Source organism: Megalops cyprinoides, chromosome 4, assembly GCF_013368585.1.
Source record: "Megalops cyprinoides isolate fMegCyp1 chromosome 4, fMegCyp1.pri, whole genome shotgun sequence".
In the NCBI taxonomy this organism is placed as follows: domain Eukaryota; kingdom Metazoa; phylum Chordata; class Actinopteri; order Elopiformes; family Megalopidae; genus Megalops; species Megalops cyprinoides.
Genome location: NC_050586.1, coordinates 30,575,567 through 30,828,177, shown reverse-complemented (window position 1 = coordinate 30,828,177; position 252,611 = coordinate 30,575,567). Strand labels below are relative to the sequence as shown.

At 43.0% G+C, this 252,611-nt stretch overlaps 4 protein-coding genes across 4 annotated transcripts; 2 read left to right on the top strand and 2 right to left on the bottom strand.

Annotated features, from left to right (window-relative positions):
• The first annotated feature begins 47,247 nt into the window (after positions 1-47,247).
• Positions 47,248-56,723, top strand: LOC118776907 (hyaluronan and proteoglycan link protein 1-like). Its single transcript, XM_036527543.1, has 4 exons — positions 47,248-47,432; positions 52,948-53,313; positions 55,913-56,215; positions 56,355-56,723. The coding sequence occupies exons 1-4, from the start codon at positions 47,360-47,362 to the stop codon at positions 56,642-56,644; spliced, it is 1,032 nt and encodes a 343-aa protein (XP_036383436.1). The 5' UTR covers positions 47,248-47,359; the 3' UTR covers positions 56,645-56,723.
• An 8,493-nt stretch (positions 56,724-65,216) lies between these two features.
• Positions 65,217-114,438, bottom strand: LOC118776313 (versican core protein-like). Its single transcript, XM_036526561.1, has 13 exons — positions 114,398-114,438; positions 111,390-111,463; positions 109,590-109,958; positions 107,729-107,903; positions 106,890-107,017; positions 104,146-104,439; positions 79,855-79,968; positions 79,389-79,502; positions 73,441-73,599; positions 72,452-72,534; positions 67,400-67,544; positions 66,904-67,086; positions 65,217-66,617 (listed from the first exon to the last, which is right to left on the bottom strand). The coding sequence occupies exons 2-13, from the start codon at positions 111,454-111,456 to the stop codon at positions 66,487-66,489; spliced, it is 1,962 nt and encodes a 653-aa protein (XP_036382454.1). The 5' UTR covers positions 111,457-111,463; positions 114,398-114,438; the 3' UTR covers positions 65,217-66,486.
• Positions 114,439-118,665: 4,227 nt separating this feature from the next.
• Positions 118,666-193,574, bottom strand: LOC118777112 (DNA repair protein XRCC4-like). The gene is made up of 8 exons (XM_036527847.1): positions 193,550-193,574; positions 185,635-185,806; positions 183,423-183,613; positions 151,770-151,936; positions 149,418-149,567; positions 148,035-148,150; positions 139,642-139,774; positions 118,666-118,894 (listed from the first exon to the last, which is right to left on the bottom strand). Exons 2-8 carry the CDS (start codon positions 185,771-185,773, stop codon positions 118,786-118,788), a joined length of 1,005 nt encoding a protein of 334 aa, XP_036383740.1. The 5' UTR covers positions 185,774-185,806; positions 193,550-193,574; the 3' UTR covers positions 118,666-118,785.
• Positions 193,575-193,751: 177 nt separating this feature from the next.
• Positions 193,752-200,940, top strand: LOC118776598 (protein kish-A). Its single transcript, XM_036527039.1, has 4 exons — positions 193,752-193,771; positions 195,191-195,300; positions 198,842-198,876; positions 199,847-200,940. The coding sequence occupies exons 1-4, from the start codon at positions 193,769-193,771 to the stop codon at positions 199,915-199,917; spliced, it is 219 nt and encodes a 72-aa protein (XP_036382932.1). The 5' UTR covers positions 193,752-193,768; the 3' UTR covers positions 199,918-200,940.
• Positions 200,941-252,611: the final 51,671 nt, after the last annotated feature.

Sequence of the window (252,611 nt, the reverse complement as noted above, 5' to 3'; positions counted from 1 at the left end):
TCGAAAAGGATTTTGGACCAGAGGATTAATAACTCTGCCATTAAGAGTGGCTGTAACATGACATCGCAAAAACACTGCACTACTGTGCACAAAGCTACCCCTTGTGAGAACATGTTATCCTGGCTAAATTACAAAGGGGAAAATTTTGGGGGGCTTTTTCCCACAGAAAAGTCATAATTATACCCTTAATTTTTACCTTTTTTGAAAAAGAAAAGGAATGCTCCTCCCTTGCTCGCTGCTGTGAGATTGACTGGGCGACTGTCACCCATCCATCTGCGTAGCATTTTTAGTTCCCAGCCAGCTCTGCGGAGAGGGTTGCTGCTGGAATAAAATCACATTAGTCTGTGTGTGCAGGATAGCGGGTTTGGTTTCGGTCTGCTCCGGCTCTCTGTGATTCTGGGTGATGAGGTGGCTGGTGAGCTGTTGGGAGATAGTATGTTGTCATACAGTCAGCAAATTAACAGCCAAAGCAAAACCCAAAGCGACCACATCCTTCCACTCAGAGACAGGCTTGAGGGGCCAGCAACATTCCCACGTTGAAAGCAATTCACTCCAAAAGTCATCTTTGTGTCCAAAAAACAGTTCTTTGAAATAACTGAAATCACTGTAAAGAGATTAGAAACCCAAAGAATTATGGGCTTGAGAAGCTCACATGTGGACACACACATATGCACATGCACGCGCACACACACACACACACACTCTCTCTCTCTCTCCTTCACATTCCTTTCTGATAGTTAATCCTTCTTCAATACTGAGTCTGACTCCATCCGAAGTATTCTGAAATAAACGTAGGGCTCAGGCTGTTCTATCAGGAACAAACACACCTTGAAATTGTTTTTGAGCAAACAGTGCCATGAGAGGGTTATTTTTTTTTTCCTTTTCTTTTCTGCAAAGCCTCTCTCCCACTTCCATGCCAGAAATAAGCTGGACAGATCACACAAAAGCCTGAGTCAGATCTTATGACACACCTAGCTGTTGTTACTATCTTTCTTTGTGTTACCTCTTGTCTGAATGACAATTTCATCCTAACTTCAGGTTGTTGCTTTTTAGAGATTTTCTTGTAAACGGTGCCCCTAAATACCATATATACACATCATCCAGACCTCATTTAACCACTTGTGCTCCATAAAATTAACCCCGCATATTAGATAATGCAGGATAAAGCAAAATTGAGAATGCAGGACTTCTATTCAGTGCTGTTATGCTATTAATACACTAATATATCATGTTAGGTGAGTCACAACTCAAATCACATAAAAATAAAGTCCCTGCAGTGGGTCTTACTAAAAAGGATATTCAGTGAAGCATTTCCCACTTAAAGTCACAAAAGCAGAGGTTCAATCATCTGGTCACAAGTTCCTCAACGCCTGAGGAAGACTGCTGTCAAGTGCATTCTCTGCAAGCTGCTAACTGGTCAACCGCAAACAAGTCATGCTGTCACCATGGGCTAGAAATGACTGTCACCCCACTTGAGTTTCCATCACACCCTCATGTAGTGTGCAGTGTATACGAATTACCCAGTTGATTGGCAGGGACACCTGTGCTCAGATGGTAAATTGGAAAGGAAGCCAAGATGGTGCCTCATTTGAAGCATTTCAAATACCAAATAAATAAATAAATGATTAGACAATCTGGAACACTGCACAACTGTTGCAAAGTTCAGACTTTGTCGAGATTTGGGGCATCGCTCTGAAACTTGTCGTAGATGTACTCTGCTCTGTGTCTAGAGGGTTATCTCTGTTCAGGGAGCTTTAAATTGTTCACTGGAATGCGCTTTTCTGTCCGAAGGGACTGTTATGCGGTCCAGCTATCGTCCCTTGTGATGTGGCCGTAAGGCCAGGTGCAGGCACACCAACAGCACACAGAACTACTGGAGGGACTTGTATCTCTCTACCAGCTCTGTGGCCTGGGCCTGTTTGATCCGGCTCGGCCCTGCAGAAAGGCAGGTCTGAAACACTGTAGGAGGACCGGGAATAATCCACCACAGGCTGAATTCTTACAAAGATTTTGCACACATTATCTGGTTTCCAAAAGACATCAAATGAGCTTTCAATGCAAGTCAAAGAGCTCCCTTTGGACAGAGGCATCAGTGAGTTGTTCCCACCGCTAACCAAACTAGTTTAAATGGTCATTTCTGGGCAGGGGGGTTGCTGTGGGGGCGTCTGTTTTAATGCCGTCACAGTGACTGAGCCAGCAACACCCGGCGGGATATTGCCAGGATATTGTTTGCCATTTCGAAACGCTTTCATGTTTCCAATTAGCGATTAAGAGCCCGCGCAACGCTCATCCACTGTCTGGCCAGTGCTTTTGTTTTGTTTCCGATCCGAACGCGCCACTCCCCTCTCAACCAGCTATTGATGATGAGGATTAGTGTTTGCTTTGCTGATCAATGATGTTTAGGAACAACAGAGTCCGGCTTGCTGAGAGAGGCCAAATTCTGTTTGAAAACGATCGCGCCCCCGTGTTTGTCTCGCTGGCCCGGCTCATCCGGCTTTAACAAAACCTTTCCTCCGCTGCTCGCTGGGCCAAGGAGCGCTCGATAATGCTGGGGCAGAGAGTGGCACGGCCTGGAGAAGAGACCTCAATCCCTTCCTCCCTCTGGGGAAGACTGGAGAGAGAGACAGAAAGAGAGAGAGAGAGAGAGAGAGAGAGATACATGAGACAGAGAGAGGTAGAAAAGAAGGGAGAGGGAATGAGGGCGATAGAGCTACAGGAGAAGGTGGGGGGAGAGAGAGAGAGAGAGAGAGGCAGACAGAGAAGGGAGAGAGAGGGGGAAAGAGACAGCCACAGATGGATAAAGAAAAGGAGAAGGAGAAAGAGAAAGAGAAAGAGGGGGAAAGGAGCTACAGATAGAGGGAGATGATGAAAGGGGGAGGGAGAGAGAGAAAGGGTTGATCTGTAAACTTGTGGTCATAGAGAGCAAGAGAGTGTGGGGAGAGTAAGTGAAAAGACAGCATAGAAGACAGAGGGGAGAGGGGAGAGAGAGAGAATGAAGGAGAGATTGGAAATGAGAAAGAGATAGAACAAGGAGAGGTACACGAGGAGAGAGAGACAGACAGGAGAAAGAAAGGCGAGAGAGAGAGAATAGGAGTCATTGAGAAGCACACACACTAATGCCACCTGCCTCTTTCCTGTTGCGTCTATGGTTCATAACAGTCCTGCTCAATACGCACCTTCAAAAGACCACTCTACAACGCTGAAACCAGGCTTTGCTTATTTTGCAGTCTTGGGAGCATGTACGGGGAGCTCAGGAGGAGACCAGCAGTGACGCATTTCAAACATGCTGTCCCAGCCAGTGAAATGTCATACCATACTGCAGGAGATCAAATGGCCCAATTATTGCAATTAAAGGAAACCTCTACGATAGCTGATGAGCTGATGGAATGCTTAATGTCTCAGAATGGATTTGTCTTGGTCAAGTGCCCTTGAGCTTTCAAGTGTTCACAGTTTTTTGTGTGTGTTTTTTTTTTGTCAATACACTGATAGATGGATGTTTTTGTTTTGTTTTACCAATTAAATATATGATAAATCAATTTTTACCAGGACCAGAAAATGCAGAATGGTGTGACCTCTTCAGTGGTTTTTACAGTGTTATCTCAGGCTAATGTCATTACCAAGGTACTGCATTGCATTACTGGTAAGAAATTACAAGTGTTGTTGAGTGTCTTTAAAGGAAACAACAACAATAACAATAAAATGGTTCTGGCAAGGAAAATATGTTACACAAATTTATATTTAGCAAGGGGTAGTTACTGTGGGGGAATCTGACAAAACATTGATATGCCATATGCTAGAACAAAATAATTAATATGCTATATCTTGTGTTTTGAATTGGTCCCATTAGTTCCGATCCAGATCACATCATAAAATTTTGAGCCTTATTTTGAGCATTCCTCCTACCTTCCAGTCCTTAGTAGTGACCTATGAAACAAGATTCACCTAGCTGTATATTGTAAACTAGAAATACCTGCATTTAATGCAAATATTTCAGACGAGACAACATTTACGAGGGACATGTAGATCCCTTCAACTAATTAAAATTAAGTCCGTTAGACAGGAACAAAGAATTCCCAGGGTGCATTGAGAAGGGCCTCACTGCACAAGTGCAAGCTGGGAAATCTGAAGAGCACTCAGCTCTGCGTGACTTTGCCACTTTCACGACCTATCTTGGGCCAGGGTTTCAGGGATCGATATGCACTGCGCAGCAGCTCAGGAGAGAACATGCTGACTATTACAGAAATGAGCGTTCTGTTTCTGGTTGTGTGCCTTTAAACCGCGGTCCATTTCGGAGGAGTTTTTCGATGGACGGTTATTGGACCTGTTATAAAGATGTATGAGAATCGCACAAATGCAGCAGAACATGTCCCTCCTTTAGGTTCATTGAATAAACCCATCTCTGAATGCACACTGTTCTTTGAGAACACTCCATTTCTCTCTGTCTTTGGTTCACTGAGAGTACAGCACATTTGCATCAATAACTCTCTCAGCCTTTAAATGCGCCTCTTTGATATATCACGGATGGTGTATAAATTTAAAGTGTAGCCTTCCTGCATTTAACGGCACAGAGTCGGCAAATACGGACTATCTCTGCGGTGGGGCGCCTTTTAGATTGACTGGAAACTTAAAAGCTGGCTTTGACTGGCATGTTTTTGTTTGAAAATAGGTTTGCTTCAATCATGAATGGCACCTCTCTGTGACAATGGAATTTGATTCGTTTTGTTCTTGTTGCTGTGAATGATAAAGAAGAAAAAAAGAGAGGGCAAAACAAATGTGCTGTACTTCATTTACCATGGGGAATAAAAGCTCCACGGGGAGACGGCAGAACAGACAGTCGCAGTCGGGGCTGATATGCATACGGATATATGTCAGCTGAAAACAAGCAAAAAAATGCTGATTATAAAGTTCAACTTCTCAGAGCTGCGGCGGATTTGGGAAGATTTGCTCAGAAAAGAGAACAAGATCACCATCTGCTGACTGCCTGTGGTTATTGCAGCTCCTGCATTTAGATTCAAAACAGCATCAGCATGTAAGCTATTTTTTTGACTTTTTTTATGCATCAAATAGCAACTAAGCAAAGTTCATTTACAAGTCACCTTTCAATTGCAAAATATTAAGTACTGCGTAAGTTAATGTGGTATATCACATTGCAACATGCATTTGAAATGACAGCAGCGCACCAGCACTCACACAAAATCAGACCACTCAAACCACATCAATATTCATGTCATGGTAAAATTATGGAAACATTAAGACCTGTAATAAAGACTACTCAGTAAGAGTTATGAGTTGCATTGCAGAATACAGACACAGAATATGTCTGTAAATTTAGATTTATATACCAATAAAAGATTTTTTTATGTCGCCCAGTTAATTGACAGGCCCTTGGCTCATCAATGCATTATAAACATGCAAGGATGCAAATGTACATGAGAAGACTTTGCTCTGCTTGTACCTTTTTGTAGTCTCTTTCTTTACAAACCTCATTTACTCATTTAAGGTTTAGTTGGAGTTTTGTGCCCCCTCAAAAGCAAACCCTTCATATAATATGTTACCTTCCTATATAGCACTTTATGATACTCACTTTAGACCTCTGTCTGTCCACAGCTTAGCATGTTACCTCCTTTTCTGTTGGTAACATATAATTACTCTTCCTTACATGTCATACAAATTGCATTGATTCTAAACAATTCCTTCTGTCATTGTGTTTGAGTGCCATTTTATGGGAACATCTCTCAAAGAACAATTGAACAATGACTGTCAACTGATGTCTGTGCAGGTGCTGGGACTTTGTAAGCCATGCTAATGCCAGTTACAAAAAATCTGAATTTTGCAACATGAATCTGGACTTGCCGAAGATAAATCAGGATTTGTAAAAGATCAGAATTTGTGCAGTAAAATTATAACTTCTACAACATAAATCAGTACTTGCATTAAACAAAAAATGACTTGTAGAGGATATGAAGTCAAGCTTGTAAAACACACATCAGGACATTAGAAGGAGAAGATGGATGCCTGTCCTTGCCTGATTTGACAACTCTGATACTCTGAGCAGCAATCGAAGTCGAGCCAATAAGGGTGTGAGCCTGGTTCCAGGAAGTAAGAAGGCAATATCAGCCCTTACATGGACCCTGGAAATGAGGGTCTGCACAATGTCACTGTCACACAGATGAGGGCGACCCTCCGTAGCTCCACTCTTCCTTATCAAACCCTGGGCTGTTACTGAGACAGAAGAGTCAGATCAGACCCCTGGGTATCTCTGAAAGAAAACAAAACCTAAGTGACTGGCGATGTCCTGGCGCCCAGGGTGGGCCAACGGGGGGCACTGAGATAACTAAAGGAGAAGAGGTTCCGAGTTAGAGGTAGAGCAATGGAACTTTCCACAGTCTGGGATAAGTTTCTGCAGATAGAATTGTGGGTGCATTTCTGAATTGGAAGGGGGGTGGGGTGGGGGGCGGATGTGGAGAGCTCAGATCAGTGGGGGGGACATGTCAGTGCCTCTCTGGGAAGAATTGGGGGGATATGAGGAGGAGGAAAACCTCATAGAGTCTGTCTTGACCGCGGGGGTTGCTGCGGATTGTTTCTGTGGGCTCTGCTGGGGAGGGTACACGCTGTACTAACTCTGTCCTGAGTTGGCTGCAACCATTGAATGTTCTCTACGTTCTTCCACGTTCTCTGCATGTCAGCAGGAATGAGACCCCGCGGTTAGAAATAAGATGTGGGGTATGTGAGTGGCTGTGCCACATGTTTTTGTTTCCTTTTTTTCTGTATTTCTTCACCACCATAGCATTATTGCAATATAAACCCTTCATATTTGTATTATAGAACACATGGAAGCATGCACAATACGTGTCCTCTGCATATCAGTAATCGCTTGTAATGGCAGTCTCTGACCACTAGGGGGATCTTCATGGTCCTCCTGCTGTGTCATATGGGTCACAGCCACAGGCAATGATGAGAACTGGGTGTCCCTGACCAGGATGCTTTAATGGTATGCTTTATATGACTTTATTGGTGAGTCCCTCGGGTGGAAAAGCCAATCACAGCTCAATAAGGGTGATCACCAGAGAGAAGGGAGGTGGTGCATTAGCCTTGGTGAGTCACACCTGCCAATGATGTGACATGTGGTGTGTTAACGATCCTGAATCAGAGCTCAGCGACTCGTTGAGACAGAGACAGTCCGTCAATACCCCGTCTTGGGTTCTTGGCTGGTTTTATTTCCTCACTCAATAGTTATGCAATGCATTATTCCTTGCAGTAATGAATTGAGGCACAGTTGCATACACTGAAAGAAATACGTATACCTTTGTGTTTGGACAGAGATCCAGGTTTGCTATGCTTGCAATTCTCTTATGGTTCTTCTCTGAAGAAACAATATCAAAAAATTATATTTTACCCAACAACCACCTTTACATTACATTTACATATTCATTTGACAGACGCTTTTGTCCAAAGCGACTTACAAGTGAGGTACAATACAACACAAAGTGAGGTGCAGTACAACACAACCACCTGACATATTCATGATCAAAGCTTATTTCACCCATTTTCACCAAAATTGGAATCACCAATTGCACTGCAGAAGGTTCTCAGCTCATAACACCCTGCAGGCTCAAAGAATCCCCTGATAATTACTTTAGAATTAATGCCAACTCTTTTGATGTCCAACAGGACACTTTCCCTGGGTTTTACTCTCTCATAGACCCACCCTGGGTATCTATTAATTGGGGAGACAGTCTGCAATGCATGTATAAAAATGAGTTGTACTCTGCCTCTAAGATGTGATCCAGCTCTTATCGCTGGAGGGTGTCTTTCTGACAGAGGAGACAAAGTGCGAACCAAGAGATAAATCACTAGCAGCCATCCGAAAGCCGTAGATGGCTGCAGTGTGTGATACTTAATATAGTGAAATTAGCTGTGAGAGTCCTGGCGAAACATAACTGTAATTGATAATGCTGTCATAAATTTCACTTTTCTGACTTGATTCCAGAGGACAGAGTGATCATTAATTAGCCCTTATTGCTTTCATTATCATCTCTGTTACCCTCCTACTCCATGCACATTGGATCTTTAGGTTTCCCCAAAAGCACACCTTTTAAATGTTTTTATGAACTGATCGATTTTACAGAGGCGGTGCAATACCTTGACCAACATCCCCTCAGCAATGGCAGCCATACTGAGTTTGAGGAATTTAAAACGAACAACTTGTATCTTCATCATCGATCATCATCATCATTTACAGAAAGCTGTGTTTCAGGGTCTGCTTTCCAAGGTCAGATAGTCAATGTACACCAGAGTGCAACTGGTTGTCCAAGAGAAGACAAATTGTTGCAGGTAGGTTTAGCGTGAGTTAACTTGTGTGGCTCAGTTTTGTCAGTCTCACCACACAGTTTCATTCTGTAATCCCATCAGTGTGTGTCAGTCTTGCATATTTTGAAAGCTGGACAGCTGTAAACAGTCAGGTGTGGGAGCTATGTGCTAACCTGTCATTAAAGCAATACAACAGCTGGAGTCATAGGACACAGGACATGCTGGCATGGATTGAGACACTTTTCAGTGCACCAAACTTCTTCGTTTTAACATTGCGTTCTACTGTATTTTCTCATGATCAGCAAATCGTATCACAACTATTTATCACATTAGATAACATTGGTTTCACATCAGATAAAAAAGACATTCATATTGGTTAAAAAGTTGTTTTACATTAGTTAAATATTTCATGAGGCATTTGGCGCGTGTGTGTGTGTGCGTGTGTGTGTGTGTGTGTGTGTGTGCGTGTGTGTGTGCGTGTGTACATGTGTGTGGGGACAGAGGGAGGTCTACAAAAAAAAGACAAATATGAAGACTCCATCAAGGTGAAGGTTTCAGGTGCACCTGAAATGTAGAGGAAGAGACGTGAAAGGAATGCAGAGAGGCTGAGAAGAGAAAACCTCTGCGGCTGAGTAATTGGCTGTGGCGGGAAGCTCAGGTGGTCCGCTCCATAAAAGCCATTACCTTCCACAGTTATTATGTCTCCCTGCGATGAAGCGCCAGCTCCGACTGTCGCCTCGGGCCTCCGCAGGGTCGCAGCGGGATTGGGGCTGACAGTCCGTGCGATTGGGGCCCCTCTCGTCCGCTCCTCTCGGTCCACAGAGGGGAAGAGACGTGTCTGCCCCAGGTGTCTGCCCCGTGCCAAAAGCAGTTCTTCCGCGGGGAGGGGGCTGAAGATGGCATATGTCACCCTGGCCCATGGCATACTAGCGTTTGCACAGGTGGATTCAGGAGTTTCTTTTTGCTCCTCTTGTCTATCACCTCTCAAAGGCTGAATATCATTTTGTTGCAGACAAAAAAAGTATCCGTGGACCCCTCATCTCTCTTCCTTTAAATTTCCCCTATAAGAATCACACTCATGACAGAAGGAGAGAGGGACCTCTCTTGCTCCTTCCCGCTGCCCGCAGCCTGGATGTGAAAGGACCTGTGGCTCTGCTCGGCCAGAGCTCAGAGCACCATGCTGGGGGAGCGTTCACTGTGATTTACTGGGTTTTACCTGCGCTGTGTGAGGCTCCGTGTGCGGCCGACCTTTCACCCGACCCCCACCGCGCCCCCATCCATCACGGGCAACCCTTTCAGCGCGCTCTCGTGACAGGACGCCCGTGGGGTTGAAAGGGACCCCGGCCCGTGAGGGTCCTTCCTGGCCAGTGCTGCCTTTTTCGGACCCGGCTTCCCCTTCCCATCCGCTCCAACCCCGCAGCCTGTAAATCTGGTTAACAAATCGCCACGCCGCCCACAGTCCCAGCTGGACAAGGGTTTCTTTTTTTGTCCTGTGCAGCGAGGAGTCGATCAGTTTCTTTCAGACGTCAAACAGCTGAACTCATCAGCGGTGCCGAGACAAATTGCGCAAATGGCAGGAGCCGATACACAAAATTAAAGGCTTGGTGAAGGCTGATTACAACGATCCAAAAGCTGCTCCCTTCCAGAGAAGAAAGATGGAAAAAGATGATGCGTTTTTATTTTACATCTCTCTCTCATTTCTCTCTCTTTCTCTACCCCTCTCTACCCCTTTTTCTCTCTCTCTCAGGCTCTACAAGAGACATGTATTTACTGCTGCTAATCCACAAAGCATTGTTTTCAATTAAATATTGGCGCCACCCTTGTCCAGAAACCATGGAGAATTTTCCCTGGGACTCAGTACTTGTAATTTTGCTGTGCTTGTCATGGAATTTGTAAAAAAAGAAAAAACACATTTCAATTCATCTAAATGAAATAAACATGATGGCACAGGATGGCCATTCTATGACCTAATTTTTCCTGATAATATTAAGGTCCCTAAACTATTTTGAAAATAACTATGGTGACACATGAAACAAGGTTCATAGGATGGCATGTGACATCTTCAGCTAAAATTTGTTAAAAACGTTCAATTTTTTCTTTCTTTTTGTGGGGGCGAAGCGTGACTTGAAAAACCTGGGATTTCACCTTTGACCCGCCTCAGTACAAACAGCGGGGCCTATTCATGCACAATTAGCCCCTGTTCTATGTCACCCCCCTCCATTACCTGTCAGACTGACGGATAGATAACTTTGTACTATGGAGGGATACGGGGTGGGGGGTAGCGGAATCAGCTTTTCCGGTAATTAAAGCTGATCACTCTTGTGTTCTCATGATCTGTGACCCCCCCCCCCCCCCCCCCCGCCTCTCGTGGTTATACCAGCCGCTTAGCCTCAGAAGTCCAGGAAGCACTGTTGTGAATAAGCAGCTGTACTGTGAGGAAGGACGCCTTCCTCTTCCTATAACTCTTTTATTTCAGCTGTGTCATTGTATTTGCAGAAAAAAGAACTGTTGCAACTGAGAGCAACTTCCCAAGGGAAAGTTTGGTTGTTCAGGCTTGATAGATCATAAATAATCAAGTTTAAGTGTCCACCAGAGTCAGAAAATTATGCAGGCATGCCCACTCATGCACATTCATATATGCATACATATGTGCATACATACATCTCTCTCTCTCTCTCTCACACACACATACACACACACACACACACATGCACACACATGCACACACATACACGCTCTCACACACAGTAAGACACACACTCACAGTCAGTACCCTGCTGCAGAGCTGCCAGCTCATCAGGTTTCAGATGCTAAAACGTTTCACTTTATCTCTGCACACTTTAAATTTCTCACGGACATCAACAGTTGGCCAGGGACTTGCATGAATGGACTGCTGGCACTTCCCAATTTATCAAATGTTGCATGTAAGCCCTTCATCACTCCATATGGGCTTAACAAGATACACACACAGACATAAATCGTAACTTTTATACTGTGACGTCCAGACAGTGCTGAAAAAAATGTAACAAAAAAAAAACAATAATGAATTGTAGCCATGGGAGTTTGAATGGGCAGCTATCAATACTTCAACCCATAGGATGTATTTGCACAACCTAACAACTTCAGGGCGCCAGCTAATGTTGTATATTCACATATGTGACGGGACTGTTCCTGAGGGAGTCTGTGTGTCGACTCGCTGGATTTGCCGTGAATCCCTGAAGTGCCGTCCATCGAGCGTCGGATCAGAAGCGGGCTTTCCTGTGTTTATTTCAGCAAGGCGGAGGGGGCAGACAGAGAGAGAGGGAGCAGGAGCATGTGTGCTCCAGACGTTGACCTGACCATCTGCGCGCCTGCGGTCCTCTGTTACCGACTTCCCCTGCCCCTGGATAGCCTGCTGGGTCTCATCCTTCACATCACCCCACCCCATCAGCAACCCTCCAGCCTCTCTGCAATCTCGGCAAGACTCTCCCCAACCAATTACCCGGTGCTGCGGTACACACGAACCCACCTCCTGCGAATATCCATGAGACAGACCAAAAGAAAGCACGTTGCGTCTGGCATGTTGGGAGTCAAATCATTCAGGGCCACTGTTCCGACTGCGTCTATGGCTACACTCAAAATGGCAATAGCAGCCATGTGGATGTAATGTTCTGGAACGTGCGAAACATTCTGAAACATAACTAGATCAGTCCTGTAGTGAGCCTCATTCTATACATGCCCTCAGTTTTGCGATACAACGGGAAAATCAGTTCTCCTGCTTTCCAGTTTAATCATAACACAAATAAAATAAGCAATTTACATGTTTCATCATGTTGACAAGTGACTGGAATTAACAAAAATGCATGGCAGTAACGAATAAAACAGCCCCGCTGCCTGCATTATTGCGGTCCCCGTGGATTTTAATTTAAGCAAGTGTCACTTTACTTAGGCCACATTATAAGTTTGGCAGTCGCTGAAATGAATGAAAAACAACGTGTTGGTAATTAAAGAAATCCTGTTGTTGAAAGTTGCTGGTTTAAGTCTCAGACAAACCACAAAAGGGGAAGATTGAGTAATCCCCTGTGTTCGTTTAAAATGAGAAAGTGTTCAGCATCCCTGGTGCTTAGAACATGCTGCGTCTGTTCTGGTCCGGTTTAGGACACGGCCGTAACAAAGAATCTATTGTTTCTCCCGTTGCTGGCTGTCCTTGCGCCTGAAACATCTGTCACTCGTAAACGCAATCCACATGCTGTGCTGCTTTGAACAGGCCTGGGATGAAGTCTCTAAATCAGATTGAGTTTGTTTCGCATTGATCATGAGTAGCACGTGGGTAAATGTCTACATTTATCTCAACCCCAGGATGTCATAGGATCTTGTTGGCACCATTTTCAAAGCAGTGCTCGTCTCTTAACATTGAGCTGACTTCTGGCATCCTCTGGTAGAGTTCTATGTAAATTGAAGCAGCAATTGCAATTGTTTTCTGTACAAAACAGAATTTAAGCATGACAAGTATGACAGTTTCTACATATAAATGCAAGATATTTGATTTGAAAGAACTAATATTCACACACTCACTTAAGAACATAATAATTATAATGAGAACTATCTATCTACTTCGCCTACGTTATTTTGGCCAAAGCCTGGAGTGTATCCATGTTTAGGGTTTCAGTTACACTGCACACACACACACACACACACACACACACACACACACACAAACAAATACACACACATATAAACACACACACACACACACACACACACACACACACATTAGTCATTTCTCATAGGGTAAGGAGTGGTAAAGCTAAACCGGCTTGCGTATTGCTCTTAAACTGCAGCCGACGATCGTGATTTGCCTTTAAACTTCCTCGCATGGCAAAGTGCCAGCGCTTGTTCTGGAGTTGAGATGCCAGATTACATCAGTCACAGCATGTTCAAAGCCCCCAAGCCATATCCAAGAGGAAGCTCACGCCGCGTGATCTGTCTAGCAAAATGCAAAGTTAGAGATAAGCCTCACTTCATTCCCAAGGGAAAACGCCACTACCCTACAATCACAGTCCTCACACTTACACCACACATTCCCTATTAGTCCCTTCTGCACTGCTTCCTCTGTTCCCACAAGGAGGCGGGGGGCTGTCTGCTGTAACTCTTCATTCATTTTTTTCTTCCTTTTTTAGGCAGCCAATGATCACAGAGACTTCTTAAATGTCAGGGGTGCGATAGGGGTGACAGATTGTCTCTGTCTGTCTCTGGGACGGACTCCACCCCTCATGTGTACTGGATGTTAGGTGAGAGAGGTACTGCAGTTGAGTTCCACCCACTTCTGTTTGATTTTACATGAGGTCACTTTTTTATTGTTCATGTCTCACAAACTCAAGATGAAGCTATGGAGACTCATACAACCAATCCTGAGCTGATACAGCTACCTCATACAACCAGTCCTGACCTGATTCTTGCCATTACATCAAGCATTGTGTCATAATCTACAGAGAATTTCATAGGACTGGCTGGTGGGTTTCAGTTGACTTGCAGTGATTCAACATGTGTAATGGTTAGCAACTGAGAGTCAAACCAATGTCCCTGGCTTAAGACAATAATCACACAGCTTTACAACCACATATTAATGACCAATTGGTTTATGTCCTGCGTGAAATCTCCTGTTTGCTACATATCATGCGGTTTTTGTGCATCCAGGTATTTTTTTTTCAAGGATATCAGACCTCACAATACATCTCATGTTGCCTAAGAGACATCTCATACTCAATGGTGGTCATCTAAAGCTCAGTCTGGCCAAGACAGATATGCACTACAGTCCTTCCAAGTCTTCACAACTGCAGGACTTCTCTGTAATTCTAGATGCCACAGAGTGCCCACTCAGAACACTTCTACTGCAAGGAGCCTATGGGTAACCTTAGACAACTGTCTTCAAGATTAAAGATTCAAGAGATTTTATTGCAGTTGCACAGGTAGAGGACAGTACAGGTACATTGGAATTTTTTGTGCGTAGCTCACCGAGTCACCTTTTTATTTAAAAAAAGGCAAAGAAAGGCAATTAAAAAGAGCAGCATAAGAAATAAGTAATAAATACACCTGTATAAAAAATACACACTATGAATAAATACACACTATGAATTATTGCACAGTAAATTATAGCACTATTATATTGAAAATATTGCACAAACCAAGACAAACCAATGGACTGGGAGAAACTCCATGAGGGGGTGAGGTTGTTTAGTACTAAAACCCAGTTGTAAGTTGCAAGAGTGTTGTGAGGTGTTAAGAGTCCATGGTGTGAATAAGGTGGGGGGTGTGGAATTTCCTTCCCGCCATAGCGTCCTTAGCAATCATTCTGACAGTGGATGGAAAAAGGCTTTTGTGGAAGCGTGCCTTGTGAGTGGTGATGCTCTCTGGCCTGTGGTGTCTCAGGTTGTATCCTGAGTTCTTCCACCTGAGCAGAGAGTGAGCTGGGTGGTGTTGATTACTGAGGATGCTCTGTGCTTTTTTCCTACAGCACTGTGTGTAGAGTGTGTCCATGGAGGGGAGGTCAGAGCCGATGAGTCTCTCTGCAGTTTTGATGACTTGTTGAAGAGACTTCCTCTCAGCCTGGGTGGTGTTTGCAAACCACACAGTGATGCCGCTGGTGAGAACGCTCTCAACGAGTCCTCTGTAGGCCTGGATGAGGGGCTGACATCTGAGTCCGGCCTTCTTCAGCAGCCTGATGAAGTAAAGCCACTGCTGTGCTTTCTTCACTGTTGTCACAGTGTTCAGGGCCCAGCTCAGATTTTTTGACATTTGAAGGCCTAGAAACATGTGACTGTGAGCCCGCTCCACCTCAGTCCCCTTGATGATGAAAGGCTGCAGGGGGGGCTCTCCTCCTGAAGTCCAGAATGAGTTCTTTGGTTTTCTCTATGATGAGAGCAAAGTCATTGTCCTCTCTATAAACAATGATTTTGTTTACCTGTTCCCTGTATGATGAATCATCCCCACCCTTGATGAGGCAGAGGATGGTCGTGTCATCTGCATATTTAGTAATGATATTGTTGTTCTGGGTGGAAACACAGTCATAAGTGTACAGGGTATAGAGTTTGGGGCTGAGGCAGCAGCCCTGGGGGGTTCCTGTGATGACTGTGAGCTCAGCAGAGACCTTATTTCCCATCCTCACCACCTGTGGTCTGTCTGTAAGGAAATCCAAAATGCAGTTACAGGTAGGTGTTGGCACTCCAAGGTCTGCCAACTTCACAGTCAGCTTCATTGGCCGGATCGTGTTGAAAGTGAAGCTGTAATCCAGAAAGAGCATACGTGCATATGTTCTGTTAGTGTCCAAGTGTTCCAGTGTAGAGTGAAGCGCCAGGGCCACTGATCTGTTCGGGCAGTAGGCAAACTGTAGGGGGTCCACCGTGTCTGGAACCACAGAGTTTATGGCTTGGAGAACCAGCTTCTCCAGGCACTTCATGGCGACCGGTGTAAGTGCCACCAGCCTAAAGTCGTTCGGTTGGGACATGTTTTTTTAGGGACTGGTACTATAACAGAGGACTTGAAGGACCGTGGGACTGTTTCCTGTGTGAGAGAGGAGTTAAAAATGTCTGTGCACGCCCCTGCCAGCTGTTCAGCACAGGCCTTCAGGACTCTCAGTCCTGATGCCTTGGGGGGATTTACCTGCTTCAAAGCCCTAAGAACCTGTGTATGTGCTACCTGAAGTGCAGTCTCCTCAGGGTTACAGGGGGGATTTTCTTCCCATGTAGTAGCAATCAGTCAGGCATGCAGATTCCCTCAAAAAAACATTAAAAGAATCCACCCTGTTCTCACCAACTCCCCTACACGACTTCTAGGCCAGGCTCTGGTTCTCTCACAGATGGACTTCTGTAATTCCCTTCTCACCGGTGTCCCCACCTGTGCCACTAAACCCCTGAGGCTAATACAAAATGCTGCCACATGACTTCTTTTCAGTCTTCCCAAGCGTGCTCATGTCACACTCCTCCTCATCTGACTTCACTGGCTACTTGTTACAGCTTGCTTCAAGTTTAAAACCTTTGTGCTAGCCTACAGGGAAGTGAATTGAACAACTCTACTGTACCTCCAATCAATCTTCAAACCATAGCTTGCAGCCAGATACAGTATGTCCGCTCTGCAACCTCAAGGCGACTGACTGCCCCCTTCTGGTGTGGTCGTGCCACCCATCTCCCTAGCCCTCCTATCTTTTCAACAAACTGAGGTAATTTATTTACATATGGCTTTATGTGTGCTTGTTTTTGTTTTTGTTTTGTTCTTTTTTTAATTAGGCCTTGTTATGGATTTTATTGTTGTATTGTATACTATTGTGCAGTCATCTTCCATCAGTTCTTTTAACATGTTACATATATTTTCACTGGTCTGAAGATGTTTTTTATCCAGATCTGGCATTATTGCTCAAATTAATCGGGTGAATGCACTTATATTCTCCCACATTGTATATCTCTCTGGATAAGAGAGTATGCTAAATGACTGCTACTAGTATGACCAAAAACACCTGTAATATTTGCCTGTATAAACGGCCGGCTATGTTGGTTCCTTTAATTTAAAGCTCACGGTAAATAGTCAGTAATATGGTAAAAACATGGTAACCTCACTGTGACGGAGTGCCGTCACTACGGTTGAGTATGCGCTCTGACTGCCATACCAACGAGCCTAGCTCTTTGGCGTCGTGGTCAAAGTTGCATGTTTGGTGCCCCTTAGACCTGGGTTCGAGGCCGGGTGGGGTGACTGCTCTCGCCCTTTGCTACAAATGGTGTTAGGAGTGGGATGGCTTGCCGCGAGGTCATTGGAGGTGTGCCTGGTGTGTGAGCCGTATGAGGGACCCCCAGGTTCAGTTGACCCTGGTTTGTGAGGGACCCCAGAGATGGGTGAAGCATGGTGTGAGGGACCCCAGAGATGGGTGAAGCACTGGTGAGTCGGGCACCCTGGGATGGGAGAAATACGGCAACAGAATGCATGAGGGATGCCATGGTGCGTGAAGCTCATGGGCGTGCTTCCCGAAGGGGAGAGCAGTGTGACGGAGTGCCGTCACTACGGTTGAGTATGCGCTCTGACTGCCATACCGACGAGCCTGGCTCTTTGGCGTCGTGGTCAAAGTTGCATGTTTGGTGCCCCGTAGACCCGGGTTCGAGGCCGGGAGGGGTGACTGCTCTCGCCCTTTGCTACACCCACACTGTGAAGTTGCAATTGCCAGAAGTTACAACTGTGTGTTACTTGTCACACACAAAGAACAAAACAACAATTAAACTGAAATTAAGTGCTATGAAAGCTAAAAAGGGGTGTGACTATCTTTAATGTTAACACACCATATAGTTCCAGTCCAGATTCTGGCTTGGCTGGAAGGTCAGTAAGAGTGGGAGCAATACTCCATAAATTAACCAATGAATCAGCTGTTTCCTCATTGTCATCCTGGTGTAAATCAAGAAGACTGCTGTTTTTTGAAAGAGTGAAACTGTTCCTCTGGGAACAGTGGGGGACCTCTATTATTTCTTCCAAAAACACCAAATCTCCCTGATCAGAAAAAAGATCTTTTTGAAGAACAGTTATGTTTACTGTTATTTCTGCAGCCTTATGCATTATTAGGTGTCGGCATCCATCTGGTTTTTATGTGAGTCTTTTGCCAAAGCCCATTATTTGTCATGCTGTCACTGTGATAGACCTGCATCTCAGGGCACCGTAGAGTTCCAGGATCATCCAGCATCCTGCGAATGCATGATTTTGTTTTTTATTTGACTCGAGCTGTTGCTGTGATATCCTTGACGTGCGTTTCTCCTCTGAATAGCACCCTCTGCACTCCAGAACACAGGAAGCGTTGTCCTTCAAGTGCTAAATGAGCTGGAAAGAGTTTAATCACCACGCCACAGAACACAACTTCAGAACATTAGCACCGCGGGCATCACTCTTCTGTCGTAAAGCCAGTGTGTGACATTGACAAATACATTATTTATTCTCACCAAATGACTCTCCCCCTGTCAAACCTGTCTGCTCAAGGGCCTAAGCGTGTAACCTCTACCAGAGTAGAAAGAGAGGATTCCACTTAAATCTAGCCACACAAAGGACAAACCTGTCTGTGATTTTCTAAATTGCTTTTATTACATTTCACCAGTATACAGACTGAATGTGGCTGTTGCATCATCTAGCAGCTTGATTATTGCTAACTTCACATGGCTTGTACACAGGACTAAGTATAATTTTTTACTATAACTGGTATTTTCATTAGGAATAGTTGTAGTAGGCATTGTAGGAGTAGTCATCATAGAAGAGATTGACATTACATTATATTTGCATAGCAGACTCTCTCATCCAGAGTGACTTGTATTACTTACATTTTTTAGATATTATCCATTTAAACAGCTGGAAATTTACTGAAGCAATTGAGGTTCAGTAGGTTGTAGTTACAAGCCTAACACCTTAACACTACACCACACTGCTGGCTGGCAGTAGTTATACCTGTTGTGGAAGTAGCTGGTTTAAAGCTGACAGGTAGTAATATAAAACAAAGCCTTCCTATCACATACAGTAGCACTAGTCGCTAGTCATGTGAAGAACAGGTATTAAAAGATAATGAAATGATTAATCAGCACAGGTTGTGTTTTTGAGCAGGGTTCTTAGAAAAATGTCACAGTAGCCATATAAGTGTAGCAACCTCTGGGTGATGGCAGCCCAAAGTTTCATACTTTTGCTATGAGAATGAAACTAATGCTTGCTCTGAAGTTTGTTAGCTGGCACTCTTCTGCTCCCCTTACACACACATCTGGGTTGAAAAAGAAAAGGAGGTCATTTCGTTCAATATCAAAATACATCCAAGCTGCCTAACAAACATGAATGGAGAGATGACAGGGCAAAGAAAATTATAGTGACTGTTTCTAGACAAAAAGATGAGGATTTGTTTTAGGAGGCAATACCCGTAGTCTTTACAGGGATATAGCTATATGATTACGTTTACTCTGGGGGGAAATGTGGTAACACTTATATGCTTCTGTCTCTTTTTAACTGGTTTCCAGTTTCACATGGAGTCAACGCAGAACATTTTGAGAAGTCTTAGTAAATTGTTTTGTTTATAAGAGAAAAGGCCAGATTAGGTTAAAAATGAATTTGGTGGTTATTTTCACTTGTATATCAGGTATACATATTTTTTTTTTTTACATGACACGAAGCCGCCTTAAGTGATTGAAGCCATGTTTACAGAACATCTGTTTTCCCTGACACAGCCCTGCATAAGCGGTTGCACTCTTCAGCAGGAAGGTTCACGCACGGCCACCGTGAAGGTTTACCCTTCAAAAGTCCTGAACCTACCGCATTTTAGTGAGGGAGTCTGGTGACCTTCTGTGCCTCTCTCCATGGGACACATCGACCTGAACGCCATCCCGCCATGGTTAGCGTTTTGCTGTGTCCACTCCGTTTAGGTCAGGAGTCTTTTCCACCTCTGTTGCTGCTTTATCAGTTGGGCTCCCACCTCCTGTCTCACTTTTATCGCCTCACTTCCTGCATGCCAGGAGATATCCTGTACCTCCCACGCACCTGCCTCTAAAAACAACAAAAATGTAATCATGGAAATTTCATGGACAGTTCTTCAAAAATTTAAAGAACAAAATGGTTAACGTATGTGAGCCAAGCATGGACACAAGCTGTGTCATTTAAGGTTTGTGGAATTTTAAAGGCAGGGGGGGTTACATATTACATGTTACTTTGTTACTTACGTTTCTCATGTTAATGATTTGCTTACAGCCTATATTCAGGAGAAATTTGCATAGCTTACATTGCACACCTTACCTGTTTGTACCTGTTTATAGCTTAGCTTAGCTGTTGTTAGTGGTAAGTAGTTTGCACAGGGGTACAACAGCTGTGCCCCACCTGCCATTTGAACCTGAAAATTCCAGCCACAAGCCTAATTTGCCAGCAACTTCCAATGTCACGTGCCCTGCAGCATTCCTGCTTCCCCAGCCCAGTTCCCTGACCATTATGCCAGAAGCACTTTGGTGGTAAAAGATGTTTTCAGCTGACTAAGTTGTGAGTGCCAGCCTTAAAGGCAGTTGCATGGTCGTTAAAACACAAACTCATTATGTCTCATAGAGGCTGAAATGCACCAAGTTAATCTCAGGCAAAAAAGAGCATAATTTATTTGACTGCCAATAAGTTGAAAGCAAAGCTACAGTGCAGAGGTCAGGCCAACATGCACATTTTGCTAGTCATGCAGAAGAAAAACAAAACCCTCATCAACCTTAAGAGAGCTGGCTCATGGGGTTCGTCTTTCAAAATGAATGGAACCTTGTCATGGAGGCACAGAGCTGGCTTTCTCAGTCTTGGCATCCAAGGGACCATGACCTACAGAAGAAACATTCACAGCAGTGGCCAGGTTTTTATGATTACTACAGGAACCCTGCATACATACATGCCTGCACCCCCAAAAGGGATTCTTTGTGTAGCCCACTGACCACTGATTACAAACAGTAGTCACACTCTTTCCCCTGACATCCACTCAGTGATGTGTTCAGGCCAAGTCTGATGTGAAGAAAGTGGTGTAGCCCCTCTGAGATATAAATAGGAAGTGGTATTAATCTAAAACTTGTGGAAAACTTCACAAAAAGGAGGCTGGGGCTTGATTGATTTCTTGACAGTTCAAGCTTCCTTCCCTCAGCTCTGTGAGACTATCATTGGTTTTAAGTTCCATTATTCTTTCTTGTTCAATCAATAGGTTGTTATATCACTTCATTCTCTGATACTGATACGATTTCTGAATTTGGGCTTTCATATGTTGCCTTGATCTCTCATTCTTTATTTGGTGCTGTCCTTATATTTCTTTACTCTTTGTTTTATTGCGAAGTATTCTGAGACAGATGTACACATCAGTCAAACTTCGGCATGCTCGTTCATATTTTCAGTAACTACAGACTAGATTGATATAGTCTAGGTAGATATAATATCGACACGTGCAATTCATTACATTAAATTGAAATTAATAAATAACATCATGTGAGTCCTGAGTGGCTCAGTCAACAAGGCATTCATGTTGAGAGCCGGCTGAACTCTGTGACCCAGGCTCGCTCCAAGAGGAGTAGAGGTGGGTACATCAGCCAGACCTTCCTTATCTGACCAGCCCCAGGGTAAATTGTCAAGGGCAAGTCTCTTGTGACATCAGTTGAATAATGATTATCCTCCAATGAGATTGCACTTTGTTGTAGTGTGCTGTTTTTCTTGTAGTGAAAAAAAAATGTTGGTTGCAAGTCTATTGGACCTAAATGGGATTGCATATGATTTCCAAATGGGGGCCAGGTGCAATCCCTTCATTTGGCTCCAAACTAACAATTAGTACTCCTATGGCCACATCAGCAGCAGCCTCTATGTTCTCCAGTAGACACATCCCCATTTTATGGAAATTCACATGTATTGAGTCTAAGATGGATGTTGTCTCAGTCAGTGACGGTCTCTAATCATAGCCATGGCCGCCCAAGGTCCACGCATTCTGGGGTTGGCAACTCCAACAGGCATCTTACACATATTGGGGACTGAGGTGGAATGGGGTTCTGGGGTCAGGTTCTGGGGTTGGGATCAGACCTTCAAATGTCTCAGGAGGGTGTAAAGACCAGACTCTGAACAGCTTTTCTTACTTTTCAGACTTTTCATATGGTTGCTGCCCAGTCTAGCACATGTCTCTCTGCGCTTGTGTCCGTGCGACACAGCTGTTTCTACAACATGCCTTTAATGGGGAAAAACATGTGCTAGAGTCATTTCTGTCGGCTCTTTAAGACCAGAGTATGTATTGTATCCACGTGTATGCGTATGCATGTCTGTTTATGTCATCTTTCTTTGGGGGGGCACGCAGCGGGGAGCATTATGGTGTTTTTCATCCCTCCAGTCAGGTCACCTGCTGATTTGCTCACGTGAAGAGCTGAAATTTTTGTGAGCACATTCTGCTACAGGCAGCAAGGCTGTTAGGACAAAAGATAAGCCTGCGGGCTCAATAATTTGAAAATGCAGGGTAATGATATGTGAATTAACATGCATTCCTCAGAGCCAAGAACGGGACAATTTCTGTATTAATGAATGTCCTTTGTGCAGTGCGAGATATTACTAGAACATTGATGAAAGATAGAGAGAAAAAAGATAACAGGCTTTAATGAACACAAGCACTTTACCAAAGCTACCACAACACACTAGCTTCAGCTTCCATTGATGTGCTAATTGCACACAGAAATGTGTGGTTGAAAAGAAAAGGCATTAAATTAGGAAATTGCTGCAAAACGTATGCCACTGGCTCACAGCATTTATGTGTTTATGGTGTTGCAAACCCAAGCTTTAAAAACAAATGAATAAATGGAAGGCTTCTTTCAACAGCAAAGTATACAAGAAAGGAAAGTACACCTGTTAAAATGAAGTATGGATTTTATTTTAGCCACATTTGTCATCGCCTCATTAATATAGTCTTGCAGTGACCTCGGGGGTCCAGAGTATATCAGTTAGAGCCTACTGTGAGGTTAACTCAACTGGGAGCCATAATTCTTTATCTCACAGTGATGGTGGTGTGTTGTTCTAGTTCTATAGTGTTGCATAATTGCATGGAAATCGTTTCACCCTTAATTACGATTATTCTCGATGTATACACTTGTATGCATTTAACACCGCAGGCTGTTAAACAGCCAGCCCACACCGGGGGCATCTGCTAATGATAACATCCCCGGGTCACTGTAATTGTCGAGTTGAAAGCCAACCTTTGTTTGGGTGAGCATTCTTTCCCACCAGCCTCCCACAGTTTGTTTTCCGCATAACGGTAAGGAGTGGAGGGAGATTCGTTCTTTGATTCCCCAAGGAAGGCGCTAAAGCAAACAGCGAGTGGCACAACAGACTATACATTATGTAGGACCCCGTGGGTGTGGGGGGCCAGCAGAAAAGCTACAATGAACAGTGCCTTCCCCGGTGGCTTGCCTGGGGCTTTGGGGAATTATCAAATGTCCCTGGGACCTGCTTTTGTTGAGCAGAGGGTGGAAAAGGTCATGTCATGTCGGTGCTACATGTTTAACATACCTAGCTCTTGTAAATGGAGCCGGGACCCTTTAAACAAAAGCACCCTTGTCTCGGACCGGCTTCCACATTTAGAGACAGGGGAACTTTGGTGGGGACCTCGGCTGTCTTGCCTTTTTTTCACTTTGCAAAGGAAAGGACGCCAGTCCAGACAGGGATCTGTTTAACCAGTCACCACATGTGCTATTTTTAATCTGAGAAAAAAAAAAAAAGGTTGCTCAATGCCTTGTGGGCATTAAAAGACAACACCACATAAAATAAAAATAACTAACAAATATGAGGATATTTTTATGACAGCTTCTGTACAAAAGACAACACACTTTTTTAACAAGCATTCATGCAAGTTTGACCCTAGAACTCTGTAAAAAAGGCATGGATTCTAAAACTCTTGACAAAAAATCCCTCTGAATGAAATGAAATCAATGAAAAAACACAAAAAAAACTTATATAATGCATAGTGACTGTACCATTTTGCCTATGTATGATAATTCTGAGAAGCTAACTGCTTTTTATGCCCACTCTGCACAAACTGAGACATTTGCAATCCGCTTATATATCTTCATAACATTTCCCTGGTAAGGTACATGCAGTCCTTTTCCCTTGCAGTAGGTACTTTATTTCTAAAGTGTTTACTCAGTCCTGAGTACCATTATGTTTTATTTGAACTCATCCAAGGTACATGGTTTGTGTAACAGGAGAATGTCATGAATTTCGAATTCCATGTAATTTCTTTATCAATGGTCTCTGCAGTCCTCACCATGCTGTTATCATGCTTTGTATGGCTGGATTCACATTGTATTTCTATCTTTTTTGTGGTTCACAAAAGACAATTTGAAAAAATTTGGCGTTTATTCGTTCATAATTTACTTTGGGGTGACGTTCATAACTGCAACTCTGTACCAGTTGCCATGTGGTTCAGTCTTGGTGATGTCAACTCTCCCTCAGGCATGACTGGAGTGCAAGCATAGTGTCCCGTATCAGGCATGCTAATGTGGTGTTGGTGGTTGACAGAGAGTCAGGGTGGCCCGTACAGAAAATCAAGCCAATGACACAAACAGGGCCTCTTCCAAACCTCCAACCCTCTCTGAGCCATTCCCTTACCGAGGCAGTTCCAAGAACACTGTGTTTCTCCATGTCAATGACACCACCCTTCCCCAAAGGTGTGACTGCTCCAGAAGCCCCTGATGGAGGGAGCCAATTCATTGTCTTCTGTGAGTGGCGCCTTAGTCTGACTTGCCAGGTTTGTTTTGTCTCCAGTTCAACGCTGTCCAACACTCAAACTGCCTTGAAGATGAGAGAAAGCAGGATTAATTGAGCTGCACTGTAATACTGTGAAACAACTAGGAGCTAGGCCTTGGAATGCCTGAGAAAGAGATCACGATTGTATACATACAAAGTCCCTAGATAGCTAATTAGCGGGTTTGTGCAAAGCCCTGCAAGTCAAACAAAGGCCCTGCTTTCTGTGCTCAAGGACTTGTATGTACACTATGAGCAATATTTCTCTTTGACTCCAACACGGAATTGAAGGTCTGTTACATATATTTCTTCTTTGCTTGTTAGGCTGTCAAGCCAGAATGGATGAAAGTGTGTTGTTTTGCTCCTGTTGTTATTGTTTGTCTTTCTCCCTCTCATAATTCTTCATGACCTTGTCTGATTTCATTTGAATTCAGTGCACGTTTTGGTTGCAGTCCATGTACAAACATGCCTTAAATGTTTTGTATCACCCTTGGTTGTATATCATACACATTATGGCCACCACATGCATTTTTAAACATCAATAACTTTCTACAGCATTCATTCCTTTAACTCGTATTGGTACATTCATCATATATATGGACTCAATATATGATTAAATGGTTGGGTATGGCTCCATATCCCTGATCACATGCAACATATTATACACTGCTTGTCTCAAGATGGTATATCTTTAATATTAAGATTCTTAGGTGAAATCTATCAGCACAAAATTATTGAACTCAGACATGTCACATTTCTCAAGCATATTTCACTATATGCACCAGAGCCTTGAACCTGACTTGAAAGCTGAGATGGACTACAGCCTACAATGCGGATTTTTTAATTATTTTTTAGACTTAGGGTACATGTGAGTTTAGTTTTCTTCGTATTATTCTCCACTGTGTAATTGTAAATGTTCACATTCCAAACGTGGTCAAAGAAGGAATTTGCCATCAAAAAATATATCAGCATTTTTTTCACATGATATGTTGAAACGTGTATTATTGACAAAACTGATATTGTGTCTGTCATCGCATATGCAATAAATTACTTTTTTTAATAATGCTTGTAGATTCAGAGCCAAGAGCTTTATTGATGTTTTTCTTTGTTGGCAAAATGCTGGCAGAACTGCACTGCAGTGTTGAGCACCCCCCTTTTCCTCCCCCCGCCATGCTCTGTCTGACACGTTCAGGAAACATGAGAGGAAAAAAAGCACTGTCTACCGTCACAGCCATCCCTTGTGAAACAACAATAAGAAGATGAAGGATTATTGCTCTGCTGTCATCTTTAAATTCTGCAAGTCAACAGGTTTCCAGATGAAGCTCACACTCAGGTTGACCCAATTCAAAAGTCTATAAGCAGTTCAAAGGCCGGGAAGATGAATAATTCATGCACCTCTGTCTATAACGCCACAGCATTTCAGATAGAGAGAGAAGAATCTACAGGAATGCTACTTTTAGGTATTTTATTATAGATTGAATCCTGCTGATGGTGACAGTTTCAAAGTGCACCAACGTTTTAGAGGCAAACTGTAAGGTGATTTTTTACAGTATGGTAGCTCAGAGGGCTATACAGAGAATTATCTAGCCATTTCCACTGAAAACAAATTGTTAATATTCAAAATAAAAAATGTAATTTATTTAATTTGAGCTCTGCAAAGTCAATGTATCCAATTTATGAAGACAGTGAAACAATAAAGAATGTTTGGAGTTCCTGTCCAGCATGTATAAAGCACAATCATTTCACCTTTGAGTGGCATTTATCACAGGCAGTGATAAAACAGAATGCTGATTCAAAGATATACTTTTACTGGATGCCGTCAAATGGCTGATGGTGCTTTGTGCTTGTGTAAGAAAATAATTTATGCATGTGTTGCACTTTTTTCCCACATTCTTAGACAGCAGTTTCCTATTAATTTCAGTGAACTGAAGCAACATCTAGACCCCACAGAACCCCCCCCCCCCCCATGTGAACCCTGGACCCACAGGGGAACTGCAGCCGGAAACCTGTATGTCAACTGGGTGGCACAAGGGGGCAGAGGGCAACTGCTAGCATTCCTTCTGCATTGGAGAGAACCAAGATGTTTCAGAGTTGTAGCACTCGGGGGGGGGGGGGGGGGAGGTTCTGAAGTTCACTAAAACCAAAATGCCGACAAAGTCGATTCACAAACCAAAAAGAGAAACACTTCAAGGCCTGACCTGTGTGCTTGCAAATACTCTGCTATCTATTGAGTTATTGACTGGACTGCTTTCTCAGAGACGGTCAGACAAGCCAGAACTTTCACACAACAGAATGAATTGCTTTGGCAGAGACTTGTCATACAAGCCAAGGTTTTTACACAACTGAATTTGGAACCCTTGTCATCTGGGAACTCTAAGCAAACCCACTAATTGATGACATATGTATTTAATTGGGTACAGCAAGAGCTATTCGAATCATACAGATTTGATTATTAAGGGAACAGAATGGAAAGTGTCCAGAAAGCTAGAGTGCTCATTTGGATATGTTGTTGTTCTGGGTATGTAGAGACAGCAACACAAAAGCTAAAACACCAATGCACTATTTCAAATAGTTATGTTAAGTATAGTTAAGATTAATATCCATGTTCTGTCTATTGCCAACTGAGGACAACCATCACACATTCCATAAACAAGCTATTAATAGCCTTTAATATTACGCTTTTTTGATAGTGGAGGAGTCAGCACATTTTTATGACACAAATGAAGGATTTCTCATGTGTGGAGCTTTCTTGACACTTGGAACATTTACGTTTAGTGCACTGCGAGACACAAGAGGTATGAATGAGATTAATTCAATTAATACTACCGCACCGCACTGTAGTGTACGTGGGTGATTCAGAAAAAAAATGACTTTATTCCCGTACAATAGCGCCACTTGGTGTGAAATCTACGGAAGGAAACATGTCGGTGGATTATCCAGTGTTGCTGATGCTGATGTAGCGTCCTGCGTGTGGCAGCTACGTTGCATTGCTGTCTATTCAGACAACAGGAAAGTGTCAGCTGTCCCGAATACAGAAACAAAACGGGATCTTACACGCTCTGAGCATGTTCAGGCTACTGTGTAGATGTAAAGTCATGGACCGTTACGCATGTCTGTACTCGCACCCGATACCACCAATGGATTTTGTTTATTTCATCTTCGGAAAGCCATACTGAGTATTGAATACGTACAAGACTAGCTATTGGTTATTTCGTACAGTGTGCAGGTTTGTTGCTTTTAACCCTCACCCCAAACCCCATAATTTCATCACTCCAGTTTTCACTCCTTTCACCCCCACCCTCACCCTCTACATTTATGAATAGCGCAATGTAAGGTAAATTCAGAGGCCGCTTATTCAAATGTGCAGTTGCAGACCTTTTCTAACTATGCTGTCCTTTACTGTTCAGCTAGAGTGAATCATTTATCAAACAACTGCTCTTGCAATGCATGTACTATAGCGTTATTCAAAATGTTCACAACTTGTCACTGTAAATTAGATTAGTAAGTGTAAATTAGATGTTATTTTTGTGTGCAACTGGAGAACGCATTCTACTGAAACAGCTACAGCTCCAACAACGGTACAGTGCTATGGACAATCCAAACGTAGCTGTTGTACGTCTGCACCTGCGTTTGTTAGCCATCTGTGGGGGTGCGCGGTTTGGCCCGTAATTGGAAGTTCCTGAATAACTTAAGATTTTAAACTTTGCCTGTGACGTGGTTCCTCCTTATGAATGGGTGAGAAAGTGAGTTCTCTTGCTTCGAGGTAAAGAGCATTCTGACTCATTCCGAGCCTCCACGCGCAACTTCGCAAGGTGAGCGTAACTTATCTTTTGTCGCGGACACGCTGTTGTAACTTGGTCTCTGAAGCGTAACAAAGCAGGTCTCTCAGACGTCGTCATAAACTGTTTTATTTGTTAGGGTTTTTTTCTTTGCTGTTGCGTAACACAAATAACTAAAAGGTAGCTAAGGATGAAGAATGTGCAGGCACATAATTATATGGAACTGGGTGACCTTTATTTCTAGAAGCTCATGGTAACATTTACTCTATGTCGCAAGGATAATACAGAAAATAACTGCGCTCCATTGTTTTCAATAGGACTTATTATGGGACTTTATAGAAAGTGTTTTGTTGTTTTCATTTTGATGATTGTAAGTACTATTAAAACGCTGATGATCGGTATTATTATTATTTAGTATAAGTGGTAATACTTATTGTTGGTGATACATTTTAACGGCCACGTTCAGAGGCTGGAAATGGTTTTCCCTCAAGATGATCCATTTATGACAGTTGCATGTGTTAAGATGTTTTGAAAAATTATTAATATTGGAGTCGCCTTCAAGTTATGATAATAAACTGGAACTTTTACCTCAGATGTACATTTGAAGCAAAACCAGGATTTTAATCTGAACAATTTAATTCGTCAACATTTAAATTCCAATGGCCAATTACCACCTGAAGCCATCAGACTCGCATTTTTTTTTTTTTTTTTTTTTTCAGTAAAGCGAAACAAGCGAAAGGAGCACGGGGACACCTGTGCTCTCGGTGGATCAAAAAAAAAAAATCCAGTAGTAATATAAATCATCTACCGATATCCTGAGAGATAAAAAGAGACACATATGGAAAAATATTAGTTTAAGCGTTCGCATACCGTCTATAAACAGTGTGTGAAATAAAATAGTAACATCTTGAAGCAATTAAATGTATCTGTTAAGGATTATTTTTATTGGCAGGAAATGGTATATAGCTTGACATTCATGGTAGGTACTTAGCTAGGTATATTAGGCTGCAAAGTCACTTAACCCTTTACGCTATTATTTATTTATAGTTTTTAATTTATTTTATTTTTTGCTAAGGAGAAGATACAATATTTTGGAAAAGTATATGAGTGGCCGAACATGTTAATGGCAATTTATTGTAATATGTCCATGGGCTACCTTGTGTGCTTTCCCTCTTTCTGTTTAATTTGTTTCCGTAGCCTACTCCATGAATAACTGCACTGTTTACTCTGAAACCAGCAATGGCAAGTCTCTAGGGAAAGAAACTGCTTGTAGTTCCAAGCGATGTGGTGACAAAATGTTCTTTAGAGGCAAATGAACTTTAAAGGCATTGAATTTCAGACACTTAAATATACTGCATTTGAAAGAATTAGAGGGACACAGCTGGCCAAACAAAGAACGAGAGTAGAGCGCGTGCGGCGGTTTAAAAATTAATAAGGCGCACCTTTCTTTAGCTCGCACCTTGAACTCACCCTCACAGCAGGCAAGAAGTGAGTTTAGTTTGCCATCTACTGGTTTAAAGCAGCAAAGCGTTTCGTGGAGGTGCCCGATGGCAGCGTAATTTCTGAGCCAGGACAATGTCGCCCATGTGCGCCAGGTTTTCCATGGATGGAAAAGTCGGGCAGGGAGTGGCGTAGCGTGAGAATTGGACCCTTAGGTATTCCTAATATTGATTGATGACCTGAGGAACAGTTATATGTTCTGCCTGCAGCCGTCAATGTACTCCGCCTGTAGAATATTGGTAAAGCAAGGGCAAGGATGAGGGTAGGTATAGTTTGCACATTCATTGCACTTTATCTAATTTATACACCCTAAATGGCACAGCTATTACAATAGCGACTTGGAGGTATAAATGGCTATAGCTGGATACAGAGACAGTAAAAAACTCTCCAGACGGAGCGATTCCGGGATTCATACAGCTACATGTGATGGGGTGACATCGTTACATGGTCTTTATTCTGACAAGTACAATGAACATTAAAAGCCGGGAAAGGGTAACCATTTTATTATTATTACGGATTAGATTTGCTAAGTGAACACATTAATTGTTTGGCTATAATTACTAAGTGACTTCAGGAGATCTCCACAAGCGAAGTGTGCCCTCCAGTGGAAGTAGTTATTCGTTTTCGGGAATGGTCAGTATGAGCACATTAAAATATATAAACTAAACTATCATTTGAACTAATTTCTATATTTTTTATTTTATGATGCATTCCCTAAGTAGTATCTACCTATCACACAATAACAATAATCTTATTTTTTTATTATTGGAAGCATAATTAATATTATTCTTCCCCATGTTGTTCTTCCTTTTGATCACTGTATTTTGACACCTTGGTTTGGGAGAGGCCCTCACTAAATCATGAGTGAACAAGAGCAGCTGATGATAAAAGTTTTTAGCTTAATGATTACATTGGTGCAGAATGTAGTGTTTAGTAAACACTATATGGCAGTAAATTGACCTCCACTGACCCACGCTGTGTGCAGGCACGTGTTCATGGATCCTCTTCCACTGATCTGAGAGAATATGGCAGCGCTATTAGAATGCCACAGCAGGTAGAAGTCGGTCCAGAAGTAGTGTTTCAGAGAAAGCTTTTCCCCTGTGCTGCTGCGGTGCCTCCCACTCTGGGTTCCAGATCAGGCCCCTGCACGGGAACAGTTGGAGGAGAACCCCGTTCGCAATCTGACCATGATGCTGGCAGTTTCCCAGAACCCAATGAAAAGGCCTTTAAACTAGGCTCCTCAGATCCCTCTCCCCCAAGAGAGGAGTAGCAAGCTGGAAATCCTCCCACCTGCTTGCTGTAGTTTCACTGCTTGCGGCATTCACACGCACACACACACAAACACACACATCCTCTTCCAGCGCTGCCAGTCAACAGATCATTGTAATAGAATTAACATGTTTTTGTGTTTACATTAAGTCTCAAACTGTACTTATTCACAAGATAGACACATATACAGGCTAGAAGGGAATAATGGTGCAGCCTAGAAGGGGGCTTGATGTGCAGTAACCTTAGTTTTGAGGCTGTTCCAGCTGTTTCAGCTGCTGGTTTGTAATTTGTTTTGTCAATCACTTTAAATCACTTTGTTTTCTTTTTTTCAAAAGATGTGTTTGGCTGGAGAGCATGAAGTGTGCCCTACAGTACCATTTATTATTTTACAGAAGGACTAATTATACCTCACTCCAACTCCCATTCTTTATGGAAGAAGATGATTGGAGATGATATCTGTAGATTTCCGTTGATGTTTGCATTATTTGGTAGGGGAAAAAAGGGCAGACAAAGCAATGGCATGAGATCAGAGCTGTCCAAAACTCGATCCTGGAGAGTCCCTGTGTGTCCTGGTTTCCCTCCCAGACAATCACTTATTCAATCAAGGAAACTGAAAGCATACATTTGAAGTGTTCCCATGATTTTGCTCTTTAAATGAAGCAAACACAGTGCAAGCTCTGCTTATTATAATGTGTCTTGTTAACGTTTTCCACATGCAGATATGTTTAGGATCAGTAACCAGGTGTCTACATTTTCAGCATAGAACTAGATCGGTATTCCTTTTATAACCTCTTATCTCTGGAACATCGCATTAGCTAGCTGAAAACTGATAATTGTGTGTGTGTGTGTGTGTGTGTGTGTGTGTTGCTGTATTTTCATTTGAACCAGAAACCAGCAAACATGGGGTTCCCTTGAGTTTAAATACACATGCATTAGATAGATCATTGGTTGATCTAATCTTACTTTTCTCTCTGTGCAGATATGTACAGAAAATCATGTCTCCTATAACCAATGGTGGCATTTTATTACCATTTTGAATAAACACGTTTTAGAACAATTTGCCATCATCTGTCCTAGTAGTTAAGCCTTGAAAGTCCAAACCTTCAGTAAATGCAAACTTTAATGTCCTTGCAATGTTATACTACTGTTATATTGACCCTCATATCCTCCTAACAATGGGTTCAATGTGAAGCAAATGTATTTTAGCTATCTAGCTACAAATCCTGCAGATGTTGTATACTGAATAATATTTTAGCTATTCTGTTCACAAACTTGATAAATTGATCATGTCATTAGCTAGCTACCTATTGATAGATACACTGCTATACATCTATTTTTTTAATATAGTTAGGTGCTAATTCTGAAAACCGATTGATAACTAGTAATCCAACTAATAATCAATATAGCAGATTATCAAGTAGGATTGCAAGCTATTTACCATAAGATAACTGTTGATAGTTCAGGACACCTCCTGTGTAATGGGGTAGAGTATTACTTGCTACACTGAACTTTATAGCATAGTAAAGAACAGCAGATGATACTATTAGCTAGCAAGTCAAATAAACTAAATGGCAGTCATCGTGGGATATATAGTTATCACATCTTTTATATAATGATGCTGAGTAATTTAGCGAAACCTATTGGATGAATAAGATAGTGTAGCGAAGTAATGCTGCTCTCAGGATAGCTTTATGAGAAAAAAGCATGTATGCATGAACAGTGAATTTATTACATAACCCACTAGCATGTAGTTTTACTGCCATCATCTTCAAGACTGGTGTCTTACCAAGTTCAGTATCATTACATGTGCAATGGGTCACTGCAGTTATATACATTTATACAAGCCCACATACAATATTATGTAACAATACATTGCAATAATAATGTTCCACTGAATCATCTTGAAAAAATAAATCACTAGAAAAAAATCACCTTATTCAATAAAATTGTATGCCTTCTAAAATGTCCAGTAAATCCTGTAAGCTTAAACTGTTCTTTCTAAACTTGGCACTGCAAAATAACACAGTTCTGCGTGCAAAGCATCCAGTTTATGGCCACTTTTCAAGCAGTTTTACTAGCAAATGCAAATTGACCCAAAACAGACATTTGCTTTCAATTTTGGCATTAATCTCTATTGAGAATACATGTCAGCACACACAATTAGTATTTTGGTGCCAGTGGGGCATATTTTGTTTTATGTTTTTTTTTTTTTTTGTGTGTGTGTCAGGTTACAGTGGTGCTAAACCTGGGCTCGGTTTAATGGATAAGCAGACCAATAACTTCCAATAAATGTTTTTAATATTATTACAGTGTTCACTATAGTCTGAGGTGTCTTCCAATGTCGAGGTTAGTGACACAAAAGTTTATAGAGCATCTTAGACAAAAGAGTTGCAGCTACCATATTGGCCAGCTGAATCGTACTGTTAGGCCATGTACAAAAGCCCTCTCACTGCAAGCTCTCGTGGTCTTTACTGGACCGGTGACCCGCAGTATTTTTGCTGACACAGTCTTTTATGGACCAGAGACCAGTGATGTTTTTGCTGACACAGCCTTTTTATGGACTGCTGATCAGAGGTATTTTTTTCGTTTTCCTCCTGTACAAGGCAACAGGGGATGGTAATCTGAGCCATGATGGAGGTGGTATGCAAGTCAACCGACACGGACTATCTATCAATTTAATTATTCGACAGATTGATTATTCTGAGAGTCACACGTGCTGTAAAGGGCCTTTGGATGTGATTTAGACCTGAGGGAGAGATTTTGAGCACTGCTTCCAGAGTGCCTCATAGAAGGAGTTGCAGTATCGTCGCTGTGTTTTTACAGAAAGCATGAAATTTTCCTGCAGCACAGAGACCCCAGAATGGTGGAATAAAGACTACTGAGTTACGTAAGAGCGCATAAGCTCACTGAGCTCGCGAATGGCCCTCAGAGTGCTCACGGAATGAATGAGTAACAAAGGACTGTCCAGGCTTCTATTCCCCTGAGATGGCTCATAATTCAGTTAATAATCCATCTTGCATGGGCACATCGCTGTATAACAAGGGCCCTCTCTTTTTTTTGTTCCACATTGTTTATAGAATCAGGAAGCCATTACCCAAATGTTTTTTATTTGGGCAAAGCTCTGAAATCCTCTCAAGTTGCACAGAAACTGCTTCTCATGCTGAATCGGTTTCCGGAACAGAAATTGCCAGGAGGTTCAAACCTGACAATGTCTGGAGTTACCGTAAAGGGGCCGAGGCCCAGGAGAGGGGGGAGGTGTTGAGGGGTGGACCGCATGGAGGTGAGGGGGGGTCTTGGTAGTATCGGTGTTTCATTGCCAGGGAGGGGGGCGGGGGCGAAGGCGCGACCAATCAGAGCCGTCCCGCTATGGAGCGATGAGAACGCTGTATGGAATTCTGAATTGGCCATACTGAGACTCCTTTGTTTCAGTAAGGTAGCGGTTGAGAGTAAGGTTGGAACCTACAGCATCTGTCTCAGTGAAATTCAATGCCGGATTACTGAAGTGTATCAGCTTTTACAAGTGGGAAAAGTTCTCCGCGCAACAGGAGGCCTCCTACCCAGGGACCTGAGATGTCACAGCAATTAAGTCGATACGTTTCTTGGCTTTAAAGCTAAATAGTGTCTGACTTCTTCCAGGGGTTTCTGACAGCATACTTCTCTCTGTGCTGCGGTGTTCTCATAAATGCACTAACAAGTGGTGGTCAAATTAGAGGTTACAACATTAATGTGCTGTACTGGGAGCCGGAATGAGTAGCTAACCAGTTGCTGACAAAACCTATGTTGTACAACCTGCATAATCCACCCCTCTTAAATTTGTGCACATAAATGCATTCTAAACTAATGTGTTGATCCACTCACTGATCTCCAATTCTTGTAGCTCTTTGTTCTGCGCATTAAAATGCACCCTCGAGGTCTCGTTTGAACTTTGTAATTATGAATGAGTCAGCATATTAATGCAGGGTGGGAGAGATAGCCTGTTTCTTTGCTTTGCTCTTTTAATACTATATTGGTTCCACTTCACAGATTCATTAGTTACAGATGCTTAAGCGTAAGTATTATAGCCCATATAGAGAACATGCACAAGAGTTTGAGGGTTTTCTGAAAAGTTTTTAAGCTATTAGTTAATTGCTGGTATTAAGCTGATTTATTATACTCCTGGGTCAATACATTATATGCATGCAGAAATGAACTGATCAGTCAGATCAGATTAATTAAAAATGCTGACCTAGTCTCAAATCACAAACTACAAACCTATTGCTCACAATGGTTAGTATTTCATATTAAGCAAGAACATGTTGGGGAAAAAAAGCTATGAAAAAGAACACAACAGTGCCAGGTAGCTATCTTATATTTCAAAATTGATTCTATGTTGTGTTAGCTATGCAAGGATTTCAGGGATTTGTGAGGACTGTTACCCAGAATTTTGTATGCCTGTGTTATTAGAAGCAGAGTAGCAAAGCCACATCTCCACTCGTAACATGCCTGCAGACATGTTTGAAGGCAGGGCAGAGAAGTGATAAACAATCCCCTTCCCCTACACCCCAATCTGCTTTTTATTGTGCCGTAGCTGCCCTATCAATAATGGTTTCAACAATGCAGCTATACAATACTCTGCCACTTTTATTTCTTTAATCCCATTAATGCCTGCCGGTGGGAACGAAACAAAGATGGATGAGAAACAGCTTGACTGCAGTAGTCAATGAGCTTTAATGCCCAACAGGGAGGAGTACATTAACAATCTGGGGAATTGTATTCTATAGACCTCTAAGTGGAATATAATGATATCAATATGCAGGGTGCTGTAATTTGTTTTCCTTTCAAGGCATGCTTTAAGTACATTGTACATATGGGACATGTAAGTAATGGATTCCATGAAGTAACCTCATCCTGTGGCTGTGCTGTAGCCCACATCTGGTTCATTATACAAGACTGATGAAAGGTCTTTAATATAAACTCAGAGAGCCGAGCCCCTCCGTGCAAACACGTGGAAACGATTCACATGTTCGAGTCCGGACCCCTGGTTAGATGGGAACGGGATACAGAGACAGCTGGAGTGCAGCGTAATGGCAGCACAATCAAGCAGTCAGTCCAGCTGATTTAAAACAGGCAGGAGTGCCGCACTGGTGGAACAAGCTGTACGCTCCGCTGCCCCGACCGGAGATGACTGGCAACGGCCGGGTAGACCTGGAAGTATCGCGGGGCCGTATTTCACTGTTAAATCATAGCTGGGTCCGAACCTGCGCCGCCGATCTGCCGACCTACGCTCGCACTGGCCGTGCCTTAACTTGGCGGTCACATAGATGGAAAAGAGCAAGGCTTTTTTTTTTTTGGAAGCGATTCGAGCTTGAAAAGACGCACCTGGGGTGGGCGCAGAGCAGAGCAGATGCATCTTCTTCCAGTGCACTTTTCTTTTTTCCTAACACCCCCGCTGTTCGAACAGGCATTTGGCGCTTGGCTGCATGTGCACCACTGTCTTGCTCTCTCTCCTTTGCATGCGCGGCGAACATCTTTCTCTCAGCTTGGCCGTTGTTCCGTGCACCACTTTTCGCTTTACGAGAGCGGGAAATTTGTGAAATACTGTATGACTAACATTGCACGTTGATGGGAAAATGAAACGGTTTACCAAGCTCCAGATATTGTGATTTTAACGTTTCCACTGGAGTCCCATATATTTCCTGACTCATTGACAAGAGTAAATGGCTGCGTGTCTGTTTTGGCAACGGCTGGAAAGTGTAACACACCGCCCTGGCTTAATAGCTTGATTTACTCTGTATTGGGGTGGGCCATAGCCTGTGTCATTAAACTCTGCACCTCTGTTTCATTAAGCTGCATTAGAGCATGTTGACTCAGGAGAAACAAAGGGAGAAAACCCGGTGCCTAACTGACGGCTGTGTAAACACACGGCCAAGTGTTTATAGAAAGACAGCCAGAAGAAAGTGGAAACACAGGGGTTAAAAGTACAGTGAAAATAATTAGCTTTCTTCCTGTTTGGATTCTGTTCCATGGTGGTTTATAGTCAAAAGGGATTTTATTGCTCAGTCACTTCGAGAAAAAAAAAAGTTTTTTTATCATTTGGTGTTAATCCTGAAAAACGTTTATTTCACCGTCCTATTGTTTATGCAGTTTTTTGTCGAGCCCGGTTTGCTTTTGTGTGCGTCATTAAGCCTGTGCGTCATTGACCCTGGAAATAAAAAGATTAACCTCCAAGTGTGATGACACCTACCATGATAGGGGAAGGTGTGTCTCTTTAGTTGTGGAACACATGCATTCATGGTCCCACCATGTGTCCCCTTGGTCCCTGGAAGAGGCACCAGCCCTACCACATCCAGCAAGATTAGACTGTGTTGGAAAAAACTGTGGTTTTAATTAGGAAAAAAGTATCCTTTCTGCATGCATGGTCATTGCAGTTGCATTTGTATGTGTTTCTAGAAATGTTGGATTCCGGCATCCAATCTACCTTCATTCTGAAAGAGAGCCTCTCCTTTTAAGATATAAGCATTAAAAAAGTGCACGCCAGAGAGGAACCAAACAAACAACAACCCACAAACAAAGCATGCACAAGTATTACAGTTGTGATGTTCAGTTGTAGAACACTCTGTCTCAAAAAATGTAACCAGAGATTTTTCGAATGAGGTACAATTTCTGATGCATTTCAGATGGGCTGGCAAACCATTCCGATCACTTGGCACTATAAAACTAAAAAGCCTTTTTTTTCCCTCCCATGTTCCTTGTGTACCCATGTGATTTTGAAAACAAACATTTTCAGATATCCCAAGAGAATGACCCCTATCGTACTGAATTAATGGCACCTTTGAATAATTGGAAACATTTGTATAGATGCAGTGAAAAGTCATTGAAGCCAGGGCAGTTGTCATATGTTCGGTTAACCACTGTTGTCCTGCTTGATGTCCTACTCAAAGTTCTTTGAAGAAGAAAATGGCCACATTTGACCATAAAGTATGAAACCCCTTGCCCCGAGCCTTATGAATCATGGCGCACATTGAGGTTGAGAGACTCAGTCTGTGTGTAATTAGCCCACCAGCCCATTGATGTTGAAAGTGATAGAGTTCATAATGGGCAGTCCAAGACCCTGGGCCTCTTGACATCAAGGAGTGGCCCTTGGGCAGGGGGTGGGGAGGTTTGGGGAGGGGTCTGGGAAACAGAGAGCGGACCCCTCGCTCTCTTTCTTCCTCTCTCCGTAATTGGAGTCTCCAGGTATGGAGTGGACTTATTCCATTTCTCTGGCTGTTATCCCAATGGTCTGTAAATCACACCTCAGTCAGACTGTCCGTCAAATAAATGGTCCTCCAAAATGATCACATTTGAAAGAGAGAGCATGTTGTGTTTAAGGAAGAGAAAAATGTTTTATTTTCAACTCATAGCATTAAGAAAGGACTGGCTGTGTCTTCATGTCCCTTGTTTGGAGTCTTGGGCAACAAGGTAGACTAGATGAGCCAGCTGTCCCTGGGGGTATGTAGTCTATAACAGGTTTCATACTCACAGCGCTCAAGATCAAGATTGCCTCTTTTCCTGTCTAATTTTGAGCAATAGGATTTTCTAACTTCCAAAAAAAAAAAAAAAAGTTATGATGTGGCAAACTTTAAATCTTTACACTATCTCTGTTCCTCTTCATACCATAGCTGTATGGGCTTGCTCCACATCACCCTCCAAAATATTTAGGCAACTATATATTATTACTTTATCTGATTAAATGTTGTGTTTTCTTTTCCCTGATGCACACAAATTATGATACATTATACAGAAACTTGTTTGAAGGGTTTGAGATAATATTATTTGTCATTATAATTATACACTCACTGAGCACTGTATTAGCAACACTGTACTAATACTGGGTAGGGCCTCCCTTTGCTCTCAACCTCAGCCTCAATTCTTCATGGCATGGATTCCACAAGATGTTGGAAACATTCCTTTGAGATTCTGGTCCATGTTGACATGATTGCATCATGCAATTTCTGCAGATTTGTCAGCTGCACATTCATGCTGCGAACCTCCCATTCTACCACATCCCAAAGGTGTTCTATTGGATTCGATGATTGATTGGTATTAACGGGTCCAAAGTGTGCCAAGAAAACATTCCCCACACCATTACACCACCACCAGCCTGGACTGTTGACACAAGGCAGGTTGGGTCCATGGATTCATGCTGCTGGCACCAAATTCTGACCCTACCATCTGTGTGCCTCAGCTCCTGACCCATATCTGCATGATTTTATGCACTGCACTGCTGCCACACAATTGGCTGATTAGATAATTGCATGACTAAGTAGGTGTACAGGTGTTCCTAATAAAGTGCTCAGTAAGTGTACATTCCATCAATACACAAAGGTAAATCACTCAAGCTGTAACAAACAGAAACATTGCTGGCTGGGAATGACCACATGTGACTCCTTTTCGCTTCAACAGGAAGTATCAAGGTATAATTACAAGTGTGATACAAATGCAATGCCAACATTTCTAATGGTCCTGAGAAAAAAGGACAGATATCTACAGACAACCAAAAGGCAGCTTTAACTTAAATACAGGGAAGAGTTAATATGATGCTATGGTAATTTATCTGCCTCCCCCTTTGTCTGGAAGTGTGTACCATACTTATTTGCTTGTTTGGCAGACATTCATCAGAAAGCCCCAGTCCAGTTTCTGTGTAACACATTGTAGTTTTTCCTAAGTAAAAACACAGGCCATTGTCCCTTGGGCTAAAGACTTTCCGAAATGGAGTACCTGACCAAATGCGTGAAGTTTTCAATTAAGAAAATCACCCCTCTACAGTAACCCTGCGGACCATATAACAATAGCTTTTTGTATAACAATTTCATTGGATGAAGCTGTAACAGTTTAATTGGACCTTGCCTCCTTTTACCCGTAGCTCGGTTTTCTGCTTCCTCATTCGAAGTCATCCTTGATGTAATTGAGTTACTCTGCCGATTGCATAACAATAACAATAACAATAGCTTTCTGTTCATAAAACCCAGAGAGGTCTTGAAATAAATTGCTTTTGTCAGTTAACTTGAAAAGAACAAATATGGACTTGTTTTGAGCCAGGCGAAACAAACGTTGATAGACTTACAATGAAGTTTGCCCTCCTGAATCTGAATAAAGTTTCAGGCAGTCCAGATACTATCTTTAAATACATAAAAACTCTACTTTTCAAGTGTCTTGACCTTGTTTCAAGGCCCAGGTTTTCTCAAGAATACTGTTAACACATTAGAATGAACATGACCACAGGAAACATACTTAGACTTGCAAACATAGAAACATGCAGGTCTTTACAGACAGGTACCCACAATGAAGTGGGTTTACATGAAAATATATTTTATAAAATATAATGCACACAGCAACTGGTGCAGATGTTGCCAAACTGACATGAAGTTTAAAGCATAGGGAATTTATCAGGGTTGAACATGTGTCTCTGCATATGCAAATACAGATGGACAGGAAACAGTGGGCAGTGTATTCATCCAGCACCTGTTTGGTCCTCACTAACCAGGTGCTGTGAAGACCCTGCTGCAGCCAAAGGCACAAGATTGATTCTACAGCTTTGTAAGCTGGAAACCTGAAATACTCAGACTCAACTGGAACAGACCCATTTTGCCAAAGTGGAAGTAATGACAACCAAGACTGGAGTGAAAATGATTGTGATAGCCAATACGAAAAGAAAAACAACAGTTGTTTTGAGTTGGTTGCAGTGGCAACGTTAGTGTGCAAATTAACCGCCACCTCAGTTGTAGGAATTCACGTTAACATTTCCTTGTAAACATATAATCTTATGATAATGTCTCATTGAGGCAGGTATAGCATGTGTCTAGTGGAAAGCTGTCCTCTAATGCAGGCTGTGCTAATTCACTGCAGATATGTAAATTCATAGAAAATGAAATGGGGTGAGAGATTATGGTGCAGAACCGAGGATAATAAACACATGATGATGGGTGGATAACAACGGATGTGTGAGTCTCACAAAAAAAAAAAAAAAATCAAGACTCATGAGCCAGAAAGGCAGGTGGCTTTGTCACTCCGCCCCTGTCATAGGCGTTTGCATTAATTTTAAGCCCCTTCGCAATGGTCTCCTAAATCAATTATTGAGAGAACACATGTGCTCGTGCAATTGGCCCAACTTCAAATCCTGGTTTATCCATTTCGCCGGCTTGTGTACTCCATACATCCACTTTCCCTGTCAACAGTGAGAAGATATCTACACTCTTCCTGTGCAGCTGAGCTCCCAAGAGGCCTCGCTTCAGACAGAGCTCATCCTCGCTGATGGTTTATGAAGATACACCCATTTGTGCACTCGCATGATACATGGAGACATGCTATAGGAACATGGATACACACCATATGTCCGATTATGCGTGCTGTGACAGCACGTCTTCCCCCGGATTTATTCCTCTGTTCTCTGCTATTATTGTGTCAGCTGGACAACTGGAAGCTGGAAGCTGGTATCGCTTCAGGAGTCGAGACATCCACCTTCCTTCACTGAGTCTGGCCTTTGCGCTTTGCAAGGTTTACGCTCAACGTTAAAGTTGAATCTGTTCTTGAAAGTGGTACTCAGTGTGATTTTCTCTCTTGAACTTCACAGCAAAAAAATAACTTAAAATATTATCTTTTTGATATTTTCCCCTTGAGTTCTCTTTGCGCTGTCCTGGCATCTGCTTTTAGACCTTTAAGGCCATGTTTAATTTTTTTCTTTTTGCTTAAACAACCAAAAAAATTGATGGATGTGCCTTGTTCATGTAATTTGTCCCCAGAGTCATGCCCTTTTCCCTGAATTTCCAGTAGTATGTGATACTCAAAGAGATTGAACAGAGGGGTTGTAAAACACCTCTTGTGTAATGACCAATGACGGAGAGAGAGAACACAACGTACAGGCTACCCTATAAAAAACCAAGACGACAACCAACCCCCCCCCCCCCCCCCCCCCACCTCCCCCAAAAACCCACTAGGGTCCCAATATTCAGTTGTGTGTTCTATGCATTTGTAGGCCTAAAGTCATTGCAAAGTTGAAGTGAACATTGGTCCTCACAAATGCACACCACGTGAAGATCCTAAGCAATAGGCCCAGGTAGAAATGGACAGATAGTATGATTAGTCTTGATAATATGGGATTATCACATCTAAATGGCAAGAAATACAGCTATATATTAATATATAATATTATCATTAATTAATATGTATATATATATATATATATATATATATATATATATATATATATATATATATATATATATATGTATTTTTTAAATCAGTGCCCTGGGTTTTTTTCTAGAAATAGCCTAGAATCTTCCATTAGCGAGGAACCATATTAACGTTGACATCCTAAATAGGACTGCAAATGCAAAGAATATACCCATCCATACAGTTGAATGATGACCCCATATATGGTGTGGATATATGTTTCTTCTCATTGTACATTTTCTCCATTTCACTTTCTGCCAAATTCATGGAACGTGCAGGGTAAGGAAGCTGTGTGATTGTTTACTGTTCCATGTCACTGAATTTCCAAGATTGCAAAGGAGCACTGAGCCGCTGTCTCCATGTGTTCAAACTGTGGGAAAATTGCCAACCCCATATAGCGCCCATCAAAATTTCCCCCTTCCTCCCGCGATCTGAAAGCGATAAAGTGCTACACCCTAGTTAGGGCCCCTGCTCAATTTGCACCATGAACATTCGACCACATATGCAGAATACATTAGCTCAGGGCTCACATGTATGTCATATGAATCCAATTACAGTTTTTTGGGTTATATATTGGCGTCCATGTATTCTGTAAGCTGCTTGTTTTATGATGCGTCATATATATCAAGTGTATGTTGTTTCTTTGTGCTTTGCCCCTTGAAACTCTCAATGTCTCCATTCACCTCCAGCTGCGGACTGCATTGGGGATTCGGCCTCAGAGTTTGTTCTCCACTGAAGAAAGACAGCCTGTACTGTTGCTCACCCATGGCGCAAGGAAGAAAAGGGACAATTAAACATCCATAAAAAATCCAAATCCTCTGTTTGAAGCATGACACATATTTATTCAATATATAAGTATCGTAAATATTGGCAAAACATTACCTAGCCGCACAAATAATCCCTGCCGAGATTTGGATTGCCAGTAGTTCATGCTTTAATGCTATAAGAGGTTGGAGGAGTCATAATAACTTAAATCGGCCTCTTTAACAATGATGGCTGAAATCCCATGGATCTGGGGGCAAACAAGAGACAGCTGTATCGAGAACTAGGCAGTGGGTGCAAGATAAAGCAAAGTGGACAGAAATGTGGCTTATCCATTTTATGATTTGCAGAACGTTCTTGTGATAGCCTGCTAGCGTTGTGCTGCAGGCAGAAGGGTGTCAAGATGAAATGACTTCTAGCTGACTTGTTGCATCATCTGTTTTAACAGGAAACCTGAGGGGCTTTCTTTCTCATATCCTCACAGGTCAGCTTGGTGCGATTGGAAAAATACACGCGTGGAGGCAGGGAACAGGCGTTAATTAGCGCACGCTTCGGCCAATGCCACCCTCAGTACTACGCACTTCTCACAGATGGCAAGAGTGCTCTCAAGCCGTGCCAGGAGCGCTGGACCACGATGCAAGCACACATAATTGGAATCAGACGAGAAAGAGGTGGTCTAACAGAACGAAGTCCTCTCATTCCCATTTCATGTTTAGCGAGACAAAGGCGGCTGAAAAGGCGCTGGAGTGACATCATGACCGTTCCCATCGCCCGTGAAGTGGGCGCAGTCCAAGTCGGTGCACTTTAAACGACATGTCACTTCCAGGGGTTTGTGCTGCGTCATTACCATGTAAATGTACGCCCGCTCTTAACAAGAGCATTATAGCATAAATTACTGCTAATCAAATGTTTTGTCTGAGAAAATGATTAGAAACAGATGAGGGATCGTGATGGTTGCAGGCGGTTCGTATGACTTTTAACCTGACCCATTCCGTCAAATAAGTTCATTTCACAGAAGACACAATCTTTCCAATGGCAATGACAGCGAGCCTCACTCTCCTGACGGTACCGTAGCAGAAACCCTGGGAACAGGCACACCCTAACGGGGTCCACAGCACCCTGCCAAGAGCACGGCTCTACGAGATGTGGAATCATGGAATTAATGGGCCAGCTGTTAATGTGATCATGATTCAGAGCCGGGCAGTGAGGAAAACATGGTGTCTTAGAAGGAGAAACAAAAGCATGTTCCCAGACATTCCAAGCACATGCACATATGCACGTACACACACACCCACACGCACACACACGTTCATGCACATACACCGAGTCCTTACAAAGGCCCCATAGCTACCCTGTTTGTCAGGTTAAGCTGATGATGTCTGGTTTTCACTGAGGTCTCAACAGAAATATGATCTAGAAACAGAATTATGTTGTAGTTTTGTTCTCTCTGATTGTGCCAAACAAAATCAGGATGACTTGGAGCTCTTAAACAAATTAAAAGTTTCTGTAGCTTTTTTTTTTTCAGTTTTTTTTTTTTTATAGTTGGTGATGGTGATGATGATTATGGTTATGACAGTGATGACGAAGATGATTACGATAAGGGTGTAAGATCTATTTAGTTATTTAAGTTACTTAACAATTACTTAATAATTAAGTCATTTTTTTAATTAAGAGCTTGGATGGAGCAAAGAACAGAAGCTCCAGCTGCAGCTCTTAGGGCCAAGAGTTGCCTGATCATGGTCCGAAAAACCACTTATCCCACCCACATGCCTTATTCATTTGTATTTCTCAAGAAACTTAGCATTTTGCTCCAAGCCTTGCTTCTCTCTCATGTCTCTCAACTTAATGTTCCTCGTGGATGAATAAAAAAAGTCATTACACAAGTAATTAGGTTCAGGAAGCAGACTGCACCAAATGTTTGTGATGTCTTGGTGCTGATCTGTCTCGTGGATTCATATGGTAAGTTAATCACACGTCCGTGTCCCTTATGGAATCCTACAGCTATCAACAGGAAGTCGATCCATCATGGTTTTGAAAATGTGAATCTGACGCATAGCTTTTTTGGCAAAGGGCTATGGTCTTGGCTGTTAAGTAGCATGTGGTGTGTGGCCCTGCTGTTTCACGTCAGGCCCCATCCATCACCCGTAAACCAGGGCTTAACAAAGACTCTCGGCTTAACAAAGAATCCCTTACCCTCAGTAAACCGCTGCAAGTGTTGCTCTTGCCATAGTGGTTTGTACTGTGTTTAATTGTTAACTATGGACTTGTGAACTTGTAAAAAAAGGAGTTTTACATAGCTGGAGATCAGCATTTCTAACAATTTCTAACTCCTGGTTGAAAAGATTAAGACACTTAATAAGGTGTGACTGTCAAATGTCTTCTCTCCCAGACTGGATGACTAGCAGGATGCGGGTCTTTGTAATTACACCAATTAATGGAGGGTGTGCTTCATTCCAGCTGTGGAAGTGGATTACCAGGATAAAAGGGCACACTGCAGTTAATTCCCTGTTAATTGTATAGACCAGTGTTATCAATCCTACAGGCAGGTAGAGCAGGGAAAGATGGAAAATGTGCGGCGCAGGGGGCGAGGAGCAGGATTGAGAATCAGCGGTATAGACAGACTTGTTATTGAATCATATCAGACCACAGTGGTTCATCTCAAAGTCTCTGAGGCCCTGATCACAGTGTCACGTTGAGCAAGACTCTTACCTTTCCTTTTTTTTTTTTGGCATGTCACTGTGGCAGGCCCAGTCTGTGTAACATCTGTCAGCGTGCTGCTGGACTGCAGCAGAGGTGGAGGGTGTAGGGCGAAGGGTGGCGTTTTTACTCTGTGTGCCTTCGCTCCGCACAGATACCTCTGCGACAGAGCTGTTACACAGCAGAGGCTTACAGAACAACAGGACTTGCATTTCTCCAGCTGTAACAACTGTGTTACAGAGGCCTCAAGGTCCATCTGGAGGTGCCCCCCTCCCCTCCTGTGCCTCCCCTAATGCGATGCATGTCCGCCTTTGGACACAGGGATGGAAAACTCTTTCTCCTAATCTGCAGCGGGACCCCAGATGTTTTGTATTCCGTGTTTACTTGCTGCCGCAAAAACCTGCATAAATTTTCCGAACGGCACCGAAATTTACCGTTTGGATCTTTTGCGGAAGACAAAAATGGCATTTCATTGCCCATTCCCTTTTACATTCTCGTCTCAGACCTTTGTTTGCAAAAAAAATACATTCTGCAGAATGTAAAGACAAGAGAGAGAGAGAGATAGTGAGGGAAAGAGAGAAAGGAAAGTTGTAGGCAGAGAAATAGAAAAGGGGAGACGGGGCAGGGTGTCACCGTGCACCATAGGAGGTGTTGCTGACCGTAGAGGCACGTGCTGGCATGCTGAGGTAGAGATGAATGAAAGAAAGGAAAAAAAAAAAGGTCAATGCTACTACTTTGCGAGTATATGCGCTTTTAACATAGCATGCACATGGCTCACCACCCACTCCAGGCAGGTGCAAATGCTGCATTAGGTAGAGCGTTAAGCCGCTGCTCACATCCGTGTCATTGGCTATTTGAGGAGAGGAGGATGCTCCTGCAGCACTCACAGAAGGTGCATTAGCTGGAGAAATCATGCCTTATTAACAACGCTGTCAGTGCACTGACCCCTTCTGCTGTACATTGCAGTCAGCATGGACTTTTTCCTGCTGGAGAGACCGCCGGGGTCATCTATACCATGCTGCTCAGAACATGGAGCACATCCGTGCCATCAAAGAGTGGCTTCACAAAACAGCTGGAATTTAATGTAAACTCTGGGATTTAACTGCGAGGTTGTGTTGTGGCTTTTTTAATAATGACGTGTCAAGGATAAGATCTGTGTAGGTGCCGTGCACGGTGGTGTTCCTTCCTCCCCGGACAGCTTAATCCTCCTCTTGCTGTATATTACCAATGCTTGGGCCGGCATGGGACGGCTTGGTGGGGTCTGCTTTCAACTGAAACCTCTTTTTTTTTTCTTTATGGTACAGTGAGGTTTCTGCAGGCGGACGTGCGTGTGGGGGTTGAAATTATTCATAAATTATGCCATGTAGGGGAACACACAATGTACAGAATAGAGGGATTTCTCCTAGGGGAGGGGGAGTGGTTTGGACTGTGCCGGCTTGAAATAAAAGGCACTTATGAGCACCTCGGAGTCCCAACTTCAGTAGCACCCCTGTCTGCTGCTGTAGAAGTCAACTAGTCAACCTCTCTGAAGTTCTGCAACTTTTCTTTTTCTTGCTTTTTGTAGTTAAAGAGGCCCCTTTTGGTGCAAAAGAAAGAGAGAGAAAATGATCACCTTGATTTCCTTCGCTTTGATTTCCCTGTGCCTGACGAACAGCTACGCGCAAGTCTACTTCCCAGGTAGGAGGAAAAACCCTTGGTTATGTGTGTGAATGAGAGTGCATGAAGATGTGAATTTGCATGCACAGTACCTTTTTTGCAGGTCCTCAGTAAAGAATTTATGCTGTTGCTTAATTCTGTAGGGGGTTTTGCTGCTACTGATTTACAAGACTTCTGTCTGGGGTCCAACTGCCAAAAATGCATAGGGATCCTGTGAGATGCTATCACACCGCTTGACATTGTGCAGGAGGAGTGAAAGCTTTCTTTCGCATGGGAGGGAGAGTCTGTCCCAGCATAAAGGAGGCTATAGTGTAGTGCTAAATTTACCCCATGATATGTGTGCAGTCTCAGCTAATTAGGTGCTGTTGAACCAGCACCAAAAATATTAGGGACTGCTTTTGATTCCTCCTCCTTAAAATTCTTAGAAAGTACCCTGAGAATTTCCAGTGAGTGAATGAGTGTATGACAATGACAAAAATGTGATTACATATAATAGATCTATATATAAATATTATTACATTCACTAATGTAATTAGCATCATGCAAAAGTATCTGTAGGTTTTAACTCAGAAAAAATGGTTGCATTTTGAGGTCCCAGTATACATTGTAAAAATCACTCTCATTACAAAGTGCACAGTTTGAATCCCAGGTTTCATTTTTAATGCACTATAGATTTTCTTTTCTTTTTTTGGATAAGGATATAGAGTATAGTGTTTAACGGAGGGCCACCTGATATCTTCCTACTGTCTGAGCATTTTCATCTTCCCATGTGGGGCCCCGTGATGTCACAAGCTTGGCTCCTGCGCCGCCGCGCAATACAGTGGATCTTTATGTGTGCCATATGGAGCACTTCACAAGTATACTCCTGCACGGCGGCTGCCAGGTTTTGTGACTCACACGAATCCCCCTGCGCTTTCAAATCCTCAGTGGCTTATAGAGTTTGGCAAGACAAAATAAAGATTAACGGCCCCGGTATTCGTATATATAGCCCCCGGGCTGAACTTTTTCCAAAATATTCTCATTTCCTTTTGAGGTAATCGTCTATTGACTTGGAGGGGCTGGGGAGGAGTAGGGTGGGCAAGGGTAATGTATGCTGTATGCTGTTTCATGAGACGTTCAAGACAGATATGATTTATATGGCGAGCGAGACAGCCAAGACATCACACAGACATCGAAACAGCAGGACTGTGTGTGGCAGGGAGCCCGACCACATGTTCCCTGTGATCTTTAGCGGTCGCTGCTACAGGGACAATGAAGGATATTCTATACTCTAGTCTGCTGTAGCTAATTCACAAGTTACTGGCTGTGTGTGACACATTCATTCCATTTCAAGTTTCTTCTGATTAAAGCTGCTGAGTTACACCAAGCTAAAGTCTATTCCAGAGACTGTGAGCAGGCAACAGTAGCTACGTAGAAGTTGTAAAACACTCCTAAAAACTGTATTCTGAACCTCAACGGTGATGCTGAATCGTTAAAGCATTGTTCTTGATTTTTTTTGCTCCCCCAAAACTTTTAACGGAAACAGATGGTTTCCATCACCTAATTATATAACTTTTTATTGAGTGAAAGAGAATTGTGAACGATCGTAAAATGGTAGTAGGTCTTGGCCAGTGCTTTCACTTTTTTTTCTCCTTTTTTTTTTAATTGTCATGTTGAGTTAGTGCCACAGTGGTGAATGCATCAATTTACTTTCTTTTAAGTTTTTCTTTTCCTTTTGTGTTTTTTTGCCCTTTGCTCATTTTCGCTGGGAAGCAATCACTAATGGGCTGGTCTTGCATGTATGTTAAATATGGCAATCAAACGGGAAGCCAGACTCAAGCTTAACAGCCTAGTATAAACATGCCATGGCATGACATATGGGATCTGGGGAGCCTCATTCACAGACAGGGAACTAAACACACAAGGCTCCCTGAGGTCTTCTAAGCAACAGGCCAATTGGGGGTCGCACAGCCCCCAGTGTGTGTTATATTCTAGCCGTGGAGGTCAAGGTGGACGTGCAGGAGGTGAGGTCTATACTGCTGTATGAGCTGTGCCCACCTCCACTTCACCCCTCACTACAGTCAAGGGCTGCTGTGCCACAAATATCACCTTTCATGCCCCCCCTTTGTGACTCTTGCTCTTCTGGAGATTTGTAAGTCTCAGTGCTGTAACTCTATGCTAATATATGTTCACCTCTGCCTGGAGTCTTGAGTGAAACCACAGCCAGGTGCTTTCTTTGTGAAAGCCAGTGCAACGATTCCACACAAGTGAGACACAGGCAGCTGCCATGTGGGTTAAACTTTTATTGCCGGGGGTGCGGTCACTGATGGGGTCACATTTTGGAAGCAGGAGGAAAAGCGTCAAATGCTCGTGCATGTGATTACGTCTTGAACCTCACACTGAGGAATCAGGCTTTTTGATGGCACATCATTGCCACTCAGCGTTCTTTGGTTTTTAATCAAATTTTTGCGGGGTGTGTCAGGCGTTGAGGGGTTTTACAAGGAGTGTTAAGGAAGAACAGGGCACATGACTCATGCAAACTGGCTCCAAAGCTCCATTAAAATAACGCTTTCAAGCTCAAGCGCCCCATCGTTTTAATTAGTTTTGGAGAAGCTGCCATGCTCTTCGCTTTCCTCCGAAGGGATTGGCGCACTGAGGACTCGCCCAATGAAGAGGGAGGGGCCATGTTGTAACGTAATGAGGGGGATAGCTGCTGCATGATAAATCCTTCAGCAGGGCACCCAGTCGTGCGTGCAGCTTTACAGTCACTGTGGGTGTGTTTTCCGTATGTTCGGGAGTTTCTTTTAGGTGGGGTCTGGGGATGTGTGTGTGTGTGTGTGTTTGGGGGGTGGGGGTTGTGGGTGGGTTGATCAAAAAGAACCTGGAATGCCTCGCAGTAGTTACTGTACATTCTACTAAAGGAACACATGTTGGAAACGTTTCACTTGAGCACGAGCCAGAAAACTTCTTTCGCACAAGGTCCCTGGACCGACGTGGCTTTGGGATCCTGTGGTTTTAAAGCCTGTCTTAGAGAGGGGTCCGCTGAGAAAATGCCAGACAGATGCAAAGCAGAAACAGCCAAAGCTGGTTCTATTGTGGCACTGTATCACTAGGAATCGGACACACACCCGACAGGGAGCTGGGGCTGTTAACTAAACACTGAAACAATTAGGGATTGCATGTGCATCTGGAAACACTGGTCAGAAACTGAAAGGCTCTAAGCAGACACTATAAACCTGGTGGATTGTATGTATTGTATTTGTATGTATTGTACCTGAATGAATTGTAGCAATTCTGTGAGGTTGTTCTAGCAGTTTGACACGCTTGTATAGGAATAATTAAACTTCAAACATCCTTGTCATATCAAACTAATTATAACACTTGATGACATGATAAATTGTGGAATCTCATTGCTATCCATTAAATCTCAGATCAATGACCTGGGCACTGTTAACTTGACATTTAACACATGTATTTAATCAAGTGAATGTACCAGAATCTGTACACAATCACTTGAAAATTACAGTGTTATATATTTCCTTTTGCAATGTTTTTATATAAATATTATTGACAAATCAAATATTCCACATAGACAGGAACTGAGATGTTACCACTAAAGTTGGGGAAGTTTAGTCCAGAGCTCAAATGTGTTACAGGATGAATTCTGTGGTTCCCATGATACGGATGTAAGCTCAGGCCAGGCTACTCCTCGGCCCTGGAAGTCTGCACTTCCAGTTCAGTTCCAGCCAGACACTTTATTCAATCATCTGACTCATTCATTGTTTTTCCTCATTGAAATCCAATATATTAGCCTCATCCCCTGAATCTTTGGTGCTGGCACTGATTTAAAGAGAGCCAGAACACGTATGGGAACTCTACCGGATCAAGGTGGAGATGCACTGTACTGAAGGATGAAGGAATGGCCTGTATCGCTATAATGAAGGATTTCTTGCTTGGGCAATCATCACATTCATAATCATGTCCATTGGTGCTGATCACAAGACAAAGGTACAAAATGGGTATGAGGTCACATGAACAATAGTATACACATAAAACTGACAGACTGCATCTGAACATGTGACATCTGTCACAGTGCTGCAATATCCAGAGCCATACTGAACACAGGATAAGTATTATAATGATTATTATTATAATAATGACATATTTATACTTATATAATAATGACACATGTCAAAGTGCAATAATGCCATCCAGTAACATACAAGGTAAGGCAAGATTTAAGTATTATAACTAAGAAGGGGAGGCAAGTGCAGACTGAAGAGGTGGGTTTAAACAGCCCAATTGGTTAAACACAGAGTAGTAGTGTTCAAAATGAGTGCATTTTTATGAGATCCTAAAAAAAAGAAAACATTGGAAACTAAAGGGAATGTTGGAAAGTTTGAGAGTTTTCAGATTAATTAGCCCTTCCCCTGAGAAATAAGGCCCCCTGGGCAGAAAAATGGATAACTTTTGTCAAGCCAAGATTTTGATTGCAGAGCCCAGTGTATTGTGTTGGTTAATAGTTTTCATTTATTTAATTCTACCACAATGTACAGACTAAATGGCAAGCTCTCTTCCCTGCTTTGGCAGGTGGCCCAGCAAATGTTTTAGTCAAATCTGTAAGATCATATGAAAAGTAAACACACAATCAAGAGCTTTAATATGAAATAATCTAGCGCTCGATAACCACTTTCACATGTGGTCGTATTGCTCAGGAAATACAGACACAGAAGGTTTAAACTAGGGTGAGACATTGGCGGCTGTCCAATGCTAAATCTAATCAGGGCAAAGAGATGCTCAGATGACACTTGTACATGGGAAATGTACTGGTGGTGTACTGTAGATCCCTCTTTAGCCTGACAAAGCCCTCTTGGAGTTACTGCTCTGGTCAGTTCAGGGGTCAACAAAACTAATATGCAGGGGGCTGTTTGAGAAATCTATATAAATAAAGTTAAATAATACAACTATGTATATAAAAATGTAAATGCAATCCAGTTCAATACAGAAGTGCCAGCCTGTCCATTGTACTGACAATGCTGCCTGCTCTGTGCAGTAACATTGCAGAAATCCTGCAGCAAAATTTATTGCAAAGCGATCATGTTCTGCCTAGGGTAGGCTATTCCCTGCTGTCTTTTTTATGAGGAGGTCCAGAGTCTGGGGTAAAGGTGGAAGCCCTCTGCTCTCTAGAGCTATATTAATTATTCTGTTTGGTGAAGTCCATGGGGTACGGTAATCACGTGCCTCACTGCACCGGAGTGAATTTTATGGTTGAGTTCTTGACTTAATGCCTCAGTTAAGGCAACAAGAGACACGTTTTTAAATAAGTGCTGTCTTCACATCTCCTAAAAGCGTCCCCTGATGGCAAGCTGTTATGGATAGCTGTTATTTTAACACAGCTCTCAACACTGAGATCCATTTAGTTTTGCCACTGACTGGTTGTGTCTGAATGGGCCATTTGTGATGACCGCTCAGTGCAAGAACCACATATGGGTCAAGTCCAAGTGCCTTTTGGATCCATTTTCATAGACAGCTTTTGACCACTCCTTCTCACTTTCAGGGGACAGCACTCACCTCAGTGTGACCACACACCAGGAGAAAATCGTGAGCCACCGCGGTGGCAATGCCACCCTGCCCTGCAGACTGGACCGTGACATTGACTCTTTCTTCGGCTCCGGCGGCATGAGGATCAAGTGGACCAAGCTGACCGCTGATAGCTCCAAGGAGATCGATGTCCTCGTGGCCATGGGCTTCCACAAGAAGAGCTACGGCAGCTTCCAGGGCCGCGTGTACCTGCAGGAGGCCGACGAGAACGACGCCTCACTGGTCTTCAGCGAGGTCCACCTGGACGACTACGGACAGTACAAGTGCGAGGTCATCGATGGGATGGACGATGCTACCGATGTGGTGTCCCTGGAACTGACAGGTGAGTACATCAGGCCTTGAACTAGAAAATAGAGAAATGTGTACATGTGTAGATACATATGTTCAAGCTACTATATCTAGCATTACACACATAATTGGTAGCTAAGTTCTGCTGAATGCTTGTAAAACGTTCTGTACAGGCAACAATCTCTTATGACACCCGTCTTGTTATGCATGTTGGATCCTCAACTTTGCTATTATTAGTTTGAAGCCAAGTTAAAAAATTGCAAATAATGCTAGCTTTCCCAATTGTGCTCTGCAGGAGTATTTTGTTCAGATCTCTTTCCAATACTTTCACGTAATGGTCCAGTGATGACTTGTATAAAACAAAATGTTTTTGTATTCTCCTCAACTTCTATGAAGTCCAGACTTTTAAAATGGCTCCATTTAATAAGGGACACAACTACAATAAAAAGTATAGTGTTCATATTATTTTTGCTGAAAGCAGGGCAAACTTGGGGTGAAAATGTATCCAATAACCTAAAGTTATACAGTTTCCTGGTCTCCACCAGACATCTCCTGCTGTGCAGCTCATAGGTGTGGAATGGAGCCATGCCTTCACAGGAGCCAGATTACTTTAATAAAAACAGAACAACACAATTTGCCACTCATGATATCAGCATCAGATCCATCACCTTAATGTAACCGCAGGCCTTAAGATTTGTGATTTCCAAAGTAATTGAGTCAAAGATATCTCTTGTAGCGCTGTTAGCTGTTGTTTTGTAGACTGCATGCCCATGGCTGACTTGAAAACGGGCAGTCTTAAGCCATCAATCTGACTTGCACTTGCGGTTCAGGGTATCAGGAGCCTCCTCTGTCATCCTGGTAATGTCTTAACGGCTTACGTAACCTGACACTGGCCAGTTGCAAGCTCACATCTGGTCATCTAGATATCTAAATAGCATGGGAGGATATCTTTATTTAAATCCCATAGCATTGTTGCAATGAAGAAATGGCACATTGTCCCTCAAGACTGTGCTGCTGGGATTTCTCTGCTTTCTTTGGGGCTACTGCTTGACCGCTCTGAGAGAGAAAGCTGAGCAGATGTCCATCCATCCAACGGCAGATCAGGCAGTAAACAAAGCCATCTTCTGTCGATGCAGTCCGGCTGTTGGTGCAGCTGGAAGGGCCTGGCTCCCTGCTGGAAAATGGGTGTTGCTCTCAGCTCAGGGGCCCAGTTAAAAAACACCCCTCTCTGGCTCCAGACCTTCGATGACAGGAGCTTTCACTCTACAGCATTCCAAATGCCCTTCAAAAGATAATTGCTCAAGCAGAGCTGAACACAGTCAGACTAGAGGTCCCCATGGTGAAATGTTCCCAGACATCAGACTGCAGTGTCTCCACTTCAGTGTTTGACATTTCAAGATTGCTGCTCATCACATTTAGCAGAGGAAGACCTAGAACTTGAGTTACCTCCTGTCATTTTGTGCTAAATGCTCCATGTTATGATGTTGCTGTTACCAGATCACAGACTTCCACGTGAACGATGGTTAGACTGGATGGTACTTATCAAATAATTTGAATCAATAATGGTTCAAGTAATCAAATTCAGACACCAGCTCAAAGTTGTCTTGTGTATTAGCGCTTGTTTGCTCAAACCACTGCTCTCGATTAGATTAACTCTCAGTAAATCTATATTCAAAACAAGACAGACTTTTAGGAAACAATCGATCGTTTCAATGATGCCGTTACACGAAGCTGCATATGGCCAACAAAACACTTTTTAATTCTGGATCAGTATTGGAAATATGTGGCCAGTTTGAAAACGATACCAGCGGGGGATTTTTTGGATGAAAGAACAGAACTTGAGTCCTGCCTTTCAAGAGCACCCTGCTGTTAACACCCCAACAATTTGCCAACAATTTCTCTCCCTTGAAAGGTCTCCCTATACCACAATCAGATTGAATTTCGATGCTCTTATATCCTCACAGAACGCCCCCAGCTTGGGTTTTAAAAATCGCTCCCAAGTTCATTATTCGATTCCATTTATTCATTCATTCCAGTATGATTCAGCCAAAGTTTTAACGTCCAATAATAGCAATGGTCCAATGGCACTAACCACTGGAAAACAAAAAACACAACAAAATGTGAAAAACATTCTCTTTGATGGGTGAGAACTTGGTTCCAAATCTTAATATGAAAAAGCCAGGCTTCACATTGCATACAGCACATCTGCTCCGCTGCTGTCGCAGCTTCCCTCTACATTGGCCATGGAAGCGTAGAGCTTGTTTCTGAGAAAGTGATTGTATCTTAACTAGAAGAAAAGACCCAGCAATACCTTGTTGTACCCTGTAGGATATCCAAAGTGTAGGTGTGTATTAGATGTCTGGAGATCTACATCGGTCTCAGCATGTTTCCCAGCATGATACTGGCTGCCTTCTCAGATCTTGATTTCTCAGCCACACATTAATTGCAATGACTATCACCAGCATAAAGTGCAGTCAATAGCATTACACACACTGTGCACACAGCACTCATAGATTTTATCACAGTTCTCTGTCACAGGGAATTTCATAAAAAATAATACCTACATGTTAAAGTGGATTGTGTTTCTTTGAAGAGGATGTTACTAATGTACTGGGATGCGCTTTACTTTACAGGTGTAGTGTTCCCCTACTCTCCACGACTTGGACGTTACAACCTTAACTTCCATGATGCTGAGAGGGCGTGCCTGGAACAGGATGCTATTGTGGCCTCCTACGACCAGCTCTACGAGGCCTGGAGGGGCGGCTTTGACTGGTGCAATGCTGGCTGGCTGAACGACGGGTCTGTGCAGTACCCCATCACCACCCCCAGGGGGCCCTGCGGAGGCAACAACACCCAGCCCGGTCTGAGGAACTACGGCATGCGCGACAAGACGAACAACCGCTACGATGTCTTCTGCTTTACCTCCACCTTCAACGGTGAGCCACTGCTTTTGGGTTTGTGTACTTAGACAGATGCAGCACTTGGGAATGTCCCCCCACTGTTTTCCAAACATCCGAGCCAGGCTTTGGGCAAACTGTGCTCTGACTGCCTTTGCGAATCTCATCTGTTTTGCAGGGCGCTTCTACTACTTGGAACACGCTGAGAAGTTCTCATACGACGAGGCTGTCGAGGCCTGCAAGAAGGACGGAGCCCAGATCGCCAAGGTGGGCCAGGTATTCGCCGCCTGGAAGCTGCTGGGTTACGACCGGTGCGATGCGGGCTGGCTGGCCGACGGGAGCGTGCGCTACCCCATCTCCAACCCCAGAAAGCGCTGCAGCCCGACCGAGGCGGCCGTGCGCTTCGTCGGTTTCCCCGACAAGAAACACAAGCTGTTTGGGGCCTATTGCTTCAAGTCCTTCAACTGAGAGACGAGCGAGGCCCGAGAACCGATGCTTTTTCACAAACGAAAGAAAGTGTACAAAAACACATGGGACTAACTCTTTAACTAGCATGAACTCAATTTACCAAAACTGTGATAACCTTGTTTCTTAAAACTGTTACGACCAAAAAAAAGTTACAAAAAATGACATTTTTTCCATACTGTAACGATCAAAAATTCCCTTTGTAGACTGAAACAAATATTATTTCATCGCTAAACATTCTGTTATTTTAAATGTAATTTCACCTGGGAACTTATATACAGCCTGTAATTTTAGCAGAAATTTGGAGGAAAAACAAAGGGACAGATTTATGCAGTCCACTAGGGTTGCTCCTTCGTAAATCAATTGGACATGCAACAGCTTGAAGAAACTGCTTGGGCTGGTAAAACAGCAAAGCTTTTCAAAGTGGAAATTGATACTTTTGGGTACTTTTGGGTGGTTTTTTATTGTTTGTTTGTTTGTTTTTTTTTATACTTGTAAGTCTGAAATTAACAATGCAGACTATGAAGTGTCACAAGGGGTCTACAACCTAACTAATAGTGCGATCATTTAGATTTACACAAAACAAAATTCAGTCAACGCACAGATCCACCCCTTAATCAATAATTTCAAACCTAATACCATTAGAACGTAATGACTTGTATATGTATTTTATCACATAAACTGTTCACAGTGCCAAACAGTGCAATTGCTAATAGTACCAAGTTTGCAATTAGTGATTTCCAGGTGATGTGGTGTTTGACTGAACTGAACCCTGGGTCGGCAGTAGTCTTTTGAGCCTTGAACTGAAGGACTTAAAAAAAAAAAAAAAAACTTGGCACAACGTCTATTTCTGACAAACAATGCAAACAACTAAGGGCTGTTATATCGTCAACGTGCCCGTTATGCAGGGCGTAAGACCATAGACTGCACTGTAACCAAACCCTGTAATTATCTTTTTGAAAATGTAAAATGAATGTATATGGACCATGTATAGACAAATATATAATCAAAAAGTCATCATTTGTATTGATAGAATGTTATAGCTTCTCATCCTGTAAGAAAACAGAGTACTGCATTGCTTTTATTTTATTTTATTTTTTTTTTTTTACTTGTTGTGACACTTGTACTATTCTACAATCAACGTTGTAACCCCTTTGTTTGTGTTTTATCAGAAAGATGCCATCTAATCTTTGCTATAGTTCCCAGAGCAGTTAACACTGGATGGAGTTTTCACATCAAACTCTATTGATATAGCATGTCAAGGCAAATACTAGCCGGAGGAGATCGAGGGCACCAATGTAACTCATTATGATGCATGATGCATGAAATCCCAATGACCACCGCCCTGTGCGCTTCACACTGGGAAGGAATGATTTAGACCCAAGTGGCCTTCTGATATTGGTGACAAACAGTAAGAAAGCTGATGACAAAAATGATTTCATGACACCTGTTGAGAGTACAACACGGTTATAGAGAGGAGAGGGATTGTATTGTAAGCACTGAGTTGCTTGCTTTTATCCCTCCAGAGACCCAGTTGCAAATATGCAACAGTGGCAAGAAAAGCATGTTACAGTTATGCGATTAGCAAGTGGCAGCTACTAACTGCAGATTCTAACTCCTGAGACCCTCAGTGCTGTGTACGACTTTTGAGCGCTGCCCAACAGAGCTATTACTGTACTAAGCAACTGTTTTCACAACGTTGCATATTTTTAACGCGGGGTCTGACTGGGTACTTTACTCAGTGAGGAAGAATGGAATTTAAAAAGGAAATTGTACTCAAATGTAGCCATTAAAAGTATCAAGTTACCTTTGATTAACTTTTCTGTTTTTGATTTTTTTTTTTAGCAATAATTGTGATAATTAAAAAAAAAGTTGCAATAGCATCATTTACTCAGGGCAGTTACGACAAGAAACTGCTGTGCAGATATGGTGCACAAAAAGACAATTAAATGGTGGTTTGGGGTTTTAGAAAGCCTTGGGCAATGTTATAATCATTCAAAAAATATGTTACAATGGTATTAAATGTTGTCTTGTCAGAGTACTGTGAAGGTCACAGTTTGGAAAAGGAAGGGCGTATCAAACTGAGGTCACTCTTTGTTGATTTTTATAAATTAAGCCACTACAAGTAACCTGCCAAACCCTGTTTTAGCCAAATGAAGGACAAGAACCAAATAGCCGGCTTGTTTTCTTGCGTGCTTTTTATTTACATCAGGCAACTATGTAAGTACCATTTGGTTCATTGACTGAAATAGGTGACTGAATCCAATATCCAGTAACACTGTAATGTCACAATAGATTTGAAAGCCACAGTTACACAAAGTGACTTTTTATTTTCCTGTCACCTTTGTGTGTAGAGCATTACTCAATGGTGAAATTGTTTGTAACCATATGGAATGTACTTTTTGAACCAAAGTCAAAACAGAAAATAAAAACACTGAAAAGACAAAACCGGAGTGGAGCTGTGGGTTTGTTCTTTGTGAAATCCTCCACGCATTCGCTTTCCCACACACGACAATTCACCATGATATAAACCTACGTGTTTTGCCAGCCAGTTGCTATGTATTTATGGCCTCTAATGGCATTCTGTCTGCAGGTGTGCTTGACTGTCCATTTCCTAAGCTCTAGAACATGTGGGATAATGTTAAAAAATTTGGTGAGTGGGTGTAGTTTGGCAGACTGAGGGTACTCAGTTTCCCATTCAGTGTTGTCCCAGCTTTGTCTCTGTACCATAAATCTTTAGTGGAATTTAAAGCTCATGCATTGGAATTTTAAGTAGAAAAGCAGCAGCTTTACTTATTTATTTTTTATCTTTATAACTGGCTGGTTGGTCACTGCAAACAGTGGCAGAATATGCACATACTCTACATGTATTCTGGTGATAAGTCTGTCTACTTTTATGGCTTTGCTTAATTATTTCAGGTGTAAGGACAATTGCTACACTATTGGCTGCAGGTTCTCCATTAGCAGAGCCTAACCTGCTGGTTGCTATGGCTTATGGGACATTTTTCCAACTCCCTATCTTGAATTTGTGTTTTTTTCTTGCAATATTTGTCTTCATGAGGTTGATTTTAAATGTTATTTTGCTAATTATTCTTCGTATTTCAGGTCACGCAGCACCACTTAATTAACCACTACACATTTTCTAGGAACTCATATTATGATAATGCATTTGTTTATTATTGCTGTATTACTGTTATGGATTGTTAGATTAAGACAAACTGTTGACATGTTATGCAATAGTATGATACTGTGATAACATTTTCTGTAATTAAGTTTGATAATGCTAATGGCACCACAACATTATGGGAAGCCTAAGACAAATGTCATACATTCCTTTTTAATTTGAGTCTGAACAAAAATTGAACAAAAATTCTGAAGAGGAATTCTCAAGACAACCACTGTGTAATTATTCTAATCTAGTTGAGTGGGTATTGCTACAAGTATAAATACTTACCAAATCTGTATCCGCTTAAGTCAGCTGTTTCCAGAACCTCACACTTTCTCCTCCCCTCTAATATGCCCTTAATGTTCTATGATGTCATGAAGTCATTGAGTCTAAATGATCCAGTGCATTCAGTAACGCATGAATCATTCATGTTTCCATATCTGATACATCAATGTAGAAGCTGCTCTGGATGAGAGCATCTGCTAAATGAAAAAATATAAATGTAAATTAATATACAGTGATGTGATGTACTTCTTTTTAGGGATTTGACCTTTCAATTGAGATTCACCTTGGATGTTTCTTACAGGAAATAAAACTGAATGAAAGTTTGCATGGACTGAATCTTTATGAATGAGCCTTGTAACGTTCATTGATTTGGCAGTCGTTTTGATACCTGACCATTACAGTGACCCCACATTCATGGGACCTAAACAGATAACAACTGACACCCTTTTCACTTTGCATTCTGCTGTGGTGCCCATGAAATAACTATCAATTCCCGCCTTTCATCAAACAATGTTAACCTCCACCATTTCCCCAGAAAAATAGTAACAAAAATATGTCTGGCATTCTGTTCTACAGAATAGAACATCCATCCATGTTAGCAAGACCTTACTCTTACATAAATAATCATGCACATGCCTCTATTTACTTGCTCGTTAATTAAAAGACGCAGAATGAAGTTAGAATGTATTTTCCATTAACAATGTAGACATTGAATTGAGGTACAACAAACAAATATATTTCACCATTACAGTCACATATAATCCCCCCATAACCAACTTCAGTTTCTCATTCACAGTCATTTAGGGCATGGCCTCATATAATTTCACTCCCATCTGAGGAGGCATCTGCAACGTTCCCAAAACACGTGCCGTCATTGGGATGATGGAGGTGGCCCCTCAGCATCCGACGGCACACGTGTTTCTGAGAGAGCTGCTGCAAAGACGCGCTGACAGAACCTGACACATGCTGCACAGCGCTCCGCAGGAACGTGTCCTCTTCGTGGGACGGACCGTTCACGCTTCGCAGCGACCTTTGCTTGTGGGAATTCAGGAGGAGCTTAGCGCTCCCAATAGGAGCAAGTGAACCGCGTCAGGCAACACATAATTCTTTTGTGCCGTGTTTGGATAGAGTCACGTTTATCGCAGCGGTGCGAGCGGACTCTGGATGAATGTAATGGTCATGTTTGAATAGCCCAAGAAACCATTAACATCCCTGGTTTAGTGGTGTCATGAGAGTCGACGTACAGGTCTTGTTCGCGAACACGGCCGCCTTTGAAACCATCCGCAGTTTTAAGTTTACAAACTGTAACACTGTGCCCCGTGAGGCCCGAAACCAATCGCACTCTATGAGAACACGGCTGTCAAGTCGTCTCATAAAGGCATCAACACGTGCATGTTGCAGTGGGGATTACATAAACCCAGATGATCACAAGAGAACTAGCCCCTAGCAATTTGTGTGTATGAACACTGTGTGTGTGTGTGTGTGTGTGTGTGTGTGTGTGTGTGTGTGTGCACACGTGTATGCATGTTAGAGGTGAATTTACATGTCAGAGAGAACAGAGCGCTGAATGAAATGATGCCGGGATACGGCTAGTGGGGGCAGGACCATCGCGGTTAGGGAGAGATTTACAGGGGCCCAGTCAACTCACACTAAGCAAACGAGGTTCAGTTTCCGGACAATGAGGGAAAAAAAATGATGTATTTCATACATGCGTTCAGTGATTGATGGGTCCGTTTCACAGGAATGTCATTTTTCCTCCTTCCTGCTGTCTAACGGTCTGTAATCAGCATAGCAGCAGTCTATAATTACAGGGCAAAGTTAAAAATCCAAGTAACGATTACCTCAGTCACTCACTGTGGGGATACAAGCTCCAAAATCAGTCCTCTCTGTGCATGGTTACACAGGAAGTGGACAGGGGTGGCAGTTTGCCTGGACTTAGGTCCTATTGACCAGCCAGGTGGGCTCAGATAGACGTGCTCTGATTCAGTACAGTGCAGTGCAGAGCACACAATAACACTGAACCTCACCTTACAAAGATAATGAAAAATTGCATCATTAATGTCACAATGACATTAGTTAGTACTAGGTGGTCATATGGAGACAGTGGAGATTGCATCATTCTGAATCACAGCAAAATGATTGGTGCTAAGGGGTAATGCCAGTACAAACCAGGACATCACAGACATGTTTTGTATCACGTTTTCTCTTGATTTCTCATTGATATTTCCTTGAGCTTGGTCCAACACAACCTGAGGCAGAAAGGACTGACAAGGCCATAACAATGCATTTCCAGGTTGTTCACATGCAACAATTCCTGTTGAAAATGACTAAAGCTATCAGTCATGTGTTATGGTTTAAACGTGGAAATTACCCCTAATGTGGACATACAGTAGTAACAATTCTGTTTTCACAGGTGTCACTCTGGCATTCATGTGTTTGCCCCAAGATAATTACAGAGTGAGTTACTGCAAGAGTATGGCCTGGCATGCACTGGAATGCTTGATAATGACAACCACTACAAGAACAAAACTGTGCAGGTGTCCTGTGCAACTTTTTATACACTAAGGAATTGAGGTGAATTTTCCATGTCTGGCTGGTTCCTTTCAAAGTCATGTCCCATTCAAAGTGATTTGTCTTACTGGCATTTCTCCTGTGTTTGTTCAGTGAATATTAGCTCATAGAGAAATGAATAAGTCACACTTTGGGAACCCCATGCCATATTCTTACATATATGGTTACAACGAGGAGTAAACGCGTTCTTAACCTAAACATTTTCCCGGCACAACGTCAGTTTGGAAAACGCGCAGAAAAAGAAAAAAATAGGGCTGCGGTTAAGTCTTGTGTTATTTTATCCACCCAACTCTGTACTCGCTGGTTTGACTCACTGTTCCAATGCTACGACCCGCCGCGAAGGCTGGCAACGAAGAATCAACGCCTTGCTGATGAACACACAGCGGTCGGTGGAGGAAGTATAGGGTGGGGTGGAATTACGCCATTCCCTATATACGATCTGATCCTGTTAATCTGCCAAAAATATGGCTTACTGTTATGTTATTATGATAATTGTGATTGTGATTAAGAGTTGTATTTCTGTAGCTGTTTCTGAAGAGGTGAAGATGATGACGACAAACGATGGTGTACTGTGTTAACTGCTTTCAGATGGTAAGGCATGTTGCTAGAGGCTCACAGACACTTTTACGCACAGTACTTGAATGCAGCTGTGTGCCGTCTATTGTTTTACACAAAACGGCTCCATCTGTTGGTGGCACCATATACAGCAGGACACACAGTGGTTTTGACGACTTCAGGACACAGGGATATAAAGCTGAAATTGTGTGCACTGTCTTGCAAAATGTATGTTACGTACATATGTTACGTTTCTTTTTACGTACGTATATACTGTGCGGTTTTTTTTTTTACAGTGTTGTGGTTTCGTTGGTTTCAAAAACCCTAAGGATAATTTCATTGCGAATGATGTCTCAAAGCACTTTTATCTGGGTCTTTCAAATCCTGTAAAACTGGTGGCTGCACAAAACTCTTACGAAAAAATCCAAGGTTGCAAAGGGGGTGTGTAGTGGAGGTGTGGCACTGCAGTTGTGATTTATATAATAATATCCTCCATACAAATGTGTATATCCCATGGGTTGGATAAAAAAAAAACAAAGTGAACACATGAAATGCTCCTGTGTTGGATTACTGCCAAGCAAATAATTTCCAACATTCCCACACATTTCACCAAAGTCTACCCATGACATTCCTCGCTCATATACATGAACATTATCACACACGTATTTTATCAGTATGACATTGTTAGCCCATTGTTAGTGACATCACTGACCATACGTTCAAAAGAAGACTGCATAAGGTATCAAATCTGACTGGTAGGCCCCCCCTCTTACTAATTGTATTTATATGTTTTCTTTAAATTGCCTCTTGCCCTGAGGTAGTCGCAGCAGAGTGCAGAGAAAAGAGAGTCGTTTCACACTCCATTGCGTCCTAAGGGGAATTCTGTGTTATTAATGGCATTGTGAATAGACAATGTTTCAATGCAACATTTCTGTGCTCTGAATCCCAAATGCAAGCTCTGGAAACCTGGCATAAATTGGTGACAATTTACTTGGTACCATATTAAAGCATTTCAAAACTCTCCCTCTCCACAGGGAGTGTTTCTTTGTAATTCACATAAGGTCACATTTTGCTGTAACATGGTTCATCTTAATGCCACCATTGACCTATTGAAAACTACTGATGCCTCTATGAACCTCTGTTAGAAAGACAATACTCAGATACTGATCATAGATACTACTGTCAATATTACTAGTCAAACTGTCAGAAAATAGACAGACGCAGAAGCATGTATTGAACATTTTGTGTTTCTTTGGTGACACAGAGCATGTATAAAAAGTTAAAAAGTCTTAAAAAAAAAAACATGATTCACAAACATCCCATTCACATTATAAAATACACAAGTTATGATATAAATATAAAAAGCTATTATGTGCATTCTAAAAATAATAAAGAAAAATCACAAACAGATCGGAGAGGAATTTTGCCGCTGGGGATTAAACAAATCAATGGGTATTAGTCATTGTGAAATACATCTGTATGACGGGTTCATTCTGTCTGTGACGCAACAGCAATGTAAATCCATTGATGCTGTGAGTTTCAGCTGGTCAATGACAACTAAGCATGTTCAACCATCTATCTGTATGAAAATATATATAAAAAATCCTCTTCATCACATTGACTAACACTTTGTTTCTGACTGTTTCTTGTGCTGTATAAATATATATATTTGTTTCCATGCCAACAAGACTGTGCAGTAAGGCCAAGTGATTGCATCTCCAGGATATCTTGCCTCATCTAGGGAAAAGAGAAGGTTGTAAAAAATAAAAATAAATTATTTGTATCTCTCATTGAAGGCAAGTGTTCAAGTTTTTGGTGAGTTTCACAAAATACATTCTCTTAATAGTAGTTTTACATTATCAGAAAAAAATACAAGGATAAAGTTTATATATTAAGAACCAAGAGTCACCATTTTTCCAAACCCAGAATACTTTTTAAGGCAAAATATGGTAGTGTAAAGTAGCAAAGGTCTTTGTAAACATAGTAGGGAACTGTGGGGCAGAAACCAGATATAAATAAAGTACATACTTTATCTCCATTCAGAAACAATCTTTGCTTTCTGTATTCCCATACAACATGTCCAATAAATTAAATCTCTATGGTTTTACTTCAGTTGCTAATGTCTACTGAGGAAGCACTGGGGCTGCAGCACTCTGTCACACATTCATAATAACTTTTCTTTTATCTCATTTTTCACCATACCATATAATAAACAAAAGGATTAAACTGGTTATATATACACATTCATCTGTTTATTAATTATTATATATTTCAATGTTTTTTCTTTCATAAAAAAGATTGTATTTCAAACGAAGATAGCCAATAATGGCATCTCCATGCATGCTGGTGAACCACTCAAAGCTGCCATTTTTGGAAAGATAAACTTCCTCTTTCAGGAGGACGACTTCCTTTTTCCAGAGCCACCTCCTGCGACACTATCTCTCTCTCCTGGCAGTCTCTGAAATCTGTAAAGTTGATGAGTGTTTGCGCAGTCATTGCATTGTAGTCCTCATATTGTCCTCTTCCTCCTCTGTGACTCTGTCTCCAGATTTGTCATTCAAAAGTAGACGTAAGCACACAAACCCTCCTGTCATTACTGTTTGATATAGTTTAGTATAAAATCTGTGTAAAGTATGCTGTCCCACCCATACAAAAGAGCAGCAGAAAGACACTATCTGTCTCTCTTCAGGAGAAAGTCCTAAGAGCCTTTTTAATAACATAGACTTAAATCTGATGGTGTATTTACATTATCTGAGTGCTAAACTGGTTTCAACACTATTTACAAATGTTGTCACTGCTTGTTCCTTTTCCCCAATAAAAACCATTGGACAATATTGTTACCATAGATACAGTTTTTTGAGATATGTGCTCTGCCAGGTAAGGAGGCTGGACCGCAAAACAAAGGAAATAACAAAGCAAGAAATCAGTGTTAATATCCACCAGCAAACAGATCTTGTCAGTCATCTCCGGGGCACAGACATAAAGAGTTCCAAGTGACCAGCTGGCTGTATCCTTTTTTGTTGACTTCATAAACTGTGTCCCTCCCAAAAATGAAAAAAAAAGTAAGAAACACCTGACAAGATTTGAAAGGCAATTGACATGGTTCTTTTTATCTCCCCTTTTGATTGCAAAAAAGACAGTAAAAATGGCTTCTTGTTGTTGTGCTGTTGTTTTCCTGTAGAAACATACGCTGGTTGAGAAAAGGCCGTCTGTGGGCTTAGGCCTCTCGTGCAATCAGAGGGCACCTCCAGACAGCGTCACTCAGGGGTCAGCGCCTGTTCCTGTCCCCTCTGGTGGCCCAGCGGTGATGGTGTCGCACCGACTCACTGGACCTCCTCCTAGAGTTATTGTAGTTGCTGTATTGGTATCTCCACGAGTACGCCTTCTGGAAGGCAGATGCTGAAAGAAATACAAAGAACAATAAATGATATGCTAAAATAGTGTGTGTATGCTCTGGATCAGTTTCACTGCCCCCTGCCAAAGTGTAGTCAGATAATGGGTTTGGGATGAGCAGCTGCACTTACTGCTGATCTACTGTTTTTTTTTTTTCACTTTACTTGGGAGCATCACCTTTTCCTCCAGGTGTAGATCAGTAACTAAACAAGTAGAAACTCTAAAACATTCAAAGCTGGCAGCCGGCCAGAGCATTAATAAGAGCGGAACACATTCAGCAGTGGAGACTCACGGGTCATGCAGGAGATCTGGGGGACGTCCCACCGTCCATCTCCGCGGCACCTGATGGTGGGCACGTGTCTCTGGATGAAGCCGTCCTTGCACTGGTACCTCACCAGCGAGTTGATCTCGTAGCGAGGCCGCATCCTGCCGAAGGTGCGGGCGTTCTGCACCACGGGAGGCTGGCTGCACGCGACTGAGGGGAGAAAAGAACAACCAGCAGAGCGTGAGCCCCATCTTCCTTCCTTACACCTGACACATGGGTACCAAAGCGAGGATTCTGAGCAAAGATTGCAGAGATGTGCTTTGAGATCACAGCAGCAAGACCCTAAAGACCTTAATTTAACAATGAAAAACCTTGAGGAATTAGAATAAGATGATGTTTATGACGCTTATTTCAAAAGCAGCGTGAAAATCTTCATCTTGTACAATACCGTAAAAACAACACATCCTGAGCTGATGGAAGTGCCAGATCTCTGGAAAGCCGCAGACCACACCCTCCCTCTCACCTGTTCCCTTCTTGCAGGTGAAGGTGAGGTGGTAATTGCAGGGCACGTCGTTCCACTGTCCATCCTCATGCCAGATCATTACCACACAGTCCTCTCCAGATGAGAAGAAGCTGTCCGGCTGGTTGGGTCTCCAGTTCTCATATTGCTACACAAAAAGCAGACAGAAACAAAGGAACTAAACATTTGACCACTGAAGACAGCAACAGTAAGCAACCTTATATCCCTGAAGGAGGGATATAAATTTACCCACACTGATGGTCTGTTCCACAGTTTTGATGTGTGAGTATTTTTGGATAATGAAACTGATGACAATCAGAGGGGCTGGTTTTGTGTGTTCTGGCTACAAATGGAGGAATCGGCAATGCACAAGGAAGTGAGCCTCACTGACTGACCGAGCACCTCCCTTAATAATAACGTTTTATCACTGTAGGTCATAGCCAATGATCTATGCCTGTTTGGGTCTTATTTTACCATAACCCTTTAAGTCCTTTACTGTACCGAGTCTGTGTTGTCAGTATTTGTCTGCAGGGAAAACACTTGCATGGCATAATGAGCTATAAATTACCCAGTGATAAAATTCCTCTCAAATGCCTCAAACTGAAGAGCACTGTTCTGCATTTTGGAGCAATGAGGGCATTGGGCTGACAAACGTAATCTGTAAACGGCTTTGTATCAACGGTCATGGGAACTGGTTGGATATACAGTAGTACTGTAACGCAATGGGCAGGGTAACGTGCAGAACTTTGGCAGGAGCGTCGAAGACTTTCGTAGCATGACCAAACCACTGGATCTGATAAGGTCGTCAGACATGTTTATATTGGCAGTAAACGATGGCGAGTATAATCTCTCGCCGCCCGAATGGAAACAAAATAAGTTCCACACCGCAGAGATATCCAGCAGCGCCCCGCCCTGGCCAGGTCTCAGATATCTGCGAGTGCCATTTCAGAGTCCTTTCCTTCAGCTAACGGACCATCCTTCTTGGCACGTGTGAAGCTTTAAATCTTTTTTGGAGCTGGTGTGTTTTCTGCACTATTGAGAATAAAAGCCCCAATACACAGTATAATAAACCATACTGTGCACACTGTAGCTTAATTTCCGTCACAGATGTTCTGTTTGTTTAGTCAATATTTCTTCAAACGTAGTAGTCTGGATATGATGTAGCTTTGAGGAGCTATATAAACAAGAAATATGTTCAATGTGCTTTTTTCCCCCCAAAACAGGTGGCAAGAAACTTTCAATCTACCCCGCCCGCCGATCTCATTATAACTTTCAGGAAATTGTATTTCGATGCGTTCGATGCATTAGACAGTATGTTTAAACAGGTTTAAATGTTAAGACCGAGAGCTCAGAGACAGAGAAGCCTGATCAAACCTACAGCTGGGTCGCAAGGTAAACTTAATTATGCATGCGCTGGCTACGGCTACATTTCAGCTATCAGAAGATTTCCTGTAGCGTTTAAACGAGTGCTGCGTGCTTATCTCTTCCAGGACTCGCAGTCCCCGGCTGGTGCTGGAGGTATATATTTAGAACCGGTAATCAGCCGACAACCTCCAGCTGTATGGAAATTTGAACGCTCCAAGCCTCCCGCCATTCCCGTCACGGCAGTGCAACGCAGCAACCGGCGGATTAACGTCTCATCTGTGAGGCGTTCCGAGAGTTTAAGGTAACAGAAGTCTAAAATAGAAAATCTGGCTACGAGGTGAAAGTCAATGAGCCAAACCGCTCAATGAAAACGTCTGGGTTATTCTAGGATGTGAAAACAGAGGGTAGTGCGACAGCAGCAAGCCCCTGCCAAAGATGCGCAGATTATGTCCTGCAACTACTCAGATGACCGAGAGAGGGCACACGCTAAAACATCAACCTACAGCTCCAACAGAAAAACCAAAAACGTAAAATTCTTATACAAAACCTGAAAATCTTTTTTTTTTTTTAATTCTGATTTTTAATAGCTTCTTAATGTCTCCAGCTGCGGTTAAGGACACTGATAAAGTCCTATGAACTTTTGATGAACCAGGGGCTCTCTCAAGATACCAATAGAAAGAAGAAGAAAAGAAAAGAAAAAAAAAACAATAGCGACTTAGTTCCTGTGGGGATGTAAACTCACGGCAGGGTAGGAATTTACAGAGAGGCCTGTGTGTCTACTTATCCAAGGGGGTTAACAACAGATTTTTCCTGAAGTGTTCTCAGGGGATTAGCCATCCTGGTAACAGTGATGCTTCTTTCCATTGAGTTTAATCTATCAGATACTACAGTCCATTCATTTGTCAAAACACATCGGTGTTTCGGTCGTATTTTGTTTATTAGGCCATTTACTAGGTTCCTTAATGAAAACTGCATACACCGGCATAATCCACAAAACTGCTCCTCTAATGATTAAATGTTTTATCTTTAGTATATTTCATCAGGTACTTGCAAAGCAAGTCTTGCATCACCAGACACAGCTTTATGTTTGCTGACTAATATTATCCGGCAAAAAGTAACTGCACAATACTTTCACATCCCACAGGAGGGCGCTAAACTTACACTTCCTTATCCGTTTCTTGAAGCCAAGCCAATTTGCATATTGTTATGATGCTCAGATGACCAATTACTGCAATTACATTCCAACAGTCTAATATATTTATCTCATATTATGCATTAAGTAAGAATGTCACATGGCGTCAATTATAAATTCTTTGCACAAAGATAAAAAATAAACCAAGCATCAATCATGACTTTCATGTCAGTGAAATTATAGGCTTATGTTTTGACAGCAAAACACTCTAAGTGGCTCTTCAAGGTTCCCAAGTTCAATGTACCATGTGCCTGGTAAGCCTGCCCGGGGGCTTTCGGTTTTTTCCTTTGTTTCACTGTCTCACCTTTGCATAAAGGTTTAAGGTTAACGTATTGGATACTTTGCTTTGATACCAAGCCAAACAGTGCTTTTTGGCAGCAGAGATGCTATGGAATAGAGCCAGGACACTCTCCTTTCGAGGCCTCTGCACTTAACCGGCCAATTGGCCATCGTCACTGGCTCAAACCCACAGAAAATGTCATCTCTGCTCCTCCGAGTCCCGCGAGGGGACGGCTGTACACAATGACAGACGCCCACCCGAGAGCTCTTCCAGAGCTTCACCCCCCTGCATCTCCTCCGCTGTCCCTCGTGAGACAGAAGTGCATCACGTCACCGCCAGCTGTGACATCAGGGCCAAGCTTTTGCTGGGAAAGCCCCGGTTTCAAAAAAGAAAAAGAAGAAGAAGAGGAGGAAAGGGAAAAAAAATCAGCGGACTGACTAAAGACGGTCCGTCTGAAGATAAAGCTCTACACTGTAATTGTGGTTGCGTGGCTGCACACTGTACACAGCTCAGTCACAAAAGATTGAGTTCACCACAAAGTGTAAGCTCTCCTGGCCGACTGAGAGAAGTGGAGCTAAACTGGAGAAGCATCTTTGATCTCAAAAACCACTAAATACCCAAAAGTGAATCAATAAGGGCTGATACCTCTGCATCTTTTTGATAGCCTGCACTGCATTTCCTGCTCTGGGCGATACAAATTCATTCTGCATGTTGCCATGGTGAGGGCGGGAAATAAACACTCGCGTGACAGAGAGAAACTGCGACTTGCAGCCCCAGCACCTGAGACACACTTTGCGTCTCCAAAATAAGTTACAGCTGTGTGCAGATTTTGCTCAAGCGAGGGTGAAGGCTCTGGCAAGATCCCTTGGGACGTCCCAATTGCGTACAAGAGGCTTAACCGCCGCTTTTCGTCACCACCCTTCACATCACGCCCCTGGACTAAGCAGCTGCCCCGCTGTGACCTCATGAGGGTGAATGACATGCCTGGACTCCCTGTCCAGAGCTTGCTTCTTGTGCGTCTGAAAATCTAGGCTAATTCACTCAGTCCATCTTGTGACAAATCACATAAATTGTGAATTATAAATATAAGTCCTCTTACGTCTCCCTAGAAAGGAAATAGTGAATTCTTGGTGTAGATTTCTGTAGTATGTCCGTTAGATAAAAGCATTATGAACTACATACTAGTATGTATTTTGTCACTTCTTGTAATGTAAATGCCTCCTCAGCTCTCTGGAAGGTTCAGAACATGAATTACAATGGGAACTGGCAGCCGCTTGCGGCCTACTGCTTTTCACACTTTTTGAGATGCAAACTGTGATGGAATGCACCCTGCTGTTTTTGCTGCTACTGATCTTAGCTGTTGCCTCTCAGCAGCCCTCAGTTCAAATGGTGATTGTGAAGCCCCATCTCCCTGTCATCATGCTAAGGCTAGCACAATTCCCTCTTCCTGCTCAGCTGCTTTACTTGCTGCGAGTTTGAATAGAGGTGGATTCAAACTCCCCCAGGCCCCAAAATGCTTCCTCGCGATGTGACCCCGGACAGGTGGTGCCCAGCTGCTCCCTGGCTCCTCCATCCCCCAAGCCGTGACTTCCTGAAGCCGCTCTCTACCTGTCCACGCCTGTCCCTCCTCCCCCTGTTCTCTGAACGGTTTGCTTTGCTCTGGCCTGAGACTGGTTCGGCTTATCTCCAGGCCCTGGGGCCTCTTCCTCTATTTTCTCCCTCATTTCTGTTGTTCTGGTTTCTTTGAAGTTAAGGGCCAATCAGCAGTGAGGCCTGAAAGCGGCAATTAGGCACTTTCCTGTTCACAAAGAGAATACCTCACAAAGCAGATCTCCAAAATTACTCTCACGCATTCACCCTTGTGCAAACAGGCAAGCACACACACACACACACACACACACACACACACACACACACAGCCCCCACAACAATCAACATGGTGTTTTCAGGGAGAGAATGTCTGTGGCTGGGGAATGCTAAAATTCTCTGGGAAACTCCATATCTGGGGTGTCTGACCAGCGAAGATACCTTAACTGTTACAGGGAATGACACGCAACTTGTGCAGAGCACCAACAGCCCATTGTGATGACGTCATGAGAGAGGGCAGTTTGGCTGTGGGCTAATGCAGAAACTGATAAAAGTGGCAAGGCCCTGTGTCATTTGCATTCTTGGAAATGTTTCCAATGATTCAACACGGTGAGAAAAAAAAATGGCTTACCACAGGTCGCCCATCGGTCCAGCGGAAATCATTCTCGAACATTTTATCATTTAGGCCAATCCATTGGTAGTCATGTCCCAAGCCTGACAGGGCAGAATGAAACACAGGTCAGCAGCGGATTCTTCTGCCATATTAGGCGTTCAACGACGATAAGAAAATAAAGAGGCATTTTTATACCCATGAATCATGCTTCCTGTTCCAAAGCCCCACTTTCTTGCACTCAATACAATTTAGAAGTCTCTGCTTCTGCTACTTTGCCAAATTGTATTCAGGAACAGCCCAAACCTAATCCAGTTACACTGCTAAAACCTTTCTGATAGTCAGAGATTAATATCCATGAACCGTGCAGACTCTGTATTCAGGATTAGGAAGCTGAAGCAGAGTTTGTGACAGCAGGCCAGGAGACTGGAAACAAATCCTCTGTAGCAGCCCCTGCAGTTTCCAATCAGTATGTCAAAGGGTATTATCTTGTCTAAAGCACCAACCCTAGGCACATAAAGAGCACTTGCTGAGCTCAAAAAGTAATAACAGCTGCCCTGCATAGCGTAAAGTAGAGTGAAAATGACTTCTTCCATTCATTCATTGACCACGTTGAAGTCCATGAAGTAGTGTGGTGTACTATATACAAAAACCTGATGAGGGAGGAGGGGGATTGAGGGGGGGGGGGGGGAGTGAGGAAATAAGGGGGTCAGAAGTGACAGGAAAGAGGGATTGGGGGGTGAGTCAACATGGAGCAAGGAGAAGGGATTGAGGGATAGTAAAAGACCAGAGTTGGGGAGTTTTGGGGGGGGGGGGGGGGGGGGTGAGATGGAGATTGGGGGTAAGCATCAGGGCAGTGTCTGGAAGAGCATGACCTGAGTCAGGTCTGGGGTGAGTTGAGGGGAACAGGGTGATTGGGGAGGGCTCTGTGTCCGTCAGCATTCTTAATTAGAGCCAGCCCGGCGCCTCATGGCTGACCGTGTGACCCGTGAGGCAAAGGTGGTGCTTACGGTTGACGAATAGCTGCTCCTCGTGGGAGAGGATGCTGGTCAGATGGGCACCCTGCAGGCGACACTCCCGCTCCGCGATGTCCCACGTCCGCCGGTGAGCGATGTACTTGTAGCAGTGTCCCTGGAACTTGTGCCACCCGTAGTCGCACGTCTCAGTGTCTGAGAGAGGACATCACAAAAAAATTAGACAATGTGCTTGACACACTGTGTACAGTACAGCAATAGAAAGGAACACTCTAAATGCAGTCACATGCTCTGTACAGTATGTCTGTGGGTTAGAATGTCAGCCAGCATGCCCAATTTGATAACCTGTCACAGCAATTTCCTTTCCTTGCTATTTGTCGATAAAGTTTACAAACCCTCCACGAATCTGTTGTTAGTATAAATTAGCTTCAGTTGATTTTGATTTTCACAAGCAATGCTGTGTACGACATAAAACAATCCTTATGTTGATTCAAATGTGCAATACATTCACAATCATTAATAGTGTGTATTGCCATTATGACCCCCCCCCCCCCCCCAGTCCATGGATTTAATGGATTAAGAGACATGGAGCTCTCTGTTGCGTTCCAACTGGCTCTCTGCAGTTCTCACAAGTTGTGACTCTCAGTGTTCTAGCCCAGTTAGGTTATTTCCTGTCCCAGAGGGTGAATATTCTGCAGCTGAATATTATTTTTTTTTTCAGTCATTTGTCAAATCAGTCTATCAACAATGTGTACAAATACTGACAGTTGAGCATGCAGAATGTATACACTTTGTTCCTTTGTTGTTCTAAAGTCATTGTTTAATTCCTTCTTACTAAAATACAAGTTATGGTTAAAGCAGATAATTTGACAGTGACTGAGCAACCAAAGAAGGGTGCGGAGTATATGAAGGCATGGTTCTGGGGTCTTTATCAAAATATAGAGCGTTCGATAAAAGCCACATGAAACATAAGCACGGTAACAACTGTTTTTATTCAAAATGGAGAGATTAAATGACTGAAAGGGATAAACGTTTAAACAAACTGTTTAGTCTGTGTTACACTGCTACATCCCAATGAAATCTTTAATTCCATCATGATCCATGGCCTTTCCTTTTAACTTCTGAGGAGCTGTAATCTTTGGCGTACGTAAACACACTTTTTATAAGGCCTGGTCTTTCCTTTGTTTGAAAACAAACAGCAGTGGTAACTAAAATTCAAGATTTTATTTGCACAAACAACTACAGCATGTGCACAGTCAAACAGGATGTGAACCTGGACACGTGGCTAACCTAACCAGATTAGCTGTAGCAGGGGTCTTGGCAGACAGGTAGTGGAAAACGGTGACCTTTTTAGGATAATTGGAATCAGCCGAGTCTTTCATTTACTATATGAACAGTTTCTTAATCTGGGAACTGGCCTGTCAAGAGGGATATCCCCATCCACACAATGGTATTTTTAGCACAATGCACGTATTGATGGAAGCTCTGTCAACATAGTGGTAAAGGCTGCATATTAAGAACATAATGAGGCACTGCAAGCAAAAAGCACCTATGCCATACAGGTGTTAGACATTTTGTAATATTTTGAAGTGAGAGATATTGAAGTGAGAGATATTGAGAATATTTTAATTAATAATATTTTATTTATTTATTGAAAATGCACATGAAGAGTTTCTTCATGAGAGAGAGAGGTGATGACATGCTGTTATTCTGAGAGGGAGGCACTTTCATGTCACAACTAAACTGTCCCATAACATGAGTGGGAGAAAGAGGAGAAAAAAGAGAAAGAGAAGAAAGAATGAGTGAGATACAGACAGAAAAAGACACGTTCATAGAGACACGTGGAGATGAAGTGAGATTCACACAGACACACAGAAAAGATAGACAGAGAGGAAGAGAGAATCAGAGTTAGTGAAGCACATCATAAATTTTAAGCCGAATTATGACTTCCCAAAGGGAGACTACGACGGTAAAAAATGTAAATACTGTTTTGTTGCAGACATCTGCAATCCATAAGGGGGATGACATGTCAGCCACAAAGCTATCATAAATAAAGGGCATAAATTAAGCATCACCCACACCTATGCAGTTGAGATGGGAGGGAACAGAAATCAATCCAATATGAGTAATGAGTCTGAGGGCTGCACCGCAGAAAAACACTTTTCATTATTTCTGTTAACAGGCTAACGAAAACCAATAACAAACAGCCATTAATTATTTTTTATGTTGTTGTTGTTATTATAAAATGACAGAGCTCCCCTTCATCTCTAGCATAGCCATTCTTCCCTTTGCCCTTTTTCTGAGTCCATGCTTTGAACAGGCTTCTGCTCCCACAGAAGACTGTGAAACAGCAGAGCTCACTGGGTTCCCTTCTCATTAGTTCCCTCTCCTGCAGTGACTCGTATACTTGAGTAAACAAGACAATTAGCGAAAAGACAAACATTTTATATCTTAATAATACCACGTTACAAACAGAGGAGCACCTGCTGTTCAGAACTGAAGCCTCTAATCAGAGCCATAATACCAGGAGGTTTCTAAGCCCTGGCAGAAAGAGACACATCAATTGAGGTCAAGGAAAATGAGTGCAAACTAGGGAAGGAATAATATTAAGAACGCAGAAGTTTCTTATATGCTGTAGCGTAACAAACAAACATCTACTGCAATGTCAGCGTATAACACAAAAAGAACATACCGGACCGAAATGTCTGGAGCCACAATAGCTACAATAATCTGCATTCACTGAAATAAAAAAGTAGCATTGCTATTTCCAGATGCGAGAGAATACCCCATTCTATTAGGGTTGGAGCAACATTCGGAAAGTTTTTCTCAAGATCTGCTGTAACCTGCTGTTAATGTGTTTTACTGAGACCCGGAAACCAGCTTGCTGTAGCTCCGGCACGACTGTAAACCTTCAGTATGCTTCGAAAAAAGGATCTGCTCTGAGAGGGCAACAGAGGACATCCGCTAAAGGCCTGGTTTTTTTTCTGGCACTGGCCGGGTGGAGTCTGGGTGGGACTGTGACTCAACGTCTCAGAGCAGGTCTGGCCTGTTTTATGGTCTGGGGTCTCTTGGGCTCAGCCAACGTCTGGAGTTCATGCAAAGGGGGGTAGTTCCAGGTAAATGGTTGAAGGGGGGGCGGGGGGGGCGGGGGTAGAAGGGACAGGCTGCATACTTGCCCGACACTGGAAGCCTGTCACCGAAAGTCACAGGCGTTTATAGGAGGTCAACTCCGGTTAGAGAAATCTAAGGTAATTTGGGATTTGGGGCGGGGAGGGGTGGGGTATTGGGCTCTGGCGTCAGATGGGAGTGTAATGATGAAGGGCTCTAAGCTCATACAGCATGCACTTTTGTGGAGAACTACGGGCACTCAGCCAAACTCTCCGGGTCTGCCCTACATGACACGTGCCATGCTTATTCTGTGCCTCTGGTAGGACCATGAGGGACAATCAGAACACAGGGATTAACTTCTCTAGTAAATGTGATTCATTCACAGCTTTGTTTTACTTCACTCAATGTCAGTTGTTAATTGTATTATTATTATTATTATTATTATTATTGCTGTTGTTCTGTTTCTAATAATTGCAATCTGCATTTGCAATGGTCCAGATTTCTTTACACTACTCAGTATGTTAATTTACATTAAAGCTGCAGATGAATGCACAGAAGAAATAAATCAACATTGAAAAATGGAAGAGTTCAACTTTAGGAGCTGAGAATTGCAGGACAAACGGATTCCCCTCTTTAGAATATAGTTTTAAGCTTCAAATGAAAGAATGAGGAAAGAAAAATGATAGTTGCCCTTAAGGTCAGAAAACACAAAGGCATGGCAGTGTACCACATAACAGATCTAACCACTTTTACTGTGAGGTGAGCTAACCACCATGTTCAACCTACAGTAAACAGTCAATGAACAGCAAGGGAGAACTTCAACTTACAAAGCTCCTTACAATAACATAATTATTAATTATCAAAACATGTGAGGATGCTTCTTAACAATGCTTATTTACCATGCCTCTATCCATCTGTGAAATCATTTGGACATTTTTTTTTACAGATTTTTGGCTGAAAACCCTGAGAATGCAGCTGTGTATTAGTGCTTAGGAACAGTGGATGAATCAATGCTGAATACTTGTAACATTATTTTTGGGGTTTGATCAGGGCCAGTTTGCCAGAGGACGACCCCCCCCCCCACCTCCAGGGATGGAAGCTTCAAATTTTCGTTCCACACCTGTCACTGTCCAAGGCACGAAATGACCACTCATGTAAGTAAAGAGAGGAATGGGATATACCACATAAGCAGATATAGTAAGTAAGTAGCTGTTTCCAGCCAGCTGTAGAGCCTCACCTATTTTTGTGTGTGAATAGCTAAATGGCAGCGAAATAGGCAGCCAAGCCACATGCACATCACCATTGAGTCACTTCATAAAATTTCAAAAAGGGTATCTATACTATGGGAACAGCTTCGTCACGGTTTTGTCCTCTGCTTTTTCATTCTATAATAACATGCAGCCATCAAAAAAAGCAAACCCATGACATCACTCTTGTTGTTTTTTTTTTCTTACAGGCCTGTTTTTTGTTGTTGTTTTAATAAAGGGAGTCATAATGAACTTTAATGTAAGCTAACCTTTTTTGTCTTTTTATATTTCATATATTCAAACAATGATTACATACATTAAACCCTTTTGCTGTTCTTATGTGAAGCCAGGAATCTGGCAACTTGAGGTGCTGGCAGGGACAAAAGGGGTTTTTTGTAGTTAAATTTTTGGGAAAAAGACTATGAAAATTGCTTCAGTCCCTATTGAATTTTTTTTACAACAGACCTAATGAATGGTTTTAATTACCATGCAATTACTGAATTAAATATGCATCACTCATTGAAATAATTACCCCTAGAAGACACCTGTAGGTTTAGTCAGATCATACTTAACACTGCTGTCTTGCTTGCTGTTGCAGATGTATAAAGTAATGGAAAAGATTCTGATCTAAAACAAGGCGTGCTGCATATTTTTCGTCTTACATTCACATGAAGGGCTGGCTAGTAAGTGAGGGGATGACATATCTTCCAGCAACAGTCACCATGAGAACAGAAACATGTCTAGACTACAGTCAACATGAGTCAGGTGATTACTGGGGGGGGGGGGGTTCCCTTCAAAAATACAATAGACTTGAAAGCATTGATGTGGGAATCCGCATGAGCCCCTCCCACATGGCAACATTACCCTTTCCTGCACCATGAGACAAGAAGTGAGGTTGGGAAGATTTTGACAGTGGAGTTTGGATTTGTGTGAGACTGATGCAGGTTTGTCTGGGATGGAGGGGGAAACTGTTGCCTGTGGCAATTGGCATTTCCCAGCCAGGTCCAAAGCATCACTGTGTAGACAGCTATGGGGCAACTAAAACAGTACTGACATCTTGATGAGATAAAGTTTTTTTATGACTCAGAGGGGTCTCCACTGAAGACAGAGAAACAGGAGGTGGGGGGAATGTGGTATTCCCGGAGGCCCTCTGTTTGAATGACTCAGCCGGTCTGATGGTCATGGCTGTTCAGGTAAATTAGAATTTCAAGACAAATCTCAAACCTGCAGGGGGTCTGAGGTTCAAAATCACTCTGAAAAGACATTACTTTTCATATACACTTACCAAGTTATTTGATAATAACATAATTTAATTCCTTGTGTGATCACTGTAAAGTATTCATGCTCTAGGCAGCTTGAAACCTCTTTTGAACATTATATTTGTGTTGAAGTCTCTGTTCCATTTTTGACTTTGATAGGCATCTGACACTTAATATTTGCATGTACACATCACAAATTAAGACTGATAATCTTTTTAAAGATGATCAGATAATTAGAAAGATAACCTTTTTAAAGCTAATAAGATAATCTGAGAATGTTTGTTATCAAACACTTGATGACAACTGGTACCGGAAGAGACGAATGGAAAAAATATAAAGTCAAAACAATCTGAAAGTCAAAAGGCCTTACCTTGTTCACAGAGAGTTCCTGCATAGCTTGGGAGGCATGTACAGGTGAAGGAGTTTAGGCCATCAATGCAGGTACCACCATTACGACAGGGGTTAGACTGGCATTCATCAATATCTATCCACAAAAAATACAGTTATCAGTGGAAGCAAAACAAAACAAAGGTAACATAAAACAAGAGCAGGACAAAATATATAACAAATATAAATAGAATAGAATAGAATATAAAAAATTGCCCTTGTATGATACAGAGATATTGTGCTCTGTTGCAGAGTGGTAAGTGGTGGTAACTGCAAAGTGAAAATAATTCAAAGCCTGAAAAATGTCACTTTTATCTTATTTTGGAATACATGCTGGAATACAAGACTGAAGCTATAGTATTCAGAGCCCATTTAACACTGTGTTTTGCAATCTAAAAGATTGTGTTTGCCATGACTGTAGTTGTTAGTACACACAGTTTATAGGGTACCTATTTCACAGCGATCACCACTGTAACCAGGGGGACAGGCACATGTGTAGACATTGCCCCTTGTGTAGCAGGTGCCTCCATTCAGGCAAACATTTTCAGTGCAAGAATGTATTCCTGTGATAAGATAGAGCAAAGAATAAATTTCATATTTTACAGAAAACAAAACAACATTTCCCAAAATACCCTCAAATACATATACTAAAAACTGTGATTTAGATAAAGCCTTTCTAATTCTGATTTTTAACTAGGTTGCTCCACATTCCCAGAATGTTTAACTGACACAATTAAGCGAAGATCTAGTACCTGGAATATCATACACCTTGCCCTCGATGGTATGCCCCAGGTCTATCTCTGGCTCAGGTCCCAGAGTGCTTTCAGTCCCGGTTGCTGAAGGCAGCGCTTCCAGCAAAGGAGGGCCAGATGTATCACCATAGTCCACAAATTCATCCTCCTTGGGTGGAATGGTAGAAGCCACTGGCACCTCCTCTGATGGGGCAGTGGACAGAGGAACCTCTGGCTCAGTCTCAGTTTCAGTGGGTTGTGTGGTAGCACCCCCTAGTTTTCCTTCCTCCTCTGTTTTTGTGGTGGGGGCAATGGCCTCCTCTATTTCACCCACAGCCTCCTGTCCCTTACCATCCGCAGTGACAGACTCAACATCTGTTTCATGTACCCGAGAGGATGTTTCAGCTGGATCTCTGATACTCACTGTCGGGATTCCCACTTCCGAATACATTGAAGTGGATGTGGATACGGACTCCGAAGTTCCAGGATGCTCAGTCACCCTATCAGAGGGTGTCCCAGGCTGCACTGGTGTCACAGTAGTTGACACGGCTTCCTCAAACACCTGATCGAAGTCAAGATGATGAATGGAAGTGGTAGCTTGCTGGTAAGTTGCCTCACCCATTGTTATATCAGTCCTTGGGGCCAATGTGGTGTCCAAATGAATGACTACCTCAGGCGAAAGTGTGGGCGATTCATCGGATGGCCGAAGAGAATAAACAAGCGGGGAAGATGAGAGGTCTGTTTCAACAGATGAGGAAGAGAGGGATGGAGTGACCATATCTTCAGGGGAGACTGTGGACATCTTTGGCACAGCTGACGGAGTTACATCAACCAAAGGCAGGCCACCATCTAATGGCAAAGTTGGCTCTTGGGAAGGTTCAGCTGCTGAGGAAGAACTTTCACCGTCATCACCGTCTGAAGATTCATTAAGAGGTGGTGACTGGGCAGTTGGCTTTTCTGCCCCCTCTTCCTCAGGGCCACTCGTTGCCTTTGAGCTTTCTTCTTCAGATGGCTCCACCACCCCAACAGAGGGTTCACCTGTAGTGGATCCATACACCACATGTGGTGGCATATCAGTGAAAGCTGTGGTGACTACTTCTCCGGATCCTTCAAAATCCTCCATTGTTACAAGTGATCGGGGTGGGAGGGTCACTGGTGTTATGCCACCTGCTTCCTCTGTCAGGATGGTGGGTGAAAAAAGTGAGGATGATTCAATCAATGAGGCAGTGTCCACGTCGATGATGGAATCGTCAAATTCAGGGGTGGTGTAATTCTGTTTTGTGCTTTCAGTCACAACGGAGAACAGCTCATCCTCATCCTGCCCTTCCTCAGTGAATATGATCACTGTAGTGGTTACCCGTCTTGCGTCATGTGGCCTTGCTGTTGTTGACACGGTGCTTGTTTTTGGCCAGCTGCTTGGTGGGCTCGGTATCAACGCGTCCTGCTCATACTGATCTTGGTAAAGTACAGGGGGAGCTGTTGGGGGTGGTGATGTGTGCGTTTCACCAGGTGCCCTTGTGTGTTCACTCACCACTACAGTGACAGTAGATTCGGCAGGCTGAATGGTGGTTGTTACCTCTGCATCTGGGAAGAAATGACTCTCACGTGTGGCTGTCTGTATGGGGACAGCAGCGGTAACTGACACAGATTCAGTCCCTGCTGTCTCTTGTTCAGAACTGATTCTCTGTGTAATAGTTTCAAGTTTTTCCTTCTGTTCTGTGGGTTCCTCCACAGCGCCTCCGTCTATATGGGATGTGTTGACATAAGCAGGTGTTGTTAAAGCTGACTCTCTGGTAAACACCTCAGGTGCTTTGTCACTTGATCTCTCGGTAGTTGTGATGTCTAAGATGGGAGCGACTGAAGGTTTGTCAGGGCTTGTTTCTTCTTTTTCTTCAGCCTCCTTACTTTCAACAGTTGTTTTGACAATTTCAGCTTCAGTAGGAGTGATTAAAGTTGTTAGAGTGCTGGATGGTTCTTTTGACTGAATTGTGTCAGTTTCCATAGATGTTTCTTGTGTTATGTGGCTGACAAATAAACCTGAGGATGGTGTAGTCATTTTGTCCTCTGTTTTGATTGTGCTATACAGAGGAGGAGATTTTGTTATATCGGATTCCTTTGTAAATTCAACAGTTTGGTTGACTGAGCTATCTTTTTCTGTCACCTCACTTTCCACAGGTGGTTCTTCTACAATTTCATCACTTCCTGATTCTGCTGAAGATTCTACTGGCTGATCTGTGGTAGGAGAGAGAGGCCATTTTGTTACTGCAGAATCCGTAGTAGAAGGTGTGGTCTGAGAGGCAAATTCTACTCCTGAAATATCTGTTGTCTTTTCTGTTTCAGTCAGTTCTGCCTCATCAGTTGCAACTACGTCTTGTGTGATATCACCTCTAGGTGTGGATGCTTCCATTATTGAAGATGAGCTTGATGGAAGAGGGGATTTTGTAACAGTATAATCTGCAGCAGGCTTCTCAGTGGTTTGATCACCATCACCTGAGCTTTCTTCTTCTGTAACACTGAAGACTGTAGTTCTCACATCTGAGGGTTTTTCGGTGCTTGTAATTTCTTCCCTCTGTTCTGTCATCTCAGTTTCCACAGTTGCTTCAGCAGGTTTAGCTGTGCTTGGAGTTACTGCAGGACTGTCTGTGCTGCCTGTTTCTTTGAGTTGTGGTTCACCAGTTTCCACAGTTGTTTCTTGTGTAGTGTGACTGATAACAACACCGGGAGATGGTGTAATCACATCCTCTGGTTTGATTGTGCTAAATATAAGAAGAGTTTCTGTTACAGCGGGTTCCTTTTTGGACTCAAGGGTTTGATCCCCTGAGCTCTCAGCTTCAGCCATGTCACCATCATCAGTTTGATCCTCTGGAATATCAGCACTGCCTGGCTCTGGTGAAGATTCTACTGGCTGAGCTGTGGTAGGAGAGGGCGGCCATTTTGTTATTGCAGAATCCTTAGTAGACGGTGTGGTCTGAGGGGAAAATTCCACTCCTGAACCATCTGGTGTCTTTTCTGTTTCAGTCAACTCTGCCTCATCAGTTGCAACTGCGATGGAATCAGGTGATTCCTTTGTAGGAGTGATGGGTATTTCATCTCCTGGCACTTCCTGTTGTGTTCCCTCTGTGTCATCTTCTGTTGGTTGCCCTGCAGATCCTTCTATGTCTGGGTACATAGAGGTACTGTCACTCACACTTATTGATGAATCTGTTTTTTCTGTCTCTTTGCTGTCCACAGCAGTGCCTTGTGTGATGTCACTCCTAGCTGTGGATGCGTCCATTATTGAAGATGTGTTTGACGGGAAAGGAGATTTTGTAACAGTATAATCCTCGACAGGCTTCTCAGTCATTTCATCACCTGAGCTCTCTTCTTCTATAACACTGAAGATTGTAGTTCTCACATCTAAACTGGGACCAAATGAGGGTTTTTCGGTGCTTGTAATTTCTTCCCTCTGTCCTGTCATCTCAGTTTCCACAGATTCTTCAGTCAGTTCAGATACACTTGGAATTACTACTGGACTGTCTGTGCTGGCAGTTTCTTTTGATTTTGGTGCATCAGTTTCCACAGCTGTTTCTTGTGTAGTGTGACTGATAACAACACCAGGGGATAGTGTAATCACATCCTTTGGCTTGATTGTGCTAAATATAAGAGGAGTTTCTGTTACAGCGGGTTCCTTTTTGGACTCAAGGGTTTGATCCCCCGAGCTCTCAGCTTCAGCTATGTCACCGTCATCAGTGTGATCCTCCGGAATGTCAGCACTGCCTGGCTCTGGTGAAGATTCTACTGGCTGAGCTGTGTTAAGAGAAGGAGGACCTGTCATCACAGCAGACTCCTTACTAAATGGTGTGGGCTGTGTGGATAATCTCACATCTGAAACACCAGTCGTCTGAGTTAATTCTGTCTCATCAGTCACATCATCAACCTGGTGTGATTCCTTTGTGGGTGTGATGGTAACTTCCTCTCCCAACCCTTCCTTCTGATCCTCCACAGGCTGCCCAGCAGATCCGTCCACATCTGGGTATGTTGAGGTGCTGTCAAATGCTTCCAGTGTTGATTCTGTCTGCTCTGTCACCTTTCTTTCAGCAGCTGTTTCCTGTGTCACATCTCCACGCATTACTTCTGCGAGGGATGCTGTGGATGCTTCCAGTGGCCCAGCTGTGCTAGGTAAGAATGACACTTTCGCCACAACAGGCGACCCTGTAGATATCTCTAGAGATGGGCCGCTTGATTTATCTTCCTGCGTTAAGGTAAACACCGTAGTCGGAGCTCTTGTAACAGTAGAATCTTCTGCTGAAATCTGAGTGATACTATAACTTGAGCTTTCTTCTTCAGTAACACTGAAGATGGTAGTTTGTACATACAAGCTGGAACCAACGGAGGGGCTTTCAGTCACTGTTATTTCTATTGCCTGATCTGTCTCCTTCCCAGTTTCTAAACTTGAGGATGATGTGGTTCCTGCATATTCTGGTTTTACTGTACTGGAAACAAGAGGAGGTTTTGTTACATTAGATTCCTTAGTGGAGATTTCATAGGTTACATCTCCTGAGCTTTCATCTTCTGCCACCTCACTTTCCATGTCACCACTGCCTGGATCTAGTGAAGATTTTTCTACTGGTTGAGCTGTGGTTGGAGAGATTGACTCTTTCATATGAGGAAAATCTTTAGTAAACATTGTGGCCTGAGTGGTAAATTCCACTCCTGAAACATCAGGTGTCTTTTTTGTCTCAGTTATTTCTGTTTCATCAGTTGCAACTGTCATATAGTCAGTGCTTGTTCTTTCTTCTTTCTGTGCTGTCACCTCACTTTTGACAGTGGAGTATTCTGTGACATCACCACTGACCGTAGATGTTTCTACTGTCAGCACTTTGGCTGATGTGATTGGGGCTTTGGTCACAGTAGATACCTCTGTTTCATCACCTGAACCCTCTTCATCTAGTATGCTTAATACTGTAGATGTCATATCTAGGATAGAGACACCTGAGGGTGTTTCAGTGCTTACTCTTTCTTCTTTCTGTCCTGTCACCTCACTTTCCAAGGTTTGAATGGTGCGCGGTGTTACAGTGGGTGCTTCTGTGCTGATTCCTTCTGTTAGCTCTGTGAAATCTGTCATTTCTTCCTGTGTGGTGTGGCTGGGTGCAAAACTTGAGGAGACTGTGGTCACTATTTCATCTTTTTTGACTGTACTTGACAAAAGAGGAGGTTTTGTTACAAGAGATTCTGTGGTAAATATTTCTTCCCCTCCTTCTTTTGCTGCCTCGCTTTTTACAGTTGATTCTTCTGGGATGTCACCACTGCCCGACTCTGATGAAGATTCTACTGGCTGAGCTGTGGTAAAGGAGAGGGGCACTTTTGTCACAGCAGAGTCCTTAGTAAACAGCGTGGGCTGAGTGGAGAATCCTTCACCTGAATCATCTGGTGTAGTCCTTGCTTCTATGATTTCTGTTTCATCAGTTCTTACTGTGATTGTGTCAGGTGATTGCTTTGTAGGAGTGACGGATGTTTCATCTCCTGACCCTTCTTGCTCTGTTGCATCTGAGTCATCCTCTGTAGGTTGCTCTGCAGATCCTTCTAGGTCTGGATATGTAGAGGTACTGTCATTCACGCCTGGTGGTGCTTCTGTATGTTCCATCACCTCACTTCGCATAGTTGTCTCTTGTGTGATGTCGCCACCAGCTGTGGATGTTTCTGCTGCTGAAGCTGTGCTTGGCAGAATAGGAGGCTTTGTTATAGCAGGGCCCTCAGGACGCATGTCGGCCGTTTCATCAGCAGAACCCTCTTCAAGGGTAAAGCTTAAAACTGTGGTAGTCACATCTAAGATTGGGACAACTGAGGCTTTTTCAGTGATTGTTATTTCTTCTTTCTGCCCCGTCACCTCACTTTTCACAGTTGTATCAAGGGTTTGAACTGCTCTACGAGTTACACTAGGTGTTTCTGTGCTGGTTGTTTGTTTTAGCTCTGTCAAATCCATAATTACCTCTTGTGTGGAATAGCTGGATGTAAAACTTGTAGAGACTGTGGTCACAATGTCTTCTCTTTTGACTGTGCTTGATAGAATAGGAGATTTTGTTACTAGGGATTCCCTGGTGAATATTTCATAGGGTTTATCTCCTTCTGTCACCTCACTTTTCACAGCTGATTCTTCTGGGATGTCACCACTGCCTGACTCTGAAGATGATTCTACTGGCTGAGCTGTGCTATACAAAAGAGGTGTTTTTGTCACAATAGGGCGTTTAGTAAATGGTGTGGCTTGAGTAGAAAATTGTGCTCCTGAAACAACTGATGTCTCCTCTGTCTGAGTTATTTCTGTCTTGTCAGTCACAACACTGATTTTTTCGTGTGGTTCCTTTGTTGTAGGAAAGGCAATTTCCTCGCCCGATTCTTCCTGCTGAGTGACATCTGTGCCATCTTCGTCAGGTTGCCCTGCAGATCCTTCTATGTCTGGGTACAAAGAAGTACTGGCGGTCACAGCTGGTGTTGCTTCTTTCTGTTCTTTCACCTCACCTTCCACAGTAGATTGTTGAGTGACATCACTACTGGCTGTGAATGTCGCTACTGTGGAAGCTTTGCTTAATACAAATGGGGCTTTGGTCACAGTAGATACCTCTGTTTCATCACCTGAACCCTCTTCATCTAGTATGCTTAATACTGTAGATGTCACATCTAGGATGGAGACACCTGAGGGTGTTTCAGTGCTTACTCTTTCTTCTTTCTGTCCTGTCACCTCACTTTCCAAGGTTTGAATGGTGCGCGGTGTTACAGTGGGTGCTTCTGTGCTGATTCCTTCTGTTAGCTCTGTGAAATCTGTCATTTCTTCCTGTGTGGTGTGGCTGGGTACAAAACTTGAGGAGACTGTGGTCACTATTTCATCTTTTTTGACTGTACTTGACAAAAGAGGAGGTTTTGTTACAAGAGATTCTGTGGTAAATATTTCTTCCCCTCCTTCTTTTGCTGCCTCGCTTTTTACAGTTGGTTCTTCTGGGATGTCACCACTGCCCGACTCTGATGAAGATTCTACTGGCTGAGCTGTGGTAAAGGAGAGGGGCACTTTTGTCACAGCAGAGTCCTTAGTAAACAGTGTGGGCTGAGTGGAGAATCCTTCACCTGAATCATCTGGTGTAGTCCTTGTTTCTATGATTTCTGTCTCATCAGTTCTAACTGTGATTGTGTCAGGCGATTCCTTTGTAGGACTGGTCTGTATTTCTTTCCCTGACCCTTCTTGCTCTGTTGCATCTGAATCATCCTCAGTTGGTAGTCCAGCAGATCCCTCTATATCTGAATATGTAGAGGTACTGTCTATCAGACCTGGCTTTTCTTCTCTTTGTTCTGTCACCTCACCTTCTACAGTAGGTTTTTGTGTGATATCAGCACTGGTTCTGGATGTTTGCACTGTTGAGGCTATGCTTAATGTGACTGGGGCTCTTGTCACACCTGCTGCCTCTGTAGTTATCTCAGAGGTTTCATCACCTGAGATTTCTTCATCTGTAATGCTGAAGACTGTTGTTCTTACATATAAGCTTGGATCAGCTGATGGTTTTTTGGTGCCTGTTGTTGCATCTTCTCGTTCCATAACGTCACTTTCCATAGTGGTTTTAACAGTTTCAGTTATACTCTTAGTGATTGTAGGTATTATGGTGCTGTATGGCTCTTTTGACTCAGTCACGTCAATTTCAATAGTTGTTTGTGTGGTGTAGCTGGAAAATAAACCCAATGATGGGGTGGTCATTTTGTCCTGTGTTTTGACTGTAGTATATAAAAGAGGAGCTTTTGTTACAACAGATTCCTTTGTAAACTCAATGGTTTGGGTGACTGAGCTATCTTGTGAGACCTCACTTTCACCAGTTGGTTCTTTTGAAATGTCACCACTTCCCAGCTCTGTTGATGTTTCTACTGGCTGATCTGTGGAAGGAGAGACAGGTGCTTTTGTTACAGCAGACTCCTTACTGAATGGTGTCACCTGAGTGGATAATCCCATGTGTGAAACATCTGATGCATTACTTGTTTCTGTGATTTCTATCTCATCAGTTGCAGTGGTGGTCCATTCGTGAGATTTCTTTGTGGGTGTGATAGTAATTTCTTCTCCTGACCCTTCCGTTTGAGTTTCCTCTGAGTCATCTTCCATTGATTGCCCTGCAGATCCTTCTGTGTCTGGGTATATGGGGGTGCTATAGATCAGACCTGGTGTTACTTCTTTCTGTTCTGTCACCTCACTTTTGACAGTGGAGTGTTCTGTGACATCACCACTGGCCGTAGATGTTTCCACTGTCGGCACTTTAGCTGATGTGATTGGGACTTTGGTCACAGTAGATACCTCTGTTTCATCACCTGAACCCTCTTCATCTAGTATGCTTAATACTGTAGATGTCACATCTAGGATGGAGACACCTGAGGGTGTTTCAGTGCTTACTCTTTCTTCTTTCTGTCCTGTCACCTCACTTTCCAAGGTTTGAATGGTGCGCGGTGTTACAGTGGGTGCTTCTGTGCTGATTCCTTCTGTTAGCTCTGTGAAATCTGTCATTTCTTCCTGTGTGGTGTGGCTGGGTGCAAAACTTGAGGAGACTGTGGTCACTATTTCATCTTTTTTGACTGTACTTGACAAAAGAGGAGGTTTTGTTACAAGAGATTCTGTGGTAAATATTTCTTCCCCTCCTTCTTTTGCTGCCTCGCTTTTTACAGTTGGTTCTTCTGGGATGTCACCACTGCCCGACTCTGATGAAGATTCTACTGGCTGAGCTGTGGTAAAGGAGAGGGGCACTTTTGTCACAGCAGAGTCCTTAGTAAACAGTGTGGGCTGAGTGGAGAATCCTTCACCTGAATCGTCTGTTGTAGTCCTTGTTTCTATGATTTCTGTCTCATCAGTTCTTACTGTGATTGTGTCAGGTGATTGCTTTGTAGGAGTGACGGATGTTTCATCTCCTGACCCTTCTTGCTCTGTTGCATCTGAGTCATCCTCTGTAGGTTGCTCTGCAGATCCTTCTAGGTCTGGATATGTAGAGGTACTGTCATTCACGCCTGGTGGTACTTCTGTATGTTCCATCACCTCACTTCGCATAGTTGTCTCTTGTGTGATGTCGCCACCAGCTGTGGATGTTTCTGCTGCTGAAGCTGTGCTTGGCAGAATAGGAGGCTTTGTTATAGCAGGGCCCTCAGGACGCATGTCGGCCTTTTCATCAGCAGAACCCTCTTCAAGTGTAAAGCTTAATACTGTAGTTGTCATAATCCTGTCCATGCTAGGAGCAACGGAGGGTTTTTCAGTCCATGTGGTTTCTCCTTTCTTGTCTGCTTCCTCATTTTCCACAGTCCTCTCAACATGTGACAATGGTGTAGTCATTGTTTGTTCTGGTACAGCTGTGCTTTGCAGGAGAGGAGCTTTTGTCAACAGAGATTCTCCTGTTGGAATAGCAGGAGTCTGGTAACCTGAGCTCCCCTCCTCTTTAACCGCTGTTGTACTTACCACAGTCTTGGCAGTAGTGGGAATAAGCAGAGGTACTTCTGTGACCCCTGATTTTGTCTCAGTCAATGCTGGAGATGTTGTGGTGCGTTCAAGCTCATCAGGGGGATAGCCTTCCTGCGCTGAGCCTTCCTCCTCAGTGGAGGCAGATCCTTCAAAGTCTTTTCCCGGCTGCAAGCTGTCATCTTCAACGGCAGTGACAGCCGTAGAGGAAGAGAAGTCTTGTGGTGGGGCCGGAGTGGAGACCTCCACACGTGGGAGCACTGATGTCCTCTCCATCTCAGTACTTTCGGTCTCATCTGTTGCTATGGTGATGTGAATGGGGGGCTCTGTAGTGGATACCACAGAAGATTCCACTCCAGATTCTTCCTGCTGACTTGCCTCCATGTCATCATCCTCGGGGTCAGTTGCAGATCCTTCCAGGTCAGGTTGTGCAGCGGTACTTAGTGTCATGCTTGGTGGAACTATAGTCTGAGAAATCTGGACCTGTTCAGGCTCTTCAGTGACCACATCAGAGACTTTCTCAGTGAAGCGGTCAAGGGAGGCAGTTACTGTAGGGACAGCTGTTGTGGCTGATGGTGATTCTGAGGAATCAGCTCCTAATACGGCAACAGTGCCACTCAGTGGAGTGCTTGCTGTTGTCACCAATGGAGCAAAGGTGGAAGCGCCCTCTGTGGAAATGTTGTATGGCAATATTGTTGTTTTTTCAACATAAATAGGTTCCTTCTCTGATGTGTCATCTGTCACAGATGGAGGTGGAGGGGCAGAAGATTCAACAAGTATGCTCACACCGATATCATCGTCATAGTCGGGCTCAAGGGTGGAAGACAGGGGCTGCAGTGTTGTGGAAAGAAGTCCCTCAGTAGAAATCGTGCCGAGCTCTATCAAGGAGTAATCGAACACAGTGGTTTCTTGGGCTCTTTCCTTGGTCACTTCTGGTAACTCCTCTGCTGGGGACACACTTTCAAAGCGATCTCCCCTTGCTTCATGACCCTTCTGGTGATCCGGTTCGAGAGTGACCTGACGGTTCCCATTAATGAATGCCACAGTCGGGGTGACTGTGGCAGCAGGGGAGGGGATGTCCATGTCCCCACTGGCCTCAGCAGTTTCACCAACGGGCAACATTGGAATACTGTGATTCAGAGATCCTGGGTCACGCGCACTGCCCAGGATATTCAAAATGTCTTCAACTGAAAAGAGAGAGGAAAATGAGGCATTAAGATCAGGATCATGCACTCAAAGAATCAAATAATAGCTAAGTAATAAAAGCTAAATAATGCATATTATAGGAATAGTCTGTGCTATTTATATGTATATATCTATTACATATTCATACACTGTTTTATGTATCAGCTGTTTAGTGGCTGGTGATTTCTGCTGTACAGGCCTAAGCTAACACTTCTTTTGGTAGCCATCAAATGTTTCATGCAATTGCTGCACTACCTCAGCATGAAAAGCATCTCTCCTAGCAGTGAGTGTAATTTGATAAGGGATGGGAAGAACCTCATCTGCAGAAACTTATAAAAAAGTACTTAGCTTAGGTTATTTATGTTGCTTACTGATAGTTGAATGCTTTCTCACAGATTGTCCACATATGGACCTGCTCTGGGTATTCCACAGCATAAATTCTATATCTGTCATTGTTTTCAGCTTCAAGTGCTCTGATTTGCTGGCTTATCATACAAATCATAGTCGGCAAAGGAATGCAGATAGCACAGAACATTCCTGTTAAGGAAAGCAAGTGGCTAAATATCTAGGCATAATATATGGCTAAGTTAATTTAACGCTTGTTCAAAGGCTTTATATCTTCCTGCTCAAAAAAAGGTTATACACAGACACACGCACACACGCACACATTAGATCTGCCCTTTACCATGACTGACTAACACAAATAAATGTTCAACATTCATCAGTGATGAAGTGTAGTAGTGTCAACTATGAACTGAAGGGCTGTTTATCGCTTTTGCTAGCAACACTTATCCATGTGGATTCATTTAGCCCCTGATCATTAGAGCTGAAACACATGTGCACAGTAACAGATAGGTTAAATGTATTATCAGGTGAATGGCCCAGCTCAGACTTCACCAGCTGGGAGCAGGATTCAGAGTTGAGAAAAACATCCTGTTCTACTCCTACTTCACAAATATTGCAGGCTGTTCTGTGTCACAGCGGATCTATTGGACCTAAGAGTTCACCCCAGAGAAAAACACACACACAACATCGGAAGGTCATCCCACACTGTGATGAGTACCCTCAAGAACATCGGTAAAGAAAGAGTCCACTTGTCCACTTTGAGATAGACACATTAAATTAAATAATGAAGCAACAGGCAGTGTGAGTCGGGCATCTCCAAATGCCCTATAATGAGCTGGACAACTCCAGAGTGGGTGGCATAGAGCTTGGACAGAATGAGGGAACTTTGGCCCCTGCATCTGCATCCACCCCCCACCCCCACCTCCACCCCCCTGCCCCTAACACTGCCTGCAAACCAAAAAAGGTTATTTATTTGCTGTGTGCTCCTTCCTCTTGGACTCAGTTTCCCACAAGCTGCAGCTCTGAAAGATTAGTGGCTCAGAGACTGAACACCTGCAAGACGGGGAGTTCTGCGACATGGACACCTGTTTCTGATGGCAGGAGCCTGGGAATGTTAGAGAGAAAACACAGGAGCCCCAAACCCAACACAACTTGGCATGTGATTACAAATGGCTGCTGAGCCAGCACCTGGTGCCAGATTAGGCATCTGTTAAAATAAGAGACGTTAAATAAATACATGTCAGGACCTGCTCCAGCGGGGAGCCATGGTTCTCTGGAGTTGTAACTACAAACACTCTCTGTTTGCAAAGCATTACCTCTGCTACAGGATGCACCAACCTCCACAATTACTTTATTTAGTGATTTATAAAGGAATAAATGCACCACTGATATTTTATGGATTGACTGATATGTATGTTTTTTTTTTTTTTTTTTAAATCAAATCATTTACTCGTTGAAAGATGAAAACTTTTGTATGTATGTGTTAAATAATTATTCACTTATTTGATTTTTGGTTGTCTTTTTGGGTGGGTGAACAAAGGCAGTATGTTTTGCCCTCTCACACCAATATAACTATTCACTTTCGTTTCTGATTATTGCATTATCACATTTGAGTATCACATAACATTTAAGTTCATTAGTGTTCACATTTGTACTTCTCTTAAAAACAAAACAAGGCATGTAAATAATAACTGTTCAAGCTGTATTTTTTGTATTTCAGCCCATTAGAAATTTTAATAAAGTGAAAAGCTTCATTTGTACTCTCTGATGGCAATATTTGTAGGCAATCTGATTAGATGTGGTTAACGACCTCTCCACTTTTTCCAGTTTTGTTCCAGCTGTTTCAGCGTGTGAATGTGTAGTTTAACCTTTTCATCTCATAGGATGCAGACTTCCTCTAGTACAGTGCTGAGCAACGACAGCATCAGGCAGCTATTATGTAATATGCCATTCTGTTTCTACGGATTGCCTTTGGTAAGAGTGTAATATGAGTCAAGCACTCTGTCCATTTTTTTTAATAAGAGGAATAACTAGATAAGCTGAAATACTTGAAACCAGAGACATTTTTACTATTTCCAATAAAATCCTGCTGAATCCTACTGGAAATCTCTCAGTTGTGAAGACAGCGCAATATTTTCCGAAGGCTTTTCCTAGAAGCGCAGGGGCTCAAGGGGATTTCATCCGTAAAATATCCACCACACTAAAGTGGTGCCCGCATGCCAAACTACCCACAATCCCTCACTCACACTGGGCAGTCTCCAGGTGCTCAGCTGCCTTCATGGAGGAGACTTTGCATTTGCACTGACCTCACTCCTTGCATGGTATTCCGTTTCCCAGAGCCAACAGGCATGTATATTTGCACAGGTAAAGAGCCAGCATCCTCAAAGCCAGGCCAAGTATGGGCAGAAAAGATTTTGGAGTGCTACTTTCATACAGTACTCTGTTCACAATGACTGTACCAGATTCATCAGCGGCTGAACCAACAAACTCTCAGGTTATGTGCACTCACTCTCTTGGTTGCCACATCACGCCGCTGGGTCAGGCCATGAATAGTAGAACAGGTGCATCAAAGCGCCAAGCTCTTACATCACTTACTGCAAACGTGATTTATGCTGCCTGAACATATACCTCTATGTGCTGGTTTTGCCTTGCAAAGATGTAAAACGGATGGCTAAATCAAAATGGCTGTTTTCACACCATTCATTTTGTCTTTTTTATTCCTTTTATCAGCATATAATGCCGGTTCTCTCACTGTTTCTGGCCTCCTCTGGAAGTCGAATCCTGTTGCATGATAAACACATTTTCTGCAGTAAGGATGAGAGCAGCTCAAATGCCTGAATCAAGCAAAGTCTGTTTCCATAAATGCTTGCCACAGCAAGTCAGTTCATTTCACTCCATATATTGCAGTGTTCCAATGCATTTCAGATCAAGTGGCAAGGCCCTTGCTCAAAACTACTATCAGGAGGTAAATAAATTTAGCCTAAAGCACCAAGCAACATGCTTAACATTGTTGTCAAAGCTGGTCAATTGCTCATTTTTTGTCAATAATTTGTAACAGGAAATAGATTGGCAGTACTAAACAGTGGCTTGGAAACATACATCATAAGACAGACACATGTGAAGCTACAACAGTGCAGATCAAAAGGCCCCTCAACCTCACTCTTATAGACATCAGCTGCCAAAACCTCCTGTCTATTTAACCGCGAGGCATCCCAGACCCAGTCATTCATCCTGGACAGCAGGGGCAGGCATAGCATGTGGAGAGCGGCTGAAACACAAATAACTGAACCAGAGAGGCCGTGGTTTGTTTCTCTGGCCTCAGAGCCCTGCTAACAATAAGCAGCTGCTAGCAGAGAATCGGAAACGCTCCCCTCATGTGTTTTATCCTCCAGTGTTTACATCTGTGTGCACAATGGTGGTCCTCCCACTTGCAACTCACTGAGATTTCTCTCTCTAAGGAAATACAGGCTGAAGGCACACTGATAGCACAGAGCACTGATGACAGAGAAAAATACATTCAAAATATAAATGAAAACTTCTTTTATGGTGTTTTAGTTGGTGGACAGATTTTCAGATTATGTAAGTCACAACTGATGTAAATACACAGGTTTACACAAAATGGTATAAGACAAAGACATGTATTCAAATGCATTTCATTGCTTCTTGTTTTTTTTTTCATAGATGGCAATAAAAAAACTCAGATTCAGCTACAATTAAAATAATATAATACTAAACTGCATTTTAGAAATTGTCTTCACAGGGACTTTTATTCGGTTTGTTAATGGACCTACATCTTTTTGAATGGTGTGCTTTTTTTTCTTTTTGAGATTTTTGGAGCTAAAGTGTGTTCCAGGGATCTTCTGACAGTTAAATTAAAAATGTACCTTTTCAGTGTGAATTGTATAAGAACTGTGCTTCAGTTCCAGCAAAGAGGGGCCTGGGAGCTTGATTAAGGTGTACCGATACAATATCTCAGCTGGGGAGAAACACTAGGCTTTGTGGAAAAAGTCAAACTAGGGAACTGCTTTGTTCATCTCTGGCAGGCTGAAAAAGAATTTTCCTCAAAAAACTTACAAAAGGATGCTATTCTTTTCTCCTTCAAAATCTCACTCCTTCAAGTGCCTAAATCCTTTTCATCCTTTAATTTCACCCCCTTTGGCCAAAGTTACAGGGGGCGTTGCAATACTCACGGCAATAGTTTGTTTACCTGTTCAAAGAATGAGTAAGGATGACAATACATTTGTACCTTCCTTCCAGTTGGGCCTCGTACATAATATGTGCAATAGAAAACGTACCATATTTTGAACTATGTCAAATTTAATAAAGGTATAATGATAACTAACCTAAATAACAGAGGGACTAAATTATTGCTATTAACTCTGCAAATCAAATGTTTTACTTGCATTATTAAATATTTCACAGAAAATATAGACAGTCTATATTTTATCATATATTGTGAATAACTGACACCTTGACAGCTGTGATCAATCCGGGCCACATTTTTCACAATTACTGTGCTGTCACTAAATGCATTTAATGGGCCAGTAACGTGAGGCTTTTCAAGAAGTTAGCTATTCAGGGCAACTTACATAGACTTGATATTTCAGGCTGGGAAATGGGGTTTGTCTCAGTGTAAGTTTGCCATAAAGAACAAAGATTTATTGCTAGAGGCAAAGTGAGGTCACCCCAATTCTAGCCTGCTCCCAGCTACTACCTAGTTACTGCAGCTACATCCAAGGTCTGCCTTCATGCTCTTCCTTTGGGCTTCTGTCTAGCAGACTCTGAGATGAACTCGAGCAGGCTGTCAGTGTTTCAACCCAAGTAAGACTTTTGCTATTGTGCTGCTTGCACCATACTCGTGAAGATGTGACTCATAGCAGCCAGCTGAAGGAGATCAGGGGCTACATTTGATGCCACGCCCGGCTTTTATGCTCCAAAACTGTTGCTGTTGGTTTATAAAATGAAAACCCGGACAGGCAGTAATTTGTGCCTATGCTTTAGTCTACAGAGTGAGATCACAGTCAAACCATGACTGATTTTGATTTCCATCTCTCTGGCAGAGTTAATAGCCGACACATCAGAATTTCTCTAGCTGGCTGTTTGCCAGTAACGGTTTATAGTAAGCTGTTTTGTAGACTTGCAAAAGCAAGAGACACAAGCAACAACTGAATCTACTGCAAGAGCCTATGACCATCTCCCATATAAAAACAGTCCGACTGAAAGAACAGCAATATAATGAGGCTGAAGTAGTACAATCGAAATAATGACAATCCATTCATCTGCAGGATTGACTTGTGACAAAAATTGTGGGGGCTCCTGAGATCGGTTTCAAGGTACAACAGAAAAGAGCAATGCATACACCAAAAGGACAGAGAGCTCTGAAGAAACTTTACCATGTGTGTCTATGTACAGAGTTCCGTGGCCCTCACTATACCTCCTACTGTATAGAAAAATGCAGCCAATTTCAGGACCTTGGACAGTCACCACATACTTATTATAAAACTTGAGTCCAAGCCTGCCAGGGCTGCACAGGGTTTCATTTTTGGGCTAGATACTAATCAAAACCTTGACCACACTTTGATTCCTCTGTTAAAAGCTGAATTTAGAATATGCCACACATTAATTGCTTAGTCGTTCTTGCTTGTTTGTTATAACATCAAAGTGATCTTGAAAACTCATTTTACTATTTTTTTCTTTAGAAATAACAATAGCCTTTGGCATATCTAGTCTCAATAACATATTGATTGACAATTCTGAAGGTTTGCTAATATAACTTGGAGGTACTTCATCATTTTAGTATTGACTATTAAGTGCAAAATCGTAGCCAACCCGTGGTCTCCAACCCCATCCACAATACAGGGTGTCTGAGGATCTGCAAAGCCCAAGAGCTTGTAATCCTATTTGCTGAAAATTTAATACCACTTTTCAAGGTTAGGGAATGTATTCATTATTTTCGTGACACTTGTACAACATGAACTACTGTAACAAAACAACATTACATTTTTGGCTACCAGAATTCAAAATAATGTAGTTCAGATTCATCTTAAGTGATGTATCACTGTGAAAGCACACATCCAATGTGTGGTTAAGTAAAAACAATGCTTAATTAAACAATGCCTACAAGAACCATACATGCATCACTTATGTAACTAATCTAAAACTGTACGTAACATAATGGCTATAGTTAACACAATAATCCTGCATAGTCATAGACTGATAGATATAGGTTTGTCAAGATAAGCCTACACAGAATGGAATTTTGTGCTTACCAGATCCATTTTGGCTTTGAATGTCAACAAAGATCACATGGATTGGGCTTTTTTCAGGTAACGCAAGCTCTAGAACAGCCGTTGGCCCTTCAGTATGAGATCTGCTTGCTGGCGTGAAGTACTCCCCATCAATCTCTGTCGTCGTGCCCTTGCCTTCGTCCACGTCCCCAGAGGACACTGGAATGGCAGTGGTGGACTCCTCAATAATGACCACATCTTTCGTGCTTATCTCACTCTGGATGAGGACATCAGGCCCCTCTGTAGCCGTGGCAATGGAAGACGACACCCCAGAGGTCGCAGCCTCAGACGGTGAAGTCGTAGAGAAGTCCTTGTACACTATGGCAGGTTTCTCGATATCTTGACCCAGAGAAGTTTCGTCCGTAGATTTGGGAAAAGCTTCTGTTGCAGCAAGATGCCCTGTTGCTGTTGGCCCCAACCCCAACACAGGGCTGGTGGTTACAGACACTGGAGAGGGTGTTCTGTGATCATCAGTGGGGGTCTCGTCCAAATGTTTTGTCACCGCGGTAACCGGTGTCACAGTGACATCCCCGACTGCGGTGGAGCTGACTGGCACCTCTGTTTCCTTTTCAGAGGGAGCAGTGCTTACAGCTCCTGTGGCAGTGTCCGTCTGGCAAATTATCGTAGTGAACGTGCTCGTCTCTTCAACTTCATCTGTGAATGGTGCTGTTGTGCGCTGTTTTGACACTGAAGATTCCTCAGTGACTCCAGCTGGAGAGTCAGTGCTGACAGTGGAGGTGACAGATCCCTCAGACACTGCAGGTCCCTTCTCCGTGGTAGGCTCAGAGGAGGAGATAACAGGAGAGGGTGGCAGAGCCTCCACCATGTCTCCAGTGCCAATCTCATCCAGAGGAGCAGCAGACAGCTCCGAGTCATAATCAGGGATGGCGGTTGACTTGAATCCCTCCTGACTCAGAGTGGACCCCTCTACTTTCAGAGAATCGGACACAGCCGTAGGAGAAACCAAGCCAGTCATCCCTGTGGACTTGCTCGCTGTTCCGGAGGTAGAAGGAGGCCCGGACGGCTGGGCTGCAGCCTCTGGTGGAGTTCCAGCACCAGATGTTGCCTCTGTCATGCCCCCCTTCAGAGTAGTTTCGTCTGTTTCTCCCAGTGCAGACATTGGCGATGGGCTGGGAACATCGGTGATTAAAACAGCAGGTGTCACTGTGCCCACTGTAAAGGCAGTTGATGCCTCTGGCTGTCCTGTTGGTGCTATGGGCCTGGTGACTCTCCCAGCTGCCTCGGTACCCAGAGGCTGGGCAGCGGTGATGTCAGTATGGTCCTCTCTAGACTCCTGGGGCTGTGTGCTTGCCAGGGCAGGGCTCTCAGTAGAGGGGTGAGAAGCTGATGCCTCATCTGTGGTCTGTGAAGGGCTGGTGTCATGAGAAACTGTGGTTGCAGTAACTTCATCTGTCATGACTGGAGGGACCGTGACATGGAGAGGAGCTCCTGTGTGGCTCCGGGTGCTCAGAGAACCAGGCTGTGACATCATGTTGTCGCTGTCAGCCTGTCCTGGTACTGCGGGAGTGGAAACAAAGAATGTTGAAGTTGTGTCCTCTTCCTGTGTGTGGTACAGCGAGTCCCCCCTGATCAGTGGCTCCACTTGACTTGTGCTCTCACTTGTGAAATGGTCAATGTCAAAGTCATCAGCTGATGACGTCTGAGAGAGGTCTCCGCTTTCTCCTGTCTGGACTGTAACTGCTGCAGCTGGGGGCAAGGTGATCAACTCGCTCTCATCTGTGACTCTCTCCTGAGGGGGGGCCATGCTTGTTGAAAACATGGAGGGAGGCTCTGCAGTGCCCCCCCAGCTGGTGGTCTGCAAGATCTCAGGCCCCCCTGTGAAGACGGATGGTGTCTCTGAGGGTTGGGGTGATCCTAGCTCAGATGTGGCCCCCGGTTTGAGTGTTTCTTCAGGACCAGCCTCCAACAGGCTGTGTGGCTCAGCATCTGTTGCATTCTCGGGCCTTGCCGATTCAGAGACCAACTGGGCTGTGCTCATCTCCACAACAGATGAGGGTGTGGCAGCCACCGTGGACCTGACTGACCCAAGTAGTGGCGCTCTGGTAATGCCCTCCACTGTAACATCAACCCAGGAGGTCTGGTTCATTGGCTCCCTACCTGGAAATGAAAGAACACAGTGCATTAACACTTGAGCATCCAAACAGTGACTATAAAATGTGCCGCAAAACGACGAGTGAGTCTGCATCTTACATGAAACAAAAAAGATAGACAGATATAAAAATATGATCCAAAGCAAGGACGTGGATTGGTTGAAACCTTAAGCATAGCTTCAAAAGTTGCATTCTTTTCTTTATTCTTTTGTATTTTCTTTATTCTGGGAACTGATTACCAGTGATGTCAGAATGGAGAGACTGATGCAGTCCTCTTTGTTTCTCACTAATGGGACATTTCGTCAGCCCATAGCTTTCCCCTCTCCTTCCATTAAAAAAACCCCTCCATTTCCTGTCTGAGATTCTCTGGCACAAAAGGACTACATTTATCTTGGCTGTGCCTTCTAAGTTTACAGTGGAAAGCATTTTGCACAGATGCAGCTAATTCTCCCTGCTTGACATCTCAAGGTGTGTGCATATCTATTCCTAGCAAATCTTTCCTTGTGGGTTTTTGAATAGTTATATATATATGCCTGTGTGGCACAATAAGCTTCCCTACAGTGAATATTTATAGGATTTCAGTGGCAGTATTCCAAAGTCTGAGTGCAGAAACTTCAGTAGGTTGTTCATTTTCTTTAAATGCACAGAATCAACCTCCAGAGCATACCACTATATAAAGTGACATTAAACTGACATTTATGGCTTAATATCCTTTATGGGTCTATGACATCTGGCTGTAATGTCTGTAGTAGTCCAGTTTTGTAAGAAGCATTTAATGACATTTGTTGGCATGTAAAACATCTAAACTTGATCATTGAAATAATCATGGTCATTGGTTAATACAGGCAGGAAAACCTCCTTTTATGAAAAATGCCATTTCCTTACTAGCATATTATATTATTATTCATATTCATGAATGTACACTATAGTCATATTGCCAAAATAATGATTTCAAAGGTGAATTACATATTAGATTGATATAACGGTATATTTATATCTTAGATATTGTGAACAGCAAAGGCAAAAAAGTCATATTCGGTGTCTCTTTTTCCCACATTTATGCTTCTTCCATATCTATGCAGGTATTGTAAAATAATCCAAAACGGGATGGCTATGAATTCAAATTTAATTTACAGGAGTTTACTTTTTGTTTTTTGGCTGTATCTCCTAGACCAGAAATGCAGCCAATACTTTTGATTTGCTTAGCTGCATTGTCGCAAATACCACACTGGCACACATCTCTTTTATAGCATTTTCCACTGGTGCAGTGTTTTATAGCACATCTGTCACATCCAACCATGTTGGCCCTCGATGTGAGGTACGAAAATCCCAGCCGAGATCAAAGTAAAATTGAATTTTCAATACCCCTTCTTTCTTTAACAAAAATAGGTACAAATTCAAAACGGGTCAGCGATAATTCATTTCTTGGTCAAATTCAGTCTATTTCACCATCTTATGAACGGCACATAAATCAGATCCATTATTAGTCATTGATCAATTGCTTGTGGTCGCCATGGGAGCAGTGCACGTTACAGAGATGAGGATAAACAGGAAGTGTGAAGCTTGTCTGGTTCTGGGAGGCCGTCCCACCGAAAGATTATAGTCTGACAGTTGTTTACCACCGCAGTACTTCAACAATCATCTCACTGTAGAAAATATGCCTCTGATATTCTATGATGTATGACACATGCCAGAACTGAAGCCTCACCCCAGGGGCTTCTGCTTTGAATGTGTCTTCACAGAGGAATAAAAATTTATCTCTTAAGGCCCATTTGTCAATAAAGTCTTTGGTCAAGAAAATATTTAACTTGCATAAAAATGGAATTTGGTCATATCATGTTCTCATTTCTCTTCATGACCTTGAACTATAGATAACTACCTTTACTGGTTCATTGTATACTGACCTTACAAGGTGTGAGGGATTACTGCCAAGACTTACTGTCAGTAAAATTACAATCCAGCACATGAAATGTTGCCTTCTCATTCATCACGTTCTATTGTTCGCCGCTTCTCTCTTGTGAATGGTGCATGGCGAGTTGCCATCCAGATTCTTTCCTCTGATTGGTAAGTTGTACTGACAGTTACTCATTTCAGTTTGACCCTGTATGACATGTTTTACTTAAAGAAAAATGATACAGTGCCTAAGACACTAGAAGACACTATGGGTAAGTGGGGCCTACTCCATATCCTCTGGGAATTTGAGACATCATAACACTGCACTTTTGTTAAGCAGAAGCAAGGGAAACCTATGTGACATTTCTATATTTCTATATTAATTTGTTGAAGTTGTACGCATTTATTAGCGCAAATCAGATAACGCACTTTGCTAGAGGGGACAGCATTGGTGACCCTCTTGTGGTTTGAATTGTCAACGCTCTGGTGATTCCAGCCCCTTAACCACAATGCCACATTGACACCTACAGTGTGAACTCATTTGAACCAAAGCACTATAAGAGATAAAGGCCTATCGCTAGTGTGTTCCACAGTCTCAACAATGAGGAGGTCCTTCCCATCTGACTGAACTGGCAGTCTGGAGCAGCAACCAGCTGTTAGACATTACAGACATGCTCTCTTTCTCTCAACAGCTATCTGTGATGTAAGACATGAGGCACATTTTTCCTAATAAAATTCACTGATCTATTAACCGTGCACAAAGTGCATTATCTCACCAATGTTTGTGTACTGTTGGAGAGGTCTCTGTTTTCTGAAAAGCAGAGAGCAATTACCTCTCCGTTTCCCTCTCTCTTTCTTCTGTCCCTGTCATCTTACTGACTTGTGTTTGTTTAATGTTGTTTCTGTGGAGAGATGTGGTGAATGGAATTCTACTAAATGGAAAAGGGTACTTGAAAACACGTGCAAGCAAAAACCACGAGACTGCAGATAAAGAGAAATGGGATACACAGACAGGAAGGTCAGGAGATTATGTTTATGTGACCCCCTTCTCTCTGCTGTCATTTATCACGGTGAGCGGACGCATTAATTCAGGTGACCCAGGAGGATCACTGCGGTGGGTAGTCAGATTGACCCTTTCTTTAAAAGAAAGAAAGACAGGTCAAAGTTCTTTGTGACCCATGGGCGTAAACCCTGGCAGCACACCAGACAAGCCTCATCAATGTTCAAATCACCTCCACTGACACTGTCAGGTGAGATAGGCAAATGAAAAGATGACAACAGAAAACAACAACCCCCCCCCCCCCCCCCCCCCCCAAAAAAAAACAGAAAAATGTGCCATTTGGAGCCCCACATAAGAATGCTTAAATAATAAAGTGATTAAACGTTTGCACCAATAAGAGGTCTGTGTTTATACAATGATGTCACAATAGAGACAAATCATCTCTACTTTCTGTAACACATACAGAGCCATTGGCTTCCAGATCTGTCAGGCTTGGATGCAAGATCTGCTGAGCTGAGTTCACATGGTGCAATGCTGCCTGTAACACTGCAAGCCAAGGAAAAGAAATGCTTGAATGGAAAAATATTGCCATTAAAGCAAAGACCTTTCATATCTTCACCACCAAATCCAACGGCATAAGAATGCTTAACTGATGATGACTTTCCCTACATGTTTACAGTTTGATACAAAATTCATCATAGCCATGAGTTCAACTGAGGTTGGATTTTTTTTTCTTTAGTTTTTTTTTTTCTTTTGAATCCCATTTAATTACACATCGGTTTTTTTTCCCTCATGGAATTGCACAAATTCAGAATACACACAGACGGGAACAAATAAACTGTGCTTGAGACACTCCCATAAAGTATTAGTCGATGATTACAAATTAAGATTTGATTGGGATATACAGGGTAGTCTCTCTCTGCATCCAGAGTTCTGAAATATGACTTAACTCTGCTGCCGGCCAAGGCCAGCGTGGTTGCTACGGAAACTGAGTGGAAACCAAAAAGAAATACAGTGAGATCAGGGAAGCTTTGGGGAGTGCACCGCACTAACATGAGACGAGAAAGGGTTCCAGTCCTGCAATCGACAGGAGAGTGAGTTTCTCATCTACGGATAAGGAACAATGAGAGCCCCGTGACTCAAAAGGTAAAAGGCTCTCAGGTGATAGGGGGCCGTACACAGATCGGGGATAGCACCGTGAGCGGACTGTTACTCTGGATGAGTCCAGACTTTCGTATCTGAAACAAGGGGTGGGGAAGCATTCGCCTTAAGCCTGGGAGCAGGATGAGATCAGTTCCAGCAGGGGTGGTGCTGGAGGGGAGGGGAGGGGGGGGGGGACAGCCGGAGGGGTGACATCATTACATCCTGGGTCGGATCACGTGATCCCGCCGTCTGCTGATCCTGAGCCATGGCCTAGTTCACCACAGTCAGCAGCGGGACCATACTGTGGGACAGCATACTCAGCACTGACACAGACCATACTAACAGGCAGTACTGACACAGAGACCATACTCAGCACTGCCACAGCAGACTTTACAGACACAGAGCACTGACACAGAGACCTGTCAGTCAAATACCCAAAAAACTGTTGTATCTGTGCTTTTAGGTCTCTGGACCTAAAACCTTTCTAAGATCTGAGAACATTGTGAAGCTTTTCCAGATATAAAAATCAAGAGAAATTGCCAAGAGACAAATCAAGAAGAAACCTGATCAACAAAACCTTTATGCAGGAGTTCAACTTACCTCTGAAGCAGTATGCTCCAAGCTTTAATGTGGGTTCAGGAAAGCCCGTCTGGTTCAGGTAGCGGTACATGGTCCTGACGCCCAGCAGACCGCCCCCGCACTGCTTCTTGGGGATGGAGACGGGGTAGCGGGCGCTCCCGTCGGACAGCCAGCCGTAGTTGCACTGGTCCAGGCCCTGCCTCCATGCAGCATGCAGCTGACCCGGGGAGGCCAGCGCAGCGTCCCTCCTCTCGCACTCCTCTCTGGCCTCCTCCAGGGTCATCTTACGGGTGACGGGCGCATAGAACACATTACCTGGAGAGGACAGCACACGCACGCACACAGACATACGCGTTCAGGAGTCAAAAATGCTGCATAAGCTTCACTGTGTGTCATAAGATCCCCAAACAACAGTGAAACAACAGGTCCTACATTGTGGTGGCAAAGTGATGCCTTGTGAAACCCAAAACAGGCTATCGTGTGATGCCAGTGACTCACTCATTTGAACCAATCGTGCCGTTTTGCTTTGAGGAGCGAGGTCTTTTGAGTAGTTCCTATGAGTCAGTAATTGACAGAGCACAACAACTCCACCCTGTTACAATTTTTTTCATTCTGTTTTCATCCTTTTTTCATTCATTTTCAATTATTTGTTGTTGTTTTCTTGTTTGGTCCAAGAGTAAAAAATTGCCCCAGTCTACCAGACTTCAAAAGCAGTGTTTTGTCAGGCTGCTGTGCCATTCTTGTTGTGAGTTATGGAGCAATGCTGGGCATCCCGTGATCAGAATTCAAATGGGCTCAGTGGAGCTCAATGGATCACAGTGAGTATGTCTTCACACTTTAATACTACCCATGTATTTCTGCAGTACCTTAGTATATTTGCTAAAGCTATTTCAGTTCCTGCTAGCTAATAATGGTAGGAGTGTCTTAGTCGTATTGTTTATGTGCTTTTTATATGTACAATTTGTCTGGTTTCTCTTCTGAATATAAAATTATAAAACACTTCATAAACATCCTTTACTCAACCAAGTAAATGTTTCTCCCACAGTCTATTTGATTTAAGTAAAATAAAAAAGAGAAAAAAAGAGTCAAAAAGAAAGTGCATGTTTTCATTTATGCTTGGGCGTAACTGAAGAAATGGTCACAACAGTTTCCATATTGTTCGGCAGATTTACTGCCAGATGATATGGACATCCCTTTTGAACATCTCGTGCTGAACTGCCCTAAAAACAGCCACGAGACGCATTAAACACAACGAGACACAAAAGGGCGTTTGTGTTTTGAACAATCTGCCAGTGCCAGGGAAAGGCCACAGTTTGCAAAACATTTATCAAGTGTGTGTCTGTCTCCACAGAAAGAAAACCCAGTGGCTCTGCATCCAGCTTAGACCTCCGCAATGAAATTATTAATCAAACTCTTGATTTGTCCAGTGCTTAGCATATTTACTCACTTGGGCAAAAATAAGAGTCTCGTTCCTGTCACAAAAATGATGTGGCCAGAAAAAAGTATCCCCATTGTCCTATGCTTTCTGGAAAAATGGCCTTGCTATGCTAAAAACCCTTGCCTGATTCCTTGTAAATACACATGAATTGTGGTTAAATGATGCACATAACAGTTGTGTTGATCTGTCTGCAGAAATCCCACAAAATATGGGCAACTTCATGATTGGATGGTGCTAACAGTACAAATTAGATCAGCGAGCTGCCAAGGGGAGAGGAGCTCTTTGGCCGACACCGATGCCCACATCTGCCTGCAAGCTGATTCTGGTCCATTCAAGTGGAGACTCTTTGGTGTTTTGCTTTACACGGTTAGCGCATGCTTGTTCACCAGTGAAACTCAGCCTGTGTTTCTGTAGGAGATGAAATCTTGTAAACCTTCAGGAAGCTGCCAGAACACTGGGCAATGAGAACTCTGCGGTCTCCTGGCAATCTGAATTTTGGAGCACCCCATGCCATACTAAACCAGGTGCTACCCCTTGAGGACAAGCAGTAGTAATATTCCCTGCATGAGCACTATCTGACATTCTCCCTTCTTAGAAATGCACATGATACATCATGAAGGCTTATAACATACATAACTTTCTAGAGAGTCAACTTTACTTAGGCCAAGTTATGATGTTAACAACCATGTGCTATGTTTAGGGCTTTCAGAGTGTCAGCGGAGTCCACATCATGGAAAAAAGATAAGCTATCAGTTGCCTCACAAGGCTATATTTACAATGCCAAAGGCATTTAATGCCTTCATTATCACATATTTGCTTGTATTTTTGAAGGCTTTGCCTTATGGAGGAAGGCATCATTCCAAATGCAGAGACGGGTGGCCTGTCTAACACAGTGTTTCTCAATCCTACTCCTGGAGCCCCCCTGTCCTGCGTATCTTCTATCCATTCTTGCTCCAAACACACCTGATTGAAATTACTGTGAGCTAATGATTAAATCAGGTGTGCCCAGCTAATCAAAAGTGCAACTGATGAGTTCAGTCAGGTAGGAAGAGCAGGGAAAGATGGAAAACATGCAGAGCAGGGGGACCCCAGGAGCAAGACTGAGAATCCGTGGTCTAACAGTTAGTCAAGAATGTTTGTCTTTTTTATTTATTTAATTCTCAGATTGTAGACTTGCAATTTATTATATTGTCTTTCTTCGTCTAAGTAATCACCCAAATATACCTGCATGTACCAACATATAGGCCTATTTGCTTGACACAAAGGGTATTTTTATACAATCCAGACAATCCAAAGTCTATCACTCACAGATCATGGATTCTCTTACCTTCCAGCTTGTCCACATAGCAGAAGACATCATACGTCTCTTTGGGATTTCGTAATCCGTACGTTCTGATGCCGGGCTTTGTCATCTTATCGCCATAGCAACCAGGCCTGGGTTTGGTGATGGGGTATCTATGTGTGGGAGGGAAATCGCGCTAAGGGAACTTTCTCATGACTCACAGCTACAGCATGCACTGTGATTGACAAAGACAGAGCTTATTTGCATGGCAGTGCATTGCTGATAGGTCTGGATGCTTTTCAGGGTTGTTTTGAGGACCAACAGTCAGGAGGGGTTTTCAGTAGTAAAAAAGGTAACGGGGAAGTTAGGATATATGCAATATGTGTTTTTAGATTATCACAGATCCACTCCAGTGAATGGATTTTAATAATCATCTGACTGTATCGTATTTTTAAAATTTGTTTTTAATAATGTGATAAAGAATTTTGCCTGCTTTTGTATATTCCTGCTCATGTATTCTCAGAGTGTCTGAGCAGTGTCTGAGCACTCTACATTTGTAAACTCTGAGTATTATCTGAACGGTCATTTGTGAATTCAGATGCACTGTGGACAGTCCAGCTGTAGCATCAGATTGCCAGAGTATTATGGAAATTCAAAAGGGTGGGTGCAACAACAGCTCCATTTAGAAGATGTGGTTGGATGGACTTGGGAGATATTCTAATTAAATATGCACCCACTTACAACAGAAATACAAGTGTTTATCTGTGTAGTTCACCTGGTCTCCACATAAAGTGTCATCTTCCATCTGCCATCTTCAAACAGATTGAATGTTAGAGTGGCTTCGGGGGCATGATCTGCGAAAACCTGGTGTGAGCGTTTCTCACCTCACTGTCTGATCTGCAACCCAGCCAGCATCGCAGTGGTCAAACCCATCCTCGAAGGCCGACTTCAGCTGATCTGCTGTGGCGATGGAGGCCCCGGCACTGTGGCAGGCTTGCACGGCACTAGTGTAGTTCAGTGTGTATCTGCTGGTGTTTGCCCGGTAGTGAAACACGACACCTGCAGACACACACATGCATAGATGGTTCAGAGGTAGGTGATGGTTTCATGACACATGGCATTTACGTAAATCATCCAACCATAAAAGGTAAGACCCTGAAACAAGGCACTCCATCTCAGGAAGCACTGTATAATGTATAGCTGTGTAAATGGGATTACAAAATATACATACTGTACGTGTGTGTGTGTGTGTGTGTGTGTGTGTGTGTGTGTGTGTGTGTGTGTGCGTGTGTGTGTGTGTGTGTGTGTTTGTTTGTGTGGGTGTGTGCATGTGTGCACATGTGTGTGCACATTTGTGTGATATGTGTGTGTCTATGCACCAAAAACCACCAAGGATCAAGAGCTGTATATTTCTGTATTTCTATCTCAAAACAACCCCTCCAACACTATCCAAACATTTGTAAACACATTATCATTATCAGCTGATAGAGTTCTACATTGAACTTCAGAAAATCCACTGATGGTGTAAACATGGAAAATACGTTACAGAGGAGTAATGTGACATCATAAATTTTCCAGTTTTATTCCTTTGGTTTTCTCATGTGCTTCAGCACAGTAAAATATTCAGCTCAACAATGTCATGGAGCTATACAGGATAGAGTCTACATGCAGAATTCAGGGTGATTACATGTGTTTATCTTATCACTGTGATCATACATCTATCTTCAGATAAATTTGGAGCTCTTTTCTAACCTCCCGACTTCGATGAAACACTTAGCATTCCTTTACCAAGGAATTTACATTTTTCCAACTTTTAACAAGAAGCATCTCAAAGAAAATGGAAAAAAAGACCCCATTAAATTGCTCCCAGTAGTAAATCCCACATGTTCTGCATTTCAAATGAATCACAGATTAGTCAAATTAAACAGAATGTCAGCACCACTCATCCAAGGCTGTTAAAATCAGCCCTGTTGCAACCACCAGACTGGAAACTGTTATTTAACCTGCAAAAATAAAGGCTCAAAAAATTTAAATAAGAATGAATTAAACAAAAAGAGAAATAAATCAACTCAATATCAAGTCACTGTCTTGGGAGCGACTGGGTCCATTTTAACTGGTCACAAGGTAATATCTGAACCAGGTGTTCAACCGCAACCAACTGGAACATGGACATGAAGAGGAATCTTAAAGACAAGTGAGACTATTTTCCTGCCGGAATTAAATACCAATAAGAGGTTTCATATTATGTGAAGAGTCGATTAAGATATCAATCCCAGTTCCCTGTCCTAATAATAATACCTCATCCAGCATTCAGCCTTTAGAGCTCAGTACATGTACTCTATCATTACCAGTAATGACATAAAGTAAGGAGAGGAGTCCAAACATGTCAAACATACCACATATCACTCACTGATCAGAGCTCCTGATTGTAATCAATAGGCAAATTTACCTTTGTGAGTGAAATATGATGAAAACCTCCACTGAAACAAAGAAGAAACCTCTTGCCCAAGTCACATCCTCTCTGGGCAAAGGTCAACCTGTAGTGTGATCAAGTGTGTGCTGTAATCCTGGCTTGGTGTGAACAGTTATGAAAGTGAGAACAGATCATAACAAAACATGGAGAAAGAGATCCCCTCAGCTCCCTCTCTGAGACACAGAAAGAGAGAAAGAGAGCTTCTGGCCTGATGGCTGTAAAAACTGAATCGTCACCCACGAGAGGAAGAGGGGAAAAAAGAGGACACTCACCACTGACGTCCAGAGAGACAGTGTCTTCTGTGTCCTCGATGCCGTACATGACCTCGCAGCGGTACGTCCCCGCATCACTGGCCCTCAGCTTCACTACAGTCAGGGAGGCGTCCCCAACATCCTCCGGGTGGCTGGGCACCGACACCCGGCTCCTGAAGCTGGGCCCGATCTTGATCACCCCGTTCTGGGCCACCAGCACAACCCTCTCCACCTCGTTCTCCACCTTGGACCACTTGATGCGCAGGTAGTCAGTGCTGGCAGTGCTGTTGGCGGTGGGCGCGGAGGTGGGTATGGTGGAGAAGTGGCACGGCAGCACCACTTTGCCGGAGAGAGAGCCGCTGACGGGCCGCATCACCACCATCGTGTCAGCTGGCACCGATCAAGAAATTACACACATACATGTTGTCATAACATTCCAACACGTATTGTTCAGGGAAAGAAAATTTTAAAGCACGTCTCTTGAAAAGCTTGATATAATCGATTAAACTAAATCATAGACTGTGAAAACAAATCTTTATATACAAGTAATTTATCAAAACCTCATCATCATGTCTCAGGGTGGATATGAGTGCTTTAAACTGCAAATGTTCATATGATGTACTGTACTGTAAAAGATAAAGCAGGAGAGGTACAGCTGATTTTCATAATTTTTTTGATTTTGATATTCATTTCAATACCAAATTGTTCCTTTTATAAAATGTCCCTAGAAAGTTTAATGCACAATAATAATGCAATAAGTGTGGCTATCACAGTGGTCCAGCAGTCAGCAAACTGGATTTACAACCAGTAGGCTGTTGGTTTAAATCCCAAGTGGGGCACTGCTGTTCCAGCCTTAAGCAGAAAACCTGGCACCTGGTGAGCAAACACTGCATGTAATGTAACAGACAAAGCGCAGGTGCTACAATTTCCATATGATTATTGAAAAAGGGCCATTTTAAACTGCATTTGAATAGGACAGCAACTGAAGCATTCTCTGACTGCTCATTCAATCATTTTACGATGAGAAGCTGTCTGTCAGGAAACATCGCCTCAATGTATTGTACATGACTGGATTAAGCTACAACTCTGCGAAGCACTGTAATGTTATACAAGTCTTAGATGTGGTCCTGAAGGAGAAAGGGCCTGGCCATATCTAGACCCTGAAGCCTGGTTCCCAGGGCAGTATCTCAGCTTCTCTCCCGTGAAAAAAGTGGAGTAATGCTTTTCCGTTTCTTCTTAATGCCAGGCATGACAGAACTGATATGGATTTTAGACTGCTCGCCACAGAATCAGCGTGCTTACTGAATATATCAGGAATGCTTTGGGGCTGCAGGGTAGGCCCACAGGACTTGAACTGAACCAACCCAAAGTCCCTATTAGGCTAAGTCATGTAACTGCCTATTCAAGGTAGTTACTCTACTGGATGGGCTAAGACCGGAGCTGCACTGGCTACTCTGAATTGAGTCCCTTGTGGGCTTCAGTGATTATATTCAAAGCTGCCAACATTTCCTCTCAACCAGAGACAACTTGAGAATATCTTCAACAATGTTCTGACACATTATTCTGTGTTCATTCCGTTCCAAGGAAGCAGTTCCACATTAAAAATTGTAAAGCTTCGACAGTGATATTCTCAACTGCAAATGTGTACCATTACGAATGCTATCCATATTACATAGTAATGCTGATAGTCACTATTTGTGCCCGTGTGTGCATGTGTGTGTGTGTGTGAGAGAGAGAGAGTGCATGAGAGTGAGGGGGAGAAAAAAATGTGTCTCAGGGTGTTTTTCACTAAAGAAGTTAAGGATGGTGTCTTTATCTTACCAAGTCCAAAAGATGAGTTGTACAGCAGGAAGGGCAACCACAGGATATGCTTTATGTTCACTAACATCTTCAGCCTGCAAAGAAAATAAAATAACATTGTACACTCAAAATAAGTGTGCTCACAAATCAACAACGTAACATCTTTCCATTTCAGTTAACGGGACGATTGTTGTCTGGGAAGCAAAAAACGCATTTTACAGATATGGAGTGTTGATGGCACGTCCTCACCAAGAGGACTACTACTGCTAAGAGGACTAAGAGTGACCACTGACAGATAGCAGCGGTCTACCACAACAAGTGCGCGTTTGTTACCGGCCACGACTCTGAGCTACCCTCAGCGAGTAGTCACATTGAACGTCCTCAGTGGTCTGAGAGCAGTTTGACTGACTGGCCACTTCCTCTGAGTGGGTGAATTGCAAAACTGCTATTAATCGCCCCAGAAGAGTTTTCTGTCTTGGCCACATGTGAACAGATACTAAAGAATAAACACACCGGCACTGCTTGAGATTTACCGCTGTATTGTAGCTCAGGACATGTCTTTCTGTATTATAGAAACTGACACTACGTGGCTCTTTGGTTGTCTGTTATTTCCTGAGTCATGACTCATGACAAAAATGCGATGATGCAAAATGTAAGCACATACTTCAGAAATGAACATGCCTTCGCAAGTAATTCCTCTGCATCATACAAGGAAATTGGAAAATAAATAAATAAATAATTAAATAAATAAATAAATAAGCCCACCTAGCTCCTCCAATCACCGAAACAGTAATGTTAGGGGATGTAATAAAAGCAATAACATAAAACAAGGAGAGCAATAAGCAAGACGGCTTTGAGTGAATACTTATGTTTATCTGTGGTATTGTATGAATCACAGCATTTCATCACTGCATTACATTATTACATTACATTTTTGCCATTGTCATTCTGCGGTAACCCTCCAACAAAGAAAAGACATAAAAGACACACCAACTCAACTAACGTGGGCTCGTTTTTAAATGATAGCGCTTACCGCATCTCGGGAACACCCTAGACGAAGTGTTTCAAGATAAGCATGAGCTCCTGCCTTTAGCCGGCCCAACCCCTCTCTCCTCCGCGATGGACCACACGCTTTGATCTGTCACTGACCTGTAACACGATCCACTGTAAAGGCTTTATAATGCTCTGTGGTGGGGCGTTTGGTGGTTGGTCAGTTCTTCGGTCGGTTGTTTACTTTTCTTTCCCAGTCTCAGATCTTTCCAATCAAAGTGAATAACCAACAAGCAATAGCGTTATTTTCACCCATTAGCATGTCAATGTCGATGCCAAGGTATGAGGAGTTTGCAAATAGCCTACAAGTTTTAAGAAGCCCGTTTTCATTTCTGTTATTCTATCGCGGCAATGTAACTTGTCTTCGTTAAAAACGAATTAATACGTCTGGCTTTACAAAATTTGCATTGCATTGTAAAGAGGCACACTCATGGAAACTTTCTGCATGGACCCTATACGGGCTGCTTGTAATGTATAATGATGTATAATGAGTGTATAATGCATATGGATACACATGACTTGGTAACTTAATAGTTAAAATGGTTTGACATCCTCGGATGGACATCACATCAGGTGTCCCATTTTAGCAGCAGGGAGCGGCACTGAGATAACACGACTGCACTGACTGAGGAATCCTCGCATCAGGAAATGTGAAATTGTGCTCAGCTTATCTTTTTTGTTCTCCAGTCAAGGTGTAGCCTAGTCACACTAAACTCACTAAACTGAAACTTTTGGAATTAACAACTGCCATCGACTGCCAGCCACATTGTTCGTCATCGCCTGATATGGATCGCATATAGTTTCAATCAATATTACGTGGCATTTCAGTCTTTTGAAGTAACCGCATGCTAGAGAAAAACCGCGTGGGCACGCACGAACATACACTCATACACGCATTGTCTGTCATCCCAATGACATATTTGGGTCAAAGGTAAAAATAAAGTGTCTTTCAGATATGCATGTAATTCATCTTATCAAAAATGTATATGGAAATGTCTGAAATCAGAATTGTATCTACCGTTTTTGTGTAGATGTGTGTGTGTACCTGTATGTAAAAATGAGCTGTGTTCAACAATCATTGCACAACAGTTCGTTGAGTATACCCTAATTCGTTTCTGTTTTTAGTGCTTCCGCAGCTGGTTATAACTATTGTAGCGCAGCTGCAGCATCAAATGGTACCTCATACCGTGATCCTTTTTGTGACGAATCTTGCTCTGAAGCCCAAAGTTGAGGTCCTTGCATCTATTGGCCGCGCACTATCAAATACACTTTACTTAATGAGGTGATTATCGAAAAAATCACGACACAGTCCCGGCAGCCTATTAGAGAACAAGTTTCGGATGTTGTACTGGTGACGCAGCCCACAAATTAAATCTCTACTGTAAAGTTGCGGTGCTGGCATTAAAAATAATGTCAAGAATGTTAAATGAAAACTTTCTGAGTCTTAAATGACTACTAAAGTACTAATATCAGACATTTGTGGAAACATACTTTACACGGCCCTAACTTCTGTCAGGGTGGAGGAAATTTCTTTCCTATTGTCTCATGGAAACACCCTCTCTTTTTCAGAGGCATGCTTATGAGATGCTCTCCGTCTTCCTTAGACTAGTATCGGGAATCAGGAAAACTTTCTAGGAACAAACTACTGAATTTAATTTGTCATTACAACCAGAAAAGAAAGGAGTGTTTTGCCTGAGAAACGTAGATAAAGAGAAGAACGGTGAACCTTCTCTGCCAATAGCACACCAGCTCGTGTCCTCAAATCCCCCGGCCATTCAGGGTCACCAGCATGTTTGAAATGGGAGTCTAGTCGACTCCCGGCACTTGCCTTATACCAAACATTTTTCTTTCGTTATCAAACATATATTTGAGCTTGTCGAATATTTCTCCTTTAACATTTTTATGTCTTAAGTAACTATTTAAACATAACAACTGATATAAAGTAATAATAATAATAATAATAATAATAATAATAATACCTTAGACAGGTTTGTAATTCCAGAAATCAGGTAATTTTGAAATTATATCCTCAATTCCAGTATGTTCCCGCGTGTCCCTGTATTCAGAAGCCCAGGGTTCCGTCCTCCTCCACGCTCAAGGCGAACAGTTCTCATGCGTGGAGTGCGCTGTTCACTGCTCCGCGGTGCTCCCGCTGCACAGGTTCCAACTCCAGTTTGCAGTTTATTCTGATCCAAACTAGAAGACCCAAGAACTTACATGGCTGCAAGTTCAAATTCTATTTACACCCACAATTATTTCGTCAGTGAAAGAGGAGGGGCACACTACTCATCCTAAAAGTGAGTGAGGGAAAAGACCATAATTAAAACCTATGTTTCAAATACACAGCTTGTCTTTAAACAGAGGAGTATTCGTAATTCAAAACGCTTTCGAGTCTGTAAAATATTAGTTTTAAATACGGGCTGGGCGCAGGACACACAGCTATTCAATTTTAATCTAATGTTTAATCCAGTTAAATTCGTAATTTTGGAGAAACAAGTTCCTAAATATAACAATATCCTCATATAAACAGTTATAAAGTAAAGCATCCATTTACATATATTCTGCACCTGAATATGTCTGTAACTAAAATACTAGACAGAGTCAGATTAAATGGTAAGCGTGACCTAACTCTGAGCGGTCCCTCCAGATGAAGTGCCTTCCAAGATGCGCTACAGCCAGCGATCCCAGTGGAGTCATTTATGCGCGCTTGATTAGCACGGGTGGAAGGTTGACGGACTTGATGGGGAGGTTGTGGCAGCTTTTAGGACACCTTGGACTGTCTTTCTTCTCGAGCAGTTCACTTTCTGTATAGTAACTCTGAGAACTTCGAAAATCTATGAAGATTATTCCTATCTCATGGCCAAAAACGACGCCTCGCGCAAAACGTCTGTGTATAGGGACTATTACATCAACTCCTTGCGCAAAAGCCTATTCCAGCCATCCTGGCAAATGTACCTAAGATTTCCATGTACACAACTTCCCCAATCATATAAAGCAAAGATTTATAATGAAATAATGCAAATGCAGTGATGTGTTGTAATGGTCTCACCATGGCAGATGAAACTTATGTATGCGCCTATGCAGAATTCCATAAAATAATGCGCTACGCTACAGTGTTAGAACTGGATGGAGTGGCATCTAGATCAAACTCCGGTTCCATACAGTTGGTTGACATCACAGCCCCAGGAGGGACTGCATTTGGCAAAGTCCCCTTCCCCATGGTATCCACACGGGGGAGAGACCGGACCGCAGTTGGTTAACTATTGTCAGATAAGCACCATCAGTGTCTTCCGCTTGATATTGTTACGTAGGAGTAAAAAAAAGCGAGGGCGTGGCGGTGGGACGGTGGTCTTGCTGTGCGCCCAATCCGAAAGCATCCGCAAGCCGCTTGCATCCAGTCTGCGTACAACGAGGTGCAGTGAGTGCGCGTCGCTCAGCTCAAGCAAAGTTTTTGAAATCGGAAGTGGTAACAGAGCATATTCGGCTCTCTCAAATGTATTTACAAATAACGTACGTATTAAGGCTAATAAATATCCGGGTGGTTGTCTAGAATCGCAAAGGATTTTCATGAATCGGTTGTCTTGATCTGCTTACAGAAAGCAGTGATGAAAATGTTAACGTGATTCAGCATGCTATCCAACAGGTGTTCTGCTCTCGGTTCACCATTGGACCGTCTGTTAAAACCTATTTCTATACGACTGTGTTTGCAAAGGCTCAACCAGCGTTAATATAAGGTTTTCTGAAGAAAAACAGTCCAGTTCTGTGCTGATTAAGAGGTCAGTTGTGATATTAAAGCATCATGGTTGGCTGCATCGGTAATTTTTGGTAGGCTAAGTCTATTTGACAGAGATCAGCTAACTTCTCAGGTGAAAGGAGGAAATGTGAAATCGAATGCACGTTGCACGTTGATTTCCTTTTGTCCTTGATTTGTCACAATTATATATCCATATATACCACAGAGGAACGGCCAGCTGCTTCCCTGATTCTCTCCTCAATAACGATCTGTTCCCTAAACATGACACATTTCAGTGCACAGTACCTGATGCATGCAGTGCTGTTTTATTTAGGTATTTATTTTTAGTAGTTCCCCAGGTAGGTGCCCCAGGTAGGATAAGAACACAACCCACATTGAATTTTGTATGAGAAGATGTGCGATGTATTTGACCACTTTAAATATCAACTATAAATAATACCTTCTCCTCGATATTTATTGTGTTACCTGAAATCTGTAAAATAAGTGTTTCATAATAGGTGGACCGTTCTGCAAAACTGCGTTCACTCTTAATTATGGGAACGATGGCGATTAGGTCGAATACCTTCAAGTAACCTTTCATGTTAAATGGACTCTTGTTATCACTTTCAGTCTTTTAGTGGAGATGCGACACACAGAAGAATAGCACTTTCCAAAAAGACACATTTGTTAAATGACTGTTAAATGACATCAGAGTAATCACGCCTGCTTCTTCAGTGGTTTGCTGCATTATTAGCTGTCTGACAGAAAACTTCTCTTTAACCAAATGAATCACAAAGGACAGTTTAAATGATGTATTTTTGCTAGGACACAGCAAAACATAAAGCCACAGCGTGGTGATTGATTATTTACAAAATCACTATGATTTGATTTTAATGAACCCTTCTCACCCTCTGTCGTCTGCGATGTTGTCTGTTTGCAAAATACGAGGAAGCACAGCTATTTCTACTCTCCCAGGGAGACTGTTCATTAAAGTTGTGCAAGACTCCAAAGACTGACGTCAAACATTTTTAGAAAATTCTACAGTGGTTTATAAGTGTGCCCAATGCTGCCATATAAACAAAGTTCCTACCAGCCTGGTTGAGAAACCATGGTAAATCTATCAGAATATTAGATTAAGTTTATGTATACACTCAAACACGTTTAGTGCTTGTCAATGAAATTCTGTTTACTGTATGCCAAGAAGGATATTTGCAACTGAAACACCTGATTACTCTCATCTACCCATGAAGAAAATCTAGTCTGCACTCCCTAGACAGAGGCACCCTGTCAAACTTCTCTTGGCTCTTCCCTTAAATGGTTTGTACATGTTTTGCCTTTTTATTCAAATTTAACATTCACATTCTGATGTGGGAATCCTAATCTAGTTATTTGTCTTACTATAAGTGTCACTGCAAGTCTTCTCCTTTGAATGTTTCTCATGTAAAGTCATTCACTTCTTTTTTGGCAACTTATTCTTTATTCTCTTTTTACCTTATCCTCCAAGCAAGTACACGCTTCACATTTGTACATAGTTCACATTTTGCTACACAGGGGCAGATCAAAACAGAAACAATGCAAACAAAGTAAAATAAAACAAAAATCTTGCATACAGTCAGTTTTAAGACAAATTAGTGATTTGCTTTTAGCTTACCCTGGCATATTATGCAGCCAGTGAACACGAAGGTTAACACTCTTTGGAGGAATTTGTTTCATTTTTTCCACTCAGATATGCTACACTATGGATGAGTAAGCACAGGCTGTTGTGGAAAAATTCAACCCATCAAGCTGATGTGATTGAACCATCCAGATGGATTCTCCAGTGATGGCTCCTGCTTCCCAACATTGTTTTTTTTTTTTTTTCTTCCCCCACAACCATTGCCTACCACAATGCTTAGCAGAAGGCTGGTGGTCTCCTCTCTCTCTGAACACATTGGTGACTCACTGATTGTGAGCCAGAATTTCCAAATCCTGGTTTATTACCCACTAGGAGGCCATCTTATCACTACCCACAGGACTAGTAGGATACAGGGATCAGACCCCAGGGACGGCCTCAAGCCAGAAATGGCTGTCCCAAAACACTCACCTCACATCACCATTCACTCAAAACAGCATTTTGGAGAGTTTGAAGACAATAAGCAAAAAGAGCTGATAGCACACAACAGACACTCACATTTACTGCAATGACTGCAAAAATAAATGTTGAGGAGAACCAGTGACACACAAAAAAACGTTTTTAAACTATTTTAAACAAAGTTCATTGACTGAGTATCACATTTTTACTTTTCTTTAAAGCTATGGGCATTATATTTGTCATTAATGTAAACACACTGATATCCAGTGTCATTTTAAAAGCATTTAAAAAAGCTTTAAGAGCTTTATGAAAAAAATATGTAAAAAAGAGGTGATTTCTGTCAGTGTTATTTTCAAGATTTTGAACCGTAACAATTTTAAACACTAACAGCAATATATTTCATTTCGATATTAAAATCATTTAAAATGAATGAACTGCTGTGCTGTTTATGTAATACGTGTCCAGACATTGTTCACTATAAAGCTGAATATCCCCTGAGAAACAGAAAACAGAAATAAGCACACATTAGAAGAGCACCTTCATCAACATGGAAATCATGATGGTTAGAAGTCATCAAACAGATTCTCTGGCTTAGGACTGGGTGTGGCTACATCTGGAGGCCCCTGAGCCGCCTTCTCATTGGCCTCTGCTTTGGAGGGGGCTGGGTCCTTCCTGCAAATGAAAGAATTTGATGTCATTCATAACCTCACTGAAACTCACTGCTGCCTCTATGACAATAACGTTTTTGAGCGAACGTGTTGACTGTTTTTGAAGGAACAGGTCACTGAATCAAATCCGACCTACAAGTTTGTTCCAAGGGTAGGAAAATAAAACAAGGTCCAGAAGAGCTGTGTGAAATTAGTGTGCCTTGCTGATTACTCAGTCCCGCACCAGACGGGATTGCATCAACAGCGGAACAAAGGTAGTAGTCATAAAGAAGAAGACACTCAAAAACCCAGAGGGCTTGTGTCAGTGTTACGAATCTTTTCCATTCCTGTTTACAATTGAATCTGCCCCAGTGACCACCAGTTACCCAGCATGTCACAGATCTTCATCTGTGCGCTCACAGATTGCAGGAGGAGGGAGGAGGGGAGGGAGGAGGGAGGGAGAGCAGGAGCCGGAAAACGAAGGTGGATGAATGAGGACACTCTGGAGGGGTACAGTGGGGGCTAAGCTCCCCGAGGGCGGGTCCCCTGTCTCTTCTTCATCATTATGTTCTCTGATTCAAGCCAAGCCTGGCTGTTTACTGCCTACCCGTGCCAGTAAAGCCCTACCCAGCCACGTGGGCCTTCACTATAGCATAGCAATCAGGACGGCTGCTTGTTTGGCTCTGATATTGCTCTAACGTTCTGCCCATACAGTGTGTCGCACAGATCCTGTGACCAAAAAAAAACCAAAAAACATAAATTGAATGGTATTCTATTGAGTAAAATATTGTGGCCCCTGATAACATTATCATTATTATTATAAGCTTCCCTGGGGGCAATATACAGTTCTATCACACAATGAGAACTGACAACATAACACGAGTCGGGGGTCTCAATTTTCAGTATTCTGTTAAAAAAAAGGAAACATACATGTGCACATGTCTATAACAAAAAAAGCCACAGACTTTTTGAGGTCCTATAGCGAAAACAGGGCACAGTCAGAAAAAAATGCAGATTTCATTGTCCTGTTCGAACGTACAACAAAGATGTGATGTACATTTCATGACCTGTAAAGAGCAGTGATATGTGGCACTGCTTTAGAGACCCCATGTGGAAGGCGTTCACCAGCACTGATGTGAACACATGCTGAGTCCGATGCATCAAAAATGAGTTTAGGCTGTCAAAAATGCTTGGGCCCGGCAGGGGGGATCAAGCAAGACTCTCATTATTGTGGAGAACCAAAATACAAGATTCTGAAGCTATCAGGGATTTTAGGAGCCAGATGGACAGTTGTTTGATTCCAGTGTAAGAAGATAGTGTAAATATTGGTCCAATGTCACACCACTTAATGTGTAAAGCTCTCTCATAAAATATAATAGCACTCAAGCCTCCACTGCTCAGCAAGGGCACAGGGATTTGCCTCTTTACGAAAGGCTCCATCTGCAGTACAATGAAGCCAAACGTCACTGTATGCAGTACTTTAGTTCAGAGAGAATTACTAAACCCACCGCGTAGGTAGGATTCCAGACATTTACCCTTACATAAATATAAACAACAGAAACAGCTGTCCGTCACATTTAATGCTTGCTTGGAGATTGATCGTTGTTTATAAAGTAATAATCTTATTTTAATAATCTTTCTTTTTCAACAGTTAAATATGCTGAGGCCTTCACACCTCGCACCACCAGCACTTGATGTGAACATGAATCTCTGTTGTGTCGCAAACTCAGAGCTGTTCAGCTTCATGTTGACATGGATGACTGACCACACTAAGAATCAGAAACTACACTGCCACTCCCTGTCTGACTAATTTCACAGATGTGACTATGAAGATGGTCTGACATCGCTAACCAATCACCAAACCCCCTGGATCTCTCCTGGAAGTTCTGGCTAGCTGCCCCTATGCTGGGAAAACTGTAGGAGCTGAGAAGTCTCAACCTTTGCATTTAATGTGGGAAAATAACTGGACTCTGCCAGAATATCCCTGGTTTTGGACAGATTTAGCCCTTATAGCTGAAATAGATTTAGACTGATTTTAATCGCTATCCTCTAAAGCTCTGCGATCACGTTTAAGACCACCCGGCCCCGGCTCCCTCTTCAGGCGCAGGCTGATGAGCTCAGTCAGAGGCTTTGGAGCAGATATTAAACATGGTCCCTCCATTTACCTTCCTCGGGGTTCAGAGTGAGCTCAGAACACCCCATCTGACTCACCCAGCTGGAAAGGACATTGATCGATGCGCCTTCATAAATCTCATTTGTATTGCCAAATGGCAATCACCTCGTTTGCTGAGAGACAAATGGGTCACCGCAAGCCCCTGGTTAGTTTTTAATCATCGTCCAAAACAAAAATCCCAGGCTAAACAAATCAGAGTACAGCCCTGCATGTTGCATACATTTCTTCTGGACAGACTATTGAAAACCTGGTTATTTCACATTCCATCTGTCAGCAAACTCACTCTACTACAGAAGGGTAAATAAAAGAAATATTTTAAACGGTACACAGATTGATTACAACTGGAATCATCACTTCAGTGGACATACGTTAAGTTGTATGCATAATGGAAAACTGCCTGCTTTACCTCCCCAACACTTTAAAACACCATCCCATTAGTCTTGACGGACATGCTTTCTCAATGCGGTTTCTTTTCTGAATGCTGTCCCACGCGCATCAGCTCCACCCACCACCAACCACCCCCACCTCCCAAGACACCCGCTTGAAGCAGTAGAACGCCGCACCCATGTTTAGTCTATCACACCCCTCTGTTTCTGACCATTTCCACAGAGCTTAAAAATAATTAAAAGCAAGGAGCAAAAAGAGGAGCGTTCAATGAACGCAGCAGCAAGGAGGAAGTACCGCACAACTGGTGTGAACGCAGACACCAGGTGTCAGTCAATGGAAAGGTGCACATAGCTAACAGCTGCAGACAGTGAGCAATAACCTTGGGGTTGGAGCAAAGAGTGAGTTCTGGTTTAATTACACACAATACCCTGACAACAGCCGTTCTCATCCTTTCTCTCCCCCTCCCCCACCCGCCAGCCAACTAGCCACGGTTTTGCGTGAAGCAGGGTCTTCCAAGGTTGACTAGCAAACAATGTGTCTCACACTTCAAGTGACTCCTTGTACTATTCAAAACAGCCATGGAATCCTAAGGCCTGCAGTGACCTCATGCACCAGAGGAGACAAGACCAAGCACTGCAATCGGGGCCTTTATTTGTGATGACTGAAAATGTTATTTCATGGACTCAAGTGACAAAATTGCCCAGATAATTTCACTGACGAACAGTGAGACCTCCAAAAGACACTCACGTGGCGTGATAGTAACCAGGTATCCTGTTTCTCTTTAAAAATCTTTACATTCATGTATTACGGAAGCAGCTTGTGAGCAGGGCCCTGCACTTACCTCTTTCGACTGTGAACACAATGCCCAAAATCCAACCCTGTAACGTATGTCAGAGACAAAGGCTCCAGAATGCCACAGGAGGGGGTGCAGTAAATGAACACAATTCACTGTGCAAACCTAAAGCCTTACCCCACTTTGAGAAGGCTCTCACTTTGAGCACTTTTTTAATGATGCAAACCAGGGTTTTTTCGCTGACTCCAATGTCTTCCGTCCCTTACCGTAAACAAATTGCACAAGTCAGGTGTCTGTTTTTTCTTTTTTTAACTGTAAATTACTTACAAAAGTGCCCCCGGGGGAAGGCCCCGTCATTGGAATGCAAATTCTGTGGTCATACATCCATGGAAACATGCAGAAATTGTGCAACCAAACTGAGTCTGCGACTCAAAGACAAGGTCAGCTGAATGTCTGGGCTGATTCTGCATTATACTTCCACAGTTTTTTAGATCAAAGATTAGTGCATCGACTTTCACCCTTGCATGTCATAACAGAAACATTTTTAGGAAGTGAAGCCCAGTGTAGCTAAACCTTTAGGCAAGAAAATAGACACAGTTGGCGATAATATAATGTCTTTTCTTGATCAACCAAGCAAAAGAGACAAAGCCCACGGTTTACATTTCACTCCACAATCATGATGGGAAAACAGGGCCTTGTGAACCCCATAATGGATGAAGCGACCACTGTACATCCCATAACTTACTGGAAACTTTTCACTCAAAAGATTATTATTGGTTGAAATCAGTGAGTCATTCATAACTCCACCCATTGTGAGGTTCACAAAGTTGCACTCTCACATCACTGCTATGTAGACAATATGGACTAAAGCACAGCCAATGATCAAGACGAGGTTCAGTGAGTTCTCATGTTATTAATGGGGATGGGTCAGGAGCAGGACTGTCCTCCCAGCGGGTTTCAGCAAAAGAGGTTCAACTCGTCAGCTGAAGTCTATAGAGCCTCTGTGAAAGAGGAACCTGCTGCTGTCAGAGGACTGGAAGACAGCCTTTAGAGCAGATGATTAATGTCATTTGGCAAAGTGAAAGATGGCCAGCTATGTCAGCTCAGGATTGTCACAGTGCTTTACGTGACACAGGGGAACTCCGCTGTCTGCCAAGTGCACACACTGCCGCTTCACTAAGTGACAGCTGTGACATGTTGTTTGACATACTACACATCCCCACCCCATCCACATCCACAGCAGACCTCAGCTCAGTCATGGACCTTTCAAATACAATCCATTGAATGACAAAGGTGATTTTGCACCCTGTCAACCTGACAAGCAGTCATAAAATTCCTTACTTCCTTCCACCACATCAGCAGGTTTTAGAGGTGAGTCCACACGTTGAGGCTGAGGTTGCCCCGTCACATCACATTCAGACTGGAGCAACTTGTTGTTTCCAGTAAGTGTTTTCATCAAAATTCTAATGACGTCACAGTAATGTTGACTGAATTTGATTTATATCACAATAAAAATATATTTTTTTGGATATCAGAAAAGGCAAATATGAATATGAATATGAAACTCAAATAAAGTTTCAATTTCTTTTGCTGGTGGCGTTTTTATTTTTTTTGCTGACCGACACTACATACATTCCAACAGCACCCACAACAGCCTTCTAAACTGTATTTTCACCACAACCATCATATGTATTTATCTATAAAAACCTGTGCTGAAGAGCAGCTGAGCTCTGGTTGATTTCCTGATGCATGGAAGGGTTGAGAGGGTGTATATAGAGGCGAGGAGTAAGGCCAGGGAGGAGAGAAACCATTAAGGCCAACTTGCATCGAGGCTGTAATTACACCACGTTTAACGAGCCCCGTCCTCAACAAGATGGTGCAAAAGTCAGAGCAGCGCCCGGTCCACACCGGTAATTAAGCCACGCGGGTCGGCTCGCACTCCTCCTCGAAGCCTGCCATTACCGCGGGGAAATAAAAGGCTACCGTCTGGAGGAAGGATACGACGCACCTGAAGAGGGAATGTCACGGCCCCTTACTGTATTTCTCAGTGCCAATACTAGCAGAGCAATATCTAAGATAAAGCAGGCCTAAGGCCTTTAAGAGGAAGGCTAAGTGAAAATCCATGCTTCAAAGTTAGAGTAAGAGTTAGAGTTAGAGTAAGCCAAGCCAAAGAACAGCGAGGCCGCTGCTGGCAAATCAAGTCAAGTTTTTTTTACTGACGCTCATCAAGGACCTGGTGCTTAGGTAAGGTATGTTTGTTATACATCTGCTTTATTTGATATTGCAGGCTGCTTAATGACTGCCATTAAGGAGAATTTAAGAAATAGGATTTGGGAGGGGGGGGGCAGGGCAGCTCGATCTTTCTCAGATGGCAGAGGCCTGAAGAACAGTAGGATTGAAGGAAGCCTGTCAACCGCCATTCACAGCGCATGAGGTTATCAAAAACAATCGGTGGCATTCACGGACCATCCAAAAATCAACTGGTATATATGCCAGCACGTTTTCATTGCACGGGTGGCACCATTAAGTCTTCGCTGAGGGGGATAATTAGGATGAACAGAAATCCGTCCTTAATTAAAAAAAGCACCTTTACGAGAGGTCACAGACCCGGGACATGAAACCGGTCTCTTTCATCAGAAGAAATCCTATCTGCAGGGCAAACAAATGCTCCAAAAAAGGGCACACGGCAAGAGGCACTGCATTCAGGGGAACAGCAAGAAGGGATGACACAGCCCTCCACTGGCAGAGATAGGAATGCCGCTTCGCTTCTCGCTGCTATTAAACCAAGCAAAACATCAGAAAGGGGAACGTGGCATTCCCCTTCAGCCGTTCCCAGGATGGGAAAGTTAAAGCAACTCTTCTCTCCGCTGCAGGGTGAAGCTTTGAGGAGATTAAGGTGTCCAAAGGCCTGGGAAGAACTGGCTGAGTTAATCCCAACAAGCACTTGAAAGTCGACAGGACGGCCGAAGCAGAGGACACTAATTGAGTGACTAGGTGTGCACATGTTTGGAACAAAACATTTCTTTTTTTTTTCTTTAGGTAATATATACAACACAGGTCTGTACAAGAATATAATGTTTTACTTATGTTATCACATCATTTTTTTCAAGCTGCAATCATAATATCATCAAATGCATTGTCAATTGAGAAACCCCAAAACCTCTGTCTCATTCAGACTGCATGAGCACTTCCTGTCTGTGAAAGGAAAAATCATGAAACACCAGGCATGGTGGGAGCTCTTCAGGGTTGGAAGGATAGTGGAGAGAAGCTGGGCATGCCACTGTTTTCACAAGTTCAGCTCTCTGTGGGGTGAGTTTTCCTTTGAATTTCACATAGTTGGCGTGGGCTGAAAACCCTAATTAAGGCCAAGGCTCTTCAGCCTTTTAACTCAATAAAAATCCTCTTGTTGCATTAAAGAGAAGACAGACCAAAGTGCCCCTGGGCCCAGAACTGAATGTCTACCAGCTGGTCCACATTATCCACACATTTGCTTCATTTTAGACCAGTTTCAATTTTGTGCCTGAAGGTTCAATAAAACAGCATTTTGCTGTGACTCCCACATTGCATATTCAGTCAATGAGAAGCTGTGATCCAAGTGGTTCATCTGACACTGATGCACAAAGGGAGGTGTTTTAACTGAGTGAAACTGAATTATTATTATTCATTTGCTCAGTAAATGTCTGTTTGGGGTGATAAACTAGCTCTTGTCTTATCCATCCATTCAGATCAATCTTCACTGAAAAAATCCAAGTGCCTTGGAGATTGACGCACCAGCATTGACCCACCCAAGATTCAAACATGTAGCTGTCTAGTCTTAACCCCTATACCACAGCGTGGCAGTACGGCGCAGGGTTTACTTCTAATCGGTTTACACTGTATGTACAGTCAGCACACTGTGCATATGGATAATGTGCAGTAAGCTGTGTAAGTCAACATAAATAAGGACATCAGCTAATTGCTTAAGAATGTCTTAATTGCAAAAAAAAAAGCAAAAAAAAAAACATAAACATAGCTTTTTTGGAGGTCTTAAAGCCTTTCTTGCCTATAACTAATGAAGGGCTCAATCCTGATAAGTTTATCATGTATCATCAGTTCTTCACTGATTTAAACCAATTATCTTTTCCTATGGACAGCAAAACACATCTGGTTGTTTCTCGCGAGTCAGTTGTACTGAAAGGATGTGGTGGCTCCATGGAGCATTTTGAAAAGCCTCTCTCACCTTCCACCTTTATGTTGTACGGCTTTGTCTGGTTCACCTTAAGTCTACTTATTAGGGATGGTAAGATTCACCGATTCGCATTGGTGCACCGGCATAAAAGTTCACGATGCAATTGCCCCAATTAAAAAACTGTGCACCGGATACATTTTGGGATGAACTTAGGATGCATCATTTCTAACATCTTTGCATTGGTAAAGGGGATGCATCATTGGTAAAGCATTGCATTGCATCGGTAAAGGGGATGCATCATTTCTAACATCTTTACATTGGTAAAATCCGATTTATTTATATATAATCATTAGTAGAGGCCCTATGCCTTTATTATTTAGAAATGTGACCAATAATTGTGACCAATAATATGTGACCCATTTGTGACAAATTTGTGAATTTTGTATTTAGATTGATTTCTCCTCTTTAAACTGTTTCTCAAGCGCACTCGCTCATCTCCGCTGCTGTCAGTGTCCAATTCTCGTCAAGTCTCTCAGCCCGTTCTCACGCGAGTTGGAGGCATGTCCGGGCAAGTCACAGATTAAGAAACAGCATAAATGAGATGCTTACTGAGTTGCAGTACAAGAGAAACAAATATGTGAAGTAAAAGTGGCATTTTTTTAGTTAATTTATGATTTGCTGTCTGCTTAAGAAGAACCAAAGAAATAAAATCAAACTATCTGTACCATACTGAATTGCATAGCATCATATTCTTTTGCATCGTATCATACCGCGTTGAATCACGTTGTGTTGAATCAATTCGTGTCGAATAGCACTGCATCCCAATAAGGCTGAATCATATCGTATCGCATTAGTAGTTGCTTCATATGTATCTTTAATGTATCGGATCGTTGGCAATGCATCAAGATGCGTTATCGCATCGGCCTCAGTGATGGAGATGCACATCCCTACTACTTAGGAAGCCATGCTTGGGAGCTGGAGAGGTCAGCCTTCATTTGCCCAGGAAGTGCTGGGGATTTTCATTCGGTCAATGGCTAAGCTCACAGTCCAAAGACCAACCCTTTCTTCTCTTAACCCTGGATGGTGTCACACAGTCTGGGGACGAGTCAAAGAGTCTCCTTCGGTTCCTTCCAAGAGCTCACATGAAACGTGGCCCTGAACCGAGGCTGACCCTCGAAGTCTGCGAGGCCACCGCGGTTGCTGTGAGGACTGTGCCGGAGAGCCCTCTCCGTGTCCCGCAAAGAGTTGCGAAGTCGACCACATCCCTCATGGCCCGTTTCAGCATGCGGAGTGGCCGTGACCACAGCTGCTCGCGTCACACTGGGAAACAAATAATCCAGGCGTTCAAACACGCCGTGATTTACAGTGAGGCTCAGCCATGGGGAAAATGAAAGCTTAATGCAAAAATTGCCTCAGCGTTTTTAAACGCTCCTAAGTGACTTTTTTTTTTCCTTCATCAAGTCCTGGGCCAACTGTCTTTGGCCAAAACAAGAGGACCAATCAAACTGCAGATGATTCCTAGGGATACCTACGGATGCATTCTCAGAATACAGTTCCCTATCCTTAAACTCTAGTCAAAACCATACCGCAGGGATAACTTGCTAACTTTTGTTGGCAAATGAGGAGGAACAAAAGAACAATAGTGTAAATGTGGTTTCCAATTATTAGGAAAAGCTCTGAGAACTCGCTCGATGTGCTGCGTACACATAATGATCCAGTAGCCACATATTTGCTACATTTATGGCTGTGGTGTAGGAGTGGTTTCTATTTTGTGCCTTAAGACTCAACAGAACTGCACTTTGAGCATTTTACAAAGATGTCTCTGGATATCCAGTAGCATCATATACATTTTATAAGAGTATAAAATGTATACATGGAGATAAGTTAGGACTGAATGGTCCCTGGACACACCAATGTAGCTGGAAATGGGTTTTGTGACTGACAGAGCAAAAAAACAAGGAAAGAGTTAAAGAGCATTGGGGGAGAGAATGAGATTTGTATATTTGTTATTGTAAAACAGCTGCCTGGTATGGCTTTATAAGGTAATCAGTGGTTAATAATGTATGCGCTGATTTCACATGTCTTCTGCCCTTTCTCCACCTGGTTGCTGTTTAGATAGATTACAATCACAGTAATGGAGGCTGAGTGAACTCCCTGCAATCCTGGTAATACAAGCAGAAAGCTAAGGACCCATCTGTATTGCCAAATGCAAAATACTGAGTCAAAGGGAGTATAGCAGACATCTCTCTGGCTTCCCAAAGCCAGTGCCCCCAGGTAGAAAAACAATCCTGCAGCTCAGCCAAAATTGTTTCTATCATCGTTCAGGCTATAGCTGCTCTGGGAAAAAAGTACCAAGAAGTGTGAAAAAAGTACCAAAAGTCTCCCATTCAGCATTGCAACATTGTCAAATTCTTGCTGTTTGTTGTCACGCTTTAACACACACACACACACACACACACACACACACACACACACACACACACGCACGCACGCATGCACATACACACATACATACACACACACACACACAAAAACGTACCTCACAGATCACAGATACAGATACAGATACTAGGCTAAACCAGGTGTAACCCCAGTGCCTCTTCCATGTTATGTCTAAGTGATATATTTAATGATAACAGCTGATATGCATCGTTACTAATGTTTTTGTAGTCAGTTTTTTCTACATTAAAACCAAACCAAAAATTGGAGCTGCCAGTAGAGGCTGAGTCAGATGTTGGTTTTAGTCATTTCCCAGCTCTCTAGCTTATCGTAGCATGGTTTTCATTTGCTCTCGTTGCTTTTATTTGCTCTGGTGGGAAGAAGCATCCTCGGATCAATCTGTCATCACTACAACCGCTTACTTATGACTGAATCGCCAAGATTTCCGAGTTAAAATACCAAAGTTCAGACTACCAGCTGAAGAGTCAGTTCAGCACAACTGTCTCTTACACATTCCTGCTTCCCCCCGATCCCTCAGAAGCATTTCCTCTTAACTTTTGCTTTATTTTGAGAAGTGGCAAGATCATTTTTGCTGTGAAGCATCGAAAATGGCTTAGATTCAAGCCATTCGCAGTTGGGGCATGGCCTCAGGTACACAAGGTATGGGAACCTAAGAGAGGTCTCCACCCCTGTTCTCCCTGTGAAAGGCACACAGTACAAGTATATGGTTGGCACTTGGCAACACAAGCATATGGTTGACTCCAAAGTTTGAGTCCAAGTTACTGTTTTGCAAGCCAATATCGTAATTATATGAGACATGGCTGTGACAAATGTGTGAGTGTCAAATATATGGAAGAGGTTTGTTTTGGAAACGGTCAATTTTTATTCAGATTTTTTGTTGACACTCAAGTTTAATTTCATTGAAGAATTTCTGAAAATTCTTCGATCTGACTCGACATTGGAGATATACAAATGCTCTTCCCAGATGAATTATCACTCCCAGGATCTAATCCTACCTGACATTTGACCAAATAATTAATGTTCACTTTAAAGATTTGGATCTAGCATTAGTTCAGAAATGTTCAGGCACAAAAGGACTCCATAGAGCCAAAAACAAAAAAGATACTGTCAAGACACACACACACACACACACACACACACACAGATGCACAAACACACACTCCAAAACTCTTCAGGGGAGTACATAACATTTCGTGATTGCGCAGTCCGTGACCATTGGGCAGACACACGCAGGCGTGGAGAGAGGCCGTACTCCACGGGACCTGTTTGGAGTTGGTCAGCGGGGGGTGGTGTTGGCAGAGGCTCACACAGAGCCACCGTGGGGGGCATCACTGCTGATTAGCACTGGGTCAAAATGCAGCCCAGTCAGGGACACCCCTTCTGCTGTTTTACTCTCCTCCCTGGAACAACGCCCTTTATGGCTCACAGCATACCCACTGCTGAATAAGACAGCAAGACCCGCAAAGCCAATTCAAATCAAACAAAGAGAAGTACTGTTCCCCCATCTAAGCCATTCAGGACTAATGCAATGGCATTCACTACCACTGTGTTTAATGTACATTCACACCACACCTGGAAAAACACTTTGAGATCAGGCAGTTGTTTTATTTGCATCTCAGTGTTTTTTTTAATCTGTTTTATTCTCACAGGCATGGGGCAGTGATGAATGTTCCCAGTAATATCTTTCCCGTGAAAAAACAGTGAGAATCAACCACTAAACCTTTAACACTTTAATTCTATTACAACTGAAAACTGCAGGTATTGCAATTAAATTGCATGTATTGACACTACAGTCAAGACTGACTGAGCTATTTCACCCCAAAAGCAATTGACCCTATCAATTTTTCACATCAGAAATTTCAATTTCACTTTATTTTGATGCGAAAAAAAAACATAGGTAAGGTGGCACACATTTCTAGAAATTCTACTGATCTACAGGAAACACTGGCCCAATGAGCTCAACACTGAGCTCAATTTAAAGTCAGAATTTGAGAATTACAGAATTTGATCTCCAATTTGTAATATAACAGGGATAACAAACTTATAACCCCTCCATCAAGCGAACACAAAATACCCATCACAACATTACGAATTCTTCATGCAGTCGAGATGGAGAGCTCTTTCAGTCATGTGAACTTGGTCCCCGTTCAAATGCCTCATCTCCTTTAATGTGCTTCAGTCAAAGAGGGAAATATGCCACTTCGGTCAGCCTTCTTTCCAATACACTTTGTTGTACTGGCCAGATGCTCAGCCCTAATCATAAGAAACCAAACCTCAAGCATTTCACCCTCTCTGCCAAGCCACCTCCGCATCATTAACACACACTAGCACTTGATGTTCCATGAAATCGATCGGACAGATTACCGAAAACGTTTCTTTCTACAGCTGCATCTTTGGGCTCTGAGAGGAGCCCACTGGAACCCGCTGAAAAGGTTCATTTGCACATCATACATCCTTGTGTTTCAGTGGACATGCACTAAACATAGATTAAGACTAAAAAGCGCACTGATAAAACGCAGTGTTGTCATTCACGTCTGTGGCAAGGCATTCTAGTCTCAAATTTGTTAAACTCAGTGTATAATAAACCTCGTGAAATGTATTTCCATGACTGACGGTTGGTCGTTAAAGGCTTTCCAATGCAGTAACTGGTAATATTCTTTAATACAGCACTGAGCTGACAATAGTCTCTCTGTTATATTTAGTAAGTACTGCAGCAAGACTACAATATAAGCAGGAAGCACTGTCTCGTTTTTCAGAGGAAGAAATGCTGCAGGTGCACGTTTAAGTATAGAATGTTGATAACCAAGTAATGTGACATTTAATTTAGGGCTTGCATACCAGCTTTTTCAACACATTTTCAGTACATAGTGTTAACCCTTTTGTTTACCACCTGCTAACATTACACCTCCTTAGTTTACTGCAATTCTGTCATTAAATTATTCAATTCAACCAAAAAAAAAATCAAAGGTTTGGAAAAGTTCATAAAGGAAATACCACATGTAAGTGCAAGGAGTATGACTGTAATAGTTATTAAACAAAAGTATTTCAAAATTAAGAACAAAGTACAAAATTCATGCAACATGATGTAAAATTTGGGGAAGTTACAAACTGTTATGAACATTAATGAAATGCATTCAGCATGGGTTACAATGGGTCACTTTAATCACACACTGTTCCTAACACAGCATGTAACATTCTGCTTGGTTGGCTGACAAAAGAAGAAATGCTATTAAATGTATTGTTGCTAATTGTACCATTGCCTTAAGATAGCCACCACAATTTGCCATTAAGTCATGATAACTGAATGGTCAGCAGATGAAAGCTGAACTGACACAGTCATCCTGGCTCACGGTTACCTCAAGACGTGGTTAAGCTAACCATTGACACAAGCACTTCATTCATGCCATTTATAAAGAGACAAAGCAATCTACAGCCACGATGTTTTGGCATCTTATCTCTTTGAGAAAGGTCTTGGGATCGGCTGCCAGTCCTGAGGCAGCTGCAAACTTGAATAATGAAGTCTCAATCAGCAGCCACACCATGAGCCTGGTAAATCAATGCCAGATCCCTCCGGTGCTCGCTCTGCAGGCCAGGCAAGCAGAGTAAGGCCAGGCACTCGTTACCCTGCAATCCCTTTACTTGTGACAACAGGTGAGTGAGAGATTCTGAGGGTGATTAGACCAGCCCTGCCCCGGGGTGGGATGAATCTCAGGGCCGTCGGATGGAGAGCATTGTGCCCATCACACGCAGAGGAGGCTAAGGGTTGCTCCAAAGCACAGGTCTTAATTGCAGATAGAGGGGGGAAGGTACTGTCCCCCCGATTATCCTTACACAGGGAGGCGGTGACCCACGACAGGGAAAGAGTCTTTCAAGAGTCACCCCCTCCCCCCTCAAAAATAACAAAAACAGTGCAGAGATACTCCAGCTGCCAGTGCTGGCACGGGGATAAAGACAAAGGAAAGGGCCACCTGTGACTCGTGGCTCTTTTTGGAGCTCCACAATGCTGTCCTCATGGAAACATCCACCCCTGATGCAGCGGTGCAAGTTTCAGAAGCTGGCAGGTTTACACTTGGTGGCAAGAGATGTATAACTACTCGAGACAAATAGATGGGCCTTTATTCATCTGCCTAATCTTTCCCTCCTGCTCCCTCCCCCAACCCAGCAGTTCCAGCTAGCACTGAAACATGTCCAGGCCAAAGGCGTGTTTTGTGTTACGTTTTTGAAGATGGGCTGTGTCTGAACCCATGCAGATGGCTGCGTGGCGCTTGACTCGACCATCTCCCGCTGGCGCTCGAATAATGCATCTATCACAATCAGCACAAGAGAGAGGCCTGTCAGGTGGGCCTGTGATAGGTTCGCTCTGCGGGTCCAGAGCTCCTGGCCAGGAGGAACGTCGCGCCAGCAGAGCTAACAGTGTCCGCCACGTCAGAGCCTCTCATCTGCGCCCTGCAACACCTGCCGGAGCAGCCCGCACCTGCCAGCTACTCACAGCGATCATCGTGTGTCATCCGCCTGACAGGTCGGTCAGCGGGTGACTGATCAGCTTGCCGTCGATTGACAAGGGGATGCAGTAGCCACCTGATTGGGTGGGATCCCCGACACCTCAATAGGAGAGGTCGTTTGGGGACAGGGGCTGCACCCCCAGGGCAGTCCTTGAAGTGAGGCCCGTTAGGCTAACTGTCTTGCAAAAGAATGGGGAAGGGATGAGGGGATGGGACAGCATGGGGAGGGGGTGGTAAAGTTTTCAGGACAGGGCAGAAAGTACTTGTAGGGGTTTATCATTAAGGAGAAAAAAGGGTTGAAACTGCCTACAGTAGCTGACCTGTGGCTTTTAGGAATTTGCTGTCTTCGGTGGGGGCTGGTGTAGATCCATTCCCACACAAAACCAGAACCAGGCTGTGCCTCAATTTGCACCATACACCTTATACCCAGAGGATGTTTGGTGAAATTTAATCAAACTCCAATGTTCCACACATACCACCAAAGGGAAAAGAGGCAGGAAAGTAGGAATCAGCATTTGCAGAGATTTCTTCCGAGGCGTTTCTTTTTCCTCGCAGTGCATAGCCTTGTTGAGAAACAGGCTCACACCATTTGTTTATCCTAGCAACAGTCAATACATATCTGATATCATGGCTCTCGCCTCTGCCATCACGGTTCTATGGTGGAGGTAAAAGTAATGGATGTGCACATGATTGGGCACTGACATGACATTGGGAGAGGGCAAACCTGTTTTAAATTTAGTGTGTAACAAATCTATGGGAAGAGCCTACAGAATGGAGCTCGGCACGCACATTTCCTGTCCAAACTCTTTACATTGAAAAAAAAAAAAAATAAGAAATAACAAATTGACTTCCCATTCAATGGAGCCCAGAGATCCAAGTTCCCATTCCCCAAATGAAGAGCAAAACATATTACAACGGTATTTAAGAACATTCCATGGAACAATATAGAGTCTCCCCTGCTGTGGGCCATGAATAGATTTAATAAAAGTAGGTTCATTTCTTTGAAGAATGCTATAATTCTAAAGCAATATCACACCTGTCTTTTTATTACCATTTTTACCAAGATATTTTAGTTCAATAATCAGTTCACCAAAAATTCAAAGATCACCACTGATGCACTTGAAAATTTACTCAGCCTTTAACAGACACACAGAAGGTCACACATTGCTGGAATGACATTTTGGCTTGATCAACATTCCCAATGTAAGGAAAACAACACCCCACAATTCCCTACGCCAAGTTAAGCATCATTATGTTAAACACGTAATAAGAAAGTGAGGTTTTTTTGTAGGTTTACAATACTCTGTGCCATATTTATGTCAAAAACGAAGTCATTTGTTTTGCTGCCAACTTTCAGCAGTTGAAGTAAACATTCAGTATGAAGAAATGGCCTCTGTGCTGGTCAGGCTCGAATGTCTGAGAAAGAGAAGTGCCTCAACATGATTGTGCTGTGCTGAAAGAAGCAGGAAGATTCATGTTTACAAAACACCCATCTCAATATATATGTCTCAAAAGCTAATGAAATTAACTGTTGGGCTGTTGACCAAAAATGAGTAACAGAGCATTGACATTTTAAACGGGGGTCACTCTTCTTCTCAAGAGAAAGGTTTGAGTCTCGGGTGGGGCCCTCTGGCTGCTTCCCTGCTGATCACTCACTGGATATGAACCTCCAGCCAACTCCACCCAGCAGCGGCCAGCCAATCACGTGAGCCCTTGTTTCTAAATAGGACAACACGCCACACAGCACACATTGCAAAGCTAAGATCTGAACACAGGATCTTTCTCGGAATCCACTGTGTTCACCTAATTCCTAATACCTATCTTCACCCCACTGCCACTCCTTTTGCCTAATTTGCCCCACAGCCACACAGAGAACACAACACCCAATGTAATTTCTCCTAGGGCAGCTCTGACCACACACTAACATCCACTGAGCCATAGGGATGGTGAATATTACTGCAGTTAAAATGTAACAACATAACAAGCGCCCGCAGTTATTATATTGGGATGATCTAAGCGAAAGGCTGGCACTGGACTCTGTCCTGTGCTGTGGAAGGTGGCATTTTCATTGTCCCTATGCCATATGCAGCAAGAAATAAGCAGACGCTCTGTCTTGGCACGTCTGCCGAGGATGAAGTAAAACTGTTTTAAAATTGTTTCCATGCTCTTGGCCCCGCACCCAGCAGCCTCTCCAAGTTCCTCATCCGAACGCGTTTCTCCACAGAACACCCAGAGGAAGATAACTCACTGTCATGGGCTCAACCACAAACACGTTCGCTCATGTCCACCGCAGCCCCGAGGAGAATGTAGCTCGTGGAACTGACCAAGCATTGAAGAGAAGGGATGGGCTTTGAACGTTTGCTCGTTCCAGACGTTGTCCCATTAGAAAATGAGTTACAAATCATCGTCACAGCCCCATGGGTTTACTGTATTTGGGGGCCTTTTAACTGCCTCTAGGAAAAACCACTGAGATGATAACACAAACAAAAGTATACACAAATGTATATTACCTATCCTTCAGATAGGTACACAGACATCTTCTTATCATTATTAGAATCTGCAGATTTACAAAGTGGCACTGGCCAATGATAAGAGAGGTGTTTTTGTGGAACAATAAAACAAATGGATTTCAGAGGCACTTTAAGGAATATGGATGACAAGGAGCTGTGGAAGCTTTCCAGGAATACATAAAACAACAGCTTCATTTGCAATCTGTTTTCTTTTCCATTTGTGGCAAAGGTTTCTGGATACTGGACTGACCAGGGAGTGCATTACACTTTGATTTCCAGTCCGAGCAACCGGCCTGTTTGTTTTGAGAAATGAGAGCAACAGCAAATTGAGTTATTTGGAGAGGAGGGATGCTGGCATCCAAGAGCAAGGAGCAAACAGAGGTGCAAATGAGACAATTGCAGGATCGTTACGGCAGCTTGTGATCGTCAGCCACAAGCTGGCTGCTGGACCAGCTGTTTCCATGGGCACTGAGCTACCACGTTCGAGGAAGGAGGGGAGCGAGCGAGCTCCAGCTAAGCCGGCATGAGGCGGTGCTGAAAGTCAAGGTTGCGGAGGGGCGCCCTTTAAAGCCATCGCTGCGGGCCGGCCGTGCCACAGTCCTGGAGGCTCTCCGGCTGTCCCCTCTCGCCACCGGCCACCCGGCCACTCCCCTCTGACCTCATCTCAGGCCACAGGACGTTCTGATCCGACGGACCGGCTACCCTGACACGCGCCTCCCCCCAGCCACGCCCCAACCCTTCCCCCCTAGTAGCACAGTTATAGCAATGCCATTCGTGTTAGAACAAACAGACATTAGAATTGAGTTCTCAGCGCTGTAAAAAAGCCACACAAACCCCAGCTTCACAAACTAGGCATAAATGTTTAACTTCCACACTGCATCATTCTTCTACAAAATGAATCAGTTCTTTTAACTCTTCAAACCCTTTTGAAGCTCCCTGTGAGAATAACACTGACATATTTTCTTGCATTTTACTTTGAGGATTACATCTGCATGACTGCTACAGCCTATATGGGAACCTGAATATTTGAGCATCCTGCCCCCCCCCCCCCCTTTTGTGATTGGCTATCTCAGATTACACTGCAGGAAGTGATTCAACACAGCAGCAGTAGACCATGAGTTTATATGAACAGCAATAGGTCTGACCTGTGATGGCTGGTTTCTTTGGACTTCTCATGCTTCACAGGAGCAGAGAGAATGGGCACGTGGCTTTCATTCAGGACCACCAAGGGCCTCTTTAACGGGGTCATTTATCCCCATTTAGACTCATTTCCGGACACAGATGCCTTGCATGTCTTTATCCATCTCCTCACTGGCTGAGACATTAATAGCCTCATTTGACTGTCCCTGTCAGAATAAATGTTGTGTTTATAGCAAGTGCTACAGATATCACTTTTTGTTTGTGTACGCCCCTTCAGAAAAACACTCTACAGCTGGAATTAAATAAACTGTGAAACACAGAAGTCCTGTATCACAGTGGAGTTTCTATGTCTATTATTGATTTGCTTTGAATGTACACCATCTTTGAACATTCTCGGGCATAGCATGCATTTAAAAATGAAATTTATAAAGATCACCTACCTCATGAGTACTTTTCCAGGGTTTCCTTTACAACAGTTTAACTTTGTAGGGTTTTGTTTTTAAATGCTTAACATAAATTTTGGAGATAAATCATTTAAAATATTCAAGGTTCAAGTGAAACACAAGTGTAAAATGCAAATTGATGATATTCACCCATTAGTGTCCTAGAGGGTGTGCTGAGCCAGACCCAACACAGGCCGACTGAGGATGAAAGGCTGGATCCATTACATGCATTACATTCATTTAGCAGACACTCTTATCTAGAGCAACTTCCAGCACAACAGAACATAACTGTATCCATTCAAGTGCATACACTTATGTTCTATTGTGTACACTTACTGTATGCACTTATTTTCTATTGTGTACACTTACTGTATACACTTATGTTCTACTGTGTACACTTACTGTATACACTTATGTTCTATGGATGATGCCTTGGCCAGGATACCAGTCCTTTGTAGGAAAAATGCACAGATGACAATCATCCCTTATTACATGTCATCAGACAACAGATGAAAACCAACACCATCACAATGAAGAAGAAAATTCCACACAAACAGGCATAGATTTGAAAGCCTGAGACCCTTAAGATGATCATTGTACAAGGTGCGCCATTATGTGCTGCTCAGCTGGTAGACATTTTATTCACTAGCCTTCACGTGGAACCATTGTACTATTTCTTTCTTTTTTTCCAGGTATCCCTCATGTGTTACAGTGCAAAGAAGTACTGTAAATGGTGCCAAAAGCAGCAACACAAAGGATCTCACGACAAAGCCCAAAGTATCTATTCAGAGATCTCAAAGGGATCTCACATGATTGAGTGCCCCATGTACCTGCCCAATATTTTTATTTTCTTTTTAAATGATGCAGAAAACCCTGAGCTGCCAGGTGATATCAAGCTCAATAAGAATCTTTCACACACTTAAAGGCTGTACAATAAGGGGCAGTGGAAAATGTGACACCATGCTGGGCGTTACACTGTGGTTCTAAATTACTCCAAAGTTCAAGATAATTCTGCAATTGAGAGACACTAAATGAAAGTTGCCTGGGATTTTTGGATTCCAAAAATATGAAATATATTTCCTACATATTTAACTTCAGCTTTGCATTGGGCATAATATTTTGGTTAATATTTTATTAACCCAAATGAAAACCAATTGAGAACTTTTTATAGTGATAACCTGGAGTACAGGGTGTGATTGTGTAGCCAATCAACTGTGTATGAGGGCATGTGTCAGTAGCCAGATGTAGAGACCTACTTTGGGAATTTCACCACACTACTATTGAAAACTGCCATTGCTTCTTTAATACTAACAGTGCACCGGTACCTCTTTAATATGTCATCCAAAATAAGCTACCTTCTACAGTGACATTGACATTTTCTTTGGTTACACAGTGTACCTCTACTCACGACCAAAACTTCAGGCAGCAACCTAGTCCTCCCAGGAAGTCTCTAATACAATATAGTGTACAGTAGTGTGGTGTAGTGGTAAGGAGCAAAGGCTGCCTGGCACTGCTCTTGTACCCTAAGGCAAGGTACTTATCCTGAGCTGCCTCAATAAACATCCAGCTGTTATGAATGGGTAACATGTAAAAACGTAATCTACGCAAGTCATTCTGGATAAGTGCATCTGCTAATAAAAAAGGTTCAGCTGTTTGGTAAGAGAATGATACAGGGTAGTATGGTGGCTAACCATATAGTGGGTTTGGTCGCTAGCATATGGAACATATCAAATGAAGGCCACTAAAATATCTCCATCATGGTCTTACCTTCAGTCTTGTTTATGCAGCAAATCACCTGGAGGAGTATATAAACGTCTCACAGGTCTTATGTGGCTTGATTGAAGCAAGGCAGGGTGATTGTATCCTGTATCCTGTTTCTTTGTCTTGCCTGAGTTAACACTGATTTATGATGAACTTTGATATGTAATATTGACATCAATGAAAAGACTGTGACACCAAAGCATAAAACATAACACAACACTGATTAGAACATTTTTTTGAGAAAAAATAAATCCCCAAAGCTTTTTTCTCCCTTTCTTCGATCATGTCTTCAAAATCACCAGCGCTTGCATTCTGTGTTGATCACATAAGGGCATCATTGGGGGAAGAAAACATGACTATGATGATTATGATGGTGGTGATGATGAAGGTAGAAACAAGAGAAGCAGCATGAACAACCACCCCGCCCCGTCCCACCTTGCCGTCTGCTGTAGCTCCTGCGGAACCTTCTCGGACCCGGGGTCATGGAGATGGCGCCACCGACGCTTACGGCTGGGCGCCACATCAGGGATGTCACTCAGGCCGAGGTCCATGGAACTGCTGGCCTCATCTGGAGTGGGAAAAGCACAAACCCGATGGCCAACTCACTCCCTGTCTCTGTGATATCTATGGCTGCTTCCACTACCCAAAGGACAATACAACCATGTGAAAGTGAAGGCACCAACTTATTACTAGAGCATGTCGTGTTCAACTTCTGGATGTGACATCAATGTCGTGCCTTTGAGCAAAGCTAAAACGCTTGAGTAATAATATCAAATTGTATAAATGGATAAAGCCTAAAATGTAAGCTATGCAAGTCATGCTGAACAGAGCTGTCTGGAACGATGGTAATTAATTTAACCACAACCATGCTGCCTACCACACACAACTTTACAACCTCCCTGGCAATACCAGAAAACTGAAGTCCGTAATATCCTGTTACATTGTTTGTAATTGGAACCATATCGCCTATGCAGACTGAACACGGCCGCACGGTTCAAGAGCTGTCAGATCGGGCTGATCCTGTCTTTGTTAGGGACGTATGCCCAGCAGGGTGAGACAGACTGCCAGACAGGGTCCGGGCTGGCATGTTTGCTTTTTGTCGCTCTGCTTGTAAAGCAATTAAGAGCGATTAGAGGGTCCCTTTTTGGGTGGTCGAGGAGTATTGAAAATCCATGCACCAAAAAAAAAAATGTTGGCAATTTTGTGCCCTTGTGACTGTGGTCAGTCACATACCTCAGTGTCGATACCACTTTGAAACTTTTTTTAGGCCAGAGTGGGGGGAACGCGGAAAATCAAACAATGAAAAGTTATATGCATGTGCTGCCTGTTGTTAATTTGAGGCAAGCCATTTTGGCCCAAACCATGTCTCACTCAGCAGATTCTCAGCACTGGAAAGCTGATACCAACGGATGTAGACAGAAAACCAAACAATAGCAGGGTGTCAGACAGAGAGCACTGGTTTGAAAACCATGGGAATAACCAGATTAAAGGTCTGTTCATACCCTGCCATGGCTCAGTTCATGGTACTAGTGTTGGACATATGGCAGATTTTCCCATGTTGCTGTTCCTGGTGGCTACTCACTATTCCCAGGCAAGAAATCCTCTTTCTGGGAAGCAGTTTTAGATCATGGAGAGCCTTACAAACCTGCAGGCAATTCTGATCCATACCAGATCCCCCCATCGTGACTTTAATCTCATGGCACCACTGAATCACACGTAACATTGTGTGTATCCCTTTCTGAGCACAGACCCCGATTCAGGCTAATCTCAGCACCAAACAATGCTAACGGCAGGTAAAAGGTGATAATCCTGGGACTTTTTTGTGCTCTTTGTCTGTGAAATCCTCACTAAGGCTTTTTTTCTCGCAGAAGCACCTGATGGATGAGGTGTGCCGAAACCATGCGGCCCTCTGATCCCTGGATTATCATTCATCTGCAGGGCAATTTGGGAAGTTTAGACAGGGAGAACCCAGATAACCTCCCATGACCCCAACGGCCTGGGGAACAACACCTCTGCAGGAAGAGAGTGGAGCAGAGACCGGCACACACATTCCGTGCTCGCACACGCACGCGCGCGCGCGCACACACACACACACACACACACACACAGAAAGACAGACATGCACGCACACACACACACACACACACACACACACACACACAGAAAGACAGACATGCACGCACATGCGCGCGCACACACACACACACACACACACACACACAGAAAGACAGACAGAAAGACAGACAGAAAGACAGACATGCACGCACACACACACACACACACACACACACAGAAAGACAGACACACAGAAAGACAGACAACCATGCATGCACATGCGCGCGCACACACACACACAAAGACAAAATTCACACACTTGCATACACCGCACACACTGACTGTCATACACGCACTACACACACACAGACAGAAAAACACACACAAACAGAAAGACAGACAGACATGCGCACACAGAAAGACAGACAGACATGTGCGCACATGCGCACACACACACACACACACACACACACACACGCACCAATACTGGCCTACATCTCACCTTAGAACAAATGCTAAGACTGGATATGGAGGCCAGATGCTACTGCTGCTGATGCTAACAGACTTAAAAAGCACCTGAAGCTCACAGAGGGTCACATCCTGATGTAATCTGGCCTGCTGTCGTCACATGAAGGACGTTGGTCTGCCTCACCGGACCTACAGGTGACCAAGCTGGAGCTACAGTCAGAGGCTTTCGCCGGGGCGGGGATTATGGGGAAAAGCGTGCCTTCTCGCATGCCCATGGTGTCTGAGATCAACGCACAAAGCCGCACTGAGATCATAAATGTGACAGGCTGTTTGTCAAATGCACGGCCTCGCCCCTAGCTGGTCTTGTCCAGTTATGCACTCTGCCCATAATTGCACCACTGCCACTTCTGATCACGCGTTCTGAGTATCTCCCTCACCAGGACTGCTGGGACCCGAGCGTGGAGACAAAGAGACGTAATGCTTCTCGACTGAGCGTGTGTCGTCGCACTTTCAGGGGCGCGCAGAAGGGAATGCAGATACAGTATAAGAGCCTCACAGACAGCACTCCTTACATTTATGGCCAAACCACATCGCATCCAGTGCCCCTCTTTTTTTCAGGCCAAACACATGGCCGTCTACTTCGCATCTGTCTTTGACTTATCTGGCTTGTATCATTTGGGGGAAAAAAAGAAAACAAGCAATTGTTTATGGGGGGAAAATAAGAGTTGCTTTAATGAACAGTGACTTGAAAATAATCAAGTTGTTTCTAGAACTCTCCAAGCACAAAATGGCACACAGAAAGAGCCAATCCGCCCTTAAGAAACGTGGAACACATGACCTCACTTTCTAAGTCAGCTCCTAAGTCTCGACAAGGTCTTTAAAACGCTTCCAATGGAGTCTTCCTATGATTAACTTTCATTAAATCCCAGAGCCTGCAACCTTTTTTGTTTAGTTTTTCGCGTCCCTCCCTGAATGGGTGACCACATCACAGGCCAAATAATGCCTTTTGTTATGTGATCCAATGGTGCCTTTCTCAAGAAAGGCTTTTTTTAATGAGACAAAAAGCAGTAAAGTGGACGGACGTACTTCGAATACAGATCTGCACCCTATGTCTATCCTATGTGAATTGGTGAGGTAGGAGGAGAGTCCTTAGTCCCAGACAACAGCATCACGGATTTAATATTCTACTGTCAGGAACCAAAACTTTCCAGACACAGCCTATTCATATAACAGCCCATCTAAAAACAGCCTAGCCCATACAGGGAGCAGCTCAGCTCCCATCTTATCAATATGTAGGAGGGCAGGGCCAACTGCTCCACCAATGAGGATGGTGCAAATCCATCCATAAAGTCACTGGCTGGGTGTTTATTTCAGCTGACGGAAAAAAAGGAATGGTCCATTCCATTCTCTGCCAAGCCCCGCAGATAAAATGATAAGGGGTCTCAAGAAATATACATACATATTATACTTCTGTAAAATGAAATGTTTCAAAACATATAAGATTTAAGTAGCTGAGCCTTCGCATGTGCCTGAAATAGGGGAGTCATAGTTCCGGAAGCTTTTTCTCCCTTGGTCAGTGCGCACATCTCCATGGAGATCTTACACACACACACACATACATATGTGTGTGTGTAGATCTATGTACAGTATGTCTGTATGTACATATTTTAAGGGCTGACTTGTATCAATATTAAAAAAAAAAAAGATATCGGTCCATTTTACTTTATCACTGCACTGAAACAGACACTGACAAAGCAGTGCACAGTACAGCCAAAAACATCTCTACAAACCATTGATAGAGTATAGACGCATTAGCACTACGGTTCAAAAACAACTTTCCCGAACTTACAAAGGTCTGTTATTCTTGGCTTTCTCCGTGCCAAGTGGGAAACGCCCCTCAGAGCCCATGACAGAATGCTAACAGATGGTCCTATCTATGCACACTGCATGCGTGTGTGCATACACACAAACACACACACACACACACACACACACACTCCTTGCCAATGAGGTGCTAGTAACGAGAAGAGCAAATTGCCCATCAAAACGCCTGGACCACATCACATCCCTGCTGCTGATCCACCAACTGCAGATGACATCACGACCCAGCCCAATTTGTTTTCAGTCATCTCTTTATACCGTAATTTCAGTCATCATTTATTATATTTTCATATAATGTTCAGCTACAGGATATAAAGTCTCTGGAAGAGGACCAAGCTGACAAAGAACATGGAATGTTTAAGCCCTGGTCCTTGAAACTCCCTCTTTCAGAAAGGGTGACCCAATAAAATTCTCTCCTGCAAATTAAAGTTTTGGCTGGAAAAACACCAACTCTAAATTAATCTGTAGTATGCCTTCTTCCTAATTTCTTTCTGTTCTTTTAAAACACTTCCAGGAACTGGTGTCGAAAACCAGCCTTGCTAAAAACCATTCAGTACAATGCTACTCATAACTGTACTGCACTGTGTCAATGTTATATTTTATTTCCCCCCTAAAAAATGAAAGCTGTGATGTAATGTGGTGGACACACTGTAGCCTATTATAAATCAAGCGAGTGAGGGTCGGTGGGCTGCCCACAGCTGGTATAGTCTGGGCTGCTGCCAATGTCAACAAGTGCATAAACAGCTGCTTAAATAGCTGTCAGCTGACACAGGGTCGCGCATGTCCACGCAACCTCACGTGTCATGTGTCTGGCATGATGTGTTTCATGTGTGTCAAAAGGGCTGCTCCTCAGTACTGTGAATAAAAGAACACAAAATCGAACATGCAAACCCCGCCCACTCTGACACTTGATCCCTCTCCTCAAACCCCCTCCATGCTCCAGCAGGGCAGTGCCGCAGGACCTCTGAGTCATCCTCAGGTTTGTGAGGTAACATGGAATCCGGGAACGAACCCCCCCCCCACCCCCTTGGGTATCAATCCCGAGTGCTCGCTTAGATGACTCAGAAGGGGCAGGCCTCCGTCTCCCTTTATCTTCAGTCGATGAGATATGCCACGCTGTATTTACTCCGTACGGTACTGCGAGGGGAGTCCAGGGCGGTCCAGCCAAAAAACTCGAAGTTTTCAAAGAGCGCTTTGTGCACTCTGGTGATGGATTGCTAAAGACATACTGAGAATGATGTAAGAGCTGACCCGGATCATTAATATCAAGACAACAAACAATGACCCTAATGAGTTTGGGTAATTCAGTTTTATTTCGTACTGATGGCCATTGCAGAAAGTGAACAGATCATTTTTTTTCTTCAGTGCACGTATTTAAATCAGTAAAGGTTCTTTTTATTAATAAAAAAGCAAGGGTGGTTTTGGTATGCTTTGCTTTAAGCTGGATTTCGACCCTAGTAACATTGTTAACCAATGTCTGTTCAAACAGGTGCTTTTCCATCACCAGCCTCACCTAATCCGGTCCTCACTATGGTTGAGATAGTGTTCACTCATGTCATAAAATCACTTACGTATCAGTTTAGAGGCTCTATCAATCAGTCTGTCTGTATATTGATCTATCCTTTCTCTCATCACCCATTCATGCATTCATCCATATATTAATCCATCTATCCAATTATATTTCTTTCATGTTTTTGCTTCTGTTTTGCTCCTATGGATGCAATGAGTGTGTAAGAGAATCCTCAGAATGTGTGCTCATCTTTTAACAACATGAGAAAAGTAGAGCTCATGGTGGAGCGATCCCCTGCGGGATTGTGCAAGAGGCCATTACTCCACAGGGTTTGGACCAGAAACAAAGAGAAATGCATTATCACCTCTGGTTCCACTCAGCCGCCATGTGGGGCATGAGTCAATTGGCAGTCACATGGAAACGGACCCTCTCTGACGTCACAGGGACCCCTTTGCGGAACTCCATGTCGAAATCCCATAACTGAACAAGACATGCGTGTGTGTTTTGGGGGTGGATTCCTGGAAACACACAACACACCAGCACGCAAGGGATGCTGGGAATGAGGGAGCAGATGGCTGGAATAGGAAGGAGCCTGCCGGCAGAGAATGAAAGCCTACAGAGCCTATGGGCTGCACCCAGCTTCAAACACTTTGCCTGCCAATCAAAAGTAAAATGCTAAATGCGCAATGGCTGTACAGCATCAAATGCCATCCCATACCTCTGATAGTGGAGCACACAGGACATTTGCGCAGTGAATCTTCTATCCCACTGCTCCACAGCAGCGGGTCAGGGACAGCAGTGTAGCGTAGTGGTAAAGAGCAGGGTTTGTAACCGAAAGGTTGCCGGTTCGATTCCCTGCTAGGGCACTGCGGCTGTACCCTTGGGCAAGGTACTTAACCCACATTTGCATCAGTAATCAGTCCAATCAATCCAGCTGTATAAATGGGTAACGTGAAAACTATCCAATGTAAGTTGCTCTGGATAAGAGTGTCTGCTGAATGACAGTAATGTAATGCAATAACACAGAGCCACTTTGACGGGGATCAGCTCATCCTAGCCGCAGCAGGTCAGCAGATGGGAGCCTCTCCTTTCACATCCATCATTCCCGCCTCTGTTCCCCCATTTCAGGACGGCGGCGGCTTTTCTGCATTTTTCTGCATTCCAGCTGTAAAGCCCCACGCGGGTCCGCGCTTTGCCAAACGAGCAGATGATGTCGGACCCAAAGTCATCACGCTGCGATGCATGCTTGGAGGAGCACCGCAATGACATCATGTGTTACACCCTGCACATGGCTGTTACAGGGAGTGGGCTGATGGCGAGGTCTGAAAACAGGAAGAGAGAGCAGGGAAGCGTCGACTAAAAAAAGAAAGACGACACTTAAGAAAAAAAGGAGATGGAGGGAAAATTAACGTGAAATAAAACAAATATAAGAGGGAAAAGGAGGAAAGAAAAGGACATTTGGGACAATGAGACAGAACTGCTCATAGAGGCTGGCCCTGTCTGAAGGAAAAGCACAAAAGTAGTCTAGGGCTAGGTGCTGTGGGGCCATTCCAGAATCAAACAGGTGAGCCAGTGATTTTGCATTCTCATCCTAAAGGCGATAGTCCTATGAAGAGCGCTCCTCTGCCAACTGAAGAGAAACATAGGGCCATTTCCACCAGAAATTAAATAGTTTAATATGTGTTTGGCAATGAATGTGCATATCAAACTAGAAAGGCTTTTTCAATAAACATTTAAAGATTTCTCCCAGGGAAAGAATGATTAGGATGTCTAAACACATTTTTGCCTGTAGAATCATTTTTGGTACCTTTTGAAAATGGTAAAAGACAGTTTTTGAAGGACAAAATAAGTAAAAAAAAAAAGCCATTGTTTATCTCTTCACCAGAACATGTTTGGCATTTGCCCGCCCCGTATCTGCACGTGCTGTAGACAGTAAGAGGAAGAACCCTGTGAAAAGACAGAACGCCTTTGGAGAACACTAAGTGGAAACATAAGGAAGTAAAGGTGACCAGAATGCTGATGTCACTTTATGTCTGGCCGCAGAGTCAAGCAATCAAGCGGTTAAACAAATCCCTTAAACAGGGCTTATGGGAAGGATGGTGTGGTTTGAAAACCATATAGCATGATGGGAAGTACAGTGTGGTTTGAAGACTTAATGCCGTTATGGGATGTAAAGGGCGGGTCTGAGGAAAAAATAAGGTCTCCTGTGGTATCAGTCAACCAGCGACAGGCTGAGGCTCATTTTCTGGTTGGCAACACAGGACCGAAACCACCCAGAGAGGGAACTTAAGCTTCAGCCTCAGAGATCCAATGACCAAGGATATTTCTGCCTGATTAAAGTGTCTGAATGCAATGCAAACATAAAACTTCCTCCTCACAGGCCAGACTAACCTAAAAACCCAATTCAGGATCCTAATTAACAGAAAGCAGCATCTTCTACAGCCACCTCTTCTCATTTGTTTGGTGATCTCCCCGTTATTACTGTCGGACAACTGGCTAACACCAGAAAGCGCCCGCACCTTGACTGTAAAATCAATTAGAGATCCTCCGAGAGTGAAAGGGGTATACACAGAAAAAAAGAGAAACAAAACTAAAATAAATAAAAACACTTCTAAGAAGTAGATGTAAAGAAAAGCTTGGAGGTTTGGGACGTTGTCCTGAAAGAACCCGGTGTAAACGGCCTGTTTGTAATTTTGTCATTTTTCAGTAATGAGGTGGGTCATTCATATGGTAATGATTAATGCTAGCTTGTTGTGGTCTGCCCTTATGCATGTACACACACACACACACACACACACACACACACACACATACAGATACACATACACATATATATATGTTCTTTTTTTAAGGGGTGTTTCTTTAAGTATCTGGTTCTGACTGTTCCCCGTGAAGCAAAGGGCTATTATCTTACCCGTAACAGGCACTGTTGAAACCTGGGAACAGTGGATGCTTTGCGTCTGCTCCTCGTCCGTGCTCGCCCCGTAATCGGCCTCCATCGGCCCTGAGCTCTCCGCTGTGGTAGCCTCCCTGCCATGGGAGTGAGGGAGGGGAACGGAGCACTGAACTACAGATTCCCACCAGAGCATACATGGACAGCATCAATAACACTGCTGACTACCACCAATACTGTGCAAAGAATCACAGCAATACAGTCTTTGTTAGTTATATAAGTCCATTCAATACCCAAAGCAAATACATGTGTCAGGAGCTGTTGCCAAACAAAATCATCAAAACAGTAATTATTTTTTTGACTTAAATACCATCTCCATTAAGGGTACTAAAGAGGATCTCAGCACTCAGAAAAGGCCCACTCATGGTGTATATGATCATGTTTTTTTTGCATATTTTAGATCAAGATATTTCTAAAATATGCAAAAAAAAACTCTCTGATTGTGACACTATATTTCTGCGAAAATGCAAGAATTTATTTCACACCATGAATATATATATGAATGTAGCATTAAAAACATTATTGTTAAACACTTCAGTATCTTCAAATTAACATATTACACTATTTGTAGTGCTGACAGCAATATAACAGTAGAACGGAAAAGTTTAACAAGAGCTAGAAAAAGATGTCAGACATTCTAAATGCAACAAGCAGTTTGCAGAAGGTGTGACTCTGTATTACATGAGCTCTTGGAAGAAGTGTTCACTTTATTGTGTTTCCACTTCTAGCTTCCTGTGAACTTTTCTTCAGAAAATATTGTGCACTTTTTGTGACCTCTCTCTGTGTCTTGTTCAGCCTCGGAAGTAAAGGTAGCGTATCCACACACCATCAGCAACAAACACAGTGTGGAACATAATGACCCTGACCACAAACCACAGCCCTTTGGCCATCACTAAAACCCAACACGCCCTTGCTAAATTAGTACTTTTAACAAGAGGAAGAAGTGAAAATATTAAAAAATAAGTTTCTATATAAACATATAAAAACTTTCTGCCATATCCGGATTTTGTGTTAGTGACTGATGTATTATAGTATACTTGGCTTCCGTTGCCTGGTCAGATTGTGGTAGGCCTTGAATAGTGTTATGCTAACACTCACTGGTCTGAGAGTGTTGTTAGCCTGGTCTGACACTGCTCATTTAACTTGAATGGACACTTTGTTCTATTCTGCTGGAAATCGCTCTGGATAAGAGCGTCTGCTAAATGAATGCAATGTAATGGACCTCACCGAATCATACTGAATGATTTCAAAGCGTACTGGTTAATGCCATATGAGATGTTGGCTCTCATACCATATTGCATGATTTCAAAGCATATGGGATGAAGCCATATTAGAGCGTGCTACCTCTGTGCCCTCTCCTCCTTGGCCTCCTGCAGCCGTCTGAGCTCCTCCTGCAGGCCTCTGATCTTGGCCTTCTTCTCGTTCAGCACCAGGACGAAGCGCGTGTACAGGTCCTGTTCCAGCTTCTCCTTGGCCTCCACATATCCCTCCAGCCTGCGGAGCCAGACATGAGGATGACACATTCACTCTGCGGCCTAGAGGTTGGCGAACAGGCCGCAGCCTTAGCATGGTAACGCTCTGCTCATGTCCAGCTGTAGGAGTGGATCAAATGTGAACTACACCAGATGGACAAGGGAGTCAAGAATGGAAAGTACTGTAATTCACTAAAAAGGAGCGCAGTGGTATTTTTACTTATTGCTTACAGGGGAACTGAACCGCAAAGGCAAAGAGGACTGATGAAAACAAAGATTTTATGGAAACGCATACTGATTAAGTCAAGTCCATGATGGGAAGCTTAACCTGAGAATCAACAAGTGCTGTGGCCAAGAGAAATTTACCATTTGTGAAATACAGTTCATATCTCAGCAGTGAATGAGCAATTTCATAACTTCAAATATCATTCCATTAGCTCATTCATTCATTCATACTGTATATTTTCATTCACGCACCCCTTTATCTTGGTATAAGGAAAAGTAAAAAATAGGCTGACACTGACCCTCAACAAATGATTCCATTTATACGGAATTAAGTTAATAAAGACATCCACATACTTTTTCCTCTCTATGTACCAACTCAGAAATAAAATCAGAAGAGAAGACGTAGGCTTCTGGTTTGCTTCACAAACCGTGGAAAGATGCCAGTCACTTTTACACAAAACAATCCCACACTTGTAGCCTGTTTATGTTTTTATTTCATTTTCTGTAGGTGAGAACACCAAAAAACGTCACCGTGTGAATTCGGACGGACAGAGGGCCCCTGTGTCAGTGCGAGATGGTTAAACGTGACGTACAGGAGGAAAAAGAGACAGAGGGAGACATTCAGTTATCACCGCGTCTGCTGCTGTTCTCACGCAGCGAGGCAAAGCGGCAAAAAGCGACGGCTTGGCGGGGTGAGGTCAGCGCCCCGCCAGGCCAGACATGAGCCACGCAGCTGTCTGGCTTCTGTGGCGTGGCTTGGCGTCCGACCCCGAGGAAAATAAATAAAATGGGAGCAAACAGAGCCTGCCCTGGGCCCCGCCCTGTTCTGTACAGGGAGTAAAATTCCCACTCCTCAGGTCCTGGGAGGGGCCAGCGAAAGGTTCACATGGGATCCGGGCCATGATGTCATTGCTGGTCCTCAGGTCAGCGCCCAGCCCGAGCGGGGTGGGGGTGGGGGCAGGGAACATGGCTACTGAGTGGGAGACGGCTCAGAGAGGGAGAGAGGCGAGGGGTGTAGGACTCAGGTGCAGGATGAGCGGTGAGGAGAGGGGGTGCTGGGAAAAGGGAAAGGGTAGCTGGGTATCTGGCAAGGAGACAGGATAAAGGGGAGAGGGGAGAGAGAACAGGGGCACCAGGCAATGGGAAAGGGGTAACTAATGAAAGAGAAAGGGGGACTGGGCAAGGAGTGAAACGTACTAAGGGCGGGCAGGAGATGAGGGGAGAGGAACACTAGGTGAAGGTCAAGAGAAAGCAAGGCAACAGAGCGAAAAAAGGGCTGGAGGGTGAGGACAAAGGGATGTTGGGAGTTTAGACTATGGAGAGGAGAGACAGGTGCCAGGTGAAGGGTGCAGGGCACTGCATTTTAAGACAAGGGTTGGGGGGTGGGGAGCACAGGGGTGAGGAGGCACACGACGAGGAAAGAGGGAGGAAAGAATGCACAGAGGGAGAGGAGGGGCAAGGGGCAAGGGGCAAAGGCCACTTAGCAACAGCTCTTAGCACAGCGTGAAATCACTACACACAGGGCGGTCCCACAGCAGTCTCTCCCATCGAGAGCAGACCACGTCACCTGGAGTAACGCAGCGCGGGGTAAATTAAGCTCCTCGCAAAACCCTCTTTTTTCCTCTCTCTTTTTTTTTTTTAAACTTTCTATGGCTCTCAATTCCGAGAAAACAGAGGCATTGTATTTTGGGGGGCGGTTTCTGCAGTTTGCTCCGATGACGGCGCTCAGCAACCAGGTTACACCCACATCATAATTGCGTAGCGATGGAGTGTGACTGCCTCATGGCAGTGGTACTGAGGAGTACCCCGGCATCTGTTACCAGAGTTAAGCAGCCGGGGGGAAGCATTCCAAAAAGAGCTAAGCTGCGATCTGCTCCAAGCGTTCCCGTCCCGGTGAAGCACAATCCACGTGGAAAATGGTTTTGGCGCGGACAGCCGCATGGGCGCGTGATGGCGGAGGCGGGGTGGGGCGAGAGCAGGCGGACGGCACGGCGCCTACTCTGCGGTGATGCGGTCCTGCTCCCGTTTCAGCCGCTGGTTCTCCTCCTGCAGGTGCTGGTTCCTGGCCCTGAGCTCGCTGCCGCGGTCCAGCCCGATCCTAATGAGCTCTTTAATAACCTGATCGGGCTCTGGAGACGGCTGCAGCTCCACCGATCCAAGTCTGAACTAAAAGGAGAGAGAGAGAGAAAGAGAAGGAGAGACAGAGACAGAGGGGGAGACAGACGGAGTGGGAGATCAGATAGAGAGGGAGGGAGACAGAGGGAGGAATAGAGAGGGACAGAGAAGCCAAGAATGAAGAGGACAGGACAGGCACAGAGGGTGGGAGAATGGACAGATAATAAGATGGAAACATTAAGGAGAGAGGGAACATCAAAGAGGGAGGAAGAGGGAGGGAGAAAGAAAGACGAGATGTGATAAAGCAGATGTGAGTGGGGAGTGCAGAGAAGAGAAAGAGGAAAGACGGGGTTAGAAGTTAGAAGGGTAGGCAGAGATAGGGAGAAGCAGAAGGATAAGGGGATGGAGAGTGGGAGAGGGAGAGAAGAGAAAGACAGAGAGGTCAGACGTGGTCACCGTGCATCTCTGTAGACACTCCTGGCTCAAACACACACTCTGGCCTCTCCCGTTGAGAAATCAAAGACAATCCACACAGATCAGTCTGCATCTCTCAATGCGTCCTCGCCAAAGTCATTTCACTTTCAGCTAAAATAAAACATCAATCTCTCTTTTCTTTCCGCAGGAAGCTGGAATTGACTGCACTTTGGATTTAAAGGCTCAATGTCACTGCGATAAAGCCGCGACACGTGCACATACATTTCCACAGGAAGGTTTAAAGCATCCATCACAAACCCATGAGGCATGTGTGAAGGGCTTGGGATTATACTTAAGGGCAGTGCCATGCCTAGACTACAAATCCCCTGTGTACTCATAGTGCTAATGATATTTCCAACAGTGGCTGTGGTGAACAGTAGTGGTGAACAGTGTGTCCTCCTGCCAGGCAGAAGGACACACACTCAGTGGCAGAGCAACGCACACTAAGCCAACCCCTTATATGGGTTTTCAATATGTGCTCAACAACAGAGTGTACATCCACTTCAAACGCAAGGCCACTCAGAGAGATAATGGGGTGCTTATGGATCCTTATGTTGTCGTGTTGGCCTTTTTTCTTCCCCTCTCTCTCCAAAATGGAGACACACTATCGATGAGGGGGATGAGAGGGGCCCTATCTCTGAGCGTCTTGCTCTCCCTCCCCTCAGACAGACACACCAGCATCCAGGAAGAAGGCTCTCAACACCCTCCAAGCACAGTGGCCATGAAATACCAATGACAGCCCACTGTGATCCCATGACCACAGGTCATTCCCATAGAGATAAAGGATGCGGACCCTTGGAGGAGTTTTTGGACGTCCAATGAGTTGGTATTGGATTGTTATTTGTCCATTGTGAGAAGAGCCCGGGAGATAATGCATGGCGCCTATCTGAAGGGCTTTGTTGTGGGGCAGTTCCCTGGAGTGGTCTTCAATACAGCTGTACACTCACACATCCACTCACATATCGCACACAGCTTACACTGTGCAATGTAATGTTTGAAACTGTCTGACTCAACGGTAAAAAGGTGATTAAATGTTTAATAGATATAGAAGGCAGACACTTTTTCATTTCAAATGTTTCAAACGAACATAAATTCGTTTCATTTTTACTTTCAACAGGTCATTAGAAGACTGACGCAGATTGACTTGTTAAACACAGTATAACAATCTGCTCTATTCCACACCCTAGCTGCCTCTGCTCCTAGACAGAACCAAAACACAGCCTGTCTAGTGGCTCAAAACCAGCAGCCTTTGACAAACACATCCAGTTGGACCTTACGGGGAGTCACCTGCCCAAACTGTTTAATCAGAGACATCAGTCAGGTAAGCTGCAGGGTTCTAGTAATGGTGTGATGAGCCCAGAATATTCCCCTGCTGTATGTACAGCATATTAAGCATAGTGCTATGGCTTGTGTGTCTTGGTTATCCAGCATTTAAAAAGCATTCACCATTCATGTATAAACAGGGCTGTAGTATCTCCAGTGCCTTATGGAAGGTTTCCCAGGTTGAGCAAAGTGCCAGCACTATGTCTAAAAATTGTGCTGATGAGAGGAGCACTCAGAGACAGCAAGAGGAACAGGGTAGATTATCAAAATTAGAAATGAAATTTTATACATTTGTTGTTGTTCATTATTGTCACATTTTTGTATAATGCTTTGCAAAACAAATGGGTACATTTGTCATGCCAATAAAGCACATTGAACTGAATTAAACTGAAATTGGTAAAAAGACAGAGAAGGGCAGAGAAAGCAACAGAAAGAGAGAGGGGAAGAAAAAGAGGCAGAATGTTGCCCCTCACTGGCAGTGTCCAGTCTGCCAGTGAGAGGCTGTCATTACCCAGTCGTCTACCAGAGCGGGAGCGGGTGACATCATCTCAATGTGCCCCGCCCTTCTCACGGGCCTCTGTGGCGCTGTAAACAGGGACCCTGTTCGCGAGGGAAGGGAAATGAAGTCAAGCTGGCAGAGCGGGAGTCTCTGGAGGGGTGATTTCATTGCATCTCTGTTTTAATTTGGTATACCTGCATCTCAGAACATGGCCTTCTGAGGTCTGACGAGGTAGTGATGGGCTACTATTCCTGAAGAAGACACCCTGAGGATGGTGCTACGATGGGACAAACTCTGTCTGTAAATGTGGTAGTTGGTAGAACCGTACACTGCAGGAGGATCCCGACACTCTAAACGCTGACTTCTGAACCCACTCTTGTCCCTAAATGCTATCACGACTCGCAAGGTCCAGATCTTGCTTCTGCCCGACTTCACACGCTACTAAACCCCACCGCTGGAGGCTTATGCAAGAATGTCTTACTCAGTATGAGTGGTGAAAGTGGAGATGATTAAGACATGAATACAACAGCCTGTATTCATAAGCCTCAAAGAGCTTCACTGAGAAAGAAGTGGTGATTCACCTCCACCGCAACCAATATGTCTGAGCCGCAAAAGGAGCACTTCCTCTCGGCACCGTTCTCTTACCTGTAATCTGCTTTCAGACCTAGCTGTGAATATCTAAGCTTTTTCTTGCTAATATGAAGTATTGCGCAGCCTTATTTAATGGCATATATGCATCCCTGTTTTAACTACCCTTTGCTTCCCTGTTCCTTCCACGTTCACCACAAACAGAAAAACCAGACGCGGTGTTCCTTACAAAATTAAACAAATGCGGGTAATCACATCGCCCTTTCCTTCGCCACTGATCCATGAACAGCAGACGTCATCTCCATATTACCCTGACGCTGAGCAGCGGTGGCCACACGCTCACAAGCTTACTGGATCATTTGCTGTCAGACTCCAAACAGGTCTGTTATATCTGATTTCATACACAAACGTGTCCTCATGCGGAACCCCGCTCTTCGCAATTCAGTTCATGGGTCCCTGTAGCTAACCTGCCACATACATTTCAAATACAAAAACTGTAAAAAACTATTTGTGTACAACTTTATGACACACTAAAACAAACCTGGAACTGAAGAGCTTCTCATTTTAGGAACTACCAACATGCTGGATATCTGCTGGACTTCTTTTTTCTGAGTTTGGAGTAAAAGTTCCATGCACTTCTCTTGCAGCTGGAACGACGGACACACCCAGGATTGACCCACATTCAGGATACAATAAAGGGGTGAATAAAATGCTGCAGCAGCCTTGATTACCTCACCACACCCTGTACCTTAAAGCCAGCCATCACTCTGAAAGCAGGACTATGGAAAATCTCTGAACATGTATGACAGAACAAATAAATTACTAATAACTGAATAAAAAAGGTGACATATTTGACATAATTTTATGATGCTTACTACCCTGGACTATTCAACAAATCTAATTTCCTTTCTTTCTTTTTTTTCATTTTCATGTTTAATGCAGAACACAGTAAATGCAGATCAATATTTGAACATTATAAACTAGATTTGTCTGTGTCTGCTAGTTTGTATATACCAATGTGTTAGTGGGCAACTGAAGGAACTGAGGGAGTTATCACAAAGCTTGCTGAACTAAACATGTCTCAGCTCCGAAAATCTACCTTGAGTTTAGAAACGGATGAAGCACCTCTTCCTTTGTCCATCTGAAAGCCACTAAAAAAAAACTCAGAGCCTGACTGATGAAGGATTTGACCGCATTAGCCCAGATCCCAAATCGCATTTGTCCCATTGGCCATGGTTTTTTCCGAGAGAAGCCAAAATTCATCCCACACCGTGCAGTCTGCAGTCTACGACAGAGAGAAGATGCAGATCTCTACTGCACTATTACTGAGTGGCATTACTTATTTTTTTCTTCATTTAAAACACAAGTATAAATTAAATGACATTTATCTTGGCTCTCCTGCTGAAATGATCCATAAATGATTCTATATACAAAGATCATTGTGGGTAATTGCAGTTATGCTACGCACGGTACGATCCTGATTGCTGATAAGGGAGCCTTAATAAAGCTCATTAAGGACTTTCAGACAGAGCCAGCATTTTTTGATGGTTTGTGATTCTGAGGCAAATTATTTATGTTGAAAATTCAATATTCACTACCTCTCAGTGCTCCAGAGTTTCCTAACCTAAATATTTACTCAAAGTCCAGACTAATCATGGTGCATACAACTGCCTTACAATTCAACCTTGAAATAAGGGAGCAGGAGAAATGCAGACACTCGTGGATCAGAACATAAAATATGTGATCACAAAATGATTTTGAAGACATTGCAATCTATTGACTGAGACAAAGCAGTGTTATGCACATAATGTACCAGTATTTATTTTCTTACCAGACACCTTTTATTCAGAGCAAACATATATCATTTACATCCATTCATACAAGAAGATATTTTACTGTAGCAGTTCAGGTTAAACACTTTGCTTACAAAAAGCAACTACAGTGATCCCCCAAGGAACCAAACAAGCAACCTGTTCCTTAGAACCAATAAACCACACCACTGCCCCTCAAATTAAGAATTTATAAAACCATATGAATGTTAGCATAACCACACAAGTTCTGTACAGATTACTTATACCTCTGGGAATCAAGCACATGAATGCTTAATTGTGAATGTGGATGCAGTCCATCACATAAGCCCCATATCTGTGCAGTGAACACTGTGGGACTTTCCCTGGTGTCGGCCACGGTTCCCGCCCTTTCCCTCTCTTGCGAGTGGCCTGACTCCCGGAGACCCGGCTCAGCTGCCGTTTGCCAGCATCAGGCGAGCTTTCCGCCGGCAACGCCCTGTCTCAGTCCTCCAGCACCGCTGCCAAATTCCAGAGGAGGCGTCTTTCATTTGAAACGGTTCCTCGGAATGATTGCAATTTGCCGCTAATTATTTCATTTCCTCCCAGTGATATAAATGCAATAAATCACTGTGCCTCAGAATGCCATTTGCCACCATTAAAAAAGCACAGGACACAGAAAAGCACAGCACTCTTATATGCAAAGGAGTAAATTGTGGTATATCTAAGTGATTTGCAGCTGGCATGTAAGGGTGTCAAATCTGGTAATCAAGAGTGCAATGTGTTAGATCTTTCAACTGGTTAACTCTTGAGTTGACATCACGTATTGCTGTCTTAATTGAGATCATGACAACACTAATTGAAGGGTTTTTCAGAGGTGAGTTCAATTTCCCACCAAATGGTTCATGTGTTGGGTGTGTGTGTGTGTGTGTGTGTGTGTGTGTGTGTGTGTGTGTGTGTGTGGAGGGGGGGGGGGGTAACTGCAGCTAAAAACTATTTTTTTCTGCAGCTTCCCTGCAATGCAAAAGCCCTATTATACTCAAAAAGATGCACATAACCCAAAGCAGTAATTCTAGAAACAAAGAAACTGCAAAATGCTGTGAAAAAGGGGCAGCCTGCCTTATTTACACTGTCAGTCTGACTGACTGAAAGCTAGAGATGACCGACAGTGATACCCTGGAAAGCTCTTCATACAGACATGGTATTGTACATTTCTGTGGCTGTTCTGGAATTTGGAATGTGAATGGAATATGTCCGCAGTCTATCAGATCGCCTTTGACATTCCCAGTCTTTGCTGTCGCCCCCCATAGGAGGAACTGTGACGTGCAATGGGGTGTACTTCACTCCGCAGTCAGGTCACAGGATAAGAGTCTGGTGGGTACAGGCTACCAATGCCACCCGCACTTCACTGTCACCACTGCGGCTGACAAAACCCAGGGCTCAGGATGTGGTGGTGGAGCTGGGTAAAGAGCCAGCAAGTTTACATCCACCCTGCATGAACATTATGCAAAACCAGGCTGGGAACTCATGACTCAAGCAGACTAAAAGCATGCACCATATCCTGCAGCACCATCACCTACATGTGAAAAATGCAAGAATACTCCATGTGTAATCTGCTGACTATCTACATTTGCTTGCCACACTCATTAAATCTCTTTGAGGTCTTAATGAATTCAGTAACTGCAAACTCAGACAGATGCTGGAATTGTGTTTCCTCCTTTCCAGCGTTCTCTGCCCTCTCCCAAAACCTCACCCACATTTAGGCTAACCCTGCACATTTAGATTGCAACCTTACAAGAATGCTGGAATGCATACCCATGACTCAGTAATTTGACTGCTGTCAAGAAAATATTTCCAAATGCAAATGTCACATTGAGAGATGAAGTAAGGCTAGACCAGATCACATAACCTCAACCCTAAGGTGTGACTACCCTGGGGCAGAAATCATTATAGCCCAATCAAGTTCCACTTAAATGGGGAACACTGTGTCAGACATGACTAATATACTTTTGGGGAGATTATGTAACAGGGACAAATAAATCCTAAAGCACCTCAGGTATCAAAAGAGCTTTTGACTAATGAGCCCAATTTTCTCATCAGTTCACACTTTCAGGTTTCCTGGCTGATAACATCACTAACGACAAAATTCCTACATGAGTTTTCTCGGTTCTGAAAGAGAACACTTTGGTACGCAGTGTTCCACAAAGATAGTCAAATACATAAATTATCAACTCTGCAACAGACTAATATACCTTTACTTTCATTATAAAGAGGGAAGGCAGACAAGAAAAAATAATGAGAATCATTCCAGACTAAGTGTGACTGATAAGATGAACCCATAAGGGAAACATCATTTGAGTAGGAGACCTTTGCTCTTACAATTACCTGCAATCTAGACCACAGCAACTGGGATTTTGTATCTAACCATCAAGCACACAGAAACCACCTCCTGGATTGTACTGTGTGTTTATCTAAATGGCAACAACCATATGTAATGTGACTTGGCAAAGCCATTTGGCAAGAGACCAAGGAGTGATGCCTTTGGGGATGCCTTTAAGTAATGTCCTTAAGTTTATTTATTTATTTTCATGGGGGTCAGTATAGTACCATTTGTTTAAAATGATAACCTTTTAAATGATCTGAGAACACTGACACACTACTGAGACAATATGAAAAGTCAATAGTGAGACTCAGTTGAGACCCTGAAACACCATGGAGACCATTTTCTTATCCTACTTCTTCTCCTACTGTCTATTTTTAGAGACCCATATCATTTCTTCAATAAGGGGTCAAGGAGAAGAAACAAATAGAAATAATTAATTAGGCTACAAAACCCAAGCTATCCACACTGTTTTGTGTTCCAATTCCTCACGGAGATTATCAGTCAAAAATAGCTCATCTATGAGAAAATGCAAGCCTGGCGCTATATCTAGAACTAATGATAAGTACACTGGGAATTAAACACAGTGCAATTCCAAGACAAACACAAAGCAAACAGCTACAGAGTGATTAAGCAACAGCACAAATCATCTTTGGTTGCGCTGTCATTGTTATTGTTTTTGATTGTTGATTGTTTTATGCCATGGATCTAGATGGCTACTACGATGTGTCCCACACTGTGGAGCCAAGGGGTCTGTAGATGGCATAATGTCCATGTGGAGCTGAGACCGAGATGAAAGACTCAGTAATTTATACCTGCAGTGCCAGCTGCTGATTAAATAAGCAGACAAAAATGATATTACAGTAAAAGGTAGGCTAATGATCATTTCCTCTGCTTAAAAACAACTAAAATTCATTTGTGAACAATATAACTTTGAACTGTGTCATGCTGTTAAGATTAAAATACAACATACAGTTTTTTTTGTTGTTTTCCCCAGTTATATCATGTTTTTTTGCTCTTATGTCAGAGCATGAATGACTATGGTGGGCACTGTATATAAATTAGCCCTGACACAAAAGTTATCAAAAGGCTAGTATATGTCATACACACATATACATACACATACACAATATACACGTCTTTTCTGGCAATAGCTGCATGCAGTGACAGCTTGGCGATTTCCAGAAAACTACTACAACCTGTGCCTAAATCCATTACTAATAATCCAGCAAGAGGCAGCTGTTCCATGGCTTTAAAAGGAGCAGTGGAAAGTGTGACATGTGGGACTTGCGTGTCATTTAGAAACAGTAGCATTTTACCATGCTGCATGTGGTCAATCATGACTTGGGGGCCACAGTGTTTACTGGGCACAAGGGTTCCTTAGGGAAAGACTGCTGTCCAGAAACTATTACCCTCTGTAATAACCATCAGACAGTTAAGTTTTACGCAGTGAAGGAACAAGAGGTCATTTCCGTTATGATGCATGATCAAAATGCACTCTCTCTCACACACACACACACTCACACACTCACACACTCACACACACACACACTGCAGCCTTAAAGAAACTGTGGAGAAAAGTTCATCCATGTTGCCTTGCAGCTGGTCTTGTAACATCTGGAGGGATTTACAAGATGTGTTGAGTTCACGTTAGAGCATGTGTCTGTACAAGCACGTTTATATAGAAAAAAGATACGCCTTAAACTAAAACGAGACCCACAGACAGAAGCTGCAGTTTGCTGTGGTAGCAGTCAAAGTGAGGACATCACAAAGCCATCTCGTCCTTAAACCCCGTCCTGTCACATGCAGTGAAGTCCATCCTCCACTCGTTACCTTAGAAGCAAAAATGAACTTGCTGCAGCAGCTGAAAGCCATGTTCATTTAGGCTGGTCTAACTCAGCCATCCCCACCTCTGTAAAGTGCACACCATCAGAGGATGTGGCCATGAAGACCTATGCTGTGGACTGCTCTCTGTCCCTGCAGTGAAAAGGCAGTGGGGTCATCACAGCTGGGAAGGAGGAGGCCTACTCACATTCTGGCAGTGTCAAAAGCTGATTTATTATTGCTTTATTTATCTGTAAACCAGCCCGCCTCAGGCAGTCTGGACATTTCGGAGAGTGCTATTTAACTTTCTGTCGTCATAATGCTAATCCCTGGGGTTGCGTTATATTCCTAAAAATCAAGCATGGAGCAATTTTCCTGTAACTGGCTTTTATCGGAGATGAGAGAATAACAAAACAAACATTCATTAGCTGGTAAATAATCCAGCGTCCCCTCCAAACAATAAAGTGGTCCTTAAAAAGCATTCACTTTTCTGGTCAGTTCTGGCTAAACTTGACAAAGTGCACGTATTATTCTTGTAGGTGCTTTTCAAAATGAAATTCACATGTCTATGGACCTGTGTCAAGGTCGCTAAATGCTGTGATAAGCCATGTAAGTGCATCCCAACACCCATTATCTGACAATGCAAACATTAAATGACCAAGGAGTTTACGGTTAACCTCAAAGCAGGTGGATCAGAGCGGAGTGGCCTACTTTGATATGGTGAGGTATATAATATGAAAATCATGCTGATTCAGACTACAGTAACTACTCTATTGGTTACAGCAGTACATGCTTGTTAGACTAAACACCACTATATCACCTACATCAAAGAAACACAGCAGCACCTGATGGGCCTCATTATAAGATTCCGGTAAGAATTACTCTTCCTTCACTATATGGCTACCAGAGAGAAAGAGATAGAGACATCAGAGAAAGTCCTGGAGGTAGAGAGGCCTGGAAATTAGTCATATAAACTAAAATACCTGGACTGGACAAAGGCAGAGGAGTCACCTCCTCACTGTGCCTTTGTGTTCAACTGTAATAGTGTGTGTGTTCATGTGTAACTGCATGCATGTGCATTTGCGTTCATGTTCATTTATGCAGAGCAGTGTGTCATTATCATAGATATAGATGTTTCCCCCTCATTGTTGACCTCTGGGAGCACAATGGGGTTTAATAATGGTCTGGGAGACCAGAAGGCAGGAGGGTCCTAAATCTTCAGAGAGTTACAATGGGGTCGAGCTCCCACTGCCATAAACCCGTTTGCTTCAAACGTAGCCATCGGATGCCTCTCATTTTTGTAAGGGCCTGAAATGTCCTGGCAGGCCACACACCTGTTTTCTCCTCAATGTTTCAGAATGACTGCTCTTTTCTGCTCTGTTCCTCTATCTTACAATGTCAGGTACTCCTGCTTTACCTACAGAGATGAAATGTCTCACTGAAACACCAACGAGCGAGAGCGTGTCTTTCCCAGTCAGAGAAGGATATGGAATGACTGACAAAGCACCCAGAGAACACACCTAATTGCAGCTGAACTTTTGTCATGAAAAATAAAGTCTTGCCACAACAACGATGACTTGGGCTGTTTTAAGTGGTCCCTCATACACTACTACTCGCATTAACAGTGTTCCTTTTCTGGGTCTCTGTGCACAGAGAAGACGATGCTTCTGTATAATAAAACCAAAAATACTTATTTATCCACTTTCTCATGGACTTTTGTTTAAAAAGCACTGATTGAGTTTACATGTAAATTATTACACCGGCTCATAAAATATGTGCAAACAGGAGGTGAAACAGAATTAAAGGGTGTCAATTTTAATGTAATGCTGTTCAAATTTGGTTTTGTTTAGGCCTTTTGGTTTGTATAATCATCACAGAATAGCATATATATTGCAACAATTTCTCTAGAGACAGAAAGCTAAGAGAGTAGTAAACAAACAAACCCGACAGCCCAGTCGTCTGTCTCCCTGCCTGAACTACAGTAAGCACATAACTGAGTGTAGACGTGTGCCATCAGTGCACTGTACCAAACTGCCTCCAGTAGAACGAGAGAGTTGCGAAAGACTTCCTCCTGACACTGCAGTTGGTTTCTCTGACGGCAATCGCAACGCACTAAATCAAACCTATACGTGCCAACAGCTTGTCTGTGGGGGGGGGGGTGTTTGGGGACCCATCCGGACATAAACGCACTGGAGCACCAATTAAGAGGATCTTTCAGCCTCGGAAGAAAAACAGAAAAATGTCACTGAGTGATCTTCTGCAGGCGAGATGGACCTGACAGCTTGTTGTGTGAAAGACCACTTGGTTGAAGGGAAAAAAAAAGTGCTCGCTAATTTCTCCAAGGCCTCTGTAGATGAGGAGTTGCTTTCCCACAGCCCAGAGGGGTAAACGGGGGGTATGTGGAAACCTCCACCTGGAGAGGCCCAGAGGAGGCACTTGGACTCTGTAATCAGCTGATTCCAGGCCAGGCATTACATCTGCTTACACAAGCACTCCCTAAGGACAGCACATCCACCTCAAACATACCATAGCTAATTGGTACCTAAGTTTTGGCTCAGAAAACCCACAAGCAAAGGTCCAGTTCACCCACTGATCACTAAGATGTCAGTCAGAAACATTGTCCTCCCTTCAGTAGGGCAAATGCCACTCTTTGATGGTATCTCACCATCAGACAGGCTCCACAGCAAATCACAGCTCAGCGTGAACTCAGGACACTGGCCGGGATTGTCATCAAGGTGGAGAGAACAGAGGCCTGCTGCTCTGTATTTCATCTCTGATCAGACAGACCCCATTGATTACCGGGTCCTAATCACCACTTTCTACAACCCACACACAACTCTCCCCAAAGATTCACTTCAGAAGGCACTGCGTCACCAGTCACTGAATAATAACAGGGGAAGAGGATGAAATGTATCCTTTGGCAAGGTTTGGCTTGTAATGCCTTTCCCCCACCACAGCCACATACCACACCACCCTACCCCTCCACCACCACCACCCCCCACCCCCCCCAAAAAAGAGAGAAGAAAAAAATGAAGACAAATAATCAGCATGTCTGCAGAGAACGCCCCCAAACTGTGCGAAAGATCCATTAGAGGAAGCTGTTTTGCCACAGTGGTTTACACAAAGTCACTCTGTTTATATCAGTCTGTCTCTTCTCCTCAAGCACGATGGGAGTTATACTGACTCATGGGCTACACTCGAGAGAATGGCTAAAGCCAAGGGAGCAAAAACATACACATATACACACACACGCACACACACACACACACACACACACACACACACTCTTAAACGCAGGCACAATCATAGCGGCAAAATGGGTATAAACAGCATGTATTGCTAAATTGTACAGATGTCAACCTACATTATATCTGTAGAATAGGCCGAAATGTCAAAGTACAGCTGCAAAACCTTACAAATGCACATGCAAAAAGCATTCACAGTTTTCTAACATAGTGAAAAGTCTACGGTATGAACTCCAAACTAAGTACGTCCCTCAATGTCATTGTAGGTTGCGAATAGCCAATGGGAACTCTAGAGCTCTGCATGACCTTCTCCAACAAACTAGGAGCCACTAAGTCCAAACATTTTTCAGTCCGCAGAAACTGCCCACATACCTTGCACTGACCACATGGTCACAGGCACAACTCGCCTTTATGCTCCTCTTTAAAAGCATACAGTTATAGCCTCACGACCAAATAGGGCTTGGGTTCATGACCTCTTTTGGAATATTGCTGTGCACTTGAGGTTTGCGGTCAATACTGGGTGCGGGTGGCAAGTGTCCATCCTAATACTGAAAGCTTCCAGGTCCCATTCACAACCAACTCATTTCAGAGTGTAAAGAAATGGTGACCATTCTCTGCTTGGCACTCACAAGTACAGATAATGAAGTTAGGACTATTAACAACCCAACAAGCACAAGGCCTGCCTGCTTTGAAGAGGATCATATATTTATATACTCCTTACTGCCGTTTTTGTACTTCCCAAAGGGACAGAATGCCAGCACACAGTGGAATGATCTCAAACTCATTGAAAGCAGACAAGATGTCTCCACTACATGAGTATCTGTCTGGTGAGGTCACCAACTTCACCTTTTGAGGACCTATTAAATCTATATGTTGTCTTTTCCGTGCTTTCATTAAAGTATGTGTGGGAGCATTAAACAGTGCATGGGTATCCTATCACTTTGTTTAGAAATCTGTTCATAGTCACAGGTGCCAGACATGGTGCCAGAAACACAAACTTTGCCTGTTAATAGATGTGCAAACTGTATCTCAGCCTCTAAGGCTTCTTTCTCCTTCTACACCTTTTTTAAAACTCGGCATTCCTCTCGATTCAACGTCGACAGAGGCGAGAATCTGTGAAATCGCTTTGCGGAGAGGCTGGCTGCGAGGTGTTTCAGCAAGCGTTCAACATTTCCATGAAACAGAATGAAAATTATGAAAGAACGGTTACGGACTTGTCGCTGACTGGATCCGATTGTGAATTCATGAGGAAAAAAAGGGGAAAACCGGCGGGAATGGTTTTCCGGCAGGGGCTCCAGAAAGGCATCACCACACGGTAACCCAGCACTATTAATTATGATGACGGCCATGTCACGCTTGCGACGGGGTGAAGTTATTGATTTTGAGCGCGTTCCTTCTCCTGCGCTCCGTCTTCGGAGGGGAAAGTTGACGCAACGCTTCGGTTTCCTCTTTCTTCGACAGATGCGCCTGGAAGCGTGCTTTTCCATTCTGTCAGCGTTGCTACGGCAACAGTGTATACTCGCATGACTTTGTATCTTTCAGCACAGTGACTCCGGCCAGTTCCCAGCGATTACCTTATGGCTATGTTTGTGCACTGTTTATTCCGCTGATAGAGAGCCTCCAGATGTCTTACGTAATGAAACAAACACAATGCAACTGGAATAGTTTTTTCTTTTTTTCTCTAATTTTATTTCGCAACATTACAGCTGGAAAATCATCAATCAATCAATCAATCAATCAATCAATCAGTCAGTCCATTACTCAGTGAATCACCCAGGCAATCAAGCAATCAATCAATCAACACAAGACTGAACAGAAAAAACCAAAGACATTATCCTACGATCCCTTAGAAAAGGCCATTGAGAAAAATTCATGGAAATAATTCATCATTCATTGAGGGACACAGAGAGAAAGGATGGGGATTAGACAAATGGCTCTTCCTTTAACAGGTGAAACTTTCTTTGACTCAGATAATTGCACCCTTCCCCCTCAAATACACCAGTGTTGACACCCTACTCTTTTGCATTCTCCACAGGCAAGATGCAGGTAAAGGTGCTTAGTCACACTGTATCTAGGCTGCAGAGACACATTCTTGCTCTTCAGCAGAAAGTGATTCAGCCGGCTGTACAACATATGTCTACACACGACAGCCAACATGCAAAGCCTGCCCAGTGTGACAGCAAAGTGAAGACACAGCAACTGTTATTTTATCACTCTAGTTAATGCTCCAATCTCAGCACACAGGCAGCTGTGCTTTCAGCAGACATTATTACGTTATTATGTTACATTTTGCCATTTATCCTGAGAAAACTGCGGGGGAGGAAAACAAAGGGAATCCAATAAAGTTGAATGAAACACAGTATACACAGGCCACAGCTGGGCTCGTCCAAACATGTGTCAGCCTTACACAGCGCAGTTATATCTAGTGATGATAAAACATAAGGATTAGTACCATACACACTTCAGTACATTCACAGGCGTGACACATGAGTGTAGTACGGCAATATAGCATACCTCGCAGTAAGACTACACAAAGGGAAGGTGATTAATGCTTGTACTGGGGAGCAGTCTAATGAGGTAGGTCTCAAGTCTCCAGTGGAAAATAGTCTGTGACTCCTGCTATCCTGACCTCTAGGAGGAACACCAAGGTCAGACGAAGAGACCAGGATGTGCAGTTACAAAGGAGAGGAGTGGCCAGATGGCCTGAGGTACATGGCGATCTGCATTGCAGAGAGCTGTCCAAATCTGCAGGAGGAACTCTTTCTGCAGGGAACTCCATTCTATCACAGGGGGAAAGGTCCACATTTTCTCATGTCTGTACACATCTCACATCTCTGCCTTCATGTCTCTCTGGGGAGCACTGCTCCTACATCGCCATCACACACAAAACCTATCCCTTCTCAAAAAAAAAAAAAAAAAAATGTGTTAGATGATTGTAATCCAAGCTGGTGCTGACTGTTTAAATTATTCTTTGGCTGCAGAGACCGGGGTCTAAGTGCGGGGGTTGCAGTCGAATCCAGGCCGGTGGGGGGGGGGGGCAAATGAGTGCTGCAGGGTTTGGACTTCAGCCTCCATCCTGGAATAACCGCAGTGTCATCTCCCAGTGCAGGCCCTGGTCTGATCTCGCTGCTTTCACAGCTTCTGAACGTGGCCATTAGGCCCACATCTGCAGCACTGAAAATACTGTTCATCTAAAACTGTCCACTGCCTGCCAGAGGAAATCTTCAATGGGCTATGTTCACTCATCGACATTTCATGGGGCAGCATTTGACAAACAGTATGTATATTCAGTGATATTTACATTACATTTTCCTGCTTTTATCCAGAGTTATGTACAACATGAGTGCATTTAACACTGTTGACATCCAGTACATGCTCTCATCCAGAGTGACTCCAGAAGTCCAGCTCAAAGGGCATCCGGCAACACAACACAAAACTTTAAACAAAGAAGGAAACCATAAGCCACACATGAACAAAAAGCAGTGTCAGACACATAATGCTGAGGCCGCAAAGGCGCACCTGGCCCAACACACATGCGCAACACAATACACCCAACGGGAATGGAACATTACAAAACAATACCATAACAAAGTGAATCCGTACCCTGGGCCTCCCTAGGCCTCCCTGGGTTAATGGTAGTATAATGGTATGTTAATGTAACAAAAGGTAAAAAAAAAAAAAAAAAAAGTATGTGATCCATGAGATCAGAAAAATCCCAAGAAGCTGTGAGTCAAATCCTGGCAAACACAATGACGTTCAATTTTGACAGGAACTGAACAGCTCCCCCAGAACTATAGACACACATATGCACATACAGAGGAACATGTGGAGTGGACAGGCTCCAGACAAGCTCTCACTTGAAGGAAACAGAAGGAAATGATTAAAATACAGGTCCTCAGAAAACTTTGGCAGGGAGATGTCAAGAGGGACTTCTGTAGACTGTCCTGTCTAAAAATCTTCAGGGGTGATATGGCCCTGGGGGCTGCATACAGTACCACTTCATGGCTCTGGACAGTGAGACTACAAAACGGTGACAGAGACAGAGATTTTTGTCATATAAGCAACAGAGCCATAATCAATACAATTTTTCCACCAGAGGCTGTGCTGTTAGTTTAGCACAAAAAAAGGTATTTGGCACAAGGCGACAGCAGAGCATCAGTGCTGATCTCAGACTACAGCTCCGTATTGTACTTGAAGGTATTGTCAGATTTATTGCACTGTAATTCTTCTGCACTGCAAGTCACTGATAATTCTGACTGGCTTTTTGCATTCTGTCTGAGCATATGAATGAAAAAATATGATTCTGAAAAGAATGGCGTTCCAGCTGTTTTTCCCTCATATATTTTAGACAAATGTGATTTTTCCCTCTTCTTCTCCTGTGGAAACTGTTGTATGCACAACCTTAAGCTCCAAAGTTAATCACCTGAGTTGGGTGGGTACAGACAGGCCAGTTTCCACTGTGAGCACCACTAATGATATTTGATTTTTAGGAAACGACTCCCGTTTTCATAGTCCTGAATGAGCAGATTCATCCTCCATACTTTGGGCCTGGATTACAGCATCAGCATTAGATTGTTATCTTATATTAAAATCTTCTGTGAATGTTCAGTTCAAAATGGATTTGAATGGTTCCCTGTTCATTTTTTTACTCTTTTCAAAGCCTGATGATAGTTTGAGTATCCCTTCCCGTCAGTCACCAACATAATGATGCAACATGTTTAGATTTAAATCCATGAAATCCACTGCCATTTCACAAGTGTATATCCTGTAATTCAGCTTTCATCCAGGTGCCCATTAAATGCAGAGAAAATGGCAATTTTGTTTCAACAGCAAATTGCCCTTGACAAACAGCACATGTTCCTAAACAGTGATTATGTTTTTAATGCATGCCTTTACCCAGAGGATGAATTGTTCATGGTTTTGCACTCTATATAACAGAGGTATATATGTACACACAACACTGTAATATACCTAATGTAACCTAACATTACCCCAGGAAGTAAATTGATGCTGGTGTGTAGCCAGCATGGGTCCTCCCAAATCATTAACATAACTCCAAAGTGGCTCCAAGCCAAGTTCTCTCTCTGAGTAGCACAGTCTATGCATGCATACACACTCACACTCTTCAAACAAAAGATAAATAATAAGGATTTTCAACATACAAAGGATGTGATCATCTCACACAATTGCAAGATTTATTTTGTTTTCTAACATAATTTGTACTGGAGTGTCATTGAGGCCTCCATGATATAATGCTGAAGAAGAATATGGTATAATCTAAACTTTTGAGGTAATTTCTACTGAAGAAAACAGAGTACTGTGGCTCAAAAAGATGGAACCATCATCCACCTCTTCCTCCACATCCTCTGGCCTGCCACCCAATCACACGCATCATGCTTTTCTGACATTAAGATGTTCATCTATTTGTTTGATTTTAAAGAGAGGAAGCATTCGCACAGGCATTGTATATTTGTACAGGTCACAGATAGAAATAAAACCAGAACACATTCGTTCTCCGAGTTTGAAAATAGCTGTCAGAAATAAGACAGTGCTCTTTGTCTTCACTGTGCTTTCTTTTCCCATACACTGTAACAGGGAAAAAGGTCAGGGCCCTCTCAGTGTGCCAGGCCTTTCAGAGACGTGGGTGTTCGCTGGGCAGTGCCGCAGAATGCCATCGTGTGAAAGAGAGCCAACCGGCACTGTGCTTCAGGCCAGCGTTCCATCGCGAGCTCTCAGCATTGAACTTCAGGGATAACCACCACCTTGGGTGCACTGTTAGGATGAATACAGCTAAGCACTGTGGGAATGCTGGTGTATTAAAGTAACTACCATGAGGACCAACTTATTATAATGCAGTCATGGAAGTCTTAAACAAGGTTGCCATCACTTTGAGGAAACCTCTGCGTGAGCTGACTATTAGCACCTGTTTTTAATACATAGTACCTAGTCATATCGACACATTCAAAACACATTCAAGTCGTACCACTTTCTTCTACATCCAATAGTGTATTTTTCAGGAATTTTTGGTAAGATCACAGTACTTATGTTAAACATACAGTGAATCATAGCATCCAGTATGAATAGGTCAAAGGTCAGAAATTCAAGCGCAAGAAAAATCATGTGTGAGCTGAAATCCAAATAAACAGATGGACTATAACTTGCTTTCCCTACCTGGAGCTACACTGTGATTCAAAGTTTGCCAGCTGTATGGCCGGCTGATTCACCACAGTCACTGTCACCAGCACAGCTGCCATGGCTTAGCAAAGCACCGTGGGTCAGGGAGACGCCTGCACAGAAGCACTGCTGTATTAAAACCAGCGGGAGCACAGTCACACTCCACTAATCAAAGCAGAGGACCCTCAGTGACAGGTCATTTAGCTGGACCATACAGCGCACCCCCTACTCCCCCCCCTTCCCCCTTCCCCCTTCCCGGTGACCCACCTGCAGCTTCTGCTGATAACCTCTGCTCTCATCCCCTTCCCTGCCGAGCACATATCCCCTCCACCCCTCCCCCCAGATTAGCCTTCTGCCTGTCAACCTGTCTGACGCTCACGCTTCTACCCCTCCTCTCAGAGATAAATGACGGCCATATTCAGAGTGTCCGAAAGATAAGGACCAACAAGGGTCGAGCGGCCTGTGGCTAAAGCCGATACATCTGGCTTTCCTTTACCACTTCCTCTACTCGCCTCTTCTGCGTCAAAACCGTAGTAAAACTGCGAGAGACGGAGGCTGTAAAGGTACAGAGGAGCTAAACAGTAACCCTCAGATTTCAGACTGTGATAAACAGGTCAAGGCTGACATGAACTTTCAGTCAGAGTAACGCAGAGTGTATTCACTGCAGTACAGGTATGGATCTGGGAAGAAGGAAGCGTGTAGCAGCTGCTCTCCCAGGGTAGCCAAAACAGCTAGTGCTTGTGATGTCCACGCCATTCCAATCGAAACAAGGGCATAAAACAGCGCCTTATCAGGCCGTCTGTCAGGCCCGCATGGACACGGGGCCGGGCCTCAGAACAGGCTTTAAGGTCAGCTTCTGGAAAAGGGGGAGGGGGGAAACGTAGGTGTGAAAATAAACAAAGCTGTGACTGTAGGACACAGTGGGCACTGAAGGAATGGAGCACTGAAAGCTTTCCTTCATCGATGCGTCCCAGGTCACATTCTTTGGTCCAAGTGACCATCGGCAGTCCCTCTTTCCTGAAAGCCTTCTTTCAGCATGGCATGAATTGTTTTCGAGCTAGAGTATATCTCTGTGAAAGTGTCAGACGTGAACTACAGGCTACAATACTATGCAACAATACAGACTGTGCTACAATACATTTTCAAGTAACTGATCTGACTTTTCTAACCATCCACTGTGATATTAGCCTGGTTTGGAATGTGTTAGTGTAGAGAAATGTAGAAATGTAGTGATTAGCTATAAAATTATCCTAACCCTGCGGCAAAGAAAATTAAAAGAAACACAGAGGCTGATGATTTGATTAAGTGGCACTAATAGGCGGGTGAGTGTGTTAACATTTTCAGAATGAACTCACGATCCTTGCACCTCATGCTTAAATGCACAGCCCTCACTGCCAGAAGACATCTTGTCTTCATTACCTGAGCAGGAGGCCTTCAATTAAAAAAAAAAAATCCCACAAGACATCGAGTAATGTGACATCATCTGAACATTAAGCAAGCCAAGTCACACTCACTTTTGAAGTTAAAGGGCCGGTTTATTCTAAATTGAAGACAAGATTACAAACAGGAATCTGGTAGAAGTGTGGATTTTGGGGAGTTTCTGGGAAAACACAAAGAAGCCCCTTGGTGCTGGCCATTGTTTTATCTTTAATCTGCTGGCAGCGATGTAGAGAAAACAAATGGGATGTTAACTGCCTACAGTTGATGGCTATTAGTGTGTCATGAAAAATGCTTTGAATGAGGGTGGACAAATTGATGTTGGCAGTGAAGTTTCCTCCGAGGGTACCCTGCCCGTTTCCCAGGAGAAAGTTAGCTGGTATCTCTGCTCCGTCCTGTCTGCAGTGGGGAGCATGTGCAGGGGTGGGATGGCGTTTGGGTTACGGGAAGCTGCGCACCCCGCCCCCTGGAACCCCGGTGTCCACCTTGCGGAGGAGTTAGAATGATAAAGCAAGGAAACTCAGCACCGGTGGACACCACTAATCTGAAGCCCTCGGTGGGATGTTGAGCAAGGGGCGAGGGGTGAGTCGTATAGGGGCACCCAGCATCCCTTGGGCCCCACAGCCTGGTGGTGCATCTGTTTCCTCTCAAAATGGGACTCGTGGCACCGCCAATTGGCCAAGAGTTCACTACTGGTGTGCAAGTCAAGGAGGATCCCTGAAAGCACCACACCCTTTAATCTACACTTTTGCCCCTTTTCATTCACTTTCTGTCATTTTTGTTAAGGAGTACCTATTTTTTTTTCGGTACAGTCTATTTGCTTTTTATTGCACTCTTGAGCTGACCCCGGTGGCTGGTAAAGCGGGTAAAAACAGATGGCTGTGCAGAGCATGTGACTCTGGTTTTTGTTGTACTGCCAGAGTTGCACCATTGTGTTGCAGCTACACTATCATGTACAGAGGAACAGGCTGGTCTTCAGCAGGAGCCAGGCTGGGATAAAGCAGGGGTGTCTGCTAGAGTGGCTAAAGGGTGGATTGCACTCCGCACTGCAGTCAGTCCAGGTCGGTTGGACACAGCACACTTCAAACTACAGCTATGCGCCTTTCAAAAAGGACAGGGCTTTCTCTCCTAATAATGTAGAATGACATCAATAAATCCAGAGGGGACATAACACAATGACTCCCTAAACTAGAATGGACACGGAATACATCACAATCGATATTCACTTGCAGTAGCCCGTACGTTTCCAGAAAACCCGTACAAAGGTCAGTGAGGACTTTCGGATGGAGCAGAGCGTTTAAAGTCTCCCTTTCCCCAGCCCCGGTGCTGGGTCCTCTGCCAAGGCGCACGAGGGGAACCTGTTCCCGATCATCCCGCTCTGATTAAGACTTGGCTGAGACGGGCCGTGCGGAGCCTGGGCAGCGAGGCGTCACTCCGGTCCAAGTTCAGCGCGGGTACCACTGGGAATCTGGCATGATGTCATGCCACAGCGCGCCGTCACAGGCGAACAAAGCGGCGATTGACTCCGCAGCAGGAGATAACCTTGGGGAGAGAAAACAGCCGTGTGTTTTTCAGTCTCCGTCCGATACTGCCATTGGGCTCTGGGCGTTAGCCGCTTGAGTAACCTTATGCTTTTCCACTCTGTAATACAGAGCTATACGTTGTAAAAATGTATATGACTATGCATGAGGTATGTATTTTCATAATGTGCACAGGGAAGCACCACCTATCGCAATTCTGTGATATCAGTAAAGTATTATCTCATCGTATTTCACTGTAATGTCTACCTCATCATATTTGTCTGGCTCACAGCTGTGTGCAGCACTAGTGTTTCATATTCAAAAGAACCATTTGAAACCTATGGAAATAAGGCAATATGCACACCCCTATACATCACAGCGCACTGAGGAAGCGGAGAGACAGAGCGCAGGTTCAGGCTACGAAGCAGGGAAGGACAGGACCCTGCCGGACAGAGAAGAAGACTGGGCCTTGCTTAAACTGCACCGCATGGCTGTCTATGCAGTGACAAACCCATGTCGCTATATCATCAAGTTTTAGCAGGTGCCGAGGGGTCCAGATCATGTCACATTATGACTGCTCAGCAGCTGAATGTTCATATTCTTGAGAATAGGGGCAACTTCCTGATTTAAATATGGCAGTGTAACCTTGTAACCTAATGAGACACAAATGTAGGAGATTTGGGGCTGGTGTAGAAAGGAAAGGAGAAAGCTTTTTTTTTCCTGAAGCATGCCATTCACCAATTGCCATGTACCTTGGTGAACTCCTCACAAGGTCACATGGAGGGACTTTAGATCCGCTCCTATAGGCCTCTATGGATAGCTCTTGAAAACATTCCTTTTCAGAATTTGACACTTATTTGTGTGATTTCCTTAACACTCACCTGCTAATTGCCAAAATTAATTCAGAGGGGCTATTATTTAATTCAATAACAATGACAATTTTTTCATTAATATGGCTCATTATTTCCAAACTAACTGTACATCCCAGAAGAACTTGATTCATACTGAAACTATGCAAGTGTTTTTCAAATTCAGGTTTAGCCTTTTAGTTAACCTTTTTTATCCACTTCTGTGGCAATCACCCATTACAACAGCTGTTTCCCACCAGATTTAGTCATCAAGCACTAATCAGACACAAAGATCTGATTCGGGTTTGATAGGCAATCCTCTCACTATGGAGATTACTGGTATTTTTAAAGGATTTAGTAAACATTGCTGAAAAAGCACTGACAGAAAACGCACTGAGCAAAAGGCCAAAATTCTTTCACCTTTTTCATTAACCAGCAAAAATCATTATAACAGGCTCAACATGGCCTCCGACACAACCAGATTCATTCCCACATCAAAGGTGATTTTCCATTGAACCCCAGGACTCACCTAAAATAATTCAGTTTACATCTTGTGGATGGGAACCCATGCCATTCCACGCCAACATTCGAACACACACAACTGAAATGACTGTCCTGAAAAGATGGTCCAGACGACCTTGCCAAGGAATTCAACACATATGTCAAAAGGATAACAAACATGTCTTTCAAAATGCCCAACACCGATGTCTACCATTGACACTTAGCAGATACACAAGCACATCTTTCCTTGAAAACCCCCGATGCCATATGTGCTGGGCACTGCTACAGCTCCCTCACCTGTTCCTGTTCGTGCATCAAGCGTAAGAGCTCAGCAGCACCATGGACACCACCTGGAAGAGAACGTGTGAGCCACACATTCCACTCCGGGGCCATAAACATAATGAAACAACTCCTTTATTAACAAAAGTATAAGCTATTATTAATGCATTTCACTACCTTGGTTCCCCAAAGTTAGTTAAAGGGAGTCCCTCACGCTGGACGTGCCCCCTGGCACCCCAGAGAACAGCTGTTTTCACAGGGATGTGTGACGTGTCAGCTTAGGAGTGTGGGAGCCAAGAGAGGCTAAACCGCTCGCTCCCAGTAAAAATGGAGGAGCTCATTAACCCACATGTTCCCAGACACACGGTCTGCTCTGAGCAACCAGATCAGGCGTGTTCATAAAATGTGAGGCTGCAATATATCAATTCAAACATATGTTACATCATGTAATGAACCAATATAGAATCAACAGTGAATTAACATTAGGTTCACAGTAAAGGTAATGTGCTGCTTAGGCATATACGGTGACTCAGTATGTATACAGAGTTACTGTAGTTCAGGCATTGAATAACTCCAGTGTGGACAGAAATAAGTCAGATCATAAAATAAACACATTGAAAGGAAAGCAATAGGTGCACTTGTGTTGAATTGTGACAGAAGCAAGCATATTTCAATCCCCTGTATGTGCAGGTGAATAATTATGAATTATGTTTGCGATAATGTAGCCTGTGGCTAGGCCTACTCAAAAGCTCTGTCCTCTGTCTATTCCTCTGACCGCATATTCGTTTTCCTTCATCACTCATCACACATGAGAAAAAAACATATGTCAGAGTGTATTGCTTTGTAATTTGGGTTTGTCCTGGACCCAAACACACAGAATATTCATATTTCTGTTCATTTAGTCTCCCTGGCTCTCGTTCGCCTTTGGCTCAGACGGTTTTGTTGTTTGTCCCAAGCTGAATTACAGTAGCTACACGACAGAACTTTACAAAGCCGAAAACCAGCGGTTACTGTTTTTCTTATTATAGCTGTGAAAGCCACGTCCAAGCTGCGGGTGGCCTGGCACAAGGGAAAAAAGAAACACCAAAAAAAATTGATTGATTGGAAAAATGACATTCTTTGAAACACAGATGAAGGATTCCCGACTCTTGCTTTCAACGCTACAGAATTGTAAATATTCATCCTCTCTAATAAAGCAAGAAAACCACTGTAAATTGTTTCTCGGCAACAGTATCAGCTGTGGGAAACTGACTCATGCTAGTTATCAGAGCTGGAGGTTTATAAAAGAAACATGAAGGCAGGATGTGGAAACAGTGTCTGATCCACTCCCTGTCTTTTTGACAAACATGTAATCTGCCCATCTCTCAGTGCCTATGTATAATGTTAACTATCCATTTCTTTGACGGACTCCTTTGTCCAGTGCAACATAAATAGCTCACATACATATACAGTACATACTATCCACGTATACCACTAGATACTAATTGAGGCCATTCATCTTAAATTCCTCACTCAACTGTACAACAGTGGTGACCCATCGAAGATTTGAACTGGCAACCTTCTGGTGTCATCTCATTCCCTACAGCACATTTTTAAGGCTCAGAAATTACTTGAGGTACCCGTAACTCTCATTTCTCTTTTTGGCCATCAGTTGGGTGTCTGCAGGGGCAAGAACAGACAGCCGTTTTGGTCAGCAGACACTGTTTGTGTTTGCTAAGAACAGACACTGTTCCAGCCGTTGGCACGACACTTTCCCATGCAAAACATCGCTTGTTAGTAAACAGCGGATTCTGCAGCTTTGTGGGCAGAAACCAAAAGAGGTGGGGCCCCCAGACTTCTCAGACAATAAGGTTGTAATACTAGTGGAGTGAGTGGTGCTGTCAATTTCCTCTGCAGCCAATCAGAGAGGGCAGCCAGGGAGAATTTCACAACATGAAAGAGAGGGGACGTGTGTGTGGTTGGATTATAGTATATAACATCTGGAGTAAAAGGACCACTTCTTTCGTGCAGTGGATTTTTGTATGATTCTAGTAGCATGTATATTTTATAAACAGATAGCCATATCCAAATACTACGGTATTACATGATTGTAAACTTTGTTTTATAGGTCCTAATAGTTTTGCTGATATCCCTTTGATCAAATAGAACAGAAACAATAAAATTATCAGTTTAATGCTGAGAAGAATCCACCACTGCAAAGAATGGGGCTATGGATCGATCTCTCTCTCTCTCTAAAACTGTGACTTAACTTTGAGCAAATCAAAGGACTGATGTGCTAAACATCAGACAGCATTTAGTGGGTCAGTGGGGTTTAGAGGTGCACAACTTGACTGGATAACAACTAAAACGTAGGCCCAACCTGACATTGACTGTGGCTACTAAGACTATCATCAGTAAAGCAATACTGCTCAGTGGCACCCCCAGGGCTTGCACAGGCTACAGAGGGTATGACAAAGGTCAGCTCTGTAAGGGGAACCCTGCCTTGGAATGCACTGACCTTGGCAATAAGAAAATGCCAGCAGAGAGCTGGGCATTCCAATGGGACTGGCATTCCAATCAGAATCCCCTGCGAACCAAGTATGTTGTCTCCCACAAGCAGCAGTCAGCATGAATCCAGGATAACTCCACTGCGGTTCGTACCAGAACAGAGCCCATATTCATTATACTGAGGTCAATGAATCTCTGTCAAGACAGAGAACTATCAGCGTGGAAGAACCACAAACAAAGAACTGCGTATGTGGTGATGCACAATCCACGGAGTTTCATTTTTACAACAAGCAAGGCTATTAAAACTAAATAGGAAAATCAATTAAAGTGTCATTAACATTCTCTTTTTTTGGTTTGCATTTAATATCTAGGAGAAAACAAATTTTCCTTTTAACAGAAACAATAAATATCATCCAGTTTTTCCCAACCAGCTGAAGCCATTGATCAAACTGGACATATTTGCTTTTATTTTCCTGCAAACTTTGTAATCGGTTAAATACAGGCAATTAGGGATGGGGGCAAACCAGCAATAAATGATCACAATCCATCTTGGTGCAGTTTTGTGCGTCATGACCTGTTAGTGATTAGACATTTTACAAGTTTGCCCTTTCCTCTCAATGATTGGAACGTGCCATTTACCAGAATGTGCCATTTACCAGTTTCTCTCAATCGCACATGCCGAAAAATCAGACACACACACTTACACAAATACAGTCACACACAAATACAAACATAAACAGACACACACACACACAGACAAAGGACATGCAGAAAAACATGAACACATATTGATATACAGAATACACACTGTGTAAAATCCACCTATGAGCTGGTAAAGTAACCAAAATATCCAAACTAAGTCACAGTTTATATGTATGTGCTGTTAGCTCTGCGCATGTGAAGTGCACATTTCTGTTTAACAACAGTTAACATTTTACTGAACACTTTCCAAGTCAGTCATTAGATGCTTAGTTTATACACGTTTCCTGCTAGTAAAACAAGATCTGAGCACTGAGTGCCTTACCAACAGAGTCAAACGGATATAGTGGGTTCAAAACCGCTTGTCCCGTTCAGGCAAGAAAAAATATATCTCCTCAAAAGAGCACATTTTGCTTTGTCTTTGGGAGTAACTTTATATCCCCATCTCATACATATGACACTCTCCTTGTGCTTTTAAGCCTTCATGGCAACTGAAATAAGCCCATATGCACAGTGACATTAGGTGTGTTGATTGTAGGACACAGGCATTTTTTGTTTTATTAATATAACAACAAGATTTGAGCAAGCAGTGGTCAGGGACTGTGACTATTTTGCTGGCCTCTTTGCTGTCTAGTGGTAGAAAAGGGTACTGCTGTCCACTGCTGAAGGAGCAACTGAGGATGGAAAGGAAAAGAAAGCAATGGCGGAAATAGGCGTGAGCTCACTGGCGTGCAGGAGAGGGCATTCACAGCAGGAGCCACAGCGAAAAATTAAATTAGTTTCAGGGTGATTCAGAGAAACATCATCACTGATCAAGACTCTTTCCAAGCAGTTTATTAAATACACTCAACAACAATGATTAAAAGGCACAACATCACCATGACACACATCTGTTTCAGAGAATTAATGATTTGTTCAAGGCATTGTGATTGCAGTCGGAAATAAGTGTACAGTGATTACAGTATGTAGAAGGGTAGTTTACTGGAATGGTCTTCGCAACTGGAAATGTATTCGATGTTCCAGTGTACAGTTAACATTTTCAGGCATGTTCAATGGTAAAGATTGGTATTTCAACATTATTTTTTTGCTGCTTGAATGCCAAGCAAAGTTGAATTTACATTATTTTGCAAGAATGGTTCAAGTAACCATTGTAAATGATTTTGTGTTTTTGGGACAGAACTCGCTTTTGCAAAATGAACAAAGATGAATCAAACAACTAATACCTTAACTTTCTAACTTTAAAAACACAAAAATAATAAACACAATCAATGAAACACACACACACACACACACACGGAGTACAGGAATACTGAGTTGGTTCAATCGGGGTTCAGTAATGATGCTCACACACAGACGCACAGACACACACACACACACACACACACAGCACAGACCTGCTGGGAGCAATTTACACACAGCGAAACAGAGATGACACACCCTCAAAGTGCTGTCCCTGCGTCACAGGGAGAAGCATGGAGACTGTGGCCAACAGTGGTCGCCCAGGTCTCCAGCGGGCTGTAACACAAGTGCTGTTTACCAAATACGAGACAAAGCCTGCTTCATACTGGGTCACCCAGAAGCCTGGCGTCTCAATTACCACCTCACCCAGGATCAGGGTGGTCTGACTGGGCCCGTGTGGATATGATCTGTGGTGGTGGTGAGGACCCAGGCCCCCTCCCGGGGATTTGCATTTATCCTCTTCAAACAGAAACAGATGGAATTGTCACAACCATTTCAATTCTAGAGTAATGGTGTCTTCAATCATTTTATTTTACTGCGATGCAATTTTAATTTTTTGGTACAGTAGTGTCCATAGACGCCTTTGTCAACAACCCTCTGCACTTGCCGACCCAGAGTATTTCTGGAAGAGTAAGAGAAATGGTAATCATGAATATGGCGGCGGGCTAATGACTTCAAATTACACAGGGCGGGCGGTTTAGAAAGCCGCTAAAGTCCCATCATACCCAAGGCGAACTCAGATGACTGAGGCACAGCTGACTGAGGGAACAGCAGGACTCTCTCTCTCGCTTTCTTTCTGTCTCCATCATTGCAGCAACCGCTCTTTTATCAAGACTGACTCCCACTTGGCCTCGGTTTGTGATTCACAACTGTGTGAAATCAGGCTGGGAAACTCCAACGTTGCGGTTATGGGAAGACGCAGCGTGCGGCAGAGGGTCATGGCTACGGCCCCGGCGGCGGCCCCACCCCTTCCTCTCCGCAGTCAGAGGGAAAGGTGGGGGGGAAGGCCAGGCTTGGAGGGCCAGGATGCTGCAGCTGAGCAGGGGGGCAGGGGAACAAAGCCACATCAATCCCCCCCTTATTGCCCCCTGATTGTATCCTGTAACGGTGCTGCCCGGTGAAAAGGTGCCCTGCTGCTCTCCCCCGTTTTAGGAAAATACTACTGATGGCAGGGGGTTGTGTTGGGGTGCGGGGGTGGGTTGCTCTTCCTTCCCACGGCTTATCTTCCTAAATTAAAGACAGTGATGACTGTCACTGGGAGGTGGGGCTGTTTGTTTAGGTGCACTACTCTGTGCACTACTCTGTAAGTGGGGTCCTGGTGGGTGGCCCTGGCTCACCCTGGTTCAGACACGCTCTCCTAACAGAGCCCTTTGTAGATTACATGACCCCTTAAAGCTCTGTACAGCCATCTGACCATTATCTTGTGGATAACGCACTATTGTTGGGGCACCTCGTAAATGTTTATTAGCCTCCATGTTATAGAAATGACATACGGCACAGTGTGGAGAGGCTGTGTCCCACGAAACTCTGGATCACCTTAGTTTTCTATACAAAATGGTTACAAGCAGGAGTGGAGTTTGGTCCAACAGATCCTGGAGCATACGGCGTAGTTACAAGGTGTCTAAATCAATGCGTCTTTTCATTGGGGGTGCCCAGCAGATGTTAAGCTGTATATTACACATGATAATGAGCGCTGATGTGGACATTAAAATGAAAAAAGGGGGGGGGGGTGATCACCTGCTCCAGGTAACATAGCGGGCCCTGTAAGCCTGGCCGAATCGATCACAGCTGCAGGGTGCCATCCCTCCCACCCAGGTGGCAGAGGAGAAAGGACCCTCTAAAGCACAGCAGGGCTCTCCACCTCTTCACCATGCGCCCGCCTGCTGGCGTGCCCCTCATTAGCATCAGCCACATGTGGCTACTCACTATCAGGCCCCATGGCCCTAAACCCCCTGTCCTGCAGAGAGAGGTGTATTAATGAGTGCTGATAACAGAGGAGCACTGTGTGACTGTCACAGGTGAGGACCAACGAAACACAGAGAAGCTCTGTATAAGCCTGTGCTTGATTTTTTACCAGTAGTAATAACATCACTAAAACAAACGAACAATAATAAGTGCTAATCAGCACTAATAAAATAACCATTTTTGGTATGTGCTCTTTTTCATCCCACCATTTATCATGAGCTGTAAGTTGCATGGCAAATAATGCCAGACAGGTTAACTGGCAAAATTTAGGCTGAACATGAGCATTGAAAGTTCAGTTGTTGAAGGAAGAGTATTTACCCCTTTGCATCTATATCAATCTCTTGTCAAACCAGACAATATTCTAAATATGGCATTTTTCCACCAAAGACAGATCAGTACATTTGAGGGAGTTCTGCAGGAAGCTAAGCTTCTGCAGGGAGTTCCCTCACACCTGCTAGTGAGCTGCTCATCTTAAACACACATTAGACATACCATTACAACGCCTGTGGTCGTATTCATAAAACATTAACTTCAGGTTAACCACCTTTTTTGGTTCCGTTTTGTTGCCTCACTTTGTGCTAGTCCTTTCTGTACCCTGACATTAGCATTCTGTGATGTTGGGCTCCACTTCTGAATATCTTTGTGACATCTTTTTCTCAACAGGGTGGAGAGAAACAAAAAGCAGGTGTTGACTTAGCATGGCCATAAAGGTTTTAGGAATAGTTCCCCAGTATACTTCAGTCAGCTTCTAACGCACAGTCAGGCTGTATTCAATATTCACTCAGAACCATGCTGACATCTTCTGAACTGCAAAATCCTCTCAGAGGAGCCCTGGCTTAGCTCAGAATTCAGGGTTTACGACCTCTGACCCCCTGATTTCAGTCACCCCAAGACTACAGACCAAACACAAACCATAAAAATTGAGACATCAGTCTAAAATTCAAAGCCAACTGTTCCAATGCACCGTGACTCTGTGAAAATTAACCATATAAAAATTGTGAAGCCAACTGAAATTTGATGAACGTGACAAAAATAAATTGGGACTGTTGCTTGACTTGGGATTTCGAGATTTAGCGCTCAGGGTTCAAGGGTCACAGGTCACAAAATGCAAAGGGCAAAGGGCCCAACATGAACACCCAGTTGCTTCTTTGATTGTACACGTGCTGACAGCAACCTATAGTCAGTAAAAATGTTGACTCATGATATGTGAAAGGTTCATAAGACTCAAATATTTCAGTTCTATGGAGGGAGTTCATCTCAACAGGCCTATCCTAGAACTGGCCTATCCTTTGTGAATAATAAAGACACAAGAACTGCCATAAAATTCCAGCTTGATTTGACAAAGTATGCAGCTTTCTTAATCATCAGAGAGTGGAGACACCAGCAGAGGAGAGTAAACTACACATTTTGATGACAAAATGAATAAAAACCCTGAAAGAGATAGACAGCAAAGTGTGGCCAATTAAAGCTGACAGTAAACAGTAAAATCATTGAAAACGACGGGCCGGGAAAACAAAGCTTTACTAAAAACTGGAGCGTGTCTTTAATTGCGGTAACAAACCATTATCAAAGCAACCAAAAAACTCCCTTTGTTCTGACACAAGCACAGTGCATTCTGTAAAAATACAGAGGAGAGGGCTGTAAACCATGAACAAGATCTGCCAGCCAGACAGTGGATCCAAGAAGCGGAAATAAGCCACGTTTAGGCCAAACAGGGCTCCACACTAATCGGCAGATAAGACTGCAAGAACTCCAGATTTTTATCTGGGCCCATTTAAATGTCCTGAGGGAAACTGACTTGAGCTATTATTGTGGGAAACCAAAAATTGGTATCTAGTATCTTTAAACAATGCTTTTAAAAAAGGATCTGTTTGACTTTCCTGTTTTATTAATAGATACCTGACAGACATTTCCTGCTATTTCGAAGATAACTCCTTTAGGAAAACATTTAGGAAAGGAACTAGCAGGAACTTGATCAGAGCTTTTTATGAGATTTATCACATTTTTTTGAAACAGCATCCCTTTTTGGGTTGTATCTGTTGAATAATGATGCTGGCTGCAATAGTACGGATCAGTTGAACTGTGACCAACACATAGTTCAGCAGCATACACAATACACGGCAAGCACACTAACTTGACATGCCAACCTATCACAATCATTAATAACATGTGAGCCTCAGAGGATCACCTGATCTACGTTGAGGCCAAGAAGCCCCTCCCTTATGACCCAGCCCCACAGGCAATGCACTGTGGGGGCCTGCCACTCACCGAGATGTCCTTCTGCACCTTCTCGTAAGTGAGGTGACGGGGGCCTCCGCAGGCGCTCTCTGGGGACAGCTGGAAGGTGTAATCCCCACCCTGCTGTCCCCCTCCGGCCAGGGCCAGCTGCAGCTCCTCCACATACCTCTCCCTCCGCATCTCCAGCTCCTGGATCTCCCGGGCCACGTCCTCCTCTGACACTGCGTGCATGTGGACACAGGAGGATGCAGTTCAGGTCAGCTTCAAAGCAGCCACTAACACAAGCAGAGAGGGTTTTGATACATCTGGGGAAATTATTCTTATTTGCCTTATCCACAATAACCTTAGCTATACACTGTATATATTGTAGATGCTATATACTGAAAGAATGTGGTTTAAGCACCTTGCCCAAGGGTTCAAGAGCAGTGGTCAAAACATCAGATAAAAACAGTATCTTTTGGGTGTTGCTGCTCCCGACCACCACACCCTAACCAGCCAATCATTTGAACAATCCATAATTAAAGAGAGTATCACCTATTGTCATTTTAATGAGTGGGTCTGATCAAGTGTGAAAAGCATAACAGAACAACAAGCAGCCTGAGCTTGCCCTATGACCTATAACTATGGTACCAACCCAGCCACAAAACATTCAAAAGTTCATTCAAAAGTTACATTCAAAAATTATTTGATAAATGCATTGTCTTGTCTTTAAAGTATTGTCATGATTTTTGAAAGCGAAAGCAGCGAAATACTGCTGCACCACCTTGCCTTGGCAGGCAATGTCCCTAGCCATCTATAATGCATGCAAAGCATGCTGGGAAACTACAGCAGATGCCCTTGGCCTGTTTGCCAAGATACCATTAGAGCCAATGTCCAGCAGTTCAATTACCCCTCAGTTAAGTGCAGATCGAGCACTATCAACCAGCCGGTGGGCTTTTATCACCATCCAATCATAGATGATTGGTGTGCAGGTGAGCTGTCATTTGAGTGACGGCTCTTGCAGGTGCCTGTTACACACAATTCTGCCCAGATCTCAAACACACCCTCCAGCTGAACGCTGCACTTATCTGGCACACACAGAGGCAGCACTGTGTGCCATTTCTGCAACCTCCAAATACAGACACACACACACACACACACACGTTCTCTCTGCCTCATCTTCTCATCCCAAGTCCACAGACACACACAAAGACATAACCTGTGATAGTAGCTCTGTGGCATACACCTGTAAATTTCAATACCAGCGTGAAAAGGAATCATGAACTGCTGTCATTGCTCTCTCAATCACTCTGCCCTTCAGTGTTGGATGAATTGAGAAGCTTATCCCTGCCAGCTGTCTACTTAAGCACCCCATAACAAGCTACATAATCACAGCAGATCTTGTACACCTGGGAGCTACATACCAGAGTGTGAACTTGGGCAGAAATTTGTAGTACAATAAGTGGCACACTGCTACTGACATCATTTAACATGCACATAAGAGCAGCAGCTGGAAATTAATTATACATCCTCAATTTATTTATTTATTTTTATTTTTTATTGGCCCGCCACCGACCTCCCGCATCGGAGTACATCTTTATTCTCATGCTGTAATGAACAACTTAATAGCATAGATATTTTTCAAGAACAAAGGTTACAGTTGCTTCCTTTCTGCCCCTCCCTCAGCCCCCTACCACAGTTTTCCCTCCCCCCTTCTACCAATTCCCACCCCGCCTCCTCCTGGTGCCCTCATCGGTCACCCCAACCCTCACCCTCTGAGCCAGGTGTACATGGAAGATTAGGAGCAGCAGTGTAGCATAGTGGTAAGGTGCAGGGCTTGTAACCAAAAGGTTGCTGGTTCAGTTCTCCGCTGGGTCACTGCTGCTGTACCCTCGGGCAAGGTACTTCATGACAAAGTGACACTGACATTCTCAATTTAATGAACAGCAGAAATGAGATCCCAAGGAAAGTGTTTGACTAGATGTGCAACACACAAAGCATACACACAGCTTTTCATAATGAACACATAAAGGCTTTGTTCTTCTAGCAAAGCCCTTTTCCTTGGGTCATGCATTTTTAAGAGGAACACAATGTTGTCTGAGCAGGTGAAAGCTGGTACTGTGTTAAAAGATAGTATTTTCAGTTGTGAGTGTGATGTCATGTAAACTGGGGTGTAATTTGAAGAAAGTGAAGTGTGATGTAAGCTGCCATGCTTACCTAGCCGCCACCCTGACTAGATTCAGTGATTCTCGGTGAAGCTTACCCTCGCCAATCCAGGCGGACTCCCCATCGCAGAGTGCAACAGTGAAACCTGCCCCCAGGTCCTCCAGCCAGTCCACCTTGAGGAAGTAGGTGGCGTGAGGCTCCGAGGGAACTTTTATCTGACGAACGCTCACACTCATTCCTGAGTGCTGAACTGAGCTACACACAGTCACCTGCAGCAAGCAACACACATCAATGCAGCTAAGGAATATTGTTAAAACATTCATGGAACATATGTGTGTTCTCTCTCTGTTTGTGAGTTGTCATTTACCAACAGATCACGCCTTTGTTATAAATACTTTTTAATCTCTGAGTTGTATCCAAAATATAGAAGAGTTTTTTTGATGAACAGGTCATACTCAACTTTACATTGATGTCCAGACCATTATTTTTGCACCCGTCAATGACAACTGTAACACTCTGAATTTCAGAGCAACTTACAAATTAGGGTTGGTTGTCAGCATCAATTTGGCATAATTGATCCAATTGTGTGGGTAACCTCTGATGGAACATGAAACAGAAACATTCCAGTGCAAAGGGCCCTGGACCTGTCCAGGGTCAGGGTCACCTATATACCATGACATGGGCTTAACAATGAAATTATGAACTATGAAAGGGTTATGAAAGGGTTAACCAAATCCTTGCCAACTCGTTTCAGCTTCAGCAAACTAATGTGCCAGTGACTCCCCATATCTGGTTTTCTTCTTCACTGCAAACATTTTCATCAGCAAGACGCAGGGGATACTTTTGAAATGGAATGCACCCGTCAGCAAAAGATAGAGTGATCAAATAAAAGTTGTAAAAAAGCTGTGGCTTTAGCTGCTTGGACGTGTAAAAGGTGCCCAGCTCAGGGAGCTCAAACAATTGGCATACCTTAAAAAAAAGAGAGGCATTTTAATTCCAGTGGTTTCAGCCCTCATAGCGCCATGCTTTATTTGCACAAATATTTAGTTTTACAGTGAATTTGGCCCCACGCAAAGGCATGATCAGTACTTAGACCAAGGCCACCCAGCATGGTAACAGCAATGAAAGGGCTTCACACAGCAGGCCTCCGGTTTATTGAAAACCTCCTGGAAACCCCGCTAGGACTGGCAATGGGTGCAGGTCGCTGGCCACCAGGAGAGCAGCCAGAGTGTGCAGAAATAAGACCGATATCAAAAGCGATGGTCTCACACGGTTTATTAAATGATTCACAACTATAACAGAGGACAGTGCTGAGAATGCGACTCAGCGTGGCAAAAATATGTCTTTTAGTTTGATTAAATGAATGTATACTTCTGTTACGTGACAATTTGTATGTCATGCAATGGAGACGTGAATCAGTCTCATTTTTGGCTAAGTACAGAGTAGGAATACCAACAGAGGTGGGTCTATTGAAACATTGTGAACAGCTAAATTGTTAGTCAGCCATCTGGACATATTAGGGGAAAAAAAACTGAACAGGAGCCATTCCAGCTGTAGGTAGAGACTGCTGCATGTCCAAACTGAAAGTCACCTCTGTCAAAGGCACAAGGAAACGCACCAAGGTGACTCAAAATGAACATTGTAGATCTGCCGGGACCAACAGCTGTCCCATCAGCAAATTAAACCTGACCCGCGCGGTCTGACAAGGGTTAAACTTTAACCCCATAAAAGAGCACGCCTATTCATTAGTTACTGTAACATCTGCGCACAGGGACAGTGACCCCACAGTAATGACAGACAATCGCCTCAAATTAAACAAATATTCCACTGCCGGAGACGTATGGATCGGCTTCAAAGTCGATCGGAGGAATCCTGCAGTGTCCTTTTCTTTAGTACCGCGCTGCAAAGGCAGGTGCAATAAATCACCTGGCTCCCTCACCGACATTCTAATCCCCGCCCCGCTGACACACGCGCACACGCACACCCCATGCCCTCCACCGCAGGACGCAATTCCCCCAGCTGACCCCCCCTACCCAGTCAGCTGACCCACTGCAACCGGGACAATTCCAGCATCCGAGGAGCATCCGTCAATTTTAAGTAGGTCGCATCATTAAATTATTCTGTTCGGACAATATGAAAATTGCATTTTTATTTACTGAATTACTTTATACTCAGCAGGATGGAGTAATTTAGCTACGGCCTTGTCATTTTTTATTACTTTTTCAGAGGACACAATAGTTTTTATGTTGTGTTGTGCACAGAATATGATAGATTCAGAAGTCAGAGTCAGAATATGATAGATTCAATGATAAGTTACTTTGTATGTTTTCAGAGCAGAGAAAAAGCTTGGTGGTTGCCAGGAGCCAAAAATTTTGGAGGAATGTTACTGCTGTTCACTGTGCCCTGTTCCCCTCCCCCTCCCTGGTTTTCGTGTGTGAGACTCATACTGGCTACACAACAGGTCAGCCTAAAAGAACAGTTGGAAGACAGAGAAAAATGTATGGTCCAAGGAGAACAGACAAATATGAACCGCGGCCTATAATCAGTAGCTACAGTCTTGTACTAAATCAAGACAGAAATGTAAATATCCACCCTGGCGGCAGAAAGATCTCGGCTTATCCTCTGGCCCGCAAAAGAGCCAACACAACCTCACTGTTGGTTTTGCAGTTCGCCTTCTGTAATAGAGGTAAATGGTCAGGAGGATCAGATAACCTCAACCAGTGACACAGACACAGATCAACTCGCCTGCAACTGTCACGATTTGTAGGACCCTTCCCTCTGTGGTGCCGTCAGCTTTCAGGGGGGTTTGGAGGGGGCAACCTCCATCTCCTGCCAAACCAGGACAGAGACGTGACGAGACAAAGAGATGAGGTCTCAGGGACCACGTCGCACCACCTCCTAATTTTGGAAGGTGAGGTTGGCGCTGAGATAAGCCGTCAGTGGCAGGGCGAGTGACAGCCAGGTAACTAGATTAGCACCTCGGGTCCTTTGATTAGCGATGGCTAAATCCATCCCAACACAAGCTAAATATGTCCACATGCGCTTTCTTCTTGGTTCCTATTTTATCTGGAGAAAGTCTCAGACAAGCCTAGACAAATCTGTATGGACACAGCTCTCCCAACAAGATAAAGTCCTCATTTCAGCCCTCTGTGTAGAATGTGTAGAATCATTGTCTGTTAGCTAAACATGTTTGTTGAAACTTTTTATTGATGCAATGATACAGTCAAGGAAACCGCTTCTACTCTTTTGCCGCACTTGGCTTTTCACGTCAAAAGGAAAAGTCTATCAGATATCAATCTAGCTGCAATAAATAAAAGATAAAAGCTGCCTTTCTCTCAAACGCCAGTGGAGATGGTGCTGATAAAAAGGAATTCCTTCGATATAAGTGTCATTATTTTGTCAAGGGGAAAACTGATGTTCCTCGAAATGAAGGGACGTCGCTACAGGACCGCTGTTTGTGATCTATGGTATCCAATTTTAGTCTCCACTTCCCGCGCGCTGAGAAGAGCACAGCAGTAAGAGGTCAGACTCTCCAGGGAAGATTTATATCTGTGAGAACTTGGGTCAAACCACACAGAGACTCAGCCACTAATTCAAGGTGTTTTCAGAGATTACTGGTTTCCTAATAATAGATGCAGTCTCCGCTGCATGGCAGCAGTGACAGTGTAATTAAGACACATTCCCAACATGCTTTGTCCTTGTAAACTCCGATCTGCCTACAGGCAGAAACATCAGAGAAAGCTGGGCCTACAAAATGCCAGGCTATTTGTTCAGTGCTGAGGCACTTGATCATTAATGGACCCCTCTGTACCTCCCACTGTCCCACTGAACCATACAAGTTAGCCACTAAACATTAAATTTATAACCAAGTACAAGTACAAATATAGCAGTAAGTAAAAACTCAATATGTAGATTTCGGCTAATGAAAAACAGTGACTGCACAATGCTAAGCAGAGCTAGATTTCAATCAGCACTTTCGCTCAGCCATTAATCAGTGTAGTTAATTATTAGAATACCCATAACGAACAGCACCTGTGGCCTTCTGGGAGCAAAGACCCTGCAAACTGAATCAGGGTGGTCATTCTAGCAGAGTAGTTCAGTTTTTTCTTTTTTTCTTTTTTTTTTAATTCAATTTTATGCCGCAGGTGAAATATTTAACTCTGTTATGTTCCTCTCACACTTTCACACTGGTTCCAGGCATTAGACAAAACTGAGTTTTCCAACTCTTCCCACTGAAAATCTGGGTCATGCTCTTCTGACATGCAGTGTGTAGCAAGAAAAGGTTGCTGGACCAATCAGCGATGCAAGATGCTGACGTTACAGAGAAAAACAGACATCCTCATCATCACCATCCTCGTCAAGAAAACAGGCCTGATTAGCAACACTAGGGCACCTCCCTACAGCTTCTCAAACTACTCAGCTGTATATCTACTCCCAGGTCAGCGCAAAACACAGTTGATGCTTCTTTATTTCAATGAGCTTTACTTTCATCAGACAAAAAAGGCCAAGCCAATAAGCCATATTAGTGTTATCACTTCATTAGAGTTGTGACAGCAGAAAACATTTCATTTGCAAAGCAGTGAGGTTTCAATGTTAGATTACGTGACGGCAAATAAGTGCAGATTGTTTGCTGTAAAGCAGCTGAATGGAGTCTGAGATAGATTTCCTGTTGACCCTGTCTCTGCTGCTGCGGCCAATCTTCCAGAGCAGCACTGAGAACAAACATCTAACAACTTAATCCAATTGCACGCCTATAAGAAAATCAACACTGAGACCAAACTTTGAAGCTAATTTTTGAGGGTTAGCCAAAGACGTTGCTCCATTTCTGGCTATGTTGTAATCTTGTTAGTTTTGTCATCCAGGTTTTCCAAAACTTCGTTTCTCCTCTCCTCTGATCAAACAGCTATGTTCACTGATGGCTTTCCAGCAAAACAGATCACAGCATTTTCAGACATAGTGCTTTGTTACTGGGTGACAGAAAAATACAGTCAGTACATCTGTTATACTTTTAAAAAAAAATTGGCACAGCTGGAGTTGTTTCGATGGGTAGCAGTGCAATTAGTGGCATTGTAGAGGGATGGCTAAATATCTCTATTGTTGCAAAAGTAATGTTTACATTACTTCAGAAAGTTTTATACAGTACAATTGAAGGACTAAAAAACATGTAAAATTATCTATGAAATGAAAAGAGAGGGAAAACAAGAAGGATCATTATTTTGTATTCACAATGTTGGACCACTGCAGACCACTGTGAACACCTCCCTTAAAAGCAATTTGTCTTGCTGTGCTTTCAAATGTGTTTTAAAACATATTTCAACCACCCCTACATCAGAACAACATTTCTTGTGAATTAAATGAGGCACTAAAAGAAGACAGAACATTGGAAAAAACTTATGCACAACCCCAAAAGTTTGTCTGTAGCCTTGAAAATCTATGTACATGGTCCTAATACATTACCTATGACAGTCTCTTGATTCTCACTCTCATAAAAGGTATTAAAGATTGCACTACCCTTATGTGGGTCTTCGTGGCAGGCTTTGCTGACCCTATTCTTTTTGAAGCCCTGGGGGGCAACAATGGTTGATGGAAACTGATGGATCAAGGACACTGTAGTGTAAAAATTTTCTCCTAAGCTTTTTTTCTGAATGAACTGGCTGTAAGTTCATCTATTGAGCATCTGTACATCTGTCCGTAGACTCTCGTGTTTTTCCTCGGCAATCTTAGTAATGCTGACTGCATCTGGACAGAGAAGCATTATCTACTACTCTCTACCACCCTCCCTCCTCTGTCCCTCCAACTCTCTCATTTCACTCCCTCTTACACCTCTCTTTATGGCACAATGTCTGCCTCTCCTTCCCACTTTTCCTGTCCTGCTGTTACAGCACGCGCTCTCTGAGTTCCCTTTATGCGCACACAACAGGCTGCCTGTGTGTCTCTGCCGCAATGGCTTAGGTCACCAGTAAAACTGACACCCAGAGTGGAAGAACGTATGAACTGTCAGTTTTCACACCGTCACCAATGACTCTCAGTGTGCAAAAACAATGTGTAATCCTGGATTTCTCGTATTGCCAAAGAACAGAGGCACTCAGTCCTACAATGCACGTGGGACACGTACAGAACTGATGCAAGCCCTATTTTTTCACAGCAGCTGTAATCGGTATCAGAGCCTCTTTCCCTGTTGAATACCTCGTGGAAGTGGATCCCTGGAGGATGGCTGAGTGAACTGCCATTCAGCTGTTGTTAATGACTGTTATTTTTGGCTTGGTTTGTCATTAGAAAACTTGTTGCTTTTACCCTCTGCCTATTAATATGGAGACAGAAAGCATCCAACTGCCGTCTCATACATTAACAATTAACTCGATATCTCTCTACTGTTAATACACTTAACATACTGGTAACAATGCCCATTGTATTTGGCAAGTCATCAAATAGGCTACATATTCTAAAATTTTGCTGTTCTATATTCAATAAAGATCCTTACATAAACAGCTTACTGAACTCAAACAAAAAGTGTTTACAAGTATGCATCACAGAAATAGCACACTGATTCAAATGGCATCTCTATTCTCAGCACGCAAATATTTCAAGTGTGTAGAATTCTGCTGCACATATTTGGAGGGGCCGCAAGCCAGCGTTTCTTTTCCAAGCACTCAAAACCATGTCCTTTTCAGCCAAGTGCCAGTGTCATTTTACATGTAAATCATGACTGACTTATTTGTGCTAGGTCCACTTCACTCAAAGCATTTTTCAAAAATTATCACTAATATCTCAAGAATGCGTCAAACATGGGGGGCACAGACAACCTCAAAAACATGTTTAAATGCAATCAAGATGTTTGCTATTTTGGATGGGGGGCAGGGTGTTGTCACAGTCGGACAGGGATTTTTTCCACAGAGAACTTACAATCAGAAAATTTTTGATGAACAATCTGACACATGCAGGGAGTATTAATGTCGCAACAAATAATTAATTTTCTGAAAAAAATGTTGTTTTAATTGCAGCTTGACACTCCTTTAATGTCATAATTTACACTTCACACTTTTAGACTTACTTGCTCTGACTTCCCAACCTTCTTCCCTTCAGTACTCACCAATCGAATTACATGGGCAATCAGGGATTCTAAAGCATTACAGTCTCATGTCTGGCGCCCCCAGCCTAAATGACAACAGTACACCGCTGCAGTGTTATCTTTCGAAAATGTAGTTCACATACAGGCTATACACATAAGACGAAACTCAATAAAACACAAAATAATCTATTAGGCTATGTATGTGAATGAAATGAATCAATGAAATTCACATTTTACAACACAATCCATGCTACACCATTGATACCACGAAGCCGTAGCTAGCGATTTTAGAATGGTCGTTTTGGAACACGATGCTGTTTTCTGCGAACGTAATGATCAGTGAGTCTATAAAACTGCTGCCACTACTACTACTACCAGTACTACCATTGTTATTGTTGTACTAGTTGTAATATGCGCAAGAAAATACAATCATCCATTTTTTGGTAAATGGTGTTTCTTCTGGCAATATGAATTCTGGCTCTACGTCGACGGTTCGTACGGATCGGCCGGACAGTGTCTTAACTTGTTCGTTTCTATGTGTAAACAAGAAGAGGCGGGGCCCCGTTACTTCGGTACTCACAATTTTACATCACATAAACTACAGTAGGGTGTTTGTTTACAAGTCTAGGTACCTATTGTATTTTTTATGTCACGAAAATCTCCTTGCTTAACAGTATGTGTAGCCTGCCTCTTTCAGCCAGACACTGAAGGCCTGACACTGCGGGTAAACAATGTTCATGGAAACGGTAACTAGCTACACATGTAATCTGATGTTAGGAAAATGCGAAGCTGCTTGCTACCCGGTCTGTTAGTGTAAACGCTAATTTTGTAGTATATGTAAAATGTCCAACGAGTTATGCATATAAATATAAATTCTGTTGTGCGTATGTTATTTTGGATATTTTGCTCCTTTAAACTGTACACCACATAACCACGAGCCTACCTTAAAACTTCTGGTACTTCCGCGTTCTTGCGCTTGGCACGGCGAGCCTGTAAAAATAACCAATGAAATTCACTGTTGAAAAATCGTCACATAACAGTACCAGCTATTCATTTGTCGTCATCAATTGGCGCGGATTCCAAATGAACCAATCAGAGAGGAGTTGACGTCATTTCCACGAACATACAGGAAGTGTGATGTGGCTGTAAGAAGAAGTCCACAATGGTAAGATGTGTTGGTGACATTTGGAAAATAATGTGCAATTGACTTTTATATCAAGCAGTTTCTCTTGTTTTGTTGCGAAGAATATCATAACATAAATACGAGCTAATATTATCGATAGGTAATGTGGTTAGTTAGCTCTACCTTGCAAAATCAAATCTGCAAAATTGCTTTTGGTCCTGTTGCAAGTTTCAGCCCAGCAGCTAACGTTATCTGGCTAGCTGATAAACAGCAGTGGTTAGGTTCGCCTTTTTCTTCATCAGATTTTGCTTGTTAGCTGTGGTACATATATTCACAAAATGCCACCTATTAGGTAACTGTTAACTACGCAGGCTATGCACCTGGTTATTAACGTCAAGTATTTAGATGGCTGCCTTTGTGCATTACCTAACTATTTGGCAGGCTAACATTGAGTCAGCTAGGCAACTCGCATCCAAGTGGATGATTTCGGCTGACCAGCTAGGTGTTGACCGCTGAGTTCCATATTCTTTACTCTGAGGATTGATTGTTTAGCATGCTCTGTACATATTGGGCATGATGAACTATCTTTACCAGTGCAGGGAAACAGGCACAGCACGTAGTCTGGGGCAGGAAGTTATCATAGCTAGCTAGGGATGGCGAGTGCAAGAAAACCACTGGCCAACCAAGTCGTTTCACTTACGTGACACGTATCCACTGTAGTTAGCTTGGTGTCAGCAAATTAAACTGATTAATAACAATAATAAAACTGGGAATTCTAAACATGTAGACTAGGTACTGTAGCACAGACATTAGCTACAGTCTATATAGTCTGCTGTCAGTCTGACATACAGAGAAATACACGGTCACCTTTCTCCTTTTCCACTGTTCACTCAAGTAACTGTACCACCAAGGTTTCCTTGCCTGTGAACTGGCCAGAAGATCATATTTTGTCAGACACTGGGGATAGTAGCGTCATCTGCTGTGGATAGACCTCTTGCACACACCTGTTGGGGGTCCAGATGGTCAACAATGCTGCCCCGGGGTTGCCAGTGTGGGATGGTCTGCAGTGTTGCTCTGACCCTTCACAGCTTCTTATTATCCTGCTGGAACATAAGGGAAAAACATCTGGAAACAGTGAACCAGGGGTAAAAGTGTGTAAAAATAACTGTTGTCGGCCAGCTTGGTCTGTGATATGTCAGAGGCTTTGAGAGCTGGAGAGGGAGGGGGTAAAAGTCAATGTGTGAACATTCATTTAAAATGCTCTGTTGTAAGTGTTTAACCCATATGGTGCTTATTATTGCCAACCTTTCTTTTCTGATGCTGCCATTAATTGTTCTTACCTTGGAAGTATTGTGATCAGATTTTCAGTGAAGTCTTTAATGGGGAAGGTTAGTCAAAAGATGAGTCTGGTTTCTTGTACATGACTCTGGTGTTTCCTCCTCTCTCCTTTTTTCCCCACAGTCTGCCATTTTCAACTTCCAGAGCCTACTGACTGTGATTCTTCTGCTCATCTGCACCTGTGCTTACATCCGAGCCCTGGCCCCGAGTCTGCTCGACAAGAACAAGACTGGGTACGTATGGGTACGGGGGGACACCACCACCTTCCAGAGGAGCCTGTGTGTCCAACACTGACCCTTACAGGGAAGCACAGCGGCAGGCTTCACACACCCACCAGCATACATTGTTGGTCATTCCCTACTCATTGAGTACTAAACAGAAAAGGGGCTTTTTCCTCGATGTACAAGGGGCATTTAAGCCACTGTGCGGCTACATGCCCAAGTGCATTAGAGCATGTTAGTAATGTTCTGAAATCAGTGTTGTCATATTCTCAACAATAAGTGTTCATGTAATAAGAAAACTTTTAACAGTTAGTTAACATTGGGAAATAGTATAGCCTGAACTGGCTTAGCTCTGCGTTTGAGTCACAGAAGTCATGACCCATAACGTTAACTTGAAGCATCAACCCCAAATGCCATACCTCAAACCACTACTTAGAACAGACAGCGGTCTGATTGTGTCCCCAGAAGATTTGATCTGGCTTTGGGGGAAAAACCTTTGCTGAATGAGCAATAACATTTCCTGTTTAAATTGTGATTACAGTGAATTGTGGCAATAAGTAGGAGTACATAACTGAAAACATTAGGCATCTGCATGCTTGTCGGGTCATTGTTTTTCTCAGGAGAACAGCTTCCCTGAAAAAGCCTGTTTAATGCAAATGAGGCAATGGAGTTGCACAGTAGAAGCAAGGAAAATGGGAAGTTTTCATTTTTCAGGTGGTGGGCATTAGGACGGGCGTATTTTCCAAAATGAATAAAGAGAAATACAGTTTATTTGTGATTTGTAACACCTATGTTTCTTTTGAGCTTTGATGTAATAGGAGTCACTTTGTCTCTGCAGCTGTACCATAGTAAAAAGGGATGTGGATAATGAGGGCATACCAGCTGAAATATTGCTAAGCAAGCATGTCTGTATTTGCTAGTTGTAAGTGCCAACTGCAGAGTTGCATTTTTTATCATTACACCTTCCTCTTTTCATATCCCGTGATAACAACATGCTAAAGTAATGCACTGTTTGCCGTTTTTCTGAGCAAGAAGACAATGCTCCCCAGTGCTTTCCCAGCCCCTTCCCTCATAAAGCTGGATAGCTGAGAGTATTCCATACTGGGCATCCTTCTCTTGGACTGCCTTCATGTCATGGTAGACCATGTGACTTCAAAAAGTGTCACACACATTTTAGACCCTCCACCCTGTGCAGTTACACAAGATTTTATTTCCCTTATTTTCTTAAAATCTTTGATCAGTAACAAATGTGTATAAAAGTAATGAGGGGGCAATGTGAGAGCATACTGTGGAGTGTCCAGTAAGATTGTGCGTATTGCACAACTGTAGCTGTTTGAAGGCATCTGTTGATTGTCAGCATTGGCTGGAAAAAATTCATTGTTTCCATGAGGAACTTATTTGGGGTCAGTTTGGCCTGATAATAAATAATGAAATACCAGTGATGCTTCAGTATAGCATTAATCTGTTTGCTAAACAGGCAAGAGTTTTGTAGGCAGCATGGGGGGGATTCCATCTTTACCGCAGTATATCATTTTTTCCCATCATCTTGATTGACAGTTGATATTGTGCCTAATGGGGAAAAAAACGTCAGTAATTTGGATCGTAATTTGCATCACCTGTTGGCCCTATTGGTCAGGGACCTGTTTTATCGCTTCAACAGAGGGACCCCAGGCACGCAGTCCGTAAGGCAGCTCCCCTTTCAGATGCTGGGTTTTCCCTTCTGTCCTCCTGGGTCAGGTCTGCTTGAGTTCCAAGCCTCAGAGGCATGCATCTACTTGGCTTTCTGTGTGCAGTCCTGTACAGATACCATCTCCATGCTGTCCGCTCCAGTTTGCAGCTGATGCAGCATGCTGTGTCTGTGCGGAAACTCCCCAGAATTCCTCCCCAGATTTCTGGACCAGCACTTGGGCCAGATTGTCTGGGAAACAAGGCCTTTTGTCTATCAGATGCAGCCAGTTGATTGGTGCTAATCAGTGCGGTATTTCTAGGATCCAGAACAAGTGTCTGGTACTGCTGCTCTATTGTTAGAAAAGGTAATGAAGAAGTCTGTTGCCCCACTGTACACTGCCAGACTTTTTCGATAGCTGCAGGTTCAAAACCTGTCTGGACAAGAGGGATTTGGCAAGGTTGAATGTGAATGTGTAATGAATAATACACTTAAATAGGATATGTCCCATGTGTAGCACTTGAGGTGTGTTATTGCTCCAAATTATATACTGACATCAGTTTTAGTTAAAGTTTTGATAGATGTATCATTGTACCAGCAATACCTTTGTATTTTCAGGATGCAACTGGTTATCATAGTACTGTGTGACATATTCCCCCTTGCTAAAAACTAGGCTGCTGTCATTTGTTTGTGCTGTTGTTAACATGGCCTTTGCTTTGTAATTTTCCATGTATAATGATGTCTGTCAGTTGAATAAATGCAAATGGCATACAGCTGATGGTCTGAAACCTGAAAGCCACAGTCGCTGCACGACCCCTACCCAGACAGGCTCTCCTCTCTCATCAGCAGGGATGAGCAGTTTTATTCGTTATCTGAGGACAGAGCCCTGACGGAGGCGCCTGCAGCGCCCCTCTTCAGCATCTCCTCTCCACCACATGTTATTTTTAGAGAGCCGGCCTCTGGCCCAGCTGCCTTTATCAGTCCCAATCAGAATGTGTGACAGACCTTGCACACCATCTTTGGGTCAGGGAGTTTGTAGCCACTTTGGAAAATGTGGACTTTCCCATTAACCGTATATCAAACTGCCGGGTAATAATTCAGAAGGAGAATTTAGTCCTCAAAAGCCGAAGGGAGTTTAATGTTGGCAGCAATCTGCAGTTGTGCTTAAACGAGAAGCAGTTCTGAATTCCTAGATGAGGGAGGTTTAGGACACCTTAGAACGTAATTCAAAGTTTATTGTGCACATGGGGCTTCACAGATTTTGGAGGGCATAGTGACATGGCACACAGTGGCCACAGCATAAGAACCTGTCAGATCAAACAGGCTTTAGGTCTGAATACATGAAGACTTACCCTGAAATCTGATGCTAGAGTTTGGCTGGTATTCCATTAAGCAAGTCTAGAAATAAACAGTGCACTGCTTTCATATAAGAGTTCAGAAAACACTCTATAAAGCATTCAGTTTCACAGCAGGGAAGAAATGCTGTTAAGGTGCACATTTCATAACGATGCACATATGTTCCACACAACAGCATTCCCACTGGTGGTGATGATGGTAATGGTGATGATGATGATGATGATGATGATGGTGGTGAAACCTGTGAATGAAGATAAATAGTGCATTTACTGGTGGACTGACCCAATCCATCAAGCTTGATGAAATGGAATGGTGATGAAAGAAAAAACTGCATCAGCTGTGTCTTTCGCTCTTGAAGTTTGAGCCCTAGCCTCGCTGACTTCAGCTGAAAACCACTGACTTGCAGTTTAGCCTTGGGGATCAGCATCTGAGGTTATCTGGTGCCTCTGCTTTGAGGTAGTGTAATTTTCCAGTGTCTGTAACGTATCCTTGAATATGTATCAAACATCTTGTTTTCTGTCTCTTTTCCAGAGTTTTGGGGATTTTCTGGAAATGTGCAAGAATAGGTAAGGTGTTTGTTATTTGATTTTACTGGTAACCGCACATTTATCCAGCCTTCCCTTCGGCTGTGCCAATTCCACATCAGTACAGAGCATCGCCTAATTTATTTCAGTTGTGAACATTTTTTTTATCAGTCTGATTGTTACCTGTTATGTGGAACAGTTGAGGTTTACCTATTTCCTCTAGAAATGCATGCTTACAGGAAAGAGATTCCATGGTGAAATGGCTGCCACAATCTAGTAATGTTTTCCGTAATGCACACTCATTATGAGCATGAACTTATTGATGCGATTAGGGTCAGTAGAGTCTCAGCTGTAGTGACCAGCTGCATCCTCTTTAGAAATGATTCAAGTCACAAACTTGTTGAATGCAAAAATCTGTTTTTTTTTTTTTGTTTGTTTTTTTTACTTACAAGAAGGATGAATGTTAGCAGATTGAAGTCTGATTGAGTGGTGCTGAGCTGTGAACAGTATCTCCTCTGGGAATCACAGAAATGTGCTGAAGGAGACTCTGTGAATGTAACGAAATGTGTCCGAGTTCCTCTGTAGAGAGTCACTGCCAAACAAGCATAGCGAATGCTTGAGTAGACCTCACCGCAGTCTGCTAAATCTACTTAAATGGCCCCTGTGACTGTTCTGAGTTTACCTTATAATTATCATTAAGCATGTAGGTCTAATTAAGGCCAGGAGTTTATTTAATGTTATTAGGAACAAAGCCAACAAGTATTTCCAAATAAAACCCAGGGAAAGCGCATAAGCAAACATGTTCAACACATTGCAAGTAAGCAGTGTTCACAAGGCAGATTTATAAGTGCTCTGTACATCCAAACAAATTCTATGCCTGTTATTTCTTTCCTCACAGAGCAACAGTTTCTTTACCTGTATTGTAGATCATGCGTGTCATGTGACGTGTAGCGTGACAGTATGCAGCTGTTTTATTGTTCTGTGTTTGAAGCTCTTTTTCCCCCTGTCCCAGGGGAGCGGAAGAGCCCGTATGTGGCTTGCTGCTGTATCATCATGGCCTTCAGTATCCTGTTTGCACAGTAGCGCAGCGGAGCACAGCTCAGGAGGACAGCGTGGGCCAAGAAGGACAGGCGACTTCAACACAGAGACTGCAAATGTAAAGCATCACCATTACGAACACTTCCAGTCGAGTCCCTCTCACCAGAGGCCAGGTTATAGCTGGAATCATTGATGGGGCATTGTGGGTATTCACTGGACCACAGCTACGTGGCGTACCCCGTGTCTTGTGCAGCAGTGGGTCCCCTGAACCATAGGGTTTAACATATCTGTTTTTTGTGTCAGTTCAGGTTTCCACCTCGTTTTTCAGCAACCACTCCGTCAATTAAGTGTGTGTTTACGTGAGGTGCGGCCCGCCTCAGACATGCGATATGTGTGATGTCACTTTTTAATGTCGTACTTCGAGAATGAGTCCTGTCCCAGAGTCTAATCCCAGAATGCATTGCTCACTCATCCATGCACTATACCCCAGAGCATTAGTCAAGGTGTGCCAATCAGTCATTTTATCAGGAGCACATGTAAAGCCTGCATTTATCACCCCCGTGATGATGCTCACTTGTTTGTTTTCTTAAATTCTCCTTTATTAAAAACATGGAGTCATTTCAAACACCATTCCAACAAAAGCACTGGACAGGAATTCCAGAGAATCTTAAGTCAGCTGTTACCTGCATAAGCATAACTGTATTTACAAAAGTTGATTGTAATTGACTTTTAATTTGCAAACCTCAGAAGGGCCAATTGTCATCAGAAGAGCGATATGTTGACATTCAAGAGCTTTGTGCTTTAACTTAAAACTGAACTTTCTTTGAGTATAACCATATTTTTTGTATCGTAACTTCAAAAATTATTTGTGTTGTCAAATTAGACATCTTTGATATTTGATATCTGAAAGGTTATTTTCAAAGAGGTTCTGTTGTCACTGTACCAGACAACACCGCTTGGTGAGAACAGAAAGGAAAGTGAATGTCTTTAGAAAATTTTTGTTCCTCTGCACAATGGGTGTTTTTTTAAATGTTGTTTCAGCTGTATTTATTAATAAAGGTCTTCGTTTCTCACCATTCAATCATTCAGGTTGCCTTTATACTGTAACCAGCGCAATGCATAATTGTCGTGATCGGTGCAGTTTGTGTGGTGTAGTATGTAAACCTGCACAACGCTTTAAACAGCAGGATTAAATAAAGGAGTTGGATTTGGGTCACAACAGTTATAATTTTAATTCTGGGTTGAACAGCAGGCTGACCTGCTTGCTGCTTAATCGGGAAGCCAAATGTTTTAGGGGATTTACCCCAATACTTGGGACATGAATGCATATATAAGAATCCATTATGACACTGCTGAGTCAAACATTGCATCATAATTGGCATGTACTTAAAAATCTTGAATGTCACGATTCTTTACTCATACAGAATCCTTGGAAGATCAAATGTTTAATGCACCATTTCTCATATATCATAATGTTTGAATATTTTTGGATCTTAACTGTTTGGTGCATATAAAGGTATTGTTGGGCACAAAGTTGTATTCTGAACTTAAGATCTTCAACCTGAATTTGTGTAGTAAATACCTGTGTCTTGACATACCAGTGGGTGATAACATTGATATAATGTGTCCATGCTTCACTAGCAAGCTTTGTAAATCACTATGAATTATTTGCTAAGCAGTTATAAATGAAGTAGCATTATAACCACTCCTGTTTTTCAGCAAGCGATCCCATTTCTCAGCATAATGCTGTCATGTCTAATGGGGACATTGAAGGGGAATTTTATTGCCTCTGTGTTTTCTTTGTGAAGCACCCGCAGTACCGAAGGGTTTCCGGCAAAGAACTGGATGCGCTTCGTTCTCCGTAGATCTTCCTGATGACTCCAGATGTGAATATGAGAATAACCCCTTTCTCCAAATGACAGATTTATAGAGGAGCAGCAGAGGGCATAAATTGTAGCGAGTTCCCCCCCCCCGTGTTTCCTAGCTGAGTGGGGGGGGGATATGAAGGTTAGGACTAGGAAGCTAGCCACAGTTTTGTTTGTCGCGGTCCGCTGCCCTCTGTCCTCACGGATGTTTCGGAAAATAAGAGGGTGGGGGTAACATAAGGTCAGGGGAGCGCTTGAGGACCACTCTTGTTCGTGGCATTCACGGGCAGGCTAATGGGACAGTTCACAGAGTACTTCATTGTGACCCAAAGGCCAAGTGCACGGAGAGGGAGGACTGCGTGGGGGCAATCACACAGCAGAAAGAGTTCCTGCCCTGCCCAGACCGGCCGTGTGTGGGGTCAAAGGCCTCTCTCATAATGAAGGAGAAAGTCACAGGACAGGGAGGGAGGGGATTGAGGTGGGTGACTCTGGTTTTATATGAAAATAATTGGGGCTTCTGAGGCCCTTCTCTCAGGGGAATGCTGGGATCCAATGGAAGAAAATGATGAAGGCCGAACTAAAGAATTACATTAAACACTATCAACTGTTGACACTGATTACACACCATTTTCAAGTAAGTGTATCACTTTGCTATATTTATCAAGTTCTGCAGAATGTGTCCTGCTTGGTCTTTCATTGACTTCAGTGCCCCCTACACAATGAAGCACAACATCCTTATCAAACCTTCGTAGCTCTTGATGAAGCCATTTGTGCACTCTCGACAGACAGTCCTCCCTGGAGGCCTAGAGTCTGAAAGACAGATTCAGCTTGTTCATTTCAGTAGGGAACATCACATCTAAAGTGAACACCACAGCCAGGAGATTAGGCAGTTTGATGTCTTCAGGCACAAATCTGTAAATATCCACAGTGATCGAGCACCAAATGGGTTTCCTTTGCCAAGACTGAGGTGCTGTAGCTCAGAAACAGAGCAAGAAGAAAACAGACAGTGTGGTGTAGTGATTACAGCAATGGGCCCATTGCTAGAACTTTGTGAGTTTGAATCCTGGGTGGGGTGGCCCACAGTTATTTAACCTGACTTGCTTCAGTATACCATCCAGCTGTATAAATTAAAAATATGGAAAATGTAAGCTGTGTAAGTTGCCCTGGATAAGGGTGTGTGCCGGTTAATGTGGAATGTAATGCCTCACAACTTTGTAGAAGTCTGTACAAACGCTTTTACGTAGTTGTTCAGTTGTTCTTGTCTGGTGGAAACAGTCTGTAGGCACATGAGCTAACCAGAGGTGTGAGGAAAATGAAGGCACCTGCTCCAGGATCCACTGTGAGCTTCTGGAATCTGTTTACCATACATTCTATAGTGATGTAAGCGCGTAATGGAACACTGGGGTTTAACTGCAAATGAGTAACACGTAGAATTGCGGGTGCTCCCTTTGCAGCTGTTAGCACGGCACACCGCTGGTTCATGTGTGACAAGTTGAATTTTGTGGCCATGAAATGTGACAGCAGGGTCAAGCTTCAATTTTGTCTTCGTCTTAAGAGATGTTGCTCAGCTGTTCCGCAATTTAGAGTTTCAGTGAACAGCACACAATGTACGCAAACAGGCAGGCTTTGAAGTAGTAACCATCTTGGGTACATGTTCAAGGGAGTCTATCAACCAGTGAATATTCAAATATCCATACATTTGTTTTCTAAGTATGTGTCTGTATGTTACAAAATAACTTTTTTTATCAAAAAAGACTTTTTTAGACTTTTGTCTAATAAACAGTGAAAGATTAATGCCAGTTACAGACAGCAAGAGTCAGCCATATACTGCATTGCACACTTTTACTCTGTTAACTCTACTAACAAGTTTCATCAATGGAAAATAAAATGCTGGCTGTGAGGAATCCTGCAGTTATATATCACCCACTGTAAATCATGGCATCTGCTCAGCACTCTTGGCTGAAGTAACAGTCTGGTGGTTGACATTCATTCATCTTCACTCTCACTGCATATGCAGTAACACATGCTGGGGTGTGATACACAGCGCGTGTACTTCTTCATATGTTCACAAAGAGAAGGAAAGTGTTTAGTAGGTCACTGGGTAATCGGGCAGAGTCCCACCAGATTCCTTTAAGGTAATGTTTCAGAGCTGTTAGAGCTGTTCTTGTGAGGACTCGTGGGAATCCTGTCAACACCAAGGAGATTACTGCCTCCGCACACTCACCAGACATCTCCCGACAAAATGGCAGTGTTGAGAGCTTCACAGTTAGTTAGACAAGGTAAATAAGTGGTCCGACCATACTGATAACAACGACTACAAAACAGGCAATATTGGTGTCACTGATTACCAAAGAATGCACGGGAATCCAGTTCTGTTCCATACTGTCCATACATGTCACGTGTATCATTCATTTTGAGATGAACTACCGTATAAAGTGGGTTGCAAAAGAAATAGCAGTGCCTGTGTACCACAGGCATCCTCCCCCGGCTCGGACTCGATGCCCATAACTGAGCCCGTCCGGTCCGTCACATTCCTCAGAGATACCCCATCAGCGAAGCCCTGACGTTAATGCATCGATTATCAGCTGGACATAGATACAGAGCTGCCCCCCGGCGTGCTGAGCTTTAAGTTCACCGGGCCCGCATTGTGGCCACTATCTTAAAGGGGGGAGATACAGGCCTGAGGCAGAGCACTGTACTCACGTTTGGACTAATACCAGGAAAAGTGGACTGCGTCACTGTCTCGCCGCTAATAGGATGTGACATGATCAAGGAAGAGGAGGGTCAGGCTAAATTTTAGAAAGTTTAAAGTAAAAAAAACAGTTCATTTTAGCGTTAGCTAGATCTGTCTGTGAACATGTGCAGTTACATGCTTTTGATTGGCAGCACAGCATGCTCATTATTAAAAGAAAATTCTAGGCTATTTAAGGTTTATCAAGCTGTAAAATGTAGATTTTGAACGTTCATAAATTCTCCTTGCCAGGAGGGACACACGTTTAAGAGTTTTGTTTTTCTTTAGGTTATTCACTAATGTTGTTTAATTTTTTTGTTTTCTTTTGTATATTTGTTTCATAAAAAGCTTAACCTAAACAGTCACACAATCAGAGGAAAGATGAAGATGGAATATGCCATCTACAATATGATTTAAATCTCGGCTGCCTACAATAACAATTCAATATACAATATTAAGAGAAGAACCAATCCCTGTGGAACGAGAAGACTCAGTAGAAATAGTATGTAAATAAACAGGCTCTCCTGACTCCGGGTAATGTATTTGAGTTGGCAGATCTCATTTTACACAGCATTTTGCTAGTGTGTAATGATCTGTAAAGTGAGGGGAAAAAATATTAATTCCCGGTCCTGCCCCCCCCCCCCCCCCCAGAGTTTCATTTCCAAGCCATCCATTTTACACCATTACTAATTTCCACCACAGCTTCAGAGCAAGCCTGTAAGCCAACAGGCTGCAAATGAGTCAGGGGAATATGACCAAAATTCACCTGAGGGGGGCGCTGCACTCAAGGCTCCTTTGAGGCCAAACTACACTGAACCATGCTGGGAAACTCATAATAGACTCGCTGGGTTTAATGGTCCTCAGAGGAGGTTGGTAGTTGTGACTTTCAACCAGCAGTTGACTGACACCTGGAACAACAGGTGCTTCAAGCCAAATTAACCAATTTAGTTCTGGAGTTGGAAGAAAAACAAGAACCCCGTGTACCTTCAATGGAAGCAACTTACTTAAGGCAACAAGAGAAATGATATCATGAAAAAAGTCATTCTGAGTGCAGCTTTCACCTAATGTTATCAGCGCTTCTCTTGATCACTGACAGACCGGTAGGCATTACCACTGGCTCCCTGTAATCACCATGCTCCTCTCAGAATCCTCCCCTGTGTGTCCCCAAACACCTTACATCTAATGAATGAGGAAAACAAAGCCCTGCCTACCATCACCAGAGGGAGGAGTCCAACCTGGACGATGGTTCATGCTTGGAGTACCTGCCCAATATTAATCTGCTGTCTAGTGGCTGTGCCAGTTAGGTTGTTGCGCACCTGGGCGTTCATCTTTCCCTTCTCACGGCTGACCTGGTTAAGTTCACGCTCGGCTGGCCCTAACGGTTGAGAGTGACCACTGCCCTCTGGCAACTCTTTTCAGTTTCTTTGTTGCATTAAAATTACCTCCCTGAGCCAGGCTCAGATTGAATGATGATTTATGTGGAGCACAAATGAAAATGCTGAAGGCATATCAGATAAACACATTGCGTGTCAGTCTTCTAAAGGCAGTCAACAAGTTCCCCAGCTGACACCACAGTTCTGCCAACGGCTCTGCAACATACTCTCAAACTAAGCAGGTTGGCTTTGATTGAGTCGGATTTCACTAAGCAAGCTGTATAGCTCGACACATCGTCAACGTACAAGAACAGCTGTCATGTCAACTCTACACAAGTGATTTATCTTTCTGTTTATTTATGTTTCTTTTTTTTATGTAAGGTGAACACAGACTCAAGGTGTCTGACGTAGCATTGATCCTTCCTATTCAGTGCACAAGTACAGTACTTGAACTGTGAGCTCATTCCACTGTGAGTGACTCAATTACGTCATTGATGCAAATTTATGATGAGTCACAGTTCAGTGATTGCTTTCCTGAAATAGATGAAGCGATTTGGGCATTTTTTGGTGTTCACTGCTTCAGCTTGGGATGTAACCTATGTGAACCTATGGGCCTGCAGTGGCACTTGTTGGACACATGAAGGGGCTCCATATTCCCTGCGGATGTAAGACCAGGGTGTTGTTTTGAAAAGAGTGTGGAGGGTGTGTGACAGTGTAAGGCGGAGGGAGAGTGAGTTCAGCCATGCCTCGGGACAGCAAGCTGTGTCCTCCTTTGATCATGCGCACGGAGCTTGTTTGAGCTCTTCAAAGGCAATCAGGCTAAAGACCCCTCCGCTTCCCCTGCCACGGGGGACTGCTGATGGCCCATGCTTTCAACGTGACCGCTGGAGGGAATACTAAAGAGAGCCCATGAAGCACTGCTCAGACAGAGAGAGAGAGGGGGGGGGGGGAGTGATGGACAGAGAGGGTGAGGGAGTAGGGAGAGAGGAGAAAGAAGAGGAAAGAGAGAGGGGGAAAGAGGGAAGGAGTGAGAGAGGGTAAGAGAAATGTAGAGAAACTGAGGGAAGGAAAGAGGAAGAGTAGGGGACAGGGAGTGTGTGAGGCAAAGAAAGACTGAGAAAAAGAGTAGTGAAGAGAAAGAGAATGAGGGATACAAAGGAAAAAAGAATGGGAGAGTGAGAGAGACAGAGGTTTAAAGGGCATCCAGCTTCAGGCCAGGAAATGAGATGACAATTCTATCATTTCGGTCCCATTTACCTTGCTAATGTTACTCACACGCCATTGTACCTTATGGTCCACCAGACCTAGCTTCTAAATCTTGGGTAACAGTCTAAAGAGTTCTTAAATGTTATAGTTTTGATGGTTGCTTGTATCGCTCGGCAGTTCTCTGCATAATATTTGTTGTGTTATAGTAAAAAAAAATGGGTAAAAAAAAACTCCTGATGAGCAAGTACTGCCATCTGGAATTTTCCCATCCCAAATGTGATTAAATGACACTTTTTGTCAGCTGCATGTATTCCATTCTCACTTCTCCATTAACGCTCCCACAGAAAGAGCATGCAGGGTGTCCCTGTTTGACAAGTAAAATTGCCTGGCGAAGAGAGTAGCCTGCTGAAAGATGCAAATATCCAGTGTGTGACACAGTGCTGGGGAACTGAGAATGCGCTGAAGTGGAACCATTGACCCGTTACCCTCATAAATGCACGTACTGTACACCGAATTCAGATAAAGGAGAGGCAAACCCCTTCTCTCCTCTGCATGTCCTCTTAAACGAGGGTAACCTCACAATCCCTTTGAAGGCGTCGTTTCTTCTGAAGTGATATTATGGAACAGGACATAAAGTAGTGGGCCTCATTTGTCGGTGCTTCAGCACCGTAAAACGCAAGCAGACTGTAGTCTCGAGAATCACCCGTCCTCGTTGTAATTAACTAGCGTGTCCTCCAAATGACACATCAAACAGCTATCACAGCCATCTTTATGATTCACCTGAGGTAAGTATCAGTGTCTTCTTTCATAGTCTTGCTGGAGTTAAAGGCAAAAATACAGTGCCTCCCACCAGAGACTCTGAAGTTAAGGTAGTTACATTTCAGTTAAAAAAAAAATAGCACATAATTTCTATAAAAACCACATTGGTGTTGCTCAATGTGTTTGCCAGTATCAAAAATGAAAACATGATATAGTAAAATGATATGCCAATAAAAGAGAGAAATTTCTCAGTTTCTTGCCTTAATGCCAGCAGACATGACCAGGAGGTCATTATGTAAGGATGAATGGTCAGCCCTACCTAGCCCACTGGGGGAAAATGACCCCCTTTAAGTCAGACCCCTGAATCAGCCCACTAACCAGACCGGGAAGGAGACTAATAGGCCCATTCCGAATAGGAAGTATAAAACAGAGGCACCTTCACTTCAAAGTGACCAGCCCTAGCAGGTCAGGGGTCACACTTAAATGCTTTAATGTACAGTACTAAATGCACAGATTATTGTCTTGTGGGAGTTCCAGTAAAATGTGTTAATGTTACACAGCAAGATCAGTTTCAGATCTGTTGTAATTACTACCTCATTTTCTCTTGCATGGGTGCTGTGGTTTTTATGATTCTTTTTAATGCTTTTATTTTGTCATGGGCCATTTTTTGCAATACAAACAACAGAGAAAATGCTTGTATTTTGTCATGGGTCATTTTTTGTAATACAAACAACAGTTAACTGTGACCCATATTTCATTTCTTTGTGGTACTTTTCACTTCAAATTTAGTTATTTTTCTTTGTTCATTCTTGACTGGGAGTATCAATTACACAATAACTTTGCTTTTTCAAGTCTCTCCAATTTGCTTGTTGGATGAGTCACAAATATATCTTTTTCTTTTTGCCTCTCTATAAAATATATGTAAGCACTTGTAGATGTAATGAATCTAGGGAGGGAAATGATTTGTGTAGTTTCTGTGGAGCCCTTTTCCTGCTTGAAATGATGTCGCTGGTGTGAACTGCAAAACTAGGGGGGCCAGAGTCTGAGCTCCCAATGACAACAGCAAGGGTACTTACCAGATAAAAACGCTGCTTGTAAGTATTGTAATGACATTGTATTCAAATACATTTACAATACATATACTTTAATATGGAGCTGGTCCCTCTTTTGCAGCTATAACAGCTTCCACTCTTCTTGGAAGGCTTTCCACAAGATTTTGGAGTGTTTCTGTGGGAATTTGTGCCTATTCATTCTGTAGAGCATTTATGAGGTCAGGCACTGATGTTGGATGAGAAGGCCTGGCTTGCAATCTCCGTTCCAGTTCATCCCAAAGGTGCTCGATGGGGTTGAGGTCAGGGCTCTGTGCGGGCCAGTCAAGCTCTTCCACACCGAACTCATCAAACCATGTCTTTATAGTCCTTGTAAAAACAGTACATTCATATATCCAGAAACAATATGAAATCCTACATAAGATATTAAACATAAGAAATCAGACTCACAAACAGCCAACAACAGCAGGGAAGGAGCAATGTTATCTGCAGCAATCAACAAAAAAGAGCACTTTATGCCATGAACATCTCATGAAAAAGGAAGGAGACATACCTTTATTTAATTTCACATAAATCCAACTATTTTCAAGAATGTTCAAGATGTGAATCTACAGTGGTTGCATACATTGGGTCAATTAAGGCAAAGGCCAATGAGGGTAAGATAGAGTCCACTGTGTGCATGTGTGAAAAAAAAGTGAAAAAAAAGGATTCTTGTACCAAACCCTTTCCAGTTTCAAACACCTCCATAATTCTCTACTTGACAGATATCGCAGAGGGAAATATTAGCTTTACATAACTCAAAAACATTCCATGTCATTTATGTTTTCTTTTGATGTTCATTTTAGCTGCGCATTTCAACCATCCCCGATCATCAAAACAGTGCATTCTTTTGCAAATCTGCTTATTCTATTGACATTCCAGTGTATGTTTGTACATTATAGTGGAAAATGTAATTTTTGCCTCACCCCTCCCCAAAATCAAAGTAGCACAAGCCTTTGAAAAGATTCATTTTCCAGCTGTCCATCTTGTGACTTTTAAAGATATCACTGAGAAATTGCACATCAGATTGAGAACATCATAATTACAAGAATGCCAAATGTTTAGTTCTTTAAAAAATATTAAACAGATTAAATTATATATCTATATATATATATATATATATATATATATATATATATATATAGGTATATGTTATAGATGATATTTTTCTTATGTATGTCTCTATAGAGACATGTCTCACCGTCATATAAAAATCTTGCACACATCCCAATATAACTGATGTGGTTTTGATTTGAATGTGCAGTCTATCATCTGAACAGCAGGAATTTGCCTGGTAACTGCAACAATGCCATAAAGCCACATTATTTAATCAGGCCACAAACTTTCCTTTCTTCTGCTTACATTTTGAAAACAGATTATTAATGTGCCTGATTCCAAACCACAATAGCCAGCAACCATTGTTTATTCAGAGCAATAACCCATCATGGGAAACTGGAGTAATCTGGCCGGGCAGACAAACTGAATCATATGAACGCTTTGGGCCATGTGTGCTTGTTAATTTCAAATTGATGTAATTTAATTTTTTTGGCACACCCAGGCCACTGCACTGCAACGGATGCCAGCAGTTGCTGCAGGTATAGCTGTTTTTCACCCTTTTAATCTGTACTCAGTGACTTTAGAACAACACCAACACATGCAAGACAGATGAAGATGGAAGTCACTCCAAATTTCATTTTTTGAATGCTGACATCCCGCTCCCAGTCACTGCTGATTGGAGGCCAAAATCCCACCAATGATCATCTGCCCAGTCACCACAGTGTCTGTGTTTATGTAAAGAGCTGATGGATTTATTCCTTCTCAAGGCTGTTGTTGTCTGTTCTATGCATTGTATTTGTCGCCACTGTTTTCCAGGTGTATCTCTTGCCTGCCTTTTCCTGAGGTCAGACAATAATTATTAATAAATAGGAGTTGGCATGGATTTAAAAAAAATGTACACAGGAAAACATACTCTGTCCATTACTTTGTGACAATGCAATTTCTTGTATCAAATACATTTTGATTGGCAAAAAATGTTTTCTACAAATGAAAATGCAGACCTACTCACATACAAAAAGTATGGGCAACATTCTCTATGAATAAATAAATAAACACCACCACAATTACTGATATTGAAAAGAAGTGACATTACAAGGATTTTTAAAAAAATCTTATTATATGGAGATAAGGCGATCTTTCAACCTGTCACTTCACACTAAATACCTACATACATCTGTAATGGCACCCGTCTTGTTAAGCCTTCTGGGCTTCTTTTACAAAATGTGTTTTAATTTCTTGTCAGTATATTTCCTGAGTCTTGTTATATTTACACACAGGATTCATGACAGTCATGACAGCACAGTAGTTTCAATATATCATTTGAATTGATGTGGAGCCGTCTGAACGTCATATAACTCATCACACAGTGGACTGTAGTGTTATGATTCTCTTTTTCCCCTCGACTTTGTTTCATCACACTGAGCTGTCTGGGCCAAAACCCCAGTTCTATGTGTTGTATAAAACTTGTTTTTAGCCTGGATCCAAATGCAATGTGTGACTCACATGGAAGAACACAGGGTCTATGGGGGCCCTTAAATCAAACACCTAAGCACTGTTTGTCTGTGTTTTCAATTCACTCTTGGAGTGGGTTTGATGTCAGGCCAGTACACTCTGCAGCATGCGACTAACCACCTTTATCAGGGCAAGTGGAGAGGCACTGGTGACAGGAAATGAGAACACCAACACAGGCAGCATTCCAGGACACTTACAGCAGGAATTTGCTTTTTTTGGTAATAGGAAACCATTCAATTAGCATATTTCTTATTGACAACACCTGTGTAAGAATATGTTTAGAGACTGTGTCTATATTTAGAAACTGTGAATTATGTGAGGTTAAAACAACGTCATATTTGATTTTGGTGCTGGGAAGTTTCATAATTGGACATCCTCATTTGTTCTGTGAGTCGAGCCTTATCACAGCCCAGTTACTGGTATGGTTACCTTGTTTCTAGGTTTTGACCCTGACCTTGAAAAATGGTGGTCAACAGGAACCAAGCACATGCTTTTCCAGACATGGAGGGAGAAGAGGAGGGGATCCTGTAAACTCACACTGCCTGACGTGGTTGACACCGGCATGCCAAGCTTTTGTTGTGTGTGTGTGTGTGTGTGTGTGTGTGTGTGTGTGTGTGTGTGTGTGTGTGTGCGTGTGTGTGTGTGTGCGTGTGTGTGTGTGTGAGTGTGTGAGTGTGTGCAGGTCAGGAGGAACCTGACCTGAGCAGGACATATTGGATTTAACAGTTATCACCTATAGGACTGTACATACTCAATCTCTCATTGTCCAGTTAATAGAGGAGGAAACTCAGCAAACAGTATTCTAACCTTTCGATTCTTGTCTGAGATACTTTCGCTCCATCGCCTTGCTCCAATCTGGGAGCAAGACAAGAGAACGGGATGTTGCTAACAAGCAGCTGGAAACCAGCTACCTCCACCCATTAGGCGGGCGACTGAGTCGCACTCTGCTCAGCGGACTGACCCCAGGTCAGCTTCAAAGTTTGGGGGCGGATAAGAGGCTCGTAGTTATGAAGACTTGTTCCAAGGGAAATGTCTGGTTTTATCAATATTTATCAGGGGAAGGATCAGGGGGTAGGTGTTGATTGGGTACACTGACTCCTTACAGGTCAGGGTTTGCTCTTGGGGTGTGGAGGGCAAGGTGAAGCTGAGTGTTAATTGGTCCAGCCTATCTGAAATGCACTGTGGTGGAGGGCCAGAGGAGGAGGGGACAGAGTGGTGAATGACAGAGCTGCAGGGGACCATGGCAGACAAGACCTGACCCACAAACCCCTCTGTCACACTGTATCGACCATCATGCACCCTGAAAAAAAAAATTCACAACTGAAATAATCACCTACACATCAACACACATAACTTATGTAATGGCGCTTAGAACAACAATTTTTTTTTCTCTTTTTGTTTATAATAATTTGCTCACAAGAGGTGAGGAGGGTGTGAGGAAAGTACTCCATGAATAATGAAACCCCAAGTTCACAAAGAGGATTAATGAAGTCTGTTGGGATTTGATCACAGCTACATATGGTTGAAACACACAAGGTCAGAAGAGAGTCACCATATTCCCTGTTCACTGCTCTATTTCAAGCGCTTTGTCTGTGTGATCAAAGTAGCAAAATGCATCCTGAGACTTTCGTGTAGAAAGTTAACCCTTACACGGCCCAGCAATAAACTACTGATTTGCATCATATTGTAATTATTGATGAATAGATATAATTTTAGTTTTATTTTAGAATAATAAATTTAGAGCTGTAGTTTAGAGTGTGCAAAGACAGGACTGTGAGATTTTTAGATCACCCCAGAATGAAAATCCTCCAAGCAAGGGAGCGACCAATAAGCTGTGCAGGGCACTTCAGAAGTAGCTGAGTCACTTTGCAGTGACACACGGTGAGGTGTGAGAGGTGTAGGCATGGAACCACAGCACAGGTTGATGCAACAAATGGACTGTTTCAACATGAAAAAGTGACTGATCTTAACTAGTGTTAATTCCTCAGGTAGCCAAAACAGCATGCGCTGATGAAACCTGCGATAGCCGTCACCCATGACTATGGTAAACCACGATATTACAATACCGGCAAATACGCTGAGCCTGAGCAGTGATTCAGTGAGAACCAGAAAAATTCACATCCGCAAATCAAGACTCACAACCGGAATGTCTCTATGCATTAATGAGTCAGACGAGCAACGACTGCTCTACGCGTGTTCCCACTGGCCACCTGCAGCTGTACGTGGTCCAAGCCACATCAGCTTGGAGCCGTTCAAAAGGATCATTTGTGTTTTCTGTTGAATTTCTGTAGATGCGCATGACCTGAATTCCCTCGAGCAGACTTAGTGGGCAACTGTCCCTCAATCAACACCTACACACCAACTGACACAGCCAGGAAATTTAGGAAATTTCTCAGATTTTGTTTTTAATGCATGCTATTGGCACCTGTCTGAAACTGTGAGAGAGGAAACACTTTTGGCAAATGCTCCTCTACATAAATTTGTAGGGTGTTGTATGGGTGTTTTACCTTTATTGTTGTAGATTACTGCTGCCATACTCAAATTTTGCTTCATGTTAGTTCACGTTCTACTTCCTGTTAGTAGCACTGGTAGCATTACAATGACAAATAAGTAGCATTTGAAATATAGTTGGACAGTAATAGGCTTATTCAAAATCGAGTTTATATCTGCTCATTTGAGAAGTATAGGTTTAATGTTAAGTAATTAGTTATATCAGTATAAAGCACTGTATGACTTCAGTTTTGTCTTAGCAGATCCAGCGACAGCTCACCCATAGATTGGCTGCTTTAATCTTCCCCTCCACCAACTGCAGCTAACTATAAAGGAGGTCACTGCATTCTTGTGCAGTCAGGGAAACTTTTATTCAACACAAGACAAAAAGAGCAGTCATAAAATCAGTATGCCATACCTTTTTCCCCTAGTTTTTGCTTTTTATAAGAAGAAAGTAGAAGCAAATACAAAGACCTTTTTGTCCCATTGTTCATTTATGAAAGCATGTGAACAATAAAACATCCTAATTTCTCATTCTGTATACAAAAACAAACAAAAAAAATAAACAAAAAGCATGCCTACGTTCACCCAGCCCACTCTGTCTACATCAAGCATCACATCAGAACGGGAGCTAGCGGAGGCCTCTTCCAGCCTGGGCCAAAGTACGCCTGCAGATACTGAACAAAAATACATCATGCTATAAAAAACTATGGCAAAGTTTAGATGTAGCTGGAAATAGGCCACAGTAACCATGATATTTTTTGCTAGGTTTACCATTGCTGATTTGAAAGAAGGTCAGTGTTGGATTTGGTTCACGGGATAAACTATTCATTTGGATGTACACCACTGACACCACTGGCTGGAAGGTTACACATTGTATCAACTCTCATGATGCTTACAGTAACATTTTCCAATAACATATTGAAATGTGACATGTTTCATTCTGCACTCTAGAGTCTTATAGATATTAGCTAATTAAAACATACATAAAATATGATCATAATCACAATCATAATCATAATAAATGTAAGTTTTTGTAATCATGTTTCTGCCATTGTGCCTTTTTATCATAACCACATGCTTTCTGTTCTTACATAAATACAAAATTTCAGATCATAACATTTCACAATATAAAGAGGAAATTATTTCACAATCTATTGTGTGTTATTGCTAACTCTTTCATGGGAGATACTCTAACTCTAAACATTATAAAATGTTTGAAATAACATCCATTATCCTTATTTAATACTTTATTTCTAGCAATAAATGATATATTTAACCCCCAAGTGGAGGAACTAGTTTTCAACACCAAAACATCTGCAGTTGATCACAACCTTTCTCTCCTTTGAGAACTCTAGGGTTTACAGCTTGTCATTGCTGTTTAATGTTATACAAAAGTAAAATACAAAGTCTAAGGGCATCTTACTAGTGTTTATGATCTAACTGACACCCATTAAAAAAGGGAACAAAACTCCATAGATGGTGATGGATTGTACTAAAAAATTACTTGCGAATAAGTACTTCCCTCTTTGCCGCAAAGTTCACCATTACATGATAAATCAATGTCACAGACAGAGAGAGTATTCAGAGGACATGCAGAAAGGAATTGCATTAGAACATTTTATCATAACATATATAATACAAACCCATGGATCCAATAAGCATTTCCTGTGAACATTAACTGCAATTAAATAAGTTTCCTTTTACACAGTCATACCATGTATCCCTAAAGCAGGGCTTCATGGCCTGTGCTAAGGTCTCTGAGTAACAAAGGAAGAAAGAGACAACATATATGCATGACAGTTTTGGAGCCCTCTTGTGACAGCAGCAGCAAAGCTGGATTTGTGGATCTGTAGATTTGTAAAGAGCTGCTTGTATGATGTAATGCCTTCCTTACTGATAGATAAACGTTGGCACATTTTGATAATGAACCTTTTTGTTGGACCCTACCTGACTGGCTGATATGTGTCTCGTAATACTGTCATAATACTGAGAGGGACCTTACTGTAGCTGTCTTCAGTGACAGCTACAAGTGAAGCAAATCCCACCTCTCCCATGGGCCTCGGTCACAGTTTGCACGGATTACTTGTGTGCCCTCTTTGTTTCTCTCACACTTTGGATGGGCTTGAGACAACATTAAAGCAACTGGAGCAGAAGACAGGGAATTTATGAGAGGCTGGGGGCCAGCCCCTCAGGTTGTACAGTACTAAAATCTGTTTTAAAAGTTTACAGAGGGAACAGGCTGTAACCTTATACAGTACAGGGTATCCATTGGCCAATCGTGTTCTCTGCCAGCCACCACGCCTCTCCTTTGCGGCCTTTTCAGCGCCCCCCCTCCCTCCCCCCCCCCCAAGGTGTGACCCCCCAGGGCGGCTAATGCAATAACCACGTCAGCGAGAGCAGCACAGGGCAGAGAATTAAAGTTACCCTGTCAAAGTGCTGTGAGGTTTTCCTCTCCCTCTGTGCAAATGAAGAGCTTTTTAAAGATCTCCACGTGGCTCCCACAAACCTAACCAACCTCACATCCACCCCCCCCCCCCCCCCTCACACACACACCCCAAAACCTTGCTTTATGGTGATTGGAGGCGCATGTTTGGATTTTGACTTTGTGCTCAGGTATTGAGAACAAAAAACTGAAGGCTTAGGATGTGCCCTAACTCTAAAGTAGCTTTGTATCAGATGCTCCTCATTCAGATTTTCTGACTCGACTCACTCTTTCAGGTCAGGAACTGCAGATACCCCTCACGTATTTTTGGACTCCAATGAAAGTGCTTACTCACTGTGAGGAAAGGCCTACAATATAGCACCGCACTGCAGCAGTAGTTCTTCACATTATGTACTGCAGAAATGCCAGAGAAAGCTGCTGATTGCAAGACGTTTTCCAGTTAGCACTGTGTGTAAGAGAACAACTGTATGACATTTTTGTAGCTGGTCATAGCTGGTCATAGATATGTTCTGCATACTTTCTCTTTTTCTTGAAACAGCAGTCATGCCAAGCAGAGCTATGTTGTTTAGCAATTTCAGTGAGAGCTCCAGTCCCTGTGCCCACAGTAGGATTCAAAGAAGCAGCTCACTAATTTAAATATAACTTCAGGGAGGTGAAGACGATGAGAGATTCATCTTCATCTGAATTTTTTGTTTTTCTACAGTACATGCCTTTTAAAAATCAGCATAAATCCCTCTCTTATGTGTCCTCATTTTTTTCTCATCTCTGAGGGAAGATGCTCTCACAGCTGAGTATTCCTTTGGGCATTTTCCGAAAGGCTTGAACATCCTCACTTTGGCGTACATGTTCTTTTCCTTCCCAGCACGCTTTTTATTCAGGGACATTGTTTCAGCCATTTTTTCTGTATGTGTGTGGGACAGATAGAGGATGACAGTGGGTATGTGTGTGTTGGGGGGGCAGACTTAAAAAAAAAAGTGTCATCATGACAATCAAATTCTGAAGCTTTCTCTTCTCAAAGAAGGGATGAGAATTAGACTAAGATGACAGAGATGTTTATTCAGTTTGTCTTTCTTAGCTCCCTACCTCCAGTCCCAAGTCTCACTCCTTGGCTGGCTTTATGGCCAGATCCATATATGTTTGTTTGTTTCATATTACAGCTCTAGAATACCCTCTCAGTGGCAGCGGGGTCATGAATATGAGGAGTTCTTAACTCCAACTGAGAGATCAAATGGCCAAAAACACACATGCTGATATGATTCCATTACAGTAGGATGCTCAGAAGGAAGTATTAGTGAGGATGCACATGTGTGTTTGTTCATCTAAATAGTAGTGAACGGACTTTAGTTTTTTGTAATTTGTAAATACATTAATATTTTGCAACTTTTTTAAGCTGTTCTGGGTCTGCATACCTGGGTCTGCATTTGGTTATCACAAAGAGGCAAAACATTTATTTCAGTGTGATTATCAGTCCAATCACTGGGGACATCACAAATCAAGAGAACAACAAAAAAAATCCTTCAATTCCTTCAATTTAGTCATGGCTCTTTTGCGTGCTTAAATCATGTACACATGGGACATTGAATGTCAATAAATGTGCGCTCAGTGCAGTGCATAGTGTTCCACTCGCAACTGAGTTAAGGAAAAAAAAAAATCTGACAAACTTTTATTCATTTTTTTAACAGCAGAGTCATACTTGCTCCTGTTGCCTGTTAAAACATGGATGAAACTGCAAACTCTTTGAAGTCATGGACTTCTGTGTCAAGACACATGGAGCAGGGCTTTTATTGGAATCATCAAACTGCCTGGGGACATGCAAAGCCTCCAGCCATTGATATCACCTCACCCTGGATGACTTACTGGAAAGTATTCACTTGCGCACACAGGCTGGCCTCACATGCTCGGACAAAACGTGTACCATTTCACAAAGATTCCCTTTTTTAATTATCATTCATATTTTTTCACCTCAGCTTTGGAATCTCCAACTGAGTATTCAGCTCACCTCACTGCATACATCCTGTTCTCACGCACAGGCCATTTAAGAAAAGTGCGGGCAATCCTCCAACACACTCACCGACAGCCAAATGCTTGTAGCCAAACTACAAGACCCATAGTGCACTACAATAAAGCCAGAGCAGTTTGGAGCAGCGTCGATGCACTTCTCAGTGATGACAGCATGGCAACGTGTAGTCACTGACCACTTGAGGGAAGGTTGTATGAGGTGAGAACAGGAACCCTATCCATGGAGGAACCCTTCCCTACCTCAGCAGGATGAATCCAATGTTCAGTTGCAGTGGACTCCCAGTCAGCTAATGAAAAATCCTACCTTCAAACTAACAACATTTGAAATTACATTCAAATGTCTGAGCTATAGGGCTCAGATTTCCATTAAGATTCTGTGGCTTAATCAAGCACTGTATCTTCTTACACTATAAGACTGTTACTGCTGCTCAGGTGACGATGAGAGAGAGACATCTAGGATCAGGAAGGTCCTTCTATGCAAGACATAATTGGCCCCAGTTTAAATTTTGCACTGAAATGAACATTCATCCTCTGTATTCATTTTGGTGTATATATATATATATATATATATATACACAGCAGAAAAGAGGAACCTTTGTCTAGAGGGAAACCACCTCCATGCTGAACCCATTCCAGGACAGATGGTGAGCAACAGACTCCAGATTCCTGTGATGGCCAAGCCATAAACCATGCTGCCAATGATACAAAAACATCCAGCAGCTCTGCTTTATTTTTTGTAGCATAAAGGTTATTAGGGTTTTATTTGTGACAAAGCCCTAATCAATCATCATGACATGAGTGGTGAAAAGGGTCATCCATTTCCTTAGGAATCACTATGCGGTTCTCGGCTCACATTGCTCATTTAGGGAGACTTACTACTTCAAATTTCATCCTGGCTCTTCTACCTAGTTACAGCACTTAAATCTTGCATTGTTGTTCAGTTTTACACCAGTTGTTGTAGGTCTTATATTCAGTATGGCACTGGTTATTACAAGATATTGTGACATACTAACACCTGTTTTGTTGTAGAATTGATTGGTTTTCTGTAAGAACTTCTGTGCCAGAAACCTTGTTATATATAATTTTTATACCTTTGCCTTGAAATTTGCTCTGGTTAAGAGTGCCTGCCAAATGTAAATGTGGTGGGATACCAGGTTTCATTAAAGCACTTCTTTGGTTGTTTGCAGTTTGAAAACATTTTGAATTGAATTGTCATTAGATTTCACAAGGAGAATGCAACAGGTGTTACCTTGGCAATTCACTGTCTGTGAATGGGTTGAGTAACACCTATCTGTGTCACTCCTCAGTGGCACAATATCGTGTCTCCAATGACCTGTAGACCTGCACTAACTGTATTAAGTAAAAAAAATCATTATACACCATATATTATCCAGTTTAATTGTTTGATTTTGGACAATAAATAAGATAAACCAGGAGGCCTCTCCCACTAGTTCCTGAAAGTTTCTGTCTTTCTTCCAACTAGAAGTGTTTCCACTCAGGCACTTGAGATAGACAGCCTCGTCCAGCAGGCCCGAAGCCAAGTGTGAACTGCTAGAGTGCTGCTGGAAGATTTGTTTTCTTGCCTCATCTGTTGAAAAACTTCCATAGGAACCATGTCAACTGTAAGCACAACACACCAGTCATTTTTAAATGGCTAAATGCCACAAGCCTATGTTGAGGGAAAACATCTCATTGGTTAAAAAAGAGACAGATTTCAGCAGATCCTCCCTCTCCAGCTTCACCTCATATCACATGGAGAGAGCATGCCTATGCCAGGGCAGGAGTGTGATGCCAGTGAAGCAGTGACCCTGAATTGGGGGATCTCCTTGTCTCACAGATCAATCTTCAATTCTTCTTCAACAGTTACATAAAAGGATTCCCTCGATAACTCTCCTCAGTGAATCCCCTCAATGTCTCAAAGGTGTGCAAAGCTGTTTTTTTTTTTTTAAGAAAAAATCCAGCTGTTTCTCTGAGGTTCACTCTTCAACACTTTTTTTCCCAGAAACCATGAAAGTAATATCAAGCCGCAACCTGATACATACATTTAATGAAAACCGCAGGGCTAAACCACTAAGGCTATGGCTAATATAAGAGGCCCTAGGTGTTCTTTAAGCAGGTAATTTAGTTCCAAGGCTGATGGAGGTTTTCCATGCACGGCTGAAGAAGCATGACCTGCCAGATGCTTGTGTGTGATCTCTCTTTAATAGCTGGAGTGAGGCTGCGGACACGAGACAAATGGGGTTGCCTGAGTTGGAGACATGGGTGGCGTGGGGGAGTTGTTGTCTCACCTCTGTCTTGCCCCTGCTAATGGGATAATTGGCGTGTTCTTCCCTGTTTCTGAGAACGCGGGTGTGGTCTGTGATGGAGCTCTTCACTGCCAGGAGAAAGACTTTCACATGTAGGTCCCTCCGGCAGACTGTCCATGACCCCTATGACCTCTGCAGATCCAACACGTCTGACTTTTCCCCAGATTCAGCTCAGCTTTCCCACAGTCAGGGCACTTTAGTCCAAGCCTCCATCTTGGAGTAAGAACAATGCTCTCTTTTACAGCAAATGGCTAAATAATGTCCATTAATTTTCCCTCATAAGTGTAATCTTTCATAAATATTGAATGTATTTCTTAAAAGGAAAAAAAAACTCCTTAGTAGATATTCCACTGAGATTTTTATTGCTAATTTGATAAGTGGGGCAGTGATTTATCTAGGTGTAAATGATGAGAAAATAACACAGGATTTGACATGTTAAAGAGCAATACAGCGTGACTAACTGGAAAAAGTGTGTGTGTGTGTGTGTGTGGATATGTGGGTGTGTGGGGGGGGTTTGGGGGGGTCTGAATTTGGATTTCCAAGAATAAATGCTTCATATTTATGACTACAGTAAACCCTGTGTTTGAGAGGGGTAACATTTCAGTTTTGTTTTACATGCAGAATGTAAACGACCCTGGAGAGCCACAATGGTGTGTACAGTACAGCGTTCATCATATTACTGAAATTTATGTCGAAATCTATAAATCTGCAAGGATGCATCCCTGCCAAAAGCATTTTCCCATCTTGCCTAAGAGCTCCGGTGTGGGAGCCGGAGTCTTCCATTGCATTAATGAGGCGGTTTACTTTGTCAGAGGGAAGGCCTTCCTCTGTGTAGAGTCCGTTTGTCTGGGTTCTGTACACAAACTGATGACTAAGTGGTGCATGCACACCCATGTTGTTCTGGCTGTTCCTCTGACCCTGCTCCACACATGAAAACTTGATTGATGATTCATAAATCATGCTGTTTATTCCATCCTGAGAGGGAGATACCCATTTGCAAAACATATGCATGCAATCTCGCATATCTGTGCTTCTTATTCCCATCACACAGACACCCCTCTTGCTGTATCCCAGAACAGTCTGGAGATACAGTCTGCACACTGTAAGATGGGGTCGGGGGTCACCTGCTACTGATGGTCAGATGCACAAAGACAGAGTACCCAGAGGGCTGCAGGTTGCATTGTAATGTCTGCTGCTATGCTTTTGTGCAAAGCACTAAATCCAAATTGCTTCAGTAAATACCCAACAATACTACTGGATAATATATAATGTCCTTGGATAAGAGTGTCTGCAGAGCAATGATTCAAAAGTGCGGAGGTACATAGTCATTATTCAGCTTGGAAATGGAGATTACAGTATTTCACATAATGGGCTTTCAGGAGAGTAAGAAATGAGATCAATGCCAAACATGTGTTTGTGCTTCCATTCACCTGTCTTCACTGAAAAAAAACAAGATGACAGTGAAGAGGTTCATTCAAGGTTCGTCATCCTCCTCTTCAGATCAGAGGGGAAAAACACATCCATAAGAGCTGGACGTTGTAAAACAGCATGCTTATGAATATTTTCTCCTTATAAGAAAAACTATTTTAAGCCATTGCTGTATTTGACAGGATAGGAATGCTTTCTCACATTGTAGTTAGAATACTGCACATTGCGTACTGAATATGTTGAGGTTGCTGATTTTAAACTAATTATTTATAATTTAATTATTTATAAAGATAAATAAAGAAAATAAAGATAATGGCAAAGTTCACTTATTGTTCATTCTTAAAGAGATACATTTAGGATTTCAATAATTTCAAATATTTATCTGAAATCCTGAGCTATGTATCTTGTACTCTCCAGATAACCACTCACACTGAATCCTGAATAATTATTTTGTGATCACAAGATGATAAACCCCAAAAATGTATGTATATAACAAACCAAAAGTACAATTGCCAGTCCTTTTGAAATAGACTCTGTTACATGGCAGAGCAAAAGTGGTATGGGTCTCTCAGGGTTTCCATTTTGACATCACCTGTTGTTCTTAACATAATCCAAGACCTACCTACCAACATAACACCTTCAAATGAAGAAAAAGTTGAAGTGAATGAAGTTTATATGTCAGCAGAGAGTTGCTGTACAGAAAGAATGCCACTAAGGGAGGCATCTGTTACAGCTGTAAACTAGAGTGGAGCCTCTGGAGTGGCACAGCACTCCTCACCCTCACACGCCACGAAGAGCACCACAGCCCCACACGTACCAATGAAGAAGGGACATCTTGTTTCTCTCAGTAATCAAGGCCATCGAGAACCAGGCATTCTGTTTCGCTGGAATGTTGAGGCAACATGTATTTCCCGTGAGGCAATACTTTGGATAAGACAGTTTTGTGCCAGTGTTGCTCCATTCTGCTCTATGTTTGCCTTTGCTGTGGGCTGAATCAGTGTGTTCCAATGCTGTCCCAATATCTGGAAATTCAATGTCCCTGGGTTACAATAGCAGGGCTCTGAATTACCAAGGAACACTATCACTGTGTGGTTTAGGTATTAATAATAAGGCAAGTCACTGTGCTGAGGAGAGTCAAGCCAGTCAGCAGCCTCATGGGACGCAATATTCAACATATCGCTGCATGGATGTGGGTCCACTAAAAAAGTATGAAAAAAACATGGTTGTTATTTTTCCATTCAGACCTTGTTCCTGAGCATTTCATGTGCTTTAAAGTAGGATTGCCACCAATGCATCACACCCCATATCAAAGGGATTTAATTCTAGGAGAGATGACATTTCTGGCTCCATAGGCAAAGCATTTGTCAGCTTTTAATATGCTTATACTGGCTGCGAACCACTGAAAAGGATACATATTGCATGTGTTCCAGGAGGCTGACAAAATAAGCTGTTTTTTGTTGCAGAACATCTGTAAAAATGTAGATGTAATGTTTCATATACTACAAAAAGGAGCGAAGTATGCATACTGTGATCTATTAAAATATGCAATGTCCAAAATAGATGTGCCTGTTCATTTGCATGTGCTTCTCTCCATCTACTCCCGATATCCGTGTTCACTGATAGCCATGGCTTCCCACATCCACAAGCATTGATGTGATTTATAATGCATGTTAAACAGATTTAGTGTCTTTAATCCACCAATAACAGAGATCAGGCACTAAGCCTGTGACAGTATCTGGCAGTGCTGTTGGCAGCGCCACCCTGGACTTTGGCCCGGGTACAACTGGCCCACTCGTCGTATTTACCATAAGTGTTCTCCGATATTCGAGTTGCTCAGCTAGGAGAGGGGCCCCCGTCCAAATGCCCATGAATGCTCTTTGTTTCAAGGAGTTCAGCTTTTTAATGACTTTATTCGCTGGGAGGGTTGCAAAAGCGCTCACAGAGGAATCGCCTTGGACTAGCTTGGTTTCTGTGGGTGTGTGTGAATGCACGTGTGTGTGTGTGTTTGTGTGTGTATGGGCAAAAAGAATGGATTGTTGCTGAGTATATTCCAGTCTATTCAAGTTGCAGGTACATCATAGTCATCTGTACATGGCATGATTACCTTTCTCCTTTAAGATTACAATAGATACTCTTACCTGTTTGAATTTCACTATTGGCTTATATTTTCTTTCATTTGTTTCACACTGGCCACAGGCAATGAGCTGGAGCTATCCCAATAAAGCTTAAAGGATTAAATACACATAACTGCATTTTAAAGCCTTTCAGCATTTTCTCTTTCTACCTAGAAGTTCACTATGGTTCTGCAGAGAGTCCAGGAGACATTGTGGAATGTGTGTGTTATTGGCAGGAGCATGATGTAATATGTAAGAAATTGAATTTAACACTAGATGGATTAAAACTGCAATTTCTAGTCCCTGCCTTCATGCCTGATGATAGAAATTAGCTGTGTTTTGTATAGACTGCAGAGTCCTCCATGGAAAAAAAAAACAAAACAAAAGTCCAGTCTTTTGTGGAGCGAAGATGTCAGGTCACTTACAATGCTGCGGGGTAATTCTTCTCCATAAACTGAATGCAGCAGATGTGACAGTCCAGCTGACAGCAAATGGATTTCTCTGTCCTTTCATTGCCTGATGTAGCAGAACTGTTATATGAACCCACAGATACAAGCTGACAGGGTTTTCTTGTCTATGGCCCCAACCTCATTGGCCAAGGCTGGAGCGCACAGTATACACTGTTTGTTCTGAGGAACCATGGAGGTGACGGTGAGTCACTATGCACCCAGGAGCTCACTGTAATGACACCATTTGGCTCTTTGCAGTCCCGTCCACTCATCAATCTGGGTGGGACTCTGTCTGGAAGGCAACAGGAAAGCGGTCAGAGGGTAGCATGCCAAAGGGGGGCCTGCGCTTTGCTCTGTTTGGTAAGCCTGGTTCATACCCCGTCAAGAACGCAACATTGAAGAGCTTGAAGACCAAACAAAATAATTATCCATTAACATTCTAAGTTGCTGATCCAAATGATTGTTTGTGACCTTGCTGATGTTTTTCAGAATAACTTTAGGACCATGGAAGAAGATCTGTGTCCACCTGTGGTTCAAGGTTTTCTTGAAAAACATAGCACAGCAGCAGTTGTTTTCAGTACTACATTAATATTAAGTAAGTCAAAGAAGGTCATCTGACAAAGGAGCCTTTGAAGTTCTCACAGGCATTTTTGTGTCTGGGCCATGAATCGGTGGACTCCAAATTTTTCTTTTAAATTGATTCCAGAGAGGAAACAATCCAGGTTTTTGAAATCAAGCATAATGCATATTAAGCAAAATGGTGTGCTTGCTTTGTATGTTGCACCTCTGTGTACTACATCACAGGAACTTCAATATTTAATTAGCAATTGGAACAGACCAGGAAAGAATATGCAGGGAGCAGGCCATTAAAGTATCATGATGTTCTATTGTGGTTTTATTCAACATGATAAATGAACACATCCTCGTATTCAACAGGCCCAGTGGTAACACAAGATGTAACAGAATCATAACTTTTGCAGTCAGCGATTGGATGTGGATTCTGGAGTGCCATAAACAATCTGACATCTTTGAAACCCAAGTCTCTGGGCTTTTGGTGGGGCTGAGTGTGGTGAACAGGGGGAGACACTGCAATGTTATGACACCATATTGTTCCAATGCTCACAAGCAATCCAGTTCCATTTTTTAATAACTGATGTTTTAGGTAATTAATTAGCATTGCTGTTTCAGTTAATTATTGTTGCAACAATTGCTGCTGACTCGAAAAATGTGGTTTGTAGTGTTGTGTTCAAAGTGACAACAGTTCGTCTGTGTTTTAATTTTTAAGAGCCAGCCGCACTAATCTTTCAATATTTATTACGAAATCATACTTAAGAATTTCTAAAAGTGGTGGTAGTAGTAGTTGTTGTTGTTATGTTTGAGTAAGGCCTCATTTAATTAGATTCCCTTGCATTTGTGGTCACAGTACGTTCTCATTTCGCACTGGATTTGGGGGATTTCATGTACCAGGCGTTCCTCAAGGGCTTGACCGCATATGTTTTCCTCGCCATCAACATCGCAGTAAAGAAAACCCACAGATCTCTTCACCTCTCTGCGCTTTGTGTCTGCCGTGCGAAAAAATTCTGATTGTGATGGTGATGATGATTACATTTATCATTAATATTCGTTCCAACTTACTGCCTGGGGGTTGACTGGCAAAGAATGGCAGGTTCATAGAGGGGTCAGAGGTAACTAGGGATAACTACAAAGGGATGGGTAAGAGGCTGTTCCCAAAACAGGCTTTTATCTCTGCATGTGCTACACAATCTCTTACACAACCCAGAGCAAGCTGGGAGGCCAGAGGTGTTACAGTGTCTTAGTAAATGACTCTAATTTCTGCCAGTCTTTTACTCCAGAGGGTGATTAGCTCAGCAGTGCAGAGGAGAAGCAGGGTAAAGTTGAGGACATAAGAAATTTCTAATCACAGTTGGTGGACAAACAAGAAAAAAATAGAAATTGAGAGAAACACTTCAGGCTGCTCTCTGATTTCTCCCAGAATTAACCTTGTTTTTTGGAGCCCGTAAACGATGCCACATTTGCTCTCAATTGGGCTAAACTCACACCAGCAAGGCAGAAAAAAAGCACTGTGATTAGCTCACAGGAAATCGGAAGGAAGAGACCATTTAGAATGTGTGTGGGGGAGGAGGTGGGTGAGAGAACCCCCCCAAGGCCATTCTTACTCCCATTGCAAAGTGGGGATCAAGGAAGGAGAGTTGGGGGGGCTTACCACCCTGTCTCATCCAGCTGGCGGATTTTCAAATGAGACAATCAGGAAAAGACCACTCACACAAGACACATTCCCTACTTCAAATTCAGTGTGTAAGTGAAGTAAACTGGCTGTATGGAAAGCAAACAAAGGTTACTGTAGGTAAAGGATTAGACGGACAACTCGGACAACATCACATGATCCAGGAATGGCCTGTCCTTTCCTATTCAGACCGCAGTAGCAAGGCTTTACATGTCCGTGGATGTTGTAATAGAATGGACAATGTTTGTTATAAAGTTCTGGGGCAAATGCAGCATCTAAAGTGAACAGAAACCGTATTTCCACAACATATATAAGGGATTTTATTACACGGATATTTCACAACTGTGCCGATTAGCCACACTTTGCATACCCTGGGAAAATTTGATGAAATCGATACGGTACAATAATCCCTGGTGGTTTCCAGGGAGACCCTCTCTTCTCTGGGAACAAATGGATCATCCAACTAAATCAGCGCTGGTTTCATAATCTCTGCCTCTAACACAATGAGCAGTAAATCAGGCAGAAGAAAGGAATTCCCTCTGCGACGTATGCAATGCATTAATCCGACAAACAACACCATCGCTTTAGACTGCTTTTGGTGTGGTTGCAATGGAAGATCATAGAGATTTATGACCATGGGTATTCCCTGGAAAAAAATCACTCGCATGTGGGGCGGAAATGTACCCAGTTCTGCCACTTGTTATATCATCATGTTTTGTTTGTGCACCAATCTGAAATTTAGAAACATCCCAAACAATTTACAGGATCCAAGCTTTTTTATTATTATAAATCCAAATCAGAATACAGTCACAAGTTCCAAAATCCTCAAAAAGAGATTGTGCACTCAGACATGGCAATAAAACAAGTTGCAGACCCTTAACTGGTGAGAAAGTTTGCCAAACCTGCCTTTCATGAAACTCAAATTTGCACCCAGAGATGAAAATAATAGCCTGGTGATACAAATTTCGAGACCGTTATTCAGGAGGCCAGTGAATCTGGCTGGGCGAGACCCAAGACCCATTAAAATAATTGAAAACTGACATTTTGAATCATTAAAATGTCATAGTCCCTGATTTGCCATATTTGTTTTGGTTGAGTTTTATGCGTGGCGTATCTTCTTGTGCCACACACCCCTTACCGTAAAACAAAAGAAACACTGTTCCCGGGCCCTTTCAGACATGACTCAGGCCATCACAGGGAGACTACCCATTCAGGCCTGCAATTCCACCGCTCACAATGGCCTGTTGACGTCTCGAGGAGAGCTGAGGGAGAGGGTCTCTTTCTGCCGGCCTCTTTCGATCATTATATTTATGGGGCCTCGAGGCGGGCCTCTACATATGCGAGTGATGTGGAAATTAAGAGCTGTGCGTTTGGCGTGGCTTCATTGTTTTTGTTACAATTAAAGGGGGGGGAAATGTTCACGGCACCTCTTTTCTTCCTTTCTGTTAACAGTAATCCTCTAAGAGATGGCTGTCTCAAATGATATTTAACGTTTGTGGGGCCCTTTTAAAAGCTTAGCGGCAGGTCCAGAGCAGCCTGCCTACAGGAAATATTCTCTCTAAGTCATAGTACTATAGTACTATCAATTCCTAAGAATAAGAAAAGTTACTGGGCATGCAATTCAGGTGTTACTAAACACAAAACTTAGAACAATCAACATGAGTCAACGTGTGTGTGTGTGTGTGTGTGTGTGTGTGCGTGTGTGTGTGTGTGTGTGTGTGTGTGTGTGTGTGTATGCGCGTGCATGTTTGTGTTTGCCACAGTGAGTTCTAAAGATCAGACGGGCCCCCTCAGTGAAAAATTCCATTGTTACTCCAGTCTTAACTTTCCCCCTTTGTTTTCGTAGCTCATGTTGTGTGCGTAGCAGTGGTTGAAGTCAAAGTTTGCTTAGCAGGCAGAAAAGAGCAGGCCCTCAGGTCTGCATCTGTGATATCATCTGTTCCATTATCCGTAAAAGCGGACTCGCTGTTCTGCGACCTACAGGGAGGAAGAGACGAGGCCTGAGCCCAGAGATAGAGAGAGCTTGTTTGGGAATCCCTGCTACACAGATGACATGACACACTGTTTACAGCCACAGGGCTCGTCGTCATCATCATCATCATCATCTGTTCCATGCTTTTCAAAGTGCCCTGATCAAAGATTCTGCAATATGGACATGCCTAAGAGATATTAATTAATATATTTTTGCTGTTGTTGTTGTCAACAACCCATCATCCACACCACCCCGCTCCCCACTTGACCCACCCACCCGCCCACAAACCGCTAATGTGCGCAACAGAAAGGGGCGGGAGACAAAGTAAACCCCCATGTGACGCTGAAGAAAGTTACTCTGCACACATGTGCATGCGCACACACACACATGCTCTGTGTTTCGAATGACTCACCACCGTGCCTGAGCACAACCATGGGCGTCCACCAGCTATGACACAGGAACAGCCTGTACACTCTCATATCCATTACCACCATTTTCAGATTCAGCAAAAAAAAAAACAGATAATTCACTTCCAGTGTGGTGCGTCAGAGCACCTAACTGGTAAACATGTGCTTTTCACATTTCCGCAAAGAGCCAACTGGTCACACAAACATGGAATTTCTGAGGTAGGTGTTTATCTAGACGTGGACATTCTGACTGGAACACCTGCATTCTAACGAGACAGAGGAGAGCTTTTTCAGAGAGAGATATTGTGGTGTGGCTCTCCTACATATATCCCACATAAATATGGTTATAAAATATCTGCTTAGAAGACCGCCAGCACTTTTATTTCCAAAACACATTTTTTCAAATTAATTCAAATTAGAGGGAGCTTAATTAATTATATTAAATCCTCTTAAGTCCTAAGCTTCCCTGAATAATATACATAAAATGTCTTCCAAATTGTGTATTGGACTCAACACAAGACATCTGCGCGCTTTGTTCTCGACCTCCAGTGCCGTGTAATGTACTCTTGATCCTTATCAGAATGAAAGGAGGTTTACTGCATTGAGTGCCATGAGTTGTGCTTCTTCATGCATTACACACGGCATCAGAAATCAGAATTGGATTGTAATATTGGCAGACCAAGGTCATGTAGTTTTGTCCAGCAAATGATTCTGACCTTTAGACTTTGTACGCCTCAGTTTCAATCAGGATCTGTTCGTAAACAAACAGGGCAGACAGGTTAATAAGCAGTGCGGGTGTGTAGAAATGACAGCAGCAGCTCAAGCAGTACACCTTGACAAAAATATAGACCCCAGTTTATTTCTTTATTTATTATTATTATTTTGTGCATTTTACAATATCAGCTTAAACGTGACCTCCAGTGTGATAAGGACCGAAGTTGTCAGGTCTGATTTCAATCAAACGATCTTGCTTTGACCATTGACCTGAAAAGAGTTTTTGCCCAATGGGTTTATTCTCCCAATGTACAGTTACTCGTTCAAAAATAATGACATATTTTAAAAATATGTTTTTTTTTGTTTTGTTTTTTTTACAGAAGATAGTGTCTCTGCTCTCAGAAAGGTCAGTGTAAGCACAAGACAGTAAACAAAACATAAATTATGAGTTGACATCAATGAGGGATTGAGACCATATGACATTTTAGGATGACATGAGTTTGTGAGCCTCATTCCCAGAATGCCTGGAAGTGCAGACTTGGCCTTAAATCGGCACACCTCCAGCCACAAAGAGGTATTAGTTGCTAACTTGTGGTTTAGTTGTGGTTGGCTGAACAGGAGAGACATCTATCCTCTAGCCACTGTAACTAAACGCCTACTCCTCATGACTTATTGAAATTCCATTCATAAACCACAAGTTTGCCACATAAAAATGCTACTCAAAGACTCTTTGGAATGTCATATGGGTAATGGGGTCTTCCTCTGAAAGACAGGAAGACAAACAAAAACAAACAACAGATCTGCAATTATTTAATTTCAAATGTGGTTACAGATCTGAATGAATTGTGCATTGATAAATTTCCTGTCTGTAAACATTGTATGTAACTATCCCAGCCACCCAAAACTGTTCCAAACATGTGGGGTCAGTGGAAGAGCATGGTGGGCTTTATCAGTCCATGTTCAGACTATGAAACACTGCTCCATGTGGTTTGACATCACAAAATACATTCACAGACCACTTTTGGCTCTGAGCACTTCTTCATGCCCTTCCAAGGAGGGTGAAGATCAATGGTAGTACTGTCAATGGTCTACTGGAGTCTGGCATAGCATTTTCTCATAAACTTAATTTTAAGAGCAAAATGGTACATTTTTCAAGTGGTTACAATATCCTGTGACAGGATGACAGAGAGAACAAACCTCACATGTATTATTACTGTTAACGCATTACTTGATTTGAATGTCTGTAAAGATAACCAGTGACAGCTGGTGACCTACAAAATATATGGAAAAACCGAAACAATATTCAGTCCGTGAATATTATCCGTGAATAAATGATGATGTGAAGTGATCACCACTGAACCATCAGAGATGCAGAGTCATGGATGTGGGTGAGTCAGCTTCCTAGCACATCCATTCCCTATTAGAGGTCATGACAAAAATCATATTCCATAATAAAAGAGCTCTGTTGTTGCCTCACTGACATATTGGTTCCAGCAAGTGGTATTATTTATTGAGCTAGTAGGCAAAATACACAATGCGTTTATTTGCTTAGCCAATAACAGCAGTCATTGGCAGCCATTGGACTGCGTGTAGGAACAGCTCCTTTTGTGCTTCTGATGGAAAGCAGAGAGCTTAACTGGAGCCAATTAGGTGAAAAGTGTAGGCCACAATGAACGCGACCTTCGTTTGCACTGTCACCACCATCCTCACCCCTTGCCCCCGATCTCCCACAATTCCCCATTTCATGGACCCCCGTATACGCATTCTGAGATACCAGCTGAGATCTCTGGTGCAGGACATAGAGGCAAAACATACCAGCTCATTTAAAGGACTTGATGGGAAAGAGCAGGACCTCCCATGTCACTATTATTGTTATGCCTTTACTGTGTTTGGACTGTCTCCCAGCTTGGTCAAAACTCAGATAACACACACAACAGGCTGCTAGCGAGCTAAGAAAATAACCAGCTTAGCAGCCATCTTCAGGGGAGGTGGGTTGGGGGGGGGGGGGGGGGGCACAGGAAGGATATCCTAAACTGAAGAGGATGTTTTATATTATTCCCCCCCCTACCTTCACTCAAAGCCCCCTGTAGACCTCATATGGTGAAACAAACACACAGCTAGCCTAGGGTGAGGGTCAACTTGTGGGCGACTTTTCACACTGCCTGGCTCACCTGCCTACCCAGCTGTGTCCCATCATCACTCACCCACCCCTCCCCCCCACCCCCGTATTGATCCCACAGTCACACTGCTGAACACAATCACAGCACTTTGCTCATGCAGGAACAACAAATAACCCCCAGCCCCCCTACCCAATGCATTGGGAAACAATTGCTTTCTGTTATATTTCCTTCTGGCCTCTTGAAAAACATTTCTCTAACGCCCATTTTTGGTTGTAGTTGAATATCTATGTCACTGACCTCTGTCTAAATATGCTGCAAATCAGCACCACAGCTGGTCTGGCCATCCTATGTCGAAAGGCCACAATACATGAAAAACATGGATGCTTCTCTCCTGATGTACCAACACAGTGCTCAGAAAGACAATAATTCACACTCATGGTGTATGACAACACACTGTTCTCTTTCATGGTGTATGATATCAAACACAGTCTACATTCACTGCGTATAACATTCCTCACAGTTCTTCGGTGCAATGCCTTTTGGATGGCATGTTGATCAATTTGCCAGCCCCACTGACCTGGATTGTGGCTTTTTTTCTTCATGCCTACCCAGAACTGAATATGGTTATACACTTTAACACCACAAATAGGAATATAGACATATTCTTATCGTAGCCGGCGTAAAGGAGATGGCAGCGACAGTCTCAGACTTTGACCGGTGAATGAGTAGGACAAATCACATTCAGGAAGATAACTCTGTTCATCATCTGCACACTTCCAGGAATGGTGTGGGGGTGGATCTGATGAACCAGGCTGTGTGGTAACTGGGCATTGCAAACAGGCCTGCTGTCCAATGTACATAAAGACATCTCGCCATCTTCAGATGGACCTACTCCTACTATGAGCTTTTTCCCATGCAAAAAAAAATTAAAAATAAACCAAAATAAATTATTCCATCCTTTCGATACTATATTTGTACCTTATCTGTATATGGCAATAATGGAAACACCACGATGGTTTGGCCCTACCGACCTTGAGTTCAGCGTGTCCTCCCTGACTGCTATGGCTGAGAATGTGGTATTCAGCTCATCCAGGGATCTGATTCACCACAGAGAGGAGGGGCAGCAAATGTGACCACCCACATGCCCTGGGAGAATGGATTCTAATGGAAGAATGGCTTTTAAAGGTTTATGTTATCAAAAGCAGAGATTTGCTTAACACAGAGGTCTGCAGGGAGAGATACTGTGTTCACATCATTTTACCCAAGTCTACCCAAATCTAAAAAAAAAAAGTTTGTATAAAAAACACTACTGAGTCCTGAGCAGGATGTAAAATCAGGGAACGCTCCATTAGGATGAAGTGCTGTGATCATTTGACATACTTGAAATACGCGGATTCACGTAGGATTGGGGCAATTGCTGTCAGCGCTCAATGCTACCATAAACTATGCAGGAAAGTAATTTTATATTTGTCACGATATCTGCGTCAACATCAGCATAATCTGGCAGCTGGGCAGCATTCTTGGTGAGACCGTTGCAGCTTTTAAAGAACCACAGCTTTCTAATAAACAGAGACGCTGCAAGGCTAATTGGAAAACCAAACAGACATGCGGTTTTCAAAAGAAAATGCATTTCTGTCATCAACCCCCAAGACAGACAAAGACTGACTTTGGCTGGCCTTGGATACCAAAAACCTACAGAACATAAATACGACAAGTCATTTTGGTTAATAGAAAATCACTGTTCACATAATAACAGATGAGATTTTTAACTTTCAGCTCACATTTGTTTTAATTTGACATGCTGATTTGACATACTCTGGTACTCAATACACAATTTGCAATCTTGGGGCAGTATCTGTGTACCCCAGAGTCTAACATGAGAGAGAGAGACATGGGTGAGAGAAGGCTCACAGGCCAAAACAGGATGAAAAAACTATAATGTGTATATTCAGAAAAGCAAATTGTAATGAGGCATCACAACAATAAAACACCATACACCACCGCTTACATACCACAATTACACAAGTTTATAGGAAAACACATTTAGCAAAAGAAAAGAGGTCTTGTCATTTTTGAGGATGTTAAATGTTCTGACATGGTGTGAAATATATGCAGCAAAAGCAGAAGTGTGGGACAGACCATATGAGTTTTAATGGACTTCTTGTGCAATGCTGGTTAAGAGCAGTAATCAGTGACAAGAACTATGCACTCCTGTCTTGTTTAACGAGCATCACCACAGAGCAGGGAGCCTCAGCAACTGAAGTAAACAGTGAAACTCTGCTGGTTCCTCTCAATTTCTTTAACTAATTTTGGGGGTTTATTTCCCATGAACAGAGTCCTGTAATAATCCCCAGCTTTTGAACAGAGTTAGAGGCCACTCTGTCTATGCTGAGTCCAAGATTTTATTGCGTTACAATTCATTTTCACAATTCATACAATTCATTCAATTGTTTTAACTACCACCCTTTGTAATGTCGCTTGCGCATTTAGCATATGGGTACATCCCAATTGTGTGAATTTGCAATTTCTTTTTGTTGTCTTTGGGTGGACAAAAAAAAAAAAAAAACAATAATATCTTCCAAGTATTTCTCCATAAATCAAAGCCCAGCTTCCCAGAAAAGGGATTGGGTTTAGGGCTTCGCCGCGCTGCTTGGCGCTCGGTTTTGGTGTGTGAGATGTCTCGCTTGTGGAGGGAGGGCAGTGAGCTCCACCAGGCCGAGAGGAGGGGGGGGGGTCTGTTATTGAGCCACTGTTACTGAGCCACGTACTGGCCAGTATTGCCACAGCTGTTCTGAGTTAGAGAGGGAACACAGTCTCACCTATCACCAGCTATCCTTTGGGCACGTGGGCCTTCACCATGACATGGTACATATACTGTGATGCGGCCTATCTCTTCATCAACTGCACTAAGCCGTGGAGATGAACAAAGTTCAAATTTTTTCCCAAAGGGGAAAAAAATTGTACTTCAAAAATTAAAATAAAAAAGATGCTGCATTTCAGAGGATAAAGGCATTCAATGTCAGGGTGTGCGGGCAAAAACACGAAAGCTTTCCTTGGCGAACAACTTTGCCCTTTTTAAAATATAACGGCTTTTCTCCAAGAGAGCCTTATCTTTTTGTGTGTTGTTTTACCTAATTTAGTTATCTCACTCCTTGCTCTCAGAAAGCATTAGTAAAACTGACTGTTTAAAAAGAGTAGCAAGATAAACAAAAGTGTGGCCAGTGAGCTTTTTCAGTATGTGGAGGACCAGTGCAAAAGCCTCTGTTCTGGTAGTTAATATGCACATAATCAACCTTGGGCCTTGCTTTGACACACCATTCCTGGCGTAGCCTGGGATACCTGACCCAGAAATCCCCTGTGTGTTGATCCCACTGTGTCAACTGCCATCTGAGGACAACATCTAGGGTTGTAAACTTCTTTTCAACTGATGCATCAGTTATCAACACTGGCATCCTCACACACAAGCGGCAGTATGGAGCTGGTGTAATGGCTTTCAAGCAGTGGGTCAGTGCTGAAACTCCCTGGGAGCAGCTGAATGCCCTTGAGGGTGAAGTAATGTATTGTTTTGACAGGACAGGCATTGTGGTATCTTCTTTTTCTTGCACTGAAATCGGTTTACTTGTTTTTCTCAAGGAGGACAGAAAGGTTGGTTTCATGGGCCCGGGGATACAACAACAAGCTAACACACAAGAACAAAATGCCCTTCCTTGCCATACTCTGAAGCACCTCTTAACTCTTTCCTGTCTTACCAGGCGGGAAAGCCAAGATACTGTCTAAGGAGATGGGCATTTAATCTGAGCTAGAGGATAGTCAGTGACCCTGCTGCTCTGACCTCTGTGGGGAATTTGGGATGTGTGACCCCTGAAGGGAAGGGTTGGCTGGGCACCCTAAGGTGTCAGAGCTGAGCAGTCTGGTGTGTACGTAAGGTTAAAGTAATGACACATACACTATCACTTGTGTGGGTCTCCCTCTGATGCCAGCTACCCGCAGTCAGTAAATGACAGCATAGCTCTTATAATCCCTCACACAAAGAAGTCCATTAATAGCCTTGTATTCCCAAAGAGAGGCATCGCCTTCCACAATACAATATCACATCCCCTGGTATGGAATTGTATATTAAACCTCCATGCAGAGAGAACAACTGTCTTTAAAAAAGCCCCTTGAAGTCAGGCCAAAGAAGGGGTAACTGAGTGGGTAAAAAAGGATAAACTGCTTTAGATATACTAACAAATGCTTAAAGTTATATTTCAGACTGTTTTAAATGCTTTCAAGCGTATTAGAATATCACATGTGCTTACACATGTGTTTCTGTAGTTGGGTATTTAGTATAGGTATTTGAGTTAGCAGTATGTTCTGGGTGAGTACCTTGTTCAAGGCACAACATAAGTTTTTCACATTGGCTTCAAACTTGCTGCTTACAGTCAGCATGTCTAATCACAGCTACTCATCATATCTGTAGAGGATGACTGGTAGTGTCTCTTCCACTTATCATTAAATGTGGCTTTAAATTAATTTAGAGATTTTTGAGGAAACAAAATACTTAGCAACAGGTCCCTGAAGCTTAATGTAATGATGTTGCTATCCTGTTGCTAACAGTGATACGATTTTGTTGTGGCTGGAGCAACATCTGTCATCTGTCATGTGAGTTTTAAAACAATGCTTGAGTTATGAAATTGACAGTCCAGTCAGAACTGATGGCAGAGAGAACACTTCCCATCTGGTCATTTTCTGCATAATTACAGATGGGCAATTTTCACTCATGTTTTCATTGTCTTCAGTTCAAGCTCAACTTTTCTGTTCAAACCAAAGCGTGCCATTCAGTAATTGCTATTGTGTTATTTTGTTTTCCACCGTAGTGACACTTCAGCATTGCAGTTAACTATTGTGTCTCCTTTCCCAGTATGTTATAATGACAGTGGTGAATACTGTCAGAATCAAGTATGTTCATGCACAAAAATTACAAAATAAAAGTATATATGTATGTATCCAGTCTCACATTCCCTGAGGCATTTTTATTTTTCAAATGGCTATTGTATTCTATTCATCACATCATAGTCTGATGTTGCAATCAGGGCCTCCTTGATATTTTAAAGCCTAGTTTATCACTCTGCCTAATTCTGTGCTTCTGCTGTACTGGCACAGCAAAAATAACACACCGTTGGTACCTAAGATTAAAGAATGAAGATTCAGTACATTTGAAGCTGTATCCTTACATTGCTGAAACGTATTGCAGGGAAGCCGTTTGATGATTCTCACAAAACACAGCAGATGAAACAAAAAAATATATATTTTAAAAACCAGCTAAAGAAAGGAACCAGCCTTAGGTGTGCAAAATGTTGCAAACCAAGCTCCCCATTCTGCAGCCTCACACCTGTATTTAACAAGCCTGATTAGGCAGGTGAGGCTCATTAACCAGTGACACAGACACAGACAAGGACAATTAACTATGTAACAATTAACCTGTTTGGATGTATCTGATGTGACATGAGCTCAAATAGTGAAAGAGGTGCAATTCAGAAAGCCAAATCTTCAGACACACATTTAACAAATTAACAATTAGACTATTAAAACAATCAACAGTTCTGGGGAAATAGTAAACACTCTCCTTCACATGTATGTTTTGTCATCATACCTCCTTTATTAAAATGGTGAACAGAACTCATTTGTTGAACCAGGAAAGAATACAGAGTGTGTGTACTCTCTGTAGTTATAAACTGTCTCTGGTTAGGCTTTGTTCAAAATAAATGAAATCCAAGATAATGAGACTGACAGAACTCTTCATTAAGATGAAATAAGAATGATCATGTGGATCTCAGAATCTCCAAAATAATAACTGTAGCAATAATAATATTAGTAGTACATATTTTTGAATATAAGTCATTATGTCAGTAACTGTTTAGAGCAGTTTGGATGTGTCAAAATGTACATATATCCAAAAGTAAAATAAATCTGTATAAACATGAAAATCATAAAGGTTCTGTTTCAGATTATTCACCAAGTGAATATGCCTTTGCAGTATTTCATTTCATTTCAGATTTCTACGGAAACATAATAAAGGCAAATCGTAATTACAGGCAGTTTGTGAACTGTTATTCATTTAGGGGGACTCCATCCTAAGCAGACAAACTGAATTTATTGACACTGAATCACAGCAGCTTATTTACCATGTTGTGAAAAGGCACAGTTCAGTCATAACAGAGCAGCAGATGTCTGGGAGGGTTGCTAATTTGTCACATTGAGCTTGTGATTTAAATGACTGAGATTCAATTTCCCCATGCTCTTGAAAGACGTTAATCGTGGACATATGTTTTGAGATATGTACTGAAACCCTGCACAGTCAATGTTTCCTATTTGTACTACTGTCATGTGTAATGTGGCTTTTCAAAACAGAAAATTAATATTTGCCTGTTGATTTGGTTCATACAATAGAGCATATGACGTTGCCCCATTCCCACTGGTGTATACGTTAGAAAGTGTACTTGTTGCTCTTGGTATAATCAACCACAAAGGTAAGTTATTTTATGATGAAACATGTTTCAGAAAGTAATGCAGAAGTTGTGGGTTAGACAAATGAGATCAGGCATTTCCGTGAGCAGCTCTGAAAATAAAAATAAGGCGTCCTCACATGAGAATTTCTCTAAACACACTTTTTGAAAATATTTTCGTTTCAAATTCACAGGAAAAATAAAAAGCTATTTCACAATGCAGTTCATAGTCAAAAAAGTGTCTTGGAAACATAACTGCGCATATTAGCAATAATTTATCATTTAGCGGTGTTTTCTCTAAGATCAGTATTACTTGGGCAATGGCAGAATTGGAAACAGAATATGGTAATGCTGTCACAATTCTTCTTTGTGTTTTGCGTGAGACAGAACTTATTCTCTTCTCCTTTTTTTTGCACTTTCGACAGACTCCTGAAGGATTATTCCTCCTTTCATACTTATTACTCAGCTTAGGTTGAAATAATGTTTTTCCTTTCTAGCTGCAGCCATTAATCCATTTTGAAAACCTCAAAAGGCTCAGATGCCATGATGGACTGAAATCATAAAATATTGTTGAAATAATGATTGATATTTGCCACAAACGGGCCACAAACACCTTCTGCCAACTATTTAGGAGTGTTGTTTTTTTCATCCAGGGTTGTCCTTCACCTCTCAATGCAATTTCCAATAGGATCTAACTGCACAAGCCACATAACCTCGTGTGAGAGATTCTGTATGCGGATAGGACATCACTATATCTAGTCTCTACAAATTCGCTTAGGGTTTGGGTGTGAATTAGGTTTAGCTTTAGTAACAATTTTCTATAAATATGCTGCAAAATTTCTGAAGGCAGGACAGGCTAACCTGTTTGCCTGTCCCAGTGTCCCAGGACACAATGACTACCAACCCCATTGGGGTCAGGCATAAAATTTTATGTTAGGATTAGGATCACAGTTAAGACAAAGGTTAAAGTCAAGTTTGGGACATCACATTTGTGGACAAGATTCTATTTAAAAAGAATGCCTTTTTACACAGAACCAACTGTCAACGGCCAGACTCTTTCTGCAAAGCCAGACTTCAGGTTAACCAAGGGAATGTGATGACATAAAGACAGTTCCATTCTTGTCATGGCTTTCCCTTTGTTGAGAGCCGGAGACACTGGCCAAGATGAACAGGCTGTGTGGAAACCGCCCAGCTGCGCAGAACACACGCAGCAAGCCGTTATTCACCAGATCGGCCAGACCTGGGACTTCGTGATGGAACCCAGGCTTCGGACTTTGAAGGCTTCAAGGGCTGTTTATATCTGAAGGAAGATCAGCGGTCTGGAGGTGTGACTCACTCTCCCACCCGCGTGTTGACTCACCCTGTGTTCAGCAGTGAGTCAGGCACCGGACAGATAAATCAACTAACATGCGCAGGTTGAGGCATAAAAACACGCCCCCGTGTAAGGCGGGTTCCCCAAACGTTCATGCAAATTGCTTTGGCGTGGCACGTCTGAGCAGTTTTCTCCAAGCTCCTGAGAATCCAGAGCTCACCTCTGTGGAACATGCAAATTGACCATGCACTGTGCTGACACGCAGGGCATCTGGGAGATTCTGGAGAAACAGATGACATCAGCATTTCTCAGATGTTGATCCCTGTGGTTACTGGTCTATAATGAATGAATGAGTTCAACTTGGAATTAATAGCAACAATTTATTTTTCAGATTCTTCTCACGAACAATAGGCACAATAGACATAGGCTCATATAACAGTTACAGTTACATTTTCACACGTTTACCATTGTATTAATGCTTAAAGTGACTTTTTAGGCACAATGTCTCTTTGTCTGTACACAAAAGACTGCACACAGGACCTTGGTTGTGGTTACATTCACAACTAAATGAACCAAATTGAAAAAAACAGGACTAACTAGGATTTATAAAGCAACCTGGTCAATTGGCTACACGTTTGACATGACCCGGTCCTCTCTGGGAAAATATATCACCAAATGAACTGGTATGTCAGGAGAATACCAGAGGAATCTCCTTAATACAGCTCAGACAATTCCCTGTCCCTCCGTGCTAGAAATAGTCAGCCATGAAAACATGGTTCATGGAGGTGCCATGTCGCCAACAGCAACGGACCAAAGGATTGGTAAAAGCCAGAACAGTGCACAGATCAGTTACCATTACGCCTGTTGCTGGAGTGTTTATCCCGTTGCCATGGAGATGATGCAATAAGTTTGGTAGAATCTGCATGGAAAGGTCGCATGACACTCTAGCCCTCAAGCAGAGCGACGTGTCGGAGGGTTGTCAGTGTAACAGTTGCAAATGCATTCAATTTTGTTTTACACAGCAGCGATGTGGTTTGATGGAAAGCAGTAGGGCTCATAACCCTCAGGTTTCTGGTTTGATTCCCAGGTGGGCCATTGTTGTTGTACCCTTGGGGAAGGTACTTAGCACAAATTACCTAAGTGAATATCTAGGTGCTTAAATGGCTCACATGTAAAAATTACATGATATGAATGAAAATGTGTAGTTTATAGCAACAGACCCATATGTACACATCCACCCAATAATGTCAAAGAACAGTACATTCAAGGAATGTCTTGGTTGTATAGAATATTCTTTACTCAAGTCCATTCTGGGGATGAAAAGGAAAGAATAATTCACTTGAATGCCAGAGAAATATTGAACAAATTGTTTCAGCATTGAAACAAGTTGTTTCAGCATGTATTTAATTATACATGCACCTATCTTCTGTACAGCCATCACCCTCCAGCTCATAAACCACCAGTAAGAATGGGGGTCATCTTTGGTCACCCCTTTGGACATCACTGAACTGCTTCTGCTGATCTGGCCAATCAATGGAAAGGCCTCAGAGGGGACGAGCCAATCTCGCGGCCTCCGGTGCAGAGGAGAGCTGCTGCCTGCTGGCAGGTAGAGACCAGAGCCAGCTGTAGCCGTAGTCTCTCTGCTGGGAGGAAGTGGGAGATAACGCAGTCACTCCGCCCTCTCCCCATCACTCTCCTCTCCTATCTCTGCACCATACCGTTTGATTCAGTGCCACGAGGCCTGCTGTTCTTCAGCAACAATGAGGAGGCCGAGTCCAAAGCGGCTCCCAGCAGGCCAGACTCGAGGAGGTGCATAAACATCTCGAATGGAGTTTTAATTGCCTGTAATCTTTCACTGGTTTTCTCTTCATTAGCCCCTGTTTACTTTCAAGTCTTTATAACAGAGGACTTTATAATATCCCAGGGACGCAGTCCAACCAACGGCAGCTCCCGAACATCTTGACTGGTGCTGATGTGGACTGTGGACATGAGCTATGTATGAAGTGCTTGGATCGTGCTACTATGCTGTTCCCAACAGGTTATATGGGAGGTATCTCAGACTTGAATATCACAAACAGAATAATACAAAACTGCTTTCATGCACAACCTTCTTGCCATAGCCATCTTATAATAAAATTAATGTAGCTTTTTGTTAGCTGCAATTTCTGTTTGATACATTATGAATGGTTCAAAAATTTTAATTTTCATTTTATTGTATTCCTTCATATCAAATTAAAAACTTGCAGTATGCATTTACTGGAACAGTTTGATCATTTTGTGGTGAGGCTGTTGCATGCAGTTATCATTTACCGTACAGCAGGGGTCCACATCTTTGCTCAATGCGGAACTTTAATGCAAACGAAATGAAGAAAGAAATATATTAGCAGAAAATAGTCATGCAGTAGGAGTGCACTGCAGAGAACCATTGGTTATTCCAGAACAGTGTCTGAAAAAAGGTATTTTTTTAACAAAGGAAAGACAATAATTGTTTGTAACTATTTATAACAATATCACTCCATGATATCAGCTGATAATAAGTGTATCATATCTATGTGCGTGTGTGTGTGAATATTTGTGCAACATTTTCATTGCTGAATTTTTGGGCACTCAGCAGATCTCATTACATACTCCATACATCATACTTGTTGGTTACCGTGGAAAAATGGGTAAAGAAAAAGCTCATTACCTATTGTTTGTTCTATCACATTTTGAGAATGAACTCAGTGCCACGAAGACGCTAAATTAATCTTTCATTCTCTAAGGTTGCTCTCTACTCAATTTATTTAATAAACGTGTCATTTTTCATCAGCATGCAGTCATCAGTCGTTTGTGTAAACTAAAGTCCATTGAAATGTGTGAGGAAAATAAAATATCACCAAGTGCCATTTACCAAATGAATCAGCTTGTATCAGTGTCCCAGTGTCCACGATGAAGACATGATCCTGGCTGAGTGCTTGCCATTAAGTAATGACACAGATGAAAAATGACCAGCGGAGAACATGGAAACGATGAAACGAAAAACCCAACAAGGACAGATTACTCTGGCGATTGGGATTAGTCACTGTTTGGGCCCGTTTCCCCGCCAGCACCAGAAGAACCAGCGGCTCTGGGTCCGCTCCAGCCTCTGGCCGGAGCCGAGGTGACCGGGCCTGGAAACCCAGCCTCTAACTGCAACCACATGGTCACACCACGAACCCTAAAAGAGAACAAAGGAGCATTAAAGAGTGGACTCTGCTTTGTGTGTGAGCATGGACTCGTCTGTGTGTAAACATGTCCACATCTGTGTGTGTGTATGTTGCCTGTATGCATGCAGATGTTTACTTATGCCTGCTCTTTTACTTTACTTATAACTTCCTTATAGGGGCTGGCACCCCCACCACCCTGTCTAACATGTCAAGGAACACACATAGAGTCATATAAACACCCATTTCCAGAGTTATAAAACAGAGTGTAAACCTGTCTATGATTTCTTTACATTCATCTGAGCGAACCCCGTGCCCACATGGCTGTGATGGATTCTGGGAAACAGAGGGCGTGGCACTGTAGGAGGCTCACATGGGTTGTCTTACAGCAGGGTTCGATCCCCACAGTTGCCCCCACGGGATCTGGAGATTATTATTTATGGTGTGAATTCATATCTGGACTCATCAACCCTTTCTCAAGAGGGAGCATTACGAAAAGGCTTCTCTTTTTCATTTGTTTTTTTGTTTATTTCTTTCATTACTCTGCAGCTTACATGATATATTAATGCTTGTCAAAGACACTAAAAAAATTCCAATAGCAGCAACATGATGTTCATTATACTTGTTTTTAGATGTGTCAGCAAGCATTATGTGATTTTTAAATGACATGTTGTACTTTCTGACAACATTCATACATCCTCTAAGACCTAGTAGATAGTGTGTATATGCTAAGAAACACTGTTTCACTTAAACACTCTCAGAAATATATACGTCTACTAATGTATTGTGATATTTTCATTTCAATAAAAAAGTTGCCACTATTTTCCATCTCTGAACATTAAGAAATGGGGGTAATAATCATTATTAATTCATTATTTATTGACTTCTACCTTTTTTGTCCTGGTTGAAATGCCCCAATTTTAGCAATTTACCACCTCCTGATCATGTAACAGTGTTGTTAGCACAGCAGTAGACTCCATCCTTCAAGTTCCTTCTACAGCATTGATAAATAACTCTGGGACTCACACCAGCACCTGAGTGTTATCTATTCCATTTGTAACAGAATGCAGTCCTTAAGATCAATTAACCCCAGTCCTCCCTCAGGTCCTGCACACAGCTTACAAGCTTCTAAGTATGGGGTAGTGCATGCTGTCAAAGTGGGGACCTAAAGGGACACATCCTTGCTACATCTAAAAACATATTTGGGGACATTTACATGGAGGTTGATCTATCTTGTCCGGGGGGATTTTATAAACCTACTAATTTTCCCTCTTCCTCAAACCATTCCAGGCATCTCAAATACTCCGTGGCGAGGGGCTTTGCCACCAATACGGCAGCAACTCAAATCCATTCATCAGAGTCTGTCCTCTCACACCAACCTGTGGTTTCTGGCGCCATCTAGTGATAGTGTGCAGAAGTCCAAAGTGCAGTATGGGAAGGGAAACGGATTGCTGTCATTTGTCTCCCCAATGCTAGAGAAGCTGTATCAACCTGAAACCATAAAAAAACACTAGGGGTTAATTGAAAATAAAAGCCTACAAAAGTAAACCTGGGAAAAATGTTTGGTTGGATGTACCTAGCACTAATAAGTATGCTTTATGAGGACCTTTGACTCAGCTTGCTCTTTGTAAGGTACATCCAGGCCAACACTTCCCTTAGGGCTCATTGTCAAATGTTGAGGCGCCTTTTGTCCAAAAAACTTAATGACACACTCTGGTTAGATATACATTTTAATGACAACTGTTGGACAAACTACTGATATTTCTCTCAGAGAGCAGTCCCGGGGGCCCTGTAAGTCTGCCATGGCCAGAGAACAGAGCAGATGACCATGTGCCTCAACCTTTGTTACATCATCACTGAAGAGCATAGAATGTCATAGATCATCCATGCTTTCCCCCCTGTATAAAGTCACAACCTGACAATTCTACAAAGAACTGTTTCACATAGTCATTTCTCATGGAAATCTATCCTATGAGAATCACATCATAGAGAATGTTGTACATGTGCAATGTTGTAAATGTGTAACATATGGAGATTTAGATAAATGCTTAATGAATCAGTTTGCACGCAAAAAAGCCAACATTTAAGGCCCTTCTGTTATTTGCAAAGGCAACAAGCACTACAGCTTACAAGCACAGGTCCTTCATGAGCAGCCTGTGTTGGTTTTGCTCCACCCCCAGGAGGTGCTGAGCTGAACATATGAATGTGGTTTGGGACCTGTGAGAGACATGGATCACCGTGCGTCACCGCGCGGCCTGAAAGTGATACATTTCCACCTGGTTAGCATCAGCCGCTCTCCTCGCGTGCCATCCGATCGGGGAATCGATTCGTTCCGAGGAGCGCGGGCGTGACTGAGCGATGGGTCCGTTCAGATTAACGTCTTGAGCTCAGGTGAATGGATTGGAACAGCTCGCTAAGCAAAGACCTTTTGTGTGGGGTGAAATTTAAAAGGCTCCGGATCCTCAGTGGAGGGGGATGATGAGGCCTTTTTCTCTGAGACACGACTCCTGCGGGACTCCGAGTCTCCACCGGGGGGCTTCAGCGATTTGGGGCCACGCATGACTCTTCAGCGTGAACCATTGGGAAAAAAAAACTCATTTGCCATTTAACCCTTCACTGGTGGGCCTAGTTATAATCTCCTTTTTCCAATTTGGCTCACATCATGAGTAGTCTTTATGAATACCCAGAGTTGAAATAAATGGGCCAATATTCAGCATAGCAAAATCATCACTTTCATCAAGCAGATGAAAAATGCAATTTGCTGGATCATATACTATTCCACAAGGTGTTCATATAACAGAGGTTAGATATTAAGGTCCCCGGCATGAGGGCAGAGGTTGTTGCAGTGATGAAAGTCTAATATGCAAGCTGCAGTTCAAAAAACAGGGTTGGATATAGACGGAAAACCATTAACAAAGAAGATACTATGGTCCAGGGATACCAACATCACCTTGTAGAAGGCCATTATTCCCTATGAAGACATTTAATGATGAGAGATTCGCTCTTATTGATACGCAGACACCGTCATACTGATGATGCACCACTAGGGTGAGAGTGAGACAGAATGACTGAGAAAGAGAGAAAGACAGGAGAGAAAAAGACTGAGTGTGCAAGTGAGAGAGACAGAAAAACTGTGACAGTGTGTGTGTGAGGGGGAGAGAATGTGTAATATTGAGAAAGATTGTGGGAGAGACTTGGAGACTGGATGTGTGAAGCAGACAGAGATAGAAAACTGTGAGAGAGAGTATGTGTGTGTATGTGTGTGAGGAAAAGACAAAATGCAAGGGATAGAGTGATATAGAGAGATTTTGGGAGACTCAGAGACTGTGTGAGGGAGAGGAAGAGGTTGTGGGAGAGACTCAGAGATTGTGTGTGAGGGAGAGGAAGAGGTTGTGGGAGAGACTCAGAGATTGTGTGTGAGGGAGAGGAAGAGGTTGTGGGAGAGACAGACTGTGTGCGACGGACAGAGAGAGGTTGTGGGAGAGACTCAGAGACTGTGTGTGAAGGAGAGGGACAGGGAGATGGAGGAAGAGTCGAAGCTGTGTTCAATTTAGTCGATAAAACTGGACAGGATTTCACCTCTTGGCCAGGATGGGCTTCTTATTTCTGTCCTGGAAGCGGATAAACTGCGGCGATCGGCGCTCCGGGGCGCTCTGCATAATCTCTGAATTCGGGGGAGGGCTGCTCCCACTTACCCGCCTGCAGGCCAATCCTCGCCTAATCGGCCCCGAACGACGCCTGGACGTGAGCCCTTGAGAACAGGCTGATATGGGAGCCGCATTCACTGCACACACTGCTCCGCCAAACAGCGCAAACCCCCCGCTCCAATCAGCACGCAGAGAGAGAGAGGCAGAGAGAGAGGGAGAGAGGGAGGGAGAGAGCAAGGAAGGGAGAGAGGGAGAGAGAGTGGGAGAGAGAGGGAGGGAGGGAGAGAGAGAGAGAGAGAGAGAGAGAGAGAGACGGGGGGGGCTACATGCAGACCTTTGTATTGCACTCTGCTTTTCCAGAGAGTTCTCAAACCCTGATGGGGTTTCTTAGCAGGGGTGCGGGGGGGGTGGGGGGGTGGGGGAAGGGAGGGGGGGTAGTCCTAATGGGAGCTTGGTGGCCGCTCGAACAAAAAGACAATGAGGTGAAGTCAGGGTGTGTGTGTGTGGGTGTGCGTCTGCATCTGCGCGTGCGTGCGTGCGTGTCTGCCTGTGTGTAGTAGAGGGGACAAATACAAAAAGCAACGTAAAACCTAACTCTAAGTCAAACCTAACCATTTGAAAGGACAGGCCCCTCGATTCACGCAGCGTCCTCCTTGGGCTAATCTCAGCCCTGAACCCGGCTGCGTTCTCCTCCTGCACAAGACTGGGGGGTGGGGCAGTGGAGGAGGGGTAATTATACTCTGGAGGCCAACGTTGCAGTTCTCGTGTGGCCAAAAGGGCCGGGTGCACAGCTCCACAGTGACCGTATCCTTTCTCACAGGGAAGATCAAGACATACCAACCGATCACCTGATACCTGGAAAAAGGCACCTAATTAACAGGATGGAAGTCCCTCTCCAGTGCCATTTTCCTGCATTAAATGTTTAACTCATGTTGTGTCTTTTGTGTCACCTCAAGATGTCCGATCATCCCTTCTCATGTCCAGGAGCATGCTGTAGCTTTGATCCGTGTCTGTTCAACGTTCACTGTAGTAGCTGATAGGCAAAACTGATTTTATTGATTTGCATCTGAAATGCAACTGTTTCTACCACATTTCATTGAGTGTCTATTGTATTAAATTATGTGCGACCCAGACCATGTCGTTTTACACCTGCAATCTGCAATGGTGGACTACATACATAACCAAGAATCGTATTAAACTTAAAAAAGTATCTGCTTCATTAGCCTGAAATGTAGAACAGACACAATGCATGTGAAGTCATCAAGGTTTCACTACTTCCCTATACTTTTTTATGAAAGTATTCCAGCAATATAACTCCAGTAATCACCTGGCTAAATACCGTATACCTGAGCTCTCCTTTATGGCACTGTAAGACTATCTTCCTGAATATAGCATGGTCAGCATTCCACGGCACTTGCCTGCATTATCACCCAGAGTGACATCCAACCAGCAGCTAGTTTTATGAGAGGAAGAGCTTGGCTAAAAAGATTAACTGCCAAGTGTTATCAAAGCTAGGCAATGTCACCAATGCACTGAGCAAAACAAGGACGTAGACCTAACCAAGACCTAGTCAAGACAAAGAAACATGGCACCTTGCTTTTTTTTTTTTTTTTTAAGATCCATGGCTGAAATGTGCGCCAATGAAAACTGAGAAAACATTACATATATCATGCCATAACCCCCGCTCCAAAACCACTGAAACAAATGATTAAAAAAGCTATTGACTCATACTCTGGTGTGAACTCATCGGTAGCAATCACCAAAATAGAGTTGTTTAGAAGATGGAGCACTAAACAGAATCTCTGGCCGCCAACGTGGCAACAGTCACTGTAATAATGCATGTACGATGATCCAACAAATATTCAGGTTCAAGTTTGGTTTAAACATTGGTGCACGCAATGATCAAATCCCGTCTGCAGAGATAAGACTGCTCTCTTTCCTCCTGACGTTCCCATCTTTCTGTATTTCACAACATAATTACTTCCAGAGGGGAATGAGCGCATCCATTGCCCAACAGACAGCGGGGATGCAACCAAAGATTGACTGTTGCCACTGCAACGCAACCAGACCCTAAATGAAACTCTGGGAATGATAAGCCCTGTGAATTCTGCAGTTGAAATGTTACTCATTTACTCTCGTATCTCATCGATTTTTGACGTGGTGAAAGTGGCGTTCGCGGACGTGTTCAACCCACCGGCGCCGTCAGAGCGTGGCGGCGAACGTCCCATCCGCCCACTCTCCGGGGCGGTGCTCTGGACGAGAGCCCCCCAGCAACGCGGGGGATGGGCTACACCGTGCCACTCAGCGCCGTTCCCACGCCGCGGGGGATGGGCAGGGAGAGGTGGCATAGCATCACAGCAGGCTCCCATGGCTAATCGTCTGGGATGCATACATTAAAACGCACAGGGCCACCAGGGCACTCCTCTGGCTTGCGTATCTCAGCCTGTAGACGAACACAGTTTACTCCCTGCTTGCACAAAGGCACTCAGCTCTCTGCACTGAGGGCTGGTTGGACCCAGGCCGGAGGGTTTGAGGGGTAATGGCTTGATGTGGCCAGAACAAGCTCCAGAACCGGAGCGTGGGCCTGGGATTTGTGGAAGAGACGACTCGGCTCCCTCCTTCACCCAATTTATGTTTATCCTTTTGGGTTTGCTTCACTTATTTATTGTTTCAATCAATGTCTGGCTTTTTATTCCACAAAACTGAGCTTTAATGCATTTTCACAGCTAAATACATTTTAAGTTCCCGTGTGTCGTGTTGGCCTTTTCAAAGAACGATATTCAGTCATTAATGACCAGCAGTGGATTTTATGGCTCAAAGTCAGATTTATTACTCTGAGACAGAGACATATCTTGTTTCCTGCGGAACTTAGGCACAGCATTTCAGTTTTTCACACAATGACAAGGTAGGGGATTCCACAGTGGTAGGGGAGTTCAAAAAGTGAATTGAATCCCGTCTTGAGTTGACTCAGCAAAACACAGCACACGCAATTCTCAGCTCTCGGAGTTCAGTTCATGTGCTTTACAGCTTTCTCCCTCTGTGGTTAGCATAATGATTTCACTCTTTCCTGACATAAATCTTTCCCTTTCTCTTTTAAAGCAACCAAAACTTGTTATATGAAAAATTACTACTTGGTGTTGCTATTATCATGTAAAAAATGTTTATTATAAGAGCTTAACATTGATTTGAAGCTTTCTGTAAAGCAGCTGTTAGAAAATCTTTTGAAAATTAAACCTGGGGAAAGTCTCTGAATGGCCTGCACACCCTGCTCTTGCCAGGGGTGCTGACCTAAGCATTTGATGTACGCTTGGCATATCCACCCAAACACTTTCACTGGATTTATAGTTTAAACAAATCCAATGTAGGTGTCCTTTTTTATATTATTTTACCTTATTTTTTTCTTCACAAAAAAAAATTGCTGCAGTTGAGACAAAAAGGTGAAAAACTACTTTCCGTGAGCTGAAACCACATGCGTTGTCGATGACAGCATCTACCATAATATTTGGTCTCTAAGTTGGTTGTTTTTGTGGAGCAACGGACACAGAAGAGAACACAAACAGGCCATAATAATACCAGCCCTGTTCTAATCTGTCCCCAGGAGGGTCTGACTTCACTCGCTCTGATCGCAGTACGCGAGGCTTCGCCCCCCGCATTGATTTCTGAAATCCGCAGCCGGCCAGTGGTACCTCCGGTGGCAGTTCGGCCAGGCCGCTACACCTTCGACCGCAGGGATATCCTGTGACTCACACTCTCCCCTCAGACCCCAAGAACCCGGGTCAAAGTGCGCCCAAGGCATCCGGGCCCGTTTTCATCTGTTTGGATTTTGTTGGTGTCTCGTAGGCTTCGTTCAGCACGTCGTGCATCAGGGCCAGACCAGCTGAACGAAGCAGGCCCAAAACAGGAACACTGGTAAAGAGCTGGAGGATGTGACAGCCTTTTAACTTTCTCACCCACCTGGCAGAGTTAAAGAGCCAAATCTGAAATCTGACATATTAGATTTGTCTTTCACATCAAACGCATTTTGACTATGTTCAGGACGCAAGACAAGGTTGCTATCATGACTCACTGTTTGTTACCATGTGAACACTATGATATTAGGCAATGTTACTTTAATACATCGCTATGGGGCTGTATGTGCACATTAACACGATGCAAGTGCACTGGTCTAAAAAATACTTGTCCAACGTTCTTATGTGTGTGCAAAAACAGTTACTATGGAATGCTTACAGTTCAGCAGTCAGCCAGAAGGGCAGTCACTGTTACTTGCAGTTAAAAATCTATGCTGTTCTCGTTGCTCGATGTACTTTATGTATCTTACCATGATGGCCTTGTAAGTGCCTCTGGATAACAGCATCTGCTGAATAAGAACAGAGTGATAATAATACTAATACAATGCAGCAAGAATTTAGTTACTTGGGAGGAGATGATAAGGTATAATAAAGCATAGTGGAACAGACCCCTGTCCAACCTCAGGAGGTAGCAGTGTACTGGGTCTTGTATTCTGAGTCAGCACTTCTAACTGCAGCCACTGTACTCACTAGGGCATTTTACTGATCACTGGAGAGTGATCTGACTGATCTGAGGGCTGCAGAAAAAGTGAACAGCAGTGCCCTACAGCCCCCAGCACAGATTTCAGAGCAGCAGGAAAAGTGAACAGCAGTGCCATAATGCCCCCAGCACAGATCTGTAACTCACTCAGTTTAAAAAAAAAAAATTTGAATCAGAGCCAGTGGGCATGAGCGTACATGCACCCAACCACTCAGGAACCCACTCACAAAGTCATGCACATCTACACACACACACAGTCATACATATCTACAGACATACACACACACAAACAAATACACTCATACACATCTACAGACATACACACGCACACAAACACACTCATACATATCTACAGCCACACACACACGCACATCTTTAAACACATGCTCACACATATTTAGACATACACGTGCACACACACACACCCATGCTCATGCACACACACACACATACACACACACACACACACACACACACTCGTGTACACCTACCCGTAGACACAGTATCTCAGCTCCCACTGGTCAGCGCTCCTCCACCCAGAGCAGAGGGCCCCTGTGGGCACGGACTCAATGCACAGCCCCAGGGCTCTGGAAGCACTGCATTGACTTCCTCTGAATATCATAAGCACAGCAACACAACACAAGCACTCTGCTGCTCTGCTTTTATTCTAAGGCACTACATAATTAACACCGAGAACTGCACAATCAACTAAAAACAGGAAAAATTCTTCTGTGAAACGTCTCGAGGGGATTATAAAATCCTAACCTTCCCAAGATTCCCTGCTGAAGTATGGGGAAGCAACCATGAAGCAGTGCCACACAGATCCAAACACAAGGTGCAGAACTGAAATGCACAGCTCTGAATCCTTCACCCAAACACAGAACTACCCTAAACAAAACACAACCAGGCACACTGCAACCTGGAGTGAAAAGCAACTAAACACACTGTAACTTAGGACCAAATGCAGCACAGCCTAGAACTAAACACACTGTAACTTAGGACCAAATGCAGCACAGCCTAGAACTAAACACACTGTAACCTAGGACCAAATGCAGCACAGCCTAGAACTAAACACACTGGAACATAGACCCAACCACAGCTGCACCTACAGCTAAACACAGCGCTACTTTAAGCTGTGCCTAGAGAAAAAATATGCTACACAGAAAAAGGTGTAATGGCTTGGTGTGGTCATTTAGAGTGAAATCCTGAATCAAATACTACCTAGAACAAAAGATTATGCAACCTAGAAAAAATATAGTTCTACC

Bases quoted from the DNA above. Each gene is read 5' to 3' on its own strand.
- LOC118777112 (XM_036527847.1), bottom strand. From the start codon at position 185,773: ATGAGTGTGAGCGTTCGTCAGATAAAAGTTCCCTCGGAGCCTCACGCC. The intron at 149,568-151,769 runs GTAGGCGCCGTG...CTGGCTCCGCAG, and splicing joins CAGGACCGCATCACCGCAGA to GCTGGAGGGATATGTGGAGG. The intron at 139,775-148,034 runs GTAAGATAATAG...TTCCCACTCCAG, and splicing joins TTCAACAGTGCCTGTTACGG to ATGAGGCCAGCAGTTCCATG.
- LOC118776907 (XM_036527543.1), top strand. From the start codon at position 47,360: ATGATCACCTTGATTTCCTTCGCTTTGATTTCCCTGTGCCTGACGAAC. The intron at 47,433-52,947 runs GTAGGAGGAAAA...TCTCACTTTCAG, and splicing joins CGCGCAAGTCTACTTCCCAG to GGGACAGCACTCACCTCAGT. The intron at 53,314-55,912 runs GTGAGTACATCA...TTTACTTTACAG, and splicing joins GGTGTCCCTGGAACTGACAG to GTGTAGTGTTCCCCTACTCT.
- LOC118776313 (XM_036526561.1), bottom strand. From the start codon at position 111,456: ATGTTAGTGAACATAAAGCATATCCTGTGGTTGCCCTTCCTGCTGTAC. The intron at 107,018-107,728 runs GTGAGAAACGCT...TCCCACACATAG, and splicing joins GTTGCAGATCAGACAGTGAG to ATACCCCATCACCAAACCCA. The intron at 104,440-106,889 runs GTAAGAGAATCC...TGTCCTCTCCAG, and splicing joins CTATGTGGACAAGCTGGAAG to GTAATGTGTTCTATGCGCCC.
- LOC118776598 (XM_036527039.1), top strand. The intron at 195,301-198,841 runs GTACGTATGGGT...TCTCTTTTCCAG, and splicing joins CTCGACAAGAACAAGACTGG to AGTTTTGGGGATTTTCTGGA. The intron at 198,877-199,846 runs GTAAGGTGTTTG...CCCCTGTCCCAG, and splicing joins CTGGAAATGTGCAAGAATAG to GGGAGCGGAAGAGCCCGTAT.